Source organism: Hemiscyllium ocellatum, chromosome 16 (genome assembly GCF_020745735.1).
Source record: "Hemiscyllium ocellatum isolate sHemOce1 chromosome 16, sHemOce1.pat.X.cur, whole genome shotgun sequence".
NCBI classification, from domain to species: Eukaryota; Metazoa; Chordata; class Chondrichthyes; order Orectolobiformes; family Hemiscylliidae; genus Hemiscyllium; species Hemiscyllium ocellatum.
In genome coordinates, this window is record NC_083416.1 from 79762721 (window position 1) to 80051078 (window position 288358).

General features: G+C 40.5%; 8 protein-coding genes across 8 annotated transcripts; all 8 read left to right on the forward strand.

Annotated features, from left to right (window-relative positions):
• The first annotated feature begins 52817 nt into the window (after positions 1-52817).
• On the forward strand, positions 52818-64545 carry LOC132823101 (protocadherin-10-like). The gene is made up of 2 exons (XM_060836639.1): positions 52818-55201; positions 62075-64545. The coding sequence occupies exons 1-2, from the start codon at positions 52818-52820 to the stop codon at positions 64473-64475; spliced, it is 4785 nt and encodes a 1594-aa protein (XP_060692622.1). The 3' UTR covers positions 64476-64545.
• A 3100-nt stretch (positions 64546-67645) lies between these two features.
• On the forward strand, positions 67646-70030 carry LOC132823102 (protocadherin-10-like). Its single transcript, XM_060836641.1, has one exon. The coding sequence runs from the start codon at positions 67646-67648 to the stop codon at positions 70028-70030; it is 2385 nt and encodes a 794-aa protein (XP_060692624.1).
• Positions 70031-71710: 1680 nt separating this feature from the next.
• Positions 71711-182310, forward strand: LOC132823103 (uncharacterized). The gene is given in 17 exon segments (XM_060836642.1): positions 71711-74344; positions 84057-84149; positions 88890-89106; positions 89262-91208; positions 95795-95986; positions 97000-98017; positions 99798-100097; positions 100189-100766; positions 114861-117291; positions 131428-131539; positions 147004-149492; positions 156397-156532; positions 162619-162718; positions 165549-165642; positions 165645-165886; positions 165888-167028; positions 182120-182310. Coding segments are annotated over 17 exon segments (13668 nt in total). The 5' UTR covers positions 71711-71957.
• Positions 182311-182379: 69 nt separating this feature from the next.
• On the forward strand, positions 182380-184770 carry LOC132823104 (protocadherin beta-15-like). Its single transcript, XM_060836643.1, has one exon. It carries the CDS (start codon positions 182380-182382, stop codon positions 184768-184770), a length of 2391 nt encoding a protein of 796 aa, XP_060692626.1.
• Positions 184771-194006: 9236 nt separating this feature from the next.
• On the forward strand, positions 194007-196487 carry LOC132823300 (protocadherin-10-like). Its single transcript, XM_060836960.1, has one exon. The coding sequence runs from the start codon at positions 194080-194082 to the stop codon at positions 196483-196485; it is 2406 nt and encodes an 801-aa protein (XP_060692943.1). The 5' UTR covers positions 194007-194079; the 3' UTR covers positions 196486-196487.
• Positions 196488-209492: 13005 nt separating this feature from the next.
• On the forward strand, positions 209493-212027 carry LOC132823301 (protocadherin gamma-A7-like). The gene has a single exon (XM_060836962.1). The coding sequence runs from the start codon at positions 209493-209495 to the stop codon at positions 211884-211886; it is 2394 nt and encodes a 797-aa protein (XP_060692945.1). The 3' UTR covers positions 211887-212027.
• A 12939-nt stretch (positions 212028-224966) lies between these two features.
• On the forward strand, positions 224967-228748 carry LOC132823302 (protocadherin-10-like). The gene is made up of 2 exons (XM_060836963.1): positions 224967-227394; positions 227745-228748. The coding sequence occupies exon 1, from the start codon at positions 224967-224969 to the stop codon at positions 227361-227363; it is 2397 nt and encodes a 798-aa protein (XP_060692946.1). The 3' UTR covers positions 227364-227394; positions 227745-228748.
• Positions 228749-240344: 11596 nt separating this feature from the next.
• LOC132823105 (uncharacterized) lies at positions 240345-275117 on the forward strand. The gene is made up of 7 exons (XM_060836644.1): positions 240345-242729; positions 245752-245860; positions 255449-255623; positions 255707-258098; positions 267415-267502; positions 271084-273522; positions 274019-275117. Exons 1-6 carry the CDS (start codon positions 240345-240347, stop codon positions 273489-273491), a joined length of 7557 nt encoding a protein of 2518 aa, XP_060692627.1. The 3' UTR covers positions 273492-273522; positions 274019-275117.
• The last annotated feature ends 13241 nt before the right edge of the window (positions 275118-288358 follow it).

The following is a 288358-nucleotide window of genomic DNA, read 5'->3' on the forward strand; positions in this document are numbered from 1 at the left end:
AGGTCCCACCTTCCCCAGAAGGCATCCCAAAGGTCTACGTATCTTAAGCCCTCCCTCACCCACTTAAAAACTTCCCAGCAGTCCTTTGTTCCTCCCTCGCACTCTCAGCAAATGGAGGCCCCAACGCCTGTGGTAAGTGTTTTAAACAGTTATACTCACCTTCCCAGTAGTCCTTTGCTCTTCCCTCGCAGCTCTCGGCAAATGGGATGAGGACGCATAGGGAACTCTGAAGGACTGAATCCAAAGTCCTGATCAATGTGTTTAGTTCACGGGTGTTCTCTTTGGTTGTATTGACCAATAGTTGCCTATAGTGCTCCAGGTTGTTCAGTTGTCAGGACACTTGCTTCTAGTAATCTGTTCTATTCTGAATGATGATGGTTCATCCTTTATCTGCTGGTTTGATGACAATGTTGTGATTCGTTTTGAGAGCATGGATGGTGTTGCATTGTAATCGGGTGATGTTTTGCTCTACCTTGTGGGTGCGGTTGATGAATCTGACATTTATATTGTTCCTGACGGTTTGAGCATACATGTCAAGCCCAGGGCAATGGTCCTCCAGTAGGGTCCAAGTTGACTCCTTCTTTGGTTGCTCCCCTACGGATCCCTGTGATGACTGTCCTGGTTCCTCGGTGGGCTCACTGAGATCATTACTGGCATCTTGAAAGAATTCCTGGAGTCTCATTCGTCTGATGAATTCCTCCGTGTCTGCTGCAGGACCACGGGGTCCATTTTGGTAGTGAGGCTGAAATTCAGACCGCTGCTAAGAACTTCAATCTCTTCTGGTTTTAGATTAGGTTCCCTACAGTGTGGAAACAGGCCCTTCAGCCTAAGTCCACGCGGACCCTCCGAACAATAACCCACCCAGACCCATTTCCCTCTGACTAATGCACCTAACACTATAGGTAATTTAGCATGGCCAATTCACCTGATCTGCACATCTTTGGATTGTAGAAGGAAACCCACACAGACTCCACACAGACAGTTGCCCGAGGCCAGAATCGAACCTGGGACCCTGGTGCTGTGAGGCAGCAGTGCTAACCACTGAGCCACTGTGCCATCCCCAGGTTGTGGTCCGATAAGTTGATTATCAACTTCCCCGAGATGGTAATGTTTTCCACTGTGATGCCAGGGTGGGCTTGGCTACTGCTGGTGGTGATGCCAAGTTTCTCCAGTTTCCTATTCTTGGTGCACATGTATGTGTGTAGTTTTGTCACCTTGCCTGTTTGGCAATGTCCCGTAACAGTCCTGCTGTACCCTGAGTGCAAGCAGGACAGGTAGAAATACAACACAAGCATTTATAAACAGATGTTTTACATGACCGAGACTTCGTAAAGATGTGTATTTTTGTTAGTGTGTCAGTCATGTCAAGTAGTCAGGAAATCTCAACATCTAATTAAACCAGTACCGTTAAGGTCAGCTGAAATAGCTCAGTTGGGAGAGCGCTAGATGGAAAATCTAAAGGTCCTGGGTTTTGGGAGAGGAGTGCCTTGTTTTGTTAGACCTCTACGTTTTAGCAGGTGGAGAGTGGCTCAGTGGTTAGCACTGCTGTCTCACAGCACCAGGGTCCAGGTTCAATTCCTGTCCTTGGGTGACTGTCTGTGTGGGTTTTTTTCTGGGTGCTCTGATTTCTTTCCACATTCCAAAGACGTGCAGGTCAGGTGAATTGGCTGTGCTAAATTGCCCATAGTGTGAGGTGACATTAATCAGAGGGAAATGGGACTGGGTGGGTTACTCTTTGGAGGGTCGGTGTGGACTTGTTGGGCCGATGGGTATGTAGGGAATCAAATGTAATACTCTGACTGGTTTTTGAGAACTACTCAATCGAGTGTTAGTAGATTGTTTAGAAATATCACTGAAAATGAAAGCAGGCCATCAGTGTATCCTTATAATTATGATATAACAATTCAATTTTCAGAAGTTATTCCTTAAAGGACCATTCCAGCTTTGCTAGCAGTGGAAAAGTTAATTCAGTTCTTTTACTCGTTATGGAGTACCAGTTGAGTACAATCTTTTCAATGTTTTAACTTTACATCCCAAGTTTTTCAGGAAATCATCAGCTGTTTAGTATGGAATATTTGAAGTCAATTATATATAATCGTCAAACACAGGGAGCTTCGAAGAGATACCATCAGATTCTCAAAACATGACTCAGGCATCTTATCATGAATAGCTACAGGACTGGCCAAAGATTTTGTTACCAGAGATTCCCCAAATAAATTTATTGGACTTAGACCATTGATTTACGGCCTTGGGACTAGAGGTCCTTCAAACTGATTGGGGAAACATGCTTAAAACAAAATGACAAAAACAAACTTGATGCTGGATTAGGCATATAAATTGTTAGAAAATCTCGCAGGAGTATGTTGGGTGGCATAAAAGCATTTGAAGGTTCTACAAGCATAAATGAAAGAATGGGACAGGGAAACATTCTACAGCTAAAAAGTTTCAAGTGGGAAATAAAAGATTAGTGTTGTTTCCTTTGTAAACTGAGATCAAAATTCAGGGATTCATAACAGATAGTTAGGATGTTATTCTTGATCATGAGAAGAACAATCAGTTATGTCACATCAACTTGATAAACTGGTATAATTGAAGGGAAGAGGATAATGTGGAACATGTGCATCAGGTGGTAAAGAGCACGACAGAGACAATTAGAATGAGTTAATTGGCAAGGTAGACAGTTCTCAAAGTAAACCTCCTAGAATTTGATTAGCCAACACAGAAATACTAGGAAAAAGATTCAGTGTTCTCATATTTAGTGAGGACAACATTAATTTAAATCTAAAATAATGAAAATCTTATGTAAGACTATCTCAGAGGATATGTACCTTGCTGGCTATGCCAGTATGTATTGGTCATATCCAGAGAACATGGTGTTGAGCTGTAATTTTGAACTACTGCAATTCTTTGGTTGTGGGGGCATGCATAGCACTGTTAGTGAGGGAGCTCCAGGATTTGAACCAGTGACAGTGAGGCAATAGTGATAGAGTTCCAAGATTGGATGGTGTGTGACTTGGAGTACACATGCAAGATGTGGTGTTGTTATGCACCTTTTGAACTTGTCCTTCTATAAAGTAGAGGTCATGGATTTTGAAGGTTAGCAACTGATAAAGTTCCAGCTTCTTCTGATGCAAGTGCAACAGATTCTTATTGCTGCATATATTTCATTATCATGAGATGGCATTAAGGCACAACTTCAAGAGAAGCAGACCACAAACTTTAGAGATTTACATCAGAAGTTGTGATTGATTTATACTTGCATAAATGTTGTTAACCTTACAAGTTTTATCTGCAATAAAATTTGATGAATGGCTGTGGGCATTAAAGGAACTTGTCATAAATCTATATTGCTTGAATATGGAAATATTATAAGATTGTCATATTTTGGGGTTTTCAGTGTGGGGTTGATCACTAGGAAACATTGTAAAGTCTGGTTAAGACTCTTTATGTTCAACGAAGAAATGAGAAAGTAAGTCTCAAACCTTTAACAAATGCACGTAAGGTCAGTACCACTTAGGTGGAAATTACTCATCACAAGGTGATTACACATCTGAATGTATAATTGGGATCAGACAGAAATCCCACCCCAATACTATTTACAGGGATCAACAGCAATGTGCTCTATTCACTTATTTTTATTTCTGCCTGTGTTTGCTGAGTGTTTGGACAAGTTGAGTACATTTGATGAGGTTTGCAATTAGTGGCACCACATGTGGGAAAGATATTGATTGTTATTAGACTCTGGGCACACCATATGCCATCATTCAGATTGGAGAAGAAGAATTCCTTTTTGGGCTGCAGCATGACAAGGAGGTGGCACAGAGACAGCTGCTCAGAAGACAAGTTTTACTGGCTTTCAGACTAGCTTTTAGTAGTGTTAGCATCATTATGAACCTGGGTCCCTTGCTGAGGTGTACATCCTCCCAAGGGCATGATGTGTGCTTGGCTATGCACAACAATCATTCTAGTCAGCAGGCAGTGAAAGCTTTGTGCACTGCCTGCATCATTATGAATGAATGTAAATTGTCTATCACAATGTCTGTGCCAATTTTGATGACTATCTAATTAAACTCTCATGTAGTTCATTGATGTCTTTCACTCTATTCCATATGGTTGTGATGACTGACACTTCATAATAAAGAATGTTCCAACTCAATGAGACCTGTGTAATCCCCTGGAAGAAGTCATCACTCAGACAAAATTCCACAACAATTAATGGACAAAAGTATCTGGAAAATTTCTCTCTAATCGTTTTAGGTAATCAATATTAATTGAGGGTGAAAGATTTATTTTGATTTATATTTTGTGGTAAGACACTAGGAGCAAGAATTGATTTTACAACCCTTCGAACCTTCTTCATTGATCTGTACTTAAACTCCATTTTCTTACTTTTGCTCCATATTCTTAGATGATTTTAGCCAACAAAATCCTGTCTAGCTCAAGCTTCAATGGCATTTTTATCTCGGCATCTGTAGTTCTTTGCTGGGACTGGGAAATAGAATCTCCATTCCTTTTTATGTGAATAAGTTTGTCACAATTTCATTCTGGCTTCTTTATTGGTGTCATTTCTTTTTTCTGGTTCAGCAAAGCCTTGAATTTGAAATTGTTATTGTTGCATTCTATTCCTTCAATAACTTCAAGCTTACATTCACATCATCATGTGCCATCAGTGCCTTTGAAGATTTTGGTAAACTTTCCTCCATTGCAATTGATACCAATGAAATAATCAATGGAACTGAAATTCATTAAGTTCTATTGCCATGGATGTGCTTTCATGTCGGTTATATACACCTTTCATATCTAACAAAAATAGACTTAAATTTTTTTCTGCACAAGGTTTAAACAATCAGGATGAAAGCAAAATGACGTTTAAATAATAATTAGTGAAATATATGAGAGTGTGCATGTGACTAACAAAGACATATTAAGTCTTGATTAGGAGCCATTGCAGCTTCTGATGAGTAGTTTGAGCATTTGCTTTATGCTCTGGCAGGCAGAACTCTGTTCAGAATTCACAGCTAGAGGCTGTTAAACTAATCCAGTGTTGTCCAATATATTAGCCACTAACCACATGTGACTAATTGGGAATCCAGTTGTGGCTAATTGTGCTTATTTGTAAATAAATAAATGCATAATAAAGCATTGCTGTTGGCCAGGTGCTCTCAGTAAGTTTATTCATGCTACATATGCATGTGGATGTTCAGCATGTGCATTTATTGGTAAAATGGAAGGGCAAAAATAAAATTAAAAATAAGAGTAGGAGTATGCATTTCAACCCCTCAAGTGAGATCCACCATTTAATATGATCATGGCTGATCTCATCTCAGCTTCAACTCCACAAAAGTATGGTATCCTAGTGGTTTCTAATTGTTATATTTCCTCAGTTTCTAACTAGTTGGAGAATATTGTTAAGTAATGTTTTCCAAATTGTGCAGCATATTTACATGTAATAGGTAAGGAATTTTATATTTGATTTAGTGAATGTTGCTAAAGCAAGATTGCTTGAGCCAGACCTGTGGCTAATCAATGTTTTCCATTGAGTAACATTGAACTAAATTCTAAAATTTGTTTAAAATAAAGTAAAGATGGTATCAAGAAATAATAATTAAAGGATCGTAACAGGAAAGGCAACATTTTTAAAAAAGTGATATTGCGAAAGGAAAGATTGAAGAAACAACTTAAGAAGCTATTTATAAAAAGCTTGATTTGAAGGCTTGTATTGTGTGCTTGTGGCACTTTGAGTAGTCTGAAAGGCAAAACCAACTTGCTGACTGGCTTAAAATGTGTGCTTGGAGAAGAATGTAAAAGGTCAGCTGTGTGGAATAAGTAATAAATGATCAGCTATTGAGGAGAATAAGGAAACAAAGAAATGTTGATCATAATTAAGAAAAGGCAGCCTAATGAGAAAGCCAACTGATAAGCAACATAGTGGAAAGAAGTTTATAAGACAAAAGGAATGAAAAGAATATGTTTCAAGGTCCTCATATTTAAGAAAGGAGTGCTAGTGTTGGAATTGGTCCAGAGGAAGTTTACAAGAATGATCCCAGGGATGAGAGGTTTATAATATGAGGAGCAGTTGAGGAATATGGGTCTATACTGGATGGAGTTTAAAAAGATGAGAGGATATCTGATTAAAACTTATAGAATACTGAGAGGCCTGGGGAGAATAGACATGGAGGAGATGTTTTCACTTGTAAGACAGACCTGAGAGCACAGCCACAGAGTGAAGGGATCACTCTTTAGAACTGAGATGAGGAGGAATTTCATCAATGAGAGCGTGGTGAATCGGTGGAACCAATTGCCACAGAAGACTGTGGAATCTGAATCATTTAAGAGAGATGGATAGGTTCTTGATTTAGAAAGGCAATCAAGACTTATGGGAGAAGGTAGGAGCAGAATTAAGGCATTCAGCCCATCGAGTCTCCTCCTACATCATTTGTTCTTTTGGTCTAATACAAATGCTGAATGGCTTCAAAATTGAAATAAGTTTTTGGAAAATTAAAAGACTACCAAAGCCATGGAGAGAGGTAGAGAAGGCTATGAGCTGAGAACCTGCTTATGGGTAAAGGACATAATGATGAGATGAGTAGTTTTACCTGTGAATGGACATTAAACACAAAGTATAGAAAGTTAACACATTTCTCACATACTGACACGAGAGTTAAGAAAACCAGTCAAACGTTTACTGAGACATATAATGGGGATTGAATGAAACTTGCATTTATAATGCAGGAGTGTGATGGTTTTAAGAAGTTTATTTTGTCCTGTTGTTTTTGAAGAGGTTTTGAACCAGAGGTACTGAGCAGTCAATTTGAAGCCAATAATGTAAACAGCTTGTGAGGTCTTGGATTTTTAAAAGTTGGAACAATGGAAACAGCGTGAACAGGAGGAGGCAGGCTCCCACAAAACCGGCTTTCAGTAATTGTTGGGATTTTGATGTTGGTCCTCTCAGCCACAACAAAAAAACTGGAGTTCTCCCTGTGGCCAGAATCGTAGGTGAGATGATCTATTTCACTGACTTTGCTTTTGCCAAGGGTGTATTTATGGGATGTTATTATATTGGTGGAACAGTTGCTGTTCAGTTGTTCAATAATCGATTTTTTGTTAATTTTTCCAATAGTTTCCAATTAGTTATACTAATTCTCCTTTCTTTTATTTGTATTTTAACTGTAGAGTAAGAATAAAGTGTGAAGACAGTGAGGTCTGCATATGCTGGAGATCAGAGTTGAGTGTGTTGCTGGAAAAGCTCAGCAGGTCATGCAGCATCCAAGAAGCAGGAAAATCTACGTTTCAGGCCACCTTTTCCAGCAACACACTCTCAACTAAGAATAACGTATGTTTTGCTTAAAGCTGAATAGTGTAACCAACATCTGGAACACAGCACCATACACTTGCTTTTAAATAAGGTAAATATTAGGTTATAGGCTGACCCCTTGAGATATTTGAAAGGGGATTGGAATGGTCCATAACATTCATTGGCCAGCAACTTGTGCCAGGAGTAACCCCATGAGTTGCAAATAAGCAAAAGTTGCTGGCCAGTTTGCTTTGCACATTCCAAGGTTAGCTTTACAAAAATGGTGTCTTATCCTCATTCTCTCATTCTCTCTCTCTCATTCTCTCTCTCTCTCTCTTTCTCTCTCTTTCTCTCTCTCTCGAAGTTGCTGCACTTGCATATTCACTTGACATGAAACTCATCACAGAAGATTAACTCTTGTTGTCAGATTCAAAAGTGCACTTTAACAATGTGACAATTGTCAGGTGCCCAGTTGACTTGGCAATGGCATCCACATTGGCTTTCATTTTCAGCAAAATGAGTTTTGAAGAAAGTGACCTTGGAAATAATGGATACATTGCTAGTCATCTTTCAAGATTCTATGAACTATGGAACAATTCCTATTGTTTGGAAGGGTAGCTAAGGTAACCCTACTATTTTTAAGAAAAAGTAAAGCAGAGAGAAAAGAAGGAATTCTATACAGGTTAGCCTGACATCAGTAATATCTAATATGCAAGACTACTTTATTAAATATTTAAAGCCGAGCACTTGGAAAATAGTAACAAGATTGGGCAAAGTCGGCATAGATTTATGAAAGGGAAATCATGATTGACAAATGTATTGAAATTTTTTAGAATGTAGCCAGTGGATATTGGCTTGGGCTTTCAGAATGGTTTTGATAAGGTCCCACATAAAAAGTTACATCCAGTACTGCAGGCATCAGGGCTTGGACCACAACTATTCACAATATAAATTAATGATTTAGATAAGGGAACTAAATGTAATATCTCCAGACTTGCAGATGACAGAGCTGGGTGGGCAGGGGTCAGTGTGTGAGAAGGATGCAGAAATGCTTCTGTGTGATCTGGACAAGTTAAGTGAATGGACAAATGCTGGGTAGGTGAAATATTATTTGGATAAATGCAGGGTTACTTACTTTTGGAGCAAAAACAGGAAGGCAGATCACTCTTTGAATGGTGGTAGATTTGGGAAAGGGGAAGGAGCAATTTGGCCTGAGTGTCCTTGTACATCAGTAGCTGAAGGTAAACATGCAATGTGCAGCCAGTGCAGGAGGCAAATGGTATGTTGGCCATCATAGAGAGAGGATTTGAATACAGGAGCCTGGATGACTTTATACAATATTACAGTTGCTACGTAAGTCCATGCCAAGAGTATTGAGTTTATTTCTCCTTTTGTGAGGAAGTATGTTCTGGCTCTGGAGAGATTGTGACAAAAGTTTAGCAGATTGATTCCTGCAATGATAGAACTGATTTATGAAACACTAGGACTATATGCACTGGAATTCTGAAGAATATGGGGTGATCTTAGGCAAATATATAAAATTCTAACACAGCAGGAAGGTTTTTCCTAAAAAAATGGCAAGTCCAGAACCAGGGGTCACAGACTAAGGATATGGGGTAGACTATTTAGGACTGAAATGAGGAGAAACTTCACTCAAAGTAAGAGCCTGTGGAATTCTCTGCCACAAAAAGCAGCAGAGGTCAAAGCATTGAATGCTTTCAAGAGGTGATTGATATAGTTCTTAGGGTTAAAGAGATCAAAGCTTATGTGGTGAAAGTAGAAGCAGGGTACTGAGTTGAATGATCAGCCATCAACATATGGAATGGTGGAGCAGGGTCATTCCCTATTTTACATGATTCTATGTTAATTTTGTGGGCAAAATTTTTAAAAATTTAATGCTGCATTAAGCAATCTGCCTGACCGGATATTGTGCAAGATGCCTTGCAAAATATATGCCATGAAATTTGATAAATCTGTTGAACTTATTGTTCAATTAAATTCAGTTAAAGTGGCTTCTTAAACAATTTAGTTATGTTATGGATTCAGAGCCATTTTATTACAAAATAAATTCCCTCATACTTATTACCCTGAATGCCATTGTCATGACAATTAACAAATTTAAATTGATTATTTTCCAAGATTATATAATGTGAAAAGAGTTCTGAAATTAGCCATACTGCTTTATATTTACTGTAATTAACAAATTTCAGAGCAAGCATTTTATTTGATCCTCTTTTCTCCCACCTCCACAAAACACCTGTTTGCATGTTGGCAAGACATGATTTGAAATTGTATTTGACCGAGATGGAAGGAGTATAGTTTCTTTCGCTAGTCCCACCACCTGAGAGGTTTTGGGGGGGGGTGGGGGGAGGTGGTGGAGGGGGAGGAGGAGGAGTGGTGTTGGTGGGGAGGGGGTTGCGGTGGTTAGGGTGTTGGTGGTCTTATAAAGTTAATTGTTCCTGAAATGAAAAATTCTATGTTGTCTCTATATTATAGTTAAAATTAAAAAAATCCTTCAATGAGATTTCTTTAATAAGCACAATTTTTGATTTGTTATAAAATAAATTTTTAATGATAATACAAAGCTAAGAGCTGGGCTGGGAAGCTCTTTTCATTGGACCATAAGACATAAGAGTGGAAGTAAGGCCATTCAGCCCATTGAGTCCACTCCACCATTGAATCATGGCTGCTGGGCATTTCAACACCATTTACCTGCACTCTCCCTGTATCCCTTAATTCCTTTCAAGATTAAAAATTTATTAATCTCTGCCTTGAAGACATTTAATGTCCCAGCCTCCACTGTGCTCCGTGACAATGAATTCCACAGGCCCACCACTCTCTGACTGAAGAAATGTCTCCTCATTTCCATTCTAATTTGATCCCCTCTAATTCTTAGGCTGTGCCCACAGGTCCTGGTATCTCTGGCTGATGGAAACAAATTCCCAGCGTCCACCCTTTCTTGTAAGTTTCTATTAGATATTCCATCAACCTTCTAAACTCTAATGAATGCAATCCCAGGATCCTCAGCCGTTCATCGTATGTTAAGCCTACCATTCCAGGGATCATCCGTATGAATCTCCGCTGGACACATCCAGTGCCAGTATACCCTTCCTGAGGTGTGCAGCCCAAAACTGGACACATTATTCTAAATGGGGCCTAACTATAAAGTCTCAGTAGCACATCGCTGCTTTTAGATTCCAACTCTCTTGAGATAAGTGACAACATTACATTTGCTTTCTTAACCACGGACTCAACTTGCAAGTCAACCTGTAGAGAATATTGGACAAGCACTCCCAGATCCCTTTGTACTTTGGCTTTATTAATTTTCTCACCGTTTAGAGAATTCTTTTTTCCAAAGTGCAAGTTCTGGCACTTGGTCACATCAGCCATTTCTTGGATCACTTTCCTAAACTGTCTAAGTCTCTCCGCAGCCTCCCCACCTCCTCAGAACTACCTGCCTGTCCACCTAACTTTGTATTATCAGCAAACTTCGTCAGAATACCCTCAGTCCCTTCATCCAAATCATTAATATATAAAGTGAACAGCTGCGGCCCCAACACTGAACCCTGCAGGGCACCAGCCTATATTCCCTTCCCTAGGTTAGCCATCAGCTGAAAAACCTGAACAATTTCCAAAGCAGAAGCTGCAGTTTGACCGTCATAAACCCAAGCAGGGGATTTGCAGTTAACAAATAGTTCTCACAAGACATGCGCCTTTCAAAAAATGCCTTTTCTTAGAAAATGTTCTTTTGTTCTTTCATTGATCGAATAATAAACCCAAGTGTATACAATCCTTAAAATTCAAGTCAATAAAAATGATTAACTTTAAAACCACCATAATATTATTGGGCATGAACGTGGCATCTGATGTTTACACTCTGTATGGATATGTTATGACAGTTTGTGTTTCCAGTAAGTGGACCACATACCAAAATTTTATTTGGAGGACAGATGTTTGAAATGAAGATGGATGATTTTAAAGAGTTTGAGATTCTGTCTCATTATATCTTTAGGGTGATGGCCTGCTTTTCTCTAGGTTCCTAGATGAACAGGGCCAAAAGAACTGTGTGTGTGTAAAAGTCTTCAATTAATGGGGAGGCATTCTAGTGATGTGAATGCCTAGTGGGCCAATGTTGCTGTTTAAAGTTTGTTACGATATCATTCTTTCAAGCTTAGTAATAACTGAAAATTATTGAAGTGTCACTTTATAGTAGAAAAGAATTGCCACTGACGAGTTTCAGCCCTTGATGCATGCTATATCTTAAGGAGTCCTACCTCTCATTGTCCAATGGTCTCCTGGTGTGAAATATGCTGGGCAAGTGGCAACTCTGTTTAATTATTCTCCAAAATGTTGGAAAAATTCTCATGGACTTTGAGTTATTGCCTGATAACCCACCTGTAGCATTGTCCAAGTAGTGATGGCAATGACACTTATTGTGCTAGCGGTGGAAGAGCAAGACTGCAGATACATTTGGCACTGCCATTCACATGTAAGGATGTGGCTTCTTTCATGACCAATGGGTATTGCAAAATGCCAACAATAAATGAACAATTTTTTTTAGTGTAACACTAATGTAGTGATGCAAAAGCTAATCTGCACATAGTAAGGTGCCACAATCAGCAATGAGATGTGTAACTGTTAAAAATGCTGTTTTATTGATGTTGGTAGAGGGGCAAATATTTGTCAAATCTCCAGGAGGATTTCTATGTTCTTCAAAAAGTGTCAGTGACACTCTTTCCACTGATCCGACATTTCTGACGAAGTCCGAGTAGAATGTCTCACTTAAAGGTGGCTTCTCTGGGAAAAAAACATTCCTTTAGTCACTGAGTAATCAATCTAAATTCTCTGTGGAATTCTCTGAGATTGGTCACAGGATTATGACTTCCCAGAGCCCAATGTGATTTGTGCTAATCATTACAACATAACTACACTTTTGTGGCATGCTGTGCTCCATGAAGGTGTGAACAGTTCAGTGTATGACTCCATGAAAGCACCAGTTGAATCTCCAAAGCCAGCAGTATGGTTGTAAATACAAGCTATGAATCACTTGACATTCTTTTTCACCCTGTCCTCATTACGGTTTATACTCTAAGCTGCCTGCAGGATTCATCTTGCAGTTTTGGTTCCTCACTCATGCTAATCTCATTACCCAGTGTCTCTGAGCGATAGAAGGGCATGAGAATCAATATTGATTGCATTGGAATTTTTATGTAGTGTTTGGTTAAGATCTAGAATGTACCACCTGAAATTGTCTTGGAGACAGATTCATTCATGTCTTTCAAGAGCGAAGTTAATAATTATCTGTACAGAAAAGAATTTGCAGGTTATAGTGAAGAGCTGAGGACTAGCTGAGTAGCATTTACAAAATTAAAAATCATATAACACCAGGTTATTGTTCAACAGGTTTATTTGAAAGTACTAGCTTTTGAAGCAACGCTCCGAAAGCTTGTACTTTCAAATAAACCTGTTGGACAATAACCTGGTGGTGTATGATTTTTAACTTTGTTCACCCTAGTCTAACACTTGCTCCACCACATCATAGCATTTATAAACAGCTGGCATAGGATGAAGGGCTAAATGACCTCCTTCTGTGCTGAAGGCATTCTATAACTCTATGATTCTATTATTTATTACCACACTTGGCAACATCATTCATTCAAAGAGCTGGCATAGGCACAATAGACCAAATGGTCTCCAGCTGTGAAGCAGCTTTGCAACATTGTGAAGTGGCAGTGTAACTATATCCTACAGTGATTGTATCATTTGCTCATCAGAAGTTTCCTTGCTACGTTCACCATGTTATACCAAATAAATGCCTTTGTTACCTTTGCTGTGCATTTATACTGCTATAGATTAACTTCTGCACAGGGGTCCTCGCAGTTCCGGTGATTGTGAAATGCACATTTTCAGCATTGCTTCAAAGGATTGGGCCAAGAATTAGGTCACCTTGTGGCAGTCTCAAGAACTGCAAGCTAAACTTCCTGTATTTTCAGGAAGAAATTAGACTTTGTCCAATTTCAAAAGCAAAACTGTGGTGTTTGACAAATTTAAACAGTCTTTGAAAATAAAATTACAGATCTGAAAATGATTTTAACTTGTTGGGATTTGGGTGTAGGGCTGTAGGAGATGGGTTGGGAGGATGAAGGGGAGAGAGTCACTGGAGATGCTTCATGATGGGAATGGTGCATAGGATGGACTCTTTCTGTTTGCCAGGTAAGCAAGCTTGGACACAGGAAGAAAACTTCATTGGCTTTGATGAACCAGAAGCTTGCCACCTTCCTGCTGCCACCAGAATTAAGTTCAGTATGGTCCAAGCCTTTTGTTTAAGTAAACACCTCTAGAGCAGATGGGACATCAAACCCAGGCCTCCTGGCTCAGAGGTAGGGGCAGTACTGCTTTGTTACCTGAGCCCACCTCAAAAGACATGTTTTATTTCTCTATTTTTCTATTAAGGTGCTGTTACACATCTCTGGATACAATTTTTACTACCACCAACAATTCTTAGTATGAATTAAGAGAACAATTAATAAGCACTATGGCCAGAACAGTGCACCAATAACAAATAGGGAGATAGGAAGGGGATTAAATTAAAATGGTGTTAGTGGGGGAACCAAGCATGACCATCTGACTTCTACACCAAATGATCAATTAATGACCAATTAAAGCAACTCTTTCAGTTCCAGATGGGATGTGAAAACTCAGCCTCCCTGATTGAACAACCATGTCAAGCTGTCCATTTTGTGGAATGGCGTGTCGGGGTTTGGGAGGCCAAGGGGATGAGTAAATATGAGAATTCTTTTCAGAGCCCAGAGAAATATTTCTGTTCCTCTGGCCCACAGGAAAAAAGCACCAATGATTCAACTTGGGTTGTTCTGGCCACACTGATCATAGTCTGAGAATTCGGGCATGCAAAGAGTAGTGAGGCTTGGAACTCTCTTCTGCAAACAGTAGTGGATACTAGACCTGATGTTAATTTCAAATCTGAGATAGATACATTTTTGTTAAACAAAGGTATTGAGCCACCTGGGCCAAAGGCAGATATGTGGAGTTGGGCCATAGATCAGCCATGATCTCATTGAATGGTGGAACAGGCTCAAGGGGCTGAGTGGCCTAATCCTATACCTATGCTTCTACATTCTATTACAGATTAGCAGTTAGCTTAACACCCATATGGGGCTTCCTAGCTCCAGAGTCTGAAAGTATAATATAGTGCCATTGATATCATTTGGCCATAAACTTCAATAGTAAATTTACCTGATGAAGTTGATCTTAATCTTGCTGCAAAGCCTCTTCTAAGGATGTTTACCTTGAATAAGTTCTCCTTTTCTCTTTATAAGGATCTCAGTGAGTCTCTCTCTTAATGCACCCCCCTCAAGTTGCCTCCTCTGCCCTGAAGCTCTTCAGCCATGTCCTGGAGCAGCCTCGCTAACACAGCCACATCTTCTTCCTCAGTGCCTGCCTACAGAACCGACATTCCTGATAAAAGGCTCTTGCCTGAAATATCGATTCTCCTTCTCCTTGGATGCTGCTTGAACTGCTGTGCTTTTCCAAAGCCACACTCTTGACTCTGATCTCCAGTATCTGCAGTCCTCCCTTTCTCCTAGTAAATGTATCTGCCGCTTGCCTGGCATGGACAGCATCACAACATCAGTTTTGAGATTGAATTATAATGGCATGTATTTGGATTAAGTTAGGACAGCAGAGCAAACTGTCTATCACTTGGTAACCTCCCCATGTGATTTGCACCAAACAGGTTGGCTTAGAATCTACCCCAATGTATTTTTTTTAGGATTGATTCCACAAATATATCTGTACAAAATAGGTTTCCGTTTGTACACATTTGAGAAATGAACTACTTGGCAGATTGAATTTTTTTAAATATAAAAGATATATTGTTGTTTCCCAGCAAATGTAATTTTAAAGTCAGAATATGGAGGCACTAGTGTTATTAGCTTCACCCACTTTGTCCCATGAGGAGCGATTGTACATCGAAGGACTTGTATTCATTGTTTTAATTTCTTATTGAGTCCACTCTTGATTCAGAAGTTGCTGAGAATGCAAGGTCATATGTGGCAAAGGAAAAATGCCTTTATCATTAAATCTCTAAGGAAAAGAACAGCATTCTTTTACATTGTTTCTTGAGATAACAGAATGAGGAGCTGGAGACAAAGCTGCAGATTCAAATATGATGCAGTCTTAAGAGGCCGAATTGAAAGGGAGCAATCAATTTCCCTGCACTTCTAAGACTCTGATAGTAATTTGAGGGATTCATGATGAGCTGAGCCTTCATATACTGGTATCAATGAGAAATAATGAAGTGCAAGCACACATATTCAATCATTCAGACAAGTTTCCACTTAATTCAGTTTAGGGTGGAAACAGCATTTTGGAAATGAATTTTCACCTCCTTCTCCAGCTCACTGGCAGTTTTACAAGGCTTCTGCATCTTCCTGGACAAAACCACGGTAGTCAAACAGAAAACCACCACACAAAAACTACCCACATTATTATTAACAAAGCCTAAACCTGGATTTGATTAGAGTGTTTCAAAAGAAGTACCGATTGACTTATTTAAAGAATTATGGCAACTTAGAGACAGCATGTACAACTTAATTTATGGAATATCCTGAAATAATGTAGCTATTTGCACTCATTCAATTCTGTATTTTTCTGATACTAGAGGGAAGTTACATCGTAAATAGAGCAATGGCCTGATTCTCGGTTTATCCCAAATTTACATTTCAGTATACATGGTGTAACATTGCCACCTTCTGGTGTAGTAGCATATCTCAATGAAGGCCTCATGATAATGGTCTTTGCATGAACAACTAATGTTACTTATGCATTGTCCATTGAAAAATATCAATAATCACAAGGTAGAGAACCAGTGCATATTTAGGAATGCATGAGATTTAAGCTTGAACTTCTCAGATGGATATTCTTTGCATAAGTATATAGATGCATTGCATCTCTATCTTTAACTACAAAACAGTTGTTCAGAAAGAACTCTTGAATCTATTCACTTTAGAAAATAAAAAGGGCAGAAGATAGTGCAACAAGTTTTAACCAATAGGATAGTCAATGACAATATTAGTTGATGCAAAAGGAAAATGCTGAGGGAGTCAGAAACAAAGTTTGGAAATCCTCATTGTGAGAGCATCTGTGAAGAGTGAAACGTGTTAATATTTCTGATGATTGGTTGCTCCAAAATGTTAGACTGAATTCCTATTGCACTGGAATAGGAGAAAGTTGAGTCTGGAAAGTTGGGGTAAGCTGCTTCAGCATAATCCCCTGATACACTCCCACAGCTTGGAAACCTTCTTAGGATAAACCGAGCATCAGGCCAGTTGCCTTCTCAATGATGGCTGCAATTGTGCCAACATTATGGTATTACTGGCATTTTGCTACTGACAGCCCATGTGAGGAGGCCACCAGCTCAGTTGATGTAACATCCTCAGGCTCCATGTCTGAGGGTTTTCAGAGCCAAAGTCTCTATGGTCCATTGTAATGACTGAGCAAGGCAGGCACTAATTGTGGGGATACTCTATCAACCTGATGGAGTGCTACCCTTTCATTCCTGTGCTGTTTGCGTTCACTTCTGCAAATCCGTGACCTGCACCAGCTGAGTCCACCTCTCCCGATGAGGATGCTGAGACTCCCAGCTGGTTGACAGCATCATAGACTCATTGCCCCACTCAGAAGGAGTTGAATCCAAGAGAGTAGTTGTAAGGTCACACCCCTGAAGAATGTTGTATTAGTCTTGCAATTGGCAAGTGCAGGTTCTGGACCTCTATTAAGTCCTGATGCTAAATTCTGCATGCTAACTTTATTTCCCTCTGCATAGATGCTGCCTAGCATACTGAGTATTTTCAGCATTTTTGTTTGAATATTATATGTATTGGAGAAGTGTTAGAATCTTTATCTTTTGGGGTCTGTGCAAACCGTACACATTCAATGTAATCATTTGTTAAATTATCTATGGTAAGAAGACCAGTGAAAGGAGTGAAAAATTCATGCAAAGACATTGCAAGATGTGGAAAAGGCAATGAGGGTGCAGATAGATGAAGAGATTTCCAAGTTTAAATTAATCACTCCGTGGAAGTCAACCTGTGTAGGTAAGGAGTTGAAACATTGTTCTCTAAATAGTGGCATAGATGGCCAGAGTATAGAAATTATGACAGATCTTTTTGGACTGACTTAAATAGTTGTTTTTAGCATCACTTTAATATCTTGGCTGTAATCCCAAAGGAACTGTACCGTGCCAATTTACCATAATGATGCCAGCCATTGAAAACTACAGTTTCCAAAGTTACAAAGAAGTTAGAAAGAGTCTGATAAAGAGGACTGCAAAAATATTTTGATTGCAATGAGTTCTGCAATCTGGTTGTTATCTCAAAGTTGAAAAGAAATATTAGAAGAAATGTTTCCATTCGGTGTTTAAAAATTGGTCAGGTGTACTGGAGTCATGTGGATGATTACCAATTAGCAGCTCATTAGTCCTTCTTCTCAAAGTCAGTGATATTCTGAACTTTTTACTTCTTTGTTTTTTTTCTCTAATTTATTCCTATGACCTATAATGCTGCATTATTATTTATTTCCTTCTCTAATTTTTTTTGTGTGTCCTAAGAATTTGATCTTAACTATCTAAACTTAGGTACTATAATGCAGCGAATGTAAACTTTTCACTGTACGCATTTGAATACATGTTACAAAGAAGCTAATTCAATGAAGCTAATTCAATTCAATTTTATCAAAAAAACGCATGAGATGTAAAATGGGTTGACAGGTTAACAATTGTACCTTCAGTGACCCAAAATTAATTTTACCAACAGTTTGCACAGTTAAAGACTTTTAAAAGAAAATTAGATAACTATTTGAATTTCAGCTTAGAAATATTTCCTTTATTAAATTTTATCTTGAGATAATTATCATCCAAAATTAATATCCTGCTATTATTTTTTCCTTTGCACTGTCTCACCATTTTCCTTGTTATCTTATTTTCACTGTTTGGTACTTCTAATGCACACCAGATATAGTAGTTTTCCTTTTATTTCCTAACTCTGTTCGTGTGGATTTGTCCTCGGGCAACCATCATGAAAACCTTTATCTTCAAGAACTATGATAATCATTTACGGACTCAGTTACCTTTATGTCCATTTATAGCATAATTCTGCTATGTATTAATAAATCTATGTATCTCATTTGTTTTATACACTTTGCAAATTCACTTCCTTTATTCACCAGCCAACTGGATTCAATTCTTTTGAAACGTTGAGACAGTTCTCAAGTGTTAGCATTTACTGCAACCTGTTTAAAAGCTATTATTCTTATTCGACTTTAATAACAACTTGTACTTATATGCCATGTTTAATGGAATGGAATGTCAAGGAATAAACAATATTTGACAGAGTCAAATAAATTGAGATTGGGTTTTTCAGGCAAAGATTCACTCAATGAAGTTAGATTTAAGAAGTATCTTTAAAAAAGGAAAGAGATTTGGTGAAGATTAAGGATGAAATTCTAAAGGTTAGAGCAAAGGAAGGTGTATGCATGGTTGCCAGTTGTTCCCAGTTTAAAACTGGAAGTTTTGATAGGCCAGAATTAGATGTGTGTGGATCTTTCTAATAATTGAGAGTCTGGAATTGAAGAGAGGTAGGCTTGAGGTCATGAAAAATTTTGAAGAAAAAAATAGAATTTCTGAATTGAGGTATTGCTCCCACACAAAATGGTGCAGATCAGCAAGTGTAGAGTTCATTGATCAAAATGAATTTATGTGAGTAAGGATATAAGTAGCAATGTTTTAATGACTTTAGTTTTACGTAGGAAGGAACTTAGGAGGCTAGGCAGGGACATGTTGGAATAGTAAAGTCTAAAAATAACAAAGGCAGGGATGAGGGGTTTCTCAGTAGGTGAGCTGAAACGTGGGAAGAATTGGATGATGTTATAGAAGTGGAAGTAGACATTTCAGTGATGGCATGGCTATATGGTTCAAAGACCATTTTAGAGTCAGGTACGATGTTAGAGTTGTAAACAATCTGGTTCAGTTTCGGACAGCTGCCAGGGAATGGAATAAATGCTTTCAAAGAACAGTAGAGCACATGAACAGGCCCTTTGGCCCAGCAAGCTTGCCCAGACATATGATACCTTTCTAAACTCAATTTTTTTTCTCTCTGAGGTCTGTATCAATATACCCACAACCTCATGTCCTTATCAAAAATTAGTAAGTGATTTTTAAAACACCAATAGATCTTCCATAATGCCTGGTTTTTATGCAATAACTTTTCCCATTTTTCAGTTTACTGTTCAAAATTAAGAAGTGTTTTTTACAATGCAATAGCAAGAATACAAACAACCTTTCAGTATAAGGCAGTTGTCAGATAATGGAAATTATCGCAAATGTTCAAGCCAATGACTTGGGATTTTCCGACAGTTAATTGGAGGAAATATCTGCCATGCAGTCTTGTTTCTTTTATTTATGCTGGAATGGAGACAGTTCTTGCCCATGCCAACAAAGTCAGGAATTGGGGAAGACACTCAGCAGGTTGAGCAGCATGTATGGAGTGAAAGCAGAATTGGCATTTCAGATCCAGTGGCCCTTCTTCAGAACTGATGGTAACTAGGGAAAAAGTGGTGTATATATACATAATACAGGGAGTTGGGTGGGGATGGATGGCAGAAAATATAGAAGCAGTAGATGGAGACAGAGCCCAGACAGACCTTTAAAAGGAAAAAAAGGATAGATACTGGTAAGCCAGGGAGAAAGAAGAGTTGCTAAAGTAGATGACAGGGCCTGGAGTGTGGGCTAGGTAAAGGAACTGCTTTTGAAAGGTTTAGGTGAGCCACCTTCTTGAAACACTGCACTGGGGTTGACATGTATACATTTCTGTTAGATAATGCATTTCTAGGATTTTGATACAGAAGTGAGGGAGTGGTTATATAATAGTTCTAGATCTGAATGGTGTGTGGCTTGGAGATAAATTGTGGATGGTGTTTCTTCAGTGATCTATTGCTCTTCTCATTCTAGCTGGTAGAGGATTTTGGTTTGGACCATGCTGTCTTAGGATACTTGAAGAGTTTCTGCAGTTCATCCTGTTGATAGTATACACTGCTGCCACCGTATGTTGATGTTGAACATAGTGAACTTTGAAAATGGGGGACGAGTGCCAATCAAGCAAGTTGCTATGCCTTAAATGGTATTGAGCTTCTTGAGTCTTCCTAGAGCTCCATTCATCCGGGAAAATGGAGGATGTTCCATTATTTTCTTGACCTCTGTCTTGAAGATGGTGAAAAAGCTTTGAGCAGTGAGGATTCTGGATCAGTGGTGCTGGAAGAGCACAGCAGTTCAGGCAGCATCCAACGAGCAGCGAAATCGACGTTTTGGGCAAAAGCCCTTCATCAGGAATAAAGGCAGTGAGCTGGAAGCATGGAGAGATAAGCTAGAGGGGGGGCGGGGTGGGGAGAGAATAGCATAGAGTACAATGGGTGAGTGGGGGAGGAGAGGAAGGTGATAGGTCAGGGAGGATAGGGTGGAGTGGAAAAGAAGATAGGCAGGTTGGACCAGTCCGGACAAGTCATGGTGACAGTGCTGAGCTGGAAGTTTGAAACTAGGATGAGGTGGGCAAAGGGGAAATGAGGAAGCTGTTGAAGTCCACATTGATGCCCTGGGGTTGAAGTGTTCCGAGGCGGAAGATGAGGCGTTCTTCCTCCAAGCATCTGGTGGTGAGGGAGCGGCGGTGAAGGAGGCCCAGGACCTCCATATCCTCGGCAGAATGGGAGGGGGAGTTGAAATGTTGGGCCACGGGGCGGTGTGGTTGATTGGTGCGGGTATCTCGGAGATGTTCCCTAAAGCGCTCTGCTAGGAGGCGCCCAGTCTCCCCAATGTAGAGGAGACCGCATCGGGAGCAACGGATACAATAAATGATATTAGTGGATGTGCAGGTAAAACTTTGATGAATGTGGAAGGCTCCTTTAGGGCCTTGGATAGAGGTGAGGGAGGAGGTATGGGCACAGGTTTTACAATTCCTGCGGTGGCAGGGGAAAGTGCCAGGATGGGAGGGTGGGTCGTAGGGGGACATGGACCTGACCAGGTAGTCACAGAGGGAATGGTCTCCGCGGAAGGCGGAAAGGGGTGGGGAGGGAAATATATCCCTGGTGGTGGGGTCTTTTTGGAGGTGGCAGAAATGTCGGTGGATGATTTGGTTTATGCGAAGGTTGGTAGGGTGGAAGGTGAGCACCAGGGGCGTTCTGTCCTTGTTACGGTTGGAGGGATGTGGTCTGAGGGCGGAGGTGCGGGATGTGGACGAGATGCGTTGGAGGGCATCTGTAACCACATGGGAAGGGAAATTGCGGTTTCTAAAGAAGGAGGCCATCTGGTGTATTCTATGGTGGAACTGGTCCTCCTGGGAGCAGATATGAGGGAGGCGGAGGAATTGGGAATACGGGATGGCATTTTTGCAAGAGATACGGTGAGAAGAGGTGTAATCCAGGTAGCTGTGGAAGTCGGTGGGTTTGTAAAAAATGTCAGTGTCAAGTCGGTCATCATTAATGGAGATGGAGAGGTCCAGGAAGGGGAGGGAGGTGTCAGAGATGGTCCAGGTAAATTTAAGGTCAGGGTGGAATGTGTTGGTGAAGTTGATGAATTGCTCAACCTCCTCACGGGAGCACAAGGTCATCAATGTAGCGGAGGAAGAGGTGGGGAGTGGTGCTGGTGTAATTACGGAAGATCAACTGTTCTACGTAGCCAACAAAGAGACAGGCATATCTGGGGCCCATACGTGAGCCCATGGCTACCCCTTTGGTCTGGAGAAAGTGGAAGGATTCAAAGGAGAAATTGTTAAGGGTGAGGACCAGTTCGGCCAAACAAATGAGAGTGTCGGTGGAAGGGTACTGTTGGGGACGTCTGGAGAGAGGAGGTGAGTTGCTTTCAGCAGGATACTTCACCTTTGACCTGCTTTTGCAACTGCATTATAACCAGTGAAGTTCAGGTTCTGGTTACTGGTGATCCACAGGACTTTGATAGTTTTGTGATGACAGTAATGATAATCCCACTGAACATCAAGGAAGAATAGTTCAATTTTCTCTTGTTGGAATAGTTATTGGTTGGCACTTGCATTGTACAAATGTTACTTGTCATTTTTCAGCTGAAACTTGGATGATTTTGTCTTTGTCAGTAAAGCAGCCTGATAATTTAGAAATTGCTGATGGAGGCAGTGGTGAAGTAGAACAGAATGTCATTAGCTTTTGTGTAAAAACCAACTCTGTGATTTTGCATTATGCCATTGGTTGGCAGCCTGTAGTTTTAAAAAAAGTCAGAAATGGCTAAGCATAGATTCCCTAAATCACATCAGATGTACTGATTTGGGGATAGGAAAAGAAGCCATTGTGGGTGATTTTTGGTTTCTGATTTTTATAAAATGGAATCAAATGAGAGCAGTTCCACCTAGCTGGGCAGAAGTGGAAAAGCATTGAAGGACGATGGTGTGATCAACTATATCAAAGGTTACAAACAGGTGGAGAAGGATGAGGAGGTGATAGTTTGATTTACTTTATTATTGTCATGTATTGAGATACAGTGGAAAGTATTGTTTTTGCATGCTAACCAGACAAATCATACCCGACATAAGTAAGGGAATAGAAAAGAATGCAAAAGATAGATAGTGTTACGTCTGTAGACAAGGTGCAGCGAAAGAATAACTCTAATATATGAGAGGTCCATTCAGAAGTCTGATAACAATGGTGAAGAAGCTGTTCTAAATCTGTTGGTATGTGTTTTCAAAGTTTTATGTCTTCTGACTGATGGAAGAGGGTGAAAGTCAATTATTAGCAGGATGGGAGAAATCTTTGATTTATGCTGGCTGCATTCCTGAGGCAATGGGAAGTAGAGACAGAGTCAACAGAAGGAAGGCTGTTTTTTGTGATGGACTGGGCTGCATTCACAACTCTCTGTAATATCTTGTGGTCTTGGGCAGAGTAGTTACTAAATTAAGCTCTGATGCATCTGGGTAGGATGCTTTCCCTGGTGCATCAATAACAATTGGTAAGAGTCATTGTGGACATGCTAAATTTCCTTCACCTTCAATGACTCTTTAATTTGTATTTCTAACTAGCGCAAATAGTATGATTTGTGATTTTTATTATCTATTCCACACAAGCCTTTGCCACAACTTCAGCAGATTTAGGAATCCAGTTAATTAAATAAAATATACTAGAATTTTTTTTTAATTCACCATTCCACTCCCTAATTCCTCCAAAGCTCCTGCACATTTTCCTGCTTCCGTGTCATGTTAAAATGGAAGACATCTGTTGCATATTCCATTTTGATGAAAAATCATAGAACTGATATTCTGATTCTGCTCAAATAGAAGTGAAATACAGCACCCTGCCAGAAATCTGAAATGAAAACAGAAACTCAGCTTCTATAGGGAGAGAAACAAGGCTAATGTTCTGAATCTGGTATGACTGTTCAGAACTTGACTTATGTTTAGATGTGTAAGAATGGAATCGAATGAAGGCAGTTTCACCCAGCTGTGCAGTTATGGCAAGATATTGGAAGATTGTTAAAGACTGCAGACAGGTTTTAAGTCCAGACTCAAAATGTTAATTCTGTTGCTCTCTCCACTGATGCTGCCAGACTTGCTGAGATTCTCCAGCATTCTGTGTTATTTTTAAATTCTGCTTTTCACTCCACTAATGTGTGTGATCTTTTTTATTAAGAATTTTCTGATTTTATTTCAGATTTTCCGCATTCGTGGTGTTTTGCCTTTTGATTAATGAAGTTCTGCCCCTTGTCCCAAACATAGTTTTCACGCAACTCCAGCACACTCTGAAACCCTATTCATCTTGCACCTTTTCTAAGGCCTCAATAAACTCTCTCAAAAGATCATTAGCATCATAAAAAAGTTAAAGCTGTCCCTTCAGCTCATGCTTCATTTGTTCTGGAGCACATTCCAATGGCCCAGTGATGTATTGACAGACTGGTGCAATGGGTTGAAAGATGGATTAATTTGAATGCAGGAAAACATGAAGTGATCCATTTTAGTAGGAACAATGGGGAAAGATAATACAATATAAAGGGTACTATTCTCGAGGTGTGCAGTGACTGGAGGTTCTGGAGGTATATGTGCGCAAATTTTGAAGTTGGTAGGTCATTTTGTAAACCCAACTATTAAGGCATAGAATTACATTTTGAAATTAAACAACAAAAAATAAACTTTTGGAGAAACTTGATGGGAGTAACAGAGTAAATGTTTCAAGTCCAATGATTTCTTCAGTGCTTTGGTGTTCTGGTGAGTTTCTCCAGCACTTTCTATTTTTATTTCAGATGTCCAGCATCCATAAAATGTCGGTTATATTTGGAGGTATACAGGATGCAAGGGCTTTTAAAACTGAGGCTTAGAAAATAAATATGAAGATGATATGGTTCATCCCTATATAAAACACTGGTTTCGTCTGATTTGTTCAGTGTTGGCACCACACTTTAGGTAGGATATGAAGGCATCATAGGGCATGCAGGAAAGATTGATCAGAATGTTTCTGACAATGAGAGAGTATACTTATATTGATAGATTGGAGATGCTGGAGCTTAGCTCCTTAAAGAAGAGGTTGAGAGGAGATTTTATAGAAGTGTTCAAAATCTTGAGTATAGGCATGGGGATACAGTTTCAATTTGTCAAGGGGCCAAAGATCAGAGGGCACCATTTCAGTTACTCGCAATACAACCAGAGATAATCTAAAGGAAAAAAAAGATTTTTGCATTTGTTTTGGGATTTCCTTTTATGGTTTACATGAAAAATTAAAGAATTAGCAGGCTTTCAACAGCTAGCACTAAAGAAAAGCTTAGAATGTAGGAGATTTTGAGTGTCCTTTTCAATGCATAGGAATGTTTAAACTGGTGAATGTTTTTAAGGAAATCAATTGTGCAACACCTCAAATGCACTAGAACATTTGAGTATTTTTCAGGTGGGTAAAGCAACGTTTTTAATATTTTTTATTAGCTGGTTTATCTTCATTGGCATTACTGCAGCCTTGGCTTTCACAGCTGATGTCTCATTGCTGTTAAAGATAATGTACTTACACTGGCAGTGGTAAGTATCTATAAATGATTGCCTGCAAGGTATGGTGGCATTAGATTCAAATATTGACTGTAATGTAAGAATTAGGTAATTTGTGGTCTTCTTGGGTGATAGAAAGGGAGTGGGGCTAGTGGAGTAGCTGTTACAGCAAGCCCTGTGGACACAATGGTGGTCTCCATCTCTGATGTACAATTCTACCATTAGATGTGAAATCTCCCTCCTGCTCAAGTCCACTCATTCATTATGTATAGATTTTCCTAACCCTAGATAATCATCCATGATTTTATGTAGCTTATCAAATGTCTTCTGAAAAATACATTACATTGGTTGCACTCCCTTTCTATGTCCTCAAAGTTTTTTGGTAGATTTGTTAGTCAGGATTTCCCCTTCACAATGCCATGCTGACTCTGCTTGATCATATTATGTAGTTCTAAATGCTCTACTGTTGCATCCTTTATAATAAACTCTAACTTTATCCCCAAATTGGAGGATAGCCACATAGCCTATAGATTTTGTTTTGAAACCTTCCCTTTTTTAAATAAGGTGTTACATTGGCAGTTTTCCAAGTCCTTTGGATGTTCCAGAATCTAAGGTTTCTTGGAAGAGTATGACTAGCACAGTCAACAGTGACGTTTTTAAAAAAAAATCATAGGATATATTCCATTAGATCCAAGTGACTAACGGTCTTTTGTCTCATTGGCTTCCCTAGCACTTTTTATCCCCTAGTAACTGTTATTGTATTTATTTCTTCTCCTGTTCCCCCTTGATTATTTATTAATTTTACAATGCTCTTTGTGTCTTTTATTCTGAAGACTGATACAAAGCATTTATTCCATTTTGCTGCCATTTCCTATTTCTGTTTATGTTTTGCTCAAACTTCATCTCTAAGGGGCCAATATTTGCCCTGCCTTCTGTATTCCTTTTTAGATATTTAATTATATGCTTGCTGTCTGTCTTAGTATTACCTGCAAGTTTACTGTCAAAGTTGATCTTCTGCCTCTTTATTACTTATTGGGTATTTTTTGATGTTTTTGAAAAAATTCCCAATCCTCTGGCTTACTGCTAATCTTTGTTAAATTGTTTCCTTTTCTCTTTCAATATGATGCTATCCACAACTTCCTCAGTTAACTGTGGTTGGCTTAATCCCTTCCTAGAATCCTTCTTCCTCCTATATTGTGAACCATGAACTATTTTCATAAATGTCTGCTATTGATCCTCAACTACTTTTACTGCTAAATTCTTTTCCCTGTTCACTCTAATCTGCTCTGCCCTCATTCCTCCATAAATGATCTTATTTAATCTTAGCACATTTGTTTCTAATGCAAGCTTCTCCTTCTCGAACTGAATACTAAATTCTACTGTATAGTAGATATAGTCACTGTTTCCTAAGGGATCTTTTATTCTGACAGCATTTATTAAATCTGCCTCATTACACTTCACCAGATCTAGAATAGCCTGATCATTGGTTGGATTCACAAGATATTGTTCCAGGAAATTATTCTAAATGCACTGTATGAATTCTTCCACGTATACTGTCAATCTTGAGTTGCAATTCACATGAAGATTGAAATCACTCATGATTGTTGCAATGCCTTTGTTTCACTCCCTCATTATCTCCTGATTTATTCCCTGGCTCACCATATGTACCTACTGTGACGGGGCCTTTACCATGTTTCTACTGTGTCGTCTTTTCCTTTTTTATTTCTTACCTCCACCCACATGGTTTCTAGGTCTTCTGATAGAAGATCATTTCTTGATATTATATTTATTCATCCTTTGCCAACAATGAGACCCCACCACCATTTCCCTTCTGCCTGTCTTTTCTGAAAGTCACAAAACCATGAAAAAATTAGTTCCCGGATATGACCTCCTTATAACTGTGACTTGGTAATTGCTATAAGGTCATAACTATTAACCTTTATTTGTTTTATTAATTCATTTGTTTTGCTCCAAATACCAGAAATATTCAAGTAAAGAGCAACTAATTTCACCTTTTGCATTCTTTTTTGCTTTTGAGCCAATTTATTGCTGTTTTTCTATGTTTGTATACTCACTCCCTTTCTGTCCTATTTTGGTGTCATTATCCAAATAGCAACCCATAATGCTGTCATACCCCTTGCTTTTTAAGTCTTATCTGAATGAATCTCATTCTTATCTGGCCAAATAAAAAGCCTAACACCACATAGATGACTCAAGAAACCTCATGGTGATTCTAAAGGCAATTTTAATTGGCAACCCATGGAGTATTAACCAACAAGCCACCACAGATACTACTCAAAAGAATTAAAATGTAGAAAAATGTTCTTCCGGTTCCCAACAGAATGGTCTAAGACTTCCTCTGAAAATCCACACACAATGTAACTGAATATTGAGGGGTAAGTGAATTTGCTCCAAGAATAACATTTTTAATCAAATTGATATAAAAGCATAATCAAATATCTGAATTTTTGAGATTTGAATCTAAAAGTTCTAAGAATGCCTTTTGAAGAAGGTATGTTGTGAAATTAAAGCCTTATGTTTATTGTCATGGTAACATAAATGCCTGCATGATGTAAGATTGAGATCAGAAAGCACAAATCATTTGTGAGATTTTAAAAAAAGGACAAATTATAGATTTTCATGCTTTCATTTTTCATGAGTTCTCTAAGAACTTCTCTTCAACAAAAAATATTGATTATGTGTATCAAAAGTTAGAGAAACGCAATAATAGTCATTCTTTCTATTGATCAGATGGTTTTTTTTGCATTATGAGCAAAATACCAGTATAATTTTCAGACAAAGGCTAATGGTATCTATATTCAAAATAAATATTTTTATAATTGTATAAATATTATAATAAATATTTTCATGAATTCAGTTTAAAGTGTGACTATCATAAGTTAGTTCATTTATTTGTTTACCACTTGAGTAGAGTGGTGAAGTTTCATGATTAGTTGTAATAGAGCTTTTTGGGATAGAGTTACAGAGTCACAAAGCACAGAAACAGATCCTTCCATCCAATTCATCCATTCTGGCCAAACATCCCAAACTGGCCTAGTCCCATTTGCTAGCATTTGGCCTATATCCCTATTAACCCTTTCTATTTGTATACCCATCCAGATACCTTTTAAATGTTGTAATTGTACCCGCCTCACCACTTGCTTTTGAAATTCACTCCATACACACACCACCTTCTGTGTGAAAAAGCTTCCCCTCAGGTCTTTATTAAAACTTTCTCCTCTCCCCTTAAATCTATGCCCGACATGTTGAGATTGAGATTGCTTTGTAATTTGCACCTCACAATGTGGAATGAGAATCTGGATCTTATTATATTCTCAACAAAGCCTGCACATTGACTTATTTGTGGGGTCAAAATAAGTGTGCTTCTGTGAGCTGACAGCAGAAAAATAACACAGGAACAAGAGGTTGCATGCTTTGAAACATGCTATGGAGAAATGTCAATGCTGAAGTAAACTAACATTTTCAAACTAGGCTAAAGTAGTTGAGCAAATGTTGCCAAACAATCAAGGACAAATGCCTTCCTGATTAGGATTTCTGGAGGGTGATGGAACAGTTAGAATCTGAAGATAGTAAAGGATTTTGTAACCAGACAGAATGGAATGAATGAATGACAAAAACAACTAGAGGTCTAAACACAATTCCAAATAGAAGATCCTTCCACAAATTTAAATTATGCCCAAATTTGCACCTCCGGGAACACCCCAGTTAAATAGGAAATCCATAAATCCTTTTTGACTCCACCTTTGCCATACAGAAGTACATTTTAACTCTTTCTTTTTCTTTTCCCTCTATTTTGTTCCTCTTTTTAAAAATCATCTGGTGATCAACAAGTGCCTGAAATTATCATTGCATTTTCTCTGCCTAACCCAGGACCCTTGTGTCAAGCAGGCCAGATCAGTCTCCCAGTTCATGGAAAAAGACCTTGTGTGAAAGTTCCTCTGCTTGACACCTTGTTCACCTCTGCTCTATTTTCCTAGAACATGTAATATTGTGAGCAAATGTTTAAACCATTATTTATTAAAATAGCCAACAGCAGATGTTGCTAAAGATCTCGGCAGAAGAATTATTATTCTTACATTCCTCATGAACAATAATATTTGCTGAAGAGAAAGTCATCAATAGTCTCTGGATTGTTTTTAACTGGACCATTGATAATGTTTCCAGCACAGGCAGATATTGAATCAGTTGTGTTGGTGTTGACTCTCTGAAGGAGCAATTCACCTACTGACTACCTTTTCATCTGCAATTTTTATGAATTCAAGTAATATTTGAATTTCTATTCAAAGTCGCAGATGAATCTGCCTCCAACAGTGTCTCATTCAGATTTCATTCAAATCCCAACCAGCCTCTGTACAAAAGTACTTTTCCTGATGGCACAATTGTTTCTATTTCCAACCAGCTTAAGTCAATGACCTCTGCATCCCAATGCAGGTGAAACACTTCATACCCAACTAATCTGCCCAGATACTAGAATACTAAAAGCTCTTGTGATCTCAATTTTCCTTTCTCTAAGATTCATTTTCTTTAATCTATTGACGTAACTGAGGACCATTGTGAACGATTTGGAGTACTGTGAGTATATCTGGGCAACATACCTTGGGAAGGATATATTGGCCTGAGAGGGAATATAACATAGGTGTAGAAGAATGATTCCTGGACTTCAGGGTTGTTATAAAAAGAAATTGTGCAAATTAGGTCCCTTTTCACCAGAATTTGGAAGGTTAAAGAGTGATCTCATCAAAGTCTTCAACATAACAGCAGGAAAAGACAGGGCAGGTAAAGATGAATTATTTCCATTGGCGTCCGATTCTAGGATTAGGAAACATAGTGTAAAGAGTAAAGATCAGACCATTTTGGAGAAATATGGACAAGGTGTGGTAGATATTTGGAACTGTCTTCCACAAACAGCAGTTGATGCTAGATCAGTTATTAATTTTAAACCTGAGATAGCATTTTTTTTGTTAACAAGAATATTAAGGGATATGGGTTAGGCCAAAGATCAGCTGTGTATTATTTGGATGGCAGAACAGGCTTGAGAGGCTGACTTGTTGAAACCAGTTCCTAAGTTCATAAATTCCTAAGTTCCTAATTTCTGGAACCATTCGCATATCTTTTACTCCGTTTCTAAAGTCTTCATATCCTTCTGAAAGTGCAATGCTCAGAACAGGCTGCGATACTACAGCAGGAACTGAATCCATGTTTTATCCATGTTTGTTAAATATTGGTCCATTGTACAGTGAGGTTGCTGCACAGGTGGGTAGAGTGGTCAAGAAGGCATATGGTATGCTTGCCTTCATTGGACTGGGTATTGAGTATAAGAGCTGGCATGTCATGTTAAAATTGTACAAGACATTGATTCAGCCGCATTTAGAATACTGTGTACAGTTCTGGTTGCCACATTACCAAAAGGATGTGGATGCTTTGGAGAGGGTGCAGAGAAAGTTTACGAGGATGTTGTCTGGTATGGAAGGTGCTAGATATGAAGACAGATTGAGTAGGTTAGGTTTATTTTCACTAGAGAAAAGGAGATTGAGGGGGGACCTGATTGAGGTTTACAAAATCATGAGGGGTATAGACAGGATGGATAGCTTTGTCCCAGGGTGAAGGATTCAATAACAAGAGGTCATGCTTTCAAAGTGAGAGGTGGAAAGTTTAAGGGGGATACACGCGGTAAGTACTTCACACAGAGGGTGGTGGGCATTTGGAATGCGTTGCTAGCAGAGGTGGTAGAGGCAGGCCTGGTAGATTCATTTAAGATGCATCTGGACAGATGCATGAGTAGGTGGGGAGCAGAGGGATACAAATACTTATGAATTGACCGACAGGTTTAGACAGTAGATATGGATTGGCTCAGGCTTGGAGGGCTGAAGGGCCTGTTCCTGGGCTGTAAATTTTCTTTGTTCTTAGATCATGATTATAAAGATCATGTGACCTATACTAATGCTGTAGAGTCATAGGCTTCAAACCCCATCAAAGTAGTTGGAAATCAGTTAATAAATCTAAGCTAACCTTAGTGATGTGAATACGATGGGGAATGCGAAAGTATTATTAAAACCTTTCTGGGAAGGAGCATTGCCATCCTTACATTGTTGAGTCTACATATGATGCCATGTTCTAAGCAACATGGTTGAGTCTTCCCTACACACTAAAATGACACCGCAAATCACTTTTTCCACTGCAGATTGGCCATGAACTATGAATGCTGATCTTGCCCACATCCTGTGAAAGGATAAAGAAGTCCAAAGGGATCATTTCTACCATTCTGAATATATTCTTTTCCTAATTAATTTCTCTTACTAGAGATTGCTCATTGCCCTTTTCCATAACCAACCTAAATCTTGGTGATCAAAAAAATTCCCTATTTGCTCCATTGGTCAATGTTATTTCCAAGAACCAGTTTGAACAATACTTCCTTTCTTGTTAGATGAGAAGTATATTGAAGTAATAATTTGTGTCAATGGATGTTTGTACTTATTGTATCTCATCAACATTTAGAATATTACTATCTCATTCGATATTAGGATAATTTGACCACCTTATTATCATTACTACATAATGCTTGCACTTCTTTAGAACTTCCTTGTAGATTTATTCCTCTCAATCTTTTCTTTAGTTAATGATCTACATAATATACTGAAGAATGTAAGAGTATCATTTATTGCTTCTAATTATAGTCAAGTAAATTCCATCCTTCACCCCTCTGGGCCATCCTTTCTCTCGAAGAGGATTATTGTAATATTCCCCTTTATCAATGTAGCAGAACCTTCTACCTTTCTTGAACATTTTATATCATGGAGTATTTAATATCCAGGTCTGCCTTCTCTGAGTCATGTTGCCATTATGGCCACAACATCCATATGACCATCTGTGCTTACAGTTCCATAACGTAATTTACCAAACTCCATGTGCGGAGTGAACATACTTCAAAACAGCAAGAAACAGCATTAATGTTTTCCCCACAAAGTTCAAGTGAACTGAATGTATAGATAGTTTAGTATTTTCTTCATTAACTAAGGTTTCTGTTGAAATAGTCCATGAAACCTTTGCATACAATTCCATTTTATTTTGCATCTAAATTGTTAATGGAATGCTTCGGATTGTACTTTAAATTTGAGAGTTCAGGTAATATTGTTTTTACTTTAGTTTGGATTGGCCAGCAGCCAAATATCTTGACTTGAATTATGTTAAATCCTGTTGGGAGTCTTCAGCAAGATATTCTATGCTTTTCTAAATTAATAGCTCCATTTTCTTTAAGGGTAATATTTGCCTTTCTGTGAGGCTGTAAGAGATTATGTGGCACTGTTCAACGTACAGCATTTGTATGTACATGCAGACCATGTAACGTCTCGACCAATATATGTCATTGTTTCTCGGACTCTGCCATGTGAGAAATCGTAGTAGGATTACCTGCAATATTATGGTAACCACACTTCAAATGCACTTTCTTGGTTGTAGAATATTTTGAATGTTGTAAATTATTTTTAGGCTAAGTTAACGCAAGCTTTTCTTTCTTGGGTTGTTAAAGATGTCGGAAGTAAGTTTTGGTTTAGTGAGAGCAAAATTATTGATGGATATTTTACACGTCAATTAAAATTCTCGATAATTAATTGCTTTATTACCTAAGTATTAGAGGAATATTTCGTGGATTACGCAATAGCAGTATTGAATCGGTAATGTTTCTTGGAGATTGAGAAGAAAACATCATTGTAAACATTTTAAGGATGATTTTCTCAGTTATAGTGTTCATATATATAAAATTTTGAGAAGAAAATATGTTAATTTTAAAGATAATATGTTTCTCATAATTATAGTGTTCATGCTATTAACATAATATTTGTAAATGTTTATCCAATTCAGACCATAATGGCATAATAACACGCCAGTATCCCAGGAGCGGTCAGTCAAGGTCAGTCTGCGAGGTGTGGACAATTTGGAACCACGATCAAGCAATTGAACGCACGTACAATATTATGAGATGCGTTTCTTGCTAACCATCCAGCCGACCTATTAATGGATAGAAGCTACAAACTCAATCCATTAGGAGAACATGACATTTATTAAAGTCGATGAAAATAACACCAATTGGAGCCTACTTTGGGGACAACTTCCACGGAAGAATCATTGATGATAATGCAAAAAACAAGTAACACTAGAAATCGGGTCCTTCGGTATTGTTCATAGCAAACTGTGGCTCTTTTTCAAGTTAATTGTCTGGAGATTTGCTTCGTTGTTAAAGCTTTATTATCCATGCAACATTCTCCTTGAGAAATTGAGGTATGTTCTTTGTGAAGTACTGCAACCTTCTCAGCGTTTTAAGAGGGACATTTATAAGAATCCAAAAGTTGTAAGATTGGAATTTAAATAATTTCTCGAAATGTTCTGTGTGATTAATCATTAAATAAATTTGCTAAGATGTATTCAAACTGACCCAAGAACAATTATATGCATTTGTAGAACTCTCAGTACTTAGTGATCCTATTGATAATTTTTCTTTTTCTCATCAAAATTGCAAGTTGTTGAATTTTACCGTTAGTGGTATAGCATGATCTTCGTAGATGTTTTGAATTGTACAATGATTTAGGGGAGAAAAAACAGGCTTGATTAATACGACAGAACTTATCAGTCTTCTATGTGGCCTCAATTGAGCTGATTATTTTTGCACATTCGTGCTGCACTTTAAGTCTTAATTTTATTGTTGTATTTTGGGATATATCAATAAAGAATTTGCACTGTTATACAGATATGTCAGAGGCTCACTGGTTTGAAGGGTTACAGTTTCCTGGTTTTGTTAGGAGAAAAATATGTTTAAGTTTACCAATTCCCATTTTTAGGAACTGTCTTAAAATCGTACTCTAAAATAAGCAAAATCAAGTTATGAATGAATACTCGAAGTAAACCATCCTCTCTACTGTTTCTACCAGACGCCGAGATTCGAGAAATTGTAAGTTTCTGCTTCGATGTGTTAATTACAACAGAAAATACGTGTTTATTTTCTGGAATTAAATTCGTGTATTTTCCTTGCAATATATTATTTGTGTATTGCTTTTAAGACCACCATTTTGCCAGCGAAAATGAAACGTAATTATTGTAAATGCTATTTTGTATGTGACGTGCATTTTGTTTTAGCTTTAATAAATGTATTCCACAACCATGTTCTTTGCAACTTTATTCTGTTTGGTGACTATACAAAGATGCAATGTACCGCAGTGTCGCAGACGCCAGAATTTCGGTTAAGGTAAATTTAATAATAATGGAAGGATGGAGAATCAATAGAACCTATAGAATTTAGAGGTTAAACGTTGATTGCAGGTTTTGATGGTAGCTGGCTGGGGCTGATGGCTACAGGTACCGGTGACCAGAAGGGAGAGCCCCCATGGAGGCGTTTCTGGCAATTAGAAATTTCCGGAAACAGGCGTCAGGACATTCCCTTCAAATTTCCCGCCACAATTAGCGTTCGTTGCTGTTGGAACCCGAACGGCTGTTCATGACGAAGTGTGCAGCGTTCTTTCGAACGTGTTATTGCAAACTCAGCTCAGACACTCCTATGGCAGTGATGGGTGTGTTTATGGCAAGAACCTCTTTGGAACATCGATTTGTTTTAACGAGAAAAAAAGTCCCATTTTGTTCTGTTTTTCGGACAAAGTGACTATGCAAGTGAACTAGAAGCTGGGTGTCTTCAATATAGAAAGACCAACTGACTCCGTATCTAGGAATGCTGTCCCATTTAGGTGCGCAGAGATGCGATACGTCAAAAAAAATATTGGATAGATAAAAGTTGAGTTAAAATAGGGAGATGTTGTTTCCATGTACCTCCAGAAGGCTTTTGAAAAAATCTTACTCAACAGGCTGTTGAGTAAGGTACAAGCCCAAGAATTGAGTAATTACTGACATGCATAGGAAATTGTTTGAGTGGTAGGAAATGGAGTGTTGGAATAATGGGTAAGTGCTCAATTAGTAATATGTGACGTGATGTATAGTAGGATCTGAGTTGGGGCTTCAATTATACACAATATTCATTAACGACTTGGATAATGCAATAAAAGTCCAATATTCAAATATCTGACACAAAAAAAGTGGGCAGCATCATAGACAATATTGACAACAGCATAAAATCGCAACAGGATTTTGATAGATTAGGTGATCGGTAAAGCCATGGCAGATCGATTTTAATATAAGTAGTGTAAGGTTATCATGTTCGGATCGTAAAACGATTTTTACAGAAAGCACAGTTAAATGGAGTGGATGTCCTGTGTGATATGGAGGTTCAGGTGCACGGTTCTTTAAAATGCCCGGAACACATGCAGAAAATAATCAAGAAGGATAATGGAATACTCGAATTCATTTCTAAAGGGCAGGAGTATAGGGATGCATATGTTATGCTGAAATTATGCAAAACTCTAATTGGACATTACTTAGAAAATAGTGAGAACGTCTGGGCACTACACCTTAGGAGGGAAGCTTTGGCTTTGGAGGGAATTTAACGCAGATTTGCAAGGATGATACTTGGGTATCAGTTAAGTTAGACAAATTAGGCTTTTATTCTCTAGAATTTAGAACATTATGGGGTAATTTCATTGAGGTGGTCAGGATATTATCAAGAGAAGACAGGGTATATAAAGGTAAACTACTTCCACTAGTTCAACATTCAAAAGCAGGTGGTAAAGCCAAAGAAGTAAGGCCAGAACATTCACGAGCGATATCAGAAAGCACTGCTGTGTACAAAGAGAAGTGAGAGTTTGTAAATGTCTTCTTCAAATGGCGATCGAATCTAATTCAATTGTTGAATTTAAATCTGGGATATACAAATTTTTGTTAAGCAAGGGTATCAAGGGATATGTGCTCAAGGTCGCCACATGGAACTAAGTCACAGATCAGCAATGATCTTATTGAATGGTGGGGCATGCTCGAAGGGCTGAATGGCCTAAACCTGTTCCTATGTTCCTTTGCAATCCCAATTGGCTGACTCACGGAGAGGGGTGATGGAGGGTCACGCTGTGTGAAAGTCTGCCAAGAAGATCAGGCAGTTGAGACAGAATAATGAATCATGGTCAAAGGACAACTACGTTGTTTACAAACGTCCGAATTATGAATATGCTTAGAAGAAACTGCTTGAATATCATTTGTGATTTAGCAGTCGGATATTTTATTCCCGTGGGCCAAAATCAAATCAGACAGACTGAAACATGGAGTTGCAGTGCAGTTTAGAACAAATGTGACAGGCTAAATTCAAGTACCTCGAATGGAAAAAAAAACTTTATAAATAAGATGGTAATCTGTAAGAATGAGGCTGAGAAAAGGATTTATTTCCCACTTGATTATTGTAGATGTTTTTAAAAGGGAAAGCGATGGTTGGGAAACCTCCATTACTTATCTTCATATAAACCCACTTACATGTAGCTGGAACTAACACCTTTAATTTTCTAAATTATGTGTCTCTAATCCCACAATATTGACCGCCAGCAATGTGATTTATGATTGCTTTCTTGTATATCTTCTCAGTGCATTTCAATTTCCTTTCAATCTGACAATGTTCTGAATCTTCTTTGTTGGGAGGATAGCATTTTCCCTCAAATCACATCAAGTGGCCATGCCAACTCTCAGCATTATTGTTAATCGGCCATCCATCATAATATCTTGGAAAACGTTTATTACTCAACGCTCTTTCACATAAAATGTCAAGATTGTATTCTACAAAGAAAGATCTAGTCTTGTTACTTTCTTTGCTTCCAAAACAGCTAATAATTTTTGTATTTCAAGTCCAAGAGACATTAATAAAGCTTATCAGATGTAACATTGGCTTGGGAAACTAATGCTATCGTTCATTTAAACACATCAAGGTATATTGCTTTTCTCAAACAAACATACATCATAACAATATTGAAATACAGAAAATCAGCTTGATATCTTTCAGTTAGAACAATTTCCCACTCAAACACGAAGCATTTCCCTTTGGGAATTATTATGAGGTAGTCTACCCTATCACTATGAGACCAAATGAAGACTCAGTGACAGCTTCTAGAACATTCCCCACTGTCTATGAAAATAATGTTGACCTTCCAGTTGGTTTCCATTTCAATAAACCGTTTTGCTCTCATGTTGACATTTCCATTCTTGGTCTGTAACACTGCTCTAATGAAGCTCAATGTAAGCTAGATGAACAGTACCTAATTTTCCAGTCTGAGTACTGTGCATCTTCCAAGGCTCCATAATGTGTTCTAAAACTTCAGTGTATGACTTCTGCACTCACTCTTTTTATATCCCTACCTTATTGTGTTTTATTGGCCCTGCTGTCAACAGAACGGACACATTTCGTCATTTTCACATCTAGCATTTATACTTATTTTACATATCTATCTCTCATTTGCCATTATTATCACTGCTTTTGTTTTTGCTTGCACTGTACACTCACACAATCTGTTCCACTTGCTCTCCTCTCTTTCTGTCAATATCATAAAAAAACACACATTCCACCTTCTTTCTGTTCTGAAGAAGCATCACACTAAACTTGAAACGTTAACTCTGATTATCTCTCAAAACAAGTTGCCAGACATGTGAGTTTCTCCTGAATTTTCTGATTATATTTACTCTTGACTCTTCTGTATATCGATAATCTATCTCGCTCAGCCTTGAATAAATTCAATGATCCTGAACTGATATGGTTCAATGAGATCATCCATTATTCTTCCAAATGCCTGATTGGTAAAGTCCTTACCTCTTTCGTGTTTCTTCAGAAAATAAAGCTTTTATCTCAGGAATGAGTAAGCAGAACAGTCTCTGAACTGTTTTGAATCCAATTATATCATTTTTATAATAGGAAGACCAATATTTTACACAATACAAAGACAGGCGATGGAATTCAATTGAAAGTAACAGCATGGTTATAAAAGTTAGCTCTGTAATCACACAACAAAGCGGGTAATAGATGTCTTTCAGTATGAAAGGGTGCTTGCTTTGATATTCTCCTGAGGATCAGGTTGACCCCATTAATCATTTAATTGTTATAAATAACACATACTCGGCGTTATGAAGTTGCACTATGAGGTTTGCAGACCTTGAAGTGGCATGGATTTAATATCTAAATGGGCACAAGCATGACAGATAGAGTTCATCGTGGAGCAGTGTGATACCTTGTACTCTGAGCGGACTCCAATGGAATTAATTTACCCTGTGGAGAAAACAGCTTTGAAATGTTTAACTCAGCATAGCGTCTGGACTTTGCTATAGGCACAGTTTAAAACATGGCAGTGCATGGTCATAAGGCAGTTAAATGGTATATGTGTTACATAGTTTGTACGATGAGGAAAAGGTAATAGAGGCAAATTAATTAAGTCCGATCTTTATGAATTGCTGGTTAGGTCCAGTGTGAGATCTGCGCGCAACTCTTTCCTGGAGACTTGTTAGCATAGAGTCATAAAGATGTACAGAATGGAATCAGATCCTGCCACCCAACTCATCCATGCCGAACAGATTTCCTATATTTATCTAGTACCATGTGCCAGCACTTGTCCATACCCCTCTAAACCCTTCTTACTCATATACCTATCTAGATGCCTTTTAAATTTTGTAATTGTACCAGCTTCCACCACCTTTGGTGGCTCATTTCACATACCACCTGTGTGAAGAAATTGACCCTTAGCTCCTTTTAAATCTTCCTTCTCTCACTTTAGACCTATGCCCGCTAGTTTTGAACTCTACTAACCTGGGGAAAAGGCCTTGTCTGTTAACCCCTATCCATGTCCCTCGTGATTTTGTAAATTTCTGCAAAGGCACCACTCAGCCTCTGATACTGCAGGGAGAATAGAAGCCAACCTATTCGGCCTCGCCCTGTAGTTCAAAGCCTCTAACCCTGGCAACATCCTTATAAAATTTTTCTGAACTGTTTCAAATTTCACTACGTCCTTCCAGGAAGACGGGAGACCCGAATTGCGTGCAGTATTCCAAAAGTGGCCTAACCAATGTCCTGTACAGCTGCAACATGACCTCCCAACTCTTATACTCAATGTTTTGGCCAATAAAAGCAAGCGTACCAAATCCCCTTCACTATCCTATCTACCTGCAACTCCACTTTCAGCAACTATGAACATGCACTCCAGGATCTATTTGTTTGGCAATCCACCCACCGATTTTACCAGTTTGTTTATAAATTCTGCCTTGATTTGTTCTACCAAAATGCAGCACCTCACATTTATCTAAAATAAACTCCCTCTGCCACTCCTCTCACCATTTATTCATCTGATCAAGATCCCGTTGAACTCTAAGGTAACCTTCTTCGCTAGCTAGTACACCACTAATTTTAATGCCGTCTGCAAAATCACTAACTATACCTCTTATATTCACATCCAAATTATTTATGTAACTGACAGAAAGCAGTGGATTCAACATTGATCCTTATAGTTAACCACAGGCCTCCAGTCCGAAAAGCAACCATTCAGTACCAACCTCTGTCTCCTACCTTTGAATCGATTTTGTATCGAAATGGCCAGCCCTCCATGTATTCATGTGATCTAACCTTGTTAACCAGCCTACCGTGTGGAAACCTGTGGAATGCCTTATTGAAGTGTCAAAAGACAATATTTACTGCTCTGCTTTCACCAATCTTTTTCGTCTTTTCTTCAAAAAAACTCAGTAAAGTTAGTGAAACATGATTTCCCATGGTGCCTCCCCAATCAGTCCTTATCTTTCGAAATGCATGTGAATGCTGTCCATCAGATACCGCTCCATCAGCATATCCATTACTGATGAATGGTCCACCAGACTTTGGTTCCCTGTCTTTTTCTTATCACCTTTCTAAAATAATGGCATAGCACTATCTAACCCTCAATCTTCCGGCACCTCACCTGTGGCTATTTACCTTCCAAATATCTCAGTAAGGGGCTCAGCAATCATGTCCCCAGCTTCCCACAAACTTTTCTGGTAAACCTGATCAGGTCCTAAGGATGTATCCACTTTCATCCGTTTTAAGACATCCAACATTTCCTACTCTGTAATATGGACACTTCTTAAGACATCACTATTTATTTTCCCAAATTCTCTAGCTTATTACATTCTTCGCAGTAAATACGGATGGGAAATACTCGTTTAGTATCACCCAACTCATGCGGTTCCACATATAGGCAGCCTTGCAGAACTTTAAGGGGCCCTATTCTTTCCCTCGTTACTCTTGCGTTCTTAATGTATTTATAGAATCTCTTCCTATTCTCCTTAACCATACTTGCCAAAACTAAATAAACATGCCAAGCAGAGATAGGGAACTTAGGAATGAGAAATACTTGGAAAAGTTAGGACTGTCCTTCTTCGGAGAGAAAAAGTTAAGACTCAACCAGTTGGAGATGATTAGAAATTAAAGGAGGTGGAAGAGGAAAAAAAAGTCATCCTGTTAATGAATGAGCCATTAACCACAGATCATTGTTTTCAGCTTCTGAAAAGAGTGCCATATTGGACTGGAAACGTTAACTTCATTTTTCTCTCCACACTTCTTGATCAGATGGGCCAATTGGCTGAGAGGTGGCAGATGGAGTTTAATTTAGATAAATGTGAGGTGCTACACTTTGGGAAAACAAATCTTAGCAGGACTTATACACCTAATTGTAAGGTCTTAGGGAGTGTTGCTGAACAAAGAGACCTTGGAGTGCAGGTTCATTGTTCCTTGAAAGTGGAGTCGCAGGTAGATAGGAAAGTGAAGAAGATGTTTGGTATGCTTCTCTTTATTGGTCAGAGTATTGAGTACAGGAGTTGGGAGGTCATGTTGCGGCTGTAAAGGACATTGGTTAGGCCACTTTTGGCATGTTGCATGCAATTCTGGTCTCCTTCCTAACGGAAAGATGTTGAGAAATTTTAAAGGCTTCAGAAAAGATTTACAAGGAGTATTGCGAGATTTGGAGGATTTGTGCCATGGGGAGAGGCTGAATAGGCTGGGGTTGTTTTCCTGGAGCGTCGGAGGCTGAGGGGTGACCTTATAGAGGTTTATAAAATCATAAGGAGATGGAGACGATAAATAGACAAAGTATTTTCCCTGAAGTGGGCGAGTTCAGAACTAGAAAGCATAGGTTTAAGGTGAGAGAGGAAAGATATAAAAGAAACCTAAGGGGCAACTTTTTCACGCAGAAGATGTTATGTGCATGTAATGAGCTGCCAGAGGAAGTGGTGGAGGCTAGTACAATTGTAACATTTAAAAGGCATCAGGATCGGTATATGAATAGGAAGGGTTTGGAGGGATATATGCCAGGTGCTGGCAGGTGGGACTGGACTGGGTTAGGATATCTGCTCGGCATGGATGGGTTGGATCGAAGGGTCTGGTTCCGTGCTGTACATTTCTATGACTTGCTGTATTTCTCCTGCAACTTTCTAATTTTATCATCGTTTTCAAACATTGTCTAGTGACATTGATGATGGTGTGAGCAGAATCACTTTCACACAGAGGATTGTTGGGCGAGACATGTCGTACGGTAAAGATGATGGAAACTGATCTCATATATTTTATAATTTTAATGAATACATTTAAGCCGGCACCTGAGATTGAGGGTCTTAATAATGCTATCAATTTTAAACCAAAGATGGCCAGAGTCAACACAAAACTGCTCATTCTAAAAGCTATCATGTTATAATGGGCTGAAAGATATCTTATGTGCTGCATGATTCAATGGAAATGTTTAAGACACAATATATATGTCAGCATGTTATACGTTCCATTCTTTTCTGTGTTTTTTCCCCTAGATAGTTTTGCATTGCTCATTGATGAAGATGATTGAAAGCGAATGTTCAAATTATGCCTAAACGTAATGTAATGACGCATTGAGGGTATATTAACTTTTATTTCTGTTTCTTGACTATTGAAAGAGAAATATCAAGCAGAGGATTTCTTCGGGAATGCATTTGTCAATTTGTGCTGAAAGAAATATTACCAGAGAAATCCATTTATTTTGCGCCATATAGTAGCTGTCATTTATATCAACCTTGTATAATATTTTCTTGCCTTTGTATTTAAATAGAACATGGAATATCAAAGCGCAGTACAGGCCCTTCGGCCCTCGTTGTTGCGCCGACCTGTGGAAACAATCTGAAGTCCATCTAACCTATACTGTTCCATTTTCATCCATATGTTTATCCAATGATCATTTAATTGCCCTTAAAATTGATGATTCTACTACTGTTGCGAGCAGTTGGTAATGCACACAATTGTGTTGATATTAACAGTGCATCTGCGATTATATGCAGGCCTCGCCCTGAAGTGAAAGTTGGAGAAAGCAAAAGGTACCCAGACCAGAAAACTGTACAACGCCGCACTACCTGAGATATTTATCGTGTGATATGGCTACAGACCAATAGTTCACAAGGCAAATGAGCAAGTTTTGTTTATCGAATTGTTTTCTAACTCTTAGTAGCAATGAGTGGGTAAATGAATACGTCTGGCTTATTTTAACATGCTGTAATTATTTGTTTCTAAATTTTCTAAATTTGCACATCACGGAGGATATGCGTTTCGCTTGGATTTGTTGTGAGTGCACATTATCACTGCAATACTGCAGTGCACTGCAATAGTGTACAGTTAAGTTCGTGGCTACAGGGATGGTGCAGGAGGGAGGGATTCCAGTTTCTGGGTAACTGGGGTCCTTTCTGGGGAAGGTGGGAACTCTATAAACAGGATGGTCTACACCTGAACCTGAGGGGCACCAGTATCCTCGGGACAGGTTTGCTAGTATTCTTTCAGGGGGTTTAAACTAACTCTGCAGGGGCATGGGAACCTAAACTTAGCTTTAGTGTGCAGGACCTGGAGTGTAGGGAGGTTAGGAACATGGCATCAATCTCGAAGGAGGGTGCCTGTAAACAGGAAAGTGGCTTGAAGTTTGTATACTTCAATGCGAGAAGTATACGAAATAAGGTAGGTGAACTTGCAGCGTGGGTTGGTACCTGGGAGTTCGATGTTGTGGCTATTACGGAAATATGGGTAGAACAGGGACAGGATTGGTTGTTGCAGGTTCCAGGGTTTAAATGTTTTAGTAGGGTCAGGGGTGGGGGGGGGGGGGGGGGGGGTAAGGGGGGGAGGTGTGGCATTGCCTGTCAAAGATAGTATTACAGCGGTGGAAAGGACGATGGATGAAGATTCGCCATCTGAGGTAGTTTGGGCTGAGCTTAGAAATAGGAAAGGTGAGGTCACCCTGTTAGGAGTTTTCTACAGGCCTCCTAATAGTCCTAGATACATAGAAGAAAGGATTACGATGATGATTCAGAAGAAGAGTGAAAGTAATAGGGTGGTTGTTATGGGGGCTTTAACTTTCCAGATATTGACTGGGGAAGCTATAGCTCGAGTACGTTAGATGGGTCGGTGTTTGTCCAATGTGTGCAGGAGGGTTTCCTGACACAATATGTAGACAGGCCAACAAGAGGTGAGGCCATACTGGATTTGGTTCTGTGTAACGAACCAGGCCAGGTGTTAGAATTGGAGGTAGGTGAGCACTTTGGGGACAGTGACCACAATTCGGTGACTTTTACTTTAGTGATGGAGAGGGATAAGTGTGCACTACAGGGCAAGAGTTATAGCTGGGGACAGGGAAATTATGATGCTGTGAGGCATGACTTAGGATGTGTGGCTTGGAAAAGTAGACTTCAAGGGAAAGGTGTAATCGATATGTGGAGCTTGTTCAAGGAGCAACTATTGAGTGTCCTTGATAAGTATGCACCTGTCAGGCAGGGAGGAAAGGGTCGTGTGAGGGAGCCGTGGTTTAAAAGGAATTGGAATCCCGTGTTAAAGGGAAGAGGGCGGCCTATGTAAAGATGAGGCGTGAAGGTTCGATTGGGGCGATTGAGAGTTATAAGGTATCCAGGAAGGATCTAAAGAGAGAGCCAAGAGCAGCAAGGAGGGGACATGAAAAGTCCTTGGTAGGTAGGATTAGGGAAAACCCAAAGGCTTTCTATAGGTATATCAGGAATAAAAGAATGACTAGGGTAGGAATAGGTCCATTCAAGGATAGTAGTGGGAAGTTGCGTGTGGAGGCTGAAGAAATTGGAGAGACACTGAATGAATACTTTTCGTCAGTATTCACTCAGGAACAGGACATTGTTGCCGATGTGAATATTGAGTCACAGTTAATTAGAATGGATGGCTTTGAGATATGTAGGGAAGAGGTGTTGGAAATTCTGGAAAGGGTGAATATAGATTCGTCTCCTGGGCCTGATGGCATTTATCCTAGGATTCTCTGGGAAGCAAGGGAGGAGATTGCAGAGCCATTGGCCTTGATTTTTATGTCCTCGTTGTCTACAGGAATAGTGCCAGAAGACTGAAGGATAGCAAATGTGGTTCCCTTATTCAAGAAGGGGAGTAGGGATAACCCTAGTAACTATCGGCCAGTGAGTCTTACCTCTGTTGTGGGTAAAGTCTTAGAGAGAATTGTAAGGGATAGGATTTATGAACATCTGGATAGGAATGATGTGATCAAGGATAGTCAGCATGGTTTTGTGAAGGGCAGGTTGTGCCTCACAAACCTTATTGAATTCTTTGAGAAGGTGACTCAGGAGGTGGACGAGGGTAAGCGGTAGATGTGGTGTATATGGAATTTAGTAAGGCATTTGATAAGGTTCCCCATGGTAGGCTACTGCAAAAAAATGCAGAGGTATGGCATTGAGGGTGAGTTGGAGGTTTGGATTAGGAATTGGCTGGCTGGAAGAAGACAGAGGGTAGTAGATGATGGTAAAGGTTCATCTTGGAGTGCAGTTACCAGCGGTGTTCCGCAAGGATCTGTTTTGGGACCATTGCTGTTTGTCATTTTTATAAATGACCTGTAGGAGGGGCTAGAAGGTTGGTGAGCAAGTTTGCGGATGATACGAAAGTTGGTGGAGTTGTTGACAGTGAGGAAGGATGTGACAGGTTACAGCAGGTGCAGGGCAGAAAGGTAGCAAATGGAGTTCAATGTAGCTAAGTGTGAAGTGATTCACTTTGGTAAGAGCAACAAGAAGATGGAGTACTGGGCTAATGGTCGGATACTTGGAAGTGTGGATGAGCAGAGGGATCTTGGTGTCCATGTACACCGATCTCTGAAAGTTGCCACCCAGGCAAATAGTGCTGTGAAGAAGGCATATGGCGTACTGGCTTTTATTGGTAGAGGAATTGAGTTCTGGAGTCCTGAGGTCATGTTGCAGTTGTATAAGACTCTGGTGCGGCTGCATCTGGAGTATTGTGTGCAGTTTTGGTCACCATACTATAGGAAGGATGTGGAGGCACTGGAACGGGTGCAAAGGAGGTTTACCAGGATGTTGCCTGGTATGGTAGGAAGATCGTATGAGGAAAGGCTGAGGCACTTGGGGCTGTTTTCATTGGAGAAAAGAAGGTTTAGGGTTGACTTGATGGACCTTGCTTGTTTTTAATGCGCTGAACATGACATTTCTGGTTATTTATGTTTCTTTATCAAACTCTCCATATCCCCTGAGACTCAGTATTCCCTGGACATGCGGCCATTGTCCTTTACTGTTAAAGGAACATAGTTTTTTCAAGATTTCCACATTGCAAATGTAGACTTATCCGCAGGTAACTGCTCCCAGTCTATGCTTGGAAGGTCATGTCTAATGATATTGAATTCCCCTAATTTAAACCTTAACTGCTGCACAATCCTTATCCCATTTTCAGAATGACTTTGAAACTTACAGAGTTATGGTTACTATCCTCAAAATGCTCACTCACTGAAACTTGAACGAACTTTCCGGCTCCATTCCTTAGCATTAAGCGGAGCACTGCCTCATCTCCACTCGCACTACCTACGTACGGGGCATTAAAAAAAGAGAAAACTCTTCTGCAAGCAATTGTATCGGTAACAAATAAGTTTCACAACATACATCAAAATGCTGGAGCATCGCAATCTTTTTGAATTTACACATTCGCTGGACACTATCAAGACATGCGTAAACAACAGCTTGAGCGATTACAGACGCAAGTGCTCTCAAAGTTCCCTGATTTGTTGAACAATATTCATGCAGGGCTGTGATGATTTCAGGATTCCAGTAGCCACCTAGTCCTACTGAGCTATCTGATTGTGTGAATCGGGACGCGGGGTTGGGGAGGCACGTTACTTGTCAGTGGTATATTTGATAAAGAGGTAAGAAGAAGGTTGACTGCAGCAGGTACTTTAGATACTTGCGCATGAAGCCATTATCCGTCTTCAACTGCAGGGCATCGGGTTGCAACACTTTCATACCCACTACAACTGTACATTTGGCGGGATTAAGGACAGTTAATTGAAAGTTGATTGTTCTTAGAGGGAGTGAACGCCACAAAATGCAGTAGAAGTTGAAACTTCATGTTAAAGTATTTGGATGTTGGCGAACCTGCAGACGCGCCAACCCGACGAAGCGTTTTATATCGCAGACTGGGTTTTCTGAGGAAACTCGTGAGGACAGTTCCGTCATTGAGTGCGAGATGTTTATTCTATTAGTAATAGAGTATATTTGCGTCAGAGTACGAATAATGCACCGAGTAAGACCCTTTTTTTGTTGCAGTTGTAAAGCAGCATTAGTTTCGATTGTTAAAGGGTAAATGTCCAATTCCAAGCCCTGGTCGTGCCTTGTCTCGAGTCTCGGTGTTGCACTATCAAGCAGTTAGTTGTTTCCCAACTTCTCTTAAAACGAGAATAACGTTGACTTATATAGCGCCTTATGGGTCGCCTAGAAATAGCCCAATTTTTTTTTAGTATTGAGAAGATGATAGTGAACCAATTCATCCAGCACAGCAGCACCTTCCAAACCCATGACCTGGACCATTTAGAAGGAGAAAGCACAGCAGAGAAATGGGAACACAACCACCTGCAAGTTCCCCTCCAACTGACTCACCAGCCTAACTTGGAAATATATCACTGTTCCATCAGTGTCGCTGCGTAAAAGTCGTGGAACTCTGTCCCTAATGGCATTATGGGTTTATCTTACCTAAGTAGGTTTTAGCAGTTCGAGATGTCTGCTTACAACCAACTTCTCAATGGCAGCTGGGGTTCGACAATAAATGTTGGCCCACAGGAACACGCATATCCTGTGAATTAATAATAATAATAAAAGCTTCTACAATCCTACTGCTGTTCCGGACGAGACCTCCAGATGGTTGACCCAACCATCCTGGTTCTTCGGTTTCCTCCACAACCCAAAGATTTAAAGATTATTTGAATTGGCCATGCTAATTTGCCTACAGTGTTCAGGAATATGTGGGTTAGGTGCATTAGTCAAGAGTAAATGTAGGGTAATGCGTTAGGGGAATGGGACAGGGTGAGTTGCTTTCCGGAGGGTCGGTGTCGACTTGTTGGGCCATCTGGCTTGTTTCCACACTGTAGGGATTCTATGATTGTATGATATTGAAGGAACATATTTCTAAGTTAAAGTAGCGAGTCGTTTGGAGGGGAATGTACAATTGGAGCAACTATATTACTCCAATTCATGATAGTGTGTGCTAGGAGCGGAACTTGCATAATGTGATTTTCCAATGAATCTGCTGCCCTTGTATTTTTAGATAGTAGAAACTGTTGGTTCGCAACTGTCGAAGGTAGCCAGGTGTGTTGATGGGATGTTTGTTGTGTATTCTACATTCTGTTGCCTGAGAGAGTTTAAGAGGCAATTCGGTCAAATTTGACGCAGACCCCAAGCAGGATTTTGCAGGATCGACTGCTATGTATGGCCCGTTGATACTTCTGTTTCAAATGTTGACGCAAGTTTGTTGATCCAGTTATTTGATTTTAAATTTACTTGCAGCTCTTTGATACAATCAAGAGTTTTCTTGACTATTTTAGGAGGTAGTGAAACGTCAACCGCATTGATTGGGTCTGGAGCCACATGTAGGCGAATGAGGGACTACAGATTTTCCACCCTAAAAGATATTAGTGATCCAGATGACCTTTTAGGATATTTTGAGAGTTTTATGGTCACTGTCAGTGAGACTCACTTTTATTTCCAAATATATAACGAAATTTGAATTTTACTCGTTGCCCTGGTGGAATTTGAATCCCTGCAAATGCGTGTTAAGCCGACGACTCTGGATTACTGGCACAGTAACATTACTACTGTGCAACTTTTCCCCATTTTCAGCGATACAATTACCAGCTTTGAAGAGCAACAACTGTTATGGTGCAAGTTAAAAAAAACAGTCGAAAGAATCACTAAAAAGCAATGAGGCGAATACTTAATTAATCGATATACTGGTATTGGGCGGGGAAATAATGCTGAACAAAGGAGGTTAGCGTGTCTAACATTTTAAAAGAAAATATATCCTTTGTGCATTCCGGAGGGCATTAACTTACATCCGAGTGCCAATTTCACAACTCTACCAACAGATGGCGCATCACTCCATTACTGTAGGGATTTTTTTTGCTGTTTTCACTCGATGTTTGAGAATGAGCCCACACATTTCTGTATCAGCGAACAATTGCTAGCACGTGAACCAAGGAAGCATGTAAGATTTCTCGAGTTTTGACTGTTACTATAACGGTTTATTGTGAAGCTAAATTAAAACTAGAAAGATAGAATTAATCAGACAAGGGAAATAACAGTTCTTTAATTCGAATGTTAATACAAAATACGCCAACAAAGGATCAATGGCAAAATTAAATTAACTGATGGCAAACAGAAGAGTACGGGACACATTATTTGCGAAATGCATGCTAGCCGGAGAATGCTATGCCAGCATTTTGCTTGTACTAGTTACACATTTAATATTTCCATTATTTTATTCCTACCACTTTAAGCCCAGTGTATTTTTGTATTAATTGACTAGTGCGAAAGCTAGATGGATTAAATAAAATTCGAATTTTATCCACACAGGTCGATCTTTCCAACTGCAATTTCACATTTACTTCAGTGAACAATGTGTTCTTATTTATTATGACGAAACAGGCCGATTTAGAGTCATAGAGAGGTACAGCATGGAAACAGACCCTTCGGTTCAACTTGTCCATGTCGACTAGATATCCCAACTCAATTTAGTCCCACCTGCCAGCACCCGGCCCATATCCCTCCAAACCCTTTCTATTCATATACCCATCCAAATGCCCTTTAAATGTTGGAATTGTACTAGCCTCCACCACTTCCACTGGCAGCTCATTCCATACAGGTATCACCTTCTGCATGAAAACGTTACTCCTTAGGTCTCTTTTATATCTTTCTCCCTCACCTAAACCTATGTTCTCATGTTCTGGACTCCCCCAGCCCAGGGAAAAGACTTTGTCTACTTATCCTATCCATGCCCCTCATAATTTTGTAAACCTCTATAAGATCACCCTTCAACCTCTGACGTTCCAGGAAAACAGCCCCAGATTGTTCAGCCTCTCCCTATAGCCTAAATCCTCCAAACCTGACAACATCCTTGTAAATCTTTTCTGAACTCTTTCAAGTTTCACAGCATCCTTCCAATAGGAAGATCAGAATTGCACTCAATATCCCAACAATGGCCTAACCAATGTCCTGTACAGCCACAACATGACATCCCAACTCCTGTACTCAATACTCTGTCCAATAAAGGAAAGCATACCAAACGCCTTCTTCACTATCCTATCTACCTGTGACTCCACTTTTAAGGAGCTATGAACCTGCACTGCAAGGTCTCTTTAGAACATAGAACATAGAACATAGAAGGATACAGCGCAGTACAGGCCCTTCGGCCCTCGATGTTGCGCCGACCGAATCCTACCTAACCTATACTAGCCCAATAACTTCCAAATGCCTATCCAATGCCCGCTTAAATGACCATAAAGAAGGAGAGTTCACCACTGATACGGGCAGGGCATTCCATGAACTCACAACCCGCTGTGTGAAGAATCTACCCCTAACATCTGTCCTATACCTACCACCCCTTAATTTAAAGCTATGTCCCCTAGTAACACCTGACTCCATTAGCGGTAAAAGGTTCTTAGTATCTACCCTATCTAAACCCCTAATCATCTTATACACTTCTATCAGATCTCCCCTAAACCTTCTCTTCTCCAATGAGAACAGCCCCAAGTGCCTCAGCCTTTCCTCATAAGATTTTCCTACCATTCCAGGCAACATCCTGGTAAACCTCCTCTGCACTCGTTCTAAAGCTTCCACATCCTTCCTATAGTATGGCGACCAAAACTGCACACAATACTCCAGATGAGCCCTCACCAGAGTCTTATACAACTGCAACATGACCTCAGGACTCCGGAACTCAATTCCTCTGCCAATAAAGCCCAGTACACCATATGCCTTCCTCACAGCACTATTTACCTGGGTGGCAACACTCCTTAGGACCTTAGCATTAAGTGTAAAAGTCCTGCTAAGATTTGTTTTCCCAAAATGCAGCACCTCGCATTTATCTAAATTAAACTCCATCTGCACTGGCTCATCTGATGTTGTAATCTAACGTAACCTTCTTCGCTGACCCCTACACCTCCAATTTTGGTGTCAGCTGCAAGCTATATTAACTTATTAATTTTCGCCCTTTAAACTTAGATGCTCGCATATTTCTAAAATTTCAGTTTCTATTCAGTCTGAAATTATTCGTCAACAACGAACCCAAGTCTTGAGCTGGAAAATACGCTTCAGTATGAAGCCCAGAAGCGATTCATTTGTGCTAAGCAGCTTGGAGAGTTTGAATTGGAGTACATTATTGAATTTACCACGACTTATTTATCTGTTACATTCATGGCTGTCAGGTCCCTGTAACCCTTACTATAGCTATTACGTTTCCATTCAGATTTAAACAAGCTTGCATTATTTCTTCTACTCTGCTCGAACGTCGCTATTCATCTTCCTTATCTATTCCATTATCTGTTAAAAGGTCATGCGACCATCAATTTTATTTCGTCTAAATGCATGCATTGTATACAGTCTTATAGGTTGGGTTAGTACAACGGTGAAACATATTTTATTTTCTCTAAACTCTTTAATGAGACAATGTGTGTCTAATTTCACTTTTAGGCAACTGACACCTTCAGCTCTTCTGCAAGTTTAACCAAGTTCAATCCAATTCAACCAGTTAAAGATCACTGTTAATGCACCATCACCACATGGGCAGCAAAGGCTCAAAGACATATTTTGCTGCCATTTTTCAAAGCACAATTTGAGTTTGGAATAAATACCGGCTTTCCATGAAACCTTTCTTCCAGGACCAAAAAATAACTTATATTTTCTAATACATTGAGCATCATGAATTCTGCCAGTACAAATAAGGTTTCTATTTTCTTTCCATTGCATCTGAAGGTTACTTTCCTCTTTCCTTCTGAATAGTCCACTCCTTTCCAATAATGCCTAATTTAAGGACGAAAAATTTGAACTGCACTTCCACATTGACGTTGTATGTTCTTGGATCGATTTGTCGTTTCTGTATTGGATACAAAAAGTGAGTTCAGTTTAACATGACACAGTTAGTATTTACTTTTTAATAATAATTTCTCTAGCACTATTTCTCAACGTGTTGCAATATGTTGCAATTCCCAAATTACAGAAAGAGAATGTTCTTCCCTGTTTCAACTTCATTTCAAAGCAGCATATCAGTCTGCATTCACCTCAACTCTCTAGTTTCTTCATTGGCAAAGTTAGCAACTTGCATGCAGACAAACACACACACTCATCCAATTTATTTGCAATCTTTCCTTCTTTAACCCTAATTGGATCTGCTGATTGAAATATAAAGAAAACAATATAATTTTGTACTGGTATTAAGTGGTTTGGAAGTCTGCATATTCTTTGACTTAAAAGGTTGTAGGCAATGGAACAATTGATCAAGATCGTAGATTTGAGTTAAATAACTATCAGGGACATAGGGCTAAGGTGGCTAAATAGAATTTGGTTTTTGAGTTGTAGTACTCTACTTGTCTGGCGGATCCAGTTCTAAAGGGTTAATGGACTTTTCCTGTCTGCATGGTCATAAACATTGAACTTGATTTTGATGTGAATCAAATGTGAAAAACATCAATAAAAATGCATAGAAACTCAGTTTTGCAGATCAAGAATTGATGAGTGCTATCCAGCGTGAACGTGCTTTTATTGTGACCAAAATTATGTAACTTTGCCCTTCATTGTTTTTGAACTGAGAACAAAGCATCAAAATTCAAATCAAGGAAATGCCAAAACGTTTATGAGGATTATGGAGAAAACGATTAAAACATACAATGCAGCTGTTTATGTTGAGTACCTATATGAATTGTGCACCACTAAATAGTTCATTCATAGACCAGTGCAGCTTTAAGATTAGAAAGGCACAGTTAATGGCAGGAACTCCTTTTCTCGCTGTCGACCAATAAAGAGCTCGGATGTAGTGAGAGATCCATTGCCCCTCCTCAAGATAAAAAGAGAGCTGGCTGAAAGATAATTGTCGTTTACATCAATTTACATTGTGGAGCGATGGTCGGAGTGGGAAAACGATTATTTGTAAATTTGACTTACGGATTCATTTATAGACGGATTTCGCAGCGAAGCCAGTGCCTGTCCTGAAATATATTTGAGAATTTCCACAACAACCCGGCGCGGGCACAATGGCGAACCTACAGAACAACAACGCCTTTATAATGAAGATGTTGACTCTTATTCTCCTGCTTTGTCCAATTAATCTAGTTTTTGGAGAGATTCGGTATTCTATCCCAGAGGAATTGGAATATGGTACCTACGTTGGGAATATCGCTGAAGATTTAGGACTAAATGTTCGGCAACTGTCAGCTCGAAAATGTCGTCTTGCATCAGTAGACGGAAGACAGCATTTGGAGGTAAATCTGGAGAATGGCGTTTTGTTTGTTTACGAAAGAATGGACAGAGAGCAGTTGTGTGCACAAATCACTAGATGTATCCTAAATTTCCAAATAATAGTAGAAAATCCTCTGGAAATGTATCGCGGTGAAGTCGAAATTGTTGATATTAATGATAATTCGCCCAGTTTCCCGGAGAGTGCCATTCTCTTACAAATAGCGGAAAACATTGCGCCAGGCTCACGTTTTCCACTAGAGAGCGCGCTCGACCCAGACGTGGGGACAAACGCAGTCACCGCGTACGAACTCAGTCCGAATGAACACTTCAGATTAAATGTGCAAACAAGGGAGGACAATACTAAACTTGCAGAGCTACTGGTAGAGAAGCCCTTGGACCGAGAACAGCAGTCGTTCTTCGAGCTGGTATTAGCAGCCTTTGATGGTGGGACCCCTCCAAGATCTGGGACCATTCAAATCAACGTTAATTTGCTTGACATCAATGATAACGCGCCTGTATTCGACCAGGAAGTATACAGGGCGAGCTTAGAGGAAAACACACCTCCAGGTACCTTCGTGATCAAGATCAACGCTGTCGATCCAGATCAAGGCACCAATGCAGAGTTAAAATACTCTTTCATTAACCTTGTCTCTCGCAGAGTGCGCGAACTATTCAGTTTGGACCCAGATACTGGAGAGATAAGAGTTCAACAGCCTTTGGATTTTGAAGAAGCGAGCAGTTACGAACTCGCTGTTCAAGCCATGGATAATGGCTCGCCAGCAATCGCAGGACATTCTAAAGTGTTGATCAAACTAGTTGATATGAATGATAACGCCCCTAAGATAAAGGTGGCTTCACTATCCAGTAACGTCCCAGAAGATGCAGATCTCGGGACTGTGGTAGCTTTGATCGATGTAACAGATCGCGATTCTGGAGCTAATGGTCGAATCCACTGTCAGGTTCCTAAGGAATTTCCATTTAAGCTGCTATCCTCTTTGAACAACCATTATAAGTTGATTACAAGTGGCTTGTTGGATCGTGAAACTATCACTGGATATGACATTCCTATTTTAGCCTGGGATTCAGGGTCTCCCCCATTATCGTCAAATCAAACCGTCCAGATCTCGATTTCTGATGTCAATGATAATGCTCCAAGGTTTGCTCGACGTACATATACAGAGTATATAATGGAGAACAACGTCCCGGGTGCTTCGATTTCCACGGTGACTGCATTTGATCCTGATCTGGATCAGAATTCCTATATTTCTTATTCTTTCAAAGATATTATCCAGCAATCGCCAGTCTCCACCTATCTCAATATTAATTCATTGAACGGGACCATTTATGCGCTGCGCTCTTTCGATTACGAGAATGTCAAAAACTTCCAAGTCCAAATTCAAGCGCGTGATGCGGGGGTTCCTCCTCTGAGCAGCAGCGCAACAGTCAATGTGATTATCCTGGATCAAAATGACAACGCTCCAATCATTATTTCACCATCAACACAGAGCGGATCAGCAGCGGAAGTGGTCGTGCCTCAATCAGCTGGCCAAGGTTACTTGGTCACCAAGATAATCGCAACTGATGCCGATTCTGGTCAGAACGCACGGCTCTCCTATCAGATGGTTCGATCAACCGATCTTACTCTGTTCACTATCTCCAGTAATTCAGGAGAAATCAGAACAACGCGCAACATTTTAGACCAGGATGGCAGTACGCACAATCTTGTCATCTCGGTGAAGGATAACGGGCAGCCCCGTCTCTCCACCACGGCTACAATCGTCCTGTCCATCCTGGCCAATGTTAGTGAAAAAAGCTCGGATACAAATAATTTAGTCGGTACATCTAACTACTCTTCTGATCTAAATCTTTATTTGATTGCTGCTTTCAGTTCAACTTCGCTTATATTCCTTGTAATCATTGTTTTATTGGTTGTCCTGAAATGCCATCAGGACAGGAATGATGTTCCAGGCTATTGGTCCCCTGCTTGTTGCTGCAGCCGAATGAATGCGAAGGAAACGTTTAGTCGGGCTTCGGTGCCCACAGACTCTTTAAACTACAGCGGAACTGGACAGAACATCCCTTTCCCAGAAACCTACCAATACACGGTTTGCTTGTCCCCGGAATCATCAAAGAGCGATTTTTTGTTCTTGAAACCCTGCAATCCACACGTGCCTCAAGTGCAATGCTAAGTGATACAACTGTGGCGAATTCAAGGTCAATAGTTTCCAACTCTTGATAAAATATCTGATTTACTTAACTGCACTTGGAAAGCCGAGATTTCATTCCTTTTTATATCTATTAATTTGCAAATGGAGGGGAAAACATTTATAGTACACATCGACAGGTACATGGTAAAAGAAAGAAAGCGTTACAATATAAAATGTTCCAGTTGGAATTGTAGTGCATAGTTTTCCTATCACTCATTATGAAACAACCCCTATGGTATAGCATTATAACTAGATGCAAAAGCGTATTATAAACTACTCAAAATCGACTCTCTTAATGTAAAATAGCAATAGGAACTTATGTTCTTAGATTTGCATTTTCCTTTATCTCAAGTGTTAAATCTAGACGCATGAAGTTCATTAAACAGCTACAGACCATTCGGTCCATAGGTCCATCCTGATTCCATTGCTTCACAACAGTTTTCTTTCATCATTTCCGTATAACACTCTCTTTATGTCATTCTAGCCTTTTCTCACCCATATGCTTATTTAGCTTCTTAAATGCATCATGTTATTTCTCTCAATTAATTCGAATGAAAAAGATCCTCACATTTCAATCTTTCCGTCGAGGAAATAAATTGTTTCCTCAAAAGAGTTATCAGTGACTACCTTATATTGATGCAATATAGTTTTGCCCTCCTACAGACGTGGAAACTTTTACTCTCTCTACTCAACTCTAATGAAGCTATTTGTTATCTTAATGTCTTCTGTGATGTCACCTCTCAATTGTCTCTCTTTAGAACAGTAAAGAGTTCCTGTATTCTTAACTTTTCCTATGTATGTATTATCGGTGTTTGGGTATAATGTTTGTGAATCTTCATTTAGACTTCACCAATGCCTCTCTATGCTTTTGATTTTAGTGACGTGATCCAGACACAGTAGTCTAGGTCTGGCTTACAACTTCCCCAGAGAAGATTATCACCACTTCTTTGTTGTTCCAATGAGCCTCAGCCAATGAGCATCAGTTTGTTTTTTGGTATGGGCTTTTAATGCATATTGATACATTTCGTGATTTTAATATCAGTACCCCAATTCCCTTGGCAAACAATTCCCAGGTCAATATCATTGCTTTAAATTGAGAGCAAATGTGGTCTCATCACCGATACATTTTATCTTATCCCACCTTTATTTTCAAGTCTGAGTAGCTACACTAGCAACACAGAAGTGGTGATATTCTCTCTCCATCCATGACCTTATTCACAGATATTACATTTATCACTTGTCAGTATTAACAGTTACTATTATTCCTTTGATGAAGTCAAGCATAGAAATGATTCTTACTATCTTATTACTGCTTCCAGATGGCTGCCTGTTAGAAACCCGAGTACATATTGCTTTATATTTCCTGCCAGTCATGTTAGAGTAACATCATGTAGTTTCCTGATTTGTCCTAGCTCCCTTTACAAACCGAGGAATGGCATTAACTTTACTCAAATGTTGGCATTTTCTTTGCTTTCCGAATTAATTTTTTAATGTACTTAAGAGTACTTTTGCTATCTAGTCAAACTTAGCAATGCTCAATGGCAATCCATTCACATAATGGGATGCCCTCATTTCGTTTATCAATGGGCCCTTGAAGACAGAAACAGGGGAATATATTATGGGGAACAAAGAAATGGCAGAAGAATTGAATTGCTACTTCAGATCTGTGTTCACTGGGGAAGACACAAGCAATCTCCCTGAGGTAACAGTGGCTGAAGGACCTGCCCTTAAGGGAATTTATATTTGCCAGGAATTGGTGTTGGAGAGATTGTTAGGCCTGATGGTCTACATCCCAGGGTACTGAAGGAGGTGGCTCAAGAAATCATGGATGCGTTGGTGATTATTTTCCAGAGTTCGATAGATTCGGGATCAGTTCCTGCAGATTGGAGAGTGGCTAATGTACCACTTTTCAAAAGAGGTGGGAGAGCGAAAGCAGGAAATTATAGACCAGTTAGTCTGACCTCAGTGGTGGGAAAGATGCTGGAGTCTATTATAAAGGATGAAATTACGACACATCTGGATAGTACTAACAGGATAGGTCAGAGTCAGCATGGATTTATGAAGGGGAAATCATGCTTGACTAATCTTCTGGAATTTTTTGAGGATGTAACTCTGAAGATGGACGAGGGAGATCCAGTAGATGTAGTGCACCTGGACTTTCAGAAAGCTTTTGATAAAGTCCCACATAGGAGGTTAGTGAGCAAAATTAGGGCGCATGGTATTGGGGCAAAGTACTAACTTGGATTGAACGTTGGTTGGCTGATAGGAGTAGTGATAAACAGCTCCATGTTGGAATGGCAGACTGTCACCAGTGGGGTACCACAGGGATCAGTGCTGGGACCGCAGCTTTTTATAATATATGTTAATGATATGGAAGATGGTATTAGTAATAAAATTAGCAAATTTGCTGATGATGCTAAGCTGGGTGGCAGGGTGAAATGTGATGAGGATGTTAGGAGATTACAGGGTGACCTGGACAGGTTAGGTGAGTGGTCAGATGCATGGCAGATGAAGTGTAATGTGGATAAATGTATCGTTATCCACTTTGGTGGCAAGAACAGGAAGGCAGATTATTACCTAAATGGAATCAATTTAGGTAAAGTGTCAGTACAAAGAGATCTGGGTGTTCTTGTACACCAGTCAATGAAGATAAGCATGCAGGCACAGCAGGTAGTGAAGAAGGCTAATAGTATGCTGGCCTTCATAACAAGAGGGATTGAGTATAGAAGCAAAAAGGTTCTTCTGCAGCTGTATAGGGCTCTGGTGAGACCACACCTTGAGTAATGTGTGCAGTTCTGGTCTCCAAATTTGAGGAAAGACATTCTGGGTATTGAGGGAGTGCAGCGTAGGTTCACGAGATCAATTCCTGGAATGGTGGGACTACCTTACGCTGAAAAACCGGAGCGATTGGGCTTGTATACCCTTGAGTTTAGAAGACTGAGATGGGATCTGATTGAGACATATAAGATTATTAAAGGATTAGACACTCTGGAGGCAGGAAACATGTTTCCGCTGATGGGTGAGTGCCGAACCAGAGGACACAGCTTAAAAATACGGGGTAGACCATTTAGGACAGAGATGAGGAGAACTTCTTCACCCAGAGAGTGGTGGCTGTGTGGAATGCTCTGCCCCAGAGGGCAGTGGAGGCCCAGTCTTTGGATTCATTTGAGAAAGAGTTGGATAGAGCTCTCAAAGATAGTGGAATAAAGGGTTATGGAGATAAGGCCGGAACAGGATACTGATTAAGGATGATCAGCCATGATCACATTGAATGGTGATGCAGGCTGAAAGGGCAGAATGGCCTACTCCTGTACCACTTGTCTATTGTATGTTATATATTCATAGAATCCCTATAGTGTGGAAACAGGCCATTTGGCCCAACAGGCCCACATCGACCCTTCAAACAGAAACCCAACCAGACCCATTCCCTCACCCTATTGATCTATTACCCTATTACTCCACATTTTCCCCTGACTAATGCACCTAACCTACGCATCCCTGAACACTATGGGCAATTTAGCACGGCCAATCCACCTAACCTGCACATCTTTGAATTGTGGGAGGAAACCCACGCAGACCCGGGGAGAATGTATAAACTACACAGACAGTCGCCCAAGACGGGAATGGAACCTGGTTTCTTGGCGCTGTGAGACAGCAGTACTAACCACTGAGCCACCTTGCCACGCAAAATATCGTTTTTAAAATCTACCACTCATTTCATACCACGATGTTAATCTCTCTAGTGACTGACAACAGAGAAGTAGCAACTAAATATTTCTACTTCTATCTGCTGTGGTTTGTATACAACGACATTCACGTGATGCAGATATCACTGGCAAGACTAGGATTTATTACCCACCCCGAATTGCAGGTCTGTGGCTAGTCGGGTCATTTCAGAGTCAACTGCATTGCTATAGATCTGGAGTCACGCATAAGAATGACGGATGAGAAGGGCAGTTTACATTGCAAAGCAACAATAGTAAGTCAAATGGTTCTTAAATGATAGCATAGATTTCTGGCTACCATTACCGATGCTAACATGTTATACACACAGACATGAACACACACATACACGCATACACAATCTGTCAGAATATCCAGATAGAAATAAGACCCAAGGGATTTTGGTCTGAAATTGTTGACCTCAATGTTGAGTCCAGTCGACTGTAAAGTACGTAACTGAAACATGAGGTATTGGGTTCGAAGCTACCCTGAGCCGTAGTGGAACAGAGCAATAAGTTTAGGAGGTAGTTGTCAGTATGAGAGCAAATAAGAGGCCACCAGAAACCTAATATGATGGAATGGATGCATTGATACCCAAAAGTTATCCAATCTGCATTTTTTCGTGTAATTTAGAGAAAATGACATTGTGAGTAGCAAATATGAACATTGGATTTAAACAAATGCACATAAATCACTGATGCCACTGGAAACAATATGCTTGACACCTTGGCGATTGAGAGGTAGAGGAGGTAAAATACCTTTGTGATATCTCTTGCAGGTTGCATGTTAACATTCTATAGGAAGAGGGTTGGGTGTTGCAGTTGACTGAGGAGAGCACCAGTATAGCACAGAGGAAGGGTCCGTTTGCAACTTGAAAGGAGAAGGTGAATGGGAGTGTGTACTTGCTTGTGGCATCAGGCTGAGGTGGAAATAATGGAAAACTATTAACTGAAAATGGAAACTAGGTAGGATGTAAGACGAGGACATTGGAAACCCCATCATGGTCCGGGGGAGAGGTGAAGAACAGAAGTGCAGGAAATGCGGCAAACATGTCCGAAATCCCTCTCAAACATGGTTATAGATGCTGTGCAGTCACTACAATTTGATGAAACAAATCTCAGAAGCACCTGTTCTGCAAAGTTGCAACATTAGAATATCTTATCCAGTCAAAATTAGCTTTTGCCTAATCTGTTACTTCAGGCTTTACCTGACTTATTCATTTTTCACAGTCACTATTTAAACATTATTATGTTAAAGATTACTGTTGCTTTTACTATTTTCTTTCATCAACTGCTCTGGTTATTTCTTGATCCAGCAGTTCACTCATTCCAGCTGTGATTCCTGTGTACTGATTAAAAAGTAGCCCGAGCGATCGCTTTCCATCTATCATTTTATCTATTTATTTAACTGCAATCTCTCATAGTCATAAAGCCATAGAGCTCCACAGCAACTCAATGGGCCTGTGTTCCATCGAGTCTCTGCTGGTCAAAAACAACCTCTTACGTATCCCAATCCCATTTTCCAGTACTTGGTCAAGATTCTTGTATGCTTTGGCATCACAAGTGTACGTCTGCAACCTGCCTAATTGTAATGAGGGTTTCTGCGTTTACCACCCTTACAGGCTATGAGATCGAAATTTTAACCACTTTCTGGGTGAAAAATATTTTCCTCATATCTTCTCTAAACCTCTTGCCCCTTAACTTAAATCTATTACCCCAAGCTTTCATAAATATCATTTCATGATTTTTTTTCTAATTTCATAAGTCGCTGATGTATTTCTTCCTCCACCTTTCTTCCACTGCGACGCATATGGTTTTAACAAGGCATTAAAAAAAACTATCTTTGGCTGTAAACATGCTACTTGGTTAATAGTAATACAAACATCATTGGGATTTCTGAAATGAATTAACGATACCTCTTTCAGGGTTTGGTTGAAAAGGTCGATTTTATAAACTGCTACAAACCTTGTTCAAACAGTGTCATGGTTTATAAACTGCTCACATTCAGTAATAATACTTACGTGAGAGTATATTGTCAATGCTAATAGGCGATGCTATTGCATTTTTGCTGCTGACCTTAACTTTTCATAGTGTATTGTTGCTTTTGTTTCCTATTTGAATGGTATTGTCGAGGACAGTTTGCTTTCTATAACTTGCCTGTTCATTAATATGCTAAATATTTTGTAATTACAGTTATGAACACACTTTTTGATAATGCATGATAAAATATTATGGCTGTCCTGTAAAGATAAATCAGATTCCACGAAGTTGACGCAACCTTTTGAAATGAGTTTTAGCATTGCATTAGAATTTTCTTCTATGGGATACCAAACGTAATCGTAACAACATTGAAGGGTATTTCAACTTCGTTCTGTTCACGATCGAATTGAGACATTTAGCGAGAATAATGTTACCAGCAATACATAGAGGGAACTAAAAGATAAGTCTGTATAAACCACAAGAATTCAACAGTTACGCGCTTGAGCGTAGAATATGGGTTTAATGTCGATTATATATTTAGGGGATGAAGTTAGAGAGCATTCTCGAAATGAAAAGGAAACAACCGTTGGTGGACTGTCAATTGTTGAAGGTCAGCGACAAATCTGATCGCACTTAGAAAACAATTAAGAGTTGCAACAGAAAAACTGTTCCATTGGTATTCAAACGGAATAATTAATGGCCAGGGGTCTCAGATATTGAGACTAGTCGCATTTACAAGCACTGGCAACAACTATGAGGGAAATGCTACAAAACAAATTGAGCAGTGGAATGCATTTTAAGGTTGCACACCATTAAATGACTTATTCCAATCGTCAAAATTCCAGGAACTGCTCAGCTTTAAGAATTTCTGGTGACATGTTTCACAAGGACGCGTCGAGTCGCTGCCCACCAATAGGAATTTCAAAAGAATGAGAGATCCATTGCTCCTCCTCCGTCAGGGAGCGAGAGCAGAACCACTGAGAATAGGTGCCTACGCTTCGACTGTGCGGCAATTTAACCAAGCACAGAGGAAAATATTTGGTGAAATTAAGAATTCGAAGTGTCGGAAGGAATATTGCCAGCCCTGACTGGTGACGCTAACCGAATGTAGCCTGGGATCTGTGATTTTGCTAAATAATCCAGTCCGGTAACAATGGCGTATTCACAAAGCAACAACGCCTTGAAATTCACGGTGATATTTTTTATTTTCCTCGTCTGTGCACTGGATGTGGTTTCTGGGCAGATTCGTTATTCGGTTTTCGAAGAAGAGGAGCAGCGCTCTATCATTGGTAATATTGCTGAAGATTTGGGAATGGATACTGGAACATTTTTAGTTCGGAAAGGTCGTCTGGTCTCTGACTACACAAAGCGCTATTTAGAAATAAATTTGCAAAATGGCATGTTATTTGTCAATGAGAGAATGGATAGAGACCAACTTTGTGGCCCAATTCCCATTTGTATTATTTCTTTCCAAATTATTTTTGAAAATTCTCCCGAAATGTACCGCGGTGAAGTGGAGATTGTTGATATTAACGATAATGCTCCCAGTTTTCCGGAGAGTACCATTCTCCTACAGATGGCCGAAAGCATTGCAGCAGGCTCGCGATTTCCACTAGAGAGCGCCCTGGATCCAGACGTGGGAATAAACTCAGTCACGACGTACAGCCTTAGCCCAAATGCACACTTCAGTTTACAAGTGGAGACTGCAGAAGACGGTGCTAAAACTATCGAGTTGCTGTTGGAGAAACAGTTGGACCGCGAAAGTCAGGCATCTCTTCAGCTGTTGCTGACAGCCACCGACGGGGCGAGTCCTCCCAGATCGGGGACTGCTCAGATTCTCGTTACAGTGTTGGACAGCAACGATAACGCGCCTGTATTCGATCGTAAAGTCTATAAGGCCAACCTAGTAGAAAATTCTCCCAGGGGAACCTTAATAGTTACAGTCCATGCCACTGATCCAGACGAAGGTTCGAATGCTGAGGTAACCTATACTTTCAGTAACCGTGTTTCACAGAAAATGCATGAATTGTTCTGTTTGGATCCGCGAACAGGAGACATTACTGTTCAAGGAATGCCTGATTTTGAAGAAGCAGGTAGTTATTCGCTTGATATTCAAGCTGTAGACCATGGTTCGCCAGAAATTGCAGGGCATTCTAAAGTCTTAATTAAAGTAACTGACGTGAATGATAACGCCCCTGAGGTAAAAGTGACCGTGCTGTCTAACATGGTGCCAGAAGATGCAGCACAAGGGACACTGGTAGCTTTAATCAATGTCATAGATCGTGATTCTGGACAAAACGGACAGGTCCACTGTCAGATTCCTTTGGACATTCCCTTCAAGCTTCAATCATCTTTGAGCAACAATTACAAGTTGATTACTAGCGGCTTGTTGGATCGCGAAGTTAATCCTTTGTACAATATACCTATTACTGCATGGGACCTGGGGTCATCACCACTATCAACAAATAAAACCATCCAGATCTCTCTTTCTGATGTAAATGACAACTATCCCCGGTTTGCTCGACCCACGTACACAATATATGTGATGGAGAACAACGCTCCGGGTGCTTCAATTTCCACAGTGAATGCGTTCGATCCTGATCTGAATCAGAATTCACATATTACCTATTCCTTCACGACAAACCTTATTCAAGATTTGCCAGTGGATACCTACCTCAATATAAATTCCATGAACGGGACCATTTACGCACTGCGCTCTTTTGACTATGAACAACTGAAGAACTTCCAGGTCCAAGTTCAAGCCCGTGATGGGGGAGTTCCTCCACTGAGTAGCAGTTCAACAGTCAAAGTGATTAACCTGGATCAAAATGACAACGCTCCAGTCATCATTTCACCGTCAGCACAGAGCGGATTAGCAGCGGAAGTGATTATGCCTCAGGCAGCGAGCCAGGGTTACTTGGTCACCAAGATAATTGCAACTGATGCTGATTCTGGTCAGAACGCACGGCTATTCTACCAAGTGCTGAAAGCCAGTCACTCCAGTTTGTTCAACGTGGGGCTTAACACTGGCGAAATCAGAACAACACGAGGCATTTTGGAGCAAGATGCCACAACACATTCTCTGGTCATCTTGGTGAGGGATAATGGACAACCAAGCCTCTCCAGCACCGTTGCAATCATCTTTTCGATTATGGAAAATATCACTGAAATGTTCTCCGAGGCTAGTAATTTCGTTACAAATTCTGAACATGTGTCAGATATAAATCTTTATTTAATTGTCATTTTAGGTTCAACTTCGTTTATATTTTTTGTAACCATTATTTTGTTGATTGGCATTAAATGTAAACAAGGCAGAAATAATATCGAAGACTACAACTCCCCTGGTTGCTGCTACAGACTCGATGATTCTAATGATGTTTATAACCCGACACCTGCGCTGAATGAATATTTAAACTATACTGGTGCTGGTGAGATTGTTCGTGTCCCTGAAACGCATCATTATGCGGTTTGTTTGTCTCCGGAATCAGCAAAGAGTGATTTTCTGTTTTTGAAACCCTACACTCCACCCATATCTCAGGACTAGTACCAGATTCCTCCAGAAAAATGAGACAAGAAATTACTGTCAATCTTTGTTAAATCCACATATGTATCAGTTCTGGTTGAAATTTTAAAGCTTTTCCACATCAAGGATTTCTTTTGTGGAAAACAAGGTCGTTCCTTTTCTGTAACTATCGATATTATTAGTCAAAGAAACAGTGGAGAATAAAACACTTATGATACTGCGACGCGTCTCAGACAGATACCTGCAAACCGAGAAGGGAGCTGTTAACAGTTAACAGGCAAATGATAAATAATATCACCTTCAAAAGTCAGTTTACTGATGGTCAGCTGCACAGGTGACCTCAGGCCACTGATACGTGAATGCACGTAGATAATATTTCATTATTGTTTGTCAAGAGTAAGTTGAACGACCTTATTCACTTATAATATTGATAATAGCCTTGTCTGAACATTTAATATTTATGGAAGGTGTAGTAGATTTCTCTTCCACATTGATTATCTTTCGGTGCAGCTTGGCAATGGCACGAAATTTGAGGAAAAAAAAACTGTTGCTAATGTATATCGTATTAGTGTAATAAAATAACACCTTTGACATTAAGTATATAATAGTCTGAGGGGCGAGAAATATTTTTCGGTCAACATAGGCCACACTATTTGTTTTGCTTTGCTCAATTATTTTGTGTACTCACAGAGAATTATATCGTTTACATAGAAAGTGGAGCACGTAAACATGTATTGTGGTCCAGTTGGCCAATGTAGACGTTTACGTTCTCCATAAGACTCAGCTAGGTATCAAAACCAACTGGCTATTATTTCTAAACAGTTCCGGGAGGCTGTTCTGCTTAGCGCTGACGTTAAACTGATTGTAAACCGGGGATACAAGGTCAAATATCAGCAAAACCAATGATATTTAATCACGTTAACGCATCAAATTAATGAAATCAAATACCAACATCATGGTGAATTGTTTTATTAGAACAAAGTTGCAAGTTTCAGTCCGGCTGTCCAACCTAGGATCTATTGTCCAATAAATTTAAAGGGTCACCATCAACACATGCATATTATTGGAAGATGTTGAACATATGTTATGGGTGGTCGACAAAGTAGTCCTGAGACTTATATCATGCAAACTTAAAAACTGATTATAAACTTGTCGTGAGAATGTATAATGGAGAAAACAAAATGCACAGCTGCAGAGAATGACTTTTATCAAACCAAACAAGTAACACAATGTAAGTAGCTCTCAGGTTCTTACTACAAAGGATTTTAGATGAATGATTCCACCCTAGTTGTGAAGTAGGGTTACTTCAGAGGAAGGAGGGGAATGACAGTTGAAATTTCACTGAGGATTCAACCTCATGGTCCACTTAATTAATAGTCAAATAGATCTGGATGTTATTTGATTTAAAAATAATCCCAAAAATCTCTGTCATCTTAATTCAAATTAGTTTACAGTTCATTATAGGTTTAATTGTCTTTGTACATTTTATATCTTTTACCTAAAGCCACAATTTGCTGAACCTAAAACTAAATTTGTGTAATCTTATTTCTTATCCCCTATAGCATTTTCTTGCATTTGCAGCATTTGATCGCATATGTTGCTCATGGTTTATGACTAACCTTAAACATAGCCAGATTCGACAAGTTACCCAGTGTCACATCAGCTCACAAGTGGCGAACACGTTCACAAAATTCCTCTTTACTACCAATTAAGGTAACTGGAAGGGAAATGACAAAAGTATATGCCAATCACTTATACACTAACAATGGAAACAATAGTTTATCAGGAATCACATTCTGGTGAGTGCATCAGAAAGTTAGAGTATAGCATTAATTGCATTGATTGCTTTTCTTATTAATCCTTTTTAAAAACAGTTTTATCATTCTACACCTTACTAGCACAGACAAAGTGATAATTTATAATTCCCTTATATATTTTTGCATATTAGATGTTATTATCAAAATATTTAATCCTTTTTTGAGCACTTAACATCTAACGAATTGGCATTTGAAACTATTAATGTGATTCACCTCCAATATATAATCGTAATGAAGATATCTGAAAATATAGCCGAGATGTGAACAGAGTTTCTGAAGTTTGCTGACATATTACACTGGTGTCATACTTTGCAGTTGCCTTGTGGAAAAATTAGCTAAGTTATTACAGATTTTTTAAAAAAATGTGAAGTACAAGACTGTGATCAAAACATAAGGTTCGATTGAAAACAAATAATTTGTCTTCTGCAACTAAATTGTGAGCACTGAAAACATTTAAATCTAATCTTGAGGGACATGGATAGGGTAAATAGACAATGTCTTCTTCCTGGGGTGAGGGAGGGCAGAACGAGAGGGCATACGTTTAGGGTGAGAGTGAAAAGATTTAAAGGGAGCTAAGGGCCAACTTTTTCACTTAGAGGATCGTGCGTGTACTGAATGAGATGCCAAAGGAAGTGGTGGAGGCTGGTGCAATTACAACCTTTAAAAGGCATCTGGATGGGTATATAAGCAGGAAGGTTTAGAAGGATATGGCCCAAGTGCTGGCAATTGGGGGGGACTAGATTAATTTAGGATGTCTGGTCGGCATGGATGAGTTGGACCAGTAGAACCGTTTCCATGCTGTACATCTCTATTTCTCTGTAACTCCAATTTGCTTTTCTTAAATGGCTTGATTATTGATCAAAGTTTAAATGTAATTGTGGAAAACGAATAACTTAGTGTTGTTTCATTGGAGATTATATGCGAAGATCATTGATTGCAAGACTCAAATTTATGATTTAAATTCCCTTCAAAAAGAGTAACACCACCCTTTAAAAAGAAAGGCCGATTAAAGGAATTAGACTGTTTTTTTTATGCCAGGTTGTACGTATTATGGTTGCACAGTAGGATTGAAGCCCTCAAATTATGGACCGTGCAGCTTTAAGAAAAGATGGCGTAAATATAAGCAGAGACTCGCTGTGTCGCTGCCGTCCAATGAGGGTCTCAAATGCCAGCAGAGATCTATTGCTCCTCCTCCTGCCCGGAGCGAGAACCGAAACAGAATTGCTGTGGCTCATTTTGCAGAAAGATCGGTGTGAATTCACTTCGGCATTTGGATATATCCGATACTCTGTGTGGTATAAGGTCGGGCTGCTCTTTCCCTCTATCGTCTGTCGATTTGTTTTTTTTCTCCACGTCTCCAAACTATAACTTACAATGGCAGAATCATCATTCACCACCGCCTTAAAATACAAGGTATTCGATTTAATATTACTCCTGCTTTTGTCAGACCTGGCTTTCGGAAAAATTCGCTACTCCATTCGCGAGGAAATGGAACCTGGCGCTTTTGTTGGAAATGTCGCGGAAGATTTGGGATTGAACGTCCGTAGGTTGTCAGGTCGACAATTCCGACTGGCGTCTGCTGATAAAAGGCAGTATCTGAAGGTGAATATAGAGACGGGTGCTTTATTTACGAAGGAAAGGATAGATCGAGAGAAACTGTGTGGACAGATGTCAGTTTGTGTTCTCCCTTTCGAGATTGTTGTAGAACAACCTTTGGAGATGTTCCGCGGGGAAGTGGAGATTGTTGATATTAACGATAACGCGCCCAGTTTCCTGGAGAGTACCATACTTTCACAAATGGCGGAATCCATAACAACAGGCTCCCGATTTCCGCTAGAGAGCGCTCTCGATCCAGACGTGGGAATGAATACCGTCATGACTTACAGCCTCAGCCCAAATGCGCACTTCAGTCTACAAATGGAGACCTCCGAAGATGGTGCAAAAATTGTCGACCTGTTGTTGGAGAAACCGTTGGATCGCGAACGTCAATCATCTTTTCAACTGGTGCTGACAGCCACCGACGGAGGGACTCCTCCCAGATCCGGGACCGCTCGTATTCTCATTACAGTGCTGGACAGCAATGATAATGCGCCTGTATTCGATCTCAAAGTTTATAAGGTCGACCTGGTAGAGAACTCACCCAGGGGCACCTTGGTGGCTACAGTCCATGCCACTGATGCAGACGAAGGCTCGAATGCTGAGGTAACCTATACTTTCGGTAACCGTGTTTCACAGAGTGTACAGGAATTGTTCAGCTTGGATCCTCGAACGGGAGAGATTAGAATCCAAGGCGCAATTGATTATGAAGAAGATGACACGTATTCACTGGAGCTTCAAGCTCTGGACAATGGTTCACCTGTAATTTCAGGGCATTGTAAAGTCGTGATTAGGGTAATTGATGTGAATGATAATGCCCCTGAAATTTTACTGACGTCTGTGGTTAGCATGGTTCCAGAAAGTGCTCCTGTTGGGACTGTAACAGCTTTGATCAGCATAATAGATCGTGATAGTGGAACAAACGGACAGGTGCACTGTAAAGTCCCGATGAACGTCCCTTTTAAACTTCAAATCTCTTCAAGTACCCATTATAAATTGATAACCACAGCGCCACTGGATCGTGAAGCTACTCCTGGATATAATGTATCCATTTTAGCCTGGGACTCGGGGAGGCCCCCTTCGTCATCAAATAAAACTGTCCAGATTTCGGTTCTTGACGAAAATGATAACGCTCCAATGTTTGAGCGACGCACGTACACGGTGTATGTGACAGAGAACAACTTTCTGGGTACTTCTATTTTCACTGTGACTGCGTCCGACCCTGATCTGGATCAGAATTCCAATGTCTTTTATTCTTCCAAAGAGACCTTTCGAGATTCGCCGGTGGCCACCTACCTTAAAGTCAATTCTATGAACGGGACCATTTACGCACAGCGCTCATTTGACTATGAACAGTTGAAGAGCTTCCAGGTCCAAGTTCAAGCCCGTGATGCTGGAGTTCCTCCACTGAGCAGCAGCGCAACTATCAATGTAATTATCCTGGATCAAAATGACAACGCTCCAATCATTGTTTCACCATCAGCACAGAGCGGATCCGAAGCGGAGGTGATCGTGCCTCAATCAGCGAGCCAAGGTTACTTGGTCACCAAAATAATCGCAACTGATGCCGATTCCGGTCAGAACGCACGGCTATTTTACCAGGCGGTGAAAGCCACAGTTCCCAGTTTATTCAGTGTGGGGCTTAACACTGGCGAAATCAGAACAACCCGAGCCATTTTGGAGCACGATGCCTCCACACAATCTCTGGTCATCATGGTGAGGGATAATGGGCAGCCCACCCTCTCTAGCACCCTTACAATCGTCTTGTTACTTTTTGGCAATATTACTGAAAGATCTTCAGATCAGAGCAATCTGGTCAGGGAAACTGAACAACATTCTCAGTTAAATCTTTATTTGATCATCACTTTGGGGTCAACATCTTTTTTATTCCTTGTAATTATCATTTTCCTTTTTGGCATCAAGTGCAAACAAGACAGGAGATTTCCTCAAGACAACTCCACAATTTGTTGTTGTAAACCAGAAGATTCCATTGATGGATTTAGTCAAAGACCAGAGCCGAAAGCTTCTACAAATTACTGCGGGCAAACTCTGCCCGTTTCTGACACTTATCATTATACTGTCTGTTTGTCACCAGAATCATCCAAGAGCGATTTTTTGTTCCTAAAGCCTTGCAATCCTACCTTGCCACAGGGTTATCGTTAATTTCTTTGAACGTGTTGGAGTTGGCAATAAATTTTGCTTGTTGTGATATATGTTTTACAATAGAATATGACAACTTGATTTTTCTACCTGAATTGCATGTGCCATTTGACTTTCAATAGAAGGCTGTTGCTGCACCAAACTGAAATGTCAGCCAAATAAACATGAAATTGTGAAGAATTTGTGGAGGAAGCATTATGACAAAAATTCATATCGACAGGGCCTTATTTAACCATGTCCAAAACAAGAAATAAAGTCAAAACATTTCATCTCATCCTCATCAGAACCACGATGCAAGAAACCAGACTTGGAAAATGAATAGAAACAGCAAGTGATGGAGACACTTACAGGCCCGGGGCAGTTGTGGAGAGAGAAAAACAGACTTAATATTTCCAATCGATGTTGCTCTCTGAAGAAGTCATGTCAGAATCTAAAAAATAAGTTTCACTCTCCACAGATGCTGCCAAAACTCTCGAGTGCCGTTTGTTTTAATTTATATTTTAGGCATCCATTGTACTTTGGTTTTTCTTGGATAAGCAACATGTATTTATACAACACGAGGCTCTTGAGATGCAGCATGGACAGATAACTATCAATCTCATTTCTCAGAGCTGGTGGGTAAAATTTGATTGTTCAGTGTGCTGCCGTGGGAATCTCTCTCTGTTTCCAGAGTCTATTACCTGCTCTGAGAATAAAATTGGCAGTTAAATGTTCCTACTGCATAGCCAAAACAACAACGTCCCAACTATTAAATAACTTATTTTGTTGCTGTAAAAAATTGAAGTTCCAATTCAAAACCTAATTCATTGTGTCCAAGCCCTGATGAGTGAAATATGAAAGTTGACTTTATATCTCGTTTGAGCAAAGTACAAGTTCTGTCCTGTCTGATAATTATTTGGAATCGCATTTGTTGCATTTTGTGTCAATTATTACGTTTTTATATTGCTTGATATTTACTGATAAAACTTCATTTTGTGCAAAGTTGTTGATGCTTAAGTATTGATATAATGAAGCATAGATTGATTTTTGTTAACTGGACGTTGCCATTGCTTTTCAAGTTTCCTTTGTCTTTGCTAGACAAAATTACAAAACATGTCCAACACTCACACCCTTGTTAATGGATTTAATGTGAATCCGCGAAGTTACTTGGTTGCATTTTGGATTTTCCTTAGATTCTTCAAGAGTTCGTTTTAATTTGCCTGAAAGATGAACTTCAGTTTAAATATCTGGAATTTGAAACATGTCTTTGAGAGGCATGGCTTTTGGTTCATTAATGAGGCATTACTTGTCAACAAATGCATCAAACAAGCCATAATAATGCGATGTTCTTAGCTTATGAGAGGACTGATTTGACATTTGCACTTTTTATTTGTAAGCATTTCACTTTTCTGAGATTCCCACGTTTCAGATTTGTGAAATCGTATTTGATGAAGATGGCCTACGTGATATGTCCCGTCACCAAAATGCTGATGACTTATTACTTTGACCGTGCATAAGTAATAAGTTTCAAATGTTTAGGTCAAATTACACTCTAAAACTGCTTTCGTAACTTTTGAAAATGACATTCCAGGGCAAGTCAAGCAGTTGATTTTATAATTGACTCGATTTTATGGTTGTTCAATTTTAAACATACACGAGAACAGACTTGCTTTAAGAAATGTTGATGTAATTATCGAAAAGGACTGGTTGTGTCGCTGTGTACCAATGAGAAAGCCAAATACAGCGTTAGATCTATTGTCCCTCCTCCATCACGGCTAGAGATCAGAATCAACCAGAGAAGCAAGCAGTGCCTCCGTTTAGGTTGTGGGGACCAGATTAAACTCGCGACCTTGTACATTCGTCATTAGACTTTGCTGTACGTAATTTGTGTTCAGACTGCAGTTTAATTGACCACCGAGGCCTGGTTCAGGAAAGCATTCAGTCCAGAACAATGGCGAATTTGCAGAGCAACGACGCCTCAGCATTCAAAACGTTCGCTTTTATTTTTCTGTTAAGTACACCAGGTTTGATTTTTGGACAAATTCGTTATTCGTTCCCCGAGGAGCTGGAACCAGATGCTTTAATTGGGAATATCGCTAGGGGCTTGGGACTGAATGCACGGCAACTGTCAGCTCGCAAATTCCGACTCTCCTCTGATGCTGGAAGCCAGTATATGAAGGTTAGTGTGGATAATGGCGATTTATCCATTCGCGAGAGAATCGACAGGGAACATATCTGTGGAGCAGTAGCTAGATGTGTTCTTCCTTTTGAAATGGTAGTAGAAAATCCTTTCGAGATTTATCGCGGTGAAGTGGAGATTTTGGACATAAATGATAATGCGCCCAGTTTCACGGATAGCACCATTACCCTACAGATGGCTGAATCAATTGCACCAGGGGCACGCTTCCCACTCGAGAGTGCGCAGGATCCGGACGTTGGGATAAATGCTGTCACCACCTACACACTCAGTTCTAACCAGCACTTCGGCCTAAAAGTGCAGACAACGGAGGACGGCGTTAAAATTGTCGAATTATTGTTGGAGAAAGCTCTGGACCGCGAGCAGAATCCGTCCTTTCAGCTTGTACTGACAGCTACTGATGGAGGGACTCCTCCCAGGTCTGGTACCGTCCAGATCCTCATTACCGTATTGGATAGTAATGATAACTCACCAGTTTTCGATCTTGCAATTTACCGGAGTAGCTTAGCAGAAAACTCACCTAAGGGAACCTTGGTGACCAGGGTCAGCGCTACTGATTTGGACGAAGGTTCGAATGCTGAAGTAACCTATTCTTTCAGCAAACTTGCCTCCCCACGGGTGAGAGAATTATTCCGTTTGAACCCCAGAACAGGGGAGATCAAAGTGGAAGGAACAGTAGACTTTGAAAAAACAAACAGTTATTCACTTGATGTACAAGCTGTGGACAAAGGCTCACCTGCAATTGCGGGACATTCAAAAGTCCTTATTAAGGTCGTTGATGTAAACGACAACGCCCCCGAGATAAAGGTGACACCTGTGTCCAGCACAGTCTCCGAGGATGTTGCGCCAGGAACTTTGATATCTTTGATCAATGTAATGGATCAAGATTCTGGTAAAAATGGGCAGGTAAACTGTCAGATTTCAAAGCTCGTCCCGTTTAAGCTTCAAGAATCTTCTAGCAACCATTACAAATTGATTTCCAACGGTTTGCTGGATCGTGAAACAGTCTCTACTTATGACATATTATTTTTAGCCAGGGATTCGGGGTCTCCACCACTATCAACAAATGTAACCATCAGGATTTCGGTTTCTGATGTAAATGATAATGCTCCTCAATTTGCCCAAATGTCGTACGCCGTGTATGTGATGGAGAACAATGCACCCGGTGCCTCGGTTTTCACAGTCACTGCTCTGGATGCAGACACGGACGGGAATTCCTTTGTTTCCTATGATATAATGGCAAGCAAGGTCCAAGATTTTCAAACATCTTCTTTGATCAATGTTAACTCCAATAATGGGGACATTTACGCACTGCGCTCTTTTGACTACGAGCAAATGAAGAGCTTCCAGGTCCAAGTTCAAGCCCGTGATTCTGGAGTTCCGCCTCTGAGCAGCAGTGCAACAGTCAATGTGATTATCCTCGATCAAAATGACAATGCTCCAGTCATTGTTTCACCCTCTGCACAGAGTGGATCAGCAGCGGAGGTGATCGTGCCTCAGTCAGCCGGCCAGGGTTACTTGGTCACCAAAATAATTGCAACTGATGCTGATTCTGGTCAGAACGCTAGGCTGTTTTATCAAGTCATAAAAACCACTGATCCCAGTTTGTTCACTGTCGGGCCTAACTCTGGAGAAATCAGAACAGCCCGAGATATCTTGGAGCAAGAAGCGTCCAGGCAACGGTTAGTGGTATCGGTGAAAGACAATGGGCAGCCAAGCCTCTCCAGCACTATTACAATCCTCTTCTCAATCTTGGCTAACGTTACTGAACGATTCTCTGAAAGTAAAACCTTTGTCAGTAATCCTGAAGATATATCAGACTTAAATCTCTATTTAATTGTGGCTTTAGGTTCAACTACCTTAATATTTCTCGTGACCATAATTTTCCTGATTGGAATCAAATGTAAACAGGACAGAGGCATCATTGAAAACTACAGCTCGCCAGTATGTTGCTGCACACGGGAGGATTCAAATTATTCATATACTGAACGATCTGTACCAACAGATCCTTTAAATTATGCTGGTGTCGGCGAAATTGGTCCCAATGCTGAACCATATCGCTATACAGTTTGCCTTTCTCCAGAATCTTCCAAGACTGATTTTTTGTTCTTGAAACCTTTTAATTCAACTTTGCCACAATAGTAGTGTTAAGTGATGTTGCTATAACAGATTAAAGAAAAGGGCAAGTTATTTAGTTCCTCTGATCACATATACTTGTCCAGTTCCAAAGGAAGTTGAGTGGGAATACAAAGTCTGGTTGTAATTCAAATTTATGAATATTGATATAAATGTCATTCGTAATAATAATATTATTAATAATAAAAATAGGCAAATGAACAATAGAAAAATCTGCAAAATAAATCAATAGTAAATCACTTTGGGGGTTAGACTTCACTCTTTGTTTCTGACTATCATTTGCAATATATTGAAGAAACCAATGTATTTATGCAAACCTTTCTTTGTTAAAATAATACACTGTAAAGTTGGTACAACACTTCAGCAAAATTTTAATAGAAAATATGACATTTTTGTACATGCTAACAATGCATGAGATTTATACACAGATTAGGAATATGACTTCTAAGTAATTGTGAATATTTAAGGGTATCAAGGGCATGCTGATTATGATTTTAGATTTATTAATCAGATGCCTTTAATAATGCTCCAGAAACTAGACTTCAGATAGCACCTCCACAACAGTGCAGTTTAAAATAAGTTAGTGTATTTGGTGAGGAAATTGCAAGATTGTTGCACCAGAATCCCTATTACAGGAACTCCTGGTTTGTAACGAACACCATGCCCATCCAAATCTGGGTAAGTCATTTGGAAATGATAATTGCTCAGTTTAATATGACTATTTTAAAGAGTCTAATAAGAATAAGGTTGGATAGGCAACTTATGACAGACTCAGGTACCCGGTAGGAACAAAATCCAGAATTCAGTCTTCTTTACTAGCATTTGGAGACTTGTGGCAAAATGTGAGAGAGTTGTGGCATAGACGACTCAGGCTACAGAATGACCAATTCATGCTCCCAGAAGCATACCTTTAAACCAGTGTTGGACACACTTCTAGCACCACCCCATGTATGTCTTGTCCCACTAGCAGGTAGCTCCACCAAAGATGGCAGTGTGGCAGCCTTTGTTGTAAGAGAGTGTCTCTGGTGCAATTTTCTCTCTAACCTCTGCTTGTAATGTTTCATAGATTTGATGCACTGCACTATTCCTTCGTAATTAATAAAGGAATGTTGCCCCTACATAGTCTGTTGTTTCCTATGGTGCCTTGTCAATTTTGCTATTGCTTATCTGCAGAACCAAGCATGAACATTGACTGTCAAACCTCAGCCATCTCACTTTGTACCAGATTTGATTCCAACCGGTAGGGATTTGTTTTCCTTATTTTCATTGATTTAAGATTTGCTCATGACCCTTCGTGCTACTTTTGGTAAAATGCTGCTCTGATACCTCCCTTCATGTCGCTTGGTCAACATCCTGGAATGCCCTTCCTCAGGGCATTGTGGGGCTACCTACAGCTAATGGATCACAGTCGGTTAAGGAGATAGCTTATCACCACTTCTCAAGAGCAATTAAGGGTGGACAATTAAGACTAGCCAGTGGTGCGCATATCCCATATCCCATGAATGAATTTTAAAAATGCCAAAACCAGCCATTTTCACATCACATCTAGAATTCAGATTTTTTGTCCATGGCTGAATAAGATTGTATGTATTCAGCCTCAGTTGTGGCTGTGACTAAAGCCCAACATGTGTCAATGGGCAAATTATTGCTCAGCAAATGTTTCTTTTTTAGTAGTATAAGCGACACTTCTGTCACTTTACTGATGTTCATGAGTAGACTAGTGGGGGCGATGGCTTGCTAGGTTGGAGCTGTTCTGCTTTTCATGTACAGGACATGCTTGCATAGTTTTTCACACTGTAGTGTCGATGCCAGAGTTTTAACTATCGTGGAATAATATGTCTCAAGTTGGAGCAGGTCCGAGAGAACAGTCTTCAGTACAACTGCTAGAATATTGTCACAGTCATATTATTTACAGTATTCAGTGCATCCATGACTCTTTTGATACTACGTGGAGTGAGCTGAAACAGCCAAAAAACCGACAAATCAGTTGCTATGGTCCTCCGGATGATGACTGATGTTGAAAGCTTTAATTGATAGGTCTATGAAGCCCCATTGACACACAATAAGTCTGCTCAACAAGTGATGTTTCGCCTTCCATCAGTGCATGAGTCTCATTCCTGTATCGGTTGATAAATGGAATTAAAACTGAATTCCAGAAAGGAGGTTATAGAGTGACTGCAGTTAATAATCTGTAAGTATTTGAACAATTGTGGCATATTATATTGTGAATACAACTTTTGTGTTTCTGCACCTGAGAGGGTTCTTAGCATGAAAGAAGACATTTGTTGCTGTTAACTTGAAGATGAGGCCAATTCTCTAAGCCCATCTCTGCGTCAACATAGAACATAGTAAAGTACAGCACAGAACAGGCCCTTTGGCCCACGATGTTGTGCCGAGGTTAATCTTAATGTAAAATATAGTAACTTAACCTCCGCACACCTCAACTCACTGTTTTCCATGAGCATATCCATCAGTTCCCAATGACTCTGCTTCCACCACCACAGCTGGCAATGCATTCCATGCATTCACCACTCTCTGCATAAAGAACCTACCTCTGATGTCTCCTTTATACCTTCCTCCTAATATCTTCAAACTATGACTCCTTGTACCAGTCAATCCTCCCTGGGGAAAGGTCTCTGGCTATTGACTCTATCTATTCCACTCATTATCTTGTATACCTCGATCAGATCTCCTCTCCAGAGAAAAGAGAGAAAAGTCCGAGCTTATTCAACCATTCTTCATAAGGTATACCCTCCAGTCTGGCAGCATCCTGGTAAACTTTCTTTGCACCCTCTCCATAGCCTCTATATCTTTCCTATAATAGGGCGACCAGAACTGGACACAATATTCCAAGTGCAGTCCCATGAGGGACTTGTAGAGCTGTAGCAAAACCTCGCAGCTCTTAAATTTGATCCCCCTGTTAATTAAAGCCAAAACACCATATGCTTTCTTAACAACCCTATCAACTTGGGTGGAAACTTTGAGGGATCTATGTACTTGCACAACCAGATCCCCCTGTTGCTCCACACTGCCAAGAATACTGTCTTTAATTCTATATTCAGTATTTGAGTTCGACATTCTAAGATGCATCACTTCACATTTAGCCAGGTTGAACTCCACCTGCCATTTCTCAGCCTGGCTCTGCATCCTGTCTATGTCGCACAGCAGCCTGCAATAGCCCGCTATACTAGCGATGACAACTCCACCCTTTGTGTCATCTGCAAGTTTACTAATCCACCTCTTAACCTCCTCATCGAAGTCATTTATAAAAACTCCAAAGAGCAGAGGCCCAAGAACAGAGCCATGCAGGACCCCACTCAACACCGACCTCCAGTCATAATTTTTTCTAAATATAAACACTCTCTGCCTTCTGTCATCCGGCCAATTCTGAATCCAGATAGCCAAATCTCCCTGTATCCCATTCATCCTGACTTTATGAATGAGCCTACCATGGGGAACCTTACCAAATACCTTGATGAAGTCCAGATACACCGCATCCAGTGCCCGACCTTCATCGACCTGTGTTGTCACCTCCTAAAAGAACTCAAGTTGGTTCATGAGTTGTAGTCTTTCAAAATTATTCGGATCTTGGAAAGATTCCATTAATTTAGAAAGCCTCAAATATAAGTACCTTGTGCTTAAAAGGCATGTGGGTGAGTACAGGAATAGGGAAATGCTGACAAGTAGGACTAGATTAATTTTGGATATCTGATCTTCATGGATGAGTTGGGTCAACAGACCTGTTTTTATTCTATACATCCCTATTACTCTCTGACTCCAAGTCCTGCCTTCATACTAAGGATAGACTCCAACTGTGTTGAATGTTATAGATTGGGAACACAGTGGGCAGTATAGTGACTCAATAGTTAGCACTGCGCCAGGAATCATTTCCAGCTACTGATGACTGGGGATGTGGAGTAAAAACAGTCCATGGTTGTGTGTGTTTCCTCCAGGTGCTCCAGTTTATTCCCACAGTCCAAAGATGTGCAGGTTACATGGATTGGCCATGTGAAAGTATCTGTTGTGTCCAGGGATGTGCAGCCTAGGTGGATTAACCATGGGGAATGCTGTGTTATAGGGATAGGATAAAAAATGAGGTCTGCAGATGCTGGAGATCACAGTTGAAAATTCGTTGCTGGTTAAAGCACAGCAGGTCAGGCAGCATCCAAGGAATAGGAAATTTGACGTTTCGGGCATAAGCCCTTCATCAGGAATGAGGAGAAAGTGCCAGGCAGGCTAAGATAAAAGGTAGGGAGGAGGGACTTGGGGGAGGGGCGATGGAGGTGTGATAGGTGGAAGGAGGTCAAGGTGAGGATCATAGGCCGGAGTGGGGTGGGGGCGGAGAGGTTAGGAAGAAGATTGCAGGTTGGGAGGGCGGTGCTGAGTTGAGGGAACCGACTGAGACAAGGTGGGGGGAGGGGAAATGAGGAAACAGGAGAAATCTGAGTTCATCCCTTGTGGTTGGAGGGTTCCCAGGCGGAAGATGAGGCGTTCTTCCTCCAACCGTCGTGTTGTTATGTTTTGCCGATGGAGGAGTCCAAGGACCTGCATGTCCTCGGTGGAGTGGGAGGGAGAGTTAAAGTGTTGAGCCACAGGGTGGTTGGGTTGGTTGGTCCGGGCGTCCCTGAGGTGTTCTCTGAAGCGTTCTGCAAGTGCAGCGGATGCAATAGATGATGTGTGTGAAGTTACAGGTGAACTTGTGGCGGATATGGAAGGATCCCTTGGGGCCTTGGAGGGAAGTGAGGGAGGAGGTGTGGGCGCAAGTTTTACATTTCCTGCGGTTGCAGGGGAAGGTGCCGGGAGTGGAGGTTGGGTTGGTGGAGGGTGTGGACCTGACGAGGGAGTCACGAAGGGAGTGGTCTTTGCGGAATGCTGATAGGGGAGGGGAGGAAAATATATCCCTGGTGGTGGGAGGTCCGTTTGGAGGTGACGGAAATGATGGCGGATGATACGCTGTTTACGGAGGTTGGTGGGGTGGTAAGTGAGAACCAGTGGGGTTCTGTCTTGGTGGCGGTTGGAGGGGCGGGGATCAAGGGCGGAGGAGCGGGAAGTGGAGGAGATGCGATGGAGGGCATCGTCGATCACGTTTTGGGGGGAATCTGCGGTCCTTGAAGAAGGAGGCCATCTGGGCTGTGCGGTGTTGGAACTGGTCCTCCTGGGAGCAGATGCGGCGGAGACGAAGGAATTGGGAATATGGGATGGAGTTTTTACAGGGGGCAGGGTGGGAGGAGGTGTAGTCCAGATAGCTGTGGGAGTCGGTCGGTTTATAGTAGATGTCTGTGTTGAGTCGGTCGTCTGAGATAGAAATGGAAAGGTCTAGGAAGGGGAGGGAGGAGTCTGAGACAGTCCAGGTGAATTTGAGGTCGGGATGGAAGGTGTTAGTAAAGTTGATGAACTGTTCAACCTCCTCGTGGGAGCACGAGGCAGCGCCGATACAGTCATCGATGTAGCGGAGGAAAAGGTGGGAGGTGGTGCCAATGTAGTTGCGGAAGATGGACTGTTCCACATATCCTACGAAGAGACAGGCATAGCTGGGGCCCATGCGGGTGCCCATGGCAACTCCTTTAGTTTGGAGGAAGTGCGAGGATTGAAAAGAGAAGTTATTCAGGGTGAGGACCAGTTCAGTCAGTCGAAGGAGGGTGTCAGTGGAAGTGTACTGGTTGGTGCAGCAGGAAAGGAAGAAGCGGAGGGCTTTGAGTCCTTCGTGATGGGGGATGGAGGTGTACAGGGACTGGATGTCCATCGTGAAAATAAAGCGTTGGGGACCGGGAAGCGAAAATCCTGGAGTAGGTGGAGGGTGTGGGTGGTGTCCCGAACGTAGGTGGGGAGTTCTTGGAGTAAGGGGACAGAACCGTGTCAAGGTATGCGGAGATGAGTTCGGTGGGGCAGGAGCAGGCTGAGACAATGGGTCGGCCGGGGCATTCAGGTTTGTGGATTTTGGGCAGGAGGTAGAAACGAGCAGTGCGGCGTTGTGGGACTATGAGGTTGGAGGTGGTGGATGGGAGATCTCCTGATGTAGTAGTTTGGCGCCCGACCTCTATACGGCTGAGGCCAAACGCCAACTCGTGGACACCTCCTCTTATCGCCCTCTCGACGACGACCCCACCTCCCACCACCAAACCATCATCTCCCAGATCATCCATAATCTCATCACCTCAGGGGATCTCCCATCCACCGCCTCCAACCTCATAGTCCTACAACCCCGCACCGCCCACTTCTACCTCCTGCCCAAAATCCACAAACCTGAATGCCCCGGCCGACCCATTGTCTTAGCCTGCTCCTGCCCCACCGAACTCATCTCCGCATAACTTGACACGGTTCTGTCCCCTTTAGTCCAAGAACTCCCCACCTACGTTCGGGACACCATCCACGCCCTCCACCTACTCCAGGATTTTCGCTTCCCCGGTGCCCAATGCCTTATTTTCATGATGGACATCCAGTCCCTGTACACCTCCATCCCCCATCACGCAGGACTCAAAGCCCTCCGCTTCTTCCTTTCCCGCTGCACCAACCAGTACCCTTCCACTGACACCCTCCTTCGACTGACTGAACTGGTCCTCACCCTGAATAACTTCTCTTTTCAATCCTCGCACTTCCTCCAAACTAAAGGAGTTGCCATGGGCACCCGCATGGGCCCCAGCTATGCCTGTCTCTTCGTAGGATATGTGGAACAGTCCATCTTCCGCAACTACATTGGCACCACCCCCCACCTTTTCCTCCGCTACATCGATGACTGTATCGGCGCTGCCTCGTGCTCCCACGAGGAGGTTGAACAGTTCATCAACTTTACTAACACCTTCCATCCCGACCTCAAATTCACCTGGACTGTCTCAGACTCCTCCCTCCCCTTCCTAGACCTTTCCATTTCTATCTCAGGCGACCAACTCAACACAGACATCTACTATAAACCGACCGACTCCCACAGCTATCTGGACTACACCTCCTCCCACCCTGCCCCCTGTAAAAACTCCATCCCATATTCCCAATTCCTTCGTCTCCGCCGCATCTGCTCCCAGGAGGACCAGTTCCAACACCGCACAGCCCAGATGGCCTCCTTCTTCAAGGATCGCAGATTCCCCCCAAACGTGATCGACGATGCCCTCCATCGCATCTCCTCCACTTCCCGCTCCTCCGCCCTTGATCCCCGCCCCTCCAACCGCCACCAAGACAGAACCCCACTGGTTCTCACCTACCACCCCACCAACCTCCGTAAACAGCGTATCATCCGCTGTCATTTCCGCCACCTCCAAACGGACCCCACCACCAGGGATATATTTCCCTCCCCTCCCCTATCAGCGTTGCGCAAAGACCACTCACTTCGTGACTCCCTCGTCAGTTCCGCACCCCCCACCAACCCAACCTCCACTCCCGGCACCTTCCCCTGCAACCGCAGGAAATTTAAGACTTGCACCCACACCTCCTCCCTCACTTCCCTCCAAGGCCTCAAGGGATCCTTCCATATCCGCCACAAGTTCACCTGTAACTCCACACACATCATCTATTGCATCCGCTGCACCCGATGTGGCCTCCTCTACATTGGGGAGACGGGCTGCTTACTTGCAGAACGCTTCAGAGAACACCTCAGGGACGCCCGGACCAACCAACCCAACTACCCCGTGGCTCAACAGTTTAACTCTCCCTCCCACTCCACCGAGGACATGCAGGTCCTTGGACTCCTCCACCGGCAAAACATAACAACACGACGGTTGGAGGAAGAACACCTCATCTTCCGCCTGGGAACCCTCCAACCACAAGGGATGAACTCGGATTTCTCCTGTTTCCTCATTTCCCCTCCCCCCACCTTGTCTCAGTCGGTTCCCTCAACTCAGCACCGCCCTCCCAACCTGCAATCTTCTACCTAACCTCTCCGCCCCCACCCCACTCCGGCCTATCACCCTCACCTTGACCTCCTTCCACCTATCACATCTCCATCGCCCCTCCCCAAGTCCCTCCTCCCTACCTTTTATCTTAGCCTGCCTGGCACTTTCTCCTCATTCCTGATGAAGGGCTTATGCCCGAAACGTCGAATTTCCTATTCCTTGGATGCTGCCTGACCTGCTGTGCTTTAACCAGCAACACATTTTCAATTATAAAGATAGGGTACGGGCTGGCTCTGGGCAGGATATTCTACCAGGAGTTGACATGACTTAATGACCCCAACGACCTGTTTCCAAACTGTAGGGATTCTATGATTCTATAACTCAAGAATGGGCAATTTGGACCATCAACAGAATTGTGATCAAATACGAACTATAGCCTCATTTTCAGATAAATACCAGACCACCATTACTACCTCCTAAAGAATCAATTTTGGTAAAATGAAAATTGAAGGTTGGCAGATCAGGATTAGCAGCAGGCATGCCTAATAACCAGATGTCAAAATGATGAAGCCACAACGCAGGGCTACTTACATGCAAAATACTGATGTTTAGAGAAATGGATCAACCTTAAAATGTGCAAAGCGTTGGACAATTACACAACTCTCCGGAGGAGGGGACTTCACAATACCCTCATCTTCAATAATGGGGATCCCAGAATACAGAGCACAAGATAAGGCAAAAGCATTTGTAACAATCTTCTGCCAGAAGTGCTGTGTGGACAATGCATAACTATCTCGTTCTGAGGCCTGTAGCATCACAGATGCCAGCCTTCAGCAAATTCGATTGAAATATATATGTCAAGTTAAAAAAAAAGCAGCTGAAGTCAAAGGCTATGGATACTGTCATGTTCTGGAAAGAGTCGAAGACTTTTGAACTAGAACCAGCTCTGTCTGTTATTCAAACACTTCCTATACAGTTGCAAATTTGGCATCTATCTGTCCATTGTCCTGCTTTATTTACGTACAGGTCATATCTGGGCAATTTTCCGCCTTGTTGAATAGATGCCAAAGTCGTATCAGTACTGGAAGAGCTTGGCAATGGGAATGCCAAGATATATAACACAAGTCTTCATAACTATTGCCACAATATTGTCAGGGCCCTTAGCCTTTGCACTCTCCAAAACCTCCAACCGTTTGTTGACATTGAGTAAATCAAATTGATTGAAGGGTGGTATTTGTGATGCTGGAGATTACTGGAGGAGGTCGAGATGGATGAAAATATTTCTTCCTTGTACAAAAACAAACAAAATCAAAGATTAATACAACACAGAATTATGACCTTTGGCTCATCAATACAGCACCAACAAATGATGCCTTTCTATGCAGTCCATACCCCTCTACTCCCTGCCTCTTCTTATATATGGAAGATGTCTCTTAAACGTTACTATTGCATTCGCCTCTTTCACTTCCTCTGGCAGCGCATTTCAGGTATTTACCACTCTCTGTGTAAAAGAAAACCTTGCCTTTTAAACACATTTAAACTTACCCCCTTTTAATTTAAGTCTATGCCACCTAGTAATTGACATTTCTACTCTGGGGAAAAATATGCTGACTAACAATTCTCTTTGCGCTTCTCATGATTTTGTAAATTTCTATCAGGTCACCCCTCATCCTTCAATGTTCATGTGAAACCAAATCACGCTTGATCAAACTCCCCTCATAGCTAATACCCTCCAAATCAGGCGACATTCCGATAAATTGTTTCTGTACCCTCACAAAAGCTACCATATTGTTCTGGTTGTGGGGCAGCCAAGAACTGCACACAATATTTCAACTGCAGCCTGTAAAGTTCTATACAGCTGCGACATGAACTGGCAAATATCATATTTTTTGTTCAGCCTGATGAAGGCAAGCATGCTACGTTCTTCACCAACAAATCCACTTGTTCTGTCATTTTCAGGAAACTGCGAAACTGCACGCCTAGATCACTCGTATGTTGATGCTACTAGGGGTTCTGCCATTTATTGTATGCATCCGTCCTGCATTAGACCTTCGAAAATGCATTATCATGAATCTATCTGGATTAAACTCCACCTGCCATTGCTCTGCCCAAATCTACCTATAGCTCTATCCTCGAGCAATTTCCTCATTATTTGCAGCTCCCCCAAACTTTGCATCATCTGTAAATTTACTAATCAGGGCAGCTACATTTTCCTTCAAATAATTTATATATACATACTATAAACAACAGAGATTCCGACACTTACAACTGATCACTGACCTCCAGTCAGAAAAAAAAACTTCACTATTATTCACTGTCTTCAATGACGAACATACTTCTGTATTCATCTTACTAGTCGACCACAGATCCCACGTGACTTCACCATTTGTATTAATCTACTATGAGCGATCTTGTCAAAGGCCTTGTTAAAGTATATACAGATAATTTGTACCACCCCACTCTTTTCAGTCATATTTGGCATTTCCTAAAAATGCTCAATCAAGATTGTGAGACGTGGCATTCTCCGAACAATGCTATTCTGCTTTTGTGTATTACCCCTATTTTGCCAGACGTGAGCACTTCCTATCTCGAAGAATATTTATCAATAATGTCCTACCAATTTGTAATGAAAGAAAGATTTGCACTCGTAAGATGCACTTCCCCATCTCAACTCGTTTCAAAGTCTTCTGCAACTACTTTGTAAATTACGTCACTGTTATAATGTAACTAATTCTGGAACTGCTCCACGCGTAGTGAAGTTTCTCAATCAGCAATCAGAATGATGGTCAGACAATTGGTTTAAGTGATATTAAGTGGAAGATAATAATTGGCTAGGCAATAAGGGATAACAGTCATGTCTGTGCTTTGAATACTGTCTCATATACTTGTACATCTATTGTAGAGATGATGAATTGCCTCAGTTTTGCAACTCAGCTAAAAGTCAGCACAGTCAAAGGCGCAGCACCCTTTCAGAGCTGCATTGAATTATGAACTGATATTTTGTGGTGAAATGTCTTGGGAAAGGTCCATTAAAAAAAGCTGAAATGATTTGGGCCTTCCTGACTGGGACATCATTTATTATATTTCACTGGGAGCTTAGAGAAGGTGGTGCTCAGCTGCCTTCTTGATCTGCTCTAAACCCTTTGGTGTGGGTCGACGTACGATGTTTCTCGGGGAGTTGTTTATGTGATTTCAACTCAAGCACGCAAATAGCTGATGGTGTTCCCATATATCTGCTGCTCATGTTTTTCTAGATTGTTGATGTCATAGGTTTAGAATGTGCATTTTCTGACTCATTGGTGAATTTCTCGGGCGCATCTTGTGGATGGTACACCATATCGCTGGTCGGTGTCAGTGGGGGATGGAGTTGGTGTCTGTGAACGGGGTGTGAACTAAATGGCTGCTTTGTCCTGGCTGGTGTCAATATTCTTGACACTTGCTGGAATTATGTATATAAGTTAGCTCGCTGAGCCTCAAGCTGACTTGTTATCAGCCTGTGCTACAATCTTCTCAAAGATCGCTGTTGCTGGAGTTGCTCATGCAAGCAAATGGGGAACATTCCATTGCACTCTTGAATTTGACTTCATGAGAGACAGGTTTTAGGTAGTCAAGCAGTGAATCACTCACTGAAGAATTCCAAGTCTCTGACATGCTCTTATAGCCATTGGATCTTTATGTTTAGCTTGGTTCAGTTTCTTAAAATGATAACCCCCAGGATGTCGAGAGAGGGATTCAGTGATGTTGAGTTCCAAGGGAAATGGTAGGAATAATTCATATTGGAGATATAGATTCCTAGTATTTGCATGTCATGGAATCTTGCCACTTCCCATTTAACGCATAGATATTGTTCAGGACTTGTTGCGTTTAGATAAAAGTGTTTTAGTGTCTGAGGAGTCATGAATAGAATCGTTGGTGCAAATCTCCACTTCTGACGATGTGAAGTAGGGAATGTCATTGATGAAGCAACTAAAAATTCTTCAGTTTAAGACATAACTCCAAGGAACGCTGATAGAGATGAATAGAACAGCAATTTTCCGAATACTAGTCTGTTACTTGTATCTTTACAAAAAAAACACAGTGAAAATTGTTTAAGTCACCATATTCCAGCGAGTACATTAATCCCAGAAATCATATGTAAAAAAAAAAGACTAAGTCCACTTTTGTTCTCGTCACTACTCACAATGAGGTTGAGGAAAAGATAGGAACCACTCTCCATTGCTGCAGAAAGCCAACATCCGACCCACTAAATCTGCAGCCATTGGTATTCCAGGCCAGACCGCCGTGTGAACAAAGAAGACACAGAAGCCGAATCAAGGATCCATTTCGACACAGAAGCTGCCACTGAGGCAAGCCACCATGCCATCCCAAATCAAAGGCAAAAGACACAACAGAAGCTGCCTTACAGAATTAATATCATTGCTGAAGAAACTGCTGGCCTGGGCCATTGGAATCCTGGGTTAGGCTTACCATGCTGCCAACGATGTGGAAGCAGACCATCATTGTGTTGAACCCACAGGACGCAGCAGCAATGACCACAAGCAATAGGCCATACCACCAGATGTCATGGAACTAAGATAACTGGCTTCGAACAACCACAACCAAAGATTGTTAGTACTGAACTCAAAAGCTTTTGTCCGATTCCTATTGACTACTTTGGCTGGGGTTTCTTCATGCCACAGTGTTTTCATCTTATATTTGCACATTTTGGGGCAGATAGGAGCAACAGACAGCAAACCAGCCTAATCCCCCTTCAATGTATTCAAATTTCATTCCTTTCAATCATTAACCAATGCCAACCTTCATGCTTGCCGGAGTAAAATCTTCGAATGCTTCCCCTCCAATTACTTTAAACATTCAGCATTGGCTTTCAGTACTCAGGTTATCACAGGACCTTGTCACATGTAAAATAAAACACTTGCAATATAAACACAAGACAGGTTGACTCATGAGAGTTTGACAATGATGGTGTTCAGATGCAGCTGCTGTTATTTTCCATCTTGACAGTCGAGTTGCCAATGAAGAAATATCGGAGAATTCCTGCACTTCCTTCTATACATGACAAATATTTCAGTTACAGCATGTCAGTGGTTGAGCAAATGGTTAGTTAAGACAAAGGCAGCGAAAATTCCATAATCCTGGAGTTATTGATCAATTGTAATAATCTACCACAATTTAATGAATCTGCAGTAGAAGAAAAAGGATGACACAGCAAAATCCTGGCGTTCAAAACTTTGGTAGCCATAATTATCAAATCACATTTTGGCGAATGTGTTACAGTATCCAATTATTTTATTCATCAAAATTATTTATTGTTTGATTTCTTCCCATGATCATCCAAATCACTGCATATCTCATAAATTCAAATCTATTTTAAATCGTTTATGCATTGGGAATAATGAGATCAAAAAATGTTTCAGTAATCCTATTCCTATTTGTCAGTAACTGGGAACACACTATTCGACCTCAGAACCTTATAAACATGTCACACCATACAACAAACCATGCCATTAATTTTCAAATTAAAGTATAAACAAGGAATTGAGGATCTACTAGAATCTAAAGTTGAGCTGTTGGTAGAAAGTTGACAAAACTTGAAATCTGTTCTATTTGTTTTGTTGTGAATTCAGCAGTTGGGTCTCGGATTTCCCAGCAGATGTTAATGAACTATTTCCGCTTTTTGCCATCATCAATAGCCTTGATTTAATCGTCAACTATTACAATAATGTGATACTCTTTTCCATTTACATGCTTGGAACAATCTCCGCAAACTTGCAACCATTTCATGAACTAATACCCAGAAATTATACAGCAATGAAAAATATGATCCAATATTTACACTTCTGAGCAAATTTTAAAAAATCTATTCAAGCGTTTCAGGTTTGATAATTGTTATACATTTTCATGTTATAACAGTGACTGTGAAGTATGAATAATCCTCTCTTCTAATGAGCTGAATAAAATATCCAAGAGAATCTCTCATGTGTAATGTATTATGTGAATAATCATGCCATACTTGCTGTTGACCAAGTCCCCCTGTTATTCATTTTTGCTAAAAGATATCACTTTTTACTGAATATGGCAAACTTTTTGTAGTTTCATAATTGGCTATTTAGTGGGTAGCTGTTCACTCAAAAGCTTTAGGTGCGTCAATTCTGAAAAAAAAACCTAAAGTAACATCAGTGACATTTCACCAAGGGGAAGGAAGTTGCGATTTTTTTGCTTTAATGTGTCGATTCAGGATAAGCCAGTTTTCTTCGTGTCAATGTTCTGATTGAAATACATAATGCCATGAAATATCACAATGAATTATTCTACTAAAGGCCCGGAATAATTTCTGAACTATATGACCTCGACAGTATCGTCTAAATAAGGATAACTGTTACCTGAATCAGACTTAACATTGCCCTTCAACTTCTGCTCTGTCGAGATTGTGGTGGCCATTGCTGTACCATTATGCACGCCAGACATCAGGAGAACAAACAAAAAAAAATCAATCGGCAAAATGCATGCGTGAAACGCTTTCTTTGAATGCTGAGCAGTAGCATACCGGATTACAAAACAATCGTCCAGGTTTCAAAAACAAAGTGACCCAATCGATACGTATCTAAAGATTTTGGTCGCATGATGTTAAATACTTGCTCAAATGTTATTTATTCTGAAACAGTCCAGCTTTAAGGAACTTTGTTGCAGTTATTGGTTAAAACTCTTTGCGTCGCTGTCTACCAATTAGGAGTGCAGACGCTGCAAGAGATCCAGCTCTCCTCTCTCCCCCTTTCAGAGAAACGCAAACACAGCTGAAGAAGGGACAGAGGGAGAACGAGCGAAAAACAGATGCTGTGTTCACATTTGCACTATTCCGCCATTTTCAGCAGTATAAATCTAGTGAATTATTCACATTTCTCGGTTTAATATCAGCGACCGACAAAATTGTGGAGCAACGTTCCTGGGTATTTATCTATTCGTTTGGCAGAGATTTCGATATTTATATATCAAAATCCAGCCCTGAACAATGGCGACATCGCGGTGGTGTGGAACGTCCTTTATTTGCCTGCTTTGTGCGTTCGACCTGGTTACGGGACAAATTCGCTACTCTATCCCTGAGGAACTGGAACGCGGGGCCTTTGTTGGGAAGATCGCGGAGGATTTAAAGCTAGAAGCTTGGGAATTGTCTGCTCATAAATGTCGGCTTGTGGCAAACGAGGAAAAACAGTATATTGAGGTAAATCTGGAGGATGGGAATTTATTTGTCAATGAAAGAATCGACAGAGAACAGATTTGCATGCAAAGCTCTACTTGTTCCCTTTCTTTTGAATTAGAGCTTCATAATCCGTCGGAGATGCATCGAGTTGTCGTGGAAGTACTAGACATAAATGATAATTATCCTCAATTTTCCAAGGATGAATTTTCTCTGCAAATCAGTGAGCTAATTGCACCAGGGGCGCGGTTTCCTCTTGAGAGCGCGCGTGACCCGGATGTAGGGACAAACACGATCAGCACGTATCAAATCAGTCCAAACGAACATTTCCGTATTATAGTGCAGACCAGAAGTGATGGCAGTAAGAGTGCTGAGCTGATATTGGACAAGTCATTAGATCGTGAACAGCAGTCTGCCTTTCATCTGACATTGACAGCTATCGACGGTGGAATTCCTCCCAGATCTGGCACGGCTCGAGTGATTATTATCGTCGTGGACATCAATGATAATGTACCTTTATTCGATCGTGAAATATACAAGTCGACTATAGCAGAAAACAGTGCTAAAGGCACCTTAGTTGCAACAGTTAACGCTGTTGATTTGGACGAAGGTACGAATGCTGAGGTAACATATTCTTTTACCCATCACGTTTCCGAAAGGATTCGCGGGTTGTTCACATTGGAACCAAACAACGGAGAGATTCGAGTTGAAGACGTATTAGATTTTGAAGAATCAGCTGTTTATGAACTTGCTGTACAAGCTGTAGACAAAGCTATACCCGGACGAGCAGGATATGCCAAAGTTATGGTTAATTTAATCGACCTAAATGACAACTTCCCCGTGATAGGCGTAACTTCAGTATCCAGCACAGTTTCTGAGGATACTGTACCTGGGACTGTAATAGCTGTCATCACTGTGACAGATTTAGATTCGGAGGAAAATGGGAACGTTCATTGTAAAATTGCTACAGATGTTCCATTTCAACTGCAAAGGTCTTTCAGGAATAAATTTGAATTGGTAACACGCGATCAGCTGGATCGTGAAAGAGTGTCATTCTACAACATATCTCTCTCAGCTTGGGACGAGGGTTCTCCCACACTTTCAACCCATAAAACAATTTTGATTGAACTTTCTGACATCAATGACAATGCACCGAGGTTCACGCAAGCATCATATAACGTTTATCTGATGGAGAACAACACTCCTGGTGCTTCTATATTTGCAGTTACCGCTTTAGATTCTGATACAGACAAGAATGGTGACGTGGTGTATTCTATTTCGGAGAATAGTATGCAAAAGGGTCCTGGATATGTCACGATTAACTCTGAAAATGGTAATATTTACACACTTCGCTCCTTTGACTATGAACAATTGAAACAATTCCAGATTTATGTTCAAGCCCAGGATTTGGGCTCCCCCCGACTCAGTAGCACTGCCACCGTGCATGTTATTATTTTGGATCAAAATGACAACGTGCCAGTTATTATCTCACCCCTAATGTGGAACAGTTCAGTATTACTGGAGATTACACCACAGTTAGTACATGTAGGATACTTAGTTACCAAGATAATCGCCACTGATGCCGATTCTGGGCAAAATTCACGGCTTTCCTACCAGTTTTTGGAGGACACTGATTCCAGTATGTTTAGTGTGGATCGTCTATCTGGAGAAATTAGAGCAACACGAAATATCAGAGAACACGAATTCGCTACAGAAAGATTAATTCTCCTTGTGAAGGACAATGGACAGCCAAGTCTCTCCAGTACCGCCACAATCTCCTTTATAATTGTAGCCAATGTTACAGAAAAATCTTCCGAACTAACTGACAAACCAAGATCATCGGAATATTTTTTGGTACCTAATAATTATTTAATTATTATTCTAGGATCAACATCATTTGTGTTTCTTGTTGCCATCATTTTACTCGTCATCATGAAGTTTAAACAAGACGGAAGTGTTGCTAAAACCTACAACTCCAGCGAACTTTGTCACAAAAGCAACAGTTCGAATGGCAGTTCTTATCATAGACCTGCCCCAAATAAGTCATTAAATTATACTGGACATGTTCAAAATGAAAGCTATCATTACACCATCTGTTTATCTCCAGAATCATCGAAAAGTGACTTTCTGTTTTTAAAGCCCTGTCATCCTACCTTGCCATTCAAAGAAGCGAATGTCCAGGACACCAACATGATGAATTAACTCAGGCAACAAACTTTTCGGTAATCACGTGGATGAAGAATTTACATTAAATGTTGAAACATCAGATTCATTTTGCATATTTCATTAGTTGTTTCTCTTGGTATAGAAGGCTTGATAGACTAAATTTATTTGATGTTGTTCCCATACTGCAGCATGATTGTAGTGCTGAATATACCTCCCTCTTTTTTGCAATGCTTGGCAGTGCATATGGAATAAACATTCACCTGAAGTCTGACTCAATTTTAAATTTATGCTTCTGTTATTTCCCTCAGTATTGCACTGTTGGATTTGTTGTTGTATATATATTCAAATTGTTATTATTATAGGACATAATTTCAATGTCTTGGATGAATTCATCAATGATTGTACAGTTTGAATATTTTAGAACTCACGGTGAATTGAAATATTTACCCTTGCAAGTTGTGACTACACTGATTGATTCTAAGTAAACAATCCCCTTGGGTTCCGGGCTAAACCTTGATCAGCAGTTGGAAACAAAAGCAGCTTGCTAAAACAAAACCAAACTCTGAAATGAGAGAACTGGCCACTCTCATATCATTGTACAAGTGTTTAAAAAAAAGACTTAAAAACATTTGCAGATTTACCCAGGCATATTCGAACTGACCGTATGACCTCTCTGAAATAAAAAAAAATCTCGTTAGACGAGCAGCATTGCCACGAAAAGTACAAGTACAAAATTGCAGTTGTATAGCCCACACACTGAGTTCCAGCACACGTCAGTATGCACACCTAAATCCCTCATCAACCTCTCCTGATAAAATCAGAATTAAAATACAGTATAAGGTCAACCAGAAGTTCTTACCCCTCGATTAACGTTCTTAACTGAAGGCTATACTGTGTCAAATATCATGAGATTGGTCTTAATATTGTGAATTGCTGAACTAAACATATTTGTGAAGTTTATTGAATAGATGGAATTTGTAAACCAGCTAAATTTATGATGTGTATTCCTATCATAAAAGTGAATTGTTATGTCAGTGTTATCTGCAGCCAACCTTCACTAACTGGTAATTTCTCGAAGTTGTTTATTTAATCTTTCATGGGAACATTTAATTGAGATTTTGCCTCAATGGTAAAGTTTTAAAATCAGAATAATGAAAAAAGTAAGGACAAAATAATTCTGATCCCACCGAAATATCTCTCTTATGAATAAAGTCATTGCGACTTGAGCAGTGAAAATAAATATATTAAGAGGGGACGCAAGAAGCTGACATGAAATAACATTTAATAGGCTTTTGCTTAATTGTAGCCCCTAAAAAGGCAGCTTTTAGGTTTGGAGCCAACTCTGAATTTGCAGGAAAAGGAATCATCATCAATCCATGCTCAAAACTCATGAATACTTCCATGTAGGGGTTAAACCTTATTTTGTTCACACTCCGTACTCATATAAAACAACAAGTCAAATCTTTTTAGTGGCAACAAACACAAAATCTCTAATGAAGGTAATTGAATTTATAATGGTTGTTTGGTTTGAATTTTTAATTGGTTTCAACTGTTTAATTAGAGAACACGCTTTTGTAAACTATTGAGAATGATAATGGAGAGTAGAGATGTCTGGCCAATTCTGGAAGATGCGATACTTAGATGAGGAATTTTCATAAGTGTTGTTGACATGTAACTGCTGTCATTAATCACTGAGGGAAATATATCTCATTGGCATGGAAACTGCGGTACATCTTGTCAGGTAATACACATTGCATCCACCATGTAATAATGGTGGAATAGTTGAATATTTAAGAGGCAGATGGGTGCTGATCAGATGTGCAAGCTTTCTCCTGAATGCCCTCAAACATCTAGAGTGATGCTGGAGCTGCATTCATACAGGAATTCGGAATGTACACTCTCACAGAACGGATGCTCGTTCTATATCTGCCAAAATGCATTGGTGTGGATTGCCAGGACGTGAATCCCCACTGCTGAACTGCCAGCATTTGACTCATTGCTGGAATCGTAGCAGTTATGTGAATCGCCCATTAATTAATTTGGCCATTGATATTCACTGAAAAGATTCAGGGAGGGATTTCAGACTTCACATTGCTGTTCATTGTCAAGAGGAGGGGTAGAGATGATCATTGATGGGCAATTACGTTGTGTGGATGTTATTTATCACATAAGAACGCAGGGTTGAATATGGCACTGTTTTGCTGCACATGGACACGGATGTTTCATTGTATGACGAATAGTGAATGGAAAGGAACACTATGCAATTGTACATGAATATCCCAACTGTTGTTCTAATGATGGAAGGAAGCCTATTCATGAAATATATGAAAATAGCTGGAGCTCTTGCAGTAATGTACTGGGGTTGCCATTATTCACCTTCAAAAAGATTTTTTCCCTCTATCTCCAACTAAAGGTGAGTTTCCCTCTGATTCTCATAGGCTTTCTTTTAGCTTGATATTGCATCCAGTTGCATGCTGCTTTGACAAAAAAAAGGCAATCAGTGTTGCTTCTGGACTGTTGTTATTTCCATGTTTGGACTACGGCAGCAACAGGGTATGGAAATAATTAGACCCTGAGGAACTCAGACTCAGCAGCAGCTGTCAAGTTACAGCTGAGCAAATGCTGCTGTATAGTCTTGTTGATGATATCTCCAACCATGTTGATGGCCGTTGAGAGTTTCGGGATGTACTAATGGGCTGGTTGGATTTGCTCGGAAATATATGGACAAGACATAAATGAACAATATTCCGTTTTATTTTTATTTATAGTGGATACATCTGGCTCACAGAGTCATAGAGAAGTACAGCACGGAAACAGACCCTTCAGTCCAACTTGTCCATGCCGACCAGATATCCCAATCCAATCTTGTCACATTTGGCAGCACTTGACATATATCTCTCAAAACCTTTCCTATTCATATACCCATCCAGATAACTTTTAAATGCTGCAATTGTACCAGCCACCACCATTTATTCTGACAGCTCATTCCACACACGCACCATCCTCTATGTTAAACAGTTGCCCCTTAGGTCCCTTCTTTATCTTTTCTCTGTCACCTTAAACCTATGCGATCTAGTTCTGGACTTACCCACCCCAGGGGGAATACTTTGTTCAAAGTTTGGGAGAAGATTTGTAGCTCGGGTGCTCGTTGTTGTGGTTCTGTTCGCCGAGCTGGGAATTTGTGTTGCAAACGTTTCATCACCTGTGGAGGTGACATCCTCAGTCCTTGGGAGCCTCCTCCTGTGAAGCGCTTCTGTGATGTTTCCTGCGGCATTTATAGTGGGTTGTCTCTGCCGCTTCCGGTTGTCAGTTCCAGATGTCTGCTACAGTGGCCGGTATGTTGGGTCCAGGTCGATGTATTTGTTGATAGAATAGTGGATGAGTGCCATGCCTCGAGGAATTCCCTGGCTGTTCTCCGTTTGACTTGCCCTACAATAGTAGCGTTGTCCCAGTCAAATTCATGTGGCTTGTCATCTGCGTGTGTGGCTACTAAAGATAGCTGGTCGTGTCGTTTCGTGGCTTGTTGGTGTTCATGGATGCGGTTCATTAGCTGTCTTCCTGTTTGTCCTATGTAGTGTTTTGTACAGCCCTTGCATAGGATTTTATACACTACATCGGTTTTGCTCATGCTGGGTATCGGGTCCTTCGTTCTGGTGAGTTGTTGCCTGAGAGTGGCTGTTGGTTTGTGTGCTGTTATGAGTCCTAGTGGTCGCAGTAGTCTGGCTGTCAGTTCGGAAACGCTCCTGATGCATGGTTAGTGTGGCTAATCCTTTGGGTTGCGGCATGCCCTCGTTCCGTTGTCTTTCCCTTAGGCATCTGTTGATGAAATTGCGCGGGTATCCGTTTTTGGCGAATACGTTGTATAGGTGTTCTTCTTCCTTTGTGTGTGTTGGTGTGTTTATGTTTTGCAACACAAAAGAAGTTGCATCAAGACACCATTCAAAAGGGCCACAACACACTGCAGTACACCAGAACTGCAAAAAGAGGCAGAAGAACTGGGCTGTTTGTGTCGCTGTGTACCAATTAGGAGCTGAAACATCAGAGGAGATCTACCCCCTCCCCCATAAAGACAGCACAGAACAGAAGCAGAGAGAGAGAGAGATTCTATGTTTGACGTGCCGCCATATTCGGAAATAAAACTGACGCTTGATATTTTTATTTCTTGCTTTAATATAGTGCAATTATACCAAACACAGTAATACAGTTTATCTAAGGGATTAGGATGGACCTCATTGTTTTAACAATTAAATTAAACAATGGCGAATGCGCACAAGGGCGGAAAGCCTTTTAATTTCTTCCTTTGTGTGTTGGACCTGGTTTTGGGACAAATTGTTTACTCGATTCCGGAGGAACTGGACCATGTGGCCTTTGTCGGGAATATCGCGGAGGATTTGAAACTGCGCGTTTCGGAATTACAAAGTCGCAATCTTCGGGTGGTCTCCGATGATAAAAAGGAATATGTGGAGGTAAATCTGGAAAACGGCATTCTAATTATTGCGGAGAAAATCGACAGGGAACAGCTCTGTAGACAAAGCTCGACTTGTTCCCTTTTTTTGAAGTAGCTCTCGTCAATCCGTCGGAAATGCATTGCGTTGTGGTGCAAATATTAGATGTAAATGATAATTCACCCAGTTTTGAATAGGAAGATTTTTCATTGGAGATCAGCGAATTAATTACACCAGGGGCACGTTTTGCTGTCGAGAGCGCTCATAATGCGGACGTGGGCGTAAACGCAATCAATAGTTACCATATCAGTGCACTTCAGCATCGAAGTCGAGAGAACATAGAACATAGAACATAGAATAATACAGCGCAGTACAGGCCCTTCGGCCCTCGATGTTGCGCCGACCAAATCCTACCTAACCTACACTAGCCCAATAACTTCCATATGCCTATCCAATGCCTGCTTAAATGACCATAAAGAGGGAGAGTTCACCACTGCTACTGGCAGGGCATTCCATGAACTCACAACCCGCTGCGTAAAGAATCTACCCCTAACATCTGTCCTACACCTACCACCCCTTAATTTAAAGCTGTGTCCCCTAGTAACAGCTGACTCCATTAGCGGTAAAAGGTTCTCAGTGTCTACCCTATCTAAACCCCTAATCATCTTATACACCTCTATCAAATCTCCCCTAAACCTTCTTTTCTCCAATGAGAACAGGCCCAAGTGCCTCAGCCTTTCCTCATACGATCTTCCTACCATGCCAGGCAACATCCTGGTAAACCTCCTCTGCACTCGTTCCAATACCTCCACATCCTTCTTACAGTATGGCGACCAAAACTGCACACAATACTCCAGATGAGGCCGCACCAGAATCTTATACAACTGCAACATGACCTCAGGACTCCGGAACTCAATTCCTCTACCAATAAAGCCCAGTACACCATATGCCTTCCTCACAGCACTATTTACCTGGGTGGCAACTTTCAGAGAAGAAGTGATGGAAGTAAAAGCGCCGAGTTGTTGTGAGAGAAGGCACTGGATCGTGAACAACAGTCCAGCTATGACCTCGTCCTGAAGGCCATCGATGGTGGGGATCCTCGCAGATCTGCTACAGCTCGAATTCTCATTTCTATAGTGGACAGCAACGATAACGCACCTGTATTTGAACAAGAAATATATAGGAGCAGTGCAGCTGAAAACGCGCCTCTCGGTAAACTAGTGGTAGAAATCAAAGCTGTTGATTTAGATGAAGGGACAAACGCTGAACTGTCATATCATTTTACAAGTCACGTTTCCCAAAAAAATCGCGAACTGTTTAAATTGGATTCCACGACGGGAAAAAGTGTAATTCAAGTAGCATTGAATTTTGAAGAGTCAAGTGTTTTCGAACTTGATGTTCAAGCAGTGGATAACGCGCCTCCCTTTATGGTAGGACGAGCCAAAGTTATAGTCGAACTAATTGATGTTAATGATAACGCACCCAAGATAAAAGTAACATCTGTGTCCAGCACAGTTGCCGAAGATGCGCAGGTTGGAACTGTGATTGCTGTAATCAATGTAGCTGATCTCGATTCCGGACAAAATTGTCACGTTTATTGTGAAGTCCCCATGATTATTCCATTTAAGCTTCAGCTGGCTTTGAGAGACAATTACAAATTAATCACAAGTGCTATTCTTGATCGCGAAACGACTCCTCTGTCCAACATTACAATTTCAGCGTGGGACGGAGGCACGCCCTCGCTATCAACGCACAAAAACATACTGGTCCCTGTTTCTGACATAAATGACCAGGCACCAAAATTCACACAATCGTCATATCACGTGTATCTGATGGAGAACAACACTCCTGGTGCTTCCATATTTACAGTTACTGCTTTAGATTCTGATATAGACAAGAATGGTGACGCTGTATATTCCATTGCAGAAAATTATTTACCAAAGAGTCTGGGATCTGTCACGATTAACGCCAAAAATGGTAATATTTACTCACTTCGCTCCTTTGACTACGAACAATTGAAACAATTACACATCCAGGTTCAAGCTCGGGATGGTAGATTCTCCCAAATAAATAGCACTGCCATCGTGAACGTCATTATCTTGGACCAAAATGACAACGTGCCGGTTATTGTCTCACCTCTAATGTGGAACAATTCAGCTTATTGGAGATTAGACCGCAGTCAGTACATCCAGGAGACCTGCTTACTAAGATAATTGCTACTGATGCCGATTCTGGACAAAATGCACGGATATCCTATCAAGCATTGAAGGCCACTCATCCCAGTAAGTTTACTCTGAGTCCCCTATCTGGACAACTCAGAGCAACAACATATTTTAGGGATCAAAATATCACCACTGAAAATTTGATCTTTTTGGTAAAAGATAACGGGCAGCCGAGTCTCCCCAGTACTACCACAGTCTCCTTTACAATCACATCCAATGTTCCAATGAAATCCTCTGAGCGAAAGTCTGAAGTGAAATATTCCGATTATTTTTCGGATTTAAATCGCTATTTAATTATCATTTTGGGATCAACTTCGTTTGTATTTCTTGTAGCCGTTATTTTTCTGATCGTACTGAAGTTTAAGCAAGACAGCAACTTTACTGAGGACTACAGCATTCCAGTTTCTTGTGACAGAGAAACTCTAATGATATTTCCAATCCGATTCGTGTGGGAAAGAAGACTTCATATTATGGTGGTCCTGGTCAGTCCGAAGAATTTGGTTATACTGTGTGCTTAACTCCAAAATCGCCCAAGAGCGATTTTCTATTTTTGAAACCTGCTCATCCTACTTTGCCCTTCAACGAAGTGAATATCCAGAACACTAAAGCAATGATTTAACGCAGCCAATAATGTTTATGCTGACTGGCAATTGCCTTTGAAGAATAAAGTTTTTCTTTTGATATTTGATGAGAGAGTACGTTTTGCATAATTGATCAAATCCTTATGTAATAGGAAGAGACATGGTCAACCCAAAATGCCACCATTGTTTCTGTGGACCTATCTGACTATGGTGAAAAATATTCCTGAAGTCTTTTAAAAGTTTTGAACAGTGCACAGTATATTATGATTGGCATGGTAACACGCTTCCATGTGCCCAATTTATGTTTGGATGCATTGCGTGTTGATATGCCTGTCTGTGATTTCTCTCTCCCCTGCTTTTGGTGTCTGTTTGTTGACATAGTAAGCAATAGAATGCAAATTTTCAAGACCTGGAAGCCTTCACCGTTGAATGCAAAAAATCATGGAATAAAAAGAAGCTTCCAATTTGGAGCCGCCCCTAAATTCATTGCTTTTTTCCACTAAGTGTCGTAAGAATGTCTATGTTTTATCATATTTACAAATACGATTGAAACTCAGGCTATGAACGTCTGTGAGGGTTCGAGACATTTTAAATTGCGCACTCCTAATTTTTCAGATATTAGAATATATCTGGAATATATTAGAAACATATCTGAAATTAGAAATATTTTGGAATAGTCTAGCTTTAAGAACAGCTGCTGCAATTACTGGCCGTGGGACTTCGTGCCGCTGCCTGCCAATAAGTAACTGAGACACTACCAGGGATCTACCCCTTCCCTGTCGTGCGGAGCAGAGAACAGAAGCAAAGACACAGGCTGTGCCTGCGTTCATGCGATGGGGCCATATTCAGCAAATCTGCTGATGTCCGGACCTTGCCTTTCTAGGTTTACAAGTTTATATGGATAAATAAATTCCATAAGATGCCGGTTACCATTTGTCGTGGAAGGTATTTTAAAAGACATTCTAGCACGGAACACTGGTGGCTGACCCGATGACTATGGCATATTTCATCTTCTATTATGTGTGTCAGATCTGGTATCTGGGCAATTTCGCTATTCAACACCCGAGGAATTGCAGCCTGGAGCATTTGTTGGGAATATTGCTGGGGATTTAGGTCTAAAAGTTCCGGAATTATCGGCTCACAAATTTCGGTTTATCCCTGATGAAACGAAACAGTACTTTGAGGTACTTTCAGTACTTAACGCCTTAGTCCAAGTTCGCTTCGCTCTCAAAATGTTGACAAGAAGTGACAGTAGTAACAATGCCGAATTATTATTAAAAACATACTGGGACCGTGAGAAAACGGCAAGCTTTCAGCTAGTTTTTGACGGCAATTGACGGAAGGGTTCCTCAGAGATCTGGCACAACTCGGATTATGATTACTGTAGTGCATGTCAATGATACGTAATGTGTTCGATCAGGGAATATACAGGGCAAGTGTGGTAGAAATGTCGCCAAAGATACCTTGGTCACAGCAACCAATGCTCTTGATTTAGCTGACGGCATTAATGCTGAGGTAATTTACTGTTTCGCAAGCTACTTGCCCAAACGGATACATGAATTGTTCACATTGGACCCGGCAACTGGAGCGATCAGATTTCAAGGTGTATTGGATTTTGAAGAATTACTTGTGCATGAACTAGGTGTGGAAGCTGTTGACAATGGTTTCTTCAGCATGTCGGGAAATGCTAAAATTATAGTCGGATTAATAGACATGAATGATAACGCCCCTGAATTTGACGTGACTTTGCTGTCCAGTACTGTGCCGGAAAAATCTCCGCCAGGGTCCGTGATAGCTCTCATCAGTGTAATAGATTTTGATTCTCGCGAACGTGGACAAGTTCAGTGTGATTTTGAAGAACGGCTCGCTTTTAATCTTCAAATATCTCTGAGGGACAACTGCAAATTAGTGACTAGTTTTATTTGGATCGCGAAACCATCCCCATGTAGAGCATATCGATTTCAGCCTGGGATGGCGGGCCTCCTCCACTTTCAAGAAGTAAGGCTGTCTTACTTCCTGTGACTGATATAAATGACAACACTCCGAAATTCAGATGATCTTCCTATAACGTACACCTGATGGAGAACAACGCTCCTGGTGCCTCTATATTTGCTGTGACTGCTTCAGATCCTGATTTCAATTACAATGTGGAAGTATCTTATTCTGTTTTAGAGAATTCAATGCAAGAAATGCCTATATCTGTTTATGTCAGTATTAACTCGAAAATGGTAACATTTATGCACGGCGTTCCTTTGACTACAAGCAACTGAAACATTTCGAGATCAAAGTTCATGCTCTAGATAATGGATGTCCCCTTTTGAGCCGCACAGCTATGGTGAATGTCATTATCTTGGATAAAAATGATAACGTTCCGATTATTGTTTCACCCTTGAAGTGGAATGTTTCAGCACCAGTGGAGATTTCTCCTCAATCATGACATGCAGAGTCCTTAGTCATTAAAATAATTGCTTCAGATGCGGTTCTGCCCAGAATGCAAGGCTTTCTTATAATCTTTCGGAGACAGCTAATCCAAATTTGTTTGCTGTGGGTCTTTTTTCCTTCTGGAGAAATCAGAGTAGCTCGCAATTTGAGGGATCATGAGTTGACCACAGTAGCATCGTCGTCTGTGTCAAGGACAATGGGCAACCAAACCTCCCCAATAAGGTCACACTTTTCTTTTCAATGTCGTCCAATATTACTTCAAAACCTTTCGAACTGGGTCACCTACCAAGAAGATTTGTATATTTTGGGGATTTGAATCGTTATTTAATCATCATTTTGTGGTTTACATCCTTTCTGTTTCTTGTAATCATTAGTCTTCTACTCGTCTTGAAGTATAGATAATACTGAAAGTTAAAATTTACACAACATCAGGTTATAATCCAACAGATTTATTTGGAAGCACTAGCTTCCAAATAAACCTGTTGGACGAAAGCCTGATACTGTGTGATTTTTAACTTTGTCCGCCCCAGTCCAACACGGGCTCCTCCACATCAATATCCGATGTGACAGTTCCACAGTTTGCTGTTACACCCGAAGGCATTCGAATGCAACATTTATTCGGAGGTCTGTATCAAACGAACAATTCAATAATCCCGGATGACAGATGAAAATTATCGTAATGCCGTTTATCTCCAGAATTATCCAAAAGTAATTTTCTGTTTTTGACGCCTTGTCATCCCACTTTGCCTTTCAATGAACCAGGCATTCAGGATTCTAAAAACAACGACATCGTTTAAGAACGGTTTCTCTGCTGGGAATGACATATAATTTGAGAATATCACTAAAAAAATGAAGGTTATGTAGTTGTTAAGCCTGTGTCAGCCCTTCCAACGTGTTTTCGACTGTACTTGGTAACCCTGCAAACCAGTCAAGTTTTTATGCCTGTCCAGCAACCTTTTGAAATTTCATTTATGACCTTGCACCATTCTTTCAATTTTTACATTCCAGATTTTGTCAACTGCCCGTTGAAAATAAATTACTAATTTCCTTGCCAGGTCCTTTGCAAATAATATAATTGTATGATCTCGGATTGTCTGCTGAATACACGGAAGTTAGTTTTACCGTCATTATGTCATCAACACTAAACACCGTTCAGAATTTTGAATACCTGTTAGGCCCTTGTTGGACCGTCATTTCTCTCGGGGGAATGAACGCATCTCCCCTGTTATCATATAATCCCTATAGTGTGGAAACAGGCCATCTGGACCAACATGTCCACACTGACCCTTCGAAGACAAACTAACCCAGACCAATTCCCCAACTTTACCATTCTACATTTCCCTCGAGTAATGCACCTAACCTAAACACCTCCTATCATTCCTGCTCGAAGCATAGTTAACGTTCCTGACACCTTTTTCATATTTCAAACATCCTTATCAGAATGAAGTGCTCATAAATTTACTGTACACTCTAGCTGAAACTTAAATAATGTTGAGTAAACGTTTACCTTGCCTTCCTATCTTTTGTGTTCTTTTACAAGGCCAAATATCCCACTCGAATTTTTAAGCCCTTCTTTCGACCGAGAACCTAGCAATCTCGGAACGGAACCTCCTCCATTCGCTGCTGCTTCGAACTAGCAGCATTTACATCTGAGGATGGGTCACTCAACCTGAAACTTTAACTCTGATTTTTCTCCACAGATGCTGCCAGATCTGCTGAGCTTTCCAGCAATTTTTGGTTTTGTTTCTGATTCACGGCATCCGCAGTTTTTTTTTGGCTTTTACTTAACATTTGTGTCTTGCAGTTTCATAGTTTTTATTTCCGACAAGATGCATCGTTTAAAGGTTAATTGCATCGATTATGCGTCTTCTACCTTATTTAGTCTGACCTTGTTCTCCTGATGCCAATTACCATTCTCCACACAATTTAGTACATTGTAATGTCTTGCGATCTGCGAAATTCCGCAAAAAATGTATATCCCTGTCATGATTTTCTTTTAAAGTCTTAAATCCTATGGTTCAATATCAATTCCAGCGGTTACACTTGCATTGAAAGCACCTATGAAGAAACAAACAAATTTTAGATCAGCACTGCCTTGTGCTGTGATCCTTTAATGAAAAAGGCACCCTAGTTTCCTGTCAAATCCTTATTATTGTATTGTCTGAATAAATCACTATGTATTAAATCATCATACGCAAGTTGTATGTTCATATACACTGCAGTGCCTTTATTGCTTAAACAATTTATTCAGACAAAATTTACCTTTTAAAAATCATTACTGGCAGTCTCTTGTCAGGTTATGTTTCACTAATTAGGAATTATTATTCCGCTCGATAATGGGGTGATGTTGCTTCAGTGAGACTTTTCTTAGATCAACCCTGCCCTCTTTCCACTTTCCCCTTTTGAATGCGAGTGTAAAATTTGCAATACTCCAGTTATCTAAGGTTTTGTTCACACATTAAGTAAGGAACACTTTGTTAGCCTAGGAATTAGAGCGTTGCTTTACATAACCAGATTCTCGTCGTGGCAATTGAAAGCCTGATCGTCCGATTTGTTTACCACAGGTCCACTGATTACACATGCAAGGAATGCTTCAGGGTATGACAACTGTTCTCCAATTTTCTTAAATCCCCCATCATCCTCCTTTGTGTCTTCTATTTGTACTTTTGGCTTGGCTTTCAATACAACTGATCCCTTTTTTTCTTTTCACAACTAACATTCGTGTCTGTTTACATATCTATTACCAATTAATTACGTTCTTCACTGCATTTGCCTTTTCCTCTGGGAGGCATTGATATATTAGTGTAATCGCTAGACTATGCAGGGACCGTTGTCGTTCTGGGAACTATGGTTCAAAGCCTTGGCAGATGGTGGAATTTAAATGAAAAAAAACCTAAAATTAAGATCCTGGTGATTATAGTGAATCCATTGTTGACTAATGAAAAAAAACAATCTGGTTCAGTACTGTCCTTTTGGGAGGGAACCTGCCATGCTTACCTGATCTGATCTGCATATGATTCCGGACCCAAAGCAATGTAGTTGACCCTTATCCTCACTCTAGGTCATTAGAAATGGGCAATAAATGCTGGCTTAATTAGAGATGCCCACATCCCATGAGAGAATTAAAAAAAAACACGCACTACGTTTTCCATTTTGTCCTCCTGCCATTTCTGTTATTAACATAACAAAAGAACAGAACTTCCAGCTTCTTTTCCATTTTGAAGGTGTCATAGTCGACTCTTTAACTCTGTTTTTCTGGTATTTTTATGCAACGTTTTGTTTTCACTTCAATAAACGTTGTTTGTTGTTTTTGTATTGCAAGGCAATACTGGAGTAATGAAAGGACGAAACAGGGCATTTCGTTATTTTTAAAAAAATGAACATTGTATTCCTCTGTCATTTTTCTGTCTGCTGTTATGGCAGTATTTGAAAGCAAGTATAAATTAGATCGCTGAATATCACAACACTCAGTATCACAAGACCTAATTTACAGTCCATGGCACATCTACTTGCAACTGAAAACTATTTTTGATAAAACAACTAATGTCTTTTAGATGCCAGGTTGAATGACGAAATAGCTTATATATTGACAACTTAGGCACTTTTCAGAAACTGTAACGATTTTCCAAAAAAAGTGTAATTTGGGAAGATTAACCAGAATGCAATAAACATGATTTTAAATTATATTTATTACACATAGGTGATAAGCTTTGATATTTTGAACAGTTAGCATCAAAGATTTTTTTTTAAAATCCCGAGGACGATCTCAGCCTTGAATATGTTTAAAGATCCAGCCTTGACAGCAATTTACAAATTCCATAGATCCATTTCCTTGTGACAAAATTTCACCCCCTTCTCTGTCTTAAATGGGCGTCCCCTTTCTCTGAGATTATGCCTTCTGATCCGAAAAAGGCAAAGTTCTTTTCGAAGGGGATGACGGATACTGAAGTTGACCATCTCCACTTGCAGGAAGAACGGACAAATATTCAGGTATGCCCTGGCAAGTAACATTCGAGCCATTTCCAACATCAGTGAAATTAACTATCACCTCTAGGCAATTAGTGGTTTTTCCTTCTCTATGGTAATCACTGCTGGTAACCCTTGACCAGAAACAGAATTGAATTAGCTCTAAAAATATCAAGATTTCAAGAAAAGGTCGAGGCGAGACATATTGCTGCGAGTAAATCAACTTTCAGCTCTCCAAAGCTGTCCACAAGTGAAATATTACCCACTTGACTGTATTCGATGTTTGACACAGTCAAGTACAAAGTAATCCTTTTATTTGCACCACATTCACAAATATGCAATCCCACCACCGTCAATGTTCAGCAGCAGCAATGTGTACACTCCAGAAGATTCACTGGAGGAATTTTCCAGAGCTCCTTTGACAATCTGATCAAAACTTACGACCACCATCATACAGAAGGACACACAAAGAGTTATATGGGTAAACCACGAGTTGTACGTACCATTCCCAGTGACTCACCATACAGACTTGGAAATGTATTGCCTTTCCTTCATTGTTGGTGCGTCAAAATTCTGAAACACGCTTCATAACTGCATTATGGGTCTTCCTACAACAAATATGTAGTAGCCATTCAAGAAAACAATTTAGATCAGAGTGGTGCTGGAAAAGCACAGCAGGTCAGGCAGCATCAGAGGAGCAGGAAAATCGATGATTTGGCCCTATTCCTGATGAAGGGCTTTTTGCCCAAAACGTCGATTGCTCCTTGAACACTGAATGACCAGCTGTGCTTTTCCAGCACCACTCTGACCTGCTGTGCTTTTCCAGCACTACTCTGACCTAAACTCTGGTTTCCAACATCTGCAGTCCTCATTTTTGCCTAGGAAAGCAATTTAGCCTCACCTTCTCAGAGCAACTAGGAATTGACAATATATCGCGGCTTAGGCATCGATCTCCACATTCTATGAATTAACAATAAATAATAATTCGCATCTGCATTCAGAATTGTATCATTTTACAGCATCAATAACGGCGAAATTTCACATTATAGAATGCCATCTCCATCACCGACCAAATTTTTTCTATTACTATAGTTTGCATAATTTCATCAATTGTTTTGGATATTCATATTATCATTTTCTCTCCTACTCTAATAGTTTAAAATCTCAGATTTTGGCATTCACACTGATTACTTTGGCCTGGTTAACTTAATTTATGATGAAGGCGATGGTTTCCAGACATTCCTGGAACCGTTGAAATACTTTAAGATAGTTAGTGAAGCAATGTTATGTCTATGCCACGTGCCATGGTAATTATCTTTCGATTGTCTTTTGGTTGGAGTAAAATAGATACCTTCTTGTTCCTCCTGAATGGTTCTTCCAGTGTGTAAACAATGTGCAGTCGCAGTTGTTGTCATCATCTGAGCACTGTACTTATACAGAATTTTTAAAAGTTTCGGTCAGGATTATCATTGTTGTGGCCTTTTGCTTTGAATGGTACCACTTACCTTGCTTTTTTTATTGCTGCCTGTTTCGATGTTGTTGATTTTTTTCACAAATGTCATACAATATACCCATCTGAGATTTCACCATATTATGGGAATTTCTGTTTATTCTTCTCATGAATGAATATGCTTATTTATATCCATTGCTTAATTCTGTGGCCCATAACATAAGAAGGAGAAAGTGAGGATTGCAGGAGCCGGAGAATCAGAGCAAAAATGTGTGCCACTGGAAAAGCACAGCAGGTGAGGCAGTATCGGAGAAGCAGAAGAGTTGATGTTTCGGACATAAGCCCCTCATCAGGAATATGGAGGAGTAAGGGGAGGTGAAATATAATAGGGACCTGGAGCTGGGGGTAAGTTAGGTGAAAAGGCAATAGGTGGATGTATGTGCGAAGTAACTGATAGGTCATTGGGAAAGAAGATGGACACACAGTGCAGGTCAAGAGATCGGTGTCAAACTGGAGGGTTAGATCTGAAATGAAGTGGGGGGAGGGAGATTTGGAAACTTGCGAAGTTGATATTGATGCTGTGTGGCTGTAGGGTCTTGAGCTGGAAAATGGGAGGTTTTTCCTCCAGTTGATGGGTGGCTTTGACTTGTCAGTGGAGGAACTCCAGAACTTGCCTGTCCTTGGTTGATGGGAGGCGGACTTTAGATTAGTTTCCCTACAGTGTGGAAACTTTGGCCCAACAAGTCCACACTGACCCTCCGAAGAGTAACCCGCACAGGCCCACTAAGGCATCTAACGCTATGGGCAATTTAGCATGGCCAATTTACCTGACCTGTATATCTTTGGACTATGGGAGGAAACCGGAGCACCCGGAGGAAACCCACACAGATATGGGGAGAATGTGCAAACTTCACACAGACAGTCGCCCAAGGTTGGAATTGAACCTGGCTCCCTGGCACTGTGAGGCAGCAGTGCTAATCACTGAGCCACCATGCTGCCCCAAAGGACTTAAAGCAATTGGCCAAAGGGCACTGGGGATGTTTGGCATGTGCATCCCAGAGATGTTCCCTGAAGCGCTCTGTGAATTGGCATTCTGCCTCCCAGATGTCGAAGACATTACCCCTGCATTTACCATGGCCACCTAATGCACACACATTTGGACTATATGAGGAAACTGGACCACCCAGGGGAAATGCCCAGGAAAGCCAATGTTCAATCTGTGATACACAGGCAAATCTGCATATAGATACAGGAAGGGATATAGCGAGGAGTGGCAGTTAGGGGAGATGCGGTGTGTGTGTGTGTGGGGGGGGCGGTGTTTAGATGGCCATTACCAGTACTTGCGCAGTTGTTGGAGGCTGCACTGTGATGGGAGCAGGCAGTGGATTTGCAGTGGTTATGGGGTGTTGGGGCGACGCCCATGGAGGGGGCCAAGGCTCCCAATGACTCTGGTAGGGTGGGACACACCCTGTAAAGTGGCTGACTGGTTGGGAGCGCCAATTCCTGGAAGACGAGAGGTGGGGGCCTGGACCTGGGACAGCCGCAAGGAATCAAGGTCAAGGCCCAGAGACAGCGGCTTTGGCCATGCTTGGTCGCTGTTATCGCCAGCTCTACAAACGTACCAGGAGAGGAGGAAGAAACAGAAAGAGATCTGGGGGATGGAAGTGTAAGGTTGGAGTCTGGGGGCCACAGGAGGGGAGACGGGGAGAGGTTGGTTTGTCAGAAAGAGGAACAGGGTCTGGGTAGAGAGACCTGGGCAGGGAGAAGAGAGATAGATAGAGAGAGAGAGAGAGATGGGAGTGGGTGAGAGACCTGGGCTGAGATGGGGTGAGGCCAGGGGTCGCTCCCCACGGTGTGGGATTTTTGAATCCCACTGTACAGATATTACCCACTTCAAGCTGGGCAGCCCCCAGCCAGTAAGGTGCTGTTCCATCACAATCTGCAGTCCTCATTGGGTGCAAGGGGATTAGGAATTATTCAAACAGCAGATTGCAATCTCTGCACCAAGCAATAAAAGAAAACAACAAAAGAGACCAGCTCTAAAAGTGGGAAGTTGGATCATCCGGACAATGATGACCAGCCTCTCAGAAAACCTTCAAGATATTAGTGAAATATATCAAGGAAATCTGCTGCCATAAATAATTAGCTCAAGAGTCTCAACGTGGACAAAGCTGCCCTTCAGGAAACAAGGCTGGCAGAAGCAAGCTCACTGTAAGAGAATGACGTCATGTTTTACTGGCTGGGGAAGTGCTCTGATGAGCCCAGAGAGCACAGGGTCGGCTTTGCATAAAGAAGAGCCTGGCGAACATAATAGAACGAGGCAGCAATAGCTCAGAGTGACTCATGACTCTTCATCTCAACACCTACTGCAGGCCCAGTCACTTTTGTCAATGTGTATGCCTCGACATTGTCCTCCACGTCAGATGCAAAAGATGAGTTCTATGACAATCTTGCACCCTTCATGAGCAGCATCCCCAGGAAGGAGCAACTTGTTCTTCTGGGAGACTTCAATGCCAGAGTGGATGCAGACCACAACTCGTGGCCCTGTTGCCTTGGGCATTTTGGTGTGGGCAAAATGAATGAGAATGAACAGCGACTGCTCGAGTTGTGCACTCACCATGATTTGTACATTACCAACTCCTACTTCCAGACAAAGCCTCAGCAAAGGTTTCCTGGAGACTCCCATTTTCAAAGCATTAGCACCAACTCGATCTGATCCTGGTCAGGCTCACCACCATCAAATTCATTCTCCACATACCCTCTTACCGCAGTGCAGACTATAACACAGACCACTCGTTAGTGTCTTGCAAAATCAGGCTGCAACCTAAAAGATCCTATCACACTGAGCAACAGGGAAACCCTCTCTTCAACATCAGCGAAATGAACCTTATGCAACAGTTCTGAGAGGCTTTTGGGAAAGAACTAAGCACTTTGTGACATGAAGACCCCATCACAGAGATTTGCAAAACCTTGCAGGATACCATGCACCACACATCCCCAGATATCATTGGGAAGAATACCTGCAAGACACACTACTAGTGGAGGCTATGGCAACCATGATGACCCCCTGTTGCAAAGCCAAGGCTGTCCCCTAGCTGAGTACAAGTAGTCAGCTAGGAGGAAGAACTTGCAGATTCTAAGGCTGCCAGGAACAACGGTCAGCAGCCTGGCAGGCATTGTGCTAATGAGAATTGGGCACAGCTAACAGAGGAAATTCAGGTGGCCACTATAAATGAGAACATTAGTGGAATGTACAAAGGCATCAAGAAGGCACTTGGACCAACCCAAAGAAGGACGGCCCCCCTCAAATCCTTTACTGGGGAATAATCACAAAGGCCAGAAGATGGAGAGGTGGGTTGAACACTACTCTGATCTCTACTCCAAAGAGCATACCATGTCCGCTTCAGCACTTGATGCCATCACGTGCTTGCCAACCATGGATGAGCTAGCTGCAGAGCAATAAGTAGAAGGGCTCAGCAAGGCCATTAACAGCCTAGCCTCAGGTAAGGCCTTGGGTAACGATGGCATTCCTCCTGATCTGATCAAGTTCTGCAAGATTAGCTTATTGTTCTGATTGCATGAAGTCCTCTGCAAGTGCTGGCAAGAAGGAGCTGTACCGCAGGACATGAGGGATGCCAAGGTCACTGCCAGGTACAAGGGCAAGCATGAGAGTAACAACTGCAACAACTACCGAGGCATGTGTCTCCACAACTCTGTTAGCAAAGCCTTTGCTCCAATCATCTTGACTCACCTGCAGAAACTGGTAGAACGTATATACCCAGAGTCACAGTGTGGCGTCTGAGTTAAAAGGTCAACAGTAGACGTGATCTTCATCCTTCGCCAACTGCATAAGTACAGAGAACAGAATATGCCCTTGCAAGTCACTTTCAACGACCTCACCAAAGTGTTCAACCTGGTCAGCAGAAACGGCCTTTTCAAGGTTCTTCTGAACATCAGCTGCCCACTGAATCTGCTGAGCATTATAGAACTCTTCCACAGTAAAATGAAGGAGACACTGTAGTTCAACGATAGCTCTTCTGAGTTCTTTGACATCCACAGTGGCGTCAAATAAGGCTGCTTCCTTGCTCCCACACTCCTTGTTTTTTTTTTTTTGCAATGCTCCAGATTACCAGAGATGTCGAAAATTGCTGTCGAAGTTTTCTGATATTTTGTTCTGCTCTCTGATGGCCTCTCTTTTTTGACCTTCTAACTTTTTGTTCTGACAATTGATGATTTCATTTCTTTTTTCTTCAGCCTCAAACAACATGAGCTGTCTTCACTTTGCCAACATTAGGGACATAGGAAGCAAAGGAATATGTGGAGGCGTTTCAGATCCTCGTGCCTATGCAGATTCTGTTAAAGATCATGGCTAACCTATTGTCTACCGCCGTTCCCTGCCTTTGCCACACTTCCCTTAATAACTGTTTAACAAACATGTATTTCTGAGATTTAAAATTAGCAAATGGTCTGGAGTCAACTGTCGTTCAATGAAGACAGCGCTCTAAACCTTTTGTGCACAGACATAGTTCATATGATTTCTCTTTCTGGTCATAATGTTAGACTATGCCTCTGGTTCTAGAATGCCCAACCAGTGGAAACAGTTTATATTTACCTAACCAGTTTTTCCCATTACTATTTGGAACAAAAAAAGGAATCGATCATAGCATCTTTAACCTTCTAAGTTCCAGAGAAATCAGGCTTAATTTGTATAATCTCTCCTCCTGGCATAGCCCCTGAAGTCTAAGTATTATTCTTGTAAACATTGTAAAGCACTTGGAAAGCACAAAGTGATGCTTTGCTGTTACTACACTTTGAGAGAAGTCTATAGTAATCATCTTATTTCTGTAGCTAAACCTGTGAGTTGTGATTCTTTCATGGGATCAAGCATTCACAGCCCTGGCTTCATAGATTCTACACTTTTTTGAGTTTTTTTAAGGTTGTGCCTGTCATGTAAAAGCCTTTTGTGTCTGGATAGCCCCCTACTGCTCTGATCTCTTGAATTTGTAGCTTGCCCTTAACTTAGTGTCTTTTATTCTCAGAAATCCTGTAAATTAGTTACTGCGATATAATTCACTCTGATGCCATAAACAGTACTGCGTCACATTTCTTTCTCGCTGGTCTACCGTGATCTACTGATGTCACGGTCTCATCGTAATTTATGCAATTTTAATTAGCATATTAATTTCATACCATCCTTCATTCAAGTCTTTTATAAAGATTACGAGTACTTGATGTCGAAGCATTGTTCAGTGTAGCACCTGGTAACCCAACCTCAAGATGACACATTTTACCAAATGCTCTGTTTCCTGTAAAACCTGCTAGAGTAATCAAGAATACTTCAAAAATAAAATCTAAACCAGTCAATTCTATCACTTAGAAAGAGAAGACCAGCAAATGTAATTGAACCACGTATCTATTCCAATCTAGGTTACACTCCGGTCTGACATAAAATACACTACTGTTCCTTCATTGTCACTTGGTGAATGCTAGAAATCTCCACAACCAGTGTTGATACAATGGGCTGCAGCATTAAATACAGACGATTGCTCGCCACCTTCTCAATGGCAATTCCAGATGCACAAGCCAGTGATGCTAATTCACCTTGCAATGTAGAGTTAAGGCAAGTCTAAATATCCTGCTTCCCTCTCAATAATAATGGATTCGAGCATTTTCTGATATAAGTTTAGGCTAAATAGGCAACAACATATATTTGATGCTTACATTTTTTCTCGAAACCTAATGTTGTGTTTGTTACTCTCTAATTTGGACCATTTCCAAATCACAGATGTTCTCACTGGCTTTGGCCAGAGCAGGGAACCCATTAACAGGGATCTTTCTATAAATTACCTAGTTTTTCTCAAGGCCACAGTTATTTACTTCTGATTAGGCCGCCATTCTGCTAGATGAATAACTGATGGCGACTGATTGCAAACCTCTCCTGACAAATTGCTTACAGGTGAAAATGCGTTGGGGAGCCATCCTAACGTGAGCTTTCCTGTAGAATTCTCACTTTTTACAAAGTGTCCTCCACATGGCTGATAAGATTCTGCTCTTTGTGTCTAAGACTTCACGTCATTGGAATGTCTCTGTATACATTTGGTGCATAACTGTCCTGGCAAATTGTAAGAACGAGCTAAAGGAAATCTCACTATCTGTAAATAAAACTAAACCGCTTTAGTTGTTAACATTCATGTATTCATTTACGTGATGTTTGCATTGTTTTCAGGTCCTGACCATAGTGCTCATCACTTCACAACCTTAAAAGTGTGATTGTGAACCGTCTTGTTGAAACATTATTGTCTGTGCAGGACTATAAAATAAGAATATCAGATTTTGACTCACAAATGCTGAATGAGTAGTTAGAATGTGAAGTGACTTTCAGTGGAACTTTTAGCTGTTAGTGTTCCCATGTGTGCACTTCCTTGGTTTTCTCATGTGACCCAGGTCGTGAATATGGATGCTACTGTTGACAAAATATTGAGAATAAGAAATTTTCTGAAAACCTCGGCAGGTCTGTCAGATCTTTGGAGAGAAAGCAGAGTTAAAGTTTTTGGTTCAGTGATCCTTCTTCAAAACTGATTGTAGCTTGGAAAAGATTGGTACATGTGCAGAGAGGGGCAGCAAGCAGATATTAGATGGAAATGGAGCCCAGAGGTGGTGGGGGGTGGGGAGTGGGGGGGGGGGGGGGAGTAGAGAGAGAGAGAGAGAGAGAGAAAGAGAAAACAGTTGGACAGATAAAGCAGTGGATATATGTCAGTTTAGGAGAATTAATAGCTGCAAATTGGGACCATTAAGAGTTGATATTGGCTTGTTAGTGGTAGAAATCCATATGATGTCAAAGCCTGGTATGTGGACGGTGGATTAAGGAAATCGGAGAAGGTGCCCAGCTCTAAAGGTATCGAACTCTAAACAGAACCCATCAGATTGCAAGGTTCCAAAGCAGAAAATGAGATGTCATTCATCCAGATTGCATTGAGCTTCATTGGAGCACTATAACAAGCCCAATAAAGAGATGTTGTCCGGGGAACTCGATGATGTGGTGAAATGGCAAACATTTTTACCTGCTATTGGTGAAAGGGGAGCTCAAAGTAATTTTGCAGACAAAACATATGCATTGTGCAAAGTGATGCCCACCCAATATGCACTTTGTTTCCCCACTATTTAGTACACCACATTGTGAGCAACGAATACAGTGGACCAGATTGAGTGAAGTGCAGATAAATCGCTGGAAGGTAGTCTGAAGTCCTGCGTAGTGGGGAGGGTGGAATAAAAGGGATTATGCAATCGTTATGAAGGTGTAACTAAGGATGTGTGGTAATTTTGGGAGTCGAATATTTCTCCTTATTCATCTCACCGTGATTTGTCATTGTTGTTCTGCATTATATTTCATCTGCCATGTTTCTGTGCATTTTAAGTGTTTCTATGTCCCTAAAAAATCTATTACACTCCTGTGCATTTCTGTTTTACTTCAAAGTTTGAAAACTTCAAAATTAAGCCATTGTACACAAGTCTAGGGTATTAAAATATAACAAAATATTAATGGGCATACTACAAATTTCTGAGAGCATTCAATTCACTTTGTTTTTTTAAAAAGAAAACTGCTTGTCAGTCTTTATTTTTGGTCCCTTATCACTTCATGTAATCAAGTATTATTCTGCTTTCATCTTGGTGGTTTCAATATTGATAACATGTGTTTTATTTAGTACTTCATCAGAGTTAATATTAAATGCCCATATATCTAACATTTTACAAGTTATCTTAGAGGATGAGAACATGGAATTGAAATATTAATGCATGTTGCTGATGTGAAGGTGTAATTGAAAATAACCCTTAAGACAGTGGTGAGAAATATTTTCTTCACATTAACTCGTAAAATGAAGTGCTATATTTTACTGAAGTTAGTCAGACTATTTTGATTGCACACTCATATATGCTACACTGGATAAGGTGCAAATAATTTCGCAACAGTCTTGCTTTAAAAGGAATTGCTGCAGTTATTGGTTGAGACTGTTCGTGTCGCTGTCTACCAATAAGGATCCAGGACGCTGCGAGAGATCGACCCCTCCTGCCCCACCTTCGCCACTCGGAAAAGAAAGAAGAGCCAGACGGTGCTTGCGTCTCTACTGTGCAGCCATGTTCAGAGAAGCTGCACCCTTTCAATCGCTGTATTTCTCAATTCAACATTAGTCGCTCACAATACATTGAAATAACTGTTGGAATCGGAGCAAATTAAGGTATATTTCAGATTTTTAAAATACTCTTGGGATAACAAAATGGCGAATACACCGACGAGCGAAGCGCTTTTTATTTTCTTGTTCAGTGCCTGCTATCTGGTTTCGGGGCAAATCCGTTATTCAATTCCGGAGGAGATGGAGCACGGAGCCTTTGTTGGGAATATCGCTGAGGATTTAAGGCTAAACATTTGGGAATTATCGGCTCGCAGGTTTCGGCTGGTCTCCGATTACATAAGGCAATTTATAGAGATAAATTTGGAAAACGGCAATTTATTTATTAATAAAAGAATAGACAGAGAACAGCTTTGTGGGCAAAATCCCACCTGCACCCTTGCTTTTCAAATAGCGCTCAATGACCCCATGGAAATGCATCCTGTCGCAGTGGAGATAATCGACGAAAATGATAATTCGCCCAGTTTTGAGAAGGCAGAATACTCGTTGCAGATCAGCGAGTTAATTGCAGCAGGAGCGCGTTTCCCCCTCGAGAGCGCGCACGATCCAGATGTGGGCACAAATACAATCAGCACTTACCAGATCAGTTCAAATGCGCATTTCGCTGTCAGAGTGCAGTCGATGAGAGATGGGAGTAAAAATGCAGAGCTGCTATTAGAGAAGCCATTAGATCGTGAGCAGCAGCAGACATTTCACCTTGCACTGACGGCCATTGATGGTGGGGTTCCTCATAGATCTGGCACAGTACAGATTATCATTACTGTGGTAGATGCTAACGATAACCCACCAATATTCGACCAAGAAATCTACAGGGCAAAAGTACCAGAAAACGCCGAAAAAGGTACGTTGGTCATAAAACTTGAAGCTGCTGATTTGGACGAAGGCACTAACGCTGAACTGACATATTCTTTCACTAATCATGTTAATAAAAGGATTCGCGCGTTGTTCCACTTGCACCCGAAATCTGGCGAAATCAGCGTTCAAGGTAAATTGGATTTTGAAGAATCGCCTGGTTATGATCTTGACATACAAGCTGTCGATAATGCTCCGCCTGGATTGTCTGGCCGTTGCAAAGTTGTAGTTGATATAATTGATATTAATGATAACGCGCCCGAATTAGACGTGACTTTGGTGTTAAGTGCCGTACGGGAAGACACTCCTCCGAGGACTGTGATAGCAGTGATAAGTGTAACGGATCACGACTCCAGCGAATACGGCAACGTTCAGTGCCAGATTCAAGAAAGTATTCCGTTTAAGCTCGAAAATCCTGTGGCGAACACTTACACGTTGATTACAAGTGACGTTCTCGATCGGGAAACGGTACCAATCTATAACATCACCATTTCAGCCTGGGACGGAGGTTCACCTCCTCTAGCTACAAGCAAAATCTTTACAGTTTCGGTAACCGATGTAAATGACAACGCACCGAGGTTTACACAATCCTCATATAACGTCTATCTGATGGAGAACAACACTCCAGGCACTTCTATATTTGCTGTAACTGCGCTAGACGTTGATTTGGGTAGAAATGGAGAAATATCCTACTCTATTCTGGAGAGTAAAGGGCAAGAACATTTGGCGTCTGTTTACGTTACGATTAATTCCAAATCTGGGAACATATATCCGCTGCGCTCCTTTGATTACGAGGAACTGAAGCACTTCAAGATCCAAATTAAAGCTCAAGATGCTGGATCGCCACCACTGAGCAGCACTGCCAATGTCACTGTGATAATTTTAGATCAAAATGATAATGCTCCGGTTTTTACTTCTCCTTTGACGTGGAACGATTCAGCCATAGTGGAGATTTCGCCTCAGTCAATAATTCCAGGTTACTTGGTCACCAAGGTTCAGGCAACAGATGCTGATTCTGGCCAGAACGCACGGCTTTCCTACCAATTATTGGAGGCTACTGATTACAAGTTGTTTACTGTAGGCCTTCTTACTGGCGAAATTAGAGCAACATTGCACGCAAACGGCAAAGACATGACAACGGAAAAACTGGTCATCTGCGTGAAGGACAATGGACAGCCGAGCCTCTCCAGTACGGCCACAATCGTATTTTCAATTTTGCCTAATATTACAGAGAAACCTTTGGATAGAACTGACAAACCTTTGCCGTTGGAGTACTTACCTTATCTAAATCATTATTTGATCATCATTTTAGGATCGACTTCCTTTCTGTTTCTTATAACAATTATTCTTCTAGTCATTTTCAAGTTGAAGCAAGACAGAAGTGTCAATGAAAACGACAACTCGACTGCATGTTGTCACAAACGTAGGAATTCGGCAGATGTCGGTAATCGGGGATACGCAACAAACGAGCCAATTAACTATACTGTGCCTTGTCAGACTGAAGGGTATCGTTACACAGTGTGTTTATCACCTGAATCATCGAAAAGTGATTTTTTATTTCTAAAACCCTGTCATCCTACTTTGCCTTTGAACAGCATGGGTAGTCAGCAAACCGGGACAAGAAAATAATTTAGAAGCAAATGCCACGCTGAAAATAAAAGAAAAATGGCATCGATGAAAAGCTACTGCTATTTAGTGTGACAGTCGGTAAGAGTTTTGTATTTTCTCTTGTCCCAATAATTATTTTTTGTTTTGCTCAGTAAAAAAAGACTGATCTTCGTACGCGTCCTGTCAACGTTCGCATGAATTCTCAAAATGTTTGTTGCAAATTTCGTATTGATAACGCACACATCATTGTATTTCCCTGCCATTTACACTTTTGGAGAGTGGCATAACATGTACAAAAAGCTGATTTTAATGGGAAATATAATTGTACAGCCTGAATAAATTAATCGTTTACGTTTAATGTCACAAAAATCTATTTTTCTGGCTCCAGGTTTCGTGAGTATAATGACTGTTTGGATGCATACATGAGACCATTCATGCTTTTCCAATAATAAATATGTGGATCTAAAAATGATTAAGAATTTGTGAAAATAAATTATACTTCCATCAGATTTCATATTACACAGAGAAAATATAAAATCCGTCTCTGATGTGCTGAACATTTTTTGGAAACACTGATTTGGTGATCACATATTTCAATTATTTCACATTTAGTTGCTAAGTGAGGCTTACACATCCAAACTAGTTTTCTGTTCTTTTTGAACATATTTCAGGTGCCCTTGTGAAAATTACTCTGTAATCCCTTTCCAGGTATTGGAAGTTACTCAATTCTGGAAGTTCGCCCCTCACAAAAAAAAATCCTCAATTCACCTGTCGATGCCTGCTGATGATTTACATTTCTGTCAGCTCAAAACGATCTCTGCTATTTACATTAGCAAAATTCTTCAATGCGTTGGGCGAATTTATAAATCGTCTTTAACCTTTTTTTTCTCTAAGGATAGCGAGAAGCAGTCTTTTCTGATTTCTTCATGCAACTAAAATCCGTCAACTTGTTACCTACCTAGTAAATCTTCTTTGGATGCAAAACATTGTCAACCTTCTGAAACAGTGACGCCTAGTATTGGCCACAGTACTCCAGCTGAATTAATATATACGTAGCTTCTATTTTGCTTATTCATTCATTCATGAGATGTGGGTGTCGCTGACTCGCCAACATTCACTAGCTTATTCCCCAGCACTCTTGATGGTGATGAGTTGTCTTCCTGAGATAATACAGCCCAGTCATGATACTCCCAGAAGGGAGTATCTTTCGGGAATTTAACCTCGAGACACCGAAGGCAAAGTCCAAGTCAGAATGGGGTATAGCTTAGACGGGAGTTTCAGATGACCGTGTGCCCATGTATGTACTACCCTAGCCCTTCCAGATGGCAGTGGTTGTGGGTTCAAAAATTGGTGCCTCAGGAGCGTTGACGAATTTCTCCTGTGTTTTTACTGATAGTGAACATACACAAAAATTTTGGTAGCTTTAAAATATAAAGAGATTAAAAAAAAACATATTGTATATTTATTGCGTTCACATTCATAATGAAGGACTTATGCCCGAAATGTCGACTGCCCTGTTTCTGGGATGCTGCCAGACCGAATGTGGTTTTCCTGCGCCACACTTTTTTGACTGCAATCGCCAGCATCTGCAGTCCTCACTTTCTCCCAGTATTGTGAAATGGTGCTTGTGTCCTGACCTGTAAACTATAACATTTCTGTTAGTATACCATTCCCACCAGATATTATTTCAATACTTGTCCAAATGCATTATTTGTCCCACATGTAGTTATGACTTTCAATTACTTTATATCCTCTTATGCACCATGTAATCGCCACAGATCTAAATATGCTCTTAGTAGCATTAAAAATACAATAAGCAACAGCAGATGCTGGAGATCTGAAGCAAAAACAGCAATTGCCTGTGAAATGCAGACTTCTGGCAGCATCCGTGGAGAGAAAACAGGGTTACCTTTTCGAATCCAGTCACTCTTCATCATTTCTGACAGCGTTACCAGTAACGCACTTTGTGACTATGACCGATGTGTCCTATCAATTCTCATGTAACACGAACATTCTGAGAGGTTTGGCATGTTGTGCAAGATAAGTGATACCAATATTTTTGCTCTGTTGCATTATTTATTGCGTGTAGCTCACACAATTAAACATTTACGCACATAAATAATCCAATCATTTGCAATTTTGGCTAATTTCTTTGTTTCCATATAACTGCAATTTCCAACTCCAAATACTCATTCCTTCTGTGACGATACAGTCACTGTAAAAATGATGATTTTGGCTTTGACTTTTTTTTTCTGTAGAGAGGTTGTAAAGGCAGAGGTGCTGAACAGCTGGGGTTTAACGGTTTAATAATGGAAGGGGAGTGGCCAGTTCTCCCAGTTCAGGTTTTATCCTCTTTCTTAGTTGTTACAGTCATAAGACGTTTTCAGTCCAGAAGAGTTGTAAGCTTCAGCAAGGGGTTCCTGACAGACTTTCACTGAAATCTCTCTCCGCATGTAATTCCCTCCTTCCTGCAAGAATCTATGTTTGACTTTATCTTTCTGTCAAGGGGTATATCTATGTGATGTCACTGTATTGGAACAGTTAATTAGTAATAGTTACTGTATCGGGTCAGTTAAGGTTTCCAATAGTTAAGGTATTCTAAATTAAAATTTTCTTTGTTTATGTTTTAACTGTAGTGTTTAAATAAATTGTGTATTGCTTAAAGCCGAGTTGTATCACACCTGGAACACCAACTTCACATCTACGTTTAAATAAAGATAAAGTTAGAGTCTAGGCTACTTGCTTGAAATGTTTTGAGGGGGTCTGGCCTGGTCAATAAGAGATTGGCTGCTTTGTCGGGATGATTCTACAATTCCAATTTGGGTTTAGGGCTGTTGGACTGATTGATGATGAGTGATTGGTGTTAGTGTCTTTTGTTTCGAGTGTTGAATTCGGTTGGTTTGTGCAGTAACTAAGACTCGTTATGTCACTAAGTGTTTTCTGGGATGGAGGAAGTGATTATCGGCATTTTACAAAGAATGAGTAAGATAAAGTTGTTGAATTGGCAGACAAGCTGGAGTTGGGGTTTCCTTTAGGTGAGGTAATTGCAGCAATTGTTTGACACTGAAATTTGCTGGCAATGCCATCGGAACCTATGAAAATGGGTAGAATATAATTGCAGATGAAGCAGCTTGAACGTGAAAAGAAACTGCAACAGTTTGAATTACCCGTTAAAAGGAGAGGAAAGAAAAAGCAGAAATAAAAGAAAAGAACATAATCGCCATGGCAGAATAAATAGAAAAGGAGGAATGCCCTAGCAGAAAGGAGAAAGATAGATATTTTGGACTTTTGAAGTTGGCAATTAGACAGAAAAGTTAACTTAAAAAGATGGAGGTGAAGGCAAAAGCAAAGGCAGGCATAGTTAGGAGGATAGTATTGATGAGCAAACCCATCGTAGCCAAAGGACTGGTATGCATCTGTTTAAAGAGTCAAGATTAGAATGGTGCTGGAAAAAGGCTTTTGCCAGAAACATCGGTTTTCCTGCTCCTTGGATGCTGCCTAACCCGCTGTGCTTTTCCAACACAACTCTAATCTTGACTCTAATCGCCAGCATCTGCAGTACCTACCTCTGCCTACTTGTTTAAATATATCTAAACATTGCTTGAATTTGATGAGAAAGAAGTAGAAGTAATAGAGAAGTAGTAGAAGCCTTTTCTTTACCTTATTTGAGAAAGTGGCTAAACAAATGAAGTGAACAATGACCATGTGGGTTTTGGCAATCCAAACAAAGTTGCTAAGTAGAGCTGGTGTGGTATTTGCATCACTAATCTGAGGAGGTATGGAGGGAATATGAGAAGATGAAAAATGCCATCTTAATGCATAAGAGCTGGGGCCAGAAGCCTACAGAAAACATTTCATGCATCTAAGGAGGGACCCTGGTCAAACATGCATTCAGTTTGAAAGGATCAAACAAATTAATTTTGATTGGTGGGTAAGGGGCATTTAAAAGATCAAAGAGATGACGCGCTGACGAGAGAGGATTATTTTTGAGGAGTTCAAAAATTCACTTCCTGAGATTCTGAGAACTCATAGTCAAGAGCTAAGGATTAAAACAGCAAAATTTGAAGCAGAAATGGCTGACTGATGTGTGTTGTTTCATAAAAAGAAGTTTGACTTCCGAAACCAATTGCAACCTGTGAGAAATGGAAACTGGAGAAAAGAGAAGTAGTCAGGTGATAATGGAAAAGTAGGTCTCATTGACGATAATAAAGATAGCTTACTGGAAGGTAAAAGGAAACCAATGATGAGGAAAGAAAAGTTAAAAGGCTCAGGTATTTTCACCGCAATAAAGTGGGCCACATGAAGTCATAGTGTTGGTAATTTAGAAAAAGCACTGTTATGACAGATATAGAAAACATGATAAGCACAGTGGAGGCGAAAAAAAGTTGCACCACAAGGTGCTATCTGGCTGGAGGTTGGGTGAGAAGAAAGTACCAGATCTTAAACCATTTACTTGTGCAGGCAGGGTTTACTCACATAGGCAGGAACATGTCACAATATAAAGAGATACTGGATCATGTTAATCATTGATGTTGAGTGATGAGGAGTCATGTAACTCAGAAGAACTATTGCCAGAAAAAAAAGTGGTAGTACATTGAATTCACAGTGACAGAAGAAATTCTCCATTATGTCGAATGAAGTTGGAGTGTACAGTGAAAAGTAGAGAAATGGTGATGGGAGATATCGTTGGATCGTGAGCCAGAGTGCTGCCTTATGTCGTTGAAAAGCCAGTGGAAAATCAGGGAACAGAGGCATTACAGGAAGTATATTCTGGGATTTTTCCTGACTGTGATGACAAGTTCACAAAGCCACCAGTTGAAACTGGAGGATAAATCGAAGAATGCAGATAAGGAAGCTGAAGTCGAATTGTCAGAGACCATGTTTGTTCACATGGCTGACACAAAACAAGAACAGATGGATGACAATGTGGGTAGTTTTAGTTCAGAGAAATTAACTGAGCTACAATAGAAAGATGAAACACTGGAGTATTGTAATGAAAAGCGAACATAGAAGGAGAATTACCACATGTTACTATCTTAAAAATGATGCTTTGATGATGAAATGGAAACCATCATATATTTAGGCAAATGAAACATGGTCAGGAGTTCATCAAACTGTATTACCAGTTGGCTATAAAAAAGGACATACTGCGGGTAGCACATGAATTACCAGTAGGAGGTTATTTATGGTTAAGAAAAATTCAAGCCAAATGTATAACATTTAACTTGGCCTGAAAAGCATAAGGATATAATTGAATTTTGCCAGACATGTTATTATACATATCAGATAATTGAAACCCCTCAAGATGCAATAAAACGAGCACGTTTAATACCAATTCTGGCATTAGAGGAACCATTTACAAGGATTGAATGGGACTCCTACCTAAAGCATGAAGTGGGAATTAGAGTTTGTTAACAATAATGGACATGACCATTAGACTTCCAGAAACGATTCCATTACGCAAATTACAGCTAAAATGATTGCAGCAGAGTTACTAAAATTTTTAGCTAGATATGGATTACTCACGAAGATAAAAGCAGAGGGTCCGAAGAATCTAGGGGTTAACTATTTAACAGTAGAAAGGGAGTGACCAGTTCTCCCAGTTCAGGTTTTGTTTCTACTTTTGTTTAGCTGTAGCCATCATTAGATGTTTTCAGTTCAAAAGAGTTGCAAACTTCAGTAAAGATTTCCTGACTTTCTCTGAAATCTCTCTCTCTAGATGTTATTCCCTCCAGCCTGTAGGAATCTGTGTTTGAATTTACCTTTTACCCAAGGGATATGTTTATTGGAATAGTTAATAAGTAATAGTCATGGCATCGGTTCAGTTAAGTTTTCCAATAGTTAAGTACTTCTAAATTCCACTTTCTTTTACTTGTGTTTTCACTGCAGTGTTTAAATAAATTATGTTTTTCATAAAGCCGAGTGTTTTGTCTAGTTGCATAACATCTAGAGCACCAACTTCACATCTACGTTAAATATAAGAAGCAATTAAGGTCTATGCTACCTTTTAGCATCATGTCATAACAGTTAGCATCATAACATGTAACATCATTTCAGTGCATGGCGGAAAATACGTTTTTTTCAGTTGGCACCAGAAAATGAAGTTTTTGTTTGGTCAGTGTATATAGAGGAACGTTGGTATATAAATGTTTCCGTCTGAAACTGTTCAGAATTTCTAAAATATATTGTACACCAATTATATTTGGCATGTTCAGGAAAGCATATTTTCTCTGCTTTATTTCAAAAGTCATACAAAACCACTGATTTGTTATTTAATTATGTTATTTTATGTTATATTACCTTGTAGCGCATTTGCAATGTAACAATGGTTCTGGATTAGTGGTGCTGGAAGAGCACAGCTGTTCAGGCAGCATCCAAAGTGCAGCGAAATCGACGTTTCGGGCAAAAGCCCTTCATCAGGAATAAAGGTAGTGAGTCTGAAGCGTGGAGAGATAAGCTAGAGGAGGGTGGGAATGGGGAGAAAGTAGCATAGAGTAAAATGGGTGAGTGGGGGAGGGGATGAAGGAGATAGGTCAGGGAGGAGAGGGTGGAGTGGATAGGTGGAAAAGAAGATAGGCAAGTAGGAACAAGTCATGGGGACGGTGCTGAGCTGGAAGTTTGGAACTAGAGTGAAGTGGGGGAAGGGGAAATGAGGAAACTGTTGAAGTCCACATTGATGCCCTGGGGTTGAAGCGTTCTGAGGCAGAAGATGAGGCATTCTTCCTCCAGGCTTCTGGTGGTGAGGGAGTGGTGGTGAAGGAGACTCAGGACCTCCATGTCCTTGGGGAGGGGGAATTGAAATGTTGGGCCATGGGGTGGTGTGTTTGATTGGTGCGGATGTCCCAGAGATGTTCCCTAAAGCGCTCTGCTAGGAGGCGCCCAGTCTCCTAAATATAGAGGAGACCGCTTCGGGAGCAATGGATACAATAAATGATATTAGTGGATGTGCAAGTAAAACTTTGATGGATGTGGAAGGCTCCTTTAGGGCCTTGGATAGAGGTGAGGGAGCAAGTTTTACAGTTCCTGTGGTGGCAGGGGAAAGTGCCAGGATGGGAGGGTGGGTTGTAGGGTGCGTGGACCTGACCAGGTAGTCATGGAGGGAACGGTCTTTCCGGAAGGGGGAAATGGGTGGGGCGGGAAATATATCCCTGGTGCTAGGGTCTTTTTGGAGGTGGCGGAAATCTTGGCAGATGATTTGGTTTATGCGAAGGTTTGTAGGGTGGAAGGTGAGCACCAGGGGCGTTCTGTCCTTGTTACGGTTTGAGGGGTGGGGTCTGAGGGTGGAGATGCAGGATGTGGACGAGATGTGTTGGAGGGCATCTTTAATCACGTGGGAAGGGAAGTTGCGGTCTCTAAAGAAGGAAGCCATCTGGTGTGTTCTGTGGTGGAACTGGTCCTCCTGGGAGCAGATACGACGGAGGCAGAGGAATTGGGAATATGAGATGGCATTTTTACAAGAAGTAGGGTGGGAAGAGGTGTAATCCAGGTAGCTGTGGGAGTCGGTGGGTTTGTAAAAAATGTTAGTGTCAAGTCGGTCGTCATTAATGGAGATGGAGAGGTCCAGGAAGGGGAGAGAGGTGTCAGAGATGGAAATGGAGAGGCATTTTTCCCTGCCACCGCAGGAACTGTAAAACCTGTGCCCACACCTCCGCCCTCACCTCTATCCAAGGCCCTAAAGGAGCCTTCCACATCCATCAAAGTTTTACCTGCACATCCACTAATATCATTTATTGTATCTGTTGCTCCCGAAGCGGTCTCCTCTACATTGGGGAGACTGGGCGCCTCCTAGCAGAGCACTTTAGGGAACATCTCCGGGATATCCGCACCAATTAACCCCACCACCCCATGGCCCAACATTTCAATTCCCCCTCCCCGAGCACATGGAGGTCTTGGGCCTCCTTCACCGCTGCTCCCTCACCACCAGACACCTGGAGGAAGAACGCCTCATCTTCTGCCTCAGAACACTTCAACCCCAGGGCATCAATGTGGACTTCAACAGTTTCCTCATTTCCCCTTCCCCCACTTCACCCTAGTTCCAAACTTCCAGCTCAGCACTGTCCCCATGACTTGTCCGGACTTGTCCTACCTGCCTATCTTCTTTTCCACCTATCCACTCCACCCTCTCCTCCCTGACCTTACACCTTCATCCCCTCCCCCACTCACCCATTGTACTCTATGCTACTTTCTCCCCACCCCACCCTCCTCTAGCTTATCTCTCCACGCTTCAGGCTCACTGCCTTTATTCCTGATGAAGGCCTTTTGCCCGAAATGTCGATTTCACTGCACTTTGGATGCTGCCTGAACTGCTGTGCTCTTCCAGCACCACTAATCCAGAATCTGGATTCTAGCATCTGCAGTCATTGTTTTTACCCAATGTAACTATTCTGTCTGCTATTTCTAAAAATGCTGTTAAGCAATTATTTCTCTAAACTACGACAACCAACCTATTCCTGTCAATAGTCTGATTAAACGTCGTTGAAATGTTTTCATTTAATTTACATCATTCCTGAAAAAAGATAACTAAACAAATGCACAAAACATTAGCTGTGATCTCACCAACATTCTGTATATTTGAAAGATGAAGTCATTACGCTTACATTCCCTAATAAATGAAAGTATTGTTTTGGCTTTCCAATTACATGCTGAACGAGCATACTGTCCATTTCTGAATAGTACCCTAAGGGACTCATATTCCTTTTTATCTCAGAGTTCTTCAGTCACTCAACATTGAGATACTTAGCTTATTTTTAAATTCTATCTGCCAAAATTAGCAATTTCAATTCTCACGCATTATAGTCTATTTGCTCAATTTAACCCACACAACAAATTTATTCCTAACACTCTCTCACATACTTGAGTCCCCATCAGAGCTTAATTTTCGAATTACCCTTTTGTCAGCAATATGTTTGGCTCCTATACATTCCACTCCTTTATGCAATTTATTTACATTCATTAACAGCTTGAGTTTCGATATCAATCTCTTTGGCTGACCACGCATTGCTCTTTGGAAACGTGCTATTTTTGATACTCTCTGCATCCTTTTAGTCAGCCAGTCCTTTACCTATTCGAATATGTCAGCCCTGACACAATGAACCTCTTTTTTTCTACAAAAAAATTTGATGGCATATTGTTAAATGCCTTCTGCAGATTTGAGTAAAATATACTGTCTGCTTTTCCATTATCTGCGGTAACTCTTAAAAGAATTCCGGTGAATTGGTCAAACATAATGTCCACTTCAGAAAATCTCAATGTCTGTACCTGATGACCACGAACTCATCTACAAGTTCAGAGATTTTTGTCTTCATTGGACAATAACCTCCAAATTAGTTTGCTAACATTTTCCAGAATATACCTAATATTTATTCCATTGCCAAAATATTTTTTGGTATCAACCTCTGTAATAGGTGCAACTTCAACCAGTCCTCCTTCCTCACAGGCAGTGTACCACAAGAATCCTGCTGCATCTTTACAATTAATGACTTCAAACTGTTTCTCTATGACTGATATTAAGCTAACAGACCTGTATTTTCCTGCTTTCCATCTACATCCATTTTGAATAAAGCAGTAACGTGTACCATTAAATCGATCTTCCCAGAATGAAGGAAGTATTTGAAAATTAACCACAATATATTACCTCAATGATAATTTTTTCTAAAATGCTCAGATGGAGTCCGTTACGATTTCGTCAATTCTCGGTCGGCATTGCCAAACATTTACTTAACATCACTTCTCTGTTTATTGTGATTTTAATGAATTCTCCCGCATGCTATTTCCCAATTCATCACTGCTTCTGAAATGTTGTTCATCTCCTTTGAAATATAAAAAATGATGCACAATTCATCTGTCATCACCTGTCATCTCTGCATTCTTATTAATGATTCTGTCGGCTGATAGTCTATGGGACCAATACTCACTTTATTAGCTTTCCTTTTAAAATATTTATGGAAACCCTTATCTCTCTTTTACTGAGTGCCACTGTTCCTGCGAGTTTGTTAGCTGTTTGGACAAATGGCTTATGATGAGGACTGATGGAAACTTCGTGCATTAAATGTCTACACTTGCTGCAGTCTCCATAAAGATCCCTTTTTTCCCTGAGGCGTGTTGAGCGACATTTTAAGCCACTGTCAGTCATCTCTCATTCAGTCACAGTCTCCTTGGACTATGGCAACTTTACCTGCATACTTATGTCGACCTTTATGTCACACTCTATTTTTCCTTCTTAAAGTTTTAGCTTTGTTTTAGAGATCCATCTGAGGGCCCAACCTACCAGCTGCCTTTTGCACAAGTATATGTTTTCCTTCCGTTTAGTACTACCTTCAACGTTTCAGATATCAACGAATGGTGACCCCATCCCTTGTAATACTTCCTACTTTATTGAAAACATGCTGCATCCTTTTGGTAGAACCTTTGTTTCTGTTTCAAATTCACCTTTGGTGACGTTATTATTTATTGGTTTAAACGTCTCCTTGTGATAGTTCAGCTATGTCTTCACACCTTTATCTTAGCCCGTATTTACGTTTCAAACATTAATTTACATGGTCCTTTTGAACTTTGCTGCACCTGCAATAATCTGCTCTTTAGATGTGTCTAGAACATGACCTCCCCCATCCAAAATCTCCATGTTAATTGACCCCTCACGCACTACCTTTTTTTTAGCCCCCACTACTATTACAGTTAGATGACTTGCTAAGACACTTGCCTCAGTATATTTGAGGTGAGGATTACTCCAACATACACATTCCGAATAAATATATACCACTCTATCCGACATATGAATATTATGTACATAACTATACTGTGGCCAGAGAATTGATCTATAGGGATCACCACTAGTTGCTGGACTAGACTATTTTATACAGCTTAGTCTGATCATAAACTAAATCTCCACTTCCTGAAGATGCATGATGCCTCAGTTTGCAACTTGACGTTGCTTGAATTGGCGAAGGCCATTCTGCCCAACAGAACACAATACTACCAGGTTCTGCACCTTAATAATTCAGTCATGCAATAATTCACTATTATATTATGATTTGTCAGCATGCACTTTCCATAATCACAAAGCTGTGGCCTAACAACGTAAGGATTGAATATGCACCCAGAGGTCTAGGTAGCATTCTGGCGACCTGGGTTTGAATACTATCATGGTGAAAGGTAGAATGAGAATGCAACCTTTTTCAAAAACAAATCTAGAATTAAAACTCTAAGGAAGACTATGAAACAGTCTTCGATTGTCACGACAAAAAGAGAAACTGGTTAACTAACGAACTCTCTAAAAGGAAATGGCCATCCTTACCTGGTCTGGCCTACATGTGATTCCAGACGCACAGCAATGTAGTTGACTCTCAACTGTTAGGGAAGGGAATGAGTACTAGATTAGCTCGTGATGCCCACATCCTGTGAAAGATATTTTTTAAAAATATGCAGGCTTATTCTATGGAAAGTGAGGAAAATGGCAACAAATGTAAAATAACATTAAAGAATCTCTCAAACATATAACCATAAATAAGTTTGTTCATGTCTGACGTGATGTAATATGAACAATCTACGGATTGTGTCAAATAAACTATGGGTGATACTGACAAGTAAGATGCAGATGATTGCATACACAATGGTCATTATGGCAACAATGGATGTGCCATCAGGGGCAGTTGGCGACTTGCAAGTCATTTTAAAAGGCGAGACTGGACTATTAAAAAAACTTCTCCAGTGGTTTATTTTCTTTAGACAGGTGGTGACATGCGGCACATGAAAGAAATGAAACCATTCTTAATTTTACTTTCATTTAATTTTAGTAAGCTTGTTTTATTTTCTGGAACACAACGCCAGCTGAATCCAGAGGTAAAATATTGAATGGCTTTCGTTCTGCATTGAGTATGACTGACACAAACAAATTCTGATCTTGCATGTGCTGTCCGTAAGATAGTGTTTTTTGATTGATAAGTAATGTGTTTGGTTGCATTATGAACGCACCTTCCCTAACAATTAAGACATAAAATGTATTTGAAATACCGAACTTCAGTTTCAGAAGCAAGGGTGCTGCGGACTGTGTCACAAGACGTTCTGTTGAGTTTTTATTTGCACACTCAAAAATACTAAGGTTTCAGAAAGGGCTAGTTTTAAAAACAATTGCTGCAGTTATTGGTTAAATCTTTTCGTGTCACTGTCTGCAATAAGGAAAGAGGATGACGTGTGTGATGTAACCGCCTCCTCCACCAGTGAAACAAAAAGCCAGCGAAGAAACAGCCCGTGCTTTCCCTTATGCTAGACGGACATATTCAGAGAAGCTGTCCTTTTTTTTGATAACGCAAATGCACATTAGCATTAAAAAAATACAAATTCGTTCGTTTTTTTCAAAAAAGGAATTTAATGTAAGCGATTGGCTGATTGTTTATAAATTCATCAGACATTGCAGTCCAGAGCAATGAATACATCCAGTCGCGGGACGTTTTTCATCTTCCTCCATTATGTGACAGACACGGTTTCTGGACAACTTCGGTGTTCCATTCCCAAGGAATTGCAGCACGACACATTTGTGGGTAATATCGGAGAGGATTTAACTCTCAAATTCAGAGAATTATCGGCATGCGAATTTCAGTTGCTCTCAGATGACAGAAAACAATTGTTAAAGGTAAATGAAGACAATGGTGTATTATTTGTTAAGGAACAAATAGACCGAGAACACATCTGTAGACAAAGCACGCCGTGTTCCCTTTCCTTTCAAATAGCTCTTCATAAACCCTTTGGAAATGCATCATGCCTCAGTGGAAATAATAGATGTAAATGATAATTCACTTCGTTTTCCAAAGGATTAAATTTTCCTGCAGATCGGTGAATTAATTGCGCCTAGAGCGCGCTTCCCGGTTGAGAGCGCGCACGATCCAAATGTGGGGATAAATATAATCAACACATTCAAAACAAATCCAAACGAAATCTTCAACATTAGAGTGCTGTCAAGAACAGATAGAAGTAAAAGTGCTGAGTTGTTATTACAGAAATCCTTGGATCATGAGCAGCAGGCTATTGTACTGACTGCTATTGATGGTGGGCTTCCCACAGATCTGGAACAATGCAGATTATCATTAATGTAATGGATGGGAATGACAATGCGCCTGTATTCCAACATCAAGTCTATAGAGTGATTGTGCGAGAAAACACTCATCCAAGCAGTATCGTTGCAAAAATAAATGCTGTTGACTTAGATCAAGGAGTGAACGCTGAGTTAACATATTCCTTCACTAGCTATGTGTCTGTAAGAATTCGTGACCTGTTCAAATTGAACTCGATAACTGTCGAGACCACTGTTCAAACAGAACTAGATTTTGAAGAATCAAATATTTTCGAGTTTGACGTACAGGCAGTGGACAACGCTCCACCCTTTTTGGTAGGACATGGTCGATCTAATTGATGTGAATGATAACTTTGCTGATAGAGAGATTAGCTCAACATCCAACATTATCCCTGAAGATGCTGCAGTAGGATCGGTTACAGCCATAATCAGTGTCACAGATCGAGATTCTGAATAGTCAGGTAAAGTGCCAGGTTCCTGAAGACATTCCATGTAAATTGCAAAAGTTTTTGATGAATAGCTATAAATTGATAACTGACGATAACCTGGATCGCGAACAATCCTAATGTACAATATATCAATTTCAGCCTGGTATGAGGATATGCCCTCACTTCATGCAAACAAAACAATTTTAGCTTCAGTTTCTGATATAAATGGCACTTTATGCAATCCTCTTATAACGTGTGTCTGATGCAGAACAACGCTCCTAGTGGTTCCACACTTGCTGTTACCGCTTTGGACTCAGAGATTTGGTTCAGAATGGGGAAGTCACCTATTCGATTTTAGACGAAGGCCCGATATCTGCTTACGTTACATTTAACTCTAAAAATGGAAACATTTTTGCGATTCATTCCTTAGACTATGAAAATCTGAAATTATTCCACGTCAAGGTTCAAGCTCAGAACGGTGGTTCAACTCCAATAAGCAGCACTGTCATCGTCAATGTATAGTATTATGTTGGACCAAAATGATGAACGTTTGTTATTTCACCTTTCACTTTGAATAATTCTGCATCGGTGGAGATTTCGCCTCAGTCAGTGCATCCAGGTTATTTGATGATCAACTTAATCGTGACTGATTCTGATTCAGGTCAGAATGTACGGCTTTCATATGAAATGTTGGACGTGGCTGATCACCATCTATTTACCGTAGGCTTTCTGACTGGAGATGTAAGAGAAACTCGACGACTACAAGGCTCAAGGTATCATTACTGAACGCTTTATCCACTCTGTGAAGGACAATGGCCAACCGACCCTCTCCAGTACGATCATAGTTTCATTTTTAACCGTCTCCAATAATACTGATAAGTCTTCTCAAAGAAGAAACGTGCCCCGCCATTCTGTATATATCTCGGATTTAAGTCATTATTTCATCTTCGTTTTGAATCGACTTAAGTTTTGTTTCTCTAAACCATCATTTTACTGATCGCTTTGAAGTTTAAACAAGTCAGAATCGGTGCAGAAATCACAACTCGACAGTTTCTTCTTACTGATTAAGTACTTCAATCAATGGTTTTGATCAGAAACCTGGACCAAGATGACTACTGAATAATAGCGGGCCTGACCAAACTGAAGGTTTTGGTTACACTATCTGTTTATCACCAGAATAATCGAAAAGCAATTTTCACTTTTTAAAACCTAGCCACCCTACTTTGCCTTACAGGGAAGTGAATGCCATGGATATCAACGCGTAGAATTCATTTAAACAGCAGTTTTTATGCGAGCAGGAAGTTTGTTTTGATAAAGTCGTATGTTTGGGATGTCCATAAGTTTTGAATGTTTAGCTCAATGCATCATTAAAAGATACTCTCAATTTTTTTTTTGCTTGTTTCCTTCCGAGGTTAGTGTATTTCTGGTATTGAAATCACTGAATGCATGCATGCTTGGTGTACAGAAAATAATCATTGTTAAAAAGCGACAACAATTCAAAGTTTTTCATCTTCCACTCATCAGGACTGTGACGCAAGAATCAATCTGGAAAACAGGAAGACCAATTATACTGCATGAGAAGACCATTCTAATTTGTTTGGCTACGGTGGGCATGGCCATGGAGCAAGCAGAGTTTACCATCAATCTTAGCTTTCAGGCCTGGCAGACAAATGCTTATTGATCAAAGAATTGTCATGGAGAGGCACCAGAGATTGGCGGTCTTCACGACCATTTTTAAAATACAAACTATGCAACGTAACTACTTAGAAAAAAAGTTTTTGAAAAATAGCCCGACCTATTAACAAACGAAGCTTCGAGTACATGCAAAGTGCATCACTCTGGGAGCCCCTAGAAATAATTTTGAATTGGCTCGTGATGGAATTCCCAGCATTGTTAAACAAATTATTTACAGAAGTAGAATCACATCAAATCATGGACATACCTTTCTGAAGCTTCTAAGCACTGTCTGGTTCTGTACGATGGACATATTGCACACATTGAATGACCACTGGGCCGATTCTTTGCTATATTCTATCAATGATTGGCACGAGTGGCCTACATAGCTGGCATTATGCAGGGACTAATATTCAACATTCTATTATTCATTTGTGTGGTAGGCAAAACGTATATTTGACTTGATTGCAATATTTTAATAGAGAAACAATAGTAACAATTTTAATAGCAACGACTGGCTTCATGTGAACTTTGACTGTCCGCTGTTTTCTTGTTCGGCCATTCTATGCAATGCACACTATATTAACCGTAGCATGCAATCAGAGGTTTATATGTTTCTAAACGTATATGATTTTCGGGGTCAGTGTAATTTCACAAGTAACTGTTCTACTTCACACAATGAACATCTTTTCTCGGAAAACAAAAGCTAATTAAGAACTTTGAATTAATTTATGCGTATAGTGACAGTGCTAACGTTTTAAAAATATGTACGCAGAGAATATGTGTAGTAATTGAATTGAATTTGAGAGAGTAAGGTTGGCTTCTGTCTTTGAAAAATACACTGACGTGAAATGATGTTTTCTAGATCACATTTAGTACCCACATTTAACAAGATGCATACTTAAATGCATGCATTATCTGTTAGGGCAGGCAATGTTGTGATAGTTATTCTCAGCCTTTAAGGGGTATGTTTCCTCCCACAACATGTGACACACATAGAAATTTCCGTTTCAAGAGAATATGTGATGTGATTGTGCATTCCAGCCAGTGGTGTCTGACATTAAATCCGAGAAGGCTTTTGAACCTTTTGTGTGAGATATTTTCTCTCAATGACTAATTACTTCTATTATTTTTAAGTGCAGAATTATTAGTCAAATAATATGATCACAGCATTGACAATAATATGACAGCATTTCACAAGGAAACTGTATTTTCTATGAATTAATTACGATTTCACATTGAAAACTACAATTCTTGCTTGGAAATCTACACATCACATAACTCATTAAATGCAATTCAGACTTTATAATGTTTGCTTTTTCAACATGGTTAATTTCTGGCGATATAATAGTTAATGGTGCTTGAATTCCCTAGCAACTTTTGTCAAGCTGTTTTCATTTACTAGTGAAATTTTAAGGTATACATTTCAAGTTTTTTATTCACCCAACATTTTATGACGTAATTTGAATTACAGTATGAGCTTTAACATTAAAGAAAGGCGAAACATCTATTCTCAAACGTATTTCAGACTTTTTATTAGCTTTTTAAGGATAAAATATATTTATACATTTACAATGAATTGTTTTGCCTCTTGTACCTATGTTAAATATCATGTAATTTGCTTTTAATTTCGTGTTTTGTTTATTTATGGTTCTGGTGATACTTATCATATTTAAACCTACTTTCTACAAACTGTAAAGTAAACCAAGGAAAGCAAGCACACAACTTATATTTAATGCATTAATTTAGAAATTGAATGAACGCAATTTGACATTATACTTTAGGTTCTAATTGTCATCTAAACTTTTACTCTAGTTCAATCCAACACTTATTGAACTATATGCAAGAGAAAACTGGGAGACAGCAGCAGAGAGATAAAAACACTAAAATGTGTTGAGAAATCACAGATATCCAAACACATTTCTTTTTATGAAGCATAAGAATGTTTTACAACATCAATGTTAAATCCAAAGTTTTCATGAACTCTTGCATTCCATGAAAATATCTGCAAAATTTGTGAATTTTGGGTAATCTATAGAAGCGTGGTGTGTTGGATCTGTCTAGTTTCATTTTTTTGAAAGTCGCTCTTATTTATTTCTCCAGATTTCTGAAGTTGTTTTGAGTAGGGGTATGATTCGGTTCTCTAGTTGTGGGGTCGGGTCTATCGCCACTTGTTGGTAAGTGTTTGTATCTGCACGTAGTGCGTTCACTTTTTCAATGTAATCTGTTTGATTTAAGATGCTTATTTCTCAGCAACAAGCCAAAACAAGCAGGCAGAACACGTCCGGAAACCTTAGCCACTCTCCGCTATGTCAAAGACATCTCAGGAATGACTGCTAGACTACTCAGCCCCCTTGGCATCTTGGTATCCCACAGACTCACCAATAAACGAAAACGGCAGCTAATAAACTTGAATGACTTAATACAGACAACAAACAAATGAATGTCATTTACAAAATACCATTTGAGAACTGTAATAGTCACTACACCAGCCACGAGGATATATGAACATCAACTAGCCACAAAACGACATGACTGTCTCTCACTTGTATCCTTACATACAGCTAAGAAAGGACACTTTGACTGGGACAACCCATTCACCCTAGGACAAGCCAAACAGAGACACACACGAGAATTCTAGAAGCATGGCATCCCAACTGGTATCAACAAGCGCATTGACTTGGTCCCCAATTACCACCCCTTGGGAAAAAGAACAGAAAATGACATCACCATAAGAAATGACATCACCAAGCCCCCGAAAATCCCAGACATATAAATAGAAAGCAGGAATGATCAGCAGTACATCGTCTGGAGGATCGCTGAAGATGTTACCTAGTATGATGACGAAACGTCTGAAAATGAACCTTTCAGCTCAGTGAGCAAACCTACAGCCAGAACTTATTTTGTTCACTGATGACATGCAAGGAAGAAAATATAGCCCTCCCCAATCTGCTCCAGAGTAACAATAATCTTGGTGAACCTGAAATAGCCTAGGAAAATAGTAATATTCAGCTGCCACATAGTCTGATTGTTGGATCATTGACCAAGAGAATGATACAATCAATCCTGCCAAGTCACCAAAGTGCACCGTAATAACCTCAAAATTGAAAGAGGTGTCCCCCAGATTAGTGAAACAATATATTGACACCAGGACTATCACAAAATCATGTATTACATTGGAGGTCCTGGGCATTATCATCATCATCCACAAGGTGACAGCATAGTGATGTATAATCAACAGAGCATTGTCATGTGAGAATCAGCATTAATTCTGCACAACGTGAAGACTAAAGACATCAGACGAAATATGGACATAGAAACTTCGTGCTAATCACCACCTACCTAACCCACATACCCCAGAACATTTACCATCAATTTGAGATCATCCTGAGGGTATGAATGGCAAGGAACACACTCTGGCTGGAATATATTAATTTCCATCAACAGCAATTGTTCTGCAGCACACCCTTTATCACGGCCCATCCAGTGCCAGGGGCATAGTTCGTAAACTGGATTTGTGGCCGTAGGTGAGCAGCCAACAGGATAAAAATCAAAGTTACTTAACCTTGTTGCTGTAAATCTACCTGCAGAAGATACCAATGTCTCTAACAGCACCATGACAATATTAAAGCTGGTGACAATGACACAACCCTTATGAAGATGAAGTCCTGCTTTTACTTTGAGGATATGCTCTATCACATTGAGAATGCATGATGACAATGCTGAATATGATGCATTTCAAACAAAACTATCAAGTCAATACTGAGCACTCATGAGCTGTCTTTATGAACTACCTGTACCAACAGAGTAGTTTCAAACAGAATCAGACCCTGATACCTTCCCCATTCTACCATTACTGTGGAGACACATGACCAACACAGGTTCAAAGAAGATAGTAGGAAGGCAGTATGTGAAGAACAGCACCAAACATGACTGAAAATGACATGTCGAATTGATCAAAGTCTGAGCACTTTTTTCACATTAAGCAGCTCGTGACAGATAAGGCTAAGAGAAGGCACAGTACGACACCTAAACTCACGAATCCTGCTACATCCACTTATTAATGGTGGTGGATAACTAAATAGTTAATCTGAGGATGAGGCTTCATAAATATCCCTATCATCAATGATGGGAGACCCCAGAACTTCGTTGTAAAATACAAGACCGAAGCATTTTCAAGTGCAAACAAAATTGACGACTGGAGACTCCAATTCAATTCTAAGGTCCCCAGTAATTCAGACGTGAGACGGCCACATAAAGAGAGTAAATCTTAACCTGTCAGTTAGTGCTATACCTCAGGTGGATGTCAGGCTGCAGCAAGTTCAATTCACCCCATGTGATATCAAGCAACGATTGAAAGAACTGGACAGCGCAATGACTATGGGTCCTGATTAAATTCGGGGAATAGCGCTGAAAACCTATGATCCCGAAGTAGCCACTCCTCAAGCACTGCTCCAATGCAGTTGCAATCTATACAGCAATATGGAAAGTTCTCCATATATTGTCACGGCCACAAAAAAGCAGGATAAATCCTAACAAGCCAAATAGCACTCTATGCAAATGCCCAAATTCACTATCCAATTAATGAAATGTGCCATTGAGAATGCTGACAAGAGCCATTTACACAAAATAACGTGTTCACTGACGCTCAGATTGCGGTGGCAAAAGTGAGGACTGCAGATGCTGGAAATCAGAGTCTAGATTAGAGTGGTGCTGGAAACGTGCAGTAGGTCAGGCAGCATCCAAGGAGCAGGAAAATCGAAGTTTCGGGCAAAAACCCTTCATCAGGGAACCTCCGAGGTGGAGAGATAAATGGGAGGGGTGGCCAGCCGAATCATGTCCTTGGATATATTGCAGACCATAGAAATATGGAAGGAAGAGCTGAGATCCAAGGAGGAAATAAAGATGGCTGGCTTTTAACCAAGTTGCATTTGATCAAGGAGCTGGAGCAAAAACGTAGCAAAGGAATCTCTCTCCTCTGACAGCAATTATACCAAGCATTTAGGACAAAGGCAGTCACCCCTTCCACACGACCGGAATGTTGTTGTCTCGCAAGTTCTTTGCTAGGGCTTAACTAGTGTCATCATCAATGGCATTCCCTGTGTCATAAGTTCCAACTTCGGGATGTTTTCTGACGATTATGCAACTTTCAATTCAACTTCTCAGGTAGTGCTAAAGTCGACGTGGCAAAGTAACAAGACCTGGACAACGTTTTGGCCTAGGCTGAGAAGTGACAAGTACGGCGGTGTTGCATTTTTGTTCGTCAATGTTAATATCAAATACGAGAGAATCTGTCTATCCCCCTTTGCACTCAACAACGTTACCATACATGAATCCCCTATTACAAATATCGGGAGTGTTGCTATTGACCAGAAATTGAATTGGACGAGTGACACAAAAGCTTAACTTCAAAGAACGTCAATGGAAGGAAATTATACAGAAATTAATGCTTCTCCTGACGTCTTAAATGCTGTCGACCACTGGTGAGGTACAAATTAAGAATGTGCCAGAATATCCTCAACATACCGAGCTCAAAGGACACACGTGAATCTCGACAAATGCCGGAAGAAGCTGCTGCTTGACTGGCAACCAATCAATCCACTTTGTTTACTCTGACTCGCAGTGACAGTATCACATATCACCGTGAACATATTTTGCCCAATTTACCAAGACTCCTTAGACAACACGCACCAAATACCCTATCTCTCCCACAAAGTTGGACAAGGGCAATTATCTGCCTGCTCTTCCTTCTTGTGTACACAATTATGATATGGAGCCATTGCCCCACGGCTTCCGTATTTCCGGGGAAATGTTGCAAAATTGCAATCTGAACGAAGGCGTGATGAACTGGCCCTGCAAGGACTGCAGTGTTTCCAAAATGAAGATCAGCATTTTATTCCTAAGGGCTATTAGAGGTGAGAAATAAAATTGGCATGGCCAAAGATGCGCATTTTCTATATATGAATTTAAAATTAACTTTGCCACAAGTACAAAATTAATCAAGAGGGGATGTCCCACGAATTATTATCTCATTCTATTTTACACTCCATTGGCATTAGTGTTTGAATTCGATACCTCGACATGTACAGACATCCCATGGAGAGCTGCAGTTGCAGGCACGGTTCCTGTCCCATTCTAAGGTTTGGTCAAATGTCACTCCTACAAATTGTAGTGATATTCTGTTATGAATTTCTAACAAGGGTGCATAGGTTTCTTTGAGATAGTGACAAAGTTTTAATTTTAAACATACAAGCCACACAGAGCAGATACTTTGAAGGTTAGAATTGACACAGGTGAACAATTTGCATTTCAGTAGTTGCCTAATTAAGAGACAAAAGAACTGATCTCCAGATTTGAAATGAGACTGATTACTTTTGACATCAATACAGAATTTGTTCGAGGCGTGTCATCAAGAATTTATAGAAACCAGGTGAAACAATCTCTAAGGATTAGCTATCTGTCTAGCACAAAAGAGGAGGTTGGAACTGTAGGAAGACAACCATCTCAGTTCCAGGAAGTCTCTGCAGCAATTCTTTAAGGTCTTGTCAAGGCTGAATCAGCTTCAACTGTGGCATCAATAACCATTTTCTATCGCAAGCTCAGCACTGAAATGCTCGCTGAACATTGCACAATTTACAGAAACATTTGCAATTCTGTGGATGCAGAAACTGACTCCAAGCATTCTCGGCAAAATCTGCACAACATAAAAAGACAGGTAAGACGACTTCCCTTTTCTCCTCAATGGCGTTACGATTGCTAAATTCTGTACCACCAACATTATATTGTTTATCATGAGCTGCAATCTGAACTCAAAAAGCCAGATCAATAGTGTGCCTGGAAATTTTGCAATCCGTAAGACAATTATTGATTTGCTAAAACGCTCTCACCAACTAAAGGGCATAGTTACAGTTTCATACAGGATAGCTGCAATTCCAAATGCAGTCAGGACGTTTGACATAATTTGGGACAAAGCAATGTTCGGACGTGGAGTAACCCCCTCTGCTATTTTAACTCTGAAACACAGAGAAGCTCACCTCATGCTGCAATCTGTTAAATTTCGAGAGGCAAAGAACTATCCGAGAGATCCATATTTAAAATAAAAATTAACATGACATACACATCAAAATGTTGTAATGCTAGTAACAAACTCAATAGTTCTTTTTCTATCGTGGAGTATTTCTTCTGGTGGAGGTTGAACTTCTTCAAAAAGTAACCAACAGACAGTTAAATCTCATTATCATCTTCCTGCAGCAGTACAGCTCCAACTCTTATGTCACGAGCATCGATGGTAACTTTGAAGGGTTTCGAAAGGTTTGCTGTAGATAAAACTGGGGCCGTGGTTAATATTGCTTTTAAATAGTCGAGTACCTCCGGCATTTTTCTGTCCACCGAAACTTTGTGTTCTTCTTCAGCAAATTGTTTAACATACCACTACACTGCTGAAGTCTAGAACGAACTTCCAATAGAAACTGCTTCATCACAAAATCGAAGCAATGCTTTTGTCGAGGTTGATTGCCGAAATTCCTCGATGGCCTTCATCTTTGCATTTTGTGGTGTCAACATTCCATGACCGATGTTATTTTCAAAGAATGTCACCTTTGCTTTCGTGAGTTTAGTTTTGTTTAGGTTTATTAACAGTTTTTCTTCTTGGGTTCATTCGAAGAGCACTGCCAACTGTAGCATGCGATCGTTCCAGGATTTACTAAAGATTACTACATTGTCCAAATAGATTGCACAGTTTGTCAACCCAGCCACAACTCTGTTCATGAGTTTTTGGAATATGGCAGGTGTGTTCTTAATTCCAAAAGGCATCAATTTGAATTGAGATAGCTCATTTGAGGTTACAAATGCAGAGATATCTTTCGCCATGTCTGATAAAGGTACCTGCCAGTTACCATGCAGTAAGACCAACTTGGTGATGTAACTGGCTTGTCCAACTTTCTCTATACAGTCTGCCAATCTTGGTCTTGGGTATGAGTCTGATTGTGCAACGGCATTGATTGTCTGATAATGCATACAAAATTGTTGTGTCCCTTCTGGTTTGGTAACTAAGACGATTGGCGAACTCCACTCACTCTGTCTCGTTTAGATGATATCCTCATTGAGCATGGCCTCCCCCCTCCTTCTCTACCTGTCTGGCTTTGTAAGGAGTAAGCTGGTAAGGCTGTTTTTTTTTTATCTGTGCAGCATTCCCTATGCCTACTTCACGCACAATAGCTTTAATCTTCCCTATCTCTTCCTGCATATGTCCTCATACGACAGTAACAAACTTTTCAACTGCGTTCTATGCTCCTGAACCAGATAGTTTATGAACCTATTCCATTCCTCAAGGACTTCTTCATTGTTTGACATATTTTGAGGCACATCAAATTCCACAACATCTGCATTTGATTCCTCACTCTGCGGGGCAATAACGAAAACCTGTTTCTCCAGTTTCTTTCTTTCTATATAATACAATTTCAACATGATCACATGACACACCCGATACAGTTTTTTTTCTATCTGGCAGCTTTACTTGATAGTTCATCTGATTCAACTTTTTTTTTAACCTGATAGGGACCAGTAAATCTGGTTTTGAAGGGATTTCTTATCACTGGATACAGTACTAACACGCCATCCTCTCGGGAAAACGTCCGAGTCTCAGAGTTTTTATCTGCCACCTGCTTCATTCTATTCTGCGTCATCTTTAGGTGCTATTTAGTTAACTCACCTATTCGATCTTGGGATCTTGTTGCTACACAGTCTGGGAAAATACCAGGATATTTTTCTTTTAACTCTCCAGTTTCTTGATTTTCCTTGGGCTTCTCCACAGTATGGTGAGTCACTCCCACCTTGTACCCTGCTAAATCATTCTCAAGAGCAAACTGGATTCCTGGAACTGACACACTGTCAATCACTCCCATTGTTACTTGCCCACTCTTGAGTTGGCATTCCAACCTGATTTTACATCCGGGAACATTAAATTACTGTCCATCTATCCCACAAGTTACCACAATGTCGGGTAACAGATCAGAAAGAGTGTAGATTTGCTCATCTCTTGCTATTGGAGACTGGTTTGATCCTATATCTTTGAAAATTATAACGTCTTGCCCTTCTTTCCCTGTTCGTTCTGAGTAAACTTTACCCACAGAGACAAATCCTTTACAGAGATCAGGTACTAAATCCATCTCCAGCCGCAGCCTAGGCTGTTGCTCTCCTGCAGTTCCTTGGCTTTTCTTGGGGTTTCCTTTACGACTTTGACCAATGCCACTAGCTTTGTTCCTTTTCCCACATCATTTCCCTCAGAGCTCTTTTTTAACGACAAGCACTATGACCTTAAATGCCCCACTTTCTGGCACTGAAAATACCTTTTCCCAGTGCTCGTTTGAAACCACCAATACTGTAATGTTCTGAGTCTCACACCAGTACAGTGCAACCACCTGAGGCCTTTCACCTCCTTTCCACCCTTTTGGGCTTCTTTAACCTGTGGTGTTCTCTACTCTTTGTTTTGTAGTGTAGGATTTCCCCTCCTCCCAACGACTATCCCTCAAAGGATGAAATTCTGGCCAGAAGCTTGTGTTACGAACCAATACGTATTCATCAGCTAAAGCTGCTACCGTTCTCACTTCCTGAAATTACTGTTTCTGTACGTGAATTCTTATAATCTCTGGAAATGAGCTTTTAAACTCCTTCAGACGAATAATCTCTCTTAGAGCCTCAAAGGTCGTATTTATCTTCCAGGCTCCCACCCATTTATCAAAATGAGTATGTTTAATTCTTTCAAACTCAACATAAGTCTGACCTGGTTCCATCTTTATGTTTCTGAACCGCTGTGTGCATGTTTCTTATATCAATTCATAAACACATAAAATAGCTTGCTTGACCTCTGCGTAATCTCTTATTCCCTCATCTGACATCTCAGCAAATACCTCACTAGCTCTGTCTCCCAGTTTAGTCTGAACTAGTATTAGCCAAAAATCCTCAGACCACTCCATCTGCCGAGTCAATTGTTCAAACGAAATAAAGAAGATCTCTACACCTTTCTCATCAAAATGTCGCAGTTTTGACATATTTGTATACCTCACCACCTTCTCTTTTAATCTCCAAACTGTTAACTCAACTGTGCTGACCACGTCACAACTTCTCAAGTTCAAATTCTCTCTCTTTTTGCTCAGCTAAGATCCTTCTCTCTCTTTCCTTTTCCTCTCTCTCTGTTGTCTCTCTTTCTCTCTCCCTTTCTTCTCACTCTCTTTGTCAGATAAGAACATTCTTTCCCTTCCGTTTTCCTCTCTCTTTCACTCTCCTGCTCTCGCTTGTTCTTCTCTCTCTTTCTCTAACTCTCTCCCTCTGTCTCTTCTTGTTTATCTTCTAACTCAATTTTCTTGAACTGTGATTTAATTTTTCTAACTCTACTGCACGTGCCTGTTTCTCAAACTCACCTAAATGTTTGAGTAATTCTCTTACAATTTCTGCTTTACTTTTGTCCTTGATTAAACCCAAATCTAACTTCTTTGCTAATTCTAAAATTATGGCCGTTTACTTTCCTTCTAAACTTTCCTGGCAAATTTGAGAATCAACTTCAAACCCTAGAACAACTTTGGCAATTTTAAAAGCCATTTCTCTCACTTTTCATTTAAACAACTAGAAGTCACCAAAATTAAACAAATTGTCTCACCTACACTTTATTTAAAGATCCAGGACACTAACCTGCAAGTGTTGAAATCCACTGGACCTTTTCATACCCCAAATCTATTCAGCTCTATTTAAATCTGTCCAGATCTCAGGTTGGATCTGGCGAAGCCTATTCAAATCGCGGGCAAAAGCCACCAAACTGTTGTGACACTGGGTAATTTGCTAATTTAAAGTCAATACAGAGAGAAGCTCACGTTGCACAGTAATCCGTCATATTTTGTGAAGCAAAGAACTATCCCAGAGGTCACCATTTAAGGTAAGAATTAACATTCTTATTCTTTACGTCCAAAAGAGAACATTAGACGACTATTTACAACTACTTTCTCTTAAACCAAGCTTTTACCTTCCACTTCATAATTCTGGTCTGATGAAAAAAGCTCCGATTCAGATTTACAGAAAAATAAAATAATTTTTCTTAACTAATCAGCATTTTACGTTCTCATTTGTACATTTTCCTCTGTAGATGTTTTTATAGGCCAGCTTCAATGCTCTGCTGCATAATTTCTCATGGACAGGTACCTTTCAGTGAGCTCTTCGGCTATCAGTGTATACTTGTTGTGTTCTTAGCAATACTCTCCCAAACTGTTCAATATGTCCCATTTTATACCGTAAAACATCCGATCATTTCACTTGTTTGATGTTGTCAAAATACTAAATTCACATTTGATTGGATTTGTTGTCTGGGGCATAATTTAAACTGATTGGCTGAATTTAAAATTGTATTTGTATCATAGCAACACAGCTGCACTGGTAGTTTCACCGTCAAATATTACATTTTAAATTCTTTCAGCAGCCTATGTGCGTCTTTAAGGCCACACCAACTTCCAGGAGAAAGTGAGGACTGCAGATGCTGGAGATCAGAGCTGACAATGTGTTGCTGGAAAAGCGCAGCAGGTCAGGCAGTATCCAAGGAGCAGGAGAATCGACGTTTCGGGCATGAGCCCTTCTTCACGAATGAGGAAAGTGTGCCAAGCAGGCTAAGATAAAAGGTAGGGAGGACGGACTTGGGGGAAGGGCATTGGAAATGCGATAGGTGGAAGGAGGTTAAGGCGAGAGTGATAAGTTGAGGTTGATAGGCCGGAGTGGGGGTGGGGGTGGAGAGGTTAGGAAGAAGATTGCAGGTTATGAAGGTGGTGCTGAGTTCGGGGGTTGGGACTGAGACAAGGTGGGGGAAGGGGAAATGAGGAAACTGGAGAAATCTAAGTTCATCCCTTGTGGTTGGAGGGTTCCTAGGCGGAAGATGTGGCCAGCTTCCAGTCTCTCTTAAAGGTACATTAAAAATCTACTCCTTCATAACAGCAGCTGCTATGATTGGAACCCCATGCACGTTCATAAACATTCATTCATTTCCTCGTTAAGAGTACATTTGCAGCTGTAATATTCACAGTACCTCAGGTGCTTCATCTCGAAGGATCATCTGCCAAATGCACCTCTTCATATCACTCCTGTTAAAATGTTGACATTTGTTTGCAGATGCATAAATTGTCATTTTAACATAAATCCACAAATTCATTCGTCCTCATGGTTTCAAAGAAATAGAGCTTCTTATACGTGTTCATTTATGTGGAGTTCCATGAAAGATCTTATACTCTTCTTACTGCTCCCCTCCAAAGAACTATGTTTCTATTCCCATAGAAAAAGAGTTGAGCTTGTTCACAATCCACAAGAATACCTACAACAATTTAGTAATGCTCCTTTCACTCTATTTCCATGTTTCTGATCTCCACCATCTTGTGCAGTAGGTAAATAGTAAAATCATAATTTGTAATTTCAAATCCAAGCCACACAACATTTTGAATTGGAATTGCATCTTAATTGTTTCATTGTGCTTGAGGGAATATTGTGGAATTCTGGTGACCGTCTGTTCTAGTAAGGCGGCACATGTTCACAAATCCTGCTCACAATCAGCTTCCCCCGAATAACACTGAAGAGAAAAAAACATGCTGGCCTTTAAAATGACACCAACATTCCATGAAAGGCTGCAACACAATTGCCGTTTTTAGTGAACTTAAAAGTGTTGTAGGAACTAAGCGTGCCTGACAGCATCTGTGGAGAGGAGCACAGTTACTTTTCTGAGTCCAATGATCCTCTTCTAAAGACGAAGCGTTTCACAGTCTTGGGGTTTGTTAAATGATTTGGTTCACCAGCTGATTTTTATTGCAAAGTGACACCAACAGTACAGGTTCAATTCTTACACCAGCTGAAGTAACCATGAAGGACTTTCCTTTCCTTTCCTACATCTTGCCTGAGGTGTAGTGACCTTCAGGTTAGACCATCACCAACTGTCTCCTTTTAATGACAGAACAATTCCATGGTTCTCTGAGATGATGGCGACTTTATCCTTTTGTGTTTTTATATCAGGTTCCCAGGATCCACATATTTTGACTTCACGGTTATTTGCATCTCCTCGAGTTGGTTGCGTCAATGAAATCCTACCCATTTCCATCATTCACGTACATAAATGCAGGCAAACCTCTTTGAAACTACAATAAAATCCATTCATGCATCACCCCTGTTCTGACGTTAATAACGCATGATTAAGCAGCACCTTAAATCTTAGACACAAATCTTATCGTGTTTTTGTTTACAAAATCTTGAAGAGCATCATGTCATACTATCTCTGTGAACATTTCCAGACTTAAAGCTCCGGAAGAAATATGTAATCATCCAAATCTAGCCTGTTATGCACCTTCGATTTTAATCATCAGCCAATGGGTGCCCCGTGAAACTGCGTAAGTAGTGTTTCTGAAATATCTCAGAATCCTTTATGAATCCTTAAAACTGTTTTTGCAAACAGTTGCCAATCTATGGTATCACCTGCTCATTCAGGTAGATCACAGTTTTATATTTGTTATTCTCACTGTAGAACCAGTTTGTCACATTAGGATAACTTAACAGCGTGAGAAAAAAATGGAAACAGTTGTTGTTATAAGACACACCTAGTCTAATATGAATGCGTAAATACTGGAAATGCTCAGCAAGTGTGGCTGCTTGTGGAACAAAAGTCACGGAGTTAACATTTTTCTTCGTGGTATTTAACCAGAAATGACTCTGATGCAAGATATTTTTCTGAAGAATTTGCTTTTTTTGTACAAATGGTGCCTGGCCTATTGCTTTTTCCGGAATTTTCTGCTTTTATCTCTCATTTTCAGCGTCCAAATTATGTTATTTTGACTCAGTTTTGTGTCTTCAGTCCACTGACTAGAAGTATTTACAAACTGCGATGACAGCTAAGATTAGCCCCACTGAAGAATTCGCTGGCATTTACTTTTATTCAATTAAGTACATTCTTTCAGTATGTTTACAATGTTATTCTATCATTGAACGGGAATGGAATTATTCAGACTTTCCTGTTACCACCCAGCAACAAAATGGCCCGTCATCTAATTGGGCTGGATCCAGAGGGTGATCTGCACTTTGCATCAATGATACTGAGTCACAAAGTACTGGATGACATAATTAGGGTTATCATGATCTCAGTAAAGCTTTGTGTCCTTGGCATCCAATGATGAAATGGAAAATGTAATTATGGGAATGTAAATGTAATCTATCTTTCTGTTGCTGCATCGATAAATATAAGCAATATTAAAAGTAGCATTATACTATCAGTTGTTATGTTGCACCTGTGGTTTCTAAAAGGATTTTAAATTGCGCACTCCTAAATCATCCGTTGCCTTCTATTACAATGAATACCGGAACAGTCCAGCTTTAAGAACAGTTGTTGCAGTTATTGGTTGAGGCTGTTCGTGTCGCTGTCTACCAATTAAAAGCAGATCAGAAGACAGGGATCTACAGGACCTCTCATCCGAGCCGCTGAAATACAGACCAGAAACGAAGAGACAGACGTTGCCTGTTCATATGCCGTGCGGCCATGTTCATGAAATCTTCCCAGGTTCGTTGTCTGCCTCTCCTGTTACGTGTTAGTATATATTCCCGTGGTAAGACGGTATAAAAAGCAAGACTGGACGACATATCGACATTTTTACGTCAACATTCGCCCGAGAACAATGACAATACTACGCAGGACATCTTTCGTTTTGCTGCTTTGGACATCAAACCTGGTTTTGGGACAAATTCGCTACTCGATTCCCGAAGAGAAGGAGCACGGTGCTTTTGTTGGCAATATCGCTAAGGATTTAAAATTAAATCTTTGGGAATTATTGTCTCGTAAATTTCGGCTCGTCTCTGATGAAAGAAGGCAGTACATGAAGGTAAATATGGAAGATGGGGTGTTGTTTGTGAATGAGCGGATCGATAGAGAGCAGATTTGTAAGCAGCGCTCTATCTGTTCTCTTTCTTTTCAATTAGTGCTTGATAATCCTCTGGAAATACATTCGGTTGCAGTGGAAATACTAGATATAAATGATAATTCTCCCAGATTTCCGAACCCTGAATTTCTTCTGCAAATCAGTGAGTCAATTTCAGTAGGAGCGCGCTTCCCTGTCGAGAGCGCGTATGACCCGGACGTCAGCACGAATACAATTAACACTTACCAGGTCAGTCCGAATGACCAGTTTGGCCTCAGAGTTCAGACACGGACTGACGGGACAAAAAGTGCCGAGTTGATATTGGAAAAGCCCTTGGACCGTGAACAACAGTCGTCCTTTCACCTTATACTGTCCGCTGTTGACGGTGGGATACCGCTGAGATCTGGAACAAGCAGGATATTGATCACTGTACTTGACGTCAATGATAATGCACCTGTATTCGATCATGAAACATACAAATGCACTATAGCGGAAAACTCCCCCAAAGGGACCTTGGTGATAACCGTACACGCTACTGACATTGATGAAGGTAAGAATAGTGAACTGAAGTATTACTTCACCAGCCACGTTTCCCAAAATATTCGAAATTTGTTCAACTTGGACCCAGAAACTGGAGAGATTACAGTTCAAGGAGTACTGGACTTTGAGGAATCAAATGTTTATGAACTTGATGTAGAAGCTGTGGACAACGCTGATGCAGGTATGGCGGGACTTACAAAAGTTATGGTTGAACTAATAGACACAAATGACAATGCCCCAGTATTGGAAGTGACATTGGTGTCCAGTACGGTGCAGGAAGATGCCCCTCCAGGTACAGTTGTAGCACTGATCACTGCTATAGATTCAGATTCTGGAGAAAATGGACATGTAGAATGTCACATTCCAGTAGATATTCCGTTCAAACTTCAAAGAACATCGAGAAACGGCTACACTTTGGTTACAAGTGATAAGTTGGATCGTGAAACTGTCCAGACATATAGCATTGACATTTCAGTCTGGGACGGAGGATCTCCCTCTCTGTCAACAAATAAAACCCTCTTAGTGTCCATTTCCGACATTAATGACAATGCGCCGAGATTCACACAATCGTCATATAATGTCTATTTGATGGAAAATAACACTCCGGGTGCTTCTATATTTGCGGTCACTGCTTCGGATCCAGATTCGGGCCAGAACGGAGAGATAATCTATTCTATTCTGAACACTCGCAGTGGAAGCGTACAGAGAACTTCGTATGTTACCATCAGTTCTAAACATGGGATCATTTACGCCCTGCATGCCCTTGATTATGAAAAGTTGAAACATTTCCAGATCAAAGTTCAAGCTCACGATAATGGGTCTGTCAAACTGAGCAGCACTGCCTTCATAAATGTCATTATCTTGGATCAGAATGACAACGCTCCTGTTATTGTTTCACCTTTAACGTGGAACTGCTCAGCATCAGTAGAAATTCTGCCACAATCAGTATATCCCGATTATTTGGTCACCAAATTAATCGCGACTGACACCGATTCTGGTCAGAATTCACGGCTTTCTTATCACTTGCTGGGGGCTAATTATCCCAGGCTTTTTACTGTGGGGCTTCGGTCTGGGGAAATTAGAGCAACACGGCGTTTAAGTGAGGAAGAAATTAGCGCAGCAAAGCTGATAGTCTTCGTGAAGGATAATGGAGAACCAAGTCTATCCACTACCGTAACACTCTCATTTAATATTTTATCAAATCTTACGGAGAATTCGACACAAAGAACTGAGGAATATGGACAGTCGAAAAAGTTTTTTTCCAATCTTAATGGTTACTTAATTATTATGTTAGGATCAACTTCCCTTTTGCTTTTTGTAACCATAATTGTTCTGGTTATCCTGAAGTTTAACCAAGATAGAAATGCTGTAGACAACGGTCGCACAGTTTTTTGTTGTTCAAATCGGACTTTGAATGATACCTTTAATCGTACGCCTGCACCAAACGAAGCATTTAATTATACCCAGTCTGCTCAAACTAAAGGTTATCGCTATGCTATAAGTTTATCTCCGGAGTCATCAAAAAGTGATTTTCTCTTTCTAAAGCCCTGTAATCCTCCATTGCATTTCAATGATTTGGATAGATCAGACATAAGCACCGGAAAATAATTTACAAGAAGTTCCATAATTGGTAATAGCAGTAACAAACTTTGTTAAAGAGCTATGTGATAAGGACTGCATTCATGGGTAAGTTTTATTTCAGTGCATAGCTGTTTCCGAAAGTTTAATATCTGAAGACCTAATTAATTAAATAGTTTCCTGTTGTTCCTAATTTTCAATTATGCAAAATATACCGAGCACTAGATGACAGCTCTGAAACGTGCATGTGAGCATGAAATCAGCTTTGTAATTATTCATTGTTTGACATTGTTGAAGTATACAAAATATTATCTGTGAATTCCACTCCGCACTTTCCTGTTAAGCATGAATCACAAGTGAAAAATGAGGTCTGCAGATGCTGGAGATCACAGCTGCAAATGTGAACTGAGCTGGTCAATACGATAACAATAATCTCTGAACTTTGCTTGCATCTGTAACTTGTTGTATAACTATGAACCTTATTGCAGATGAAAATTTGAATGACAATTTTCAGGTCTATCATTGTATTCGACAGTGTTCAATAAATTTTCTGCTGGAAAATTGTATATTTGACCTAGAAGAACTATCCAATAATTGGACATGATATATTCAGGATAAATCATTTTATGCAGTTTTGATTTAAAGCATTTTTTTTTGCGGGCTGGGATGGGGTGGCAGGAGGCTGAAGGTTAGTGGTTAGCTTGTTACATAAAACATTGACTAACGTAATATATAACTTACCATAGCATTGGCCTCGTATTCACAGAAATTAGCAGTTTCTATTTTGAACGCTACTGTCACATTTCTTTGCAATAATCTTACAGTCAATGCATTCTATTTTATAGCAGCATTGCACAAAAGAGTTGATCCACCTCCCCCCTAAATTTTCTTCTGAATTATGTTCATTATTTTAAATTTGGTTAGTCTCCTTTTTTCTGATAAGTCAATTTTGTTTTCTCTCATATTGTCCCAAAACCCATCAATATTTTGGCTAGTTCTCTTAAACCTTTTCCCAAAATTTGCCACCCTATGGCATTAATGTAAGATCACTATTCTTGGATTTCTTTACCTTCTGCAAGAGATATACAAAGTTACTGAAATGGGAGGAAGTGCAGGCTGCAGATGCTGGAGATCAGAGTCAAATTTACAGAATGTACAAAGTTCACTTCAACTCCCCACCACCCCCCACCCCACTCTATCAAGGACATGCAAGTCCTGGGCTTCCACCACCAAATCCTAGCCACCTGACGACTGGAGGAAGATCACCTTACTTGATCGCATTGGGATCCTCCAACCATACGGAATCAATGTAAATTTTATCAGTTTCCTCATCTCTCCTACACCCACCTTATCCTAGATCCAACCCTCCTCTTGTACTGTATTACCTGTCCATCTTCCTTCCCAGCTATCTGCTTCACCCTCCACTCTGACCTATCACCATCTCCTTCATTCACCTATCGCATTCCAAGCTACCTTTCCCCAGCTCTACCCCTCCCATTTACCTCTCAGCTGTCTTGACCAGCCCGCCGATGCAAATTCCTCATGAAGCACTTATACTCTCCTGCTCCTCGATGCTGCCTGACCGGCTGTGCCTTTACAGCCCCACATGTTTGACAAAGTTTTTGAAATGCTCTGCTCAAGATTGGATATATAAATGAAGAAGAACATTTTCCGTTGTTGCATGTCATTTTGCAATATATTATCAGCTTTAAAATGAAAGTGATTAAAATTGTGCAAGTGTCTGACAGTCTTATTGACTCAGTCTAATTTTAAATTTTCTGTTCAATTACTCAAGTTCTATGATACAAGCTTTATTAGATTAGATTACTTACAGTGTGGAAACAGGCCCTTCGGCCCAACAAGTCCACACCGACCCGCCGAAGCGCAACCCACCCATACCCCTACATATACTCTTGACCTAACACTACGGGCAATTTAGCATGGCCAACTCACCTGACCCACACATCTTTGTGACTGTGGGAGGAAACCGGAGCACCCGGAGGAAACCCACGCAGACACGGGGAGAACGTGCAAACTCCACACAGTCAGTCGCCTGAGGCAGGAATTGAACCCAGGTCCCTGGCGCTGTGAGGCAGCAGTGCTAACCACTGTGCCACCGTGCCGCCCATATTCTGTAAGAAATCCAGAAACCATATATCATGTTTCATATATTTATGCAATATTAAATAGTGAGGCTGATGTGATTGACTGTATGACAGAAACAGAAAAATTAAGAAGTTCCAGTGCGATATAATTTCAAGATGCATCTGTGAAGTACAGTAATGGTGTAAATTGTTTGAGTAACTCCAATCAATCAGTTTTAAAAATCTTCTATCGATTTATACTATTCTAAATCAGATTCAAATGACATCCTTTGCGACTGTGACCTCGGTGCCGTATCTCTTTTTGACCTCCATGACATCTTTGAAACCTTTGTTATAACGCAATCTTTCAACCTGTTTCGTCTCTCGTACTCTGCATGACCTTAACTTGTTCAGACACTGAGCTACATGATAGCTCAAATATTGGATATATTCATTCAATGTTTGCTCCACAGCATTATCTAATTCAACGCCAAACATCTGCAACATGACCTTCCAACGCCTGTACTCAATACTCTGACCAATAAAGAAAAGCATACAAAGCGCCTTCTTCACTATCCTATCTATCTGTGATTCCACTTTCAAGGAGCTTTGAATCTGCACTCCAAGGTCTCTTTGTTCAGCAACACCCCTTAGGACCTTACCAATAAGTGTAAAAATCCTGCTAAGATTTGCTTTCCCAAATTCAGCACCTCAAATTTATCTAAATTAAATTCCATCTGCCTGTTCTCAGCCTACTGGCCCATCTGATCAAGATCTCGTTGTAATCTGAGGTAACCTTCTTCACTGTCCATTACACCTTCAATTTTGGTGTCATCAGCAAACTTACTAACTGTACCTCTTATCCTCACATCCCAATCATTTATATAAATGATGAAAAGTAGTGGACTCAGCACTATCCTTGTGGTACTCCACTGGTCACAGGCCTCCAGTCTGAAAAACAACCATCTACCACCACCCTCTGTCTTCTACCTTTGAGCCAGTTCTGAATCCAAATGGCTAGTTCTCCCTGTATTCCATGAGATCTAACCTTGTTAACCAATCTCCCATGGGGAACCTGGTCAATTGCTTAACTGAAGTCCATATAGATCACGTCCACCGCTCTGCACTCATCAATCCTCTTTGTTACTTCCTCAAAAAACTCAATCAAGTTTGTGAGACATGATTTGACACGCACAAACCACATGACTATCCCTAATCAGTCCTTCCCTTTCCAAATACGTGTACATCCTGTCCTTCAGGATTCCCTCCAACAGCTTGCCTATCACTGACATCAGGCTTACTGGTCTATAGTTCCCTGGCTTGTCCTTACCAGCTTTCTTAAACATTGGCACCACGTTAGCCAACCTCTCGTCTTCCAGCACCTCACTTGTGACTATCAATAATCCAAATATCTCAGAAAGAGGCCCAGTAATGCATTCCCTAGCTCCCATAGAGTTCTAGGGTAGACCCCGTCCGCTCTTGGATTTTTATCCACTTTTATGCGTTTCAAGACATCCAGCACTTCCTTCTCTGTAACATGGACATTTTTCAAGATATCACCATCTATTTCCCTCCATTCTATATCTCCCATGTCTTTTTCCAAAGTAAATACTGATTCAAAATACTCGTTTAGTATCTCCCCCATCTCCTGTGGCTCCACACAAAGGATGCTTTGCTGATCTTTGAGGGGCACTATTCTTTCCCTCATTTCCCTTTTGTCCCTAATGCATTTGCAAAATCCTTTGGATTCTCCTCAACTCTATTTGCCAAAGCTATCTCATGTTCCCTTTTAGCCCTCCTTATTTCTGTCTTAAGAATAGTCCTCCTGCCATTATTCTCTTCTAAGAATTCCCTGGATCTATGTTGTCTATACCTGACATATGCTTGTTGCTGCTTGATTTTTCATTCTTACCCAGATGGTGTTTAGCTCCCTGTTAGCCCATCAGTAGTTGTCATCAGGCAGACGACCTTTCTTGTCGATAACTGGACACATTCATAGACCAATCAGCTGCTTATGCCGACTGGATCTTCCTCTTCTTGTACACCTGATTCCACTTAGCCCTAATAACAACCCCACTGCGTGATGAAACAGCACGCAAACAGGAACTACAATGAGTGTTGGAGAACTTGGTTTTAAAAAGTGAAATGATGATTTCCATAAGGTGTAGTTTTTAAAACAACAGAAAAAGACTGAATGCATTCACCCTATACATGCCTGTCAGAATTTTACAGACTTCTATAAGATCCACCTCCCTCCATCCCCACCCCCTCCTGGGTCTCCTACGCTCTAAACAAAAAACCTAGCTTGTCCAACCTCTCCCTGTAACTCAGACCCTCGAGTCTTGGCAGAAATTTAAATTTCTTTAAATTTCTTCTACTTTCTTTCACGTTTAAAAACATCCTTCCTATAGTCGGCTGACCAAAACTGAACATTATACTCCAACAACGTCCTATCCAGCTGCAATTTAACTTTTATACTCAATGTCCTTACTCATGAAGGCCAGTGTGCCAAAAAGATTTCTTCACTGCCCTGTCTCCCAGTGATGCCACTTGCAGAGAACAGTGCACCTGAACTCCAAGGTCCTTATGTTCCACTATACTCGTTAAGGCCCTACCATTCACCATGAAACATCTACCTTGATTTGATTTTCCATAATGCAACACCTCAGGCTTCTTTATATTAAATTCCATTTGCCATTATTCTGTCAACTTCCCCAGTTATCAATAGCGAGTGCAATTTCTGATAACCTTCCTAATCTTTCTGATACCACCTATTTAAATATTTTCTGCAATCTTACTAATTATGCCTTATACATTCTAATCCAAATTATTGATACAGATAACAAGCAGCAATGGCCCCAGCACGACCCCCAAGGTACTCCACTAGTCACAGGCCTGCAGTCTGGTAAGCATCCTTCCACTATTGACAACTGCTTCGTACGATCACGCCAATTCTATATCTAATTTGCCAGCTCCCCTTCGATTCCATATGATCTAACCTTCCAGATCAGTCTGAGATGTGGAATGTTATCAAAAGCTTTACTGAAATCCATATAGAATGCATCTACCACTCTGCCCTCATCATCCTTCCTGGTCACTTCAGCAAAAAACGCTAACAAATTTGTGAGGCATGATCTCCTACGCATAGAGCGATGCTAACAACTCCTAATCAAATCCTATCTTTCCAGATGCATATATATCTCGTCTCTCAGAATCTTCGCAAATTTCTTACTTACCACAGATTTTAGGCTTACTGATCTATAGTTCCCAACTTTTTCTTTTCTTTAATAAGGACACAACAGTTGCTACCCTCCTGTCTTCCAAATCTCACTAATAGCTAGTGATGATGTAAAAATAAAAGGCAGGGACCTCGCATTTTCATGTCTCGACTCTTGCAATGTTCTTGGATATATCTGACCACGACCAGAAGACTTATCCACCTTCATACATTCTAATACGTCCAACATCTCCTTCACAATGATATGAACTCTCCCCAAGATACGACCACTAACTTCCCCACGTTCCCAAGTCTTTATGTCTTTCTCAAATGTAACTTAATGTCCTTCTTTTTGTGTTAGACCTAAATTGAAAAGTATTGAAGAGCCAACAAAAATCCCCAAATCGCTTTTTGTGAGACACAGTACTTCATATGATACTGTGTTTTGAATGGGGATGTAGCCCACTAGCTTCTTCATTCCTGACTCTACAGTCTGCAAAACGACTGTGGCTACTCAAAATGCACCAGCATCAATCGACGTTTTGCGTGGTCTGAAACGAAAACTCAGACATGAACAATTTATTTATGGCTGCCTTCGGCCTCTCAAAAACATTTTGCTGACCATGCCACTTTCAGCTTGTTTCTTTAATAAAGTCACAAAGAGTACTGAGATTGTGTGGAAATTTCTCACAAATTTCCAGTCAAACCTTCATATTCCTATTAATCACATGAATCTTTGTTTAGTTTTGTGAACAGGTAATTACATTAGAACCTTCACGTTCCTAAAGTTGACAACATTGTCCTTATCCCATATCGTTTCTCAGTAAAGTTATCCTAGCTTTGCAAATGCATTTTTGCCTAATTTTATTCTAATATATCAATGACAATTGCCTAAACAAGTTATCTACTTCTCTCCCACTCTTTGCAGTCTTACTGTGTATGGCCACATCATGGAAACACACATACTAGACAGCTACATCCTTAAACTTCTAAAATGTAGTAGGGCTGTTCTATATCCCAGATGGAATCACTTAACATTGGTATAAACCATCTATTGCAAGAAAGGCGGCTATTTCAACAGCCATTGGTGTCAATTTTACTTGCTAGTACTCCTTCAATAGATCAATCTTATATATGAATGAATGAAACACTGCCAACTGCAGCAAATCAGTTTGGGACGTTTTTGTCTTTGCGACATTTCTACTATCTGCAGAGTCTATTTGCTCCATATAGTTTAGGAACCAACTCTATTAACCATGTCCAGCTTTTTTTCTTTAAGTTATGTTGAGTTTTGCAGCATATAATGAATGTTTGATTCCATTTGTGTTTGCCTTTCTCAGTTCAACTAATAAGGACGTTGGTTCATCAGTCCTAACTCTCCTATGTCACCATCAGATCTATTTAATGTACTACATTTAGGTGCATCTCGACAGACTACGTTTTGCTTACTCGATTGTCTTTCACAATCCTCCAGTTATCCTTTCTCCAAAAATAAGAACATGTTTCTAACTATCCCAATAATTCAGTGCTACTTAGTCGCATCCATTTCTTCTTATCGTTTTACGAATGATGAAACATTCTCAAGATATTTATGTGCCCAAATTAATGCTTCTCCTCAGAATCAGAAGTCGTTGTCAGGCACGTCACTTTACTGACCCTGCTAAGTATGTTTTATGGATCACCAAATTCAGTTTCAAAGCTTCTCGTGACACAGGCAACTATTCTGATACTTCATTTCCTGATTTCAACATTCAGGTAACTCAAAGTTTACTTGACCATTTGTTCATTCTCGTTTGTGCATTTTCAAACACTCGTCTGCCCCCAAATGCTATTGTGAGTCTTTCTAGAACCATGAACTCAAAATTGTCTTTTTCTGACGAAAAACGCCCTTAAGCAACTTAAGTTGACTTCTAACGCTGTGTTAATAAATTTAAATGGACTGAAGCCAATACGTTCATTTGGGAAGTGTCTATTAACAAATAACAATAAATCTACTCTTTTTCTTCCAAACCTGTAGGTAATTCTCATAGAATAGCTTCAACAAATTTTGAGAGTTTTGTAGCAACACTCTAAATTTTACTGTTCTTTCAGTCGATACGCAGTCGAATTCGGCTGTCTTGTACCCAAACTGTTATATACTTCAAAGAAGAACAAAACCAAAGAAAATTTACAGCCCAGGAACAGGCCCTTCAGCCCTCCAAGCCCGGGCTGATCCAAACCCACTGTCTAAACCTATCGCCCAATTCCGAAGCATCTGTATCCCTCTGCTCCCCACTTACTCATACATCTGTCCAGGTGCACCTTAAATGAATCTACCATGCCTGCCTTTACTCCCTCTGCTGACAACGCGTTCCAGGCCCCTACCCCCCTCTGTGTAACGTACTTGCCGTGTATATCCCCCTTAAACTATTCACCTCTCACCTTGGACGCATGACTTCTCGTTATTGAATCCCTCACCCTGGGAGAAAGCTTATTTCTATCAACCACGTCTATATCCTTCATGAGTTTGCATACCTCCCCCGCCCCCTCAATCTTCTGTTTTTTAATGAAAACAATCTTAACTTATTCTGCTCTCTTCATAGCTAGCACCTTTCATACCAGGTGATATCTTTTTAAACCTTCTCTGCTCCCTCTCCAAAGCATCCACATCCTTTTGGTAATGTGGCGACCAGAACTGTGTACAGTATTCTAAATGCTGCTGAACCTTTCAGTCCTCCAAGCCTGAGCCAATCCAAATCCACGGTCGACACCTATCACCCAATTCCAAAGCATCTGTATCCTTCTGCTCTCCACCTACTCAAGCATCTGTTCAGATGCACCTTAAATGAATCTACTGTGCCTGCCTCTACGCATTCCAGGCACCTACCAACCTCTGTGTAAAGTACCTGCCGTGTATACCCCTCAAAGTCTTGTACAATTTTAACATGACCTGTCGGTTCTTATATTCAATACCTGATCCGATGAAAGCAAGCATGCCATATGTCTTCTTGACTATTCTATCCATCTGTATAGCCAGCTTCCGTGTATAATGGACCTGAACTCCCAGATCTCTCTGCTCATCAACTTTTCCCAAGGCTCTTCCATTTTCAGTATATTTTGCTCTAGTATTAGTCTTCCCAAAATGCATCACCTCACATTTGCCTGGATTGAACTCCATCTGCTAGTTCTCCACACAGCTCTCCAGTCTATCAATATTCTCTTGTATTCTTTGTCAGTCTCCTATACTTTCTGATGCACCACCAATCTTCATGTCATCTGCAAATCTCTTGATCTGACCAACAATGCCCTCTTCCAGATTATTGATGGATATTACAAGCAACAGTGGCCCCAGCACCAATACCTGTGGAACACCACTGGTCACCTTTTTCCATTTAAAGAAGCTCCCTTCAACTCCTACTCTCTGTCTCCTGTTGCTTAACTAGTTCTTTTTCCAACTAGCCAGAACACCCTGCACATCATGTGACTTCACTTTCTCCATTAGTTTACCATGGGGAACCTTATCAGCGCCTTACTAAAGTTCATGTATATGACATCTGCAGCTCTTTCTTCATCTATTGACTTTGGCCACTTCTTCAAAGAAGTCTATTAAGTTGATAAGGCACAATCTACGCTGCACAAAACCATATTGCCTATCACCAATAAGTTCATTCATTTCCAAATATAAATAGATTTTATCCCTCAGTATCTTCTCCAGCAACTTTCCCGCCACTGACGTCAGGCTCAATGGTTTATAGTTACCTGGAATATCCCTACTACCCTTCTTGCACAGGGGAACAACATGAGCACCCCTCCAGTCCTCTGGAACCTCACCTGTGTTTAATGATGCTACAAAGATATCTATCAGAGTCCCAGCTATTTCGTCTCTCGCCTCCCTCAGCAACCTGGGATAGATCGCATCTGGTCCTGAAGATTTGTCTACCTTAATATCCTTCAACTTGCTTGAAAATGTTGCAAATTTTAGACGTTATATAGAAATCGTGATGAATGGATGGTCAACAATGAGGTACAATTGTCTTTCAAGGAACAACTCTTAGGAATTGGGTTTTCAAATACATGATTGTAAGGATACACTGATATCCTGTTTTAGTTTTTAGTAATGGTCTTCCAGAAATAGCACTCGATTGTATGGTTCTTCAAAGCTGTTATGGGTATCAATAGTGCGAGTTTGATTATCTACCAATGCTTTCCTACCGCCTCACACAGACATGTTTTATGATGTGGTGATGCCGGTGTTGGACTGGAGCCAGTGAGAAGACCTACAGGTTTATTTAAAATTACAAGCTTTTGGAACACTTCTATAATTCCCTGGATAATGAACTGATGATTTGGGACATATGACGTGCTGTATAGAACTGAACAGCATCTTTATTAAGTCTTGGCCATGTAAAATATCTGTTTATTTATGCCTATGCTTTCATGTTCCGACATTCTCTGCCATAGGAAATTTATGTGCTATTCACAATATTTTTTCATAATATCTGGATTGTATGTTTTTTTGATGAGTAGCTATCCATTCCTTTCCTACAAGCTTGCGAGTTTCTGCTCCTCATTGGTACTCTATTTTCAATATATTAACATATTGAGACCCCATCATCCCCAGTTTTGGTGTGGTCTGTCCATGGAAACTTGGCTCTGCTTCCTGAGCCCACCTTACCCTGACACCCCAGGAATTGCAAAACCTGTGCCCACACTTTCTCCCTCGCCTCCATCCAAGAACCCAAAGGAGCCTTCCACATCCATCAAAGTTTTATCTGCACATCCACCAATATCATTTATTGTATCCATTGCTCCCGATGCGGTGTCCTCTATTTTGGGGAGATTGGACGCCTCCTAGTAGAGCACTTTAGGGAACAACTCTGGGACACCCTCACCAATCAACCACACCACCCTATGGCCCAACATTTCAACTCCCCCTCCCACTCAGCCGAGGACATGGAGGTCCTGGGCCTCCTTCACCGCCACTCCCTCACCACCCGACGCCTGGAGGAAGAACGGCCCATCTTCCACCTCGGAACACTTCAACCCCAGGGCATCAAGGTGGACTTCACCAATTTCCTCATTTCCCCTTTCCCCACCTCACCCCAGTTCTAAACTTCCACCTCAACACTGTCCCCATGACTTGTCCTACCTGCCTATCTTCCATTCCACCTATCCACTCCACCCACCTCTCTGACCTATCACCTTCATCCCACTCCCACTCGCCTATGTACTCTATGCTACTTTCTCCCCATCCCCAACCCTCTTCTCATTAATCTCTCCACCCTTCAGGCACTCTGCCTCTTTCCTGATGAAGGGCTTTTGCCCAAAACGTCGATTTCCCTGCTCCTCGGATGCTGCCTGAACCGCTGTGCTTTTCCAGCACCACCCTAATCCAGAATCTGGTTTCCAGCATCTGTAGTCATTGTTTTTACCTCAATTAACGAGGACATGTCAAGCACATCTTTGCCTTATCCTCCACCTCAAATATCGTTTCAGCAACTCTAGCATTTTTGCAGCATCCTTTAATTTATATGCCTTCTTATGTCTGTCAGGTAATGCTGTCACTAGGTTAATACCAAGTCAACCGACTTGGGTCTTTGCAAGTTGCCTTAAGACTATTATGGACAACTCTGCCACCTGCAGGAAATCTTTTGCCATTTCCTGACTTATGTCTTAAATGTAATACAGAAAAAAGCGTTTTCCTTTGCATGCATTAGTTAGTAACAATGCGCCCAAAATCCTCATAACCACTATTTGAAATAAATCCTGTAATGTCGAACAAAGTTTGTATCATCTCACAGAGGTAGTTCACTGGAATTTAAGCTCCTCAGCTCATGAAGTAATCACAAAATGTAACGATTTCACCCAAATAACCTGCTTTACATACCTAGTTGATAGAACAGGAGGAAACAGGTTTCTGTGCTTAGAAGAAGGTAAACATGGTGAAACACTGAAAAAGAAATTTACTAAGTAATACTCTAACTCATTTATAAAACCGTTTGAAAAACATACACAACACACACACACACACACACACACACACACACACACACACACACACACACACACATTCACACAGAAATGATTGGACATGCAATTAAATGGTCGACATCCACAGGATTCGTTAAGATTTATCCTTTTAGCTTGTCAGGGCTTGCAGTTTATCGACACTTGTTCTCCAGTTACTTATGCATTTTTGTAAAAAGCACAGAGGGACTGGCCATAGCTGCAAAGTCTTCAACTTGTTGCTTAACACCACTTCTTGCAGCAACAGATGACGAAATAAATCAACTTTCTTCAGGCTTGAGGATTTTCTTTTCACTGCAAATGAAATGATAGCACCTTTATTGTGAAATTTCTGATGGCTTCTGACAAAACATTCACATTCACATTCACAAGGTGTTCAGTGACTTAGGAGCCAATCATGTAGATCTTGGCATCATCAACAACTCATCACTACTCAACAAACCTATAAACTAATTGTCAGCTAAATCTCCCTTTGTTCACATACCATGGCTCCAGCTGAATTTTAATAAACACACCACTACGTAAATGACTTAGATACAGGCATAGGTGGATAGATTAGAAAATCCGCAGATGACACCAAAGTCGGTGGAGTAGTGGACAGTTTGGAAGAATGTACAGGTTGCAGGGAGTCTTGAATAAACTGCAGAATTGGACGAGAGGTGGCAAATGGAGTTCAATGCAGCTCAATGTGAGATTATGCACTTTGGGAAGAATAACAGGAATGCAGACTACTGGGTCAATGGAAATAAGGCAGACTACTGGGTCAATGGAAATAATCTTGGTAGTGTGGATGGAATCTTGGAGCCCATGTACATAGATCCCTGAAAGTTGCCACCCAGGTCGATAGTGCTATTAAGAAGGCATACAATGTGTTAGGAGGTAGTGTTATGAAATCATTTAATGTAAAACATTTTGGTGGAGATGGTCATGTTCTGCATACTAATGGTGAGGTGAACAATGAACAAAGGCATAAATCTTTAGTTCTGACAGAATTACTTTGTAATTATGCAACAGTAGGTCAACCATGTTGATCTATCCTGTAAATTGTCTCTTGAAAAATGTCAGGAAGCAGAGCTTTTTGGGTCTGAGCAGACAGTGCTCAGGCTCCCCAGCAATGTGTGTTAAGAACATTTTAAATAAGAGATTGTTGCGTGAAAAAAGAGATTGTGAGAACTATGGGTGAATAACACTGAATGCAGTAAAGGCAGATATTGGTACTTAGCACATGAAAAAACACTGTCAGTATCTCGGTACAATGCTGTGATCATGGGCAAAGGTCTTCAATATAGCAAGTGAGTGGAAATACTGCAAAATGGCAGAAGTATTGGTCATAGGAGAAACCATTGTTAAATGAGTGGAAAAATAATCTGAAGTGATATGAGAAAACGTTGATTATGTGCAGTAAATTGTTACTGCCTGAAATACACTGGCAGTGAGTGTTGTGGAAGCACATTGAATAATTATCACTAAAAATAAATACATAGCAAATCAAAACACTATATACATACGTGTGTGCTCTCTCACACACGCACACATACACTAGGGACCTCTGCTTGACTGGTTGTAAGGATGCATGCAAGCACTAAGCCTGTGATAACCATTACTTCTCTGGTTCCTTTCTCAGTGAGATCTTGGACCATTGAGAGTGAACATTTCCACTTATAAACGTTAAATGAAACCAGGTAGAAGCTAAACGAGCAAAAGGCGTGCATGCTTTCTGAAATGCTCAAATTTGTGTTTATTAGAAGTAAGCCAATAGTTGCGCTGGAATATCACATTCATCCACATTTTCAGACAAATTGATTAGGTAAATTTGTTTTGTTTTGACAAAACAGAGCCTGTCAGACTGAAATTCAAACTTTTAATAACCATCAGGGTGCCTTGGGAACGGTGCAACATTTTGATTATGTGTGTACTGGGCATTCGTTGGCTCATGTAAGGTAATTTTTCAGCAATTCGTATTATTTCATTTTGTCATGTTATACTACATTTGTGATTTGTAAGTAAAAGCTTCTAATATCTCAGTGATGTGTAAAAATGAACATCCTTATTAATTAAATTCAATATCTTTTGTTGTGTTACATGACACTGTTGCATTACATTCTAATTACAACTCAGTTTGCTTTGGTGACATTTATTACAACGTCATGCCTTTTTTATCAGCACATATGCTGCAAAATGCATGTGCAAAATTCCCCAAAGAGATGATTCATTGCATGTGATTTTGAAGAATGGATTTATGACAAAGATAATAGATAAATTTCATTATGAACTCTTCAGAAAGGTACAGAGTTCAAATATAGTGGTCTTCAACCACCGACCATTTAGTACAGAAGAAAACTTGGGGGTGGGGGTGGGGGTGTGTGTGAGGGGAAGAACATAAACTGTGAACGTGGAGACGACCATAGAATTAGAAACCATTAAAATTCACCCAATCATCTTGCATCAACCTCAGTTTGATAATCGTCAGTTATCATTGGAAGAAAGAGCAAACTTTGTGGACGATGCGGCACTACATTCATTTCATTTCTGATTCGAATTTTAAGGAATCCAGACATTAATTCCTTTCCAATGGACGTAAGATTTTGCTTAAAATTGTACACAATGTTTGTGTAGTCAGATACAATATAATAGAATGTACATAATATAATAGCATATATTATACAATGCCAGTATTTTGAACTGAAAAATATGAGTAATATTTACAACAATTTGCAGTATTCTGTAACGATTTCTGTGAACGTTAATTTTAATGGCAGTATACTCCATGTCATTAAAATTGAAATTAGATCTTTGACATGGTCTCAAATTAAGACATGATCCGAACAGTCCTGCAGAGATGACACATACAATCTGAATTTTATACTGTTAAGCTCAAGGAACGCTAATAAAATTTTTCCAAATGGTGATGCTGCCACTGTATAGATGTTCTGTCCCCATATGCTCCTGGCCGGCTGCATGCTTCGCTCTCTCTCCTTTCCCATGTCTTTCTTTGTTTTGCCTTTCATATTCTGACAGTGTACAGAGCGATGATAGAGGGCAAGAGCAGAAACAACTAATCATGCATTACCATTGAGCACAGTCAGCACAATATGTAAATTTTAAATAAACAGAAAGGATATTTGGAAAAATGGTATCAACATAATCGTAAAATATACTTCAGATGGCCTCTTTAAAAGTTTATTCTTATATAACTTTTATAAAACTTTGCTGCAGATTTTATCAGGTGAAATATATGTTAATTAGAAATTTAGACAGTAAGAGCAGGAATAATCAGGATGGACCGAAGAGCCTGCTGTGTCAATCGTTATGATCATGGTTAATCAGCCAACTCAATAACCTATTCCTGCTTCCCCCCACCTCTCTACTCCATATTCCGAGACACTTTTAAACACAAGAGCTATATTCATCTCCTTCGTGAAGGTGTATATTGTACTGGCTTCAACAGCTTTCTTTGCTAAGCGTTCAACAGGCTTTCCACTCTCTGGAGCAAAACATTTCTCATCACCTCATTCCTAAATGATTTTCCACATAGCCATAGACAATGACCTCAGGTTCTGTAGTCATGAGTCACCGGGTACATCTGACTGCATCTACCCTGTCTAATACTAATAGAATTTTATGTGTTTTCAGTGAGTCAACCCTCATTTAACTGAACTCCAGCGAAAATAATCCTATCCGATTCAACCTCTCCTCCAATATCCATTCTGCCATTTCAGCAGTCATTCTGGTAAACCTTTGCCACTCTTGTTCTAAAGCAAGATCATCCTGCCTCACCAAGGCATGGTCGCAGTAAGATATCTCTGCTTCTGAATTCAAATACTTTTATGACAAAGGTCATTGCACCATTTGCCTTATTTAACGACTTTGGCATCTGAATGATTACATCAGCAACTGGTGTCTGCAGATACACAGAACTCCTTGCATTCTTAATCTATCATTTTTATAGACATTTAAATAACTTAGACCAGTATTTTATAGACATTTAGACAATTTAAACCTGTATTCCTGCTTTTGACACTAAAATGAAAAACCTCAGATTTTTCCACGTAATGCTGCATGTGTCATGCATTGGTCCACTCACTCAATTTATCCACGTGACACTGCAGCATCTCTGCATCACAATTGCGTGTCATCCTCCCACCCACTTTTGTGTAAGGCAAGGACTGAAGGTCTAAAGGTAGCTCTAATCCCCTTAAAGAAACTTTTTAAAACAGATAAGCCATCTTTACGCAGGCAGCAAACTACTTACTGAAATTAAATTGGAGGATGTCATCATGACGATTTAAAACGAATTATGTAATTTCCAAAAGCCAGAGATTCTGAAGTACCACACTTTTGAGTAAATCTATGCATGGCGTGTAATTTCTAAGCGCGTATACCTTTACTTTTTAATTGTGCACCCAAAATTATAACGATTTGCACATTGGTCCAGCCATGAACAGTGTTCTTGCAGTTATTGGTTGACACTCTTCGTGTCGCTATCTACCAATAAAAAACTCGAAACGCCGAGATAGATCGACCACCTCCTCCATCAAGCAAACAACAGAATCCGAGAGGCAGACAGTTCGTGCGCGAACAGTTGGTGGACATGTTCTATCGAGCTCCCCAGATTATATCCTCACATTTCTCGTTGCGATTACAGTGTATGGGTATGCGGTTGTATAATTGCTGTGATATACGAAGCAAGTCAATGTAATCTATTTTAAGATATTGTGCAACACAATACATCTGAGAGCAATGGCGGAAGCAGTGTTAAGAGAAGCGTTTTTTTATATTCTTTTTCTGTGCATCGGACCTGGCATCGGAGCAGCTTCTCTACTCCATCCGGGAAGAACAGGAGCGCGGGGCCTTTGTTGGGAAGATTTAAGATTAAACGTTTGGGATTTAAAGAATCACAAGTTTCGGCTGATTTTTGATGACCCAAAAGAATACATGGTTACCAATGTGGAAAATGGTTTCTGATGTGTTAATGAAAGAATTGACAGAGAACAACTTTCTAGTAAAACTGCTGCGTGTTCCCTTTCTTTCCAAATTGCGCTCGACAATCTTTTGGAAACGTATCGCGTTGCAGTGGAAATACTAGATGTAAATGATAATTCACCCATTTTTTTTGAACAAGGAACGCTACCTGCAAATCAATAAGTTAAATGCGCACGGCGCGCGCTTCCCTCTCGAGACTGCGCGTGATCCGGATGTAGGTACAAATACAATTAACTCATACCAGATCAGTCCAAACGAGCATTTTGGTATTACCGCGCAGACAAGAAGAGATGTGAGTAAAAGTGCGGAGCTGGTATTAAAGAGGTCTTTGGACAGTGAGCAACAGTCAATGTGTACTCTGGTGTTGACGGCCACCGACGGTGGGATTTCGCAGAGATCTGGCACAGCGCGGATCATCATTAACGTCATTGACGCAAATGATAACGCACCCCTTTTCGATCATGAAACTTACAGGGCGACGGTGATGGAAAACATCGCGAATGGCTCTCTGGTGCTAAAGGTTCATGCTGTTGATATGGATGAAGGAAGAAACGCTGCGGTAGCATATTCTTTCACCAATTATGTTTCCCAAAATGTTCGCGAATTGTTCAAATTGGACTCGGTGACTGGAGAGATCATGATTCAAGGAATACTGGATTTTGAGGAAATAACTGCTTACGAACTTGACGTCCAAGCCGTGATCTACGCTCCACTTGGATTGTTAGCTCGTATGAATGTTGTGGTCGATGTCATTGATACTAACGATAATTACCCTGTGTTGCAAGTAACAGTTTTGTCCAGTGTTGTGCAGAAAGATGCTCTTGCATGGACTGTGGTGGTTCTGATCAGCGTAACGGATCGCGATTCTGGCAAATACGGAGAAGTGCAGAGCCAAATTCCAGAGAATATACAGTTCAGGATCGAAAAATCTTTGAAGAACAACTATAAATTGGCTACCAATGGCTTTCTAGATCATGAAAATACGCCACTATATAACATCTCCGTTTCAGCCTGGAACGGAGGGGCCTCTCCTCTTTCAGTAAGTAAATTCATCTTGATTTCGGTAACTGATGTCAATGACAACGCAACACGTTTTACACAAGCGTTGTATAACGTGTATCTAATGAAGAGTAATACACCCGGCGCTTCCATATTTGCTGTGAGTGTAAATGATGCTGATTTTAATCAGAATGCGGAAGTCTCTTATTCTATTCTCGACAACCAAATGCAAGAAATGATTATGCAATTATCAATGAGCATTCGTACTTCTGACCTTATGATGGAAGCAAGGTCAGTGATGGAGCAGCTGAAGATGGTTCGTTCAAGGTCATCACACTCAAGAATTACTGTACTGATGTGTTCGAGCTGAGCTACCACAATTGTCCAACAGCTACAACAATCTTTATTTGTGCCAAGTGTAATTCAAACCAGTGGTCAGTTTCACATTGTGTCCCATTAGATACAATTCTGCTAGCATTCTTTGTTGCCATACCTGTTCAACAGCGGCCTGTATGTCAAAAGCGGTAATTCTCATGATGTCTTTGAATTTCAATTTTTGCCACCTACAAGATGCAGGACACTAATTAAAAAGTCTTATTTTACAGCATATTCCTTCCCATCACCTTCACAACCTGGAAAACAAGGGCAACAGATTCATGGCCAAGCATGGTTTAAAGCATCCACATGAAGCCAGACAACATCCTAGCTTGAGACTTTATATCTATTCCTTCACTATCATTGTGCCAGAACGTCTGGAACACCCTTATTCACAGCGCTGTGGGTGCATATCTCCAAGATGGCAGTGGAGTAGCAGCGCAAAATGCGGGCTCCTCAACACAGGGGCCTGGAGCTCGTCCACTCCATCTCCTTTCCTATTTTGATCTTTCTATGCTTTTTAAAAATTATTTTATATATTATAGCACCTTATCTTCTTTTAGTAGCTTCGGTGGAAGCTACCAGCCCCAGCAATGAGGTGTCTTCCAGAAGCCCAGAATGGTGGTATTGGCCTGGTGTCTGGCAGGGTGGTCTCTGGGTGTGGCAGTCTGCAGTGTGGGTGTCTTTTTTTGGAGGGCAATTTCAGCTTGTCATGGTGCTCTTCCCTCAGTATTACGGTCTTTTTTGGTGTCTTTTGGGTATTCTAGCAGATCAGCTTGAAGTCCCAGCGCAGAGGCCTGAGCGTGGAGGTTTTGTACTTCCTTCAGAGGCGAATTCTGAGCCTTTCTGCTGGCCAGGTTGGATGTCTAGTCCCAGTGTGGAAGTCTCGCTCGATGGTGTCCTAGTCTGGACCCAGTCCCACTTGTCACTTCTCCTGATTTCCGAATGTGCCCTGAACCCAGGAGCCGTTAATTGAACTTTGCTGAAGGTTTGGTTTTTTTTTCCTTCTTATTTATTATTTCTGTTATTAATTTAGTTCCGTGCTATGGCAACTTATATGTAACGCGTTTCACTGTTTATTTTAATAAAATACACGTGACAATAAATTGACAATAGATGTCATTCTATATCTCCTCCCTGTAATGCAACAGTTAAAGGAAGTAACAGCTCACAAACACTTTCTCAACCATTTATGTAAGGCAATGAATGGTGGCGTAATCATTAATGCCCTCATCCCATGAACGAATACTCTGAGTAAAAACGTGTTTGTTGCAGTGACCGACTGCTTTGCAATTGCATGCGTGCACCATAATTCAGAGTTTCATAGCTCTCAGCTCCATGAGCAGTAGGTTCAGAAATTCTTCTTGAATCCCTAATGGGAAACTGTAGATTCAAATTGAGTTCTGTAAAACCGAGGATAAAGTCTAGGCTAGCACCACAGTTTAGTGTGGAAGGAATGCTGTGTTGTTGGTAGGGTAGTTTTAGGGACGATATTTTAGACTAAATTCCAGCCTATCCTATCAGTTGGTCCAAAAGACGTTCCCCCTGAACTTTAAAAAAAATGGGGATTACCCTGGTTAACGTTAATCCATGAATTTATATAGTTAAAACACAACAGTTTAACTCTGCTCTACCCTGATTCTGTTTCTGGGAATTACCTTGACTACCACATTTTGTCAAACTATATTAGTAGCTTGATTTCAACAGGACATCTCTCACCTAAATGCTGGTTTATGGACTGCAAGGCCATGAAATAGACTATAAAATTCCAATTCTTCTGTTGTGATGGTGGCTGCTTCTCTGTAAGTCCTACGCAATGCTTTTTTAAAGAAATACTTTCCTCATATATTTGTCATTCTTATACTATATTGGTATTTACTATTACTGGAATGAAGTGATTCATGTCAACTGTTACATCACCGTGGTGAATCCCTCTGTCAATTAAACTAAACACCCAGAAAAGTTCACCTAGCCTAATCATTGGTTAAAATGAGTGACATAGAACTCCCAAATTCCACTACTTAAAGAAAGTAATACCAATTTAATCTTTAATTCTAAAAGTGAATATTAAACAACAGCTGTTCAAAACTCTAAGGTCCCCTTTCTCTTAACTGTTTATTACCCACCTCCAACTCTATAACAATATACTGTTCAATAAAAACACTTATTAAAATTACATCAACTGAATTTTAAAAACACGCAGCAGCTGTCATCATCTGTCTCTCTCTTCTTCCTTCTGAGGATCTCCCTGGATCATCTTCTTTCTTTTTACTGTGGCAATGTTTCATATCAAAAGGCAACTTTAGTAGAGAGTGTCCTAATTACTTGCACCTGTCGTGATGGAAGTTACTCTGTCTGATTTTTAAAATGCCTGTTTTTGTGTCCCCAATACTGGATTGTCTCATTGGTTCAATGTTGGCAAAACAATAAATTCAAATGCTACTGAGCTTTCGTATCCTGGGGCATAATATAAACTGATTAGTTAAATTCGAATTGTTGTTAAAACAACAACCAACTCTGGTATCTATTTCACAGCCATATTTTACATACTTTCAATTTCCTAGTACAGGCTGAGACTGCTGTTGTAAGCTCTGAGCACGGAACAACATTCACTGACAATACACACCTTCAACTTCATTACACTACATACCAAAGAGTTTAATTTCATAAAGTTGACAGCCTGTATCACTGACTCATCCATCATTTTGTGAGAGTATAAATGCTTCCTTTAGTTTCGTTCACACGCATCTGAGTTATAATTCTTTATCATTAGAGCAGGCTGTCAATTACACAGCAGTAAGAACAGTGCAGAATAATAAAAAAAAGGAGCTGTTATGTTTCTTGAAGACAACGGAGTAAACATGGCAATTGTTTATGATAAATCTTAATCAATTAAAAAAGTACGATTTCTGTTCAACACAAATGCCTTTGCTGAGGCGCGATAAACTGATAGTGATTAAAGATGTAAATAAACATCAAAGGGAATTATATCTGCATTATTACCTGAGCTACAAGCAAAGTGTCACCGAGTAAAAGTGATCCAAAATCTGGTGAAAAATAGCTCAAGCATTACGTTGGTGAAGTGGGTTTTGCACATGGATCTCATGGGAAATTGAGTTCAGTTTTATTGGGCTAATATTCATCTGAACACTGCCGGGGTTAGTTTTCTTGGCGGGGGGGGGGGGGGGGGGGGGGGTTGCATAACTGCTTCGGGAGCGGGTTTTGCACTAAATCAGGCGGGGGAGGTGTGGGAATGTTTTGTACACTAAATCGAGCAGATAAGGCGAAGGATCAAGGTAGCAACAACAGTAATGGTGATCAATATGGCTAACAGAAAGGGAATGGAAAAACAAAACTAAGTGTGCAACATTTGGTAGGTCTTGAGATTAAAAAAGTAATTATAAAAAAAGAAGTAAGGTTGTGAAGCATTAAGATCAGATATTAATGAGAGACATCTGAAAAAGACAATTGAATCAATAAACAGCATGTGTTTCCAAGTCATGGGGATGTTGTTTTCCAACGGAAATCCTTTGGCATTCGCCCAAAAGTAGATTTCCATAGCGCTCAAATGAACTATTCGTATTTACAAATACTACACAAGGTACTAAGAAGCATTAATGTGCGCATGCTATGGTGTTACTTTGCAAAATATCGACAAATTAGCATTGTTATTCTTGCTTTGCATATTTTCTCTTCCATAAATAGGTACTCAATAGTTAAAGCGTTGCCTAACTTTTCTGGAATCAGCATGGATAGGATAAATAGACAGAGGTTTTTCACTGTGGGTCAGCGAGTCCAGAACTTCAGGGTATAGGTTTAGGGTGAGAGTGGAAAGATTTAAAAGAAACCTAAGGGGCAACGTTTTCACACAGAGGGTGGTACAGGTATGGAATGAGTTGCCAGAGGAAGTGGGAAAGGCTGGTACAATTTCACCACTTAAAAAGCATTTGGATGGTATATGAATAGGGAGGGTTTGGAGAGATATGGACCGGGTGCTGGCAGGTGGGATTAGATTTCGTTGGGACATCTGATCAGCATTGACGGGTTGGACCGGAGGGTCTGTTTCCATGCTGTGCATCTCTTTGACTGTCATTCGTTGTTACCTTGGCAAACCATCAATCTGGCGTCTCCAGGACTAAAACGACATTTTATTATTGTATTGTGGGAGTCGTTAAAATAGATAAAATTTACATCCCACGTTTTTGTAACAAGTCGATGCATTGTAGGCATAAAGTCTACAAATTCCTGTTGCTGCAAGCAGAGGGAGTCGAATACTGCTTGTAATTGAGAGCTGTTGCAAAAGAAATGATTGGTTATCCTTGGGTTTCCCAGTCGCTCCCCATTTCTGAAGGGAATCATTATTATGTTTATTGCCAGTACCGTCTGAATTTATCTTTCTTGAAGCCTTGCGAAGTAACTTTACCTCTTAATGATTTCAGTGTTCATGTAGGAAAATAGCAATTACAATGCAGGAAAATGATAATTTTCTCCTGGATGTAATTGGTAATATTTTAATGTTGAATGGAGTTAATTATTGTCGATGATATTTAAAAAAAAACACCTATACATTAGAACAACACTCAGACATATACAAGTATTAAACATTATACCTGCTTGGTTGATACGAATGTTTTGAATGGCTTCAGCAGAGCAAGTTTTATAAACGTTACAGTAAATAGCTCACGACCTAATGTTTGTATTTTCCCTGTTTTCAAAGCTCGTAAATATAAAGAATCAATGTTCTCTGGTAACTAGAGATATAGCCCATGACGAGTCTACAAATTTCTCCTCGTTATGTTCCATTAAAATTATAGATTTTAGTTAAGAATATATGAATCAGTTAGATGTTTTAATATAACTTTCTCTTACATGGTATTCACAAATTTTATTCCGCGATTAGTTAGATTGATTTTGGAAGGGATAAAGTGAGCAAAAAATAAAAATCAAATGGACATAATTCAGTTACTTAATTTTCTGGTCATCTTGTTAAGTCCATTTTTAAAAGAAGGCACTTTCAGATCAGTTCAAAACGAAACATGTGTTTTTTTAAACTGATTTTTCATTAAACACTTCGTGTTGAATATGCATAAGGTCCTTTTACGAAGGCATTATGAAGGAAAGCATTGTATACTATTTCTGAGGTACGTCAGCTTAGGAAAGGTGCATTGACCTAGTCAACATTGCATCGTCAGGTTCCAATAAGTCATCCACATTAACGTAGAAGTGTATTCGTGAACAGCAATCGATTAGAAATTATTGCAGTACAAACTAATTCAAAATTATTCATTCCATTAGGAAACATAACCAAAGGAGTCTGTCTCGTCATAGTCTCCAACTTGATTTTCTAACTGTTCTGAACATTGACAATCTAACTGACAAACTTGAAAGTACTCAGTCCTGTTTGCAGTCAAATTTGTTGTTATTTAGGTCGCTGAGCCTGGCATCTTGGAGATGTAGCTGTTCAAAGCTATGTTTTGAAATTTTGTCCCATTAATCAATAAATCTGACTCGTAGCACGAATTGTATTATTACTGTTAATTTAGATAGAAAATCAGGAAAGGGAGCATGGAAAAGAATATTTCATTGTGGGCTTCAAAACTTTACAATGCACACTCCTACAATACCTAAGATAGAAATATGGATGCCATGGAGTGCAGGCAAATTGTAACCATTGAATGTTATAACTCAAAAGAAGACAGAAATTGGTGAATATTTACATATTGGAGGCAAGTACACATATTGATGCGTATGTTGGAAAATGAATGTAATCTTAAGGTGAGCAAAATAAAAATGCGCTGTAACTAACCAAATATATTACTCTTCCATACATTTTTAATTTTTAATAATTGTTTAATAATCTACTAATAGCAGAATTACAATACATTCATTTCAATTATGTTGATGTGAACTTTATGCACAGTGCTTCACCATTGGCAAGGAGAGCAGGTTGGTGGAGGACACCGAGATAGAAAATTACCCTCACGCTCATGAGCAACTGAGGCGAAGATTTTGCGATAGGCAGACAGCTTCACCTATCGGAGGAGCAAGAAAATCGAAGTTTCGGGCATAAGCCCTTCATCAGGAATCATGCAGAGATAGGAGGAGAATTTCTTTAAGAAAGGCATCCTGAGGAAGGGCTTTTGCCCGAACTGTCAATTCTCCTGCTTTTGTGGTGAAGGGTTTGTGCCCGAAACTTCGATTCTCCTGTTCCTCCGATGCTGCGCGACCTGTTGTGCTCTTCCAGCACTATACTATCGACTCTGAACCCTAGCATCTGCAGTCCTCACCTAGAAAGCTTCACCTCGTGTAGCATACCAATAAGGAACACGGGAAGTTTGCATCCCCTTGAGGAACATTCAAAGTAAGCTCCTAGCAATGGGTGGTACATATCACAAAGAGGAGTGGGCGAGGAGAGAATGCGTGACTTGACGTCAGCAGCATCCGAAGCAACTGACAAGTTGAGAACCCTGAGACGTTTCGATAGACGAAGATGCATTGTAACTGATGGGAATTGGCCTTGATCTGCTGCAAAGTCAGTACCTAGCTGTTTTGTGAGTTAATTAGTGAATAATTATGCAATATTGTTTTAGAAATAGAAGTGGAAGGGAAGTTAATGTGTCACAGAATCGCAGAATGTGAGCATTTCCGCTTAGTGCAGAACTAAAGTGTGCAATTCCAGGCGTTGTGTTGTCAGTCCAGTGCGGCCGTTTAAGATATCTACTTGTTGATTGGAAGGAGCTTTCATTTGGAAATGCTGTGGAAATTTGGAATCTGTACTTTCCTGTACTTTTCCTGTGCTGTCCATATGACTAGAAAAGTAGATGGGATTTTAAATTAAACATTGAAATAAATGACATCAAAGGATCAAATATGAAATGACGTTGTAAATCAAAAACAAAATCAAGGTCAAATGGAAGGACAGGAAGTCAGATACAGATTGCGAAAGGTAGGGAGAGAGACAGAGAGAGAGAGAGAGAGAAACAGAAAGAGAGAGAGAGAGAGAGAAAATGAATGTAAGGATCAACCAATAGATAAAACTCGAATTTACAAAAGGAGCAAAAGGATATAACTAAATTCTCAGCATCTCATTGCATGCAATGCTTCAAACAATAAAAATAATATAAAAAAAAGTGCCATTTGGTACCATTGAAGGCAACTGCTAAGACTTGAGACCCGAGTCGTTTCGGTAAAGATCATTTAAACACATAAGGTGAATGTGAAGGGGTGACTTTCTCAGTCAAAACAAAGATACGGCATAAGATATAGTGGTGACAGAAGTTCAGAAAACTGAGATGTATAAACAGTTTGTATTGAAACAAGGAATGATTAAGTCAAAGTTATTTTGGAAGTGAAATAGGGACTCACAGAAGGAAACAAACTGCTTGGTGGAGCACAAAGGAAAAAAGCGTGTGAACTTGTTAGAACGGAACTGCAAAAATCAATGGATACTTTAATTTTCATATTGAATGGAAAAGTCAGCTGGGCAAAGGTAGCTTAGATGAGGGGATCATAAAATGTATTTGGCACACATTTTCAGCACATTCTGTACCATAGTGGACAACATATTGGATCTAGGTTTATTCATGGGAATAAGGAATAATTAAATAATGATTTTAATGTGAAGATGCCTGAAAGAGTAGCAATAATAGAGTGACTGGAAGTTAAATTCAGTTTGAGGAAATGAGGAATGGATTTGAAACTATTTCTTAAAATTTTATTTTGGGCAATAAAAGGGTCATGAAAGCAGAACTGGATAATATGAATTAACAAGTTGTTGAAGGATATGTGGATACAGATGCAGCAGCAGACATTTAATGTAACTTTTTTTGCAGCACGCACAATAGACACACTACAACAAGCATAGAAAATCATGGATTGATTTACTAGAAGAGGTAATCTCACACTAAAAGAAGCCGCATACACTTGTATAAGCAATGGAAGCAGGCTAGAATGTTGGATGGATCTTAAAGCAGCAAATAACCACCAAAAACCTAATTTAGGGAAAATCAGAATGTGAGAGACTGCTATGCAGAAATAGTAACAATTTCTATAAATCGTTTAGGAATACGTGGCAAAGTGTGCATTGATCTTGTTGAAAGTGAGTTTGAAGGATTAATAAAGGAACGTTAAGTGATAGGCAAATTCACTGAGTATTTGGCATTAGTTTTCAAAATAGAGGACACAAGTCACATTCCATGAGTGATGATAACTCCAGAAATGGAAGGGAAGGAGGAATTCTGAAAAAAAATGATCTCCCGAAAACATTCAGCCATGAATAGAAAACTATCCCCATCCTGATGAACAATACTCTAAGTTCTTAAAAGATGGTGATGCATTTTCCAAAACTAATTTCACACATTTCATTCAATTTTCCAAAATTCTCTTGATTATCGGACGATCCTGTTACATTTCAAAACAAGGAATGTGGTTTGTTCATTAAAAAGTGACAGAGACAGACAAGCACAAACTACAGGTCTTTCATGTCCAAAGTGTTACAAATAATGACTAAAGAATGTACAGCTTAGTAATTGGATTAGTCCAAGTTCATCTGGTAGAGACAACGTGGCTTTTTAATGAGAAATTATGTTCAACCAACGCTTTGCAGTTCTTCTAGGAGGTAACATGTTCTATTGATAAAGGAGAGCCATCAAATATGCAGGACGCAGACTTTCAGATAAGATTCGAAAAGGTGACATATTGAAGGTTACTGAAAAAATAATAACTCGTTGTGTACAACGTATCATATTGGCAAGAAAGGAAAGTTCAAAGTACAAAAGGAAACAGAAAATAGTTAGAAATGTGTTTGTTTTTCCCTACTGGAATGCCTGAACAAATACTGCTCCACAGGTACTGGTGCTAGGCCTTACGTAAATTACATGAATTGAGTGATAGGATGTATAGTTTACGAGCAACACAAAAATAATTAAGAAAGTGCTGTAGAAGACATATGGAGATTACAAAAAAACTATAGATGGGTAAAATAAGTATGGAATTATGTACCAAAGCGACAATAAATGGATATAATTAATGAAATGTGGAATTGTCCATTTTTGCAGAAAGACTATAAAAGAAATAGGCAAATCCTAGAACTCCATAATCTCTCACCAAGAGAGCAAAAAGTAGAATCATGATTATGTCATTTGACTGATCAAATAAACTCCACCATTTTATGAGATCATGGCTGATTTAATAATCCTCAACTCCACTTTCCTGCTTAACCCCTTAGCCTTGATTCGCTGAATGATTGGGATTTTTTTCTATTTCGTGCAAATGTGGAGAGTTCTGGATGTCCCTGTGAATGGATTGTAAAAAATTAGTGTTTATTTACAGTTTCTCATCAGGAAGCAAATAAGATATTAGAAATTATCGTGGAGTGGTGGGTTGAACACAAAAGTAGGGAAGTTATGTTTCAATTATACAGGGGTATATGGTTGCATGTGAAATGCTTTGCACAGTAATGGTTACCTTATATAAGGAAGGATTTAAATAAGTTGGAAAAGGTTCATTAAAAAAAAATAAAAACCTGAATGGTATGGGGTGCCTTACATGCAAAGGTTAGTTGGGCTAGAATTGTACCATCTGGATCTGGAAGTGCGACAGGTGATTTGCTTCAAACATGTCACATCCTGAGGGATCGTGGCAAGGTAAATATGGACAGCATGTTTTATCTTACGGAAGACTTCAGTTTGAAGTGTCACAGTATTAAAATCACGGATCACTGATTTGAAATAGAGAAGAAACAAATATTTTCCTTGGAGTGCAGCAAATCTTTGGAACTCTCTCCTCGAAATGGTCTAGAAAGCAGAATGTTTGAATATGTTTCAGGTACAAATAAATCAAATATTGTTGATCAACTGCCTGTAAAGTTATCAAACTTAAGAAGAAATATGGATTTGAGATGACATTCAGATTAGCCATGCTCCGACAGTTCCGACAGAGAATCATATGAGACTCGAAATGTTGACTGTTTTTTGCTCACACTTTAGATGTTACCGGGATTTGTGAATTTCTCCAGTACATTCTACTCTTATTTCAAAATTCCAGCAATAGTAGTATTTTGATTGTAACTAAGTGTCACGGCATGCTGGAGGGGCTGAGTAACCTACTCCACCTTCTAACTCGTGCACGTGTGTATTTTAAAATCGTTCTCAAATCATTTGACCCTGTTTATGTAGCCAAATTTTAAGTAGAAACACATAACAACATGGCGAAAAAAAACGTTTCTTCCCCTTTCAACAGCTGCTCTCCAGCCTTCGTGTTACTAGATACTATGTCCCACAACATTTCCATCATATCCAGGAGTGCGCAATCCTGCAGAGATAAGTCATCAGACCGCTATATTGAGAGGAGTTCTAAAGATGGAAATCACGAAATTTAACACACTCATTTCAGATGTTGCCGGTGATCATAGTGTATCTTTACGTTTCTCTTAGGTTGACCAAATGTTCTGAAATTGGTTGTATTGACTTTCATTAAGTAAAAAGTGAGGTCTGCAGATGCTAGAGATCAGAGCTGAAAATGTGTTGCAGGTTAAAGCACAGCAGGTTAGGCAGCATCCAAGGAACAGGAAATTTGACGTTTCTGGCCCGAGCCCTTCATCAGGATTGAGGAGAGTGTGCCAGGCAGGCTAAGATAAAAGATAGGGAGGAGGGACTTGGGGGAGGGGCGATGGAGATGTGATGGGTGGAAGGAGGTCAAGGTGAGGGTGATAGGCCGGAGTGGGGTGGGGGCGGAGAGGTCAGGAAGAAGATTGCAGGTTAGGAGGGTGGTGCTGAGTTCGAGGTAATCGACTGAGACAAGATGGGGTGAGGGGAAATGAGGAAACTGGTGAAATTTGAGTTCATCCGTTGTGATTGGAGGGTTCCCAGGCGAAAGATGAGGCGCTCTTCCTCCAACCGTCGTGTTATTATGTTCTGGCGTTGGAGGAGTCCAAGGACCTGCATGTCCTCGGTGGAGTGGGAGGGAGAGTTAAAGTGTTGAGCCGCTGAATTCCAAGCGTTAACTGTTTTCTCTCCACGGATGCTACAGACCTGCTAAAGTTCTGCAATAATTTCTATTCTTTTATTGTTTCAGATCTCCAGCATCGACAGTTCCGTGTTTAGCTTTGCAGAGTAATTGGAAATGTTATTGCAAGGAGAATTAATCTTTCTGCTGCTAAAGTACGTTAAACCGATTTTGCAAATTATATTACAAATGTACTATTAATTGCGTTTGTAAAGAATTTTTAAAATTATGCACGCACTATCCTTTCGTTTCATGCTGTTGCAATAAATCCTGATATAGTCCAACATTAAAAACAGTTGCTGCAGTTATTGTTTGAGGCTGCTCGTGTCGCTGTCTACCAATAAGAAGCTGAAGTGCTGCCTTGGATCTGCAGTGCCTCACACTGCAGCGAAGAGAACAACGATATTCCCGTATGTTGTGCAGCCATAATCAACAAAATTCTTCAGGTCTGTATTTTTACTTTCTATGGCTTCCTCTTTTCGGTGTTAGTGCACTGATATATAAAAGTACGGTTGTCCCGAAAGAGTAAGGTCAGCTAACCGATTTGCCGTTTTACAGCAACATCCATCTGAGAACGACAGCAATAAAGAGCGGACGGTTTTTATTCACCTGCTTTATGTGTCAAACCTGTTTCGAGGCAAACTCTCTATTCGGTTCCCAAGCAGCAGGAACACAAGGCCTTTGTTGAGAATATCGTTGAGTATTTGAGAGTAAATGCATGAGAATTATTCAAGAGGAAATATCGGCGGGTCATTGACGAAGCAAGTTAATGGATTGTGTTTAATTTCGAGATTTCAGCTATATCTATTAATAAGCCTCTGAGAGTCACAAAGGGGAGACATTGGTGTACTGATAACGCGACTGGCCTCGCAGTACCAAAATCAAAGTTCTAGCGACCTGTGTTCGAAACGCACAATGGGTGATGAGGTATCAAACCAAACGTAAAAGTTATGTGAAGACGATAGCTGGCCTAATGGCATGTTGATGTACAAACTCATTTAGGGGAGGTAAACCGGTGGTCACAGCTGCTGCATGTGACTCCATTCTTCCAACAATGTGGTTAGTGAATGAACAGGATGAACCTTAAATGCTAGCTATGCCGGAGACGTCCTCGTGCAACAACAGGAAAAGATAACCTGATTGGCAGTGAATAACTGCCTAGAGATTTTGCAGCAGGAAAGAGACTCAACGTGTCTGTGTCGGTCATCAGACATTCAAATTTCCACCATTCAGCTTGCAGACTTGCATGTTAGGACGTTCCATGTGTTCGTTCAAAAACAGTAGTTGCTTCTTGAGATTTCCTGCTTTTACAAACCTTTCAGGCAGTGAATTCGAGATGTCCACAACACGTAGGTGAAGAACAAAAGTCTTTATATCCATTTTTCTTTCCTGCTTCTTTCCTTAATATTGTGCTCCGCCTGATTATTGACCCACCGAATCAAGAGAACGATTTTCTCCTACCTCTCCTATCATTGTTCCTCTGAACTTTGTACCCTTTCATCACATTGCCCCTCATCTTTCTCTCCTCTAGGGAAAACCATCTCAGCTTATCTCATCACTTTTCGTAGTTGAGTCACTTCAGACAATGCAACATCCTGTGAATCATTTCTTCACTCTCTCTTGTGCAATCAAATCTTTCCTACGTTGTGGCGAACAGAACTGCAGGCAGTGCTCCCACTGTGACCTAACTCACGTTACAATCTGCTCAGACATAGCAATTTGTCCTTGTGGTCAGGCAGAGCAACCAGAAGACTACAGTTAGTTAGAGAGGTACTGTATCCATTCTCTTTCTTGGCTAATACAAATGGAAAATTATTTGAAAATACACTTTGCTGCACTGGGCCTATTACACGTATGTGATTTCCAAATGGAGAATTTCGGCTGCATTCAGTCATTCAATTTCACAGAAGCGCATTTCCCTATTGAAAGAATGCAAGATCAGATGTCAGTCCAAACACAATCAACACTTCTTGACTCTTTCCTAACAGATAGGTTAGAGTGCCATTGCGACTATCGGTGGCATTTAAATGCAATAAAAATCTGGTCTCAAGAACTAGTCGAATAAGGATGTAATTTCAAATTTGTGATGCTGTTTCTTAAATAGCAAGAAGTTGCAAAGTGTCAATGCATAACGTCATCTGGGTATCCTCATCAATTTGTCATGGAAGTCAAATATGCAGGTCAGCAAATTGCCAGGAATATTAATCTTTAATGCAAGATTATTTGTTATTATTACGATAGAGAGAGTATAAGAAAGGTTCACCAGACTTCTTGTTGTGGTGGCCGTACTGTCCTATTAAAAACATTCATCAAGTTGGGATTGTATTTTCTGGTGTTTCAAAGAAGTGACCTTATTCAAACTCACAATAAATTAAAAGTATGGATAGGATAGATTTACATTTAAACTTTATTGTCACGAGTACTCAAGTGCTAAAGTACCCCAGTGCTGTGAAAAGTTTTCAATGTAGTCGCACACAGTGGTGCCATCTTAAATACAAGTACTTAGGTACAAAACTTAAGAACGAGGTTGGAAGAAATAAAGCGCTAAGTTAGAAGTAAAATATTACAGTCACTACATCATTGATGCAGCAGAGATGATTCGCCTGCATGAAGATCCTCGTACCATTACGCACAATTGGAAAAAGAAGGATAGGTTATGTAGGTCGAAGATGAGGAGCTTTTCATGAAACAGTGAACCGTTGCTACACATAGGGCTGTGGAAGCTCAATCTTTAAAGATGCTTCAACTACGTTGAAACAACATTTCGAAATGAATTCTAGTTACCAAAGGGATAGAGGCTGATTGGGGATAAATGAACAAAAGACGTTATTTAGTAATGAGCGCGTTAAATAACATGACAGGCATGGCAGACTGAATGGCGGACGCTTGCTCCTATGTTTCTACTCTCCAATCATTCAAAATACAACATTGCGAGTGCTGTGCGTTCCCGACTGCGTTCTCCTTTGAGGAACTGCCTGTTGCTATCTGCTGGCAGTGACCTCATCATTGTCGTCCACGTTGTCTACCATCAAGGTGGAACGTTGCGATTTTCCCTCGAATTCTCAGATAAAATCTGAACATTTATGATTCTTCATCCATTTTAATCATCACCACAGACCCCAGGAATCCCATCCAGGACAAGCATATAAATAGAGAGCAGGAGACATCAGCTTCGCTTCACTTGGAGGTCGCCACTAATGATGTTACCTAGCCAGGTAATGAAACGTCTGGATATCAAACCTGCAGCTCAGCGAGCAAACCTACACCCTAAACACCAACGATTTTGGCAGATATGATGATTTTCAGTTCGCTATGATTGTTGAATCTGTCAATCATATTCTTTATATTTTAACACAGGACTTCCTTACTTTCTCAGAACACAGACGTAAAGTTAATGTTCTGGTCTTGACAAAATGGCAGTAGAAATTTCAAATGTTAGGTGCAGCACACTTATGTATTGGGTATACAGTTTCTTGGAGATGGTCAGGATGGTGCTGTTTGCTCCTGGAAGAGGGGTGATAGATTTACCAGAAATATATTCAAATGACATTCAAAAAGTAGGTGCTCGTGCGTTAAAAAAAACTGATTTCGACTGTTAAGCGAGAGAGGGAAAATAATGTTACCAATTGAGAGATTGTTATTGTCATTTTAAAAAATGACAGGAACAGCATTTGGGAAATAATGTTGGCCTTTTCAAGTCCTAGGGATATCTGGAACATTTTAGAATCACTATATTGTATTTAAGGCCTGGCAGTTTTGTAAAGTTGATAACCTAGTACCAATTTAAATTAAATCGTGGAATGACATTATATGGACTAAACATGGCCAATGATTGGTGGCTAGAATGATATAACTATGAGACAGCGCATGATTCCAATACACCACAATGTAAATAAAACCGAACTGTAAAATCGTTTTTGTCCGGACATTTTCAATTGTACACTTGTAATTTGACAAGATCTCCCAACGGTTTAGCTTTAAGAATGGTTGCAGTTATTGGGGGAAACTCTTCGTGTCGCTGTCTACCAATAAGAATTCGAGACGTTGTGAGAGATCGACCGCCTCCTCCGTTAGACAAACAGAACGAAAAGGATAGTCGGTTTGTGCGTTGCTCGTCTGCAGTCACAGCAATAACGCTTCTCCGGTGGTATACCTGCGGTTATTAACTTCATAAAATAAGATATTAATACGCAGCTAGCTTTTTTTTCTGTCAGAAGCAACGCATCAATATCACAATGTCGACTCCACTGATTAGCCAGGTTTCCATCATTTTTTCGCTATGCATTTCTGACCTGGTTTCCGAAAAGCTTCGCTACTCGATTCCCGAGGAAATGGAACGTGGAACCTTTGTTGGCAACGTCGCTGACGATCTAGGATTAAAGGTTTGGGAATTATCAAGTCGCAAATTTCTGCTGATTTCTGATTACTCGAAGCAATTCATAGAGGTAAATGTAGAAAATGGTTTCTTGTTTGTTAATGAAAGAATCGACAGAGAACAGCTTTGTAGCAAAACCGCTGCATGTTCTCTCTTTTTCCAAATCACGCTTGCTGATCCTTTGGAAGTGTATCCCGTTGAAGTGGAGATACGAGACATAAATGATAATTCACCCGTCTTTTCCAAAAAGGAATTCGATTTGCAAATCAATGAATTAAACGCGCTGGGAGCACGTTTCCTTCTCGAGAGCGCGCGTGATCTGGACGTGGGTACAAATACAATCAACACATACCAGATCAGTCCGAACGAGCACTTCGGTATTAAAGTGCAGACAAGAAGAGGTGGCAGTAAAAATGCCGAGCTGGTATTAAAGAGGTCTTTGGACCGTGAACAACAATCAATATTTACTCTGGTATTGACGGCTATCGATGGTGGGATTCCGCAGAGATCTGGCACAGCGCGGATCATCGTTAATGTCATGGACGCAAATGATAACTACCCCGTATTCGATCATGAAACTTACAGGACGTCAGTGCTAGAAAACATCGCGAATGGCTCTTTGGTGTTAAGGGTTCATGCTACTGATATAGATGAAGGAACAAACGCAGAGGTAACATATTCTTTCACACATCACGTTAACCAAAATATTCGCGACTTGTTCAAATTGGACCCTGTGACTGGAGAGATTAGAGTTCAAGGAGTAATAGATTTTGAAGAAACAAATGCATATGAATTTGACATCCTGGCGGTGAATTCCGCTCCACCTGAATTGTCAGCCCATGCAAATGTTGCTATCGATGTCATTGACACTAATGATAATTGCCCTAACCTGCAAGTAACAATACTATCCAGTGCTGTGCAGGAAGATGCTGCTTCGGGGGTTAGTATAGCTCTGATCAGCGTAACGGATCGCGATTCTGGAGAATATGGGGAAGTTCAGTGTCAGATTCCAGACAGTATTCCGTTCAAGATCGAAAAATATCTGAAGGGCAACTACAAATTGATTACCGATGGCTTTCTGGATCATGAGATTACCCCACTGTACAATATCTCCGTTTCAGCCTGGGACGGTGGATTTCCACCTCTTTCAATTAGTAAATCCATTGTGGTTTCAGTTATTGATGTAAATGACAATGCACCTATATTTACTCAATCATCATATAACGTGTATCTGATGGAAAATAATACTCCCGGTGCTTCTATATTTGCTGTTAGTGCAAATGATGCTGATTTGAATCAGAATGCGGAAGTATCTTATTCCATTTTAGACGATCAAAAGCACGAAATACCTTCTTCCGCGTACATCACGATTAACTCCAAAACCGGAAACATTTACGCATTGCGCTCCTTCGACTATGAGCAACAGAAACATTTCCAGGTGGCAATTCAAGCTCAGGATGCTGGATCACCTCCACTGAGTAGCACTACCCTTGTAAACGTTATTATCCTGGATCAAAATGACAATGCACCCATTATTATTTCACCTTTAACTTGGAACACATCAGCAACAGTGGAGATCCTGCCCAAAGCAACATCTCCAGGATACCTGGTCACCAAGGTACTTGCGTCTGACAAAGATTCTGGTCAGAACGCAAGGCTTTCCTACCAGTTATTGGAAGCCACTGACCCTGGCCTTTTTACTGTGGGACATCTCTCTGGAGAAATCAGAACAACACGAGCATTTAGTGATCAAGATATCAGTACAGAAAGATTGGTCCTCCGTGTGAAGGATAATGGACAGCCAAGTCTTTCAACTACAGTTGCAATCTCATTTACCTTAATTACCAACGTAACTGAGAAATCGTTTGAACAAATTGATAAGCCTAGAAAACTGGAATATTTTTCTGATATAAACAGCTACCTAATCATTATATTAGGATCAATTTCCTTTTTATTTCTCATGCTCATTGTTTGTTTGCTCATCCTGAAGTATAGACAAGATAGAAATATTGCTGAAGATTACAGCCCCACTGTTTGTTGTTATCGTCAGGGTAATTCAGATGATGGCTTGAGTCGACCAACAGGACGCCATCCTTTGAGTTATAGCGGGACCGTTCAGACTGAAACTTATCATTACAGTGTGTGTTTGTCACCAGAATCATCGAAGAGTGACTTTCTCTTTTTGAAACCTTGTCATCCTACGTTGCCTTTCAATGAAATGGTTGATCATGACAACAACGCAATGAACTAATCTTTGCAGGCAATTAGATGCTCTGCGTGACAGGTAATACTTGCTGGCGAACAATTACTTACTCTGTGCTCATTTGTAGGTTAAACGTCCTGCTCACGCATTATTTAGTTGGTACTGCAAACATTAATGTACTCCAATTAACAAGTACCCTTTGCCCGCTCCAGATGCATTCAATTACATTTATGCTTGTGTAAAAGTACAAAATTTAGAGCCATATTCTTAACATGAATGTTAAAATTCAATTTTGAACTTTTATTATTTATGGTTTGAAACAAAGAATTTCTGTATATTCATGTGCATGCAGTTAAATAAGGTAATGAAATCAAGTAATTGTGAGATGTTCTGAATTCCTCCCTGGAGTATTTCAGTAGTCTAAACTCATTTATTTTGAACAATCCCTATTTGTCCCAAAAAACCTGAAATTTCACATTAAACGATTAATATATAAATGTTGTGACGAAGCCTGGGTTCAAGTCTGTGAAACAGTGATGGTTGCTAGTTGGATTTTTTTTTTGTTTTCATACAATTTGCATTAAATTGTCAGCTGTTGTGCATTTCGCTGTCTTCTCATCCGTTCGTTCTTCGAACGTCTGATGGATTTGCTTAGCCACAAATAGCTGCACACTCACCAAAGATGTTCAGTTATTATAATGTCGAGCCTTTAGCTGGCATTATGAAACGTTTCACTGTTACATTGTAAACCCATGAAGAAGGGAAAGTCTATTCTTTTCTCCAACATCAAAGTCTTAAGCAATGCTTAAACATGCTACTTATACAGCTATAACCCAATAATTTATTATTTCTGTAACATCAGCCCCAGACAATCTAAATAATGTCCTCGGCTCAGAGATCTTCATTTGCTTCATTAACATATCTCCCTCTTGGATAAATCCAGAAGTGGGTACGTTTGCTAATGTTTGTGCAAATTTCAGCACATTTCTGAAGTATACCTGGCACCGAAGTGGTCCATGCCCATCTGCAGAAAGACTTGGACAACATCAATTCTTGAACTGATAAGAAGCAAGCATGATTACACAACACATACTATCGTCAGCAACTATTTCCAACAAGAGAATATCTAACCATGTAAACTTGAGTGGCATTGCATCACTGAATAACTCCACAATCAACAACCTGCATCTTAGTATTGATTTGAAACGGAATTGATCAAGCTATAAAAAGACTGGTTTCAAGAACAGATCAGGCCTATGAATACTGCAGCAAGCAATTCTACTTATCCTCTCCCCAGAGCCCATCCAACATCCACAATGCACAAGTCAGGAACATGATGAAGTACTGTCTACACTGGTGCATAAGTGCAGCTCCAACAATATTCCTAAAGCAGCATAATTGATTCCCACCTTAGTTTCCACCTTCATTCCCCGTTGGGAGTATTCTGCCAGCAGGCTTTTCATACTTTCATGCGACACGGCCGTCATTGGAAAGTCAACATTTATTGCTCACATCTGATTACGCTTGAGAAGGAGGTTCTAAGCTACGTTTGTCAATTGCTGCAGTAATTTTGATGTAGTTGCACTGCAATGAATTGGAAAGGAACCTTGTAGCCACCATATTTATGTGACTTGTTCTGTTTTGATTCTGGTCAATGATACCCCCAGTATGTTGGCATTCCGGGCCTAGTGGACTGTAAAGCTGATTACGAGGTTCGATCTTGCTGAAGGTTGTCATGAAGGATTTGGATTTAACACTTGGGGCTTAACGATCAAAGCATATAGGTGAAATAAACAGGAACAGAGTATTGTGTTGCATGATCAGTCATTATCATAATTGATGGCAGAAAAATCAGGATAAAATTTCTGATAAGTTATTCCTACTCCTCGTTTCCTACTTTCTGTTGTCATTGTTAGTACAGTGTCGACCGAGAGGTCAGTCCACAAATTCTCCACCTCTTATTGTACTTGGGCATGGACAACTTCACTATCTGAGACATTGTGAAGGCACTAATGATTGTGTAATCATCAAAGAGCATTCACAATTCTGATCTTAAGATGGAGGGATGGTGATTGATGAAGAAGCTGAAGATGGTTGGTTCCAGGACAGCACAGTGAAGAGTTACTGAACTGTTGTGCTCGAATTGAGCTACCACAACCGTGCAACAACTGCAAGCATGTTTATTTGTTCCAGGTATGACTAAAATCAGTGGGCAGTTTCTCATTACTCCTCAATAGTTTTAATTGTACGATAACAACTTGATGTCACAATTGTTCAAGTGCAGCCTGGTGTAAAATGGCATAATTCCCAGTTCAACTCTGAAATTCAGTATTTACATCTATAGAATGCAATGCACTAATGAAAAATGCCTTCTTCGCCAACACTTTCCACCGCATCATTCCTACGACTCAGAAATGGAAGGATGGCAGATCCATAGGGCAAGCATCATGAAGAGGATCAACTCGAAACCAGACAACATCCTAACATGAACCTCATATCCATTTCTTCATTTTTGCTGTGCCACAATACCTGACATTCCCTTATTCACAACACTGTGGATGTACATCTCCAATGACCGCAGAGTAGCAGCACAACGTGCAGTCTCCTCAGTCCAGGAGCCGAGAGATCCTCTACTCCGTTAAATTACTTGTTTATTTAATGCTTCCATTTATTATGGTACCTTATCTTCATTTAATGACTTGGCACAGGCCCAGCAAACACGTGGCGTTTGGAAGCCTGGAATAATAGGATCGATATGGCACCTGGCAGACCTGTCTTCTGGTTTCGTGGTCACCACGTGAGGTGGTGGTAAACAAGAGGGATAGTCTCAGCCTTGCATGACGGTCTTGTCCCGACATAGATATCTTCTTCCGTGGTATTCCAACAGCTGTCAAGAAGTCACAGCGTGGAGGTCTGGTCCAAGCCTTGATGTCTCGTCTCGGAATGGTAGGGCTGCGTCGTCCAAGTGTGGCCTTCTTGGCCCAGCCAAGTGTGGCTGCTTTGGATTGGCTTTTCAGCCTAACCAAGAACCGTTTATTGAACAGAGGTGAACTTTTCTTTTATTCATGTTTATAACTTCTGACATTAATTTCGGTTGGTGATATGGCAACTTATAAAACTTTTCACAGTAGTCCTTTTTGAAAAATTCCCATGACGATAAATTGTTATTCAATTCGATTCTACATCTACTTCATCAAGTGCAACAGTTCAACGATGGACCTGTACACCACTTTCTCAGCGATTGTGTGGGTAGTAAATCGTGACTTAACCATGAACAGTCACATTCTGTGAATTAACAAATGAAGTCAAAACATGCTCAATGCAATGGAGATTGATGCGTCTGTGCTCCATATGCAGTATGTTCAGAAATTCTTCGAAACCACGCAATGAAAGCTTAGCGGAAAAGTTTGGAAATTGTTGATTCATGGATGTAGGTTTGCTCGCTGAGCTGGAAGGTTCATTTCCAGATGTTTTGTCACAACACTAGGTAACATCTTCAGTGAGCTTCTGCATTCCAGTCGGAATGTCATGCTTCTGGGAATTTTCGTGCCTGTCTCTGTTTGCCTTGTCCTAGGATGGATGTGTTGTCCCAGTCAAAGTGATTTACTTCCTCATCCATATGTAAGATACTAATTAGAGTGGGTCATGCCATTATGTGACGAGTTGATGTTCGTGACATCCTGGTGGCAGGTTTTCTGCCTGTTTGTCCAATGTAGTGTTTTACAGTTCTTGCAAGGTATTTTTTAAATGACATGAGTTTTGCTTGTCGTCTGTATGGGGTCTTTCAAGTTCATTAGCTGCTGTTTTGGTGGGTTTGTGAGCTACCGCGATGTCAAGGGGTCTGAGTCGTCTGGTATTCATTTGTGAGGTGTCTTTGATGTAGGAGAGATTGGCTAGGGTTTCTGAATGTGTTTTGCCTGCTTGTTTGAGTTTTTGCTTGTATGTCAGCAGACTGTGTTCATTTGGTACCCGCTCTTTTTGAATGTACCGTATAGGTGATTTTTTTTCCTCTCTGCTCTGCATAGTTCTTCTGTGCTGCAGTGTGTGGTGGCTCGTTCAAATACTTTTCTAATGCAGCTTTGTTTGCCGATGTTGGGATGATTGATTCAGTCATTCCATATTTAGGCTGTATGCGTTGTTTTCCAGCAGACACTGGTTTGAAATTCCCCATTAGCTGTTTGATCTACTGTAACATCTAGGAATGGCAGTTTGTTGTTGTTTTCATTCCCTGTAATGAATTTTATGTCAGTAAAGGTACTATTGATGGTCTTGAAAGTTTCATCTAGTTTGTTTCATTTAGGGATGATAAAGATGTCATTCACGTCGCGGACATGATGTTTGGATTGGGTAGTTGGCAGAGCTGTTTGTCTGAGTCTTTGCATTAGTGCCTCAGCCAAGAACCCTGATGTCGATTCATATTGCATTTCATAAACCTGAGCATCACATCTTGGCTGGCATGACCGTTCAGTGCAGAAAGAACGCAGAACTGTTGGAAATGTAGCTTTAGGAAAGATGTTTTAAACTGAATTCCTGCCTACCCTGTCAGGTGTTACAAAATATTTCATCAACATTCTTTCAAAGAAAATAGAATGTCTGCATTACCTTTCATTCCTCAATATATATGTAATTAAAACAACATAGATTAACTCAGTCTTAACCTGATTCTGTTCCTTAATTACCACATTTAGTAAAATTGTATTGCTATCTTGAATTCAATAACTGCTTACTTTAAAGCTGATTTAGGGGCCACAGGGCCATGAAATAGACTGCAGAATTCCAATTCTTCTTTTGTAATAGCGGCTGGTTCCCTGAAATTCCAGCTTTTTAAAAAAAAAACAATGAAATATCTTCCACATAAAATGTCTAATTTTTATAATTTGGTGCTTGCTATTGATGGAATGAAGTAATTCATGCCTACATGCCAAGGCATTTCATTTCATAAAGTTGGCAGGCTGTACCACTCTCTTCGCACATATTTTTGAGAGAGACCAAATGTTTCTTCTCTTTCTTTTTCAGACATGTGGATTGTTATGCTTTAAACTTTTAGCAGCCTACCACGAGCTGTCCAGAGATGGACAGAATAGAAAAAAAATCTGTTGTTGAAAACAAATGAATAAACATAGTAATTCTTTCTGATAAATCCTAATCAGCTAAAATCAATACCACTTTTGTTCAATTCAAAAGCCTTTCCTGGGACTATATGAACAGATAGTCATTAGGTAATCACATCTGCATTGTTACGTGAGCTGCAAGCATAGTGACATCGGGAAAACATCGACCCAAAACCCGACGAACGTTGGCCCAAATATTTGTGTTGGTGAAATAGGGTTTGAACATGGATCACTCTCGCAATATTGAAAAGTGAGTTCAATATCTTCAGGCTAATATTCGCTTGAACAGTGCTTAGGTTAATTTTCTAGTGAGCTGCATAACTAGGATGGAAGATGACTTGAGCTGTGGGAATATTTAGTAGACTAAATCAAGAAGATAAGACAAAAAAAAAGCAAAGTAGGAATGAGAGCAAAGTTGATCAATATGAGTGATAGGTAACAAATGGGACACAAAACTAATGGAGATTAGGAAAGTCTGAAATTAACAAATCAAGGTCACAGTATTTGAATGGATTTGGCATATTCCTGGAGATTTGGAAGCTCAGTATTAATATTACTGGACTCAAGTAAATCAAGCAGCACAAGATAATATTTTTTGCAACAAAAATAGGAATTATTAGAAAATCTCAGCCAGACTGCAACATCTGTGAAAAGAAAGCAAAGTTAACACTTTGGGGTCCACTAATACATCTTCAGAACGTTCTCGTTTCTAGATAAACTAATTCTTCTTCCTGATTTCTAATACCCAGGTCATTGTATCTTCATATATTGATGTCAGTCTAATTAACAAAATTACACTTCTATTTCGTCCTGGTTTTCTGCGCTTCTTAAATGTTTTGTTTGTTGTTAATACACAAATACAAATTTTGCCATCTTGTCGCCATCTTGCATTTCTCAAGGAGGGTACTGGATCCGAAATTTTAAGTCTGTTTTCTCTCAACAGACCCTGCCAGACCTGTTGAGTTTCTCCTGCATTTTCTGCTTTTATGTTGGATTTCCAGCATTGGCAGTTCTTCATTTTGTTCCATTATTTCAGATGTGAGTTTGAAATCCACCATGGCAGATGTGGAAATGCAAATTCAATAAAAGTGCACATCTGGGATACAAAGCTGTTGTAAGGGTGACCATTTCGCCACTCTTACTTGTTTTAAATTTCTTTTGGTTCATTTATACATTTCATGGAAGGAAATTTGCCATACTCATTTAATCTGCTCTGGCCTCCATATGACTCCAGACTCTTAACTGTCTGCGGGGAAATTCAAAAAGAGCTATAAATAGTGGGCTAACCCATGACTGTGAAGTATTGTGAATGAATAAATGAGTTAATAATAATGATAATAATAACAAACTTTTAACAAAACCGATGGATTGACAGTGCAACAGGAAATACGTAAGTGTGATCTTCGAGCCATCGGACAGATGGAGCTGTGAGATAGGAAAATTAGGACCTGGGTATTCAAGATTACAATACATTTAAGAAGAACAGAATGATAGGTAAGGACTGAGGTGTATTTCTGTTAGTTGGAATCTCACCAATATACAGCAGCGTGATTGTCTCAGTACTTGAAATTAAGATGTCAAATTATTTTTTTCTGGAAATGAGAAATAAGAAAGGTTAAATGTAACATTTTGCACTGTTTCATAGACCCCCTAGCATTAACAACTCTGTAACTCTGTAACATTTAGTAGGGACTTGCGAGTGAAGCAGGCCAATAAACATGGAAGAGTTTTGTTTTACGTACAGATTTGATTAATCAGCTTAGCAACAGTAGCCTTGGTGATCAGTTAGTAGAGTTGCGCCGACAGTTACCCAGGGCCAATGGGCCAGTACTACGCTGCAATGCTCTGCTCTGTGTTCCAGAGTTCTTCAGACATCTTTGTAAGAGAAACGCCTATAGACCTAAGCAGGCAGCAGGCAATTTTTCGGTTATTGGTATGAACTTGTTAGAAATTAGCAGAAGAGACATTTGAAGACCAATCACAAATGATTACAGGTGCCAGAAGCTAGAAATGCTATATCATCTAGCCTGATACGAAGCTTTCAATGTACAGACGACATCATATTAATAGGTATCATCATGCAAGTGAGAACGGATGATCACTATATATTTTTAGTTTGTAAAAACTAATAAAATAACAACATATTCACAACTCTTTCATTTAACAAGCACTTATTTCATTTTCAGCAATTCTTATTCTGGCTAGGAAGTTCAATGGATTTCTGCTAATGTATTTGTACTGAAAACAAAAATCATAATGAAGGTTTAAAATATTAAATTGATCGAAACTGCATATTATCCCAATTGATAAAGTTTATTTTGGCAGAAAACGTATTGTCAGAAGATAATTTTATTGACAGTCAGTTTGTGCATTTCACTTAAGAAAGAAACAACATGAGTCAAGTATTTCGCCGAAATCATGAGTAGGTTGTGCAGCATAAAGATCTGAGGTTAACGAGAGGCATCTGAAAAACACAACTCAATTCACATAATCCAATTATGATTACTAGACAGCAAGCATTGTCATGTCATGGGCTTCTTCCTATCCACCAGAAATCTTGTGACACAAACATAGATTTAAATGGCTTGAAAGGATACAAGATACTATGGAGTGTTAATGTGTGCATGCTATAATGTTACTTTGCAAGTTGTCGACAAATTAGATGTGTAATGCTTGCTTTATGTGTTTTCTCTTTAAATAGGTACTCAATAGTTAAAGCGTTACCTCATTATTCTGGAATCATTCTGTTGTTACCCTGGCAAAGAATCAACCTGGTGTTTCTAGCACTACAGCACTATTTCAATATTCACACTGTGTAAGTCATTAACGATTATAAGATTTACATTCCACATTTTTGAAACATGTCGATGTTTGGCAGGTATATACTCTACAACGCATTTTGCCATAATCATAGCTGTTTCACCAGTTCAAATATTGTCAAGTATTCTTTTTTTGAAAGAAACATTATGGGAAGCCTCTTGTATTAGTGTGACAAAACAATTTATAGATAAGTCCAGAAAATACTGAAAATGCTCAGTATCTGTGGCTGCAGAGTCAGAGCTGACATTGTGTGATAAGTTGAAATAAAACTGGACATTGCTCGAAATATATCAGCTTATACGTTGTGGAATTAATTGACATGCAATTTGAGTCCAGGTGCAGCTGAATGTGTCGCAGTAAGACATTCTAAATAACTACTGATTTGGTCCCTTTTGTGGTGCATTGATGGTATCCCTACCCGTAGACCAAGACATTTGGCTTCGAGTCCCACTTGCTCGAGAGGTCTGCAATAATATGTGAATCTGTTTGGTTCGAAAAAAAAACAGACTAAATTAAAAAAAAACACAACTATTTGTGAGGACCTCTTGTAATACAGTTGGAGAATCCCTACCTGTGAACGGGGATGCTCGGGTTCAAGCCCAACATGCTGCAAAGGGATGGACTATCATGTGTGAGTAGGTTGCTGAGAAAAAATAGATTAGATAATTTAAAACAATATGTAAAGGATTAACTTAATGACCTCAACCTAAATGCCAATTAGTATGCACACACCCTAAAGGTAAGCGAAGTCAAAGTTCAAAGACTGAACATGAAGTTTGATGATTGAATCTTTAATTATTTGTCAATGGGCAGGATCTACCTCCACTTATTTATCTTACATTAACCAAATAAACTGTTTATTAAACGTTCATTGCACAAAAGAAAACTATATAAACTTATTTATGTCAAAATAAAAATTAAAATGTTCGATCAGCAAAATTTAACACGTGAAAATGTGGCAACGTAAAACTGGTAATTAGTGATACCACAAACGTATTCCAGGAAATGTAATATTTTTTAATGCATGTCATACCTTAAGTTAGACGAACGTGTAATTGCACAATACACATAAATTATTGTACCTGCTAATTAGATTTTGGTTGCACACTTCTAAATGTATACAGTTTTCAGAAGGAGTGCAGCTTTAAGGCCGTTTGTTGCAGTTATTGGTTGCGACACTTTGTGTCGCTGTCCGCCAATAAGGAGCTGAAACAGCGGTCGAGATCTACCCACCTCCTCTCGCAGGGATTGAAGAAGAAGATTGGTAATGTTCGAAACAGACTGTCGCTCCACTAATGCTGAAAGGACGTGTTACGAAGAGCTTGAATTTCTATCTCGCGCGTTTGTGTTAGAAATTAGATGAGATTGCCCTTCCTTTCAGAGGCGATAGAGGTAACTATTAGTGATTTAAAAATCAGAAAGAGCAATGGCGAACATATTCGGCATCGGAGCGTCTTTCATTTTTCTGCACACCGTGTTGGAACTGGTTTTGGGGCAAATTCGCTACTCGATTCCCGAGGAATTGGAATATGGGGCCTTTGTTGGGAATATCGCTGAGGATTTGAGTCTAAACGTTCGGGAATTATCGGCCCGCAAATTTCGTATCGTCTCTGACAGCAGAAAGCAATATATGGAGGTAAATCTGAAAAATGGAATTTTGTTTGTTAGTGCAAGAATAGACAGAGAACAGCTCTGCAAAAAAGGCTCTACCTGCCTCCTTTCCGTCGAAATAGTGCTGGAAAATCCCTTGGAAATACATCGCGTTTCAGTGGAAATACTTGATATAAATGATAATGCACCGCGTTTTTCAAAGGACGAATATGTTTTACGGATTATTGAGGCGATTGCGCCAGGAATGCGATTCCCTCTTGAGAGCGCTCACGACGCGGACGTAGGCAGAAATGCCGTCAGCATTTACCAGATCAGCGTAAACGAGCATTTCAGCCTCAAATTTCAGACCAGAAATGATGCCAGTACAAGTGCCGAATTGCTGCTAGAAAAGCCTTTGGATCGTGAAGAACAGTCAAGCTTTGATCTTGTGCTTACTGCCATTGACGGTGGGGTGCCCCAGAGATCCGGTACTACTCGGATTCGAATTTACGTGATGGATGTCAATGACAACGCACCTGTGTTTGATCATGAAACATACAGAGTCAATGTTGAAGAAAACACTCCTAAAGGTACTTTAGTTGTGAAACTTAATGCTGTTGATTCAGATGAAGGCACAAATGCTGAGCTAACATATTCTTTCACAAGTCACACTTCGCAAAAGGCTCGTGAGGTTTTCAAATTAAACCCGATAACTGGAGAAATCAGAGTTGAAGGAGCACTAGATTTTGAAGAATTGGCTGTTTATGAACTTGATGTAGAAACTGTGGATAAAGGTTCCTATCCATTGCTCGGACGTGCCAAAGTTATCGTCGAATTAATAGATACGAATGATAATGCCCCCGAGATTGAGGTGACGTCATTATCCACTACAGTATCAGAAGATGCTCTACCTGGGACCAGGATAGCTACAATCAGTATAAGGGATGCTGACTCCAGTGAAAATGGACAAACTCAATGTGATGTTGACATGGATGTACCATTTCAATTGCAGACGACTAAGAGCAACAATTATAAATTGGTCACTAGTCGTACTTTGGATCGGGAAACAACACCAATGTACAATATATCAATTTTGGCTCGTGACAGAGGATCTCCGCCTCTGGCTACAAAGAAGCTTCTAATTGTGTCGGTTTCTGATGTAAACGACAACGCTCCAAGATTTACGCAATCCTCATATAACGTGTTTGTAATGGAAAACAACAATCCTGGTGCTTCTATATTTGCCGTCACTGCTTCGGATGCAGATTTGGATCAAAATGGGGAAGTGTCTTATCTTATCTTGAAAAAGCAAATAAAAGGTGGATCTTCCGCTCCTTATATTACAATTAACTCAAGGAGTGGAAATATTAATGCTCTACTGTCATTCGACTATGAAAAGTTGAAGAACTTTGAGTTCAAAGTTCAAGCTCGCGACGCTGGAAATCCCCCATTGAGCAGTACTGCCATTGTGAATGTCATTATTCTGGACCAAAATGACAATGCTCCTATTATTGTTTCGCCTTCAGCGTGGAATATTTCATCAGCTGTGAAGATTCTGAGCCAATCGCTATATCCGGGGAATTTGCTCACCAAGGTAATTGCAACCGATGCGGATTCAGGACAGAACATGCGGCTTTCCTTCAAAATTATTGAAGCCACTGATCCCAGTCTCCTCAGTATCGGCCTGTTCACTGGAGAAATAAAAGCAGTCCGCGGTTATAAGCAATACGACTCCACCACGCAAAGGGTAGTGATCCTGGTGAAGGATAATGGACAGCCCAGTCTCTCCAGCTCGGCGACAGTCTACTTTTCAATCATGCCCAATGGTACAGATAAACTCTCTGTGTATAGTCACCAACCCAGAAATCCAGAACAATTTTCGGATCTGAATGTTTATTTGATCATCATATTTGGTTCCACATCCTTTATGTTCCTTGTAATCATAATTTTCCTGGTGGCACTGAAGTGTAAACAAGCCAGAAGTTCAAATTACTACGAGTCCACAAATTATTGTTGCTGCAGCCAGAGGGAGTCGAATGCTGCTTTTAATCGAAGAGCTGTTCCGAAAGAAATGAACATTTATCCTCGTGGTCCTCTGACGCTCCCCATTGCTGAAGGAAATCAGTACACTCTCTGTTTATCTCCAGAATCATCCAAAAGTGATTTCTTATTCTTGAAGCCTTGCGAAGTAACGTTACCTCTTAATGATATCAATCTTCATGGAAGCAGTGTAGGAAAATAATAATTTTCTCCTGGAAATTATTGATAACATTTTACTGTTGAGTGGAATTTATCTATTGTCCATTAGTTTTAAATGCACGTATGCACATAAACAACATTCATAAATGTATAAATATTAATCATCATATCTGTTAGTTTGATACGAATGCTTTGAATGGCTTTAGCAGAGCATGTTGGATAAATGCTAGAGCAAATAACTCTCTGCCAAACTGTTGCAATTTTTCTCTTGTCAAAGTTACTAAACATTTGGAATCAACATTCTTCCAGTAACTAGAAATATAGACAATGATGGGTCTAAAATATTTTTCTGGTCATTTTGATCCCTTAAAATCGTAGATTTTAGAGAAGAATATGTGAAGTACTTAGACATTTTAAAATAAGTATTTTTGCGTAATATTCTCAGATTTTATTCCTTGATGACGTACATTGATTTTGAAAACCATAAAGTGAACATAAAACAAAGATCAAATGGACGTAATTTCACTTCTCATTTCGACTATTATGTAAAGTACTGGTCATTTTGTTAAGTCAACGTTTAAAACAAAGCATTTCCCGGGCAGGCCACCATAGAACGTGAGGATATCTTTAATCTATAATGAGTGTTTTGTTTTCATCCAAAACTCTTAAGTATAAAATTCTTTTTGCAGATATTGTGAAATAAAGCATTTTAAAATACTCCAATAACACATCAGCTTAAGAAAAAAGTGCCATGGCCTTGACAATTTTGGATTAACAGGTTGCAATCAATCGTAAACATTAATATAGAAAAACTATTCGAGGACAGCAATAGATTAGAAATTAATGCAGCAAAAGCTAATTCAAAATCATATATTTCCAATGATAAACATACCCAAATAAATTTGTTTCATCACAGGCTCCAACCCGAGTCTATAATTATTCTGAACATTGGCAACTCTACTATAAAATTTGTAACGCTCAGTCCTGTTTGCAATCAAAATTATTGCGACTTAGGTCATTGTGCTTGGTATTTTGGAGATACAGCTATTCACATTTATGTTTTGGAATTTTGTCTCATTGTCAGTAAATCTGGCTATTAGCATGAATTGTGTTCCTACTGCTAATTTAGATAGAAGAGAAGCAATGGAAGAATGGATAAGAATATTTGATTGAGGTCTTTAGAACTTTGTAATGCACACTCATACAGCACCTAAGATAGAAATTTGGGCGCGATAGTGAGAAGGCAAATTGTAACATTTTAAAGTTGTAACTTAAAGGAAAACATAGAAACTGATAAATGTTTGAATAATGGAGGCATTCACGAATACATGATAGATATGTTGAGGCATAAATGTTGTCTTAAGGTGCGTAAGAAAAAGAAATACGCCACAACTTATAAAATATATTACTCTTCCATACATTTTGAATTGTCTGATAATCTACTAATAGCCTAATTGTCATACAATCCTATAAATTACGTTAATTTTAACTTTACTAGACAGAGGTTCAGCATTGGGGAGCAGGTTATTTTGGATGATAATTATAATCATTTTCATGAGCAACCGAAGTGAGGATCCTGTGATAGGCAGAAAACCCCACCTCGTATATGAGGATGCATGGGAGGATTCCGAGATTGGAAGTTAACATACCCTTGAAAAGCATGCAGCGTGAGCACCTAGCAACACTTTGTAGGTATCGCCAAGAGGAATGGGTCAGTAGAGCACCTGTGCCAGACCATCAGTAACACCTGCAAGAACTGGCAAGTTGAGTGGACTGACATTTTTAGATAGAAATTGTCAATGGTAACTCTGAAAATAATTTGTGGAAGACACAACGACATTATAAAAATATGTTAACGAGTAAGCAAAGATTAACAAAGTTAATCTTTGTTAACAAATAAGTTGATATAATGAGGGAAATGTAAAATTGTCTATTTTAAGATGAAAAATATAGAAGAAGCAGGCAAATACAGTCACGGAATCATAAAGATGGACAGCATAGAGACAGACTCTTCAGTCCCCATCGTCCATGCTGACCAGGTATCCTAATCTCAGCCCATTTGGCAGCAATCCCTCTAAACGCTTCCTATTCATATACTCTTCCAAATGCCTTTTAAATGTTGGTAATTGTACCAGTCTCCACCACTTCCTCTGCAGCTCATTCCATACACACACCACCCTCTGCCTGAAATAAATGCCCCTTAGGTCCATTTTTTATCTTTCCCCTCTCAATCTAAACTTAAGCCATCTAGTTCTGGATGCCCCCATCTCAGGGAAAATACTTTGCCTATTTCTTAATTCCCATGCCCCTCATGATTGTATAAACCAATGAGGTCACCCCTTAGCCTTCCAGGAAAAACAGCCCCAACCTATTCACCCTCTCCTTATAACTCAAATCCTCCAACCCTGGCAACATCATGCAAATCTTGTCTGAATCCTTTCAAGTTTCACAACATCTTTCAGTTGGAAGGAGACCAGAGTTGCACGCAATATTCCCACTTCCTGTACAGCTGCAACATGGCCTCCCAACTCCGATACTCAATGCTCTGATCAATAAAGGAAAGCATACCAAACGCCTTATTCACTATCCTATCGACAAGCGACTCTACTTTCAAGGAGCTATGAACCTGTACTCCAAGGTCTCTCTGCTCAGCAACACTCCCTAGAACCTTACCATTAAGTGTATAACTCTTGCTAAGATTTGCTTTCCCAAAATGCAGCACCGCACATTTATCTAAATTAAACTCCATCTGCCATTCCTCAGCCCATTGGCCCATCTGATCAACATCCCGTTGTGATCTGAGGTAACCTTCTTTTCTGTCCACTACTCCTTCAAGTTTGGAGTCATCAGCAAACTTACTAACAATACCTCCTATGTTCATATCTAATTCATTTATATAAATGACGAAAGGTAGTGGACCCAGCGCTGATCCTTGTGGCACTCTACTCGTCAGAGGCCTCTAGTCTGAAAAAACAACCCTCCACCACTACCCTTTGTCTTCTACCTTTCAGCCAGTTCTGTATCGAAATAGGTAGTTCTCCCTGTATTCCATGAGAGCTAATCTTGCTAACCAGTTTCCCATGGGGAACCTTGTTGATAGCCTTACTGAAGTCCACATAGATCACGTCCACCGCTCTGCTCTCATCAGTCCTTTTTGTTACTTTGTTACTTTTTCAAGCCAGTGAGACATGATTTCCCATGCACAAAGCCATGTTGACTATCGCTAATCAGTCCTTGCCTTTCCAAATCTGGGATTCCCTCCAACAACTTGTCCACCACTGACGTCAGGCTCACTCATGTATAGTTCCCTGGCTCGTCCTTATCACCATTCCTAAGTAATGGTACGACTTCAGCCAGCCTTCAGTCTTCTGGCACCTCACCTGTGACTATCGATGATACAAATATCCAAGCAAGGGGGCCAGCAATCACTTCCCTAGCTTCTAATGAGAGATTGAAGAGTTCTAAGATAAGCGTGCAAGAAGTTGGGTCAGAATTTAGGCCAATGACCATTTAGGCCAGTGAGTAAATGCCAACATTTGATAAGATCATAGGGTTTTTTCATAATCCTTAACTACACTTTCCTGCTTTATCCCCTTAACCCTAGACTCCCTTAATGAATACATGTCTTAGTATCTTCTGTAGATGCAGAATGTTCTGCATGCCCTTGCGAATATAGTGCAAAACGTTTCAAATGCAAATATTCATTTGCAGCAAATCATCCAGAAAACAAACAGGAAACTGAAAATTATCGTGGAGTTGTGGGTTTAGCACAAAACTAAGGAAGTTATGTTTCAATTTCACAGCGTTGTGGAACTGCATCTAGAATGCTTTACACAGTACTGGTCACTTTATATAAGGAACAATTTAAATATGTTGGAGGAGGTTCATAAAGAGTTAGCGAAATCAATACCTTTAATGTGTGTGGTTTTGTCTTATGAGGCACGTTTCGACAGCTAGAACTCTACCCTTTTGATCTGGAAGAGTAAGCCGTGATTTGCTTCAGATATGTAAGACCATTGGTGATCTTGGTTTGGTAAATATGGAGAGCAGATTCATCTTATGGGAGACTCTAGATCGGTGGGTGGGGGGTTGTCATAATTTTAATATTGGGGATCGTTTATTTAAAATAGAAATTAAGCAAAATGCTTTTTTCTGTGAGTACTGTAAACCTTTCGAACTCTCTTTTTCAAAAGATCATGGAATCAGAGTGCTTGAATCTGTTTCAGAAAGCATGAATTATTGTTAATTCCAGAACTGAAAGGTTACCGGTGTAAGCAGAAATCTGGATTTGAGATTACATTGAGATCAGCTATTACTGATAGATAGTTCTGATAAAGAATCATATGAAACACGAATCGTTAACTCTGTTTTTCTCTCTGCAACTGCTGCTGGGTTTTGCGAATTTCCCCATTACTTTCTGCTCTTATTTCACAATTCCAACATGCAGTATTTTGATTTTAACCTAATTTACCGGCACGCTCGAGACCTAAATGACCAACTAGAGCTTCTAACCCGTGCAAAAGTACGTATTTTGAAATCGTTCTCGTATTATTTTGAACCGGTTTGCATAGGCCATTGATGAGTTAGAGCGTATGACAACATGAAGATAAAACCCGCGTCTTCTGCTTTCAACAGCTACACCTCCAGCTTTTATGCGAACAGATACCATGTTTCTCCACATTTCCGTCATAACAAAGGTCATGCAACCCAGGATAGGGAAGTCAGCAGGTCACTATATTGAGAGCAGTGCTATTGAAGGAAATCATGAATTGGTCAAATTCATTTCGGATGTTGCCGATGATCAAGGTGTACTTTTATGTTTCTCTTAGATCGGTTGAACATTCTGAAATTGAATTTATTTACTTGTCACGTTGACCACAGTTTTTCAACAATTACTTTATTAATTAATATTAAAACGAGAAAGGTAAATATTCAGTATGGGCACACCTTCTGAATCTGGTGGACAGTGGAAATTCTTCCGGTATGTTGTTTACCTGTGAAGGGTCGTTCTCTCTCAGAATCCCTGCTTCTTAGTGACCAGTGCCTCAACGAGTATCTGTAGTCTTCTAGCTAGACTCTTAAATTAATTATCATGGGGTCAACATGTGGTAAAATCGAAATCTATTAGCTTCGTGTGCAGGAAGTGGGCAACTTTGTTTGACAAGACGTGTAAAACATACTACCAGACAGCGGGTCAGCCCTGTTGTCAAAGGTCAACGCCAGCTAATTTTTTGTATCGAATTAAAATGACATTTCACCGTGCTTCACACAACTCTTCTATACTATTATTGGGAACAGACGAGCTTTTATTTTTCATTGATGATGTTAGGGCTTTAAATTCTGATCTTCACAAGAAGTGAAGTGATAATCAGATGCAAGTGTACGTGGTCTGAGTCTATGTGCAGCAAGAGAACATTTTCCAGCTGAATTCCTTTGAACATGAGCCAGCAAAACATCACCAGATCCACGTTAAAATCCAGGATGTTGAATCTCCACAATGAGCAGCATCATTTAAAATCAGTCAAGAGAAGTGAACTTCACAGGTTGTGTTGACATTCCTATTTGTTCTTGAGAAGATGATGGCGAGATGCCTGCTTGAATCGCATCAATCATTGGGTATTGTTTCATCAACAATGCGTTTAGGGAGGAAGTTCCAAGACTGAGACCCAGATGCAGTAAAGATGCGCTGAAATAGTTACAAGTGAAATGATTGCGAGTTGATTGATTTGGCAATGATTGCTACACGCGTGCAGGACATATTCAGGTCATTTTACACATGGTTCTGCAATTGTCACTGTTGCAGCTGTCCTGCAGTAGCTTGGTAAGCAGCAAGTTCCGGAGCAGACTTCATCAGTATTTTTGCTGGAATGTTGTCAGGGTCCAATGCCTTCGCAATGTTCAGTGCCTCCATAAGTTTCTTGGTACTACGCGAAGTGAATTGAAATGGCTGTAGCCTGGCATCTGTGATTGTTTGGATATCTGCAGGTGGTTGAGCTGAACCATACATTCAGCACTTCTGGAGGAATATTTTTGTAAAGCTTCAGACTCCTCTTTTGCAGTGATATTCTGCGTCTCCTATTATCCATGAGCATTGACATAATGATATTTGTGGAACCTCCTCTGCCTTGAAACGGTTCCTCATCATATACCTCCATTCAGGATTTCAAGTGGCAAGACCACAGACTGTTTCGTTCTGATTCAGACCTTCTGGAATTTCTTAACCTAAACTGCCGCAGCTTGCTGTTTGGTACATAAGCGTTGTTGCTTCATCATTTTGTTGCTTCACCAAGTTTGTAGGATTAGATCGAGTAAACAGTGAGAGCCTTTTCCTCGGATGGTGATGGCTAACACGAGGGGACATAGCTGTAAATTGAGGGGTGTCAGATATCAGAGGTAAGTTATTTATTCAGAGAGTAGTAAGGGCGTGGAATGTCCTGCCTGCAACTCGCCAACTTTCAGGGCATTTACATCGTAAGTGGATAAACATATGGATGATAATGAAATAGTGAAGTTAGATGGGCTTCTGATTGGTTTGTCAGGTTGGCTCAGCATCAAGAACCGAAGGGCCTGTACTACGCTGTATTGTTCTATGTTCTATGTTCTATGTCCGATGTTGACACTTCACTTTTGGGTATGTTTGCTGCTATTCATGGTATGTCCTACATTTTGCATTGAAACTGGATTGATCCCCAAACTTAAAGGTTGGCTGGGCAGTATGCATTTTGAACCGAGAGCTATGATAGCAGTAAAAGGTTTACACGTTAATTTTCCAATATATCCAACATTGACCTTTAAAAGCGAAGAACTTCAACCATTGTCCGCGATCCAGAATCTCATAAATTACGTTCATATTAATTAGGGCAATGGTTCCAAAATTGTAAGCGTCGCCAAAACTATACAGTTCAATCTGTTGTCAGTTTTGCTTCAACATATGGTTTCATCGACAGCTTCCCGTATCAAAGCATTGTGTAACATGGGAGAGTAGCTCACAATTCTGCTTCAAATATTCACTAGAATTTTGAATGATAATATAATCTATCAAACTAGGATTTAACGTCGCTTATTACCAGGTTTTTAGACTCAGTAGTGTTTTAGTGATACCAGAGGGTCTTCAGCCATACAATGAGTATGCAGAAGCTAAGATTGTTCCTCTTAGACATTACCGAACAGATATCTATCAGTCAGAGAAAAAAGTTCCTTGTTAAATCTTTTATGTGTACCAAATATGTCTATATCTCGCCCCGTTCGAATTTAGCTGGTGTAGCTCCTACAAAACGCAATGCAACTCTTTGTTAAGGTTTCCTTCCCAAAATCTTCCAAACATGTGACCTCAACGAGTTAGAAATTTAAAGACAGCAAATAAATGATTAAACCACCATCTGCAATTTATTCACTAAAGCCACACATAATCCTGATTTGGAATTTCAGTGCTATTCCTTCACAGTTCCTATGTTAATGTCCCGGAAGTCCATTGCTAAAAGCATTGCGGGTCTGCTAAAAGTGATGGACTGCCATTTTTAAAAAATGCAATTTTGTGCCAGCTTCTCAAGAGTACGAAAAGTGAGCAAAGTGTTGGCCTTGCCTGAGATGCCAACATCCCATAAAAGAGTGCAAAGTCAATGTTTTTATCTCGCCCACTGCCTCCCCACCCCCCGCCCCCCTTCTGGAGAAGTCTATTTCAATACATTCCTGGCAATGTCCCAAATCTCATTTTCGATATGCTTAGAGCCATGCAAATCTCAAACGAATATCAAGATTTGTTCACTCATCAGACCTGTGTTTGTTGATATAAATAGCACTCAGTGGACCAGTACGTCGATTTAAAAAATTTCTATGCTTCTTCAAATGCTACAAAAGCCTTGTGTCCCTCTATGTCTGTAAACACTTCGAGGACCATAGCCTTTCGAAGTGTCTGCACTGCTCCAATTCCGGTGATTTATTCATTCTTGATTTTAATTGCTCCATCAGTGGGAGACTTCCTGCACCTGCCTTGGACCTTGCTTGCTTAATAATTCAGAATCACTTTGGATAAATCTTAAAACTTGTCTTTTTTGCAAGCTTTTGGCAATTTGGTACATTAAATACTGGCGTGATTAATTGCTGGTTTGTTTTTATACTTGCTTTTGATAATTGTTCCTGTGAGGTGCATGCCATGATTGGCTACCGTAACTTGGAAAAAGTAAATGCAAATTGCTGGTTTTATAAAATTACATGTTAAATTTTGATATTGTGCTGCTCACCTGTGCTTATTAAACTGAAGAATGCTCCATAGTCAGTTCCATCAGCACGCCAGTAAGTTATGCAGAATGAAAAAGAATGCGTTGGATTCACTCAAAAGAAATGGCAGTATTTGAAATGAGCGTAAGAAAGTTGATGTTTCGAATTGTGTTTCTGAACACAACAGGTTCCCATCCAAGTTCATGGCACGAAACGTTAACCCGATGGATATCCCCGACCCCTTCCCCACAACTGTTGTTAGGGCTGTTGTGTTTTTACATCTTGTTCTGTTTTATTTCATATCAGGAGCTCCAGATCTAGAATTTTAATTTTGACTCAGTTATATGGCATGGTCTATTGGCTAGGAGTATTTAGAGAGCAGAGTTGCAGATAAAATTTTTCACTTGGTGTCTACCCTCAGGTTAATTTTTATGCAAGTATGTTAATTCTTTAGATATATTGACAAATGCATTCCTAGTTTCCTGACGTAACCCAACAGCAAAATAATTATTCAGCCCGTCAACATGATCGTTCGGGTGATCTGCAAATAATATCAGTGACCAACAAGTGAAACTGAATCACAATATGCTGTATGTTACTGGGAATAGTGTCACGGTTACAGTAGGCATTTGAGTCCTGGGCGATCAGGAAGTATTTGGAACAAAACAGCAAATGTTGGAGAAATGAAGCAGGTCTGGCAGCCTCTGTGCAGGGAAAACACTCAACACACTTTTTCTGAACTCGAAGCATTTCTCTCCACAAATGTTACCAGCTCTGCTGAATATTTAAGGATTTTTTTTTGTTTCAGATTTCCAGCATCCACAGTTCTTTGTTTTGCTTTGCGTATTAATTGGATATAGGATTCTAAGGAGAGTCAGCCTTTCTGCTGCTAAAGAACATTATTCCGATTTTACAAAGAATACTTAAAAAAGGGCCATTGCTTGTGTTTGTAAAAGATTTTTGAATTGCACATGCATCATCCTTTCATTTCGAGCAGTTGCAATAAATCCTGAAACAACATACTGTTCAGGACAAATGCTGCAGTTATTGTTTGAGGCTGTTCGTGTCGCTGTCTACCAATAAGAAACTGAAACGCTGCCCTGCATCTGCAGTGCTTCTTTCTCCAGCTAAAGGATCACGGCGAAGAAGCGACAAGACCAACAGTGCCTGCCTATGTGTCGTGCAACCATGAACTGCCAATCTCCTCGCGTCTGTGTTTCGTTTACTTCCTCTCTTCCTTTTAAAGTTTTGACATGCATCCGTATCATTGTCCTGTAAGAGACAAGATAAAATAATCGACTTGCCGATCTATTTTACAGCAACATTCACCTGAGAACAATGGCAATAATGACGGGCTTGTGCCGGACCTCTTTACGAGGTCTTTGATCGGTTCCCGAGCAGCAGGAACACACGCCCTTTGTTGAAAATATCGCTGAGTATTTGAGACCACGTATGTCGGAATTATCCACGTGGACATCTCGGCTGGTCTTTGATGAAATAAATTAGTACGTTGAGATTAATTTTGGAAATCTGAGTTATGTTTGCTAATTAACCGCTGAGAGTCGTAATGGGGAGACATTTGTGTGGAGGCAACCCAATGCTTTTGGGACGTGGGTTCGAATCCCACAGCGGGAGGTAAGTTTGAATTTAAAGTTAACGTGACGGCGAGAGTTGGCCTGATGGTAGGTTGATATACAAACCCATTCCTTACAGGGGAGGCAAACTACTGATCATAGCTGCTGCATGTGACTCCAGATGTACAGCAATATGGTTAGCAATTTATATGGATGGGCCATAAATGCTGACCAAGCTGATGAAGTCCCCGTCCAGCAGAGCAATAAAAAAACGGATTCAGCCTACAGTCCTAAAGTTGCTGCAGTATGAAAGAGTGACAGAGGTGATTCATGAAGAAGGGCTCATGTCCGTAACGTCGATTCTCCTGTTCCTTGGATGCTGCCTGACCTGCTGCGCTTTTCCAGCAACACATTCTCAGCTCTGATCTCCAGCATCTGCAGTCCTCACTTTCTCCAAGAGAGAAAGAATGCCTGTTTCAGGCATCAGACATTCAAATTGTCATATATCTCGCCCATAGCCTTGCATGTTATGACGTCCACGTGTTCATTTAAATAGTTGTCTTTTGAGGTTTCCTGTTTCCACCACCGTTTAAGACAGTGAAGTCAAGATGTCCATAACCCCCTCGTTGAAGAAAAATCCTTAAATCAGTTCTAAATATCCTGATCCTTATGTTAATATTAACCCCTTTAAATTGGGGGAGAGTTTCTCTTTACCTTGGCTTTTATTGTCCCTCGGAACTTTGTATCCCTCAATCTCAATGTCTCCCATCCTTCTCTGCGGTAAGGGAATCAATCACAGTTTATCTCGGTTTTTTTTGCGTAGCTGAATCTCTTCAGTCAAGCCAACATTCTGGCGAATTTTTTTTTTCACTCCACCTTGAATAATCACATCCTTCGTCTGTTGTGGCGACCAGAATTGCACACAGTGCTCCTGCTGTGACCAAACCTAGGTTGCAGCCAGCTCAAATATCGTTACCTTGCTCTTGCATTCAGGCAGAGTAACCAGAGGACAGAGTTATGCACTGTTGCATACGTTCTCTTTGTTTGCTAATGCAAGTGGGTAATTATTTGAAAAAAGAACTCCTTGCTGCAGTGAGAATATTATATGTAGACGATTTCCAAATAACGACTTCAGTTGCAGTCGAGTCATTCAATTAAGCTATTGAAAAGCGAAAGACCAGCTGCCAGTCCTAACATAATCAATGCTTCCTAGGTCTTTCCTAAGAGATGGCTTGGAGTCCCATTGCGACTGTGGTAGTATTAAAATTCAATAAAAATCTGATCTCAACAACTAGTCGAATGGGGATGTAATTAATTCTGCGATATTATTACTTCGATGGCAAGAAGTTGCAAAGTGTCGATGTATAAAGAGATCTGGGTATCCTCATCAATGTGTCACTGAAATCTAACATACAGGTGCAGCCAGCTGCTAGGAAGGTTAAACGAATATTAATCTTCAATTCAAGAGGATTTGTGCTTGTAGATAATCGAGTACTGGTTCAATTTTGAAGAAGATAGCTTCCATGGCAGAGGCAGTATTTTACACAGTACCTGAAGAACGTTATCATTGACACAGAGGGAGCCCGGAACAGGACTTGATTCTCTGATGGCGTGACTGTCCTATGAAGAACATTGGGCAAATTGAAGATGTATTCTCTAGGGTTTAGAAGAAGTGATCTCTTGAAACCTGCAGCATAATTAAAGGGAAGGACAAAATAGATTTGGGTTTTGTTTAGATTTTGTTGTCACGTGCACACAAATACAAATATAACCGAGCATACTGAAAAGTTTTCAATGTTGCTACACACAATGGTTTATCTTAGGTACAAGTATCTCGATACAAAAAAGTTAAATACAATTGTAGAAAGATATAAGGAACAAAGTTAAAAGTTAAATATTAAAATCACTGCATCACAGATGCAGGAGAGATGATTCCATTGGATGGGGATCCTAGTCCCATCAGGGACAATTAAAAATAAGGAATACCAACGTTGGAATAAGGTGAGGAGATTTTTTGATTAAATCGTTGTAAACCCTTGGAATTCCGAACACAGAGTGCTGAAGAAGCTCAATCTTCAAGTATGGTTTAACTATGTTGAAAACATATGTTGACACTTCTCTCGCTACCAACGGGGTAGAGATTAGTGGGGATAGATAATGAAAGACATTAAAGTATTAGATTAGTAATGATCGCGCTAAATAATGTGAAAGGCTGAATGACCTACTCCTGCTTCCATGTTTCTCAGTCTGATCACTGAAAATACAACATTGCGCGTGCTGTGCGTTCCATGGACTGCGTTCTCTTTTGGGAAATCTTCTACTGTAATCTGCTACCAGTGGCGTCATCTTTGCTGTCCACGTTTGTCCACCATCGATGCCGATCGTTGCGATTTTACATCATATGTCGATCTACGTCTCTTCCTTCGAAATCTTACACAAAGCCTAACATTTAAACCATTTAGAATTTGTCACTCACTTTAACAGATTCGTTTTCGTTTTAAAAGCTATTACTGCCCCTTGTGCGTTTTTATGATGACGGCTCGAGATTCTCGCATTCTTACTCTTTTTCTATGTTTCCGTTCATTCTTCACCTTATGAATATAAACTGCACCCACGCCGCACTTCAACATCTGAGGCATCATGAGCATGATTCATGACTTGCGTTTACTTATGAGATATTAAAACACGATTTTCCTTAATCAAGTAAATTATTTTTAAAAGCAGATTGCGGTATAGAACATTCGAGTTCAGTGATGCTTCAATCTTGGAGCTATTCAGTTTGGTGTCGGTCTAGTTATCGGGCCATTTTCGCAGTGTTTAATAATTGTATATTCCGATTTGAGATGCTTCAAAAAGTCACTCACTAAAAGCCTACAAACACCAAGGATTTGGGTCAATGTGATGATGGTCAGTTTGTTATGTTTATCAAAGAATATGAAAGGATATTCTGGATATTTTTAATTGTACACCCATAATCTGACAAGATCGCTGGAAGGTCTAGCTTTAAGAATAGTTGCAGTTATTGGGCGAAACTCCTCGTGTCGCTGTCGACCAATAAGAATTTGAGACGTTGGAAGAGATCGACCGCCTCCTCCTTGACAAACAGAACCATACGGGCAGTCGGTGTCTGCGTTTCTCGTGTACGGACACGGTCAGAAAAGCTCTCCAGGTGATATCCTTAACGTTGCTCTGTTCAAAAATAGGATATTGACATACAGCTAGTTATTTTTTCTGTTAGAATTGACGCATCAGTATGACAATGGCGACTGTTGTGATGAGCCGAGTGTCCATTTTTTTGCTCTGCATTTCTGCCCTGGTTTCCGAACAACTTCGCTACTCGATTCCCGAGGAAATGGAACATGGAACCTTTGCTGGCAACGTCGCTGACGATCTAGGATTAAGGGTTTGGGAGTTACCGACTCGCAAATTACTGCTGATTTCTGATTACTCGAAGAAATACATGGAGGTAAATGTAGAAAATGGTTTCCTTTTTGTTAATGAAAGAATCGACAGAGAACAGCTTTGTAGCAAAACCGCTGCATGTTCTCTTTCTTTCCAAATCACGCTCTATGATCCTTTGGAAATGTATCCCGTTGAAGTGGAAATACTAGACGTAAATGATAATTCACCCGTCTTTTCGAGGAAGGAATTCGATTTGCAAATTAATGAGTTAATTGCGCCGGGCGCTCGCTTCCCTCTCGAGAGCGCACGTGATCTGGACGTGGGTAAAAACACAATCAACACCTACCAGATCAATCCGAACGAGCACTTCGGTATTAAAGTGCAGACAAGAAGAGGGGGGAATAAAAATGTCGAGCTGATATTAAAGAGGCATTTGGACCGTGAACAACAGTCAATGTTTACTCTAGTGTTGACGGCTATCGATGGTGGGATTCCGCAGAGATCTGGCACAGCGCGGATCATCATTAATGTCATGGACGCAAATGACAACACACCCGTATTCGATCATGAAACCTACAGGGCGTCAGCGATTGAAAACATTGCGAATGGCACTTTAGTGCTAAGAGTTCATGCTACTGATATTGATGAAGGGACAAACGCGGAGATAACATATTCTTTCACTCATTACGTTTCCCAGAATATTCGTGATTTGTTCAAATTGGATCCTGTGTCTGGAGAAATCAGAGTTCGAGGTGTACTAGATTTTGAAGAAACAAATGTTTATGAATTTGACGTTCAAGCAATGAACTCCGCTCCACCTGAATTCTCAACTCTTGCAAATGTTGTCATTGATGTAATTGACACTAATGATAATACTCCTGTGTTGCAAGTTACGATGGTGTCCAGTGCTGTGCGGGAAGATTCTTCTTCGGGAATTAGTGTAGCTCTGATCGGCGTCACGGATCGCGATTCTGGCGAATATGGGGAAGTTCATTGTCAAATCCCAGAGAATATTCCCTTCAAGATTGAAAAATCTTTGAAGGGCAACTACAAGTTGATTACCAATGGCTTTCTGGATCATGAGATTACCCCACTGTACAACATCTCCATTTCAGCCTGGGACGGTGGATTTCCTCCTCTTTCAGCGAGTACATTAATTGTGGTTTCAGTAATTGATGTCAATGATAATTCACCAAGTTTTACGCAGTCGTCATATAACGTTTATCTGATGGAGAATAACGCACCCGGTGCTTCTATATTTGCTGTTAGTGCAAATGATGCTGATTTGAATCAGAATGCAGAAGTCTCTTATTCCATTGTCGACAATCGACAGAAAGAAGAAATACCTTCCTCTGCGTACTTTACGATGAACTCCAAAAATGGGAACATTTACGCGCTTCGCTCCTTCGACTACGAGCAACAGAAACATTTCCAGGTGAAAGTTCAAGCTCAGGATAGTGGGTCGCCTCCATTGACCAGCACTGCCTTTGTGAATGTTATTATTTTGGATCAAAATGACAATGCACCCATTATTGTTTCACCTTTAACATGGAACAGCTCAGCAATAGTGGAGGTAATACCCCTTTCAACATATCCAGGATATCTGGTCACCAAGGTAATTGCCACGGATGAAGACTCTGGTCAGAACGCAAGGCTTTCCTACGAGTTATTGGAAACCACTGATCCAAGTCTTTTTACTGTTGGACATCTCTCTGGAGAAATTAGAGCAACGCGAGCATTTAGTGATCAAGATATCATTGACGTGCGCGTGGTCCTCAGCGTGAAGGACAATGGACAGCCGAGCCTTTCCAGCAGGGCCACAATATCCTTTATCGTAAAGTCCAATGTTACTGAGAAATCATTTGAACAACGTGATGGACCCAGACACTCGGAATATTTTTCAGGTATAAATAGTTATCTAATCATAATTTTCGGATCCACTTCCTTTTTGTTTCTCATAATAATATTATTTTTGCTCACCCTGAAGTGCAGACAAGATAGAAATACTGCTGAAATTTATAGCTCTGCAGTCTGTTGTTGTAATGGGGGAAATTCGACTGATGCCTTTAATCGGACACCAACAGGAAGGGATCCTTTGAATTATAGCGGGGCAGTTCAGACCGGAAGTTATCATTACAGTGTGTGCTTGTCACCGGAATCATCGAAGAGTGACTTTCTGTTTTTAAAACCTTGTCATCCTACGTTGCCTTTCAACGATCGGAGTGTTCGTGACAGCAACGCAAGAAACTAACTTCGACAACAATATATTCTTTTTGTGGCAGGTAATTCTTGATGAATAATTACGTATTATGTTTTCAAGTGTAGAGTCCGAGTCACTGGTATACAGACAGGACTTTCATATTGATATTGGAAAACTTATTGCACACGTTTCTCATTCCTGTTGCCGTCCTGCCAGAGGTTCTATAACAGTTATCCTTGTTTCATAATCTAATTTTTTTTCTGCTTTGAAAGTATTTCTTTACCTGAAAATTATTACAATTTTTGCTTCCCCCCCCCCCCATCCTTTTAATGTTTCTGATTTTGATAACTGCTGTTTAAAAGTTTCAGAAGGCCAATATTCCAACGGTGTCGAAAACCATTTACTTTGAACAGCTTGTATTTCTCTTCTCTTTGAAGACCGGAGGGCACCTTCATTTCAACGAATTGCAGGGAAGAAGACATTAATTTTGGACTTGAGAGTGCTCTGTGAAACAGTGATCCGAGAACAATATGTTAAAGTGTCAACTGTGGTTAATTTCACAGGTTTCTTACCAGATTATCCCTCCAACGTCTGTCCGTTGTGCGCAACACGCTCGATGCGCTGCATGGCTGTTTATCCGTTGATGTGTTGGCCTTTGCTCCCCCACACAGCATATCCGGCAATAGTTCACAATTACCCACTTTCACATCTTGGAGGATTGTTTGCGCTAGCCTCTAATTTAGAAGCTTCAAATCACAATCCAAAGCTTCTAAACATAAAATGCAAGCTGCATGTCGCGTGTAATTGAAATAGCGTGCTATACTGTTCGTGATGCGCAGCTCTGGTTCACAATAATACTTGGTATACGTTCAAAAGGAAATCCTATTTGTGATCCCATCTATGTCAAACCATTCCGACGCCACCGTTTCAAAGATTAGTTGAGTGTCCTTGTCACTATTCATGCCGACCTCAGTAAAACAATGATTAACTTTCTCTTGCCCCGCAGTTGTTTGTGGGATGGTAGAATCATAGACCCGGATATTACAGAAGAAGCCATTCAGCCATCGAATCTATCCAGCCATAAAATATACTAAATCTACACTCGCTCCACTTTCCAGCACTCGGCCCTGAACTTTGAATGTTATGATACTTCAAGTGTTCATCCAAGTACTGTTTTAAATGTTGTGAGATTACCATTGAAAGTTAACCTCGCAAGCAATTGATGTCAAAATTCGTCATACCACCATGTTATTTTCATTTGAAAGATTCGGACCTTTCATCAGAGGAATGTATTGTGAAATCACAATTTCTTCTCTGCTTTAACTATTGTTTTATGTTATCAAGTGGTTAATGCTTTGGACGTTATTAGTATTTTCCGGCTAATGTTCACTTATTAGTAAAATAGTTTTGAAATTGATATTGAGCAGGTGAATGTTTCATGTCCGCACCACAAGAAGCAGTATTTCAGAGTTTACAACCACAATGTCCCTTATCTGTAATGCAGACCGACCACCGTTTTAGAGATATGTTAATTGTATCCATCAATGTCTTCCTGCCGGCTTACTGATTCTTTCAGCAGGCAACTATTTTGCTCTTCTGTTAAACGAACTGAGAAAGGAAGAACTGTTACATTGCTCACAGAGAGTCTGAAAAAACATAGCGACACTTTATAATAAGACTGGGATATTTAACAAAGTACAGACTGTTTTCATCTAATAATAAAAAATAATGAATTCAGACTTTCACCTCATGATTTTGACTGTTTGGTGGCACATAAATTTAGATAGTCAGGAACTGAAGTACACTGCACTTCAAAAGCCAAATTTGAGGGATATCGTGGAACTTTTGTTTACAAATTTCACGATACCCCACCTTAAGCTTATTAAACGAAAGACTCGATGCTACCCAATTGTCCTTACACATGTGTTGTGTTGCTTCTGTCGTTGAGGTCTCAGAGATAAAGCTGTGCATCGTGAAATTTGAATACAAAAACGGTTCCACGATTTACTTCACCACGGCGGTAGGGCCATTGATGAAGTAGCTGAAGGTCAGTATTGACGATGATAGTGACGGCCTCTTGCTGGATTTTTTTCCATTTATTTCATTTAATTTTGTTCCAGCGTTCACTGAATTTCACTTGAGGATCTCTTTTGCCTAATCGCGATTGTTTTCAATTTCCATAGAGCTTCTTAGTTCTATATTCGGAAAATGCAGCATTGCTATCAATCATGGCAGTTTATTTATCTCACCTTTTGAATGATGATGCTCGGTCAGATTTAAACATTAGTTGTAAAGTTTAGCAGAGGGAGTGATGCTTGCAGAATCCTCACTTTGTCCCACGCATAGATTTGCTAATGAACAACTGTTCCTTAGTCCCACGACTGATGACAGGTTCCATTACCCTGATCCTGAATTATAGGTAGACCAACAGGGTGGGAGTTGGCTGGGTTGTGCTGCTTGTTTGAACAGAGCCAATCGAGACAATTTTTCACATAGATGCTCGCCGTGTAGACGGTCTAAGGAAATTAAGGCCAGGGTGCATATTGTTTAAACGAAATATAGATGTCTTCCACGCTAGCTGAGGGTTTTGTCTGGTGCAATATCGGTCGCGTGTCCAGTGTGCGGTTTTATTACGTAGTGTCTCAAAGAGAGAATGCAATGTGTAAAATATTGTCCTGGACAGGAGTATTGATTTCAGCAAGATAAATGAGCAAACGTTAATTACTTACTTACGCTGATCATCATGGAGAATGAAAAATAAACGAAAGAAAGAGAAATATTTTATTTAAATATCACACCTTCATTTTTCAAAGTTTTTCAAAATCTTTAGAGCAAAACACACAGTTTTGTTCAATTTGGGAGACATTTATTGCTCGTCCCTAGTTGACCTTGAGAAGGCGCTGGTGAACTACATTCTTGAACTACTGCAGTCCATGCATTGTAGGTAGGCTCACAATATCACTCAGAACAGAATTTCATGATTTTGACGCAGCGACTGTGTTTGGCGACGTATTTCCAAATCAGGAAGACGACAGCCCTTGGAGAAAAACATGCAGGCCGTGGTGTCTCCAAACTTCTGCTGTCCTGGCCTATATGATGGAGGTTGGCGTGGGCTTGGAAGAAGCTGTATAGGGATCTACGACGAATTTCTGATCAGTAATTGAAGTTGCAAGCAGGAAGCACTGTAGTCGATTTGTGCCTACTCAGACCCCGAAAGCACCCATAACGATAATGGACAGAGTGTTGAGTGCATGTGGTGCTGTTTGAATAATTGACCACCACTATCTAGGATTGCATTTGGCACGATTTATTTTAGTGCGGGGGGCATGGGGGCGTAATTTAGCTGAAGATCTAAACTTTCTTGCCATTTCGCAAAAGCTTCAAGTTTTAGCTTCACCGTGCTTATAGCTCGTTCAAAGTCTGCTAATGCAACTGGTGTATTTACGCAGACAGCATATTAATTCAGGTTTTCTAATCTGAATTAATGGTAATGTATGGACGTGAGTAATTTAAAAGGCCTACAGATTGTGAAGCTACATATTGTGCTGTTTTACATATTTACTGCTGTTGCCCCATATTACTAAATTAGTACTGATACTTTAATTCATCGATATTAGTTAAGATAGGAAGGCAAACAGCTCAAAGAGCCACTGTACCAGGCACTCCATCCAGTTTTGACTCGTCAATTGAGTCAAGTTCAATCGGATGGTAATCCAAGATGGTGGTCTGAAGAAAATTTAGGCTTTAACAGGCTGCTCCTTTTTTGAGGAATTTTACATGTTAGAGATGATTCCCTCAAATTGCTGGAGCAGGAATTGCTGTTTCATATGCTGTTGCGTTGCTTTGGAACTTTGCGGAAAAAAAAAGACGTCAAAGCAACATCACTTTTAAAAGGCAGAAGGACAGACAAAGGCAGCACATGATGATGTCAGCGCAGGAGAGAGAGAGAGAGAGAGGGGGAGAGAGAGAGAGAGAGAGAGAGAGAGAGAGAAGAAGCCAACACTGCCAGCTGACACAGCTGTGAGCCTGCGCAGTTACTGCCTTTGCTGTTTGAATTCATGTATCGCTGGACATCAGAATGCATCTCGGAAAATTAACAAATAGTGCAATTCACAACAAATCTTTGAGGAACCTGTTTGGGAGAGGTCACAGCACAGAAAAGGATAAGTGAATATTTTTCAGTCTGGCCCACAGAACATCTGCAGCAGTGAGTGGAGTCGGTTTTTTTCTTGATTGTATGTTTTTTTTAGATATGTATTTTATTTAAACTTAATGTATAAGCCACAAGTATTAAGTTAACCTGGAACAGTATGTTGTCGAGGAATAAGTCAATGCTATTTTCTGGGTCTGTAGACGAGAAGAAGCAAAAATGGCCTTTAGTAGAGTAATATGCTCTTCTTGTCAGATGTGGGAGTTTAGGAAGAGTTTATGTGTGAGTGAAGATTATATCTGCAATAAATGCTATTGTTTGCATATCTTGTAAGATCGAATAATGAGTTGGAGAGACAGTTAGAAGGAGTGAGGGATTCACAAGAGCAGGGGATGTTATGAATGGCAGTTATAGGAAGGGAGAACGTTGCAGATACAGTCACATAGGTGGGTTAACTCAAGGAAAGGTAAGAGAGGTAGTCAGATAATGCAGGAGTCTTCTGTGGCTATCACCATTTCCAACTAGTATGCTGGTTTGGAAAATGTAGGGGGTAATGGATTCTCAGGGGAATGTGGCACGAACAGCCAGGTTTCTGGTATCGAGACGAGCTCTATTGCAATGAGGAACACGCCGAGGTACAAAAAGATCAATTGGATTAGGGGACTCTATCGTTTGAGGCGCAGATAGACGTTTCTGTGGCCAGCAGTGAAAAAACAGATTGGTAGATTGCCTCCCTGATGTCAGGATCAATAATGTCTCAGAGAGGGTGCAAAATATACTTGGAACCGATGACATAGGAAGGCAAAAGGATGAGATTCTGAACGCAGAACGTAGAGAGTTAGGCAGGATTTTTTTAAAAAAAGGAGCTCCGCGAGAATAATAACACTGGATTTCGCCTGGTGTTGCGAGCGACTGAGGGTAGGAATAGGAGGACAGAGCAGATGAATGGATTGCTGAGGAGCTGGTGCATGGGAGAAAGACACATTTTTGGATCATTGGAATGTCTTCTGGGGTAGAAGAGACCTGTATGAGAAGAACGGATTGCAGTTGAATTGGAAGGCGACTAATATACTGGCAGGGAGATTTGCCATAGCTGCTTGGGAGGATTTAAAATATTAAGATGGGGAGTGGGGTCGAGGGAGATAGTGAGGAAAGAGATCAATCAGAGACGTACCGTTGAGAAAAGAAGTGAGTCAAACAGTCAGGGCTGGCAGGGACAAAACAGAGAACAAGGTAAAATTGATAATTAAATTGCATTTATTTCAATGCAAGAGGCCTAATAGGGAAAGCAGATGCACTCACGGCATGGTTAAGAACTTGGGACTGGGATAGCGTAGCAATTACAGAAATATGGCTCAGGGATGGCAAAGGACTGTCAGCTTCATGTTCCAGGATACAAATGCTACAGGACGGACAGAAAGCGAGGCAAGTGGGGAAGGGTTGTGGCATTTTTCATAAGGGATAGCCTTACAGCTGTACTGAGGGAGGATATTCCTGGAAATACATCTAGGACACGTAGTTGGGTTGAAGTGAGAAATAAGAAATGGGTGATCACCTGTTTGGGATTGTATAATAGAACCCCTAATAGTCAGAAGTAAATTGAGAAACAGATGTGAAAGGATGGTGCAATGATCTGTAAGAATAATGGGGTAATTATGATAGGGGATTTTAACTTTCCGAACATAGACTGGGACTGCAACAGTGTTAAGTGCATACAAGTGAAGTTTCTCATTTAATATGTGGATGTACTTCTTAGAGAAGGTGCAAAACTTGACCTATTCTTGGGAAATAATTTCAGTTATCTGTACGAACAATAGGGCAGTTATAGTAGGGGATTTTAACTTCCCAAACATAAATTGGGACTGCCATAGTGTTAAGGGTTTAGACGGAGAAGAATGTATTAGGTATATACAAGAAAAGTTTCTAATTCACTATATGGATGCACTTCCTGGAGAAGGTGCAAACCTTGAAGTACTCTTGGGAAATAAGGCAGGATAGGTGACTGAGGTGTCAGTGGGGGAGTACTTTGGGGTCGGCGACCATAATTGTATTAGTTTAAAATAACAATGGAAAAGGATAGACCAGATCTAAAAGTTAAAGTTCTAAATTGGAGAAAGGGTAATTTTGACAAGAGTTGGCAAGAACTTTCAAAAAATGATTACAGGCAGATGATCGAGGGAAACGGACGACTGTGAAATGGGAAGCCTTCAGAAATGAGACAATGAGAGTCCAGAGACTGTATATTCCCATTAGCGTGAAAGGAAAGGCTGGGAGGTGTAAGGAGTGGTGAATGACGAAATAAATTGATGGTTTGGTTAAGAAGAAGAAGGGAGCATATTTCAGGTATAGGCAAGAAAGATCAAATGAATACTTGGAAGAGTATAAAGGCAGCTGGAGTATATTTAGAGGGAAATCAGCAGTGCAAAAAAAGGGACATGAGATAGCTTTGGTAGTACTGTCAAAGAGAATCCAAACAGTTTTAAAAATATATTAAGGACAAAAGGGCAACAACTGAGCGAATGGGATCCCTCAAAGATCAGCAAGGCTGCCTTTGTGTGGGACCGCAGGAGATAGGGGAGATACTGAATGAATATTTTGCATCAGTGTTTACTGTGGAAAAGGACATGAAAAGTATTGAATGCAAGGCAATAGATGTTGAAATTTTGGAAAATATCCATATTACAGAGGAGGAGATGCTGGATTTCTTGAAATGTGTAAAAGTGGATAAATCCACAGGACCTGATGAGGTGTAGCCTAGAGCTCTGTGGGAAGCTAGGGAAGTGATTGCTGGGCCTCTTACTGAGATATTAGTATAATCAATAGTCACAGTTGAGGTGCCAGAAGACTGGAGGTTGGCAAACGTGATGCCACTGTTTAAGAAAGGTGGTAAGGACAAGCCAGGGAGCTATAGACCATTGAGCTGATGTCGGTGGTGGGCAAGTTGTTGGATGCAATTGTGAGGGATAGGCTGTACATGTATTTGGAAAGGCAAGGACTGATTAGGGATAGTCAACATGGCTTTGTGCGTGGGAAATTATGTCTCACAAACTTGATTGAGTTTTTTTTGACCAAGTAACAAGGAGGATTGATGAGGGTAGAGTGGTAGATGTGATCTATACAAATTTCAGTAAGACGTTCGACAAGGTTCCCCTTGGGAGAGTGGAGTGCAAGGTTAGATCTCATGGAATACAGGGAGAACTAGACATTTGGATTCAGAACTGGCTAAAAGGTACTTGTTTTTCAGACTAAAGGTCTGTGACCAGTGGAGTGCCACAAGGATTGGTGTTGGGTCCACTAATTTTCATCACATATAAATGATTTGGATGTGAGCATCAGAGGTATAGTAAGTAAGTTTGCTGATGACAGAAAAATTGGAGATGTAGTGGACAGCAAAGAAGGTTACCTCAGATTAAAACGAGACCTTGATCAGATGGTCCAATGGGCTGAGAAATGGCAGATGGAGCTTAATTTAGATAAATGTGAGGTGCTGCATTTTGGGAAAGCAAATCTTAGCAGGACTTATATACTTAATTGTAAGGTCTTAGGGAGTGCTGCTGAGCAAAGAGACATTGGAGTGCAGGCTCATAGCGTTTTGAAAGTGGAGTCGCAGATAGATAGGATAATGAAGAAGGCATTCTGTATGCTTTCCTTTTATTGGTCAGAGTATTGAGTACAGGATATTGGTTAGGTTACTGCAGGATTATTCCGTGGAATTCTGGTCTCCCTCCCATTGGAAAGGTGTTGTAAAACTTGAAAGAATTCAGAAAAGATTTGCAAGAATGTTTCCCGGGTTGGATGATTTGAGCTATGTGGAGAGGTTGAATAGGCTGGGCTGTTTTCCCTGGAGTGTTGGAGGCTGAGGGGTGACCTTATAGAGGTTTACAAAATCATGAGGGGCATGAACAGGATAAATAGACAAATCCTTTTCCCTGGAGTGCAGGAATTCTAGAACTAGAGCGCATAGGTTTAGGATGAGAGGGAAAAGATATAAAAGAGACTTAAGGGGTAACGTTTTCATGCAGAGGATGTACCTGTATGGAATGAGCTGCCAGAGTAAGTGGTGGAGGCTAGCATAATTGCAACATTTAAAAGACATCTGTATGGCTATATGAAAAGGAAAAGTTTGGTGGAATATGGGTCAAGTACTGGCAGGTGGGACTTGATTGGGTTGGGATATCTCGTCGGCATGGACGAGTTGGACCAAAAGGTCGGATTCTGTGTTGTACATCTCTATGGCTCTATGACTAAGTGAAACTGAATCACAATATGCTGTATGTTACTGGGAATATTGTCATGATAACAGTAGGCATTTATTGACCTGGACGATCATGGATTACTTGGAATATAACAGCAAATGTTAGAGAAACGCAGTAGGCCTGGAAGCCTCGTGTGGAGAAAACATTCAACATTATTCTGAACTCGACCCATTAATTGTTTTCTCTCCACAAATGCTACCAGGTCTGCTAAATTTTCGGATTTGTTTTTGTTTCAGTTCTCTAGCATGCACAGTTCTTCGTTTTGCTTTGCTTATTAATTGGAAATACGATTCCAAGGAGAATCAGCCTTTCTACTGCGAAGGAACGTTATACCGATTTTGCAAAGAATACGAAAAAAAAGCATACTATTATTTCTGTTTCTAAAGGATTCTGGAATTGCATATGCACAGTCCTTTCATTTCATGCAGAAGCAATAAATCTTGAAACAATATATCATTCAGGACTATTGTTGCAGTTATTGTTTGAGGCTGTTCGTGTCGCTGTCTACCAATCAGAAGCTGAAACGCTGCCCTGCATCTGCAGTGCCTCATTCTCCAGCTAAAGCACCACAGCGAAAAAGCGACAAGACCAACAGTGACTGCCTATGTGCTGTGCAGCCATGAACTGCCAATCTCCTCGGGTCTGTGTTTCGTTTACTTCCTCTCTTCCATATTAAAGTAATGACATGCATCCGTACCATTGTCCTGTAAGAGACTGGATAAGGTCATCGATTTGCCGATCTATTTTACAGCAACGTCCACCTGAGAACAATGGCAATAATGAGCGGGCCCGATTTGGACCTCTTTACGGTGCGAGCCCCTTGATCGTTCCCAAACAGCAGGAACAAAAACCCTTTGTTGAGAATATCGCTGTGTATTTGAGACTAAGTATGTGGGAATTATCCACGCAGGCATTTCGTCTTGTCTTTGATGGAAGACGTTAGTACATTGAAGTTAATTTGGAAATTTGAGGTGTATTTGTTAATTAACCGCTGAGCGTCGCAATGGGGAGGTATTTGTGTAGATGTAATAGCAGTCAGAAATCTAATGCTCTGGGCCCGTGGGTTCGAATCCCACTGCAGAAGGTGAGTTTTGAATTTAAAGCTGATGTGAAGTCGAGAGTTGGCCTGATGGTAGGTTGATGTTCAAACCCATTCCTTAGAAGGGTGGCAAACTACTGATCACAGCTGCTGCATGTGATTCCAGATGTACAGGAATATGGTTAGCAATTTATGTCGATGGGCCATAAATGCTGACCAAGTTGATGAAGTCCTCGTCCAGCAAAGCAACAAAAAAGCGGATTGAGCCGAGAGTCCTAAAGTTGCTGCAGTAGGAAAGAGAGACTGTGTGTCTGTTTTGGGCATCAGACATTCAAATTCTCATATATCTCGCCTATAGCCTTGCATGTTACGACGTCCACGTGTTCATCTAAATAATTGTCTTTTGAGGTTTCCTGTTTCCACCAACGGTTAAGACAGTGAAATCAAGATGGCCACAAATCCCTCGTTGAAGAAGAAAAATCCTTAAATCAGTTCTAAATATCCTGATCCTTATGTTAATATGACGTCGTTTTGATTATTGACCCCTCTAAATAGGGGAAACGTTTCTCTCTACCTTGGTTTTTATTGTCCGTCGGAACGTTGTACCACTCAATCGTAATGACCCTCATCCTTCTCTGCGGTAAGAGAATCAATCACAGTTTACCTCTTTTTTTTTCGTATGAATCGCTGCAGTGAAGACAACACGCTCCCTTATTTAATCACATCCTTCGTACGTTGCAACCAGAATTGCACAATGCATCTCCCCTGACCAAACTCACGTTACAATCAGCTCAAACATAGTTACCTTGCTCTTGCATTCAGACAGAGCGACCAGAGGACAGAATTATGCAGCGCTGTATCCGTTCTCTTTCTTTGTTAATAGATGTGGGTAATTATTAGAAAATACTCCCTGCTGCTGTGCGAATATTATATGTAGTCGATTCCAAATGAAGATTTCAGTTGTAGCCCAGACATTCAATTTACTTGCTGAAAGATCACAAGACCAGATGCCGGTCCTAACACAATCAATACTTCCTAGATCTTTCTTAAGAAATGGCTTGGAGTCCCATTGCGACTGTGGGTGGCATTTTATCTAATCTCCATAACTAGTCGAATGGAGATGGAATTTAAAGTCTGTGATATTATTACTTCAATGGCACGAAATTGCAAAATGTCGATGTATAAGCAGATCTGGGTATCATCATCAATGTGTCACTAAAGTCTAACATACAGGTGCAGCAAGCTGCTACGATGGCTTAACGAATATTTATCTTCAATTCAAGAGGATTTGTTTTATAGATAATTGAGTACTGGTTCAATTTTGTAGAAGGTAGCTTCAACGGCAAAGGTAGTATTTACACAGTACCTGAAGAACGTTATTATTGACACAGAGGGATTAGAGCACAGGTTCATCAGACTTGTTCCTCTGATGGCATGACTGTCCTATGAAGAACATTGGGCAAATTGAAGGTGTATTCCCTAGGATTTAGAAGAAGTGATCTCATTGAAACCTGCAGCATAATTAAAGGGAAGGAGAAAACAGATTTAGATTTTGTTTGGATTTTATTGTCACGTGCACTCAAAAACAAATGCATCCGAGTATATTGAAAAGTTTTCACTGTCGCCACACACAATGGTCCGTATCTCGATACAAAACGTTAAGAATAAGGTAAAAAGAAATAAGGAACAAAGGTAAAAGTTAAATATTACAGTTACTACACTACAGATGCAGAAGAGATGATTCCCTTGGTTGGGGATCCTAGTCATTCCAGGGACAATTAATAATAAGGGATGCCCACGTTGGACGAGGATGAGGAGATTTTTTGATGAAATATTGCAAACCCTTGGAAATCCCAACACAGAGTGCTGTAGAAGCTCAATCCTCAAGGATGGTTTAACTATGCTTTAAACATATTTTGATTGTTTTCTAGCTACCAACGGGGTAGAGATTTGTGGGGATAAATGATGAAAGACGTTAAAGTGTTAGATTACTCATCATCGCATTAAATAACTTGACAGCCTGGCAGGCTGAATGACCTACTCCTGCTTCCATGTTTCTGGGTCCGATTACTGGAAATGCAACATTGGGCGTGCTGTGCGGTCCATGGACTGCATTCTCTTTTGAAAAAATCTTCTATTGTAATCTGCTACCAGTGGCTTCATCTTCAGTGTTCACGTTGTCCACCATCGAGGCCGATCGTTCCGATGTTACATCCATATGTCGGTCCACTTCCTTCGAATTCTTAGACAAAACCTAACATTTAAATCATTTAGGATTCGTCACTCATTTTAACAGATTTGTTTTCGTTTCAAAAGCTATTACTTCCCCTTGTGCGTTTTTATGATGATGGACCGAGATCCTCACATTCTAACTCTTTTTCTCTGTTTCCGTCCAACTCATTTTTCATTCTTAACCTCACGAATATAAACAGTACCCACGCTGCACTTCAACATCTGCCGCTTCATGAGCATGTTTCATAACTCGCCTTTACTTCTGCGATGTTAAAGCATACTTTTCCTTAATCAGTGACTTATTTTCAAAAGCAGATTGAGGTATAGAACAATCGAATTCGGTGATACTTCAATCTTGGAGCTATTCTGATGGTGTCGGTCTAGATATCGGGGCAATTTTTGCAGTGTTTAATGACTGTACAGTGAGATTTGAGATGCTTCAAACGTAACTCACTGAAAGGCTGCAAACACCAACGATTTTGGTTGATGCGATGATGTTCAGTTTGTTATGTTTATCGAAGAATATGAAAGGGTACATAGTTGCCTATCTCATTCTTTCCATGTAAACGCATGGGTTAATTAGTTTCTCGCAATACAGACGTACAGGCATTTTCTTAGTTTCAACAGAATGCCAGCAGAATATCTAGATTTTGGATCAGCGCACCTAATTATTGGGCATATACTTTCTTAGAAACGGTCAGGGTGCCGCTGTTTGATTCTGGACGAGGGGTAATAGGTTCACCAGATGTGTATTCCAGAAACATTAAAAATGAGGTAGCGAAGGTGAAAAGAACGAAATAAACTGATTTGTGAGGACTCCTGAGGGAGAGAAAAAAAATCAATTACCAACGTAGCGATTACTATCAGTGTTATTTAACAAAAGAAAATTAGTGTCTCGGAAATATTGTCAGCTTTTTCAAATACCAGCGATATCTACACACTTTTAGAATGATTAACTCGTATGTAAAGCCTAGAAATACTTGTAAATTTCGTAAGCTGTAATTTATTAAAATTAAGCCTTAGAATGACAATATAACAATTAAACATGAACAACCGTTGATGACGAGAATGATGTGATTACCAAATGGCTTGGGAATCCGATACAGCACATTGAAAATGCCATTTGTGAAATGCCAATTGTCCGGATATTTTTAATTGTACACCCATAATTTGACAAGACCACTGAAGGGTTTAGCTTTAATAATAGTTGCAGTTATTGGGCGAAACTCTTCGTGTCGCTGTCGACCAATAAGAATTCGAGACGTTGGAAGAGATCGACCGCCTCCTCCTTCACAAACAGAACCATACGGGCAGTCTGCTGTCTGCGTTGCTCGTGTGCGGTCACGGTCAGAAAATCTCTCCAGGTGATATCCTTATCGTTGCTCAGTTCATAAATAGGATATTGATATACAGCTAGTTATTTTTTCTGTTAGAATTGACGCATCAGCATGACAATGGCGACTATTCTGATGAGCCAAGTGTCCATCATTTTTTTGCTCTGCATTTCTGACCTGGTTTCCGAACAACTTCGCTACTCGATTCCCGAGGAAGTGGAGCGTGGAACATATGTTGGCAACGTCGCTGAAGATCTAGGATTAAAGGTTTGGGAATTATCGAGTCGCAAATTTCTTCTGATTTCTGATTACTCGAAGAAATACATGGAGGTAAACGTAGGAAATGGTTTCCTCTTTGTTAATGAAGGAATCGACAGAGAACAGCTTTGCAGCAAAACCGCAGCCTGTTCTCTCTCTTTCCAAATCACGCTCGATTATCCTTTGGAAATGTATCCCGTTGAAGTGGAGATACTAGACGTAAATGATAATTCACCCGTCTTTTCGAGGAAGGAATTCTATTTGCAAATCAATGAGTTAAATGCGCCGGGCGCTCGCCTCCCTCTCGAGAGCGCGCGTGATCTGGACGTGGGTACAAACACAATCAACACATACCAGATCAATCCGAACGAGCACTTTGATATTAAAGTGCAGACAAGAAGAGGAGGCAATAAACGTGCCGAACTGGTATTAAAGAGATCTTTGGACCGAGAACAACAATCAATATTTACTCTGGTATTGACGGCCATAGATGGTGGGATTCCGCAGAGATCTGGCACAGCGCGGATCATCATTAATGTCATGGACGCAAATGATAACGCCCCCGTATTCGATCATGAGACCTATAGGACGTCAACGGTAGAAAACACTGTGAATGGCACTTTGGTGATAAGAGTTCATGCTACTGATATTGATGAAGGGACAAACGCGGAGGTAACATATTCTTTCACGCATGACGTTTCCCAGAATATTCGTGATTTGTTCAAATTGGATCCTGTATCTGGAGAAATCAGAGTTCGAGGTGTACTAGATTTTGAAGAAACAAATGTTTATGAGTTTGACGTCCAAGCAATGAACTCCGCTCCACCTGAATTGTCAACTCTTGCAAATGTTGTCATCGATGTTGTTGACACTAACGATAATCGTCCTGTTTTGCAAGTTACGATGGTGTCCGGTGCTGTGCGGGAAGATTCTTCTTCGGGAATTAGTATAGCACTGATCAGCATCACGGATCGCGATTCTGGCGAATATGGGGACGTTTATTGTGAGATCCCAGAGAATATTCCCTTCAAGATTGAAAAATCTTTGAAGGGCAACTACAAGTTGATTACCAATGGATTTCTGGATCATGAGATTTCCCCACTGTACAACATCTCCATTTCAGCCTGGGACGGTGGATATCCTCCTCTTTCAGCGAGTACATTAATTGTGGTTTCAGTAATTGATGTCAATGATAATTCACCAAGTTTTACGCAGTCGTCATATAACGTGTATCTGACGGAGAATAATGCTCCCGGTGCATCTATATTTGCAGTTCGTGCAAATGATGCTGATTTGAATCAAAATGCGGAAATCTCTTATTCCATTCTCGACAATCGACAGCAAGAAGAAATGCCCTCCTCTGCGTACTTTGCGATGAACTCCAAAAATGGGAACATTTACGCCTTGCGCTCCTTCGACTACGAGCAACAAAAACATTTCCAGGTGAAAGTTCAAGCTCAGGATAGTGGGTCGCCTCCATTGACCAGCACTACCTTCGTGAATGTTATTATTTTGGATCAAAATGACAATGCACCCATTATTCTTTCACCTTTAACATGGAACAGCTCAGCAACAGTGGAGGTAATACCCCATTCAACATATCCAGGATATCTGGTCACCAAGGTAATTGCCACGGATGAAGACTCTGGTCAGAACGCAAGGCTTTCCTACGAGTTATTGGAAACCACTGATCCTAGTCTTTTTACTGTTGGACATCTCTCTGGAGAAATTAGAGCAACGCGAGCATTTAGTGATCAAGATATCATTGACGTGCGCGTGGTCCTCTGCGTGAAGGACAATGGACAGCCGAGCCTTTCTAGCAGCGCCACAATATCCTTTATCGTAATGTCCAATGTTACTGAGAAATCATTTGGACAACGTGATGAACCCAGATACTCGGAATATTTTTCAGGTATAAATAGTTATCTAATCATAATTTTCGGATCCACTTCCTTTTTGTTTCTCATAATAATATTATTTTTGCTCACCCTGAAGTGCAGACAAGATAGAGATACTGCTGAAATTTATAACTCTGCAGTCTGTTGTTGTAATGGGAGAAATTCGACTGATGGCTTTAATCGGACACCAACAGGAAGGGATCCTTTGAATTATAGCGGGGCAGTTCAGGCCGGAAGTTATCATTACAGTGTGTGCTTGTCACCGGAATCATCGAAGAGTGACTTTCTGTTTTTAAAACCTTGTCATTCTACGTTGCCTTTCAACGATCGGAGAGTTCGTGACAGCAACGCAAGAAACTAACTTCGACAACAATATATTCTTTCTGTGGCAGGTAATTCTTGATGAATAATTACGTATTATGTTTTCAAGTATAGAGTCAGAGTCACTGGTATACAGCCAGGATTTTCAAATTGATATTGGAATACTTATTGCATAAGTTTCTCATTCCTGTTGCCATCCTGCCAGGGGTTGCATAATAGTTATCCTTGTTTCATAATCTAATTGTTTTCTGCTTTGAAAGTATTCCTTTACCTGGACGTTATTATAATTTTTGTTTCTCACCCCCATCACCCCCCCAGCCCCCCAACAATCCTTTTAATGTTTCTGATTTTGATAACTGCTGTTCAAAAGTTTCAGAAGGCCAATATTCTAACGGTATCGAAAACGATTTATTTTGAACAGCTTGTATTTCTCTTCTCTTTGAAAACCGGAGGGCAGCTTCATACCAACGCATTGCAGGGAAGAAGACATTAATTTTGGACTTGAGAGTGCTCTGTGAAACAGTGATCAGAGAAGAAGATGTTATTTTTTGCAATCATACGCGTTAAGGTGTAACTGTGGTTAATTTCACAGAATTCTTACCAGATTATCCCTCCAACGTCTTTCCATAGTGCGCAATACGCTCGATGCTCTGCATGGCTTGTTTATCTTTTGATGAGGGCTCATGTGTTGGCCTTTCCTCCCCCACACAGCATATCTGGCGATAGTTCACAATTAATCACTTTCGAATCTCGGAGGAATATTTCAGCTAGCCTCGAATTTAGAAAATTTAAATCATAATCCAAAGCTTCTAAACATAAAATGCAAGCTGCATGTCGCGGTCGTTCAAATGGCGAGATATACTGTTCGTGATGCCCAGCTCTGGAAAACAAAAATACTTAGCATGCGTTAAAAAGGAAATCCTATTTTTGATCTCATGTATATTAAACCGTTCCTATGACACTATTTCAAAGAATACTAGAGTGTCCTTGTCACTATTCATCCCGAAATCTGTAAAACGCTGATTAACTTTCTCTTGCCTCGTAGCTGTTTGTGACATGGTAGAATCATAGAACCGGGTATTACAGAAGAGGCCATTCAGCCATCGAGTCTATCCAGCCAAAAAATAAATACTCGCTCCACTTTCCAGTAATAGGCCTGAACTTTGAATGTTACGATACTTCAAGTGTTCATCGAAGTAGTTTTCAATGTTGTGAGATTACCGTCGAAAGTTAACCTCGCAAGCAATTGATGTCAAAATTCGTCACACCACCATGTTATTTTCATTTGAATGGTTCGGCCTGAGTCGAAAAGCTCTTTTACGGACTCTGAATCAGAGAAATGTATTGTGAAATCACAATTTCTTCTCTGCTTTAACTATTGTTTGATGTTATCAAGTGGTTAATGCTTTGGACGTTATTAGTATTTTCCGGTTAACGTTCACGTATTAATAAAATAGTTTGGAAATTGATATTGAGAAGGTGAATGTTTCATGTCCGCACCACAAGAAGCAGTATTTCCGAGTTTACAACCACAGTGTCCCTTATCTGCAATGCAGACCGACCACCGTTTTAGAGATATGTTTATTGTATCTATCAATGTCTTCCTGTCGGCTTACTGATTCTTTCAGCAGGCTGCTCTTCTGTTAAGCGAACTGAAAATGGAAGAACTGTTACATTGCTCACAGAGAGTCTGGGCAAACGTAGCGACACTGTATAATAAGTCCGGGATATTTAACATAGTACAGATTATTTTCATCGAATAATCGAAATTAAAGAATTCAGACTTTGTGCTCTCATGATTTTGACTGTTTGGTGGCACATAAATTTAGACAGTCAGGAACCGATATGCACTGCACTTCAAAAGCCTAATCTGAGATAAATCGTGGAAATTTCCTTTCCAGATTCCACGATACACAACCTTAAGCTTGTTAGACGAAAGTCTTGATGCTACTCAATTGTCGTTACACATGTGTTGTGTTGCTCCTGTCGTCGAGGACTCAGGAATAAAGCTGTGCATCGTGGAATTTGAATTAAAAAAAGGTTCCACGATTTACTTCATCACGGCGGGAGGGCCATTGATGAAGTAGCAGATGGTCAGTACTGACAATTATTGTGATGGCCTCTTGCCGATTTTTCCCGGGGTGAAAATGTTTGACGCATTTCATTTAATTTTGTTCCAGCGTTCACTGAATTTCACTTGAGGATCTCTTTTACGTAATCGCGACTGTTTTCAGTTTCCATATAGATTCTTCGTTCTATATTCGGAGGACATCTATATTTCGTTGCTATCAATCAGGACAGTTTATTCATCTCACCTTTTGAATGACGAACGCTCGGTCAGATTTAAATATTAGTTGTAAAGTTTAGCAGAGGGAGTGATGCTTGCAGAATCCTCACTCTGTACCACGCATAGATTTGCCAATGAAAAACTGTTGCTTAGTCCCACGACTGATGACAGATTCCATTCCCCTGATCCTGAATTATAGGTAGACCAACAGGGTGGGAGTTGGCTGGGTTGTGCTGCTTGTTTGAACAGAGTCAATCGAGACAATTTTTCACATAGATGTTAGCAGTGTAGACGGCCTAAGGAAATTAAGGCCAGGGTGCATATTGTTAAAACGAAATATAGATGTCCTCCATGCCAGCTGAGGGTTTTGTCTGGTGCAAAATCGGTCACGTGTCCAGTGTGCAGTTTTATTACGGAGTGTCACAAAGAGAGAATGCAATGTGTAAAATCTTGTCCTGGGCAGGAGTAGTGAGTTCAGGAAGATTAGTGAGCAAACTTTAATTACTTACTGAATGGCTTTCTCGCTGCTCATCATGGAGAATGGAAAATAAATGAAAGAGAAATATTTTACTTAAATATCGCACCTTCATTTTTCCAAGTTTTTCAAAATCTTTAGAGCAAAACACACAGTTTTGTTCATTTTGGGAGACATTTATTGCTCGTCCCTAGTTGCCCTTGAGAAGGTGGTGGTGAACTACCTTCTTGAACTGCTGCAGTCCATGCACTGTATCATTAAGAACAGAATTTCATGATTTTGACCCAGCGACTGTGTTTGGCGACGTATTTCCAAACGTGGAAAATGAGAGCCTTGGAGAAAAACATGCAGGCCGTGGTGTCCCCAAATATCTGCTGTACTGGCCTATATGATGGAGGTTGGCGTGGGCTTGGAAGAGGCTGTATAGGGATCTAAGACGAATTTCTGATGAGTAATTGAAGTTGCAAGCAGGAAGCACTGTAGTCGATTTGTGCTCACTCAGGCCCCGAAACCACCCATAAGGATAATGGACAGAGTGTTCAGTGCATGTGATGCTGTTTGAATAATTGACCCCCACTATCTAGGGTTGCATTTGGCACGATTTATTTTAGTGCGAGGGGAGGGGGGCATGGGGGCGCAATTTGTCTGAAGATCTAAACTGTCTTGCCATTTCGCAAAATCTTCAAGTTTTAGCTTCACCGAGCTTATAGCTCATTCGAAGTCTGCTAATGCAACTGGTGGATTTACACAGAGAGCATATTAATTCAGGTTTTCTAATCTGAATTAATGGTAATGTATGGACGTGAGTAATTTAAAAGGCCTACAGATTGTGAAGCTACATATTGTGCTGTTTTAAATATTTACTGCTGTTGCCCCATATTATCAAATTAGTACTGATACTTTAATTCATCGATCTTTGTTAAGATAGGAAGGCAAACAGCTCAAATGATCCACTGTACCAGGCACTCCATCCAATTTTGACTAGTCAATTGAGTCAAGTTCAATCGGATGGTAATCCAAGATGGAGGGCTGAAGAAAATTCAGGCTGTAGCAGGATGCTCATTTTTTGAAGTATTTTACTTGTTACAGATGATTCCCTCAAATTGCAGGTGCAGGAACTGGTGTTTTATGTGCTGTTGCGTTACGTTGGAACTTTGCGGAAAAAAAAGATGTCAAAGCAACAGCACTTTTAAAAGGGAGAAGGACAGACAAAGGCGGCACATGGTGAGGTTAATGCGGGGGAGGGGGGAGTGGAGAGAGAGAGAGAGAGAGAGAGAGAGAAAAGAAGCCAACACTGCCAACTGACACAGCAGTGAATCTGCGCAGGTACTGCCTTTGCTGTTTGAATTCATGTATCGCTGGACATTGGAATGCATCTCAGAAAATTAACAAATAGTGCAATTCACAACTAATCTTTGAGGAACCTGTTTGGGAGAGGTCACAGCACAGAAAAGGACAAGTGAATATTTTTCAGTGTGGCCTACAGAACATCTGCAGCAGTGAGTGGAGTCGGTTTTTTTCTTGATTGTATTTTTTTTAGATATGTCTCTTGATTAAACTTAAAATATAAGCCACAAGTATTAAGTTAACCTTGAGCAGTATGTTGTCAAGGAATAAGACAATGCTACTTTCTGGGTCTGTAGACTAGAAGAAGCAAATATGGCCTTTAGTAGAGTGATATGCTCTTCCTGTAAGGTGTGGGAGTTTAGGAAGAGTTTACGTGTGAGTGAAGATTATATCTGCAATAAATGCCATTGTCTGAGTATCTTGTCAGATCGAATGATAAGTTGGAGAGACAGTTAGAAGGAATGAGGATTTCACAAGAGCAGGAGGATGTGATGAATGGCAGGTATAGGAAGGTTAAATTTTGCAGATACAGTCACATAGGTGGATTAACTCAAGGAAAGGTAAGAGAGGTAATGCAGGAGTCTTCTGTGGCTATCACCATTTCAAACCAGTATGCTGTTTTGGAAAATGTAGGGGGTGATGGATTCTCAGGGGAATGTGGCACGAACAGCCAGGTTTGTGGTATCGAGACTCGCTCTATTGCAATGAGGAGCACGTCGCAGTTCAAAAAGATCCGTTGGATTAGGGTACTCTCTCGTTTGAGGCACAGATAGACGTTTCTGTGGCCATCAGTGAAAAAAACAGATTGGTGGAATTCCTTCCTGATGTCAGGATCAAGAATGTCTCAGAGAGGGTGCAGAATGTTCTCAACAGTGAGAGAGAACAGCTGGAGGTCATTGTACACTTGGAACCGATGACATAGGAAGGCAAAAGGACGAGATTCTGAACGGAGAACGTAGAGAGTTAGGCAGGAATTTTTAAAAAAAGGAGATCCACGAGAGTAGTAACACTGGATTTCGCCTGGTGTTGCGAGCTACTGAGGGTAGGAAGATGAGGACAGAGCAGATGAGTGGATTGCTGAGGAGCTGGTGCATGGGAGAAAGACACATTTTTGGATCATTGGAATATACTGGCAGGGAGATTTGCCATAGCTTCTTAGGACGATTTAAAATATTAAGATGGGGAGTGGGGCCGAGGCAGATAGTGAGGAAAGAGATCATCCAGAGACTGGTACAGTTGAGAAAAGAAGCGAGTCAAACAGTCAGGGCTGGCAGGGACGAAACAGAGACCAAGGTAAAATTGATAATTAAATTGCATTTATTTCAATGAAAGCGCCTAACAGGGAAAGCAGATGCACTCACGGCATGGTTAAGAACTTGGGAATGGGATATCATAGCAATTACAGAAATATGGCTCAGGGATGGAAAGGACTGTCAGCTTAATGTTCCACGATACAAATGCTACAGGATGGACAGAAAGCGTGGCAAGTGAGGAAGGGTTGTGGCATTTTTCATAAGGGATAGCATTACAGTTGTACTGAGGGAGGGTATTCCTGGAAATACATCTAGGAAACGTATTTGGGTTGAAGTGAGAAATAAGAAACGGATGATTACCTGTTTGGAATTGTATTGTAGAACCCCTAATAGTCAGAGGGAAACTGAGAAACAGATGTGTAAGGATATTTCAGTTATCTGTACGAATAATAGGGTGGCTATAGTAGGGGATTTTAACTTTCCAAACATAAATTGGGACTGCAATAGTGTTAACGGTTTAGATGGGGAAGAGTTTATTAAGTATATACAAGAAAAGTGTCTAATTCAATAAGTGGATGTACTTCTTGGAGAAGGTGCAAAACTTGAACTAATCTTGGGAAATAAGGCAGGGCAGGTGACTGAGGTGTCAATGGGGGAGTACTTTGGGGTCAGCGACCATAATTGTATAGTTTAAAGTAGCGATGGAAAAGGATAGACCAGATCTAAAAGTTAAAGTTCTAAATTGGAGAAAGGGTAATTTTGACAATATTTGGCAAGAACTTTCAAAAGATGATTACAGGCAGATGATAGAGAGAAACGGCCGACTGTGAAATGGGAAGGCTTCAGAAATGAGATAATTGGAGTCTAGATACAGTACATTCCTATAAGGGTGAAAGGAAAGGCTGGTAGGTATAAGGAGTGGTGGATGACGAAAGAAATTAATGTTTTGCTTCAGAAAAAGAAGGGAGCATATTTCTGGTATAGGCAAGACAGATCAAATGAATACTTGGAAGAGTATAAAGGCAGTTGGAGTATATTTAAGAGGGAAAGAGGCAATGCAAAAAGTGGACATGAGATAGCTTTGGTAATAGTGTTAAAGAGAATCCAAACAGTTTTACAAATATATTAAGGACAAAAGGGCAACAACTGAGCGAATGGGACCCCTCAAAGATCAGCAAGGCTGCGTTTGTGTGGAACCGCAGGAGATGGGGGTGATACTGAATGAATATTTTGCATCAGTTTTTACTGTGGAAAAGGACGTGAAAAGTAGAGAATGCAAGCCAATACATGTTGATATCTTGGAAAATATCCATATTACAGAGGAGGAGATGCTGGATTTCTTGAAATGTATAAAAGTGGGTAAATCCACAGGACCTGATGAGGTGTAGCCTAGAACTCTGTGGGAAGCTAGGGAAGTGATTGCTGGGCCTCTTATGGAGATATTTGTATAATCAATAGTCACTGTTGAGGTGCCAGAAGACTGGAGGTTGGCAAACGTGATGCCACTGTTTAAGAAAGGTGGTAAGGACAAGCCAGGGAGCTATAGACCATTGAGCTGATGTCGGTGTTGTGCAAGTTGTTGGACACAATCCTGAGGGATAGGCTGTACATGTATTTGGAAAGGCAAGGACTGATTAGGGATAGTCAACATGGCTTTGTGCGTGGGAAATCATGTCTCACAAACTTGATTGACTTTTTTTTGACGAAGTAACAAGGAGGATTCATGAGGGCAGTGTGGTTGATGTGATCTATACAGATTTCAGTAAGACGTTCGACAAGGTTCCCCATGGGAGAGGGGAGTACAAGGTTAGATCTCATGGAATACAGGGAGAACTAGCCATTTGGATACAGAACTGGCTAAAAGGAAGTTGTTTTTCAGACTGAAGGTCTGTGACCAGTGGAGTGCCACAAGGATTTGTGTTGGGTCCACTAATTTTCATCACATATAAATGATTTGGATGTGAGCATCAGAGTTATAGTTAGTAAGTTTGCTGATGACAGAAAAATTGGAGATGTAGTGAACAGCAAAGAAGGTTACCTCAGATTACAACGGGATCTTGATCAGATGGTCCAAGGGGCTGAGAAAAGGCAGATGGAGCTTAATTTAGATAAATGTGAGGTGCTGCATTTTGGGAAAGCAATTCTTAGCACGACTTATATACGTAATGGTAAGGTCCTAGGGAGTGATGCTGAGCAAAGAGACCTTGGAGTGCAGGCTCATAGCATCTTGAAAGTGGAGTCGCAGGGAGACAGGATAATGAAGACGGCGTTCGGTATGCTTTCTCTTTATTGGTCAGAGTATTGAGTACAGTAGTTGGGAGGTCATGTTGCGCCTGTACAGGACATTGGTTAGGCTACTGTAGGATTATTGCGTGGAATTCTGGTCTCCTTCTTATTGGAAAGTTGTTGTGAAACTTGAAAGAATTCAGAAAAGATTTGCAAGAACGTCGGCAGGATTGGAGGATTTGAGCTATATGGAGAGGTTGAATAAGCTGGGGCTGTTTTCCCTAGAATGTTGGCGGCTGAGGGGTGACCTTATAGAGGTTTACAAAATCATGAGGGGCATGAATAGGATAAATAGACAAAGTCTTTTCCCTGGGTTGGGGAATGCTAGAACTAGAGCGTATAGGTTTAAGGTGAGATGGGAAAGATATAAAAGAGTCCTAAGGGGTAACGTTTTCATGCAGAGGATGGTACCTGTATGGGATGAGCTGCCAGAGTAAGTGGTGGAGGCTAGCACAATTGCAACATTGAAAAAACTCTGTATGGCTATATCAAAAGGAAAGTTTGGCGGGATATGGGTCAGGTACTGGCAGGTGGGACTTGATTGGGTTGGGATATCTGGTCGACCATGGATGAGTTGGACCAAAGGGTCAGTTTCCGTGCTGTACATCTCTATGGCTCTATGACTAAGTGAAACTGAATCACAATATGCTGTATGTTACTGGGAATATTGACATGATTACAGTAGGTATTTATTATCCTGGACGATCATGGATTACTTGGAATATAACAGCAAATGTTAGAGAAACACAGTAGGTCTGGCAGCCTCGTGCAAAGAAAACAATCAACATTCTTCTGAACTCGACCCATTAATTGTTTTCTCTCCACAAATGCTACCAGGTCTGCTAAATTTTCGGATTTTTTTTGTTTCAATTCTCTAGCATGCATAGTTCTTCATTTTGCTTTGCTTATTAATTGGAAATACGATTCTAAGAAGAATCAGCCTTTCTGCTGCAAAAGAACTTCATACCAATTTTGCAAAGAATACGAAAAGAAAACCATGCTCTTATTTGTGTTTCTAAAGGATTCTGGATTTGCATGTGTACCGTCCTTTCATTTCATGCAGAAGCAATAAATCTTGAAACAATATATCATTCAGGACTATTGTTGCAGTTATTGTTTGAGGCTGCTCGTGTCGCTGTCTACCAATCAGAAGCTGAAACGCTGCTCTGCATCTGCAGTGCCTCATTCTCCAGCTAAAGCACCACAGCGAAAAAGCGACAAGACCAACAGTGACTGCCTGTGTACCGTGCAGCCATGAACTGCCAATCTCCTCGCGTCTGTGTTTCGCTTACTTCCTCTCTTCCATATTGAAGTAATGACATGCATCCGTACCATTGTCCTGTAAGAGACAAGATAAGGTCATCGATTTGCCGCTCGATTTTACAGTAACGTCCACCTGAGAACAATGGCAATTATGAGCGGGCCTGTGTCGGACCTCTACGGGACTAGCCCTTTGATCGATTCCCGAACAGCAGGAACACAAACCCTTTGTTGAGAATATCGCTGAGTATTTGAGACCAAGTATGTGGGAATTATCCACGCGGACATCTCGGCTGGTCTTTGATGAAAGACGTTAGTACATTGAGGTTAATTTGGAAATTTGAGTTGTATTTGTTAATTAATCGCTGAGAGTCGCAATGGGGAGACATTTGTGTGGATGTGATAGCAGTCAGAAATCTAATGCTCTGGAGACGTGGGTTCGAATCCCACTGCGGGAGGTGAGTTTTGAATTTAAAGTTGATGTGAAGTGAGAGCTGGCCTGACGGTAGGTTGATGTACAAACCCATTCCTAGAGGGGTGGCAAACTACTGATCACAGCTGCTGCATGTGATACCAGACGTACAGGAATATGGTTAGCAATTTATATGGATGGGCCAATAAATGCTTACCAAGCTGATGAAGTCCTCGTCCAGCAAAGCAACAAAAAATGCAGATTGAGCCTAGAGTCCTAAAGTTGCTGCAGTAGGAAAGAGAGACAGTGTGTCTGTTTCGGGCATCAGACATTCAAATTCCTCAATATCTCGCCGATTGCCTTGCATGTTACGACGTCCACGTGTTCATCTAAATAGTTGTCTTTTGAGGTTTCCTATTTCCACCACCGTTTAAGACAGTGAGGTCGATATGTCCACAACTCCCTCGTTGAAGAAGAAAAATCCTTAAATCAGTTCTAAATATCCTGACCCTTATGTTGATATTACGTCGTTTTGATTATTGACCCCTCTAAATAGGGGAAAAGTTTCTCTCTCCCTTGGCTTTTATTGTCCCTCGGAACGTTGTACCACTCAATCTCAATGCCCCTCATCCTACTCTGCGGTAAGAGAATCAATCACAGTTTACCTCTTCTTTTTTCGTTGCTGCATCACTGCAGTCAAGACAACACGCTCCCTTATTTAATCACATCCTTCGTACGTTGCAACCAGAATTGCACAATGCATCTCCCCTGACCAAACTCACGTTGCAATCAGATCAAACCTTGCTCTTGCATTCAGACAGATCGACCAGAGGACAGAGTTATGCAGCGCTGTATCCGTTCTCTTTCTTTGTTAATACAAGTGGATAATTATTAGAAAATACTCCTTGCTGCATTGCGAATATTATATGTAGTCGATTTCCAAATGAAGATTTCAGTTGTAGCCCAGACATTCAATTTGCTTGATGAAAGATCACAAGACCAGATGCCGGTCCTAACACAGTCAATGCTTCCTAGATGTTTCTTAAAAGATGGGTTGGAGTCTGTGACTGGGAGTGGTATTTTATCTAATCTCCATAATTAGTCGAATGGAGATGTAATTTAAAGTCTGTGATATCATTACTTGAATGGCATGAAATTGCAAAGTGTCGATGTATAAACAGATCTGGGTATCCTCATCAATGTGTCACTGAAGTCTAACATACAGGTGAAGCAATCTCCTACGAAGTCTAAACAAATATTAATCTTCATTTCAAGAGGATTTGTTTTATAGATAATCGAGTACTGGTTCAATTTTATAGAAGGTAGCTTCCATGGCAAAGGCAGTACTGTGTAAAATATTGACACAGAGGGAGTACAGCACAGGTTCATCAGACTTGTTCCTCTGATGGCGTGACTGTCCTGTGAAGAACATTGGGCAAATTGAAGGTGTATTCCCTAGGATTTAGAAGAAGTGATCTCATTGAAACCTGCAGCATAATTAAAGGGAAGGAGAAAACAGATTTAGATTTTGTTTGGATTTTATTGTCACGTGCACTCAAAAACAAATGCATCCAAGTATATTGATAAGTTTTCACTGTCGCCACACACAATGGTCCGTATCTCGATACAAAACATTGAGAATAAGTTGAAATGAAATAAGGAACAAAGGTAAAATTTAAATATTACAGTCACTACATTACAGACGCAGAAGAGATTATTCCCTTGGTTGGGGATCCTAGTCCTACCACGGCAATTAATAATAAGGAATGCCCACGCTGGACGAGGATGAGGAGATCTTTTGATGAAATACTTGCAAACCCTTGGAAATCCCAACACAGAGTGCTGTAGAAGCTCAATCTTCAAGGATGGTTTAACTATGCTTTAAACATATTTTGCTAGTTTTCTAGCTACCAACGGGGTAGAGATTTGTGGGGATAAATGATGAAAGACGTTAAAGTGTTAGATTACTCATGATCGCGTTAAATAACTTGACAGCCTGGCAGGCTGAATGACCGACTCCTGTTTCCATGTTTCTGGGTCCGATTACTGAAAATGTAACATTGGGCGTGCTGTGCGGTCCATGGACTGCATTCTCTTTTGAAAACTCTTCTATTGTAATCTGCTACCAGTGGCCTCATCTTCGATGTTCACGTTGTCCATCATTGAGGCCGATCGTTGCGACGTTACATCCATATGTCGGTCTACTTTCTTCCTTCGAATTCTTAGAACAAACCCATCATTTAAACCATTTAGGATTCGTCACTCATCTTAACAGATTTGTTTTCGTTTCAAAAGCTATTACTTCCCCTTGTGCGTTTTTATGATGATGGAATGAGATCCTCACATTCTAACTCTTTTTCTCTGTTTCCATCCAACTCATCTTTTCATTCTTAACCTCACCAATATAAACAGTACCCACGCCGCACTTCAACATCTGCAGCTTCATGAGCATGTTTCATAACTCGCATTAACTTTTGCGATGTTAAAGCATACTTTTCCTTAATCAAGTGAATTATTTTCAAAAGCAGATTGAGGTATAGAACAATCGAATTCGGTGATACTTCAATCTTGGAGCTATTCAGTTTGGCGTCGGTCTAGATATCGGGGCAATCTTTGCAGTGTTTAATGACTATATAGTGAGATTTGAGATGCTTCAAAACGTAACTCACTAAAAGACTGCAAGCACCAACGATTTTGGTCGATGTGATGATGTTCAGTTTGTTCTGCTTATCGAAGAATGTGAAAGGGCATATAGTTGCCTATCTCATTCTTACCATGTAACCGCATGGGTTAATTAGTTTCTCGTAATACAGACGTACAGGCATTTTCTTAGTTTCAACAGAATGCTAACAGAATATCTAAATTTTGGAGCAGCGCACCTAATTATTGGGCATATACTTTCTTAGAAACGGTCAGGGTGCGGCAGTTTGATTCTGGACGAGGGGTAATAGGTTCACCAGAAGTGTATTCCAGTAACATTCAAAACGAGGTAGCGTAGGTGAAAAGAACCGCATAAACTGATTTGTGAATATTCCTGAGGGAGAGAAAAAAAAATCTGTTTCCAACGTAGCGATTACTATCAGTGTTATTTAACAAAAGAAAATTGGCGTCTCGGAAATATTGTTAACTTTTTGAAGTACTAGCGATATCTAAACACTTTTAGAATCATTCACTCGTATGAGACGCCTAGAAATACTTGTAAATTTCGTACCCTACGATTTATTAAAATTACGCCATGGAATGACAAGATTACAACTAAACATGAACAATTACGCCGTGGAATGACAAGATAACAACTAAACCTGATGACGAGAATGATGTGATTGTCAAATGGCTCGGCAATCCGATACAGCACATTGAAATTGCCATTTCTGAAATGCCATTTGTCTAGATATTTTTAATTGTACACCCATAATTTGACAAGACCACTGAAGGGTCTAGCTTTAAGAGTAGTTGCAGTTATTGGGCGAAACTCTTCGTGTCGCTGTCGACCAATAAGAATTCGAAACGTTGGAAGAGATCGACCGCCTCCTCCTTCACAAACAGAACCATACGGGCAGTCTAGTGTCTGCGTTGCTCGTGTGCGGTCACGGTCAGAAAAGCTCTCCAGGTGATATCCTTATTGTTGCTCATTTCAAAAATAGGATATTGATATACAGTTAGTTATTTTTTTCTGTTAGAATTGACGCATCAGTATGACAATGGGGACTGTTCTGATGAGCCGAGTGTCCATCATTTTTTTGCTCTGCATTTCTGCCCTTGTTTCCGAACAACTTCGCTACTCGATTCCCGAGGAAATGGAACGTGGAACATATGTTGGCAACGTAGCTGATGATCTAGGATTAAAGGTTTGGGAATTATCGAGTCGCAAATTTCTTCTGATTTCTGATTACTCGAAGAAGTACATGGAGGTAAACGTAGAAAATGGTTTCCTCTTTGTTAATGAAGGAATCGACAGAGAACAGCTTTGCAGCAAAACCGCGGCCTGTTCTCTCTCTTTCCAAATCACGCTCGATAATCCTTTGGAAATGTATCCCGTTAAAGTGGAGATACTAGACGTAAATGATAATTCACCCGTCTTTTCGAGGAAGGAATTCTATTTGCAAATCAATGAGTTAATTGCGCCGGGCGCTCGCTTCCCTCTCGAGAGCGCGCGTGATCTGGACGTGGGTACAAACACAATCCACACATACCAGATCAATCCGAACGAGCACTTTGATATTAAAGTGCAGACAAGAAGAGGAGGCAGTAAACGGGCCGAACTGGTATTAAAGAGATCTTTGGACCGTGAACAACAGTCAATGTTTACTCTGGTATTGACAGCCATCGATGGTGGGATTCCGCAGAGATCTGGCACAGCGCGGATCATCATTAAGGTCATGGACGCAAATGATAACGCCCCCGTATTCGATCATGAAACTTACAGGACGTCAACGGTAGAAAACACCGTGAATGGCTCTTTGGTGCTAAGAGTTCATGCTACTGATATTGATGAAGGGACAAACGCGGAGGTAACATATTCTTTCACCCACGACGTTTCCCAGAATATTCGTGATTTGTTCAAATTGGATCCTGTGTCTGGAGAAATCAGAGTTCGAGGTGTACTAGATTTTGAAGAAACAAATGTTTATGAGTTTGAAGTCCAAGCAATGAACTCCGCTCCACCTGAATTGTCAAATCTTGCAAATGTTGTCATCGATGTTGTTGACACTAACGATAATCGTCCTGTTTTGCAAGTTACGATGGTGTCCGGTGCTGTGCGGGAAGATGCTTCTTCGGGAATTTGTATAGCACTGATCAGCATCACGGATCGTGATTCTGGCGAATATGGGGAAGTTTATTGTGAGATCCCAGAGAATATTCCCTTCAAGATTGAAAAATCTTTGAAGGGCAACTATAAGTTGATTACCAATGGCTTTCTGGATCATGAGATTACCCCACTGTACAACATCTCCATTTCAGCCTGGGACGGTGGATTTCCTCCTCTTTCAGCAAGTAAATTCATTGTGGTTTCAGTAATTGATGTCAATGATAATTCACCAAGTTTTACGCAGTCGTCATATAACGTGTATCTGATGGAGAATAACGCTCCCGGTGCTTCTATATTTGCAGTTAGTGCAAATGATGCTGATTTGAATCAGAATGCGGAAATTTCTTATTCCATTGTCGATAATCGACAGAAAGAAGAAATACCCTCCTCTGCGTACTTTGCGATGAACTCCAAAAATGGGAACATTTATGCGTTGCGCTCCTTCGACTACGAGCAACAGAAACATTTCCAGGTGAAAGTTCAAGCTCAGGATGCTGGGTCGCCTCCATTGACCAGCACTACCTTCATGAACGTTATTATTTTGGATCAAAATGACAATGCACCCATTATTCTTTCACCTTTAACATGGAACAGCTCAGCAACAGTGGAGGTAATGCCCCATTCAACATATCCAGGATATCTGGTCACCAAGGTAATTGCCACGGATGAAGACTCTGGTCAGAACGCAAGGCTTACCTACGAGTTATTGGAAACCACTGATACTAGTCTTTTTACTGTTGGACATCTCTCCGGAGAAATTAGAGCAACGCGAGCATTTAGTGATCAAGATATCATTGACGTGCGCGTGGTCCTCTGCGTGAAGGACAATGGACAGCCGAGCCTTTCCAGCAGCGCCACAATATCCTTTATCGTAATGTCCAATGTTACTGAGAAATCATTTGAACAACGTGATGAACCCAGACACTCGGAATATTTTTCAGGTATAAATAGTTATCTAATCATAATTTTCGGATCCACTTCCTTTTTGTTTCTCATAATAATATTATTTTTGCTCACCCTGAAGTGCAGACAAGATAGAGATACTGCTGAAATTTATAACTCTGCAGTCTGTTGTTGTAATGGGAGAAATTCGACTGATGGCTTTAATCGGACACCAACAGGAAGGGATCCTTTGAATTATAGCGGGGCAGTTCAGGCCGGAAGTTATCATTACAGTGTGTGCTTGTCACCGGAATCATCGAAGAGTGACTTTCTGTTTTTAAAACCTTGTCATTCTACGTTGCCTTTCAACGATCGGAGTATTCATGATAGCAACGCAAGAAACTAACTTCGACAACAAACTATTCTGTCGGTGGCAGGTAATTCTTGATGAATAATTACGTATTATGTTTTCAAGTATAGAGTCAGAGTCACTTGTATACAGACAGGACTTTCATATTTATACTGGATAGATTATTGCACAATTTCTCATTCCTGTTGCCATCCTGCCAGGTGTTGTATAATAGCTATCCTTGTTTCATAATCTAATTTTTTTCTGCTTTGAAAGCATTTCTTCACCTGGAAGTTATTACAATTGTTGTTTCTCATCATCCCCCACCCCCACCACAACCACCAATCTTTTTAATGTTCCTGATTTTGATAACTGCTGTTCAAAAGTTTCAGAAGGCCAATATTCTAACGGTATCGAAAACCGTTTACTTTGAACAGCTTGTATTTCTCTTCTCTTTGAAGACCGGTGGACACCTTCATACCAACGCATTGCAGGAAAGAAGACATTAATTTTGGATTTGAGAGTGCTTTGTGAAACAGTGATCAGAGAACAAGATGTTATTCTTTTGCAATCATACGCGTTAAGGTGTCAACTGTGGTTAATTTCACAGAATTCTTGCCAGATTATTCATCCAACGTCTGTCCGTTGTGCGCAATACGCTCGATGCACTACATGGCTTGTTTATCTTTTGATGTGGGCTCCCCCACACAGCATATCTGGCGATAGTTCACAATTAATCACTTTCGAATCTCGGAGGAATATTTGCGCTAGCCTCGAATTTAGAAAATTTAAATCATAATCCAAAGCTTTTAAACATAAAATGCAAGCTGCATGTCGCGGTCTTTCAAATGGCGAGATATACTGTTCGTGATGCCCAGCTCTGGATAACAAAGATACTTAGCATGCGTTAAAAAGGAAATCCTATTTTTGATCTCATGTATATCAAACCGTTATATGACACTATTTCAAAGAATGCTACAGTGTCCTTGTCACTATTCATCCCGAAATCAGTAAAACACTGATGTGTTTTACTGATTAACTTTCTCTTGCCTCGTAGCTGTTTGTGGCATGGTAGAATCATAGAAACGTGTATTACCGAAGAGGCCATTCAGCCATCGAGTCTATCCCGCCAAAAAAAATACTCGCTCAACTTTCGAGCAATTGGCCCTGAACTTTGAATGTTTCGATACTTCAAGTGTTCATCGAAGTAGTTTTCAATGTTGTGAGATTACCGTCGAAAGTTAACCTCGCAAGCAATTGATATCAAAATTCGTCACACCACCATGTTATTTTCATTTGAATGTTTCGGCCTGAGTCGAAAAGCTCTTTTGCGGCCTCTTAATCAGAGAAATGTATTATGAAATCACAATTTCTTCTCTGCTTTAACTATTGTTTTATGTTATCAGTTGGTTAATGCTTTGGACATTATTAGTATTTTCCGGCTAACGTTCACGTGTTAATAAAATAGTTTGGAAATTGATATTGAGAAGGTGAATGTTTCATGTCCGCACCACAAGAAGCAGTATTTCAGAGTTTACAACCACAGTGTCCCTTATCTGTAAAGCAGACCGACCACCGATTTAGAGTCATGTTTATTGTATCTATCAATGTCTTCCTGTCGGCTTACTGATTCTTTTAGCAGGCTGCTCTTCTGTTAAGCGAACTGAAAATGGAAGAACTGTTACATTGCTCAGCGAGTGTCTGGGCAAACGTAGCGACACTGTATAATAAAACTTGGATATTTAACATAGTACAGATTATTTTCATCTAATAATCGAAATTAAATAGTACAGACTTTGGGCTCTCATGATTTTGACTGTTTAGTGGCACATAAATTTAGATAATCAGGAACCGATGTGCACTGCACTTCAAAAGCCTAATCTGAGATAAATCCTGGAACGTTTGTTTCCAGATTCCACGATACACAACCTTAAGCTTGTTAGACGAAAGTCTCGATGCTACTCAATTGTCGTTACACATGTGTTGTGTTGCTTCTGTCGTCGAGGACTCAGGAATAAAACTGTGCATCGTGGAATTTGAATTAAAAAAAACGGCTCCACGATTTACTTCACCACGGCGGTAGGGCAATTGATGAAGTAGCTGAAGGTCAGTATTGACGATGATAGTGATGGCCTCTTGCCGGTATTTTACCGTGGTGAAAATGTTTGACGCATTTCATTTAATTTTGTTCCAGCGTTCACTGAATTTCACTTGAGGATCTCTTTTGCCTACTCGCGATTGTTTTCAATTTCCATAGATCTTCTTCGTTCTATATTCGGAAAATGCAGCATTGCTATCAATCAGGGCAGTTTATTCATCTCACCTTTTGAATGACGAACGCTCGGTCAGATTTAAACATCAGTTGTAAAGTTTAGCAGAGGGAGTGATGATTGCAGAATCATCACTCTGTACCACTCATAGATTTGCTAATGAACAACTGTTGCTTAGTCCCACGACTGATGACAGATTCCATTACCCTGATCCTAAATTATAGGTAGACTAACAGGGTGGGAGTTGGCCTGGTTGTGCTGCTTGTTCCAACAGAGCCAATCGAGGCAATTTTTCACATAGATGTTAGCAGTGTAGACTGCCGAAGGAAATTAAGGCCAGGGTGTATATTGTTTAAACGAAATATAGGTGTCCCCCATGCCAGCTGAGGGTTTTGTCTGGTGCAAAATCGGTCACGTGTCCAGTGTCCAGTTTTATTACGTAGTGTCACAAAGAGAGAATGCAATGTTTAAAATATTGTCCTGGGCAGGAGTAGTGATTTCAGCAAGATAAATGAGCAACCTTTAATGAATGGCTCTCTCGCTGCTCATCATAGAGAATGGAAAATAAATGAAAGAAAGAGAAATATTTTACTTAAATATCGCACCTTCATTTTTCAAAGTTTTTCAATATCTTTAGAGCCAAACACATTTTTTTTTCATTTGGGAGACATTTATTGCTCGTCCCTAGTTGACCTTGAGAAGGCGCTGGTGAACTACCTTCTTGAACTGCTGCAGTCCATGCACTGTAGGTAGGCTCACAATATCATTAAGAACAGAATTTCATGATTTTGACGCAGCGACTGTGTTTGGAGACGTATTTCCAAATCAGGAAGATGAGAGCCTTGGAGAAAAACATGCAGGCCGTGGTGTTCCCAAATATCTGCTGTCCTGGCCGATATGATGGAGGTTGGTGTGGGCTTCCAAGAGGCTGTATAGGAATCTAAGACGAATTTCTGATCAGTAATTGAAGTTGCAAACAGGAAGCACTGTAGTCGATATGTGCCTACTCAAGCCCCAAAACCACCAATAACTATAATGGGCAAAGTGTTCATTGCATGTGATGCTGTTTGAATAATTGACCACCACTATCTAGGGTTGCATTTGGCACGATTTATTTTAGTGCGGGGTTCGTAGTGGCGCAATTTGGCTGAATCTCTAAACTTTCTTGCCATTTCGCAAAAGCTTCAAGTTTTAGCTTCACAGTGCTTATAGCTCGTTCGAAGTCTGCTAATGCCACTGGTGGATTTACACAGAGAGCATATTAATTCAGGTTTTCTAATCTGAATTAATGGTAATGTATGGATGTGAGTAATTTAAAAGGCCTACAGATTGTGAAGCTACATATTGTGCTGTTTTAAATATTTACTGCTGTTGTCCCATATTACCAAATTAGTACTGATACTTTAATTCGGCGATCTTTTTTCAGATAGGAAGGCAAACAGCTCAAATGATCCACTGTACCAGGCACTCCATCCAATTTTGACTAGTCAATTGAGTCAAGTTCAATAGGATGGTAATCCAAGATGGAGGGCTGAAGAAAATTCAGGCTATAACAGGCTGCTCCTTTTTTTGAAGTATTTTACTTGTTAGAGATGATTCCCTCAAATTGCAGGAGCAGGAATTGCTGTTTTATGTGCTGTTGCGTTACTTTGGAACTTTGAGGAAAAACAAAAGACGTCAAAGCAACAGTACTTTTAAAAGGGAGAAGGAAAGACAAAGGCAGCACAGATCAGTGCAGGAGAGAGAGAGAAGCCAACACTGCCAACTGACACAGCAGTGAACCTGCGCAGTTACTGCCTTTACTGATTGAATTCATGTATCGCTGGACATCAGAATGCATCTCAGAAAATTAACAAATAGTGCAATTCACAACTAATCTTTGAGGAACCTGTTTGGGAGAGGTCACAGCACAAAAAAGGACAAGTGAATATTTTTCAGTGTGGCCTACAGAACATCTGCAGCAGTGAGTGGAGTCGGTTTTTTTCTTGATTGTATGTTTTATGGAGATATGTCTCTTGAGTAAACTTAAAATATAAGCCACGAGTATTTAGTTAACCTTGAGCAGTATGTTGTCAAGGAATAAGACAATGCTATTTTCTGGGTCTGTAGACGAGAAGAAGCAAAAATGGCCTTTAGTAGAGTGATATGTTCTTTTTGTCAGATGTGGGAGTTTAGGAAGAGTTTACGTGTGAGTGAAGATTATATCTTCAATAAATGCCGTTATTTGAGTATCTTGTAAGATCGAATGATAAGTTGGAGAGACAGTTAGAAGGAATGAGGATTTCACAAGAGCAGGGGGATGTGATGAATGGCAGTTTAAGGAAGGGAAAACGTTGCAGATACAGTCACATAGGTGGGTTAACTCAAGGAAAGGTAAGAGAGGTAGTCAGATAATGCAGGAGTCTTCAGTGGCTATCACCATTTCAAAACAGTATGCTGTTTAGGAAAATGTAGGGATGGATTCTCAGGGGAATGTGGCACGAACAGCCAGGTTTCTGGTATCGAGACTGGCTCTATTGCAATGAGGAGCACGTCGCAGTTCAAAAAGATCCGTTGGATCAGGGTACTCTCTCGTTTGAGGCACAGATAGACGTTTCTGTGGCCATCAGTGAAAAAACAGATTGTTGGATTGCCTTCCTGATGTCAGGATCAAGAATGTCTCAGAGAGGGTGCAGAATGTTCTCAACGGGGAGAGAGACCAGCTGGAGGTCATTGTACACTTGGAACCGATGACATAGGAAGGCAAAAAGATGAGATTCTGAATGGAGAACGTAGAGAATTAGGCAGGTTTTTTTTTAAAAAAGGAGATCCACGAGATTAGTAACACTGGATGGCCCCTGTGGTTGCGAGCTACTGAGGGTAGCAATAAGAGGACAGAGCAAATGAATGGATTGCTGAGGAGCTGGTGCATGGGAGAAAGACACATTTTTGGATCACTGGAATATCTTCTGGGGTAGAAGTGACCTGTACGAGAAGAGTGGATTGCTTCTGAATTGGAAGGGGAGTAATATACTGGCAGGGAGATTTGCCATAGCTGCTTAGGACGTTTTAAAATATTAAGATGGGGAGTGGGGCCGAGGGAGATAGTGATGAAAGAGATCATTCAGAGACTGGTACAGTTGAGAAAAGAAGCGAGTCAAACAGTCAGGGCAGGCAGGGACAAAACAGAGAACAAGATATAATTGATAATTCAATTGCATTTATTTCAATGCAAGAGGCCAAACAGGGAAAGCAGATGCACTCACGGCATGGTTAAGAACTTTGGGACTGGGATATCATAGCAATTACAGAAATAGGCTCAGGGATGGAAAGGACTGTCAGCTTAATGTTCCAGGATGCAAATGCTACAGGACGGACAGAAAGTGAGGCAAGTGAGGAAGGGTTGTGGCATTTTTCAGAAGGGATATCATTACAGCTGTACTGGAGGAGGATATTCCAAGAAATGCATCTAGGGAACGTGTTTGGGTTGTAGTGAGAAATAAGAAACGGATGATCACCTGTTTGGAATTGTATTATAGAACCCCTAATAGTCAGAGGGAAACTGAGAAACAGATGTGTAAGGACATTGAGTTATCTGTACGATTAATACGGTGGTTATAGCAGGGGATTTTAACTTTCCAAGCATAAATTGGGACTGCCATAGTGTTAAGGGTTTGGATGGAGAAGAGTTTATTAAGTATATAAAAGAAAAGTGTCTAATTCAATAATTGGATGTACTTCTTGGAGAAGGTGCAAAACTTGAACTACTCTTGGGAAATAAGGCAGGGCAGGTGACTGAGGTGTCAATGGGGGAGTACTTTTGGGGTCAGCGACCATAATTGTATTAGTTTAAAATAGCGATGGAAAAGGATAGACCAGATCTAAAAGTTAAAGTTCTAAATTGGAGAAAGGGGAATTTTGGCAATATTTGCCAAGAACTTTCAAAAGATGATTACAGGCAGATGATCGAGGGAAACGCCTGGCTGTGAAATACGAAGCCTTCAGAAATTAGATAATTCGAGTCTAGATACAGTACATTACTATTAGGGTGAAAGGAAAGGCTGGTAGGTGTAAGGAGTGGTGGATGACGAAAGAAATTAATGGTTTGCTTCAGAAAAAGAAGGGAGCATATTTCAGGTATAGGCAAGACAGATCAAATGAATACTTAGAAAAGTATAAAGGCAGCTGGAATATATTTAAGAGGGAAATCAGCAGTGCAAAAAGGGGACATGAGATAGCTTTGGTAATAGTGTTAAAGAGAATCCAAACAGTTTTACAAATATATTAAGGAAAAAAGGGCAACAACTGAGCGAATGGGACCCCTCAAAGATCAGCAAGTTTGCCTTTGTGTGGAACCATAGGAGATAGGGGTGATACTGAATGAATATTTTGCATCAGTGTTTACTGTGGAAAACGACGTGAAAAGTATTGAATGCAAGGCAATAGATGTTGATATCTTGGAAAATATCCATATTACAGAGGAGGAGATGCTGGATTTCTTGAAATGTGTAAAAGTGGATAAATCAAAAGGACCTGATGAGGTGTAGCCTAGAGCTCTGTGTGAAGCTAGGGAAGTGATTGCTGGGCCTCTTACTGAGATATTTGTATAATCAATAGTCACAGTTGAGGTGCCAGAAGACTGGAGGTTGGCAAACGTGATGCCACTGTTTAAGAAAGGTGGTAAGGACAAGCCAGGGAGCTATAGACCATTGAGCTGATGTCGGTGGTGGGCAAGTTGTTGGACGCAATCCTGAGGGATAGGCTGCACATGTATTTGGAAAGGCAAGGACTGATTAGGGATAGTCAACATGGCTTTGTGCGTGGGAAATTATGTCTCACAAACTTGATTGAGTTTTTTTTTGACAAAGGAACAAGGAGGATTGATGAGGGCAGAGTGGTAGATTTGATTTCAGTAAGACGTTCGACAAGGTTCCCCATGGGAGAGTGGAGTCCAAGGTTCGACCTCATGGAATAAAGTGAGAACTAGACATTTGGATGCAGAACTGGCTAAAAGGTAGTTGTTTTTCAGACTGAAGGTCTGTGACCAGTGGAGTGCCACAAGGATTGGTGTTGGGTCCACGAATGTTCATCACATATAAATGATTTGGATGTGAGCATCAGAGGTATAGTTAGTAAGTTTGCTGATGAAAACAAATTTGGAGATGTAGTGGACAGCAAAGAAGGTTACCTCAGATTACACCAGGATCTTGATCAGATGGTCCAATGGGCTGAGAAATGGCAGATGGAGCTTAATTTAGATAAATGTGAGGTGCTGCATTTTAGGAAAGCAAATCTTAGCAGGACTTATACACTTAATGGTAAAGTCCTAGGGAGTGTTGCTGAGCAAAGTGACCTTGGAGTGCAGGCTCATAGCATTTTGAAAGTGGAGTCGCAGGGAGATAGGATAATGAAGAAGGTGTTCGGGATGCTTTCCCTTTATTGGTCAGAGTATTGAGTACAGTAGTTGGGAGGTCATGTTGCGCCTGTACAGGACATTGGTTAGGTTACTGTAGGATTATTGCGTGGAATTCTGGTCTCCTTCTTATTGGAAAGTTGTTGTGAAACTTGAAAGAATTCAGAAAAGATATACAAGAATGTTGGCAGGGTTGGAGGATTTGAGCTATATGGAGAGGTTGAATAAGCTGGGGGTCTTTTCCCTGGAGTGTTGGAGGCTGAGGGGTGACCTTATAGAGGTTTACAAAATCATGAGGGGCATGAATAGGATAAATAGGCAAAGTCTTTTCCGTACGGTGGGGGAATTCTAGAACTAGAGCGTATAGGTTTAGGGTGAGACTGAAAAGATATAAAAGAGTCCTAAGGGATAACGTTTTCATGCAGAGGGTGGTACCTGTATGGAATGAGCTGCCAGAGTAAGTGGTGGAGGCTAGCACAGTTGCAACATTGAAAAGACTCTGTATGGCTATATGAAAAGGAAAGGTTTGGCGGGATATGGGTCAGGTACTGGCGGGTGGGACTTGACTGGGTTGGGATATCTGGTCGGCCATGGACGAGTTGGACCAAAAGGTCGGTTTCCGTGCTGTACATCTCTATGGCTGTATGATTAAGTGAAACTGAATCACAATATGCTGTATGTTACTGGGAATAATGACATGATTACAGTAGGCAATTATTATCCTGGACGATCATGGATTACTTGGAATATAACAGCAAATGTTAGAGAACCGCAGTAGGTCTGACAGCCTCGTGCAAAGAAAACAATCAACATTCTTCTGAACTCGACCCATTAATTGCTTTCTCTCCACAAATGCTACCAGATCTGCCAAATTTTCAGATGTTCTTTTGTTTCAATTCTCTAGCATGCAAAGTTCTTCGTTTTGCTTTGCTTATTAATTGTAAATGCGATTCTAAGGAGAATCAGCCTTTCTGCTGCGAAGGATCGTTATACCGATTTTGCAAAGAATACAAAAAAAACCATGCTATTATTTGTGTTTCTAAAGGATTCTGGATTTGCATATGCACCGTCCTTTCATTTCTTGCAGAAGCAATAAATCCTGAAACAATATATCATTCAGGACTATTGCTGCAATTATTGTTTGAGGCTGCTCGTGTCGCTGTCTACCAATCAGAAGCTGAAACGCTGCCCTGCATCTGCAGTGCCTCATTCTCCAGCTAAAGCAGCACAGCGAAAGAGCGACAAGACCAACAGTGACTGCCTATTTACCGCGCAGTCATGAACTGCCAATCTCCTCGGGTCTGTGTTTCGCTTACTTCCTCTCTTCCATATTAAAGTAATGACATGCATCCGTACCATTGTCCTGTAAGAGACAAGATAAGGTCATCGATTTTCCGATCTATTTTACAGCAACGTCCACCTGAGAACAATGGTAATAATGAGCGGGCCCGTGTCGGACCTCTTTACGGGTCTAGCCCTTTGATCGATCCCCGGACAGCAGGAACACAAACCCATTGTTGAGAATATCGCTGAGTATTTGAGACCAAGTATGTGGGAATTATCCACGCGGACATCTCGGCTGGTCTTTGATGAAAGACATTGAGGTTTATTTGGAAATTTGAGTTGTATTTGTTAATTAACCGCTGAGAGTCGCAATGGGGAGACATTTGTGTGGAGGTAAGAGCAGTTAGAAATCTAATGCTCTGGGCACATGGGTTCGAATCCCACTGCGGGAGGTGAGTTTTGAATTTTAAATTGATGTGAAGTCGAGAGCTGGCCTGATGGTAGGTTGATGTACAAACCCATTCCTTCGAGGGGTGGCAAACTACTGATCACAGCTGCTGCATGTGACTCCAGATGTAGAGGAATATGGTTAGTAATTTATATGGATGGGCCAATAAATGCTGACCAAGCTGATGAAGTCCTCGTCCAGCAAAGCAACAAAAAATGCAGATTGAGCCTAGAGTCCTAAAGTTGCTGCAGTAGGAAAGAGAGACAGTGTGTCTGTTTCAGGCACCAGACATTCAAATTCTCATATATCTCGCTCTTAGCCTTGCATGTTACGACGTCCACGTGTTCATCTAAATAATTGTCTTTTGAGGTTTCCTGTTTCCACCACCGTTTAAGACAGTGAAGTAAAGATGTTCACAACTCCCTCGTTGAAGAAGAAAAATCCTTAAATCAGTTCTAAATATCCTGACCCTTATGTTAATATTACGTCGTTTTGATTATTGACCCCTCTAAATAGGGGAAAAGTTTCTCTCTCCCTTGGCTTTTACTGTCCCTCGCAACGTTGTACCCCTCAATCTCAATGCCCCTCATCCTTCACTGCGGTAAGGGAATCAATTACAGTTTACCTCTTCTTTATTCGTAACTGAATCGCTGCAGTGAAGACAACACGCTCCCTTATTTAATCACATCCTTCGTACGTTGCAACCAGAATTGCACAATGCATCTGCCGTGATCAAACTCACGTTGCAATCAGATCAAACATAGTTACCTTGCTCTTGCATTCAGACAGAGCGACCAGAGGACAGAATTATGCCGCGCTATATCCGTTCTCTTTCTTTGTTAACACAAGTGGATAATTATTAGAAAATACTCCTTGCTGCATTGCGAATATTATATGTAGTCAATATCCAAATGAAGATTTCAGTTGCAGCCCAGTCATTCAATTTACTTGCTGCAAGATCGCCAGACCAGATGCCGGTCCTAACACAATCATTACTTCCTAGATCTTTCTTAAGAAATGGCTTGGAGTTCCATTGCGACTGTGGGTGGTATTTTATCTAATCTCCATAACTAGTCGAATGGAGATGGAATTTAAAGTCTGTGATACTATTACTTCAATGGCATGAAATTGCAAAGTGTCGATGTATAAACAGATCTGGGTATCCTCATCAATGTGTCACTGAAGTCTAACATAAAGGTGCAGCAAGCTGCTACGAAGGCTAAACGAATATTAACATTCAATTCAAGAGGATTTATGTTTATAGATAATCGAGTACTGGTTCAATTTTACAGAAGGTAGCTTCCACGGCAAATGTAGTATTTTACACAGGACCTGAAGAACGTTATTATTGACAAAGAGGGAGTCCAGCACAGGTTCATCAGATTTGTTCCTCTGATGGCGTGACTGTCCTATGAAAAACATTGGGCAAATTGAAGGTGTATTCTCTAGGATTTAGAAGAAGTGTTCTTGTTGAAACCTGCAGCATAGTTAAAGGGAAGGACAAAATAGATTTTGATTTTGTTTGGATTTTATTGTCACGTGCACACTAAAACAAATGCATCCGAGTATATTGAAAAGTTTTCACTGTCGCCACACACAATGGTCCATATTTCGATACAAAACGTCAAGAATATGGTAAAAAATAATAAGGAACAAAGGTAAAAGTTAAATATTACAGTCACTGCATTACAGACGCAGAAGAGATGATTCCCTTGGTTGGGTATCCTAGTCCTACCAGGGACAATTAAAAATAAGGAATGCCCACGATGGACGAGCATGAGAAGATTTTTTGATTAAATACTTGCAAACCCTTGGAAATCCCAACACAGAGTGCTGTAGAAGTTCAATCTTCAAGGATGGTTTAACTATGCTTTAAACATATTTTGATAGTTTTCTAGCTACCAACTGGGTCGAGATTCGTGCGGATAAATGATGAAAGACATTAAAGTGTTAGATTACTAATGATCGCGTTAAATAACTTGACAGCCTGGCAGGCTGAATGACCTACTCCTGCTTCCATGTTTCTGGGTCCGATTACTGAAAATGCAGCATTGCGCGTGCTGTGCGTTCCATGGACTGCGTTCTCTTTTGGAAAATCTTGTATTGTAATCTGCTACCAGTGGCCTGATCTTCGATGTTCACGTTGTCCACCATCGAGGCCGATCGTTGCGATGTTACATCCATATGTCGGTCTACTTTCTTCCTTCGAATTCTTAGACAAAACATAACATTTAAACCATTTAGGATTCGTCACTCATTTTGACAAATTTGTTTTCGTTTCAAAAGCTATTTCTTCCCTTTGTGCGTTTTTATGATGGACCGAGATCCTCACATTCTAAATCTTTTTCTCTATTTCCATCCAACTCATCTTTTCATTCTTAACCTCACCAATATAAACAGTACCCACGCCGCACTTCAACATCTGCGGCTTCATGAGCATGTTTCATAACTCGCGTTTCCTTCTGCGATGTTAAAGCATACTTTTCCTTAATCAAGTGAATTATTTTCAAAAGCAGATTGAGGTATAGAACAATCGAATTCGTGATACTTCAATCTTGGAGCTATTAAGTTTGGTCTCGGTCTAAATATCTAGGCAATTTTTTTGCAGAGTTTAATGACTGTACAGTGAGATTTGAGATGCTTCAAAAAGTAACTCACTGAAAGGTTGCAAACACCAACGATTTTGGTCGATGTGATGGTGTTCAGTTTGTTCTGTTTATTGAAGAATATGAAAGGGCACATAGTTGCCTATCTCATTCTTACCATGTAACCGCATGGGTTAATTAGTTTCTCGGAATACAGATGAACAGGCATTTTCTTAGTTTCAACAGAATGCTAACAGAATATCTAAACTTTGAAGCTGCGCACCTAATTATTGGGCATATACTTTCTTAGAAACGGTCAGGGTGCCGCAGTTTGATTCTGGACGAGGGGTGATAGGTTCACCAGATGTGTATTCCAGTAACATTCAAAATGATGTAGCGAAGGTGAAAAGAACCAAATAAACTGATTTGTGAGGACTCTGTTACCAACGCAGCGATTACTATCAGTGATATTCAACAAAAGAAAATTAGCGTCACGGAAATATTGTTAGCTTTTTAAAATACTAGCGATATCTAAACACTTTTAGAATCATTCACTGGTATGTAAAACCTAGAAATACTTGTAATTTCGTAAACTACGATTTATTAAAATTAAACCGTGGATTGACAATGTAACAACTAAACATGAACAACCGTTGATGACGAGAATGATGTGATTATCAAATGGCTCGGGAATCCGATACAGCAGGTTGAAAATGCCATTTGTGAAATGACATTTGTCTGGATATTTTTAATTGTGCACCCATAATTTGACAAACCTCTGAAAGGTCTAGCTTTAAGAGTAGTTGCAGTTATTGGGCGAAACTCTTCGTGTCGCTGTCGACCAATAAGAATTCGAGACGTTGGAAGAGATCGACCGCCTCCTCCTTCACAAACAGAACCATACCGGCAGTCTAGTGTCTGCGTTGCTCGTGTGCGGTCACGGTCAGAAAAGCTCTCCAGGTGATATCCTTATCGTTGCTCAGTTCAAAAATAGCATACTGATATGTAGCTAGTTATTTTTTCTGTTAGAATTGACGCATCAGTATGACAATGGGGACTGTTCTGATGAGCCGAGTGTCCATCATTTTTTTGCTCTGCATTTCTGCCCTGGTTTCCGAACAACTTCGCTACTCGATTCCCGAGGAAATGGAACGTGGAACATATGTTGGCAACGTCGCCGATGATCTAGGATTAAAGGTTTGGGAATTATCGAGTCGCAAATTTCTTCTGATTTCTGATTACGCGAAGAAATACATGGAGGTAAATGTAGAAAATGGTTTCTTATTTGTTTATGAAAGAATCGACAGAGAACAGCTTTGTAGCAAAACCGCGGCCTGTTCTCTCTCTTTCCAAATCACGCTCGATAATCCTTTGGAAATGTATCCCGTTGAAGTGGAGATACTAGACGTAAATGATAATTCACCCATTTTTTCGAGGAAGGAATTCCATTTGCAAATGAATGAGTTAAATGCGCCAGGCGCTCGCTTCCCTCTCGAGAGCGCGCATGATCTGGACGTGGGTACAAACACAATCAACACATACCAGATCAATCCGAACGAGCACTTTGATATTAAAGTGCAGACAAGAAGAGGAGGCAGTAAACGGGCCGAACTGGTATTAAAGAGGCCTTTGGACCGTGAACAACAGTCAATGTTTACTCTGGTATTGACAGCCATCGATGGTGGGATTCCGCAGAGATCTGGCACAGCGCGGATCATCATTAAGGTCATGGACGCAAATGATAACGCCCCCGTATTCGATCATGAAACTTACAGGGCGTCAACGGTAGAAAACACTGTGAATGGCTCTTTGGTGCTAAGAGTTCATGCTACTGATATTGATGAAGGGACAAACGCGGAGATAACATATTCTTTCACCCATGACGTTTCCCAGAATATTCGCGATTTGTTCAAATTGGATCCAGTATCTGGAGAAATCAGAGTTCGAGGTGTACTAGATTTTGAAGAAACAAATGTTTATGAGTTTGAAGTCCAAGCAATGAACTCCGCTCCATCTGAATTGTCAACTCTTGCAAATGTTGTCATCGATGTTGTTGACACTAACGATAATCGTCCTGTTTTACAAGTTACGATGGTGTCCGGTGCTGTGCGGGAAGATTCTTCTTCGGGAATTAGTATAGCACTGATCAGCGTCACGGATCGTGATTCTGGCGAATATGGGGAAGTTTATTGTGAGATCCCAGAGAATATTCCCTTCAGGATTGAAAAATATTTGAAGGGCAACTACAAGTTGATTACCAATGGCATTCTGGATCATGAGATTACCCCACTGTACAACATCTCCATTTCAGCCTGGGACGGTGGATTTCCTCCTCTTTCCGCAAGTAAATTCATTGTGGTTTCAGTCATTGATGTCAATGATAATGCACCAAGTTTTACACAATCATCATATAACGTGTATCTGATGGAGAATAACGCATCCGGTGCATCTATATTTGCAGTTACTGCAAATGATGCTGATTTGAATCAGAATGCGGAAATCTCTTATTCCATTGTCGACAATCGACAGCAAGAAGAAATACTTTCCTCTGCGTACTTTACGATGAACTCCAAAAATGGGAACATTTACGCTTTGCGCTCCTTCGACTACGAGCAGCAGAAACATTTCCAGGTGAAAGTTCAAGCTCAGGATGCTGGGTCGCCTCCATTGACCAGCACTACCTTCGTGAACGTTATTATTTTGGATCAAAATGACAATGCACCCATTATTGTTTCACCTCCAACATGGAACAACTCAGCAACAGTGGAGGTAATACCCCATTCAACATATCCAGGATATCTGGTCACCAAGGTAATTGCCACGGATGAAGACTCTGGTCAGAACGCAAGGCTTTCCTACGAGTTATTCGAAACCACTGATTCTAGTCTTTTTACTGTTGGACATCTCTCTGGAGAAATTAGAGCAACGCGAGCATTTAGTGATCAAGATATCATTGACGTGCGCGTGGTCCTCTGCGTGAAGGACAATGGACAGCCGAGCCTTTCCAGCAGCGCCACATTATCCTTTATCGTAATGTCCAATGTTACTGAGAAATCATTTGAACAACGTGATGAACCCAGATACTCGGAATATTTTTCAGGTATAAATAGTTATCTAATCATAATTTTCGGATCCACTTCCTTTTTGTTTCTCATAATAATATTATTTTTGCTCACCCTGAAGTGCAGACAAGATAGAAATGCTGCTGAAATTTATAGCTCTGCAGTCTGTTGTTGTAATGGGAGAAATTCGACTGATGGCTTTAATCGGACACCAGCAGGAAGGGATCCTTTGAATTATAGCGGGGCAGTTCAGGCAGGAAGTTACCATTACAGTGTGTGCTTGTCACCGGAATCATCGAAGAGTGACTTTCTGTTTCTAAAACCTTGTCATCCTACGTTGCCTTTCAACGATCGGAGTATTCATGACAGCAACGCAAGAAACTAACTTCGACAACAAACTATTCTGTCTGTGGCAGGTAATTCTTGATGAATAATTACGTATTATGTTTTCAAGTATAGAGTCAGAGTCACTTGTATACAGACAGGACTTTCATATTTATACTGGATAGATTATTGCACAACTTTCTCATTCCTGTTGCCATCCTGCCAGGGGTTCAATTAGAGTTATCCTTGTTTCATAATCTAATTGTTTCCTACTTTGAAAGTATTTCTTTACCTGGAAGGTATTACAATTTTTGTTTCTCAACCCCTCCCCCCCTCCCCCCCCCCCCCCCCCCCACCACCACCACCACCAATCCTTTTCATGGTTCTGATTTTGATAACTGCTGTTCAAAAGTTTCAGAAGGCCAATATTCTAACGGTATGGAAAACAATTTACTTTGAACAGCTTGTATTTCTCTTCTCTTTGAAGACCGGAGGGCAGCTTCATACCAACGCATTGCAGGAAAGAAGACATTAATTTTGGATTTGAGAGTGTTCTGTGAAACAGTGATCAGGGAACAAGATGTTATTTTTTGCAACCATACGCGTTAAGTTGTCAACTGTGGCTAATTTCACAGGATTCTTACCAGATTATCCCTCCAACGTCTGTCCGTTGTGCGCAATACGCTCGATGCTCTGCATGGCTTGTTTATCTTTTGATGTGGGCTCATGTGTTGGCCTTAGCTCCCCCACACAGCATATCTGGCGATAGTTCACAATTAATCACTTTCGAATCTTGGAGGAATACTTGCGCTCGCCTCGAATTTAGAAAATTTAAATCATAATCCAAAGCTTCTAAACATAAAATGCAAGCAGCATGTCGCGGTCGTTCAAATGGCGAGATATACTGTTCGTGATGCCCAGCTCTGGATAACAAAGATACTTAGCATACGTTAAAAAGGAAATCCTATTTTTGATCTCATGTATATCAAACCGTTCCTATGACACTATTTCAAAGAATACTAGAGTGCCCTTGTCACTATTCATCCCGAAATCAGTAAAACGCTGATTAACTTTCTCTTGCCTCGTAGCTGTTTGTGGCATGGTAGAATCATAGAACCGGGTATTACCGAAGAGGCCATTCAGCCATCGAGTCTATCCCGCCAAAAAAAATGCTCGCTCCACTTTCTAGCAATAGGCCCTAAACTTTGAATGTTACGATACTTCAAGTGTTCATCGAAATAGTTTTCAACGTTGTGAGATTACCGTCGAAAGTTAACCTCGCAAGCAATTGATGTCAAAATTCGTCACACCACCATGTTATTTTCATTTAAATGGTTCGGCCTGAGTCGAAAAGCTCTTTTATGGACTCTGAATTAGAGAAATGTATTGTGAAATCACAATTTCTTCTCTGCTTTAACTATTGTTTTATGTTATCAATTAGTTGATGCTTTGGACGTTATTAGTATTTTCCGGCTAATAAAATAGTTTGGTCATTGATATTGAGAAGGTGAATGTTTCATGTCCGCACCACAAGAAGCAGTATTTCCGAGTTTACAACCACAGTTTCCCTTATCTGTAATGCAGACCGACCACCGTTTTTGAGATATGTTCATTGTATCTATCAATGTCTTCCTGCCTGCTTACTGATTCTTTCAGCAGGCAACTATTTTGCTCTTCTATTAAGCGAACTGAAAATGGAAGATCTGTTACATTGCTCACAGACAGTCTGGACAAACGTAGCGTCACTGTATAATAAGACTTGGATATTTAACATACTACAGATTGTTTTCATCTAATAATCGATTTTTTTAAAAAAAAAGTAGACTTTGGGCTCTCATGATTTTAACTGTTTAGTGGCACATAAATTTAGACAGTCAGGAACCGAAGTGCACTGCACTTCAAATGCCTAATCTGAGATAAATCCTCGAATTTCTGTTTCCAGATTCCACGATACACAACCTTAAGATTGTTAGACGAAAGTCTCGATGCTACTCATATGTCCCTACACGTGTGTTGGGTTGCTTCTGTCGTCGAGGACTCAGGAATAAAGCTGTGCATCGTGGAATTTGTGGAAAAAAAACAGTTCCACGATTTATCTCACCACGGCGGTAGGGCCATTGCTGAAGTAGCCGAAGGTCGGTATTGACCGTTATGGTGATGGCCTCCTGCCGTACTTTTCCGGAATGAAAGTGTTTGACGCATTGCATTTAACTTTGTTCCAGCGTTCACTGAATCCCACTTGAGGATCTCTTTTGCCTAATTGCGACTGTTTGCAATTTCCATAGAGCTTCTTAGTTCTATATTCGGAAAATGCAGCATTGCTATCAATCAGGGCAGTTTATTTATCTCACAGATTGAGTCACGATGTTTCGTCAGATTTGAACATCAGTTGTAAAGATTTGCAGAGGGAGTGATGCTTGCAGAATCCTCATTCTGTACCACGCATAGATTTGCTAAGGAGCAACTGTTGCTTAGTAGTACGACTGATGTCAGATTCCATTAACCTGATCCTGAATTAGAGGTAGACCAACAGGGTGGGAGCTGGCTGGGTTGTGCTGCTTGTTTGAACAGAGCCCACCGAGACAACCTTTCACATAAATGTTAGCAGTGTAGACGGCATAAGGAAATTCAGGCTAGGGCGCTTATTATTTAACATAAATATAGATGTCTTCCACGCCAGCTGAGGGTTTTGTCTGGTACAAAATCGGTGCGTGTTCAATGTGTACTTTTATTACGTGGTGTCACATAGAGAGAATGCAATGTGTAAAATATTGTCCTGGGCAGGAGTAGTGATTTCAGCAAGATAAATTAGCAAACTTTAATTACTTACTGAATGGCTTTCACGCTGCTCATCATGGAGATTGGAAAATAAACGAAAGAAAGATAAATATTTCACTTAAATATCGCACCTTTAATTTTCAAGATTTCTCAAAATCTTTAGAGCAAAACACACAGTTTTGTTCATTTGGGAGACATTTATTGCTCGTCCCTTTTTGCCCTTGAGAAGGCGCTGGTGAACTACCTTCTTGAACTGCTGCAGTCCATGTACTGTAGTTAGGCTCACAATGTCATTAAGAATAGAATTTCATTATTTTGACCCAGCGACTGTGTTTGGCGACGTATTTCCAAGTCAGGAAGATGAGAGCCTTGGAGAAAAACATGAAGGCAGTGATGTCCCCGTGTATCTGCTGTCCTGTCCTTCGAGAAGTTGGAGTGGGCTTGGAAGAAGCTGTATAGGGATCTATGACGAATTTCTGATCAGTAATTGAAGTTGCAAAGCAGGAGACTCTGTAGTCAATTTGTCCCTACTCAGACCCCGAAACCACCCATCACGATAATGGACAGAGTGTTGAGTGCATGTGGTGCTGTTGGATTAATTGACCAGCACTATCTCGGGTTGCATGCGGCACGATTTATTTCAGTGCCGGTGTGTGTGTGTGGAGGGGGGGAGGGATGGGGTGGATGGGGGGGAGGGTCGGGGAGAGTTGGGAGGAGATGGGGGGGCAATTTGGCTGAAGAGCTAACGTTTCTTGCCGTTTACCAAACTCTTCACATTTTTAGCTTCACCGTGCTTATAGCTCGTTCGAAGTCTGCTAATGCAACTGGTGGATTTACGCAGAGAGCGTATTAATTCAGGTTTTCTAATCTGAATTAATGGTAATGGACGTGAGTAATTTAAAAGGCCTACAGATTGTGAAGCTACATATTGTGCTGTTTTAAATATTTACTGCTGTTGTCCCATATTTCTAAATTAGTACTGATACTTTAATTCATCGATCTTTTTTTCAGATAGGAAGGCAAACAGCTCAAATGATGCACTGTACCAGGCACTCCATCCAATTTTGACTGGTCAATTGGATGGTAATCCATGATGGAGGATGAAAGAAAATTCAGGCTGTAACAGGCTGCTCCTTTATTGAGGTATTTTAGTTGTTAGAGATGATTCCCTCTAATTGCAGGAGCAGGAATTGCTGTTTCACATGCTGTTGCGTTGCTTTGGAACGTTGGGGGAAAAAGACGTCAAAGCAAAAGCACTTTGAAAAGGGAGAAGGACAGACAAAGGCAGCACATGGTGAGGTCAGTGTAGAATAGAGAGAGAGAGAGAGAGAGAGAGAGGAAAGAATCCAATACTGCCAACTGACGCAACAGTGAACCTGCGCAGTTACTGCCTTTGCTGTTTGAACTCATATATCGCTGGACATCGGATTGCATCTCGGAAAATTAACAAACAGTGAAATTCGCAACTAATCTTGGACGAACCTGTTTGGGAGAGGTCACAGCACAGAAACAGACAAGTGAATATTTTTCAGTTTGGCCTACAGAACATCTGCAGCAGTGAGTGGAGTCGGTTCTTTCTTGATTATATGTTTTATTGAGATACGTCTCTTGATTAAACTTAAAATATAACTCACAAGTATTAAGTCAACCTGGAGCATTATTTTTGTCGAGAAATGAAACCGTGCTATTTTCTGTGTCTGTAGATTGAAAGAAGCAAAAATGGCCTTTAGTACAGTGTTATGCTCTTTTTGTCAGGTGTGCGAGTTTATGGAGAGTTTACGTGTGACTGAAGATCATATCTGCAATAATTGACGTTTTTGAGTATCTTGAAAGATGGAACGATCAGTTGGAGAGACAGAAGCAACAAAAAATTTACAAGAGCAGGGGAATGTGATGAATGGCAGTTATAGGAAGGGAAAAAAGTTGCAGATGCAGTCACATAGATGGGTTAACTCAAGAAAAGATAAGAGAGGTAGTCAAGTAATGCAAGAGTCTTCTGTGGCTATCACCATTTCAAACGAGTATGCTGTTTTGGAAAATGTAGGGGGTGATGGATTCTCAGGGGAATGTAGCACAAACAGCCAGGTTTCTGGTATCGAGACTGGCTCTATTGCAATGAGGAATACGTCGGGTTCGGAAAGATCAATTGTGTTTGGGGGCTTTCCCGTCTGAGGCGCAGATAGACGTTTTTGTGACCAGCAGTGAAAAATCAGAATGGTGGTTGCCTCTCTGGTGTCAAGATCAAGAATGTCTCAGAGAGGGTGCAGGATATTCTCAACGGGGAGAGGTACCAGCTGGAGGTCATTGTACAATTGGAACCGATGTCATAGGAAGGCAAAAGGATGAGATTCCGAAGGGAGAATGTAGAGAATTTGGCAGGAATTTAAAAAAAGAGATCCACGAGAATAGTAACACTGGATTTCTCCTGGTGCTGCGAGCTTCTGTGGATAGCAAAAGGAAGAAAGAGCAAATGAATATATTGCTGAGGAGCTGTTGTGTGGGAGAAAGACACATTTTTGGATCATTGGAATATCTTCTGGGGTAGAAATGACCAGTACGAGAAGAACGGATTGCACCTGAATTGGAAGGGAACTAATATACTGGCAGGGAGATTTGCTATAGCTGCTTAGGAGGAGTTTAAATATTAAGATGGGGGCGGAGCCAAGGAAGATAGCGAGGAAATAGATCAATCTGAGATTGGTACACTTGTGGAAAGAAGCGAGTCAAACAGTTAGGGCAGGCAGGGACAAAATAGAGAACAAGGTTAAATTGAGAAATTAAACTGCAATTATTTCAATGCAAGAGGCCTAACAGGGAAGGCAGATGCACTCACGGCATGGTTAGGAACATAGGACTGGGATATCATAGCAATTGCATATTTGTGGCTCAGAGATGGACAGCACTGGCAGCTTAATGTTCCAGGATACAAATGCTACAGGAAGGATGAAAGGGAGGCAAGAGAGGAAGGGTCATGGCATTTTTGATAAGGAATAGCATTATATCTGTACTGAGGGAGGATATTCCCGGAAATTCATCTAGGGAACTTATTTGGGTTGAACTGAGAAATAAGAAAGGGATGATCACCTTTTTGGAATTGTATTATAGAACCCCTAATAGTCAGACGTAAATTGAGAAACAGATGTGTAAGGATATTGCGATTATCTGTAAGAATAATGGGGTGGTTATGGTAGGGGAGTTTACCTTTCCAAACATAGTCTGGGACTGCAACAGTGTTAAGTGTATGCAAGTGAAGTTTCTGATTCAATATGTGGATGTACTTCCTGGAGAAGGTGCAAAACTTGACCGATTCTTGGGAAATAAGGCAGGGCAGGTGACTGAGGTGTCAGTGGGGGAGTACTTGGGGGCAGCGACAATATTTCTATTAGATTTAAAATCGTGATGGAAAAGGATAGTCCAGATCTAAAATTTGAAGTTCTAAATTGGAGAAAGGCTAATTTTGACAGTATTTAGCAAGAACTTTCAAAAGCCGATTGGAGTCAGATTGTCGAGGTAAATGACTGGCTATAAAATGGGAAGCCTTCAGAAATGAGATAATGCGAGTCCAGAGACAGTATATTCCTGTCAGGGTGAAAGGAAACGCTGGTAGGTGTAAGAAATGGTGGATGACGAAAGAAATTGATAGTTTGCTTAAGAAAAAGAAGAAAGCATATTTCTGGTATCAGCAAGACAAACCAAATGAATACTTAGAAGAGTATAAAGGCAGTTGGAGTATACTTAAGTGGGAAATCAGGAGGGCAAAAAGGGGATATGAGATAACTTGGGCAAATAGTGTTAAAGAAAATCCAAAGAGTTTTAACAAATATATTAAGGACAAAGGGGCAACAACTGAGCGAATGAGGCCCCTCAAATATCAGCAAGGCAGCCTTTGTGTGGAACCACTGGAGATGGGGGTGATACTAAATGAGCATTTTGCATCAGTGTTTACTGTAGAAAAGGACGTGGAAAGTATGGGATGCAAGGAAATAGATGGTGATATATTGGAAAATGTCCATATTACAGAGGGGGAGGTGCTGGATCTCTTGAAATGCATACAAGTAGATAAATCCCAGGACCTGATTAGACATACCCTAGAACTGTTTGGGAAGCTAGGGAAGTGATTGCTGTGCCTCTTCCTGAGATATTTGTAACATCAATAGTCACAGGTGAGGTGCCGGAAGACAGGAGGTTGACAAACGTGGTACCACGTTTAAGAAAGGTGGTAAGGACAAGCCAGGGAACTATAGACCAGTGAGCCCGATGTCGGTGGTGGGCAAGTTGTTGGAGGCAATCCTGAGGGATAGGCTGTACATGTATTTGGAAAGGCAAGGACTGGTTAGGGATAGTCAACATGGCTTTATGTGTGGGAAATAATCTCTCACAAACTTGATTTAGTTTTTTTGAAGAAGTAATAAGGAGGATTGATGAGGGCAGAGTGGTAGATGTGATCTATGTAGATATCAGTAAGGCGTTCGACAATTATCCCCACGAGAGAGTGATGAACAAAGTTAGATCTTATGGAATACAGGGAGAACCCGACTTTTGGATGCAGAACTGACTAAAAGGTAGTTGTTTTCAGACTGGAGGTCTGTGACCAGTGGAGTGCCACAAGGATTGGTGCTGTTTCCACTAATTTCCATAGTTTATATAAATGATTTGGATGTGAGCATAAGAGGTATAGTTCGTAAGTTTGTTGATGACACCAAAATTAGAGGTGTAGTGGACTGCAACGAAGGTTACCTCAGATTACAACGGGATCTTGATTAGATGTTCCAATGGGCTGAGAAATGGCAGATGGAGCTTAATTTAGAAAAATGTGACGTGCTGCATTTTGGGAAAGCAAATCTTAGCAGGACTTATACAATTAATGGCAAGGTCCTAGGGAGTGTTGCTGAGCAAAAAGGCCTTGGAGTGCAGGCTCATAGCTCCTTCAAAGTGGAGTCGCAGGTAGATAGGATTGTGAAGAAAGCGCTTGGTATGCTTTTCTTTATTAGTCAGATTATTGAGTACAGTAGTTGGGAGGTCATGTTGCTCCTGTACAGGGCATTGGTTAGGCTACTGTAGGAGTATTGTGAGCAATTCCAATCTTCTTCCTATCGGAAAGATGTTGTGAAACTTGAAAGAGTTCAGAAAAGATGTACAAGAATGTTGGCAGGGTTGGAGAATTTGAGCTATAAGGAGAGGTTGAATAGGCTAGGGCTGTTTTCCCTGGAGTGTTGGAGGCTAAGGGGTGACATTATAGAGGTTTATAAAATCATGAGGGGCGTGGATAGGATAAATAGACAAAATATTTTCTCTGGGGTGTGGGATTCTAGAACTAGAGGGCATAGGTTTAGGGCAAGGGGGAAATAAATAAAAGCGACCTAAGGGACAACGTTTTTCACACAGAGTGTGGTACGTGCATGAAATGAGCTGCCAGAGGACGTGGTGGAGGCTAGCACAATTGCAAAATTTAAAAGGCATCTGGATGACTATATGAATAGGAAGGTTTGGAGTGATATGGATCAGGTACTGGCAGGTGGGTCTAGATTGGGTTTAATATCTGGTCAGCATGGACAAGTTGGACCAAAGAGTCTGTTTCCGTGCTGTACATCTCTATGACTCTATGACTAAGTGAAACTGAATCACAATGTGCTGAATGTTACTGGGAATATTGTCATAATTACAGTAGGCATTTGAATTCTGGACGACCGTGGACTATTTGGAACAAAATAGCAAATGTTAGAGAAACGCAGTAGATCTGGAAGCCTCGAGAGAAAACACTCAACATTCTTCTGATCTTTATGCATTAATTGTTTTCTCTCCACAAATGCTACCAGGTCTGCTAAATTTTAGGATTTCTTTTGTTTCAGTTCTCTAGCATCCACAGTTCTTTGTTTTGCTTTGCTTATTATTTGGAAATACGATTCGAAGGAGAATCAGTCTTTCTGCTGCTAAGTTGGTTACAACGATTTCACAAAGAATACGGAAAAAACACATGCTATTACCTGTGTTTCTAAAGGATTCTGGATTTGCACGTGCACGGTCCTTTCATTTGACGCAGTTGCAATAAAGCCTGAAACAATATAACTTTCAGGACAATTGCTGTAGTTATTGTTTGAGGCTATTTGTGTCGCTGTCTACCAATAAGAAGCTGTAACGCTGCCCTGCATCTACAGTGCCTCATTCTCCAGCTAAAGCACCACAGCGAAGAAGCGACAAAACCAACAGTGCCTGTGTATGTGCCGTGCAGCCATGAACTGCCAATCTCCTCGGATCTGTGTTTCGTTTACTTCCTCTCTTCCATATGAAAGTATTGACATGCATCCGTACCATTGTCCTGTAAGAGACAAGATAAGGTAATCGTTTTGCCGATCTATTTTACAGCAACATCCACCTGAGAACATCCTCCGGACCTCTTTACGGAGCTAGCCCTTTGATTGGTTCCCGAACAGCAGGAACACAAGCCCTTTGTTGAGAATATCGCTGAGTATTTGAGACCAGGTATGTGGGAATTAGCCACGCGGACATCTCGGCTGGTCTTTGATGAAAGACGCTAGTACATTGAGGTTAATTTGGAAATTTGAGTTGTATTTGTTTATTAACCGCAGAGAGTCACAATGGGGAACATTTGTGTGGATGTAATAGCAGTCAAAAATCCAATGTTCTGGGCACTTGGTTCGAATCCCATGGCGGGAGGTGAGTTTTGAATTTAAAGTTGACGTGAAGTCGAGAGCTGGCCTGATGGTCGATTTATGTGCAAACCAATTCCTTAGAGGGATGGCAAACTACTAGTCACAGCTGCTGCATGTAACTCCAGATGTACAGCAATGTAGTAAGGAATTTATATGGATGGACCACAAATACTGACCAAGCTGAAGTCCTCGTCCAACAAAACAAGAAACAAAGAAAACTGATTGACAGTGGCTGGAATCCTAAAATGGCTGCGGTAGGAAAGAAGCTCAGCGTCTGTTTTGGGCATCAGACATTGAAATTCCCCAATATTTCGCCCATGTTTTTGCATGTTACCAAGTGCACATACTCATCTAAATAGTTGTCTCTTGAGGATTCCTGCTGTTACCACCGTTTAAGGCAGTGAAGTCAAGATGTCCACAACGCTCTCGTTGAAAAAGAAAAATCTTTAAGTCCATTCTAAGACTCCTGATCCTTACGTTAATATTATGTCATATTGATTATTGACCCATCTAATAAGGGGATAAGCTTCTCTTTACCTCGGCTTTTAATGTCCATCGGAACGTTGTACGCCTCAATATCAATGCCCCTCATCCTTCACTGCGGTAAGGGAATCAATCACAGTTTATCTCTTCTTTTTTCGTAGCTTAATCGCTGCAGTCAAGACAACACGCTCCCTTATTTAATCACATCCTTCATCCATTGCGACCAGAATTGCATAATGCACCTGCTGTGACCAAACTTACGTTGTAATCAACTCAAACATAAATAACTTGCTCTTGCTTTCAGGTAGGGCGATCAGAGGACAGAGTTATGCAGCGTTGTATCCGTTCTCTTTCTTTGCTAATACAAGTGGATAATTATTTGAAAATACTCCTTGCTGCAATGCGAATATTATACGTAGACAATTTCCAAATGAAGATTTCAGTTGCAGTCCAGTGTTTCAATTTAGCTGTTGAAAGAGCTCAAGACCAGATGCCGGTCCAAACACAATCAATACTTCCTAGATCTTTCTTAAGAAATGGCTTGGAGTCCCATTGCGACTGTGGATAGTATTTTAATTCAACAACTAGTCAAATGGGGATGTAATTTCAAGTCTGCGATATTATTACTTCAATGGCATGAAATTGCAAAGTGTCGATGTATAAAGAGACCTGGGTATCCTCGTCAATGTGTCACTGAAGTCTAACATACAGGTACAGCAAGCTGCTAGGAAGGCTAAACGAATAATAATCTTCAATTCAAGAGGATTTGTGTTTTCAGATAATCAAGTACTGGTTCAATTTTGTAGAAGGTAGCTTCTACGGCACAGGCAGTATTTTACACAGTACCTGAAGAACGTTATTATTGACTCAGAGGGAGTCTAGCAAAGGTTCACCAGACTTGTTCCTCTGATGGCGTGACTGTCCTAGAAAGAATATTGGGCAAATTGAAGGTCTATTCTCTAGGGTTTAGAAGAAGTGATCGCATTGCAACCTGCAGCATAATTAAAGGAGACAAAATAGATTTAGATTTTGTTTGGACTTTATTGTCACGTGCACACAAATACAAATGCACGCACAATGTTCCATCTTAGGCACAATTATCTCGATACAAAAAGTTAAGAACAATGTAGAAAGAAAGAAGGAACAAAGTTACAAGTTAAATATTAAAGTCAGCATATCACAGATGCAGGAGAGATGATTCCCTTGGATGGGGATCCTAGTCCCATCAGGGACAATTAAAATAAGGAATGCCCACGTTGGACTAAGTTGAGGAGATTTTTTGATTCAATCGTTCTGAACCTTTGGAAATCCTAACACAGAGTGCTGTGGAAGCTCAATCTTCAAGTATAGTTTAACTATGTTCAAAACATACTTTGATAGTTTTCTAGCTACCAAAGGGATAGAGATTGTGGGGATAGATAATGAAAGACATCAAAGTATTAGATTAGTAATGATCGCGTTAAATAACATGACAGGCTGGCAGGCTGAATGGCCTTCTCCTGCTCCCACGTTTCTCAGTTCCGATCATTAAAAATACAACATTGCGAGTGCTGTGCGCTCCATGGACAGCGTTCACTTGTGGGAAACGTTCTACTGTAATCTGCTACCAGTGGCCTCATTTTTGCTGTCCACGTTGTCCACTATCAAAGCCGAACGTTGCGATTTTACATCGATATAGCGATCTACCTCTCTTCCTTCGAATTCTTAGACAAAAGCTAACATTTAAACCATTTAGAATTCGTCGTACATTTCAACATATTTTGTTTTTGTTTCAAAAGCTATTACTTCCCCTTGTGCGTTTTTTGATGATGGCCCGAGATTCTCGCATTCTAACTCTTTTTATATGTTTCCGTTCAACTTATCTGTTCATTTTTAACCTCACGAATATAAACAACACCCATTCCGCACTTCAACATCTGCGGCTTTATGAGCATGATTCATAACTCGCGTTTACTTCTGCGGTGTTAAAGCATGATTTTCCATAATCAAATGAACTATTTACAAAAGCAGATTGTGGTATAGAACATTCGAGTTCGGTGATACTTCAATCGTGGAGCTATTCCTTTTGATGTCGGTCTAGATATCGGGGACATTTTCGCGGTGTTTAATGACTGGTCAGTCCGATTTGAGATGCTTCAAAAAGTAACTCAGTAAAAGGTTGCAAACACCAAAGATGTTGGTCGATGTAATGATGTTCAGTGTGTTACGTTTATCGAAGAATATCAAAGTGCGCACAGTTGTCTATCTCATTCTTTTCATGTTACCGCATGCGTTAATTAATTGCTCGGAATACAGATGTACAGGTATTTTCTTAGTTTTAACAGAATGCCAGCAGAATATTGAACGTTTAGAGCAGCACAACTAATTATTGGGCATATACTTTCTTGGACACGATCAACGTGCCGCTGTTTGATTCTGGACGAGGGATGATAGGTTCACCAGAAATGTATTCCAGTCACATTCAAAAAGAGGTAGCGTGCGTGAAAATAAACTGATTTGTAAGGACTACTGAGGGAGATAAAAGATCTGTTACGAACGTAGCGATAACAAAAAAAATCAGCGTCTCGGAAATAATGTTACCTTCTTCAAGTATTAAAGATATCTAAACACTTTTAGAATCATTAATTCAAATTTAAGGCCTAGAAATGCTTGTAAATTTCGTAACCGACGATTTATTTAAGTCGTGGAAGGGCAATATAACAACTAAACATGGACAGCCATTGATGACGATAATGATGCAATTATCAAACGGCTCAGGATTCCGATACAGCACATTGAAAATGCAATTTGTGGAATGCCATTTGTCGAGATATTTTTAATTGTACACCTATAATTTGACAAGATCTCTGAAGGGTCTAGCTTTAAGAATAGTTGCAGTTATTGGGCGAAACTCTTCGTGTCGCTGTCGACCAATAAGAATTCGAGACGTTTGAAGAGATCGACCGCCTCCTCCTTCACAAACAGAACCATCCCGGCAGTCTGCTGTCTGCGTTGATCGTGTGCGGTCACGGTCAGAAAAGCTCTCCAGGTGATATCCTTATCGTTGCTCAGTTCAGAAAATCGGATATTGATATGCAGCTATTATTTTTTTCTGTCAGAATTGACGCCTCAATTTGACAATGGCAACTACTCTGATGAGCCGAGTGACCATCATTTTTTTGCTCTGCATTTCTAACCTGGTTTCCGAACAACTTCGCTACTCGATTCCCGAGGAAATGGAACGTGGAACCTTTGTTGGCAACGCCGCTGAAGATCTAGGATTAAAGGTTTGGGAATTAGCGAGTCGCAAATTTCTTCTGATTTCTGATTACTCGAAGCAATACGTGGAGATAAATGTAGAAAATGGTTTCTTATTTGTTAATGAAAGAATCGACAGAGAACAGCTTTGTAGCAAAACCGCGGCCTGTTCTCTTTCGTTCCAAATCACGCTCGAGAATCCTTTGGAAATGTTTCCCGTGGAAGTGGAGATACTAGACGTAAATGATAATTTGCCCGTCTTTTCGAGGAAGGAATTCTATTTGCAAATCAATGAATTAAATGCGCCGGGCGCTCGTTTCCCTCTAGAGAGCGCGCGTGATCTGGACGTGGGTACAAACACAATCAACACATACCAGATCAATCCGAACGAGCACTTTGATATTAAAGTACAGACAAGAAGAGGGGGAAATAAAAATGTCGAGCTGGTATTAAAGAGGTCTTTGGACCGTGAAAAACAGTCAATGTTTACTCTAGTATTGACAGCCATTGACGGTGGGATTCCACAGAGATCTGGCACAGCGCGGATCATCATTAACGTCATTGACACAAATGATAACGCACCGGTCTTCGATCATGAAACTTACAGGGCGACAGTGGTGGAAAATATTGCGAATGGCTCTTTGGTGCTAAAGGTTCATGCTGCTGATATAGATGAAGGTACAAACGCTGATGTGACTTATTCTTTCACCAATCATGTTTCTCAAAATATTCTTGAGTTGTTCAAATTGGACCCTATGACTGGAGAGATCAGAGTTCGAGGAGTACTGGATTTTGAAGAAGCCAATGTTTATGAATTTGACGTCCAAGCAATGAACTCTGCTCCGTCTGAATTGTCAGGTCTTGCAAATATTGTCATTGATGTACTTGACACTAACGACAATAGTCCTGTGTTGCAAGTTACGGTGGTGTCCAGTGCTGTGCGGGAAGATGCTTCTCCAGGGGTTGGTATTGCTCTGATCAGCGTAACGGATCGCGATTCTGGCGAATATGGGACAGTTCAGTGTCAGATCCCAGACAGCATTCCGTTCAAGATTGAAAGATCTTTGAAGGGCAACTACAAGTTGATTACCAATGGCTTTCTGGATCATGAGATTACCCCACTGTACAACATCTCCATTTCAGCCTGGGACGGTGGATTTCCTCCTCTTTCAACAAGTAAATTCATTGTGGTTTCAGTCATTGATGTCAATGATAATGCACCAAGTTTTACACAATCATCATATAACGTGTATCTGATGGAGAATAACGCACCCGGTGCATCTATATTTGATGTTAGTGCAAATGATGCTGATTTAAATCAGAATGCGGAAATTTCTTATTCCATTGTCGACAGTCAAGAAGAAATACCTTCCTCTGCGTACTTTACGACTAACTCCAAAAATGGGAACATTTACGCGTTGCGTTCCTTCGACTATGAGCAACAGAAACATTTCCAGGTGAAAGTTCAAGCTCAGGATGCTGGGTCGCCTCCACTGAGCAGCACTACCTTCGTGAACGTTATTATTTTGGATCAAAATGACAATGCACCCATTATTGTTTCACCTTTAACATGGAACAACTCAGCAACAGTGGAGGTTATGCCACGCTCAACATATCCAGGATATCTGGTCACCAAAGTAATTGCCACTGATGAAGACTCTGGTCAGAACGCAAGGCTTTCCTATGAGATTTTGGAAGCCACTGATCCTAGTCTGTTTACTGTTGGACTTATTTCTGGAGAAATTAGAGCAACGCGAGCCTTTAGTGATCAAGATATCTTTGCCGTGCGTCTAGTCCTTTGCGTGAAGGACAATGGACAGCCGAGCCTTTCCAGCAGCGCCACATTATCCTTTATCGTAATGTCCAATGTTACTGAGAAATCATTTGAACAACGTGATGAACCCAGACACTCGGAATATTTTTCAGGTATAAATAGTTATCTAATCATAATTTTCGGATCCACTTCCTTTTTGTTTCTCATAATAATATTATTTTTGCTCACCCTGAAGTGCAGACAAGATAGAAATACTGCTGAAACTTATAGCTCTGCAGTCTGTTGTTGTAATGGGAGAAATTCGACTGATGGCTTTAATCGGACACCTACAGGAAGGGATCCTTTGAATTATAGCGGGGCAGTTCAGACCGGAAGTTATCATTACAGTGTGTGCTTGTCACCGGAATCATCAAAGAGTGACTTTCTGTTTTTAAAACCTTGTCATCCTACGTTGCCTTTCAACGATCGGAGTGTTCGTGACAGCAACGCAAGAAACTAACTTCGACAACAAACTATTCTTTCTGTTGCAGGTAATTCTTGATGAATAATAACGTATTATGTTGTCAAGTATAGAGTCAGAGTCACTGGTATACAGACAGGATTTTCATATTGATACTAGAAATATTATTGCACAAGTTTCTCATTCCTGTTGCCATCCTGCCAGGGGCTCGATGAGAGTTATCCTTATTTAATAATCTGATTTGTTTCTGCTTTGAAAGTATTTCTTTACCTGAAAGATATGGCAAAATTTATTCCCCCCCCTCCCCGTCCTTCTAATGTTTCTGTTTTTGATAACTGCTGTATAAAAGTTTCAGTTGGCCAATGTTTTAATAGAATCGTAAACCATTTCATTTGCACAGCTTGTATTTCTCTTAAGACCTGAGTGCACCTTTATATCAAAGAATTGCACGAAAGAAGACGTTAATTTTGGACTTGAGAGTGTTCTGTGAAACAGTGATCAGAGAACAATATGTTATTTTTTGTAATTCATATGCTTTAAAGAGTCAACTGTGTTTAATTTCACAGGATTCTTACCAGATTATCCCTCCAACGTACCACCGTTGTGCGCAACACGCTCGATGCTTTGTATGGCTGTTTAAACTTTGATGCGGGCTGACAGCATATCCTGCGATAGTTCACAATTACCCACCTTCAAATGTTCGAGGGATGTTTGCGCCAGCCTATAATTTAGAAGATTCAAATCACAATCCAAATCTTCTAAACGTAAAATGCAAGCTGCATGTCGCGTATCGTTCAAACGGCAAGCTCTACTGTCCGTGATGTCCAGCTCTTGATAACAAAGATACCTGGCACAAGTTAAAAACGAAATCCTGTTACTGATCTCATGTATATCAATCCGTTCCTCTGCCACTATTTCAAAGAATAGGGGAGTGTCCTTGTCATTATTCATCACAGCATCAATAAAATGCTGATTAATTATCCTTTGCCACGTAGCATTTTGTAGGAATGTAGAATCAGAGAACCGTATTACAGAAGATGCCATTCAACCATCGAGTCAACCCGCCAAAAATACACTTTATCTACACTCGCCCCACTTTTCAGCACAAGGCCCTTTCAATGTTATGATGCTTCAAATTTTCATCCAAGTCCTCTTAAATGTGACATTACCGTCAAAAGTTAACCTTACAAGCAATTGATGTCAAAGTTCGTCACACCACCATGTTATTTTTATTTGAAAGGTTCGGCCTGAGTCAAAAAGCTCTTTTAGGGACCCTGAATCAGAGAAATGTATTGTGAAATCACAATTTCTTCTCTGCTTTAACTATTCTTTTATGTTATCAATTGGTTAATGCTTTGGATTTTATTATTATTATCTGGCTAATGTTCACTTATTAGTAAAATAATTTGAAAATTAATATTGAGAAGGTGAATGGTTCATGTCCGCACCACAAGAAGCATTATTTTAGAGTTTACAACCACAGTGTCCCTTATCTGTAATGCAGAACGACCACCGTTTTGGAGAGATGTTAATTGTATCTACCAATATCTTCCTGCTGGCTTATGTTTGCTGCTGATTCTTTCAGCAGGCAACTATTTTGCTCTTCTGTTAAACGAACTGAAAATGGAAGAACTGTTATATTGCTTACAGAGAGTCTGAACAAATGTGGCGACACGTTATAATAAAACTGGGTTATTTAACGCAGTACAGATTGTTTTCATCTAATAATCAAAAATAATGAATTCAGACTTTGGGCTCTCATGAGTTGGACTGCTTCGTGGCAAACAAATTTAGACAGTCGGGAACTGAAGTACACTGCACTTCAAAAGCCTAATCTGAGAAAAATCGTGGAAACTTTTTTTCAAATTCCACGATACACAATCTTAAACTTGTCAGACGAAAATCTCGATGGTACCCAACTGTCCCTACACGTGTATTGGGTTGCTTCTGTCATCGATGACTCAGGAATAAAGCTGTGCATCATGGAATTTGATTTTTAAAAAAGTTCCACGATTTATCTCACCACGGAGATAGGGCCATTGCTGAAGTCGCTGAAGGTCAGTACTGACCACTGTGGCGATGAACTCCTGCCGTTTTTTTAACGGGTGAAAATCTTTGACGCATTTCATTTAACTTTGTTCCAGCGTTCACTGAATTTCACTTGAGGATCTCTTTTGCCTAATCGCGACTGTTTTCAATTTCCATAGAGCTTCTTAGTTCTATATTCGGTAAATGCAGCATTGCTATCAATGAGGGCAGTTTATTTATCTCACCTTTAGAATGACGATGCTCGGTCAGATTGGAACATCAGATGTAAAGATTTGCAGAGGGAGTGAGGCTTGCAGAATCCTCACTCTGTACAACGCATAGATTTGCTAATGAGCAACTGTTGCTTTGTAGTACGACTGATGACAGATTCTATTACCCTGATCCTGATTTAGAGGAAGACCAGCAGGGTCGTAGTTGACTGAGTTGTGCTGCTTGTTCGAACAGAACCCATCGAGACAACCTTTGAGATAGATGTTAGCAGTGTAGATTGTCGAAGGAAATTCAGTCTAGGGTGCTTATTATTTAAATGAAATGTAGGTATGTTGCACGCCACCTGGGGGTTTTGTTTGGTGCAAAATTGGTCACATGTACAGTGTGCCGTTTTATTACGTGGTGTCACAAAGAGAGAATACAATGTGAAAACGACTGGCCTGGACAGTAATAGGGAGTTGAGCAAGACAAATTAGTAAACTTTAACTACTTACTGAATGGTTTTCAGGCTTCTCATCATGGAGAATGAAAAACAAACGAAATAAAGAGAAATATTTCACTTAAATAGCGCACCTTCATTTTTCAAGGTTTCTCAAGCCCTTTAGAGCCAAACACAGCGTTTTGTTTATTTGGGAGACATTTATTGCTCGTCCCTAGTTGCCCTATGAGAAGGCGGTGGTGAACTGCTGCAGTCTGGGCATTGTAGGTGGGCTCACAATATCATTAAGAACAGAATTGCATGATTTTGACACAACAACTGTATTTGGCGACATATTTCCAAATCAGGAATGTGAGAACCTCGGACGAAAAATTGCAGGCCGTCGTGTTCCCATGTATCTGCTGTCCTGTCCTATTCGATGGAAGTGGGCGTGGGGTTGGAAGAAGCTGTATAAGGATCTAAGGCGAATTTCTGATGAATAATTGAAGTTTCAAAGCAGTAAACATTGTAGTCAATTTGTGCCTACTCAGGTGTCAAAACTACCCATAACGATAATTGGCAGAGTGTTGCTTGCATGTGGTGCGGATTGATTAATTGACTACCACTATATAAGGTTGCATTTGGCTTGATTTATTTCAGCGCGAGGGCGGGGGAAACAATTTAGTTGAAGAGCTAAACTTTCTTGCCGTTTAGCAAACACTTCAGATTTTGAGCTTCACCTTGCTTGTAGCTCGTTAGACGCCTATAGATCCTGTCCCTCAGGATTCCCTCCAAAACCTTGCCCACCACCGATGTCAGGCTCACTGGTCTATAGTCCCCTCACTTGTCCTTACCAACATTCTTAAACAGTGGCATCATGCTAGCCAACCTCCAGTCTTCTGACATCTCACCTGTGACTATCGAAGATAAAATATCTCAGCAAAGGGGCCAGCAATCACTTCCCCAGCTTCCCACAGAGTCTTAGGGTACACCTGATCAGGGCCTGGGGATTCATCCACTTTTATGTGTTTCAAAGCATCCAGAACTTCCTCTTCTGTAATTTGAACGTTTTTCAGGATATCACCATCTATTTCACTACATTCTATAACTTCTATGTCCTTTTGCACAGTAAACACCGATGCAAAATTCTCATTTAGTATCATCCCTATCTCCTGCGGTTCCACACAAAGGCTGCCTTGCTGATCTTTGAGGGGCCTCTGTTCGCTCCCGAGTTACCATTTTGTCCTTAATGTATTTGTAACAACTTGTTGGATTCTCTTTAATACCATTTGCCAAAGCTATCTCATGTCCCCTTTGTTCCCTCCTGATTTCCCTCTTAAGTATACTCCTGCTGCCTTTATACTCTTCTAAGGATACATTTGATCTATCTTGCCTATGCCTGAAATATTCTCCCTTCTTTTTCTTAACCAAACCCTCAATTTCTTTCATCATCCAGCATTCCTTACAGCTACCAGCCTTTCCTTTCACCCCAACAGGAATATACCTTCTCTGGTCTGTCGTTATCTCATTTCTGAAGGCTTCCCATTTGCCAGCCATCCCTTTACCTGCAAAGATCTGCCCCCAATCAGCTTTTGAAAGTTCTTGCCAAATACTGTCAAAATTAACCTTTCTACAATTTAGAACTTCAGCTTTTAAATCTGGTGTATCATTTGCTATCGCTATTTAAAAACTAATAGAATTATGGTTGCTGGCCCCAAAGTGCTCCTCCACTTACACTCAGTCATCTTCCCTGTCTGATTTCCCAAGAGTAAGTCAAGTTTTGCACCTTCTCCAGTATGTACATCCACATACTGAATGAGAAAATTTTCCTGTATAAACTTAACAAATTCTTCTCCATCTAAATGCTTAATGCTATGGCAGTCTCAGTCTATGTTTGGAAAATTAAAATCCTCCACCATAAATATCCTATTATTCTTACAGATAAACGAGATCTCATTACAAATCTGTTCTCAATCTCCCTCTGACTATTAGGGAGTCTATAATACAATCCCAATAAGGTGATCATCCCTTTCTTATTTCTCAGTTCAACTCAGGTAACTTCCCTGGATGTATTTGCAGGAATATCCTCCCTCAGTACAACTGTAATGCTATTCCTCAACAAAAGCTTCACTACCCTTCCTCTTTTGCCTTCCTTTCTGTGCTTCCTGTAGCATTTGAATCCTGGAACATCAAGCTGCCAGTGTTATCCATCCCTGAGCCACATTTCTGCAATTATTATGATATCCCAGTCCCATATTCCTAACCGTGCCCTGAGTTCATCTGTCTTCCCTGTTAGACCTCTTGCATTGAAATAAATGCAGTTTAATTTATCAATTTTACTTTGTTCTCTGCTTTGTCCCTGCCTGCCCTAATTGTTTGACTCGGTTCTTTTCTCAACTGTACCAGTCTCAGATTGACCTCTTTCCTCATTATCTCCCTCCATCGCACCCACCACGTTAATAGTGTAAGTCCTCCTCAGAAGCTCTAGCAAATCTCTCAGCCAGTATATTAGTCCTGTTCCAATTCAGGTACAACTCTTCCTCCTTGTACACATCACATTGACCCCAGAAGAGATTCCAATGATCCAAAAATATGAATCCTTCTCCCATACACCAGCTCCTCAGCCATGCATTCATCTGTTCTATCCCCTTACTCCTACTCTCAGTAGCTCGCAGCATCATTATCCAGATATTACTACTCTCACGGATCTCCTTTTTAAATTCTTGTCTACCTCTCTATATTCTCCCTTCAGAATCGCATCCTTTTGCCTTCCTATGTCATTGGTTCCGATGTGTACAACGACCTCCTGTGGGTCCCTCTCCCCCTTGATAACATCCTGCACCCTCTCTGAGACATCCTTGAACTTGGCACCAGAAAGGCAATGCACCATTCTGATTTTTCACTGCTGGCCACAGAAATGTCTGCCTGACCCTCAGGCAAGAGTCCCCTAACACAATTGACCTCTTGGAACCCAACTTAACCCTCATTGTAATAGAGCCAGTCAGGATACCAGAAACCTGGCTGTTCATGATACATTCCCCTGAGAATCCATCACCCCCTACATTTTCTAAAACAGCATACTCCTTTGAAATGAGGATAGCTACAGAAGACTCCTGCACTACCGGCCTACCTCTCTTACCTTTCCTCTAGTTAAACCACATATGTGACCGTATTTGCAACTTTTTCCCTTCCTATAATTCCCATTCATCACATCGCCCTGCTCTTGTAAATTCCTCTTTGCTTCTAACTGTCCCTCCAACTCATCATTCAATCTGATATGATTCACAAACAATGGCATTTGTTGTAGATATAATCCTCATCAGCAGATAAATTCTCCCTAAACTCCCATATCTGGCAAGAAGAGCATATCATCCTACTAAAGACTAATTTTGCTTCTACCAATTTATAAACCCAGTAAATAGCACTCTCTTATTCCTCGACAAAATACTGTTCCAGAGTCCAGATTAGTGTGGTGCTGGAAAAGCACAGCAGGTCAGGCAGCATCCAAGAAGCAGGAAAATCGATGTTTCGGGCAAAAGCCCTTCATCAGACTTTTGCCCGAAAAGTCAATTTTCATGCTTCTCGGATGCTGCCCGACCGGCTATGCTTTTCCATCACCACTCTAATCTAGACTCTGGTTTCTAGCACCTGCAGTCCTTGTATTTACCTAAAATACTGTTCCAGGTTAACTTAATACTTGTGGCTTATATTTAAAGTTTAACGAAGTGACATATCTCAATAAAACATATAATCAAGAAAGAACCGACTCCACTCACTGCTGCGGATGTTCTGTAGGCCACACTTAAAAATATTCATTTGTCTGTTTCTGTGCTGTGATCTCTCCCAAACAAATTCCTCCAAGATTAGTTGTGAATTTTACTGTTTGTTAATTTTCCCAGATGCACTCCAATGTCCAGCGATACATGAATTCAAATATCAAAGGCAGTAACTGCGCTGGTTCATTGCTGTGTCAGTTAGCACTGTTGGTTTCTTTCTTTTACTCTGTCTCTCTTCCTGCATGGAGCTCACCATGTGCTGCCTTTGTTGGTTCTTCTGCCTTTTAAAAGTGCTGTTGTTTTGCCTTTTTTTTCTCCGAAGTTCCGAAACAATGCAACAGCATTTAAATACAGTAATTGCTGGTCCTGGAAATTGTGGAAATCACCTCCAACACCTAAAATACCCCAAAAAAGGAGCAGCTTGTTGCCGCCAGAAATTTCCCCATCCTGTCTTGGATTACCATCCTATTGAAGTTGACTCAATTGGCCAGCCAAAATTAGATCGCGTGCCTAGTGCAGTGCATCATTTTAGCTGTTTGCCTTCCATTCTTAACCAAGTTTGATGAATGAAAGTATGAATACCCATTTGATTATATGGGACAGCAGCACTAAGTATTTAAAATAGCAAAATATGTAGCTTCACAATCTGTAGGCCTGATGAATTTCTCACGTCCATATATTACCATTAATACAGATTACAAAACCTGAATTGATATGTTCTCTGCGTAAATCTACCAGTTGCATTAGCAGAGTCCTGAGGTAAAAACAATGACTGCAGATGCTGGAAACCAGATTCTGGATTAATGGTGCTGGATGGGCACAGCAGTTCAGGCAGCATCCAAGGAGCAGCGAAATCGACGTTTCGGGCAAAAGCCCTTCATCAGCAATATGGCAGTGAGCCTGAAGCGTGCAGAGATAAGCTAGAGGAGGGTGGGGGTGGGGAGAAAGTAGCATAGGGTATAATGGGTGAGTGGGGGAGGGGATGAAGGTGATAGGTCAGCGAAGAGAGGGTGGAGTGGATAGGTGGAAAAGGAGATCGGCAGGTAGGACAAGTCCGGACAAGTCATGTGTTTGGAAAGGCAAGGACTCATTAGGGATAGTCAACATGGCATTGTGAATGGGAAATCATGTCTCGTGAACGTCATTGAGTTTTTTAAAAAAGTAACAAAGAGGATTGATGAGGTAAGAGTAAAAAATGAGGTCTGCAGATGCTGGAGATCACAGCTGCAAATGTGTTGCTGGTCAAAGCACAGCAGGCCAGGCAGCATCTCAGGAATAGAGAATTCGACGTTTCGAGCATAAGCCCTTCATCAGGAATAAGAGAGAGAGAGCCAAGCAGGCTAAGATAAAAGGTAGGGAGGAGGGACTAGGGGGAGGGGCGATGGAGGTGGGATAGGTGGAAGGAGGTCAAGGTGAGGGTGATAGGCCGGAGTGGGGTGGGGGCGGAGAGGTCAGGAAGAGGATTGCAGGTTAGGAGGGCGGTGCTGAGTTGAGGGAACCGACTGAGACAGGGTGGGGGGAGGGGAAATGAGGAAACTGGAGAAATCTGAATTCATACCTTGTGGTTGGAGGGTTCCCAGGCGGAAGATGAGGCGCTCCTCCTCCAGCCGTCGTGTAGTTGTGTTCTGCCGGTGGAGGAGTCCAAGGACCTGCATGTCCTCGGTGGAGTGGGAGGGAGAGTTAAAGTGTTGAGCCACGGGGTGATTGGGTTGGTTGGTTCGGGCGGCCCGGAGGTGTTCTCTGAAGCGTTCCGCAAGTAAGCGGCCTGTCTCACCAATATAGAGGAGGCCACATCGGGTGCAGCGGATGCAATAGATGATGTGTGTGGAGGCTCACCAATATAGAGGAGGCCACATCGGGTGCAGCGGATGCAATAGATGATGTGTATGGAGGCTCACCAATATAGAGGAGGCCACATCGAGTGCAGTGGATGCAATAGATGATGTGTGTGGAGGCTCACCAATATAGAGGAGGCAAGAGCTGTGCATGTGATCTATATGGGCTTCAGTAAAGCGTTCGACAAGATTCCCCATGGGAGACTGGTTAACAAGATTAGATCTCATGGAATACAGGGAGAACTAGCCATTTGGATACAGAACTGGCTCAAAGTTAGGAGACCGAGGGTTTTGGTGGAGAGTTGTTTTTCTGACTGCAGGCCTGTGACCAGTGGAGTGCCACAAGGATTGGTGCTGGGTTCACTACTTTTAATCATTTATGTAAATGATTTGGATGTGTGTGTAAGAGGAACATTTAGTAAGTTTGCAGATGATACAAAAATTAGAGTTGTGAAGGTGTAGAGGACCACGAGGAAGATTACCTCATTGCAAAGGTCTCTTGATCAGATGGGCCAATGGCCTGAGAAGTGACAGATGGAGTTTAATTTAGATAAATGTGAAGTACTGCATTTTGCGAAAGCAAATCTTAGAAGGACTTATACACTTAATGGTAAGGTACTGCGGAAAGTTGCTGAACAAAGAGACTTTGAAGTGCCAGTTCATAGGTTCTTGAAAGTAGAGTCACAAGTGGGATAGAATAGTATAGCGTTCGGTATGATTTACTTCATAGGTTAGAGTATTGAGTACAGGAGTTGGGAGGTCATGTTGTGGCTGTACAGAACATTGGTTAGACCACTGTTGGAATATTACGTGCAATTCTGGTCTCCTTCCTATCGGAAAGATGTTGTGAAACTTGAAAGAGTTCAGAAAAGATTTGCAAGGATGTTGCCAGGTTTGGAGGCTATGAGGTATAGGGAGAGTTTGAATAGGCTAGGGCTGTTTTCCCTGGAGCTTCGAAGGCTGAGGGGTGACCTTATTGACGTTTATAAGATCATGAAGTGCATCAATAAGATAAATAGATCAAGTCTCTTCCCTGGTGTGGTGGAGTCCAGAACTAGAGAACATAGCTGTAGGGTGACAGGGGAAAGATATAAAAGAGACGTAAGGGGCATTTCTGTCACACAGAGGGTGGTACATGTATGGAATGAGCTGCTGGAGGAAGTCGTGGTGGCTGATCAGGTGTACCCGAGAATTCTGTGGGAAGCTAGATAGGTGATTGCTGGGCCTCTTAGTGAGATATTTGTATCATCGATAGTCACAGGTGAGGTGTCGGAAGACTGGAGGTTGGCAATCGTGGTGCCACTGTTTAAGAAGGGCGGTAAAGACAAGCCAGGGAGCTATAGACCGGTGATCCTGACCTTGGTGGTGGGCAAGTTGTTGGAGGGTATCCTAAGGGAACAGGATGTACATGTATTTGGAAAGGCAAGGACTGATTCAGATAGTCAACATAGCTTGGTGCGTAGGAAATCGTGTTTCACAAACTTGATTGAGTTTTTTGAAGAAGTAACAAAGAAGATTGATGAGGGCAGAGCAGTAGATGTGATCTATATGGACTTCTGTAAGGCGTTCGACAAGGTTCCCCATGGGAGACTAATTAGCAAGCTTAGATCTCATGGATTAAGGGAGAACTAGCCATTTGGATAGAGAACTGGCTCAAAGGTAGAAGACAGAGAGTGGGGGTGGAGGGTTGTTTTTCAGACTGGAGGCCTGTGACCAGTGGAGTACCACAAGGATCAATGCTGGGCCGAATGACATTTTGTTATTTACATAAATGATTTGGATGCAAGCATAAGAGGTAACGTTAGTAAGTTTGCAGATTACACCAAAGTTGGAGGTGTATTGGACAGCGAAGAAGGTTACCTCAGATTACAACAGGATCTTGACCAGATGGGCCAATGGGCTGAGAAGTGATGGATGGAGTTTAATTCAGATAAATGTGAGGTGATGTATTTTGGGAAAGCAAATCTTAGCAGGACTTATACGCTTAATGGTAAGTTCCTAGGGAGTGTTGTTGAGCAAAGAGACACTGGAGTGCAGGTTCATAGCTCCCTAAAAGTGGAGTCGCAGGTAGATAGGATAGTGAAGAAGGCGGTTGGTATGCTTTCCTTTATTGGTCAGAGTATTGAGTACAGGAGTTGGGAAGTCATGTTGCTGCTGTACAGGACATTGGTTAGGCCACTGTTGGGATATTGCATGCAATTCTGGTCTCCTTCCTATCGGAAAGATGTTGTGAAACTTGAAAGGATTCAGAAAAGATTTACAAGGATATTGCCAGGGTTGGAGGATCTGAGTTACAGGGAGAGGCTAAACAGGCTGGGGCTGTTTTCCCTGGAATGTCGGTGGCTGAGGGGTGACTGTATAGAGGTTTACAAAGTTATGAGAGGCACGGATAGGATAAATAGACAAAGTGTTTTCCCTTGGGTCGGGGAGTCTAGATCTTGAGGGCATAGGTTTAGGGTGAGAGGGGAAAGATATAAGAGACCTAACGGGCAACTTTTTCACACAGAGTGTGGTACGTGTATGGAATGAACTGCCAGAGGATGTGGTTAAGGTTGGTACAATTGCAACATTTAAGAGGCACTAGATTGGGTGGGATATCTGGTCGGCGTGGATAGGTTGGTCCGAAGGGTCTGTTTCCATGCTGTACATCTCTATGACTCTATGGTACAATTGCAACATTTGAATAGGAATGGTTTTGAGGGATGTGGGCTGGGTGCTGGCAGGTAGGACTAGACTGGTTTAGGATATCTGTTCGGCATGAATGAGTTGGACTGAAGGGTCTGTTTGTGCGCTTTACATCTCTATGACTATGACTCTAAATAACTCGAGCAAGTGACTAATATGTCAATGGAAGAGAACCTTTGGGCAACATATCACAATTGTATCAGTTTTAAAATAGCTGTGGAAAAGGACAGAATTGATCAAAAAGTTGAAGTTCAAAATTGGAGTAAGGCCAATTTTGACTGTATCAGACAGGAACTTGTAAAAATTGATTGTGGGATATTATTTGTCAGTAAAGCAGATGTGAGGCACTTAAGGATGAGATAACAAGAGTTCAGAAACAGTATTTTTCTGCTGGTCTGAAGGCAAGGCTGGTAGGTGTAGAAAAAACTGGATGATTAGAAAAAATGAGATACTGTTCAAGCTGTTCAAATATAGACAGCTGGGATTAATTGAATCCCTGAAAGAGTATAAGGGTACATTCAAGGTATATTGAAGAGGAAAATCAGGAGGTCAATAATGGGACATGAGTTAGTTTTAGGAGAAAGTGAGGACTGCAGATGCTGGAGGTCAGAGCTGAAAATGTGTTGCTGAAAAAGCATAGCAGGTCAGGCAAGGAGCAGGAGAATTGACATTTCGGGCATGAGCCTTTCTTCAGGCATGAGCTAGTTTTGGCAAGTAGAGTTAAGGAGAATCCAAAAAAACTTCTGTTAATACATTAAAGGCAAAAGAGTAACTAAGAATAGAATAGGGTGCCTTTTAGATCAGCGTATCCATCAAGGTGTGGAAGCACAGGTGATGTGTGTGATAATAAAGAAATATTTTGTATCTGTATTTGCTATGGAAAAGGACATAGAAGTGAGGGAACTTGGGAAAATAAGTAGTGATGTCTTACAGAAGAGGAGGTGCTGGACGTCTTAAAACATATAATAGTAGATAAATACCTGTGAGCTGATCAGGTATTCCCAGAACTTTGCGGGAGCTAGGAAAGAGATTGCTGTTTCCCCTCCAGAGATACTTGTGTCATCCATTGCTATGGGTGCCAGAAGACTAGAAATTGGCTAATGTGGTACCACTATTTAAGAAAGGCTGTGAAGAAAAGATAGGGAATTAAAGGCCTGTGTTCCTTACATCAGTGGTGCGTAATTTTTTGGAAGGCACAGGATTTACATGCAGTTTGAAAGGCATGGACTGATTAGAAGTAGTCAGCTTGGCTTTGCATGTGTGAAATCATGTCACATTAACTTGACTGAGATTTTTGAAGAGGTAGCAAAGAAATTGAGGAAGGCAAAGCAGTAGGCGCTTTTTTTAATGACATCAGAAAAATGTTTGAAAAGTTTCCACATATGAGACTTGTTCGTAAGGTTAGATCATATCAATCCAGTGGAAGCTAGCCATTTGGGTATAAAATTTGCTTGAAAGAAAGAGATAGAAAGTGATGGTCAAGGGTTGTTTTTCAGACTGAAGGCTGTGATCAGTAGTGTATCACAACGATCAGTGCTCGGTCATTTATGTAAATGCTTTAGATGTGAATATAAGAGGAATGGTTAGTTAATTTTACAAGTTCCTGTCCGATACCGTCAAAATTGAACACTTCAGTGGTCCAGGACATTCAGCCTGGGACCTTCGGCTGACCATCCTCCAAGGTGGACTTCGGGACAGGCAGCAGAGGAAAGTGGCCGTGCACAGGCTGATAGTTAAGTTCGGTACCAATAGGGAGGGCCTCAACGGGGACCTTGGGTTCACGTCACATTACAGGTGATCACCATTGCACTACACACACACACAGATATTCCTACACACACACACTCTCACATACACACAGACACAGGCGCACACAGACACCCACACACACCCTTATAGACATACACACTCCCACGCTCACACATGCACCCCCTCACAGACTTAAGACACTCTGCACCCACCACACACACACACACACACACACACACACACACACACACACTTTCTCACACTGACAACCTCCACCCCAGACAGACACACACACAGACAGACAAAGACCCACATGCACACATATATTTTGTATGGTGAATATTTATTGCAGAGTTACATTGCACTTTGCTCAAAAACTGCATACATTCATGGAGAACTCTGAGCTCAAAAACTGCAGGAATTTATGTACAACGCTGTTATCTCACTTATTAGATTAGAATCAATCTAAACATCAGGTCATAGACAGAGAACACAGGGGGCTAACACCTTCAACATATTGTCTAGCTATCGCCATTGTTAGCAGCTAACCCGAGAATGCAACTTTAAAAAGAAGGGTTTTGTGATTTACACATGAAAGAAGTGAAACTATCACTGTATTCTAACAGATGAAAGGCTTAACAGACAATCAATTTTTCAATGTATGATTTCAGTTACATCACACTCCAAATTTTTACTATGAATTCTGTGTTATTATTGAGCCCTCCACAATCACCTGATGAAGGAGCGTCACTCCCAAAGCTAGTGTGTTTCCAATTAAACCTGTTGGACTATAACCTGGTGTTGTGTGATTTTTAACTTTGTACACCCCAGTCCAACACCGGCATCTCCAAATCATCAAAATTGATGATGGAGTGGAAATTGGAGAAGGTTACCTCAGATGACAACAGTATCTTGATCAGATGGGCCAATGAGCCAAAGAGTTGAAGATAGAGGTTAATTTAGATAAATGTGGTATTGCATTTTGGAAAGGCAAGTAAGGGCAGGACATGTACAGTTAATGGTAGTGGTCTGGGGAGTGTTGATAAACAAAGAGACCCTAAGGGCACAGTTACATAGCTCTTTGAAAGTTGAGTCATCGGCAGACAGAGTAGTTTTGAAGTTGATTGCACATTTGCCTTCATTGGTCAGAACACTGAGTATAGAATTTAGATTAGATTAGACTTACAGTGTGGAAACAGGCCCTTCGGCCCAACAAGTCCACACCGACCCGCCGAAGCGCAACCCACCCATACCCGTACATTTACCCCTTACCTAACACTACGGGCAATTTAGCTTGGCCAATTCACCTGACCCGCACATCTTTGGACTGTGGGAGGAAACCGGAGCACCCGGAGGAAACCCACGCAGGCACGGGGAGAACGTGCAAACTCCACACAGTCAGTCGCCTGAGTCGGGAATTGAACCCGGGTCTACAGGCGCTGTGAGGCAGCAGTGCTAACCACTGTGCCACCGTGCCGCCCTTAAGTAGAAGTAGAATGTTATTATGGGACTGTACAGGACATTGGTTTGGCCACTTTTGAAATATTGCATATGATGCTGGTTGCCCGTCTAAACTTGAGAAGGTGCAAAAAACATTACAAGGATGCTGTGAGGAGTGGAGGAATTGAGCTGTAGAGAGAGGCTGAATAGACTGGGGCTTTTTGCCCTGTGGAGAATTAGAGACTGAGTTTTCCCTTTTGGGGCAATCTAAAATGAGAGGTCATAGTTTTTTGGCTGATGGGTAGCAGATTTAAAACAGAGATGAGGAGGAATTACTTCTCTCAAAAGGTCTTGAATCAATGAAACTCAAAACTGCAGAGGGTGGTGAATGTTGGACACTGAATAAATTTAATCTGGAGTTAGATTCTTAATTAATAATGGGTTCACAGGTAAAGGACAGCAGGCAGGAAAGTGGAGTTGAGGCTGAATAGAGAAGAATCATGATCATATCAATGGCTTGTATCATGATCATGTGAATTGCCTACATCTCCTCCTAGATTTTATGTTATTATCTGGCATTACAATCACTTAGGAGATAAAAGGTGTCACAAGAAGATTGGTTGTAAAATAGGTCACAATCAGGGGCTGGTATCCCAAAACCATGTCAGCCTTTATTTACACGTGGACAGTCCTTGACTTTGATCCAAATTCCTGAGAGTCAGTTCTCAGAATGCAAAGGAGTCT

Excerpts from the sequence above, each read along its gene's own strand:
- LOC132823300 (XM_060836960.1), top strand. The coding sequence starts at position 194,080 with ATGGCGAACATATTCGGCATCGGAGCGTCTTTCATTTTTCTGCACACC.
- LOC132823301 (XM_060836962.1), top strand. The coding sequence starts at position 209,493 with ATGGCGACTGTTGTGATGAGCCGAGTGTCCATTTTTTTGCTCTGCATT.
- LOC132823102 (XM_060836641.1), top strand. The coding sequence starts at position 67,646 with ATGGCAGAATCATCATTCACCACCGCCTTAAAATACAAGGTATTCGAT.
- LOC132823105 (XM_060836644.1), top strand. The coding sequence starts at position 240,345 with ATGGGGACTGTTCTGATGAGCCGAGTGTCCATCATTTTTTTGCTCTGC. Across the intron at positions 245,861-255,448 it reads TCCTGGCCGATATGATGGAG|GTCTAGCTTTAAGAGTAGTT; the intron begins GTTGGTGTGGGC and ends AACCTCTGAAAG. Across the intron at positions 258,099-267,414 it reads GGAGTATTCATGACAGCAAC|AGAGTCACAATGGGGAACAT; the intron begins GCAAGAAACTAA and ends TATTAACCGCAG.
- LOC132823104 (XM_060836643.1), top strand. The coding sequence starts at position 182,380 with ATGTCGACTCCACTGATTAGCCAGGTTTCCATCATTTTTTCGCTATGC.
- LOC132823101 (XM_060836639.1), top strand. The coding sequence starts at position 52,818 with ATGGCGAACCTACAGAACAACAACGCCTTTATAATGAAGATGTTGACT. Across the intron at positions 55,202-62,074 it reads AATCCACACGTGCCTCAAGT|TCCGGTAACAATGGCGTATT; the intron begins GCAATGCTAAGT and ends TAAATAATCCAG.
- LOC132823302 (XM_060836963.1), top strand. The coding sequence starts at position 224,967 with ATGGCGACTATTCTGATGAGCCAAGTGTCCATCATTTTTTTGCTCTGC.